This window comes from Carya illinoinensis, chromosome 15 (genome assembly GCF_018687715.1).
Source record: "Carya illinoinensis cultivar Pawnee chromosome 15, C.illinoinensisPawnee_v1, whole genome shotgun sequence".
NCBI classification, from domain to species: domain Eukaryota; kingdom Viridiplantae; phylum Streptophyta; class Magnoliopsida; order Fagales; family Juglandaceae; genus Carya; species Carya illinoinensis.
The window spans coordinates 44,779,991-45,062,800 of NC_056766.1; the positions used below are offsets into that span (position 1 = coordinate 44,779,991).

The following is a 282,810-nucleotide window of genomic DNA, read 5'->3' on the forward strand; positions in this document are numbered from 1 at the left end:
ACTCTCTATTCCCTTCCTCTTACAGGGCTGAATCTAGTCCTGGGAATCCAATGGCTTGAAATGCTAGGTTCCATGGTTTGCAACTGGAAGCAGTTAACTATGGAATTTCTTTGGGAGAACCAGATCAGGCGGTTGCAAGGGGCCGATGGTGAAGCTATTCAGACCGCATCACTGAAGGAGCTGTCCAAAGAGGCACGCCAGAACCATACTATTTTTGCCGTATGCCTACAAGTCAGTACGCGAGAGTCACGCGAAGAAATACATCCTGACATGCAGGAATTAATACAAGAGTTCTCGGAATTATTTAACGAGCCTTCAAGTTTGCCGCCCATTAGAGAAGTCGACAACTGCATTTCGCTCAAAGAAGGAACCGAACCCATTAACGTTCGACCATACCGATATGCATATTATCAAAAAGAGGAGATTGAAAAACAAGTCCAAGATATGTTAAACTCAGGCCTCATTCGATCCAGTACAAGCCCCTTCTCATCACTGGTTTTATTAGTGAAAAAGAAAGATGGGAACTGGCATTTTTGCACCACTACCGTGCACTTAACGCGGCCACCGTGAAAGACCGCTTTCCCATTCCCACAGTAGAGGATATGTTGGACAAAGTCCATGGGGCATCGTATTTCACCAAATTAGATCTACGGGCCGGGTACCATCAGGTATGGGTGAATCCTCCGGATATTCATAAAACCGCTTTTCACACTCATAACGGACATTACGAATATTTGGTTATGCCTTTCGGCCTATGTAATGCCCCTTCAACATTTCAAGCTATCATGAACTCTATATTCCGCCCTCATCTTAGAAAATTCATACTAGTTTTCTTTGATGATATATTAGTTTATAGTCCTACTTGGGACAAGCATTTGTTACATGTTAAACAGGCTCTGGCGATATTGAAGCAGCAACAGTTCTTTGTCAAGGCTAGCAAATGCGCTTTTGGACAACAAGAGTTGGAATATTGACTCACTCAAAAATGAGTAGCACTAAAGCTATCCCAAGTGCAGGAGGATGTCGTGTAATAATTAGGAATAAATTCCTAGATCGTCTCCTCAGGAAAAGTTACTTAAAAATCAAACTCGTTGAAAAAGGTGAAACGAAGAGAAAATAAAATGATGGTATGTGCAATGAATGGAAAAGAGTACTAGTCATGGACTAGATTCATGTTTTTAGATTTTGATTGTCGGATTGGAATGTAAAGGACTAATAGATTAAACTTAGAAATTAATAAAACTAAATTAAGAATTAAACTAAATTAGGAAGTAATTGATAAAACATGCACTGAAAGTTGAAAAGCCCCAAATTCAATGTTCTAGGGTTCATCATTATATTCAATTAAAAAATTCTCAAATTAAACCACCGTAATTGTAATCACTACTAAAATGAAAGCTTAACGAAACGATAAAAATAAATAACATGAATTAAATGAATAACAAATAAAGTACTCAAACGTCTAAATCAAAATTCTCTAAAATAATTCAGAAACTCAAAACTGAAATGAAATAGCAAGTAGGGAATTGAAAAGATCAAGCCAGTTGAATGGAGATGAAGATTCGAAGTGGTGGAGGAGGCTGAGCTGCAGTGGCAATTGGACCCATCAAGGAGTTCTTCAATCTACTGCAGTGTGAGTGAATGATCCAGTGGAAATTGTGTAGCTGCGTGAATGATTGATTGAATGAATCCTCCTCTTCGAATCTGAACGAAAATCAAAAGGAAAAATGAATTCTAAGTGTTTCTCTACCCAAAACCGAGTTTTCCAGCCCAAGGGTCCTCCTAAGATGTAAAGAAAACATATATATACTCTGACGGCGGAATAAACCATGATCTGTAAAAATGCAATATTCACTCGAGCGGAGTGTCGAGTGAACATCGAGCGTTTGACTCTGCCTAAATTCGCTCGAGCGGCCTGTCGAGCGAACATCGAGCGTTCGACTCTGCCTGAATTCGCTCGAGCAGCCAAATGCCTCCGCTCGAGCGATCTCTTTTCCCGCATCTCGCTCGAGCCCACTGTTAAGCGGAAGTCGAGCGTTTGAAGCTGCCTGACTTCGCTCGAGCGGCCACATAATCCATATTAATTGGCAGTTGACAAAATTAGAGTAGAAATTCATGCTTTTAATCAATTAAAATCACAACTTTGATTTATTCATTTTTCCATATAAAACCAATGATAAAGTAATGAAAGAATTAATATATATTGGTTCCAAAAGCATTAAAAATGCAATAATTCAACTCAATCACACCCCCCAACTAGCATTTTGCTAATCCTTGAGCAAAATAGTGAAAATTAATTGAGATGAATATTGCATAAAGATCGAAATTCAAACAAAAGCAATCAAACACAATTCTGAATTCTCACAAAAGTGACACGTTACTACTCAACCCCCAAGGGTTATACCCACCAAGACTATCTCAACAATCTTTCACATAGAATTAAGGCAAATGTCTCAGAACTCAAATGTGTGTGTGGAGCTAGATCGGTTGTGTGTTCCTCATTACTAGCCATGATTTGTCATAGGATTTTTCAACCTTAAGATTAATCATTGCTGATTCTAACTACCTCAAAGCCCAAGGGTCTAGCAGTTTTCACGCCAGCTCTGTTTTTAAAGGTTGGACACTCAACCCCCAAAGTCTTGGGTAACTATTTCTAGCCCTTTTTACTTAGGAAAGTTCACTAAGTTGCCTTTATTCCTTTTCTCTCTCTTTTTTTTTTTCTTTTTTTCTTTTCATTCTAATCTTTTCAAATCCTTTTCCCTTTTTTTTTTTCTTTGTTTTCTTTTTTTCTTTTTTTTTTCTTTTTGGCATGGCTCGGTAGTCCTGTAGTTTACTTCTCCAGTGTTAAATCAATGAATGGTAAATAAGGAACACTACAAGCGTAAGCATGTGCAAAATGTCCTTCAAAATTTGCCTTTCGTTCTACAAAAATTTTATCAAGTTTCATCTCAATAAGCATAACATCCCGGTGTTTCAAGCCACATATCAACAAAATATGATGCATCAAAAATCATGCTCTATGTTTAAGCTTGAAAATAAATCCTCACAAATGATCCCGCTCAACTACTCCACCAAGATGCTCAAATTTCATAAATCTTATTTATTTATTTATTTATTTATTGAAACTATGCACACATGCTACCCCCCAACTAGTGAGAGACATAGTTCTCAATGAGTCGAATGAAAGAAAAGAAAGTACACAGAACTAAGCAAGCAAAACAAACAATCAACATGAAATATAAAATCAAAGCAAACGAACAAATAAAAACAAAGCAAGTAAAGAAAACTTTAAAGAAGGAGAAGCAAATCAAAACACTTCCCTGGGGTCTTGCACAAGCAAGATCTCTTCATGTGGATCAAGACATTCAGAAATGACTTTAGACGTTGTCCGTTGACAGTGAAGCTATTACCATTCTTCGGATTGACAATGTCTACCGCACCATGAGGATGAACGGTCTTTATAATGTATTGCCCACTCCATCGGGATTTCAACTTTCCAGGAAAAATGTGCAAGCGAGAGTTGTAAAGAAGAACTTCCTGGCCAAGTGTGAAATGCTTTGGATGAATTTTCTGATCATGCAGAATTTTCATACGTTCCTTTGCAATCTGAGTGTTGTCATAAGCATTCCGACGAGCTTCATCCAATTCATTGATCTGCAACTTTCTCAACCCTGAAGTTTCATCAAGTGACATGTTAACATGTTTTATGGCCCAAAGAGCTCGATGCTGAATATGAACAGGTAAATGACAAGCTTTACCATAAACTAATCGATAAGGAGACATCCTTAGATTTGTTTTAAAAGCTGTCCTATAAGCCCACAAAGCATCAAGAAGTTTAACCGACCAATCTTTCCTATTAGACTTGATGGTTTTCTCTAAAATAATTTTTATCTCTCTGTTTACCAATTCAGCTTGCCCATTTGTTTGAGGGTGATAAGGGGTAGAAACTCTGTGTGTAATACCATATTTCTTCACAAGTGTAGAAAATGGTTTGTTGCAAAAATGAGAACCCCCATCACTTATAATAACTTTTGGCATGCCAAAACGAGCAAACAAAGATTGTAAAAATTTCAGGACAACATGATGGTCATTTTTTTTGCAAGCAATGGCCTCCACCAATTTTGAAACATAATCCACAGCTAAAAGAATATATGTGTTTCCAAAAGAAACCGGAAAATGTCCCATGAAGTCTATTCCCCAACAATCAAAAATTTCTAAAGTCAGAATAGGGGAAAGAGGCATCATGTCTCTTTTGCTAATGGATCCCAATTTTTGACAAGGCTCACAAGTCTTGCAAAAATTATAAGCATTTTTAAACATGGAAGGCCAGTAAAAACCGCTTTGCAAAATTTTTGAAACTATTTTCTTTGCTGAAAAATGACCACCACATGCACCCATATGACAAAATCTCAAAACCGAAGAAAACTCATCATCAGGAATGCATCTTCGAATCAATTGGTCCGAACAATATTTAAAAAGATATGGATCATCAAAATAAAAGTGTCGTACCTCAAAGAGAAACCGACGCTTATCTTGGGTGGACCATTCAGAAGGCATTCTCTCAGTCACCAGATAATTGACTATGTCAGCATACCAGGGAGCTCTATCAACCACAAACAGCTGCTCATCCGGGAAACTATCATCAAGAGGAAGGCTGACATTTGAAGAAGGACATGATAACAATCTAGAGAGGTGGTCAGCTACCACGTTTTCAACTCCTTTCTTGTCCTTAATGTTGATGTTGAACTCTTGAAGTAATAGAATCCAGCGAATCAAGCGTGGCTTTGCATCTTTCTTAGCCAACAAATACTTAAGAGCAGAGTGGTCAGTGAAAATAGTAACAGGAGAACCAAGAATATAAGTCCAAAATTTATCAAGTGCAAAGACCACTACAAGCAATTATTTTTCAGTAGTGGTATAATTTTTCTGGGCATCATTCAAGGTTCTACTAGCATAATAAATCACAAATGGCCTATTATCCACCCGCTGCCCCAAAACAGCTCCTAAGGCATAGTCACTAGCATCTGTCATAATCTCAAAGGGAAGGTCCCACTGCGGAGGTTGCACAATAGGTGCAGTGGTAAGCGACTTTTTCAGGGTATCAAAAGCTTTTTGGCACTCATCAGTCCAAACAAATTCAATATCATTTTGTAAAAGAGTGCACGTAGGTTTTGCAATAGAACTAAACCCTTGAATAAACTGCCTATAAAAGCCAGCATGACCACGAAAAGAACGAATATCCCTAACTGTCCTAGGAATAGGAAGTTTAGATATTAATTCAATCTTTATCTTGTCAACCTTTATACCCTCAGAAGAAACAATATGCCCCAATACAATGCCCTGAGTGACCATAAATTGGCATTTCTCCCAATTAAGTAAAAAATTTTTTTCCTCACATCTCTGGAGAATAAGTGCCAAATTATGCAAACAACTCTCAAAAGATTTTCCAAAAATAGAGAAATCATCCATGAATATTTCACAAATGTCATCAATCATATCAGAAAAAATACTCATCATGCATCTCTGAAAAGTAGCTGGAGCATTACACAAACCAAAAGGCATTCTAGTAAAAGCAAAAGTGCCAAAAGGACAGGTGAAAGTGGTTTTCTCCTGATCCTCAGGCGCTACAGCAATTTGATAATAACCAGAATAGCCATCCAAGAAACAATAATATGCATTACTAGCTACTCTTTCCAAAATTTGATCCAAGAATGGTAAAGGAAAATGATCCTTCCTACTAGCTGAATTAAGTTTTCTATAGTTAATGCACATTCTCCAGCCAGTAACCATTCTAGCTGGAATCAACTCATTTTTATCATTTTTTATGACAGTCAAACTAGATTTTTTTGGTACCACTTGAGTTGAACTTACCCACTTACTGTCCGAGATAGGGTAAATGATACCTACTGCGAGTAGCTTAAGCACTTCCTCTTTCACAACTTCCTTCACGGTAGGATTGAGCCTACGTTGAGCATCATGAACTGGTCTAGCATCGTCTTCAAGATGGATTCTGTGGGTACATACAGCGGCATCGATGCCTTTGATGTCAGCTATTGTCCAACCAATTGCGCCTCAATGCTTCCTTAATACTTCAATCAACTGGGCTTCATCCTTCTGATTTAGCTTTGAGGAAATCACCACCGGAAAAGTGCCTTCTTCAGGACCAAGGAACACATACTTTAAATCTTGAGGAAGTGGTTTCAGTTCCAACTGGGGAACTTCTTCCTCTGAAGATTTAAGCATGTCTGGTGGTGGTAGAGCTTCAAACTGGGGTTTCCATCTTGCTCCCGCAAACTGTACTTCACGTGGTAATGAAGAATCTGCAAAACAATCAAAAAAATCAAAGTCATCTTCATTGATATGATCAATTTTCTCATCAAGTAAAAATTCAGGTGTCTGAAAAATATAATCATCATCAGAGAATGGAGAAGTTGAGCAAATAAAATATGTTGGTGTCAAACTCTCCACAGCATTCAAATCGCTTGTGTCATCAAAATGTGCTGGCATCTTGCAAGCATTGAAAACGTTCAACTCAAGTGCCATGTTCCCAAAGGTAAGCTTCAAAACTCCACTTCTGCAATTGATCAATGCATTTGATGTAACTAGAAATGGTCTTCCTAGGATGACAGGAGCTTGGTAAATAGTGGAGACCGGCTACTGCATGTCAAGAACCACAAAATCTATTGGGTAGTAGAATTTGTCCACCTGGACCAACACGTCCTCTACAATACCCCTCGATACCTTAACTGATCTGTCAGCCAGCTGTAGCATGATGGAGGTCTTTTTCAGCTCACCCAATCCCAACTGCTCATATACTGAGAATGGTAGCAAGTTCACACTACTCCCCAAATCAAGTAAAGCTCTCCCAATGCATGATTCACCAATCACCAGTTTTGTCCGTAGGAGGAGCAAAATACTTTGTGTCATTTATTGACGATTACTCCAGGAGATGTTGGGTGTATCCAATAAAAAATAAAGCAGATGTATTTCCAGTTTTCAAAATATTCAAAGCCCGGGTTGAGCTTGAATCTGAAAAGAAGATCAAGTGTTTAAGGACAGACAATGGAGGAGAATATACTGGTATTGAATTTGATAGCTTCTGTCAATAAGAAGGTATCAAAAGACAGCTCACGGTGGCATACACTCCACAACAAAATGGAGTAGCAGAGCAGATGAACAGAACCTTGTTAGAACGAACAAGAGCGATGTTGAGAACTGCGGGAATGGCCAAGTCATTTTGGGCAGAATCAGTCAAGACTGCTTGTTATGTGATCAATCGGTCACCATCAACCGCAATTGATCTGAAAACGCCGATGGAGATGTGGACTGATAAGCCAGCTGATTATTCTCACTTACATACATTTGAAAGTCCAGTTTATGTTATGTACAACACCCAAGAAACATCAAAGCTAGATCCAAAATCTAGAAAATGTATTTTCTTAGGGTATGCTGATGGAGTCAAGGGGTATCACCTGTGGGATCCCACTGCCCGCAAGGTGCTAATCAGAAGGGATGTTGTATTTGTAGAAGATAAGGTACAAGAAAAAGAAAATGATAGCGCTTCAAAAGAGAAACTAGAAACTTCTACATTTCAAGTTGAAGAAAGACAAGAATTAGAAGTTCCAGATTCTTCTGAAGCAATATCAGAGCACGAAGTACAAGAACAAGCTGAGTGTACAATTCCACAAGTTCGACGGTCAACTCGGGAGAGAAGAAAACCAACTTGGCCCTCAGAGTACATCATGGAGGGAAATGTCGCATACTGTCTACTAATAGAAGATGGAGAACCGTCAAATTTCCATGAGGCTACAAATAGCCAAGAAGCTTCTCTGTGGATGGTTGCAATGCAAGAAGAAATTGAAGCTCTCCATAAAAGCAAAACATGGGATCTTGTACCACTACCACAAGGAAGAAAGGCCATCGGAAACAAATGGGTTTACAAGATCAAACGAAATGGCAATGATCAAGTGGAGCGGTATCGTGCTAGATTGGTGGTGAAAGGATTCGCTCAGAAAGAAGGCATAGACTTCAACGAAATATTCTCTCCTGTTGTTCGACTCTCAACGGTTCGAGTAGTCCTTGCGATGTGTGCTACATTTGACTTGTACTTAGAACAACTGGACGTGAAAACTGCATTTCTTCATGGAGAAATTGAAGAAGAAATTTACATGCTCCAACCAGAAGGTTTTGAAGAAAAAGAAAAAGAGAACTTGGTTTGCAGGTTGAACAAATCTCTATACGGTCTCAAACAGGCGCCGAGATGTTGGTATAAGAGATTTGATTCCTTTATCATGAGCCTTGGATACAACAGACATAGTTCAGATCCTTGTGTTTACTACAAGAGATTTGGTGATGGTAATTTCATTATTCTGTTGTTGTATGTTGACGACATGTTGGTAGCAGGCCCCAACAAAGATCGTATTACAGACTTAAAGGCACAGTTGGCTAGGGAGTTTGAAATGAAGGACTTGGGACCAGCAAACAAGATTCTAGGGATGCAAATTTACCGAGACAGAAATAATAGGAAGATATGGCTTTCTCAGAAAAATTATTTGAAGAAAATCTTGCGACGCTTCAACATGCAAGATTGTAAGCCAATTTCTACCCCTCTTCCTATTAATTTCAAGTTATCCTCAAGTATGAGTCCTAGCAATGAAGCAGAGAGGATGGAAATGTCTCGAGTACCGTATGCATCAGCAGTGGGTAGCTTAATGTTCGCTATGGTTTGTACAAGACCAGACATTGCACAGTCAGTGGGAGTGGTTAGTCGATACATGGCGAATCCTGGTAAAGAGCATTGGAGTGCTGTAAAGAGGATCCTGAGATATGTCAAGGGTACCTCAAATGTCGCATTATGTTATGAAGGATCAGACTTTACTGTCAGAGGCTATGTTGATTCAGATTATGCAGGTGATCTTGAGTACAAGAGCAAGTCCACCTCAGGTTATGTGTTTACTCTTGCTAGAGGAGTTGTAAGTTGGGTTTCAAAATTGCAGTCTATCGTGGCTACTTCTACAACAGAGGCAGAATATGTCGCAACTACACAAGCTAGCAAAGAGGCAATATGGTTGCAAATGCTACTGGAAGAGCTCGGACACTTACAAGAGAAGGTTGATTTATTTTGTGATAGTCAGCGCGCTTTGTATTTGGCAAAGAATCCAGCATTTCATTCAAGGACAAAGCACATACGAGTTCAGTATCACTTCGTTCGTGAGAAGGTGGAAGAAGGAAGTGTGGATATACAAAAAATCCATACAAAAGACAACCTAGTAGATATATTAACAAAGCCAATTAATAATGACAAGTTTATCTGGTGTCGATCCTCCTTAGGCCTAGCAGATATGTAAGCGGCATAGAGATGGAAAGTGTAGAAAAGATAGAAGGATTACAAAAGTGACTTTAAGTGGAAGATATGTAGCGGTAAAGCCACTTTTATGGACTTTTATGGGTCAAAAATGGTAGTTAGTTGAGCTTGCATCCACATTTGCTTCCGCCATCTTCCACTTGCTTCCGCTATCTTCCACTTGCTTCCGCTATCTTCTTTATGGGTCAAAAATGGTGGCTAGTTGATAACCTACATCAAGCTTGCGTTCACATTTGCTTCTGCCATCTTCCACTTGCTTCCGCCATCTTCCACCTCCTTTAACTCCTATAAATACATGTTTTTGCTTTTAGAACCTATCCCATTTTGAAAGAAAAATTTAAAGAAAGAGAGAGAGTTTTAGAGAGAATAATAGTGAGTTTTCTCCTATATATTGTCTCTCCTTTTATAAGAAAGAGTGAGTTTTCTCCTTTTATAAGAGAGGGTATTGTCAATTGTGCTCTCCTTATTCAAGAGAGAAATTCTTGTAATCCTTTTGCTATAAGTGAAATTCTTCTACAATTGGAGTTCCTTATTATTTCTTTTATTCTTTCTCATTTCTACTTCAGTTGTAATTGTATGCCCTGTACCACAAGCGCCTAACAGAGGCCACTTGGGAAACAACCAAACAACTGCCGGAGAGGTACCCAGGCGTGGACCTTGAGGACAAGGGTCCACTTAATGGGGGGGTGTTGATAGGCCACGAAGGTCAGCCAGAGCTCCTCCGCCGAATGCCAAATACTTGGGATAAAAGTGGAACGTAAATTGCTGTTGCATGCAACATGCAGATGGACGTGATAAAACAACGAAGGAGTTAATGGCACGTGAAGAATGAACGGGGTGCAATGGTGTGGACTGGGTCAGTAGACTGGGTCACTTGCAGTTGCACATTTTACGTCTTTTATGTATTTCTGTTAGTTTGTTTATTTTACGTGTTAGTTTGTTTATTTTACGTAAGTCGCATGACCTACTTTTGCATGTGTTTCAGTTCCGTAGCTTTAGCTACCAGTTTGCTTGTATTTCGGATTTTTGTACCAGGCTTTACATATTTAAAGTAGCCGCAGTTATCAATGAAGGGTACGAAAAAAATCATTGTTATTCAAACATTGCGGTACTTTCTCACCCGAAGAGAATTTGTTATTTATTTTGTAATTTCTGAGTTGGGACCTATCATAGGGGGAGGGAGCTCATAAGAACACCAAAAAAAAAAAAAAAAAAAAAAACCAAAAGATCATAAAGATGGAACTCTAGGACCTGCAACCTACTAAGAATGAGGAGGGGGTGGCGGTGGAGGATGTCCTGCTCTAACAGCTATCTGTTGCTTCAAAGAAGGTGTTGGAGGAAGTCTTGGTATTGGAGGCAGTGAAGGATTTGGAGGAAGCAACCTAATTGATGAAGTAACTGCAGGAGCTGAAGGAGGATTAAACCTTGAACTTATGGCAGGAATTGCAGGACCAGCAGTTTGCACGGTATGAGGGGTTGGAGGCAGAAGCAGAGGCAGCATAGCTCTAACAGCTAGATTCTCAAGGAGGTGCTCAAGGAGGCAGCAGTGTTGGAAGTGGTGGAGGAGTTGGAAAATGAAAAAGTTTCGTAGAAACATCAGTTGAGGAAGGCTGTGGTGGTGAAGGAGGAGGTGGAGGTGGAGGTGTAGGGGGTGAAACCAAAACAATTTTGGCATTTAAAGACTCAGATGTGTGAAACAGACAAGGTTAGATCTGTGATGACTGGAGAAATAGTAGGCGGATGGGTGGTTTCTGCACTTTCAGATAAGGTGTGATAATGCAGCTGACGTTCTATGCCAGACGTTTGGGCTACAGATGCATCTTCCACAGATTTACAGGAGACTATTGTTGACTGAGAAGATTGAGGCATCCCTTGGCAACTGATGTCAGATTTTCTGGGTAGTTGAGGTAGAATCTGAACGTCAGGAGCCTCAGCTACCTTTCTACTCAGATAAGTACCAGGAGATTGCTTAGGTGAGGACATGGACATGGACTGAATCTCTGGGGACAAAGACAAGGAGCTCTTAGCCTTACTTTCCAAGACTCTGGGCTTCTTTTTCTTCCAAAGCTTTCTAGGAATTGTCTCCTGCAAAAGACCACTAGTTACCACACTCTCATGACAACCACTTTCCAACAGTTCGTGGACAATATTTGATGCACTCATGTGTTGGAGCACATTTAGTGATGCATCGGCCTTGGGATCTAAACAGTCCGCATAACTGAAGAACTCTTTAACTTTTGCAAATGCTTCCACTGGATTGGAAACTTTTTCCACAACTTAATTAGGCAAAATAATCCTAGTTAGTAGTGGCTATATATTATAACTTTGTTCTATTCATTGAACTAGAAAAAATTTGTATTCTTCTTCTGCAACCATTATGCAATGAGATACTGATTTAGTCCTCTAAACACAAAATTGGGTTGCCATTTGAACTTTCTAGTATATAATTTAGATAACCAATAAAATATACTGCCTAGACTTAGAGTTTTGCTCCTTTCTACTCTGCTTGGTTCCTCGGAATGTAGAGGCAAAGGAAGGGAATGAACTATAAATTTTTGGGATTTTTTTATTTTTTTATTTTTATAATTTCAAACAAAAGATTTAGGATTTTCTGAATGTAATTCACTGATTCCTATGCTCAGTAAAACACTTGGAATTCAAAAAACACACGCTGATGGTGAAACATCCTACTCTTCCTATTCACAATTTTCCATTTATCCCTTGCAACTTGGAAACATTTTCATCATTTCCCTCAACTTTTTTTTAAAAAAGAAATCAAACAGATAAGGAACGTACCGTAGACTAGCTCAGAGATCTCAAGAAGCCCATCGGGCGACTTCCGAAAAAAGAACTTGCGCAGCAACGCCATCTCAGTCGTCCAACGACACCTCCAATTGCAGCTCTATATAAATATATTTTTTTGGAAAGAAATCATCTGATTTAATATTAATCACGAAGGATGAATACATGGAGGTAAACCCTCCAGAATAATGCTCTCCTTAGAGAGTTTCAGGGCATCCTTAGCTAGATTACGTGCCACCTGATTACAATTCCTAGGAATAAAATTAATGGACCAACTATTCAACTCTGTGAGTAAATTCTTGATGTCACTGGTTATCATGCCTGTAGTATTCCATGTCTCTTTACTGTCTTGTATAGCCTTCACCACCAACTGTGCATCTCCTTCCAGAATGACATGGTCAAGACCAAGCTGCTTACACAGGATAACTGCTTTGAGGGCTGCCAATGACTCTGCCAGCTGAACGTCGGGGAAAGAGTCCCGTTGGGATCTTAGGCTTCAATGACTTTCCCTTCTAAATCTTTGATCACCACGCCTATTCCGATCCTGCACTTGATCTTATCAACTATGTCTTGGGTTATCTATCATTAACTCAATTGCTGTTGAGGACTTTTTCCAGGATCGGCTTCATCCATTTTCTCTTTTTATTTGCTCTCCTTTCATTCTTATATACCACTTTGGCTCGGCAACTTTTATAGATCAGCACCCACTAAGGATCAGTATCGTTGGGATACAATTCAACTCTCAAATTGTCCAAAACCTTCCGCTCAACAGATCCTAAGTCGGCCTCCAATTCTATGTATTCATATCATTATTAACCAAATCTACACCTTAAAAACAACTGCATACATCATCTGGGTCTTTACTGGTTATCTCAGCATAAAAAATAATATTTGTTGCCCTATGAACTTTTTTGAAAAACACAACGGCATATAACACAATTCCACTATCTCCTCTTAACTATTTTACTTTCTTCATCTCCTTTCCAAGATTTGTATAACCATCAATCTTTTTGCAGCCCGTTAGATTTGAAAAACCGAGTGCAACAAAGTTCCCAAAGAATATTGATGCTTCTTCCCTTGCCCAACTCCTTGATGAAGCTACAACGCATTCTAAAGGCAATGAGTTTCTTTCTATGGAAATTGAGTGGCAAAGATTGTAAAGGATAATTTGACCAATCAAATAATCTTAATTTGTTGGAGAGGTAATTAGGTACACTTAGAAAATCATGCATTACGATTTATAAACACTATTGAGTTTTTCATCCATCTAAAAGGCTTTCGAACTCAATCTTATCACGTCCTCGCCTTCGGACAAATCTATTACCATGCACTTCTATTTTGTTTGTTCCCTAGCAAGAGAAACACATAGAGTGTTAGCAACATTAGTGTCAAGTCCAGCTTACTAAAATCAATAATTAAAACTAGAGTTTTTTCAATGTTATAATTACCGTGCTTTCTTCCAACACATGACGAACATTTTTGTGAAACCACAATTTACTACGTTTGTTGGTGATTTTAGACGAATAATTTCTCGGTCCATATCTTGTATCAAGTCATGCATCGATAATCTATTAGGCTCAGCAATAGTAATAAGATACTTGTCTACAAGCCTCTTGAAACCATCATCCGAAAAGAAACCACAACCGTCAAATGTTTTAGTGACATAAGCCAAGCATTTTCCCTTGAAGAAACATGCAATATCAAGAAACTTATCCTTATCATTCTCATCCGATCCATCATAACTTGCTTGAAGTACTTTTCAAATATTTTAGTTTGGAATTTTTTTAAATTTATCTAATGCACTCTTCTATCGATGTATACTCTTACCACCTTGCAACGTTAAAGCTAATGGAAGGCCGTCAGCATATTGTACTACATGTTTAGAGAGTTCCACATAATCATCCAATGGTTTGTCTTTATTGAAAGCATGCCAACTAAAAAGTTGAAGGGATTCATTGTCACCCAATATCACCACCTTGCATTTTGAATCAACTTTAGAGTCATTGAATAAATGTCTATTGCTTCTTGTTGTGATGATTTTACTTCCTAAACAAGACCAATTACAATCTCTAGCTAATTTTTCTATTTGAACCGTCTTATCCACTTCATCAAGAACTAGGAGAACCTTTTTAGAGCAAAGTATATGCTTAATCACATAAATTCTTTGGTCAATATCATGAATATCCAAACTGGTTCCTAAAATCTCATAAAGAAATGTATTTTGTCGCTGAATCAAACCTCTTGATTTTGAAGTCTCACATGTTTCAAGAAATAACTTCCTTCAAATTGATGAGAAATCTTGTTATAGATATCTTTTGAAATAATTGTCTTACCAATTCCACCAATTTCAAATATCCCCTCCATGTAGGGGTGTGAAATCGTGTTAACGGTTTATGTTCGTGTCGTATCAAAGCATGTATATTATACTATATAGGTCAACCCTAACCCAACTTGTTAAGCTTATTGTGTCAAAATCTTAAACCCTAACACAGCCCATTAATATAACGGGTCATGTCCTGTCAACCCATTTGGACTCATTAGTAAATATTATGAAATATGTTAACACAATACAGTACGACCCGTTTCAAACTATTTATATAAATGGGTTGAATAGGCCCGAAATGAACTCATTTGACTTGATTAAATTTAGCATAATTTTATATAAATATTAAAATCACAATATCTATAAAAATAAAACTAACTACAAGTCTATAATTACAATCCAAATAATAAAAATATCGAAATTAAAATTCTAACAATTTTACTTTTAGGTATAAGGGTATAATTGTAACTTTAACTTTCTTAACGTATCATAATGGGTTGACCCATTATCAATCTATTGAGCAATCATGTCTTAAGGGGTCAACCTGTTTTGACCTGGACTCATTAAGACTAAATCTTAACCCGCTATTATCATGTCATATTCGTGTTGGGTTAACAGGTCGTGTAACATATTGCCACCCTTACCTCCATGCATATAACATCATTCCTTCTAATATTTAGGTGTCGATAAATGTCTTGTATGTGAGACTCTATTTCAATGGTGTACTTGGCATCATTTAGAGATGTACGATTTACTATTCTTGAGTCCACCTGGTGCCAATAAAAAATATATATATATATATATATATTCTTGATTCCACCCATTGAATGATGTCTTGGATAAATTTTGACTCTTTCCTATCAATACAAAAGAGATAAAAATTTAAAAGACTTCTCAAAGTATAATCATATATGAATTATATGATTTAGTTTTTTTTTTTTATTAAAATAACAAAGAGAGAAGATTTAGATTTGTATTTTTTCCATGTTAATTTCTCTATTTGTTTTTCCAATATACATACATTATATGAAATTAATGTGGTAATTAATGCCCTAACAAATCCAAAAAAGATTTCAAATATATTTATGGCTTGCATAAAACTCAATGTCGGAAAGAATGATAAATATCAAACTGTTTTGTATGGCACCATATCATCCCCAATTTGCACCCTCTCAAATCCTGGATTTCTCTATATTTTATCCATAAACTTCTCTTTTAACATCATATATAAACATATATATAGGCACAGCTCATAGGAAGTAGCTATTCCCTAATTCGAACCCAGACAAGTTGGCTACTTCTTCTAAAGTTGCCTTCCACTTCAGCATCTTTACGTTATCAATGAGCTTATCTCCAAGACTATCAAAGGATTCTCCAAAATCTCCTTTTTGATGCCGTATTTCCAGTGGATCTACATTAAAAAATTGGTAGAACAATTTGTTTCATCGCTTCTTTACAATCAAGTATCTTCAATAGGTCATTCAAGCACCATCTTAATTCTGCATAATTTTCAAGGAGTACAATGCTAGAAATCTTTGATCCTTCAATAGCCTTGAAAAGTGCTGGTAAAATTTCTTTCATCTTTCAAGATCGGTTTCTATGTAAGCACCAATTCCCTTTTTATCCAAAATATGGTATTGATGAGAAACAAACTTTTGGCAAACATCTTCACCTCTAAAAGAAGAAGAGTAAAAGATGGAGAAAGAAGCTCCTTGAAACTTGAAAGGCGTCACCCTCTCTGTAAGCATAAGTACCATTCACCAGAGAGAAGTCGGAGAAAGAAAGAAGAACAATAACCATTCTTAAGCCATGTATCATACACATTTGTACATATATATAAATTGCTTTTTTAAACAATAAAGTGAACTCAATTCCAGCATATCGCCTATACTGTTTAATGTTTCATCCAGTCCTGACTAAGAACACAAGTTATGGTTTTGTTTGCACTCCAAATTCTAACCTCAACTTCAGCTCCTTCAGCCAACTGAGAAGTAGAATTCACCTACAAAGCTTTGACAAAAGATATATATTTTCAAACTATACACATATATACATAGAGATATATACTTCACGCAACATCATTGATTCATTCAGAGTGAATGGAAAAATTGTATACAGTGAAAAAATTAAGTGGAAATTAGGTCTGTGCATTAACTTATAATTTTGTCATCATGAGTTATGCATTTCGTTGATAGGACTATTAATAGTACTGCTAATTAATTAATTATGGTTTCAGTATAGAGAGCCAAAGACTCATCATTTAATCTATCATGTCTGTTTGGAGGAAAGAATAACATAATTTTGTGTAGTGCCAAGAAATACAAGAAAGGGAATTAATTAATCCAAATTAATATCCCAATATAATTTTGTTGAGTTAACTGAAGCAAGTGCATGCTACATGGAAGGCAATGGAAACATGTAGAGATCTGCAGTTACATTAACTTACATAAAGTAATTTTTGAAAGGGATGCATAAAGAATTATCAATGAAGTAAAAAAGCAGGCTGCAAGTGGATGGATGGGGCAACACTGAGCACACAACCATATCACGAACAACACTGTTGTGAAATGTGTAGCAATTAAGATGAATAGTATGGAAAACCAAAGAGAGAGAAAGTGAGAAAAACGCATGAATTTAACGTGGTTCGGCAGTATGCCTACGTCCACATGAATGAGTGGAGGTTGAATTTCACTATGCCAAAGTAGGGTTACATCATATGTATTTATACTACGCTCCCCTCGTGTGAGAAATAGAGTTTTCAAATATTCCTCTTAATTCATTTGTATTGTTTGTATAGTGTTTTTACAGACACATGGTGTGCCAATGGCCTAGTGCCAGCTCTAAGATTTTGTTACAATACAAGGGAAAATTCCTTAGTACAAAAACAGAATTACACAATATTATTAGATTACAACTAATTGTTTTCTAGAAGATTCTTTTTGCTGAGCTGGTTTTGGATCCTCAAGTGTAGCTGACTTGGAGCTGCTTGGTTTTATAACTGAGTTGGAAGACAATCCTCCTACGAGTCCAACAAGGGAACCATGGTGAGACTCGATCGAAGTGTAAGAAACCAAGAGAAGAGCAGGGGCTTGTTAAGAATATAAGCCACTTGATCACGGGAAGAGATGAAAGCAACTTGTAAAGCCTTAGATGCAACTTTGTCACGTAAAAAGTGAAAGTCAATCTCCATAGGCTTTGTACGTGAATAGAGAACTGGATTTGCTGAGAGATATGTAGATTCTAAATTGTTGCACCATAAAGTAGGAGGCTTAGGAAGAAAAACACCAGGTTCTCAAACTAAAGATTGAAGCCATAGTAATTCTGTAGTGGTATTTGCAAGCAGCTTGTACTCGGCTTCTGTACTAGATCGTTCAACTGTATGTTGCTTCTTGGAGCCCCAGGAAATCATATTGGAGCTAAGAAAAACATAGTAGCCCCTTGTAGACTACAGATCATCAGGGCACCCAGCCCAGTTGTAGTTTGAAAAAGCTTAGAGATGATAAGAGGAAGATGGCCGAATGTGAAGGCCATAATGAGCTATATGTTTGAGGTACCTCAGTATTCTCTTCACGGCTTGCTAGTGGGGAAGTGTAGGAGCATGCATGAATTGGCAAGTTTTGTTTACAACAAAGGCCACATTAGGGTGGGTGAGGGATAAATATTGGAGACTGCCTATAGTGCTACGATAAAGTGTAGGATCACTGAAGGCAGGTCCATTAGTGAGTGAAAGATGGGTATTGGTGGACATGGGAGTTTTGAAAAGCTTGGCTTAGTCCATATTTGTTCTTTTGAGAATGTCACAGATATATTTGGTCTGAGATAAATGAAGACCATTGGATAAAAGCTGAATTTTTAGATCGAGAAAATAACAAAGAGGACCTAAGTCCTTCACTGGAAAAGACAAACTCAGAGAATTAAGAACTAATGAAATAGCATTCGGACAGGACCCAATAAGTATGATATCATCAATGTAGACCAAAAAATAAATAGTAATAGAAGAGTGTTTATACAAGAAAATTGAAGGATCAGCAAGTGATTGAGTAAAACTGAGTTCAAGGGGTTGTGTACTCAGTTTTGAGAACCAGGCTCTTAGTGCTTGCTTAAGGCCATAAATGGCCTTATTCAAGCGACAAACATGAGTGGGGTAGTCAGGGTTGATAAACCCAACGGGTTGAGTCATGTAGACTTTTCTTGGAGGTCCCCATTCAGAAAGGCATTGTTAATGTCTAACTATCTAAGTGACCAGCCTTTAGTGACAACAATGGTGAGAATGGTTCGAATGGTGGTGGGTTTCACTATAGGACTAAAGGTTTCAGAGAAATCAATACCTTCCTGTTGATGAAATCCCTTGGCTAACAAGCATGCTTTATAACGCTCAATTGTGCCATCTGAGTTCCACTTGGTGCAAAAAACCCACTTGAACCTGACCAAGTTATTGATGCTAGTAGACAGCACCAAGGTCCAAGTGTGAGTCTGCATAAGTGCTTGAAATTCATCTGCCATGGCTGTGTGCCATTGAAGATGCTTGGCAGCTTCTGTGAAAGTTCGAGGGTCATCAGGAGCCAAATTGGAGGTGGTGGTGAGGTACCTTCGTGGTGGCGGCCAGAGCATTGTCCCATCGGTGAACTGTTTTAGACGACAAGAGTTGGTTTTGGAACAGGTGAGAATCGAAACAAAGGAAGAAGAAGATGCTGGAGTCAAAGAAGAAGAAAGGGACTGAGAGGAACTTTCGAGAGGCTGAGAAATATTAGATGGGCTGGGTGAGGAAGTGGGACTCAGGACAGGAAGAGAGTTTGTTTGAGTAGTAGAGCTAGGAGGAATGAGTGGGCTTGGCAAGATGTTGGGCCTAGAGAGTGCAACTGGTAATGAAGTGGACGAAGGAGACATTTGAGGGGAGTGAGGTAAAGGATCCGGAATGGACAGAAGAATTACAGAATTGGGTTGAGAAGAATTTTCAGATTGTTGGGCAAAAGGAAAACAACATTCATCAAATATAACATCAAAAGAAAGATAAAGACAATTGGACGGAACATGTAGGTATTTATAGCCTTTATGTGAATCCCTATATCCTAAAAATAAGCATTGAGTGGAGCGGAGGTCAAGTTTATGGTGGTTATAGGACCTTAAGTGAGGCCAACAAGCTGTGTCGAAGACTTTGAGAATGGTATAATTAGGTGATTTTGAAAAAAGGTTTTCAAAAAGAGATTGGTAATTGAGAAAAGGAGTTGGAAAATGATTTATTAAATAGACTGCTGTATGAAAGGAGTCAGCCCAAAATTTTTAAGGTAACGAGGCATGGGCCATAAGGGCTAATCTGGTTTCAACAAGGTGTAGGTGTTTTCTTTCCATGGCCACATTTTGTTGATGGGTGTGAGGGCACGAGATGTGGTGCGAAATTTCTTGATTTTTAAGAAGGGTGTGAAGAGTGCGGTACTCACCACCCCCAATCACTTTGAAGAGATAAAATTTTGGAATTAAACTACAATTCAATTTGTTTTTGGAGTGAATAAAAACTGAGATAACATCAGGCTTTTATATTAAAGGAAACAACCAAGTAAACCTAGTGAAATCATGTAAAAAAGTAATATAATAACGGAACCCATCATAGGAAAGAGCAGGGGCACGCCCCATACATCTGAGTAAATAAGTTGAAGTGGTTTGGTGGAGTGCTGATGAGAAGTACAAAACGGCAACTGAGAACTTTTGGCTTGACAGCAGGCGAAACAAATTGAAGGAGGATCGCGTACGGAAACTGGAAGAAAATTTTGAGAGATGACGTGTTGAACTATCTAGAGATATGGATGCCCAAGTCTTGAGTGCCACTGAGAGGAAGTGGTGCGCTAGCCAACTAGAGCTTGAGGAGAGGTGGAAAGCACTGGAAAGGTATAAAGTCCATCATGTACGGTGTGATGCCCCCAACTCCCACGTACGGACACGTGAAAATCGAGGCGTCAGGATGATGACCATATGGGTCACGCATCCCATCGCTAAGTATCAAGTATGTGCACAAGCAACATGTGTAAACAAAAGTCGCAGCGGTTAAATTAAAGTCAACCAACTAAGTACTAGAAATATTAAATACAGTTTCACTTAAATAGAAGTATTTCAAAAGTATTACAATTTTCGGTAACATTATAAAATCTAAATACATAATTTAAAGGCAATGAAATAATTTTCGAATAATACAAACAAAACTCCAATCAGTCATCTGACGGAGCCACCTCCTCAGGTCAGCCTCCTCCTCCTCATATGCATCAAAGTCTACGGTACTAAAGACGGTACCGCAGGTAAGTAATAATCCAAACACCCACAAAATAAAAATACATTAAACCTCAACAATATGCATGAACAAGATGCAATATGCATGAGATCCAAAAATGATCTTTTCTCAAAATAAATCTTTTTCCAACGCACACCAAAAATCCCATTTTTGGCCCACAATAAATTCATTTAAAACAATTCCTAGCCACTATCCCAGATAATGACCCAAAATAAGAAATCCATAATTTTCCAAGAAAATGGCTCACGAAAATCTACTTATAAAACTCCGCCATTTTTCTAGAAAATGGCCCATATCCAATATCAAAACCAGTTTCCATTTTATTGTATGAACTATGATCTCCCCTAGAGATCATCCGCACACTCTAGCTCCTATGCCACACTGTAGGTAATGACTACGCATGTGACATCTACATGAGTGATACCCAGCTCCGTACCTAGCGCGTACCATGACCAGGCATCCTCTAGTCCCCGCCAGCCTAGGGACCACATAGTCGGCTGACATTGTTACAGTATCGTCTGAGCCTGTTGTTGCCCAGCGACAACCCAGGGGATGCCACTTAGTATTTTTAGTTCCCTAATGACCAGCGGAGCTCCACCGAGATAATGCCCCATCTCAGCTTGGGGTCGTGATACACACGCACCCAAAAATCCATCTAACTCATAAAAACCAAGTTTTCAATTTCCAACACATGTATATGCATGCACCATGCAATGCAAATGACATGACACAAAAAACCCAACAATCCAAATCATCCAAATATGAATAACTCTATTATCAAATCCATCCGACTCCAGACTCCTCGGACTCAGTCCAGCATAACCAACCAATCAAAATTTATTATAAAAGCAATAATATATTTAAATCTAAAAAGAAATTTGGAAAATACTTACAGCGCTATAAAATATTTTTCGAAGGATCAATGAGCTGCAAAAGGTGGTGGCAAAGCAATGTAATAGTGCAAAATGCACTATGGCCGTGGGTCACAAAATACCCACTTTTGAATAGGAACAAACGAAGACTAGGAAAGGCTCGGATAAAGCTTAGGGGTGTTGATGAAGCTAATGGAAGTGGTGGTTGGCTTTGGGTAGCGGCGAAAACGGCGGTGGAAGTCAAAAATTGCCAAAACAGAGTTGAGCTCGTGGTGGTTGCTCCGGCGATAACTCGGAGCTGGAAATGGGTGGGTTAGGTTGGTGATGAAATGATGAAGAAATGGTGCCGAAGGTAGAGCGACGGCGGTGGAACGGCTCAAAAACCATGCGGCTTGGAGGAGCTAACGGTGGCATTAGGTGGTCTAAAAATGGAGGGGTGAGGTTGCCGGTGAGTGGAGAAGAGAATGGAAGCAACAACGAAAGCAATGGACGGCGCCCGACGGAGTTGGAAGGAAAATGGGCCAAGGCTTCCAGACGTGCGTGGCGGCTAACAGCTACAAGGGTTGGCCTTAAAACGGAAGGGAATGATCACCAGCTAGAGGGAAAGAGAATGGGAGGGGTGGTGAGGCACACGGCTGCGTGACGGCGGTGCTAGGCGCTGACGAAGGAAACAGGCAGAGAGAGGAAGGGGGACGTCGCACATGAGAGAGAGAGAGAAGCAGGGGAGAAAGAAAAAGAAAGAAGAAAGAAGAAAAAGAGAAGGAAAAGGAGGAGAAAAAGAAAAAAGGGAAAAAGAAAAAGGAAGGAAAAGAAATGAAGTCCAACCCTCACAACTTGGGTTAAGAAACTGATCCAACAAAAATTATTTTCAAAATAACAAGTTAAATAAAATAATTTAAATGCAGTGATTAAATAAAATAAAATAATAAAATCTAAAAACACAATAATTCTAAAGCCCAAAAATAACTACTTTAAATTAACGAACAACTTAAATACAAAATAATAATAAATAACAAGAAAGCATATTAAAACAATTTCACAACTTAAAAATCATAAAATAATATTGCAAAAATCATCTTTAATTTAAAATAAGAAAATAACTAATTATAGTAATTTAAATAAAATCATTCAATAAAAATACATGTAAAATGGGGATATCACATACGAGGCCATGAATGAGGGGTGTCCCTATCTTTGAATCCTTCACAATGAAACAAGAACTATGAAATTCAAAGAAAACAAGATTATCATGACAAAATTGTCTAATAGAAACTAAATTCTTAGTTATATTAGGAACATGAAGAAGATGTTTGAGAGAGAAAGCATGAGAGGAAGTGTTGAACATATAATCACCAATGTTTGCAATCGGTAGTGTAGTGCCATCACCAATACAAATTTGTTCTGCACTAGTATAAGGTGATGAGTTGAGGTGGAGGTGGGCTAAATCAGAGGTGAGGTGTGATACCCCGTATTTACGTGTATTTTAACTAAGTAAATTATTTTATTTATTATAATTATGGGCATTCTTTTTTCAAGTTTTATATTATTTTAGTGGTATTATTTTATTATTTCTTATTGTGAAATTTAATTCGTATTTTATTATTATTATTGTTGTTGTTCATCATTTAAAATGCTCTTTATTTTAAATTAGCTTATTATTGAATTTTATTATTTTATTTTATTAAGACACTGTGTTTAAATTATTTTATTTAACTCATTATTTTAAAATTTATTTCCGTTGGATTAGTTTTGAGACCCTGAGTTGAAAAGGCTGGATCTCATTTTTTTCCTTTCCCTTTTCTTTTCCCTCTTTTTCTTTTTCCCTTTTCTTTTTCCCTCTCCCCTTTTATTCTTTCTTTTTCTTTTTCCTCCCCTGCTTTTCTCTTCTCGTGCACGAGCCTTCTCCCTTCTCCCCCGTCCATTTTCGTCATCCCCTCCAACGCGTCGTCGCTCGCCGGAGTGACCAACACCACCCTGTCTATTCTCCTCCCCATCGGCCGACGCTACCCGCCTTCAATTTCAGCCCAACCCGTGCCGCCATCAACCTCCATGCACAGCTAGAAGCCGCGACCCATTTCACTCTAGCCTGCCATTGTGCCACCATTGGCCACCACCTCTTTACTACTTCATCACCGGTTCCCCAACAACCACCCTTCCGTAGCCCCGATAAGCCACCATTGAAGCCCCTTGAGCTCCATCTTCGATTTGAGCTTTTGGCTTTTGACCGCTGCCCACGCCGTCACCCAAGACCACTAGCCACCACCATTAACTCCACTAACCTCCATAAGCCCTTCTCTAGCCATTCCAAGTCTTTGTTTGTCCCCGTTCAAAAGTTTTTTAAGACCCATGACCCGTGTCCAATTTGCACTATTGCTTTGTTGTGCTGCCACCTCTTGCATCTCTTTGATCCTTCGAATATTATATTATAGCTTTGTAAGTATTTTCTAAAGAACCTTTTGACATATAAATATATTTTGCGCTAAAAAATCTTTTGTGATCTGGTTGGTTATGCCGGACGTTGAGTTCGAGGAATTTGGGTGTTGGTTGGATTGGAGGATGGAGTTGTTTATGTGATTGGATTATGTTGGGATTTGTTGGCTGTTGAATATTTGTGTCATATCGATCATATACATTGCATAATTGCACGTATGTTCATGTTTGTAAATGAAAACTGAGTTTTCACATAATTGCATATATGTTCATGTGTATATTTGAAAATTGGGTTTTTATGTGAGAAATAAATTTGGGTATGTTTGCAATGAATGGATTGAATGGTTTGAGAGAGAGAGAGAAAATGTAGGGATGGTGGTAAGTAGGGACATTAGTAGAGTCCCGCCTGTTATTCCCTCCTACGATGCATGCGGTAAGGATGCTGGTAAGAAGAGATGGTAGTAATCCCACCTGTGATTCCCGCCTACGGTGCATGTAGTAGGGATGGTGGTAGAGTCCTATCAGTGATTTCCACCTACAGTACACTGGTAGACTGAAAGAGAGGTAAAAGGAACTGTAGGGATGGTGGTAAGCAGGGACGGTGGTAGAGTCCCGCCTACAGTGCATGCGATAGAGATGGTGGTAAGCAGGGATGGTGGTAGTCCTGCCTGTGATTCCCGCCTACAATCTGAGCTGTAGGGATGGTGATAGTCTCCCCTCTGAGTCCTGCCTACAATGTGAGCCGTAGGGATGGTAGTAATCCAACCTGTGATTCCCACCTACAGTGCATGTGGTAGGGATAGTGGTAAAGTCCCACCTGCTATTCTCACCTACAATGTTAATTGGTTACTTAGGCCATTTTTTGAAAAAAATAAAATAAAATAAAATAAAATTGCAGGGTTTGAATAAAGAGATTTATATGAACCATTTTCTGGAAAGATGGTCGATTTTGGTATTGGACCGTTATCTATGAAAATGGCGGAGGTTATTTTAATGAAGTTGGTTTCTGGGCCAAAATGAGATTTTTGGCTTAGGTTGGAAAATAATCATTTTTTGGGAAAATGAGGGTTTGGGATTTTTATCTCTTGGGTTGTTTGATCTATTACTTACTTGCAGTACCGTTTCATGGTACCGTATATTTTGATGCAAATGAGGATGCAGCTCCACTGGAGTAGTGATCGGGGATCACTTTCTCGTGCGTTGGGATTTATTTCCCACTTTTGGTTATTATATTTTGGTTTACATATGTTTTCATCAGATAACTGTAATATCTTTTAAAACGCTTGTAATTAAGTGAATTTATATTTAACAATTTCAGTATTATTTGATTGACTTTAACTTATCTACTGTGTCTTTTGACTTACACATGTTGCATGTGCACACACTTCGCACTTGTTGTTAAGGTGTATGACCCATGTTGTCATCATCCCGACGTCACAATTCTAGCATTTCCATATGTGGGAGTTAGGGAGTTACATGAGGTGGTTGGTAACTGCAGTGTTTGTGTACCAAGACTAGTCGTGACTAGAAGACGATGTGGTGTAGTTGGCAGAGAAAGATCGAGGAGGTTCACTTTGGATAGCATGATCAAATTAGTAGTAGCATTTGATAGCACTATGTCCGACTTTTCCACACACCTGGCAGGTGGGTTTCGAGTGAGGAAGTGGTGTATTTTAAAGGGAAGAAGGAGTGAAATTTGTGGGGGGAGAAAGAATTTGTGTGACTTCTACCATGGCTCCAATAATTACCGCGATTGTTTCTATGATAATTACCAAGTGTGTGTAGAGGTTGTAAAATTTGCCGAGAGGTCTGTGAAGGGAGGCAAATGAGAGGAATGGGAGAGACGACTCTCATGGGTTAGGAGAAGACCAAAATCTCCTTAGGGCTAATGGATCGATGCAAGCAGTAACTGAGGTGACAAATGCATCGTAGCCACTGCTCAATCCTGTATGCAAGTAGGAGACGAATTCAAGAGGGGAGAGGGGGGTTCCAGCATCACTCATAGCATCGGAGAGGTGCTTGATCTTCTAAAAATAGTTAAAGACAAAGGAGGAACCATTTGACACAGTAGCAAGTTGGTAACGAAGTTGCATGACACGAGCATGAGATTGAGAGAAGAGTTTGTCGAGAGCAGCCCAAACTTACCTTGTCGTGGAATAGCCAACAACTTGAGTGATGAGATTATTAGATAAAGAGGAGATAATAGCACTGAGGATGATTTGGTCTGTTTGAGTCCAATTAAAAAACTTAGGATTGGGTGTGGTTTGGTCAGATAGAAGAGGAGGAGGTGGGGAACTTGACCCATCGACAAAGTGAAACAACCACGGCCTTTCAGATATGGAATTATATGAGCTCGCCAGATAAGGAAATTATCATTTGTGAGTTTGACAGAAACAAGATGATTAAGATGCGGAAGGAGGGGGGAAGAAGAAGAAGATGATTTCGGTGCTGGGGTTATTTGTAGAGGAGGAGTAGAATATCGTCGGCCATGGTAGATGTGTGTCCATAATGACTCTGGATACCATGCGGGAAATAGAGTTTTCAAATATTCCTCTCAATTGATTTGTATTGTTTGTACAATGTCCTATTTATAGAGAGTGATGTGCCGAGATGATTCTGACATTTTTACAGACATGTGGTGGGCCAATGGCCTAGTGCCAGCTGTAAGATTTTGTTACAACAGAAGGGAAAATTCCTCAGTACAAAAACTAAATTACACGATATTATTAGATCACATCTAATTGTTTTCTAGAAGATTCTTTTTCCTGAGCTGGTTTTGGATCCTCATGTGCAACTGACTTGGAGTTGCTTGGTTTTATATCTGAGTAGGAAGATGATGTGGATTGACAACTAACACCTCGCTCCACTTTCGGCATTAGCCTGCTTTATCTGTAAGATGTGTTCCACTTGATTTGAGCCACATACTTCTTAGACATTTGAGAAACCCTTTTGCATCGGTAGCATAAAATCCTTGAACATGCCATTAATATCATGAAGCCAATCCAATAAAATTAATCCAATAATAAAAAAATAAAAAATAAAAACTGGGGAATTTTATCAATGCAAAGACACTAACCTAGTGCCTAGTAAGCCTTCTTCGAATTGCCCTGGCCTTCTTGGGATATAGATTGAGAGGCAGGTACTTATTCTTCTTTTAAAATTCCCTTAGAGCCTCCTTCTGCTTCTACAAAATCACCGTCAACATCTGCGCAATTGACAACCACATTTGAATTACTCAAGTTTTGAGAGTGCCTCTTGTAATGTGGACACCCGTTGAATTCCAAGTTGTGATCTTCATCAATATCTCGGCGTCTCTTACAAAGTTGGATACCATTCGATAAATCTACTGAGCACTCCCCAACTGTTAAACTCTCATTATCTTCATGCTTATAGATTATGTGAACTCCGCAACTTTTAAACATCACTGCAACTTCTTCATTGCTATGAAATATAAACCTCAGATTGGCTCCTGTTGGGTACTGTAGCCATTGCTTGATACATTTTGGAAATGAATAATTTAGATATACATGATCCCCATCTCCTAATAATTCAAAATTTGCTTCTACGAGCATGTTATTGTCTATAAAAACACGAATACCGGAGGGGGAGTCATCCGGGTTGGATCCAAGAACAGCACAGAAAACAATTCCTATGATTTCATCCAAATACAAGGGCCCACTAATATCCAATTCACACGAATCTCTATTTGAAGGCTCCTTAGTATGGCTAAACCAATCTGGAATCTTATTCCCTGGAAATATAATTCCACATGAATGGTCCTGAATATGTTCCTGTCAAACATGTATCGCATATTTTCACAAGGACAAGGCAATCCTTAAACACAAACACCTACAAAAACAAAGAGAGAAATAGAGACATACCTCAACAAATAAAGCATTTGGCACTTGACTCCCTATATTTGCAAGCAATTTATGGCAACCGGACAAATCAATCCATCTTAGCTCTCCCAAGCCACATGATGTATAGAATTGAAATTTTTTTGATACTTCGGGGAATCTTTCCAAGGATATACACTCACTAGCATATAGCTCTTGTATATTTGGTGGAAGATGCAGAATTTCTTGAAGTTTCTCACAATGCCATAGTTTGAGAATCCTCAATTCAACAAAGACTTCGATGCACGAAGGAATGCTGACAACAATTCCAGATAGATCTAACTCTTGCAAAGTGGATGAGCAATAAAATGAGAACTCCTCAAGATACCAATAAAGCGACGACCGCAGTTGTGGTAGTAATTCAGCACTTAATTCTGGTTTAGACCTCTTAATCGGTCTGAATATTGTTATGTGGAAATGTTTAAACCTAGTGACGTCCCCAAATGATAATTTTATTTCTTCTTTTAAAAGATTTGTATAATTATGGAAAGAAAGACTCTTTCGATGTTGCGAGTGAGAATTGCTGATTGGGAGACGCATCAAGTCCTTGCAACCTTCTATAGATAAATGTTCAATCCTAGTGAAGCATCCTTTAATACAATCACTACAACAAAGCACCTTTAGATTTTGCAACTGATGAATGCTACTAGGAAGACACATAAATTTTGTGCATTGGTCCAGAAGTAACTCTTTAAGCGCAGGAGTGAGGTACCCAATGGATGAAGGCAATTCTTTTATTGCAGTGCCCCATAATGAGATGAAACATAAATATTCCATTTTACACTTGATTTCTGGAAAGTTTTGAAGTTTTGAGCAATTATGAAGTGTAAGGACTTCTAGAGATCTCAACATGAGACGCCTTGGAAAACTCTTTAGGTTGGAGCATTGATAAAGACGCAAACGAACAAGCTTATCCAGGAATCCAACAGAATCATGAACTTCGACTAAAGTTTTACAACCCAAAATATCCAATTCCTTTAAATTTGAGCAACTTGAAATATTTGAGATTTTGGTTAAGAACTTACACTCAGAAAATTTCATTATCGTCAAGTTCTGTTGAAAAACAACAAATATATATTAACCCTGAGGAAGTTCACATGATCGCATGGGTTTAAAGAAAGGAAATATGGAAAGTAATAATTGTACCTTAAATTGGCCGCTAATCTCCTTGATGCGGCCTCCATACAGCTGAAAATCAATGAGCTTCTCTCCACGAAAATTGGATGGCAAAGATTGTAAAGGACAGTTTGACCAATCAAGCACTCTTAATTCATTAGAAAGATAATCAATTGATCTTCCAGAAAAGCATGCACCACGGCTTATAAAAAATCTGAGTCTTTTCATCTTTGCAAATGATTTAGGACTCAAGCGTATCATGTCATGATCATCGCCCTCAGGTAGAACCACTTTTATCCCCTCAACATTGTTTGTTCCCTAATGAGACAATTTATAAGAGTGCAAGTAAAATCATATCGTTAAAATCTTTGTTTATAAGTACTTATCAAAAGAGCTTTTAATCTAAGAACTTACTACATTTTCCTCTAGTACATAGCGAACATCTTCGTGAAACCATAATCTACTACGTGCACCTGGTTCTTTGCATGATTCCTTTCGAACTATTTCTTTGCCCATATCTTGTAGAAGTCATGCATCCACAATGTATTGTGAATAGTGATTGTTATAAGACACTTATCTATAAGTCTTTTGATACCATTGTTCGGAGAGAAACCACAGCTATCTAATATTTTAACGACATAATCCATGTGTTGTCCTTTGAAAAAAAAGGCAATATCGAGGAAAATCTCCTTCTCATTATCATCCAATCCATCGTAACTTATACAAAGTACTTCTTGTGAATATTTTTGCTAGGAATTCTTTTATACTTATCTGTTGAACCCAAGGTTTCATGTTTTGTGTAATTATATATCTACACATGAATTTTGATGATAACAAATGAATTCAAAGAATAAAGAAGTCTCAAGCTCAAGTTGTCTACACAATGGAGTCAAGCACATCAAAGATACAAGCATGAGCAAGAAGGGAACAAGTTCACATTAAAGTTATAGAGTAATGTTGTAAATCTCTTCAAAATTCAAAATTAGGATTAATGCTCAAAATTAATATTTTATCATAAAGCATTAAAATACATTTTCCACATGTCCATGAATATTTTTGAAAATTTTGAAATTTGATTGATTGTCATCTTTTACATGTGCATGCCTTGATTAAAGGGTTGAACTTTGAAAATATTAAAGATGATGGATTGTCATCTTTCACATGTGCATGTTTCATTTGAATATTTTCAAAAGTGATTGATGCTTTTTTAGACTTATACAAAAGGTGGATGATTTTGTTTGAATTTTTTGAAAAGTAAAGTGTGCTCTTTTTGTCATATACAAAAAGTAAAAGATTAGGTTTGAATTTTTTGAGAAAGAAAGTGTGCTCCTTTTGTCATATGCAAAAAGTAAATGATTAGGTTTGAAGATTTTGAAAAAATGAATGATGTTGTCTTTGACAATTGAAAAAGAAGAACCTTTTATTTGAATTTTTTGAAAAAGTGAATGATGTTGTCTTTGACATGTGAATCTTTTTAAATTTGAATATGAAGTCTCATATGCCTATAAATAGATCATTTGAGAGTTTCACATTCACAACATCTAGAGCATACAACATTCATTCAAAACTTTCATTCTCTCTTCTCTAAGCATTGAGCCTTAATCCTTGTTCATTTTGAGAGATATAGTTTGCGCTATATTGTTCTTATTTCACTCATTGAGCAGTGTTTTCTGATAACCTATCCACTATTAGCTTTTGTATCAGAAAAAGGGTATGTATAACCCTTGTACGTGTAGAAAGTGTTCTATACAGGGAATAGTTGAATCACCACATGTAAGGTGATTGCAAGTGTAGAGGGTGTTCTACACGGATCCTTTGTAGCAATGTTGTTCAAAGGTGTAATAGGTTTTTATCTCCACCTGAAGGAGGTTGAATAGTGAATTTGGGAATCCTCAAGGGATAGCTTGAGGCGAGGACGTAGGCAGTGGAGCCGAATCTCGTTAACATACTGAGTTTGATTCTCTCTTACCCTTACTCTTTATATTTATTGCTATTTCGTATTTTGTTTATATTTTATATTGTATATTTGATTTATAATTGTCATTTTTTTTAATACAACTCAATTCACCCCCCATCTTATGTTAGTCATCTGGGCAACAATTGGTATCAGAGCTAGTTGATCTGTACTGTTCATACAGACAGATCATTCATGGAAACTCTCGCTTGTGACTGTGTCACTGAAGCAAGACTCTCCGACCATGAGTGACGGTGCACCGGTAGAGACGGTGGCCGGCTAGTCTGGTAGGTACAATTGTTAGGTGACATAGGTGCGGCCTATGATCAGTAACAATTGGTATCAGAGGTAAGAGCTCTATTATAAGATTAACTATCTTTTGAGTTAAGATCTTATGGCTAACATTGCAGTTTCATTTGGTGAAGGTCAATCTAGCAGTCGACCTCCACTCTTTTGTGGAGATAATTACTCATTCTGGAAAGTTAGAATGAGAATATTTCTATAGGCTCAAGGTCGAGAAATCTGGAAATGTATTGTAAATGGACCTTATATTCCAACAAAAGTGGTTAATGGAGTAAAGGTCAAAAAGGAAGAAAAATAGTTTGATCGTGAAGACGATAGACTTTATATTTTGAATTTAACTGCTATGAATTTATTATTTAATGCTCTCAATGGAAATGAGATTAATAGAATAATGACTTGTGCTACGGCAAAAGAAATTTGGGATAACTTGGAAGTTACTTATGAAGTAATTTCGCAAGTCAAGGAATCAAAAATTTATATTCTTACTCATGAATATGAAATGTTTAAGATGAATGATGATGAATCTATTTCTAGTATGCACACTCGTTTTACTAACATCATAAACAGTTTGACAGCTCTTGGCAAAGTTTATTCTAAGGTGGAGATAGTAAGAAAAATTCTCAACTCTCTACCAAAATGCTGGGAATCAAAAGTGACAGCGATTCTTGAAGCTAGAGACCTCAAGAAGCTTGAAGTGAATGAACTCATCGGGTCACTTATCACCCATGAGTACACATTGAAAAGAGGAGAAGAAGAAGGAAAGCCAAAGAAGAGCTTGGCACTTAAAGTTGTTCCTCATGAAAGTAAAAGTGATGAAAATGAGGAAAATAAAGACAAAAATGAAGAAGTTGCGATGATAACAAGAAGAATTCAGAGGTTCTTAAAGAAAAATAAAACTCCTCCGAGGAAATCCTTCAAAAAGTTTTCCAAGAAAAATTCAGGTAAAAATGACACTTTAATTTATTATAAATGCAATAAGCCTGGTCATCTCAAGCCAGATTGTCCTCTGCTAAAGAAAAATCGAAACAAGGGTAAGAAAGCAATGAAAGCTACATGGGATGATGATTCAAGTAGCTCAGATAGTAAAGCAAGCAATGGAGAATCAGCAAATCTTTGTCTGATGGCTAAAGATGACATTGACGTAACAAATCTTGATAATATTGAAGATCTTTCATATGAAGAATTGCAAAATGTTTTAGAAGAGGTATATGAGGAACTTAAAAAATTGGGTATTAAGTATACTGCTTTGAAAAAGAAAAATTATTCTTTAACAAACGAAATTGATATTTTAAGAAAAGAAAATATCGTTTTAAAAGATGAAAATCTTGAGGTGAATAAGAAGAAAACTGATTTAGAAAATATTGTTGAAAACTTTACGAATGGAAAAAGAAATTTTGAAAAACTTCTTGGTAGTCAAAGATGTGTTTTTGACAAGGCAGGTTTGGGATATATGCCAAAACAAAAATACAAACCTTATAAAAAATTTTTTGATAATCCTTCTATATCAAAGACCAATATTCAAAATTCTTTTCATAAAAATAATTTTGTCAAAAAGAGATATTATTATAATCATTCAATTTTTTCATATATGTCACATGCTATTTGCAATTTCTGTAATAGAAATGGTCATAATTATCATGTTTGTCCTATTAGAAGAAATCATACAATGACTATTAGGGCCATATGGGTACCTAAAAATCTTGTTTCTTCTAATACTAATAAATAAAGGACCCAAAGAACTTGGGTACCAAGAAAAATCATTTTAATTATTTTTATAAGTATGCATGAAATCATCTACAAGCAAAAACAAATGGTTTTTAGATAATGGATGTTAAAAGTGTTTTCTTAAATGGTTTTATAAATGAAGAGGTATATGTTGAGCATCCTCCAGGTTTTGAAAATCATATTTCCCCAAATCATGTTTTCAAACTCACAAAAGCACAATATGGACTTAAACAAGCTCCTAGAGCTTGGTACGAGAGATTCAGTGGTTTCTTAATTGAAAAAAGTTTTTCAAGAGGAAAAATCGACACAACTTTTTTCATTAAATATGAAAATGATGATATTCTTTTGATTCAGATTTATGTTGATGATATAATATTCGGTGCTACTAATGAAAATATGTGTCAAGTTTTTGCTAAGACTATGCAGGAAGAATTTGAGATGAGCATGATGGTAGAACTTACATTCTTTCTCAGATTGCAAATTAAGCAAGCAAAAAGTGGGACATTCATCAACAGTAAAAATATATTAAGGAATTACTGAAGAAGTTTGGGATGGAAAATGCTAAGGAAATTGGAACACCAATGAACCCATCAACTAAACTTGATAAAGATAAATCCGGTAAGCCAGTTGACTCGAAGATATATCGAGGTATGATTGGTAGCTTATTATATTTAACAGCCAGTAGACCAGGTATTATGTTTAGTGTGTGCTTATGTGCACGCTCTCAATCATCTCCAAAAGAATCACATTTAATTGCAGTTAAGCGCATTCTTAGATATCTTAGTGGTACAATTAACCTAGGGTTATGGTACTCTAAGTACACATCTTTCGATCTAATCAGCTACACGAATGCAGATTATGCTGGATGTAAAATAGATTGAAAAAGTACTAGTAGAGCATGTCATTTCTTAGGTCATGCACTAGTTTCCTAGTTTAGTAAAAAATAAAATTTTGTTGCACTATCTACTGCTGAGGCAGAATATATTGCTGCGGGTAGTTGTTGTGCTCGAGTTCTCTACATGAAACAACAACTTAAAGATTTTAAACTCATGTATAATCACATTCCAATCAAATGTGATAATACAAGTGTTATAAATCTTTCAAAGAACCCAATACAACATTCTAGAACTAAGCATATTGAAATAAGATATCATTTTCTTCGAGATCATGTGCAGAAAGGCGATATAGTACTAGAGTTCACAAACACACACGATCAGTTAGCAGATATTTTCACAAAGCCTTTATCAGAAGATAGATTATGTATGATTAGAAGAGAAATAGGTATGATGCATGCTATGAATATCTCTTAAAAGATAGACCAGAGTCAATAAAAATAGAGATAGATTTTTTAAATACTTTTACATAAACTTGAGATTCTTAGCCTCATGTTTGAGACGCTCATTCTCTTCATACAATATCATGCCATTCTTATCCATGGGAACCGGCAAGCGGAATGAAGAATCTAATAAAGATTTCAACTGTTTATTTTTATGCCGAATGATTCCTTCCCTTGTGTGAGACTCTTGAACAATTCGTTGAAGTACAATAATTTATTTTTTGAGCTTTTCAACTTCATGATTTTTGGCTTGTAGCCGCTGAGAAAAAGCAACAATAGAGGAAGAATAGTGAGTCCCAAAACTCACCAAGTCATAAATAGCATCAGAATCTGACTTATTAGTCAAATTATTATTTTCTTGCTGCAACATGGCATCAATGGCAGCTGCAGAAAGGACAGGAGGTTGAGATGCAAAATGCCTCATGGATGGATCTAGAAAACTGTTAGAAGAATGAGCCATTGAGAAAAGAATAGAAGGCTTAAAACGATAATGTTGAAGAAAACTTGATGTGGATTGGATGAACTTCAGGACTGATTTTATAGAGATAGCATAAAGAATAAGACAAACTATTGTCTCTTCAAATCTTATTTAGTCAAAAGAAATACAAGATATGCTGGACAAACATTGTCAAAAGTTTTCTTACTAAGCCAGCGAGATTAACAGTAGATTGTCCCTATTTTTCTAGTAAACGATGAACCCCTGTTGTTATCTGCTGATGTTGACCTTGTATCTGAACCCTTTCTCGTTCCAGCTCCTCTATTCGTGGTTGCAGATCATGAGCATACCAATCTGCAAATTTTATCAACTATTGGTTTTCTTGCTTTAGCATTTTATTCTCACTATCCTTATTAGCAAGCTTCTGTCATAACTCAGATATTTGCATGTTAAGATGATCAATCTCACTCACCCTCGCCATTAACCTCTGAGACATGATCGTAACAGAGGCAGCATATTGACTACTGAGCATTCTTGATTCTGTAATAATCTCATAATCAGCCCTACTAGAAAAACGGTTCTCTGCTCCTATCATGGTATTGACGGCCTCAGGAGAGAAGATTGATGATTAATGCGTCAAGGGTTCATGATTCAAGTCTTCCTCAAAAGCATGCCAACTAAAGAGCTCAAGAGCTTCATTATGGTCCAATCTCTTTACTTCATATTTTGAATCAACCTTACGGTTATTTAATAAATTCCGATCTCTTGTAGTTATGATGATTCTACTTCCTAAACCAAACCAATCACGATCTCCAGCTAATGTTTCTAACTGGACTAACTTATCCACATCATCAAGAATTAAGAGAACCCTTCTAGAGCAAAGTTTGCTCTTTAACTCATAAACTCCTCTATCAACATTACCAACATCAAAACATTTAGAGGCTTTCAGAATCTCATTAAGAAGTGTATTCTGCATTTGGACCAGGCCACCCACTTTGTTTGAAGTTTCTCTAACATTTGTCAAGAAACAATGAACATCAAATTGTGAAAAAATTGAGTTGTAGATCTTTTTGGCAATTGTTGTCTTACCAATTCCACCAACTCCAAATATTCCCACCATGCGTATGTCATTCATCCCGATACTTAAAAGTAAATCAATGTCTTGCACACGAGACTCCAACCCAACTAGATATTTTGTGACGTTTAGATATGAATAATTTACCATTCTAGAGACCTCTTGAACGATTTCTTGGATGAATTTCGATTCATTCTTGCATACAAATAAATTAATGAGCTGGAGTACTCTTCACATGAAAAACAAGCAACATAATCTAATATGTTATTTTCTCACAACCAAAAGTAAAATAAAATTAAGTGGTAGGTTGTAGGGTATAGAATCCCCCCTCCCCAAATCCCAACCCGCACAAGCGTTGACCACAAGTAATGCTCTCTTTTTTGTTAGATTCATATCTTTTACACATATTTGCATTTACATGCATTCTTAAATTTGTTTCTGTTTTCAAGAGTACTGTTTTTTTTTTAGAAAAAATATTTGCAACCGTGAAAGGTGTAAATGCCACGCAATCTCTTTAAAAAAAGTAAGTAAATATGATACTTACATAAAACAAAATTAATTTTTTAATAATAGATCTTACTCTTTTTTAAAAAGATTTCATAATGCTTGTGCATTCCGAAGCTATATTTTAGTTATATGGTGCAGAAAATAAATAGTTTCAATTATTTTTCTTAAGTATTGATGTGTTATAATAATAATAATAATAATAATAATAATAATAATAATAATAATAATAATAAGGATAATAACAATAATAATAATAATAATAATAAATCTCCAATGAAAGGCAGAAGAGTGGTTAAAGTTTCCCATTTTCCAACTCGTATCCAGCCAAATTGGCCACTTCTTGTAGGGCTACCTTCCACCTTTGCACCTTCTTCACATCTTCGTTGAAGTTTCCTACACATATAGCCAAAGCTTCTCCAAAACTTCCTCTTTGATTTCGTATATCCGATGGATTTACATGGTAAAATATAGGTAAAACTATTTGTTGCTTTGTTTCCTTGCAATTGAGAATGTTGAGCAATTCATCCAAGTACCAAGTAGATGATGCATAGTTTTCTGAGAGCACGATAATTGAAAGTCGGGAATTTTCAATGGCTTGGAGAAGTGCAGGTGAGATTTCATCACCTCTTCTAAGCTCGTCCTCATCTATGTAGGTGTGGATGCTATTTTGAAGCAAAGCATAGTGGAAATGGGCAATAAAAGTATTGCGAGTATTTTCTCCTCTAAAATTCAAGAATACATCGTAAAACTACAGAGAGGTAACCGTAGAAGAGGAGGAAGAAGAGAGTCTACGGAAGGACATGGAAGAAGTCATTGTGTTTGCAATGCCTTGAGTTCACCCTATCCTTACCGCACATAAATATTGGACATGGGGCTCTCCTTTAAAAGACAAGTAGCAGCGTTCATCATTAACGAATAGTGTACAAAAGTTAAATGTAGTCAATTCCGTGTACACTGAACTTAATTACATGTCGCAGTTGTCTGTTAGGTCTGATTTAATTTGAGGAGTGAAATTAGATAATAATTTTATAAATAATAGTAAGATAGTTTGTAAATAGTAGTGAAATAATTTAAATTGATTAATTTTTAAATTTTGAGAAATCAGAAATAAAAAGTTGAAAAAAAAATATTATTTTTTATTTAAGAATATAGTTTTAGAATATTATTTTTATTTGAGAATTTGAAAAAATTAGAATTGTTTTTTATTTTTTATTTAAAAGTTTCAAAAAGTTTAAAATATTATAAGTAATGATCAAAGATTCGTACGTTGAATTACTTCCTTGCTTCAACACGTTTTGGGATTTTTTTACGTCCATACCGTTGAATTTCTGAAGCACAAAAAAATATCCCAAAAGACGGGCTAAAGAAACAAAGACATGGTCACATGATACAGATCAGCACACGAGTGGATGATGGAGGCCGGTCGTAAACGTAGGGTGCGTGCTGTGTTTATCGTTTCACATTTATTTATTTCCTGTGGCTCATGGGAAATAGCTAAGCTATCCTCAACCACTCGTTTTGTGTGATTAGATATTTTTTCATTTTCAATCCATTGGAAATTGGTCATGAGTGGGACTTGTACGTAACACCCGGTCCGATTCTAGGCTCAAACCAAGTCCACGTTTTAAAACAAGCCCAACCTGAAAAAAAAAAAAATAAATAAATAAATAAATAAATAAATAAATAAAAAAGGCGCTAAACGCACCGTTGAGTCCCTTCCATCTCTTCCCCACGTTTTCCTCTCCCCCAGCCGACGGCCACTTCTGGTCTCCCATTTTAGTTACTCTCGTGCCGTACTTCATTCTCTTCAACGTCCATAGGTTCTCTCTTTGCTCTCCTCCTTTCGTCTCTCTCTCGGTCCCTTACCTGTGATTTTTGGGTCTGCGGTCTCCTGCTCCTTGGGTTCGTTTCGCCTACAAATTTCCTCGCCGGATTTTTGATGGAACGACGGTAAGCATCTCAGTCTCTCTTTTCTCCCCTCCCGCACTCCAGCATTTCAGCTTCTCTCTCTAAATTTTCAGACCTCTCTCTCTCTCTAGCTCTCTCACTGTCGTTCTCTGTTTTCGATCGGTTCCATTGTTTTTTTTTTTTTTTGGCATGTGCCATAGCAAGTCCCTAGGCTTTCCTCGCTCATCTCTATTCGGTTCCAGCCTCCGTACACCGCGGCGCGCTGCCACACCAGTAAGCATCTCTCTGTCTCCCTCTCTCTCTCGATGTTTAAACCTTGGCCCAAGATTTACGTGTTCTTCATAATATACTCAGTACGTTGAGGCACTCTGTGTGTGGGTTTTGCTGCTGGAGCCTCCATCTCTGTTCTGCACTGCTGCTGTTATAACGCCGGTTAGCCCCTTCATCTCGATCTGTACATTTCTCTCTCTCTCTCTCTCTCTCTCTCTCTCTCTCTCTCTCTCTCTCTCTCTCTCTCGCCACCGGAGTCGACATACATCCCCGCCGCCAAGGTATGTACCTCGTTTGATAGCATTCTTTCCGACGTGTATCACCCACTGTTCAAATTCGGTTTTAACATCACTGTTTATACAGCCCAACCAGCCGCACGTCAAACCCCAAAGCAACCACACATTAACCCAAACAGCCAGACACATTAATTATCAGTTCAATCATGTAACTAGTCCAACAATTACCAACGGTATAAACACAAAACTAAAGCTCGGATTTCCTTACCCACATTTCATTACGGTGATATAACGAAGAGTAAAAGGAAGAGAAAGAAGCTCCTTGAAAGGCGTCACCCTCTCTGTAAGCGTAAGTACCATTCACCACAGAGGTTCAATTACAGAGAAGTCGGCGAAAGAAGAAGAACAAGAACCATTCCTAAGCCATTTATCATACACATTTGTACATATATAAATTGATTTTTTTAAAACAATGAAGTGAAGTCAATTTCAGCATATCGCCTGTGCTGTTTAATGGTTCATCCAGTCCTTCGAACACAAGTTATGGTTTTGTTTGCGCTCCAAATCCTAACCTCAAATTTAGCTCCTTCAGCCAACTGATCAGAAGTAGAATTCAGTATTCACCTACAAAGCTTTGACAAAAGATATTTATATTTTTAAACTATTAGCATATATACTTCAGGCATCATCATTAATTAATTCAGAGTGAATGGAAAAATTGTATCCAATGAAAACATTAAGTGGAAATTAGGTCTGTACGTGCATTAACTTATAATTTTGTCATCATGAGTTGTGCATTTGGTTGATAGGATTATTAATAGTACTACTAATTAATTAATTAAGGTTTCAGTATAGAGAGACAGAGACTCATAATTTAATCCATCATGAATGTTTAGAGGAAAGAATAATATAATTTTGTGTAGTGCCAAGAAATACAAGAAAGGCAATTAATTAATCCAAATTAATACCCCAATATCAGAAAATGCCATGATCACCTAACATATTAATAATATATATAACACAGTTTACTGTTTATTTTGACAACATTTATAAATGGAATATTGACGGATTCTCTGAACAAGAATTCTTCAATATCATGAATAAGATATCTATAGTTACAAATGCTTATGTCCACAATAATCTCAGTCAAACTAAGACAGTTGAATTATTAACTACTAGATTTTCTGGTATACTTTGATTATATATATATATATATATATAAGAACCAATAAACCAACTAATTAAAGCATATTAATTTCCATATAATTTTCCTAGCTGTGGGAAAAACTGTAGCAGAGTTTTAATCAAAAGAAAATAGAAGAAATATCTATAATACTTGCAGGTATTTGGTCCAGAAGAAATAAAGCAGTTTTTGAAGATAAATTTGATGGTCAATGCATGGTTCTTCACAAGGCTTTAGTAAACTTGAAAGTCTTTCAAGAAGCTGAGGAGGAGAAAAGAGAGCAACAGATTGAACCTGGCATGAGAAGAAGAGAAACTAACTGGTTACCACCCACTGAGAGTTTCATATAAATTAACTTTGATGCAGTATTGAATAAGGAAGAGCAAAAAATGGGTATATGAGTGGTAGCAAGAAATCATGAAGGGGAGATCATTTTCTCTTTGTGTGCACCTAAGAACTTTCTTGGAAGTGTTGAGTTAGGTAAAGCAAGTGCTACGTGGAAGGCAATGGAAACATGTAGAGATCAACAGTTTTAGAGAGAGTAACTTTTAAAGGGGATGCACAAAAAATTATCGATGAAGCTAAAAAGGAGGTTGCAAGTGGATGGATGGGGCAACACCGAGCACACCATTACCATGTCACGACAACACTGACCACACAAACAAGTCCAGGTCCGATCATTTGCGAAACCCTTTTGCATCGGCAGTGCAAAATCCTTGTACACACCATTAATATCATGAAACAATTCCAATAAAAAAAAAACAACCAAATTGGGAAATTTTATCAACGCAAAGACACTGACCTGGTGCCTAGTAAGCCAGCTTCTCTGAATTGGCTTGGCCTTCTTGGGATGCAAATCGAGAGGCAAGTACTTCTTCTTTTAAACTTCCCTCAGAGCCTCTTTCTGCTTCTGCGAAATCACCATCAACATCTGCAAAATCGACAACCACATTTGAATTGCTCAAGTTTTGAGAGCGCATCTTGTGTTGTGGATACCCATTGAATTCCAAGTTGCGGTCTTCATCATCTCGACGTCTCTTAGAAAGTTTGATACCTTTCAATGAATCTACTGAGCACTCCCCAACTGTTAAACTCTCATTCTCTCCATGCTTATAGATTATGTGAACTCCACAACTTTTAAACATCACTGTAGCTTCTTCATTGCTATCAAATATAAACCTCAGATTGTCTCCTGTTGGGTATCGTAGCCATTGCTCGATACATTCTGGAAATGAGTAATTTAGATATACATGATTCCAGTCTCCTAATAATTCAAGATTTGCTTCTACAAGCATGTTACCGTTTATAGAAACACGAATACCGGAGGGGGAGTCATTCGTGTTGGATCCAAGAACAGCACAGAAAACAATTCCTATGATTTCATCCAAATAAAAGGGTCCACTAATATCCAATTCACACGAATCTCTTTTTGAAGGCTCCTTAGTATGGCTAAACCAATCTGGAATCTTATTCCCTGGAAATATAATACCACATGAATGGTCCTGAATATGTTCCTGTACGTCAAACATATATCGCATATTTTCATAAGCACAAGGCAATCCACAAACACAAAACACCTACAAAAAACACAGAAAGAAATAGATACATACCTCAACAAATGAAGGATTTGGCACCTGACTCCCTATATTTGCAACCAATTTATGGCAACCGGACAAATCAATCCATCTTAGCTCTTCCAAGACACATGATGTATAGAATTGAAATTTTGTTGATATTTCTGGAAATCTTTCCAAGGAGAAACACTCACTAGCATATAGCTCTTGTATATTTGGTGGAAGATGTAGAATTTCTTGAAGTTTCTTGCAATGCCACAATTTGAGAATCCTCAATTCAACAAAGCTTTCGATATTCAGAGGAAGGTTCACAATAGCACACCTAGATAGATCTAACTCTTGCAAAGTGGATGTGCAATAAAATGAAAAGTCGTCAAGGTACCAATTATAAATCGGCATCGGGAGTAATTCAGCACTTGATTCTGGTTCAGACCTCTTAATCGTTCTGGATGTTGTTAGGTGGAAATGTTTAAACCCATGAGTGTACCGAAAGGATAAACTTAGTTCTTCTATTGCAAGATTTGTATAATTATCGAAAGAAAGACTCGTCAGATGTTGGCAATTAGGAATGCTGATTGGGAAATGCATCAGGTCCATGCAGCCTTCTATATCTAAACGTTCAATGCCAGTAAAGCATCCATTAATACACTCGCTGAGACAAATCACCTTTAGATTTTGCAATTGATGAATGCTACTAGGGAGACGCATAAGTTCTGTGCATTGTCCGGGCAAAAATAACTCTTTAAGCGCAGGAGTGAGGTACCCAATGGATGAAGGCAATTCTTTTATTGCAGTGCCCCATAATGAGATGCAACATAAATATTCCATTTTACACTCGATTTCTGGAAAGTTTTGAAGTTTTGAGCAATAATAAAGTGTAAGGACTTCTAGAGATCTCAACCTGAGTCGCCTTGGAAAACTCTTCAGGTTGAAGCATTGATAAAGACGCAAACGAACAAGCTTATCTAGGAATCCAACAGAATCATGAACTTCGACTAAATTTTCACAATCCATAATATCCAATTCCTTTAAATTTGAGCAACTTGAAAGATTGGAGATTTTGGTTAAGAACTTACACTCAGAAAATTTCATTATCATCAAGTTCTGTTGAAAAACAACAAATATATATATTAACCTTGAGGAAGTTCACATGAACACATGGATTTAAAGAAAGGAAATATTGAAAGTAATAGTTGTACTTTAAATTGGCCGCTAATCTCCTTGATGCGGCCTCTATACAGTTTAAAATCAATGAGCTTCTCTCCATGGAAATTGGATGGCAAAGATTGTAAAGGACAGTTTGACCAATCAAGCACTCTTAATTCATTAGAAAGATAATTAAGTGATCTTCCAGAAAAGTGTGCGCCACGGCTTATAAAAAATCTGAGTCTTCTCATCTTTGCAAACGATTTGGGACTCAAGCGTATCATGTCATGATCATCGCTCTCAGGCAAAACCACTAATTTTATCCCCTCAACATTGTTTGTTCCCTAACGAGACAATTCATAAGGTTGCGAGTAATGTCAGATCGTTAAAATCTTTGTTTCTAAGCACTTATTAAAATTATAATATCAAAACTATAATATCCATTACAATTAATATTCAAAATTTGTCTTTTTTCAAATTTACTTGTCATTATTAACTATACATTCATATAAGTCATGAAGGCAATATACTCATGATTAAAAAAACTCATTCTAGTCTTTGAAAAGGGATGATTATATATCTTTAAAGGACATTTAAGTATGATGATTTAATGATTCCCCTAATTAGTTAAATGCATTACTTTAAGTTGGAAATATAAAAAATGATCATATTATCTATCGATACATATATGATAGTTTATTTAATATGCATTTCTTTTCCATTTGTTCTAAAAAGAAATTCAATACTTTTCATGTAAGTTTCACTAGTAAAAAATGTTCAATTAAAAGAGCTTTTAATCTAAGAACTTACTGCATTTTCCTCTAGTACATAACGAACATCTTCATGAAACCATAATCTACTACGTGCGCCTGGTTCTTTGCATGATTCCTTTCGAACAATTTCTCTGCCCATATCTTGTAGCAAGTCATGCATCCACAATGTATTGTGAATAGTAATTGTAATGAGACACTTATCTATAAGCCTTTTGATACCATTGTTCGGAGAGAAACCACAACTATCTAATATTTTAACGACATAATCCAGGTGTTGTCCTTTGAAAAAAAAGGCAATATCGAGAAAAATCTCCTTCTCATTATCATCCAATCCATCGTAACTTATACAGAGTACTTCTTGAATATTTTTGCTAGGAATTCTTTTATACTTATCCAATACACTTCTCCATTGATTTATACTCTGACCCCTTAGATCTGAGCCTAGCACTGTTAAAGCTAGTGGAAGACCCTCAGCATATTGTATTACTTGGTTAGAGAGTTCCACATAATCTTCTATAGGTTTGTCTTCCTCAAAAGCATGCCAACTAAAAAGCTCGAGAGCTTCATTATGGTCCAATCTCTTTACTTCATATTTTGAATAAACCTTATGGTTATTTAATAAATTCTGATCTCTTGTAGTTATGATGATTCTACTTCCTAAACCAAACCAATCACAACCTCCAGCTAATGTTTCTAACTGGACTAACTCATCCACATCATCAAGAATTAAGAGAACTCTTCTAGAGCAAAGCCTGCGCTTTAACTCATAAACTCCTCTATCAACGTTACCAACATCAAAACATTTAGAGGCCTTTAGAATCTCATTAAGGAGTGTATTCTGCATTTGGACTAGACCACCCACTTGGTTTGAAGTTTCTCTAACATTTGTCAAGAAACAATGAACATCAAATTGTGAAAAAATTGAGTTATAGATTTTTTTGGCAATTGTTGTCTTACCAATTCCACCAACTCCAAATATTCCCACCATGCGTATGTCATTCATCCCGATACTTAAAAGCAAATCAATGTCTTGCACACGAGACTCCATCCCAACTAGATATTTTGCTATGTTTAGATATGAATAATTTACCAGTCTAGAGACCTCTTGAACAATTTCTTGGATGAATTCCGATTCATTCCTGCATACAAATAAATTAATGAGCTGGACTCTTCACATGAAAAACAAGCAACATAATCTAATTAGTATTTTTCTCACAACCAAAAGTAAAATAAAATATTAGTGGTAGGTTGTAGGGTATAGAATCCCCCCTTCCCAAATCCCAATCTGCACAAGCGTTGACCACAAGTAATGCTCTCTTTTTTGTTAGATTCATATCTTTTACACATGATTGCATTTACATGCATTCTTAAATTTGTTTCCATTTTCAAGAGTACTTTTTTTATAAAAAAAAATAATATTTGCAACCGTAAAGTATGTAAGTGTCACACAATCTCTTTGAAAAAGGTAAGTAAATATGAAACCTACATGAAACAAATTAATTTTTTAATAGTAGATCTTACTTTTTTTCAAAAAGATTTCGTAACGCTTGTGCATTCCATAGCTATATTTTAGTTATATGGTGTAGAAAATAAATAATGTCAATTATTTTTCTCAAGTACTGATGTGTTATAATAATCATAATAATAATAACAAATCTCCAATGAAAGGCAGAAGAGTGGTTAGAGTTACCCATTTTCCAACTCGTATCCAGCCAAATTGGCCACTTCTTGTAGGGCTGCCTTCCACCTTTGCACCTTCTTCACATCTTCGTTGAATTTTCCTACACATACAGCTAAAGCTTCTCCAAAACTACCTCTTTGATTTCGTACTTCCGATGGATTTACATGGTAAAATATAGGCAAAACTATTTGTTGCTTTGTTTCCTTGCAATTGAGAATGTTGAGCAATTCATCCAAGCACCAAGTAGATGATGCATAGTTTTCTGAGAGCACGATAATTGAAAGTCGTGAATTTTCAATGGCTTGGAGAAGTGCATGTGAGATTTCATCACCTCTTCTAAGCTTGTCCTCATCTATGTAGGTGTGGATGCCATTTTGAAGCAAAGCATGCTGGAGATGGGCAATAAAAGTATTGCGAGTATCTTCTCCTCTAAAGCTCAAGAATACATCGTAAAACCACGGAGATATAACAGTAGAAGAGGAGGAAGAAGAGAGTGCATGGAAGGACATGGAACAAGTCATTGTGTTCGCAATGCCCTGAATTCTCCTTAGTTCTTACTGCACAGAAATATTGGACATGCATGGGGCTCTCCTTAAAAAGACAACTTAGAGAGTAGCGTATGAAAGTTAAAAGCAGTCAATTCTTTGTACACTGAACTGTTGAACTTTCCTCAATTACACGTCGCAGATGTATTTTTGGTAAGTGAAAATTTTGTAATGAGAATTTTGAGTTTAAGGATGAAATATTAAAATATTATATTTTAATATTATTATTATTTTAGGATTTGAAAAAGTTAAAAAAAATTGAATTATTTATTATATTTTGTATAAGGATTTGAAAAAGTTATAATGGTGAGATGATAATTTTGAGTTTGAGAATTGAAATTTTATAAGTTGAACCAAACGAGTTAGATGATATGAGAATTTGGGAATAGTAGTGAAATAGTTTGAGTTAATAATTTTTTAGATTTTGAGAAATGAAAAAGAAAAAGTTGAATAAAAAATATTATAAAATTAAATATTGTAATAATATAGTTTTAGAATATTATTTTTGTTTGAGAATTTGTAAAAAGTTGGAATTGTTTTTAATTTTTTCTTTGAAAGTTTGGAAAAATTATAATAATTAGTTTAAAAATTTTGTATTTGAATTATGTTTGAAAATAAGATAAAATGATAATTTTGTATCTCATCTAAGGTCTCAAACCCGCCCGTCATCAAACTATCAATGAGCAATAGAGTAATTAGTCTATCAGTGTACAAAATTGTGAAAGTACTTCCAGATTAAAATCTCTTGAAGAAGATTAGGGAAAGGTTGGATTGCTATGTCCTTCATGTGCACACACATGGACATGGAATCCATAATCTCCTAACTGATGCCAATAAAGTTTCTGGTTTTACTTATCAAAAAGTAAATAAATAAAGATCAAACTCATGATATTAATATTTGAATATTATCGGTATAATATTATTGGCCGGAGTCCATGGACGCTAGCTCAAGTCCATGTATACGCGTTTATATTATAAGTCATGATCAAAGACTCGTACGTTGAATTACTTCCGTGCTTCAACACATTTTGGGTTCATAATTCTGGCCGGCATTTTAGATAATTTTGGTTCATAAATCATTGGATGTTTAAAGTCATGTGATTTTTTATGTCCATATCGTTGAATTTCTGAAGCACAAAAAACTATCCCAAAAGGCGGGCTAAACAAACAAAGACATGATACAGATCAGCATGAGTAGATCATGATGATGGTGGCCGGTCGTATACGTAGGGTGCGGGCTGTGTTCATCGTTTCACATTAATTGATTTCCTGTGGCTCACGGGAAATAGCTAGCCTGAACCACTCGTTTCGGTACTAGAACTACTCCACCCAATCACATGATGAGTTCCTTTTTTTTTTTTTAAATAATCACATGATGAGTTGGATACATATATATCATGCCTGAGTTGCCTTGCCTTGCTGGATGTGACATTAGATAATTTAGATTTTTATCTTTTTAAATAATAATAAGATAATTTATAAATAATAGTGAAATAATTTGAATTGATTATCTTTTAAATTTTGAAAAAAAAGAGAAAAAGTTGAATAAAAAATATTATAAAAATATAGTTTTAGAATATTATTTATGTTTGAAAATTTGAAAAAGTTTGAATTTTTCTTATTTTTTATTTAAAAATTTGAAAAAATTGTAATGGTTAGTTTAAAAATTTTGTATTTAAATTATGTTTGAAAATAAGAGGAAATGAAATCAAATGATAATTTTGTGTCTCATTTGAGGCCCCAAACCTGACAGTCATCAAACTATCAATGAGCAGTAAATTAATTAATTTATCATGTACGAAATTGTGAAAGTGCTTAATTCCAGATTTAAAAAAAAATTGTCTTAATCTATTTATAATTAACTTTATGCATAATATTATACATATTAAATATTTAATTTAATTTTATTAATTTTTTATTTTTAACTTTAATTTTAAATTCTTCATAATTAATTTTAAAAACAGTATATATCATTATGCGCATAAAATTATAAGTATAAATAATATTTGTTTAAAAAAACAAACAAACCACAACCCCCGAGAATGGCAAAGCTAAAATAGAAACAAGAATATGGCAGAGTACTTATAATATTTAAATAAATTCCATCGATCTTGCTGTAAACTTAACTTCCCTTCACTGAGGATAAGCCATGCTCCAGCATCATGATATAGAAACTTATTGTAACACCAGTGGATGACTTCCCTCTCAGATCTGAAAGCAATGGCTTCTTTCGACATCAGCCATGCATAGATACTGCCACAACATCATATTTAAATTTTAAGAAATGATGCTTGAAGTTGTGAGTATGTAAGTATTATGTAATTATTTTAAAAAAAAGTGAATAAATATGAGATTCACATGAAAAGAAAATTAATTTTTTAATAATAGACCTTATTCTTTTTCAAAGCGACTGCATGATGCTTGCATATTTTATAAACTGTATGTAGTATTATTCTTAATTTTTTGGGCCAACGTCCTTTCCTTTGATGTGATAAATCTTCAATTCTACCACGTTACGAAATCTGAAAAGTCTAAAATACTTCATACAAATAATTCAATACTATTTTTCAAAGCGACTATACAATGTTTATGTATTTCAATTCTACCACGTTACGGAATCTGAAAAGTCTAAAGTACTTCATAGAAGAAATTCCATAGAACGATCTTAATGGGTACTGTTTGATTTTGACGTTTGTTTAATTAACGTGGAAGGACTTCAATTCAAAACCGTATAAATGGAATTGCAAGTTGGCTTAGCCAGAAACTTCCCACGCAACTTCGCTACACACTTCCTTGGCACACACTGCAGCTCTACGTAGGCATGTCGTCAAAGTACGTTAATTTTGTATCGTGTAACTAATTTGCTTTTACTCTTTTATCATTGCTTTTTTTTCCCCACAACACTATGAATTAGACTGCCTTGGCTCCTTTTTTCTGGACTGGATTGAGATCCTGCATCATGTATCGGTGTCCACATTTCTCCAAGGATACCAAACTATAATTTGCTGGCAGCCCATAAAATCTTTTCAAGAAGATTAGGGAAAGGTTGGATTGCTATGTCCTTCATGTGCACACACATGTATAGAAACACTCATTTTTTCCCTTAAAATGCATTATAGGAGGAGTATGGTAATTCTTTATAAAATTCAAGATGAGTTTGTCCCTAAGTCGTGTGAGACTTCTTAATACACTTTCTCACGTGTAGGTCAGTATTTCCAATACCATCATCGTGGATAGGTTGCAAGAGTCCATCATCGATTATAGGTTAGCTTGCTCTGATACTATATAGAAATACTAATTTCTGTCTTTAAAAGATCTTATAGGAGGAGTATGATAACTCCTTATAAAGTCTTAGATGGATTTGTTCCTAAGTCGTGTAGGACTTCTCAATAACATGGACATGGATTTCATAATCTCTAACTGATGCCAATAAAGTTTCTGGTTTTACTTACCAAAAAGTAAATAAATAAATTAGATCAAACTCATGATATTAATATTTGAATATTATCTGTATAATATTATTGACCGGAGTCCATGCACGCTAGCTCAAGTCCATATATACGAACCCATGCTTTAAAACAAGCCCACCCTGAGAAAAAAAAATGGAGGCGCTAAACGAACCGTTTAGTCCCTTCCATCTTTTCCCTACGTTTTCCTCTCCCCTATGCCGACGTGGCGACGCCCACTTCTCGTCTCACATTTCAGTTACTCTCGTGCCGTACTTCATTCTCTCCAACGTCCATAGGTTCTCTCTTTGCTCTCCTCCTTTTGTCTCTCTCGCCCCCTCCCCTGTGATTTTTGGGTCTGCCGTCTGCTGCTCTTGGGTTCGTGTTGTAAGAGTTTTATTTAAATTTTATGTCTAACACACCTATTTTAATAGAGTTTGAAATAATTCAAAACTTATCAATTAATAAATGAGTTATAATGAAATAAAAAAATTTTTAAAAGATAAGATTAAAACTCTATAACTCTAATATATACAAAATAACAAAATAATTAATTAGCTGCATGATCAAAGACTCGTACGTTGAATTACTTATTCCGTGCTTCAACACGTTTTGGGTTCATAATTCTGGTCAGCATTTTAGATAATTTTGGTTCATAAATTGGATGTTTGAAGTCTTGTGATTTTTTACGTCCATATCGTTGAATTTCTGAAGCACAAAAAAATATCCCAAAAGACGGGCTAAAGAAACAAAGACATGGTACAGATCAGCATGAGTGGATGATGATGGAGGCCGGTCGTATACGCAGGGTGCGGGCTATGTTTATTGTTTCACATTAATTAATTTCCTGTGGTTCAAGGGCACTAGCTAGCCTCAACCACTCGTTTTGGTACTAGAACTACTCCACCCAATCACATGATGAGTTGGATAAATATGAGTAATTGTATGTGTAACCGTCAAGTTGGGTACATATGAGTAATTGTATGTGTAACCGTCGAGTGCATAAATATCGTATAATCATTTTGAAAAAAAATGAGATTTATTATTAAAAAATTAATTTTTTTTTCATATGTCTTATGTTTATTTATTTTTTTCAAAACGATTACACAGTAGTTACATAATTCGTAGTTACAAATATTTTTTCTCAACATATATATCATACACGAGTTGGCTTACCTTATTAAATATGATAATTAAATATGATATTAAATGATTAAAAGTTATATTCTCATCATCTTATAACATGAGATTAGATATTTTTTCATTACCAATCCATGAACTTAATGTAACACCCGGTCTGATTCTAGGCCCAGATCCAAGCCCATGTTTTAAAACAAGCCCACCCTGAAAAAAAAAAAAAAATGGCGCCAAACGCACCGTTGAGTCCCTTCCATCTCTTCCCCATGTTTTCCTCTCCCCTCTGCCGACGCCCACTTCTCGTCTCCCATTTTAGTTACTCTCGTGCCGTACTTCATTTCAGATCTCTCACTCTCTATCTCTCTCACTGTCGTTCTCTGTTTTCAATCGGTTCTATTGTTTTTTTTTTTTTTTGCATGAGTCATAGCACGTCCCTAGGCTTTTCTCGCTCATCTCCATTTGGTTCCAGCCTCCGTACACCGCGGCGCGCTGCCACACCAGTAAGCACCTCTCTGTCTCCCTCTCTCTCACGATGTTTAAGCCTTGGCCCAAGATTTACGTGTTCTTCATGATATACTCAGTATGTTGAGGCACCCTGTGTGTGGGTTTTGCTGCTGGAGCCTCCATCTCTGTTCTGCACTGCTGCTGTTATAACGCCGGTAAGCCCCTTCATCTCGATCTCTACATCTTTCTCTCTCATTTTTTTTCTCCGCTACATGCTATCTTGCTAACCTCTCGGGTTCTCCCTCTCACAGTAGCACTTCCCTTTTTAGATTTAAGCCGTGACTAACTTAGGCCACCGGAGTCGACATACATCCCCGCCGCCGAGGTATGTACCCCGTTTGATAGCATTCTTTCCGTCGTGTATCACCCACTGTTCAAATTCGGTTTTAACATCACTGTTTATACAGCCCAACCAGCCGCACGTCAAACCCCAAAGCAACCACACATTAACCCAAACAGCAGACACATTAATTATCAGTTCAATCATGTAACTAGTGGCAGCACCATCTTCCAACAATTACCAATGTACAAGTTACGTAACAACGGTATAAACACAAAACTAAAGCTCGGATTTCCTTACCAAAATTTCATTACGGTGATACAACGAAGAGTAAAAGGAAGAGAAAGAAGCTCCTTGAAAGGCGTCAGCCCTAGCTCTCTGTACGCGTAAGTACCATTCACCAGAGAGGTTCAATTACAGAGAAGTCGGAGAAAGGAAGAAGAACAACAACCATTCTTAAGCCATGTATCATACACATTTGTACATATATAAATTGATTTTTTTAAAACAATAAAGTGAACTCAATTTCAGCGTATCGCCTGTGTTGTTTAATGGTTCATCCAGTCTTGACTAAGAACACAAGTTATGGTTTCGTTTGCGCTCCAAATCCTAACTTCAAATTCAGCTCCTTCAGCCAGCTGATCAGAAGTAAAATTCACCTGCAAAGCTTTGACAAAAGATATATATTTTTAAACTATTAACATATATACTTCACGCATCATCATTAATTAATTCGGAGTGAATGGAAAAATTGTATCCAATGAAAACATAAGTGGAAATTAGGTCTGTTCGTGCATTTACTTATAATTTTGTCATCATGAGTTATGCATTTGGTTGATAGGATTATTAATAGTACTACTAATTAATTAATTAAGGTTTCAGGATAGAGAGACAGAGACTCATCATTTAATCCATCATATCTGTTTAGAGGAAAGAATAATATAATTTTGTGTAGTGCCAAGAAATACAAGAAAGGCAATTAATTAATCCAAATTAATACCCCAACATCAAAAAATCCCATGATCACCTAACATATTAATTATATACACACACACACACACATATATATATATATATATATAACATAGTTTACCGTTTCTTTTGACAACATTTATGAATGGAATATTGACGGATTCTCTAAACAAGAAATCTTCAATATCATGAATAAGATGTCTATAGTTGCAAATGCTTATGTCCACAATAATCTTAGTCAAACTGAGACAGTTGAATTGTTAACTACTGGATTTTCTGGTATACTTCGATTATATTTATATATATATATAAGAACCAATAAACCAACTAATTAAAGCGTATTAATTAAGTTCCATATAATTTTCCCAGCTATGGGAAAAACTGTAGCAGATTTTTAATCAGAAGAAATAGAAGAAATATTTGTAATATTTGCAGGTATTTGGTCTAGAAGAAATAAAGCAGTTTTTGAAGATAAATTTGATGTTCCATGCATGGTTCTTCACAAGGCTTTAGTAAAGCTGAAAGTCTTTCAACAAGCTGAGGAGGAGAAAAGAGAGCAACAGATTGAACCTGGCATGAGAAGAAGAGAAACTAATTGGTTACCACCCACTGAGAGCTTCACAAAAATTAACTTTGATGCAGCATTGAATAAGGAAGAGCAAAAAAAGGGTATAGGAGTGGTAGCAAGAAATCATGAAGGGGAGATCATTTTCTCTTTGTGTGTAGATAAGAACTTTCTTGGAAGTGTTGAGTTAGCTAAAGCAAGTGCTACGTGGAAGGCAATGGAAACATGTAGAGATCAGTAGTTTCAGAGAGAGTAACTTTTGAAGGGGATGCACAAAAAATTATCGATGAAGTAAAAAAGGAGGCTGCAAGTGGATGGATGGGGCAACACCGAGCACACAATTACCATGTTACGACAACACCGACCACACAAACAAGTCTAGGGTTCGATCATTTGCGAAACCCTTTTGCACCGGCAGTGCAAAATACTTGTACACACCATTAATATCATGAAACCAATCCAATAAAAAAAAAAAGCCATATTGGGGAATTTTATCAATGCAAAGACACTAACCTAGTGCCTAGTAAGCCAGCTTCTCTGAATTGGCTTGGCCTTCTTGGGATGCAGATTGAGAGGCAAGTACTTCTTCTTCTTTTAAACTTCCCTCAGAGCCTCCTTCTACTACTGCGAAATCAACATCAACATCTGCAAAATCGACAACCACATTTGAATTGCTCAAGTTTTGAGAGCACATCTTGTGTTGTGGATACCCATTGAATTCCAAGTTGCGGTCTTCATCATCTCGGCGTCTCTTACAAAGTTCGATACCATTCGATGAATCTACTGAGCACTCCCCAACAGTTAAACTCTCATTCTCTCCATGCTTATAGATTATGTGAACTCCACAACTTTTAAACATCACTGCAGCTTCTTCATTGCTATCAAATATAAACCTAAGATTGTCTCCTGTTGGGTATCGTAGCTATTGCTCGATACATTCTGGAAATGAGTAATTTAGATATACATGATTCCAGTCTCCTAATAATTCAAGATTTGCTTCTACAAGCATGTTACCGTTTATAGAAACACGAATATCGGAAGGGGAGTCATCCGTGTTGGATCCAAGAACAGCACAGAAAACAATTCCTATGATTTCATCCAAATAAAAGGGTCCACTAATATCCAATTCGCATGAATCTGTTTTTGAAGGCTCCTTAGTATGGCTAAACCAATCTAGAATCTTATTCCCTGGAAATATAATACCACATGAATGGTCCTGAATATGTTCCTGTACGGCAAACATATATCGCATATTTTCATAAGCACAAGGCAATTCGCAAACACAAAACACCTACAAAAAACACAGAGAGAAATAGAGACATACCTCAACAAATGAAGGATTTGGCGCCTGACTCCCTATATTTGCAACCAATTTATGGCAACCGAACAAATCAATCCATCTTAGCTCTTGCAAGACACATGATGTATAGAATTGAAATTTTGTTGATACTTCTGGATACCACTCGATGAATCTACTGAGCACTCCCCAACTATTAAACTCTCATTCTCTTCATGCTTATAGATTATGTGAACTCCGCAACTTTTAAACATCACTACAACTTCTTCATTGCTATCAAATATAAACCTCAAATTCTCTCCTGTTGGGTACTGTAGCCATTGCTCGATACATTCAGGAAATGAGTAATTTAGATATACATGATCGCAGTCTCCTAATAATTCAAAATTTGCTTCTACCAGCATGTTACCATTTATAGAAACACGGATACCGGAGGGGGAGTCATCCGAGTTGGATCCAAGAACAGCACAGAAAAAAATACCTATGATTTCATCCAAATATAAGGGCCCACAAATATTCAATTCACACGAATCTCTATTTGAAGGCTCCTTTGTATGGCTAAACCAATTTGGAATCTTATTCCCAGGAAATATAATACCACATGAATGGTCCTGAATATGTTCCTGTCAAACATGTATCACATATTTTCACAAGCACAAGGCAATCCGCAAACACAAACACCTATAAAAAATAGAGAGAAATAGAGACATACCTCAACAACTAAAGGATTTGGCACCTGACTCCCTATATTTGCAAGCAATTTATGGCAACCGGACAAATCAATCCATCTTAGGTCTCGCAAGCCACATGATGTATGGAATTGAAATTTTGTTGATACTTCTGGGAATCTTTCCAAGGAGAAACACTCACTAGCATATAGCTCTTGTATATTTGGTGGAAGAAGTAGAATTTCTTGAAGTTTCTCGCAATGCCGCAATTTGAGAATCCTCAATTCTAAATAGATTTCGATGCCCAGAGGAAGGCTGACAATATCACACCAAGATAGATCTAACTCTTGCAAAGTGGATGTGCAATAAAATGAAAAGTCGTCAAGGTACCAATTATAAACCGGCATCAGGAGTAATTCAGCACTTGATTCTGGTTTAGACCTCTTAATCATTCCGGATGTTGTTACGTGGAAATGTTTAGGCTCAGTCCGGTACCTCATGGTTAAACTTATTTCTTCTTTTGCAAGATTTGTATACTTATCGAGAGAAAAACTCTTTGGATGTTGCCAGTGAGGAACGCTAATTGGAAAACGCATGAGGTCCATGCCGCCTTCTATAGATAAACATTCAATCCCAGTTAAGCATCCAACACAGTCAGTTTGAAAAACCACCGTCAGATTTTGCAACTGATGAATGCTACTAGGGAGATGCATAAGTTTTGTGCATTGTCCAGGCAGAAATAACTCTTTAAGCGCAGGAGTGAGGTACCCAATGGATGAAGGCAATTCTTTTATTGCACTGCCCAATAATGAGATTAAACATAAATATTCCATTTTACACTCGATTTCTGGAAAGTTTTGAAGTTTAGAGCAACTATGAAGTGTAAGGACTTGTAGAGATCTCAACTTGAGATGCCTTGGAAAACTCTTCAGGTTGGAGCAGTGATAAAGATGCAAACGAACAAGCTTATCCAGGAATCCAACAGAATCATGAACTTCGACTAAATTTTCGCAACCCAAAATATCCAATTCCTGTAAATTTGAGCAACTTGAAAGATTTGAGATTTTGGTTAAGAACTTGCACTCAGAAAATTTCATTATCGTCAAGTTTTGTTGAAAAACAACAAATATATATTAACCGTGAGGAAGTTCACTTGATCACATAGGTTTAAAGAAAGGAAATATTGAAAGTAATAATTGTACCTTAAATTGGCCGCTAATGTCCTTGATGCGGCCTCCATATAGTTGAAAATCAATGAGCTTCTCTCCACGGAAATTAGATGGCAAAGATTGTAAAGGACAGTTTGACCAATCAATCACTCTTAATTCATTAGAAAGATAATCAAGTGATCTTCCAGAAAAGCGTGCACCATGGCTTATAAAAAATTTGAGTCTTTTCATCTTTGCAAACGATTTGGGACTCAAGCATATCATGTCATGATCATCGCCCTCAGGCAGAACCACTTTTATCCCCTCAACATTGTTTGTTCCCTAATGAGACAATTTATAAAAGTGCAAGTAAAATCAGATCGTTAAAATCTTTGTTTATAAGCACGTATTAAAAGAGCTTTTAATCTAAGAACTTACTACATTTTCCTCTAGTACATAGCGAACATCTTCGTAAAACCATAATCTACTACGTGTGCATGGTTCTTTGCGTGATTCCTTTCGAACAATTTCTTTGCCCATATCTTGTAGCAAGTCATGCATCCACAATGTATTGTGAATAGTAATTGTTATAAGACACTTATCTATAAGCCTTTTGATACCATTGTCTGGAGAGAAACCACAACTATCTAATATTTTAACGACATAATCCATGTGTTGTCCTTTGAAAAAAAAGGCAATATCGAGGAAAATCTCCTTCTCATTATCATCCAATCCATCGTAACTTATACAGAGTACTTCTTGAATATTTTTGCTAGGAATTCTTTTATACTTATCCAATACACTTCTCCATTGATTTATACTCTGACCCCTTAGATCTGAGCCTAGCACTGTTAAAGCTAGTGGAAGGCCCTCAGCATATGATATTACTTGCTTAGAGAGTTCCACATAATCTTCAATAGGTTTATCTTCCTCAAAAGCATGCCAACTAAAGAGCTCAAGAGCTTCATTATGGTCCAATCTCTTTACTTCATATTTTGAATCAACCTTATGGTTATTTAATAAATTCTGATCTCTTGTAGTTATGATAATTCTACTTCCTAAACCAAACCAATCACGATCTCCAGCTAATGTTTCTAGCTGGACTAACTTATCCACATCATCAAGAATTAAGAGAACCCTTCTAGAGCAAAGTTTGCGCTTTAACTCATAAACTCCTCTATCAACATTACGAACATCAAAACATTTATAGGCTTTTAGAATCTCATTAAGGAGTGTATTTTGCATTTGGACCAGACCACCCACTTGGTTTGAAGTTTCTCTAACATTTGTCAAGAAACAATGAACATCAAATTGTGAAAAAATTGAGTTATAGATCTTTTTGGCAATAGTTGTCTTACCAATTCCTCCAACTCCAAATATTCCCACCATGCGTATGTCATTCATCCTGATACTTAAAAGCAAATCAATGTCTTGCACCCGAGACTCCATCCCAACTAGATATTTTGCGATGTTTAGATATGAATAATTTACTATTCTAGAGACCTCTTGAACGATTTCTTGGATGAATTTCGATTCATTCCTGCATACAAATAAATTAATGAGCTGGACTCTTCAGATGAAAAACAAGTAACACAATCTAATAAGTTATTTTCTCACAACCAAAAGTAAAATAAAAATTAAGTGGTAGGTTGTAGGGTATAGAATCCCCCCTCCCCAAATCCCAATTCACACAAGCGTTGACCACAAGTAATGCTCTTTTTTTTTGTTAGATTCATATCTTTTACACATGATTGCATTTACATGCATTCTTAAATTTGTTTCCCTTTTCAAGAGTACTGTTTTTTTTTAGAAAAAATATTTGCAGCCGTGAAGTGTGTAAATACCACGCAATCTCTTTAAAAAAAGTAAGTAAATATGATACTTACATGAAACAAAATTAATTTTTTAATAGTAGATCTTACTTTTTTTCAAAAAGATTTTGTAACACTTGCGCATTCCGTAGCTATATTTTAGTTATATGGTGTAGAAAATAAATAATTTCTATTATTTTTCTCAAGTACTGATGTGTTATAATAATAATAATAATAATAATGATAATAACAATAATAATAATAACAAATCTCCAATGAAAGGCACTAGAGTGGTTAGAGTTACCCATTTTCCAACTCGTATCCAGCCAAATTGGCCACTTCTTGTAGGGCTGCCTTCCACCTTTGCACCTTCTTCACATCTTTGTTGAATTTTCCTACACATATAGCCAAAGCTTCTCCAAAACTACCTCTTTGATTTCGTACATCCGATGGATTTACATGGTAAAATATAGGTAAAACTATTTGTTGCTTTGTTTCCTTGCAATTGAGAATGTTGAGCAATTCATCCAAACACCAAATAGATGATGCATAATTTTCTGAGAGCACGATAATTGAAAGTCGGGAATTTTCAATGGCTTGGAGAAGTGCAGGTGAGATTTCATCACCTCTTCTAAGCTCGTCCTCATCTATGTAGGTGTGGATGCCATTTTGAAGCAAAGCATGGTAGAGATGGGCAGTAAAAGTATTGCGAGTATCATCTCCTCTAAAACTCAAGAATACATCGTAAAACCACATAGAGCTAACAGTAGAAGAGGAGGAAGAAGAGAGTCCAAGGAAGGACATGGAAGAAGTCATTGTGTTTGCAATGCCTTGAGTTCTACCTATCCTTATCGCATATAAATATTGGACATGGGGCTCTCCTTTAAAAGACAAGTAGCAGCGTTTGTCATTAAAGAGTAGCGTACAAAAGTTAAAGAATTGACTGAACTTTTGTTGAACTTTCCTTAATTACATGTCGCAATTGTGTGTTAGGTCTAATTTAATTTGAGGAGTGAAATTAGATAATAATTTTGTGAATAGCAGTAAGATAGCTTGTAAATAATAGTGAAATAATTTGAGTTGATTATTTTTTAAAATTTAAGAAATGAGAGATAAAAAGTTGAATAAAAAATATTATAAAGTTAAATATTGTAAGAATATAGTTTTAGAATATTAATATTTTTGTTTGAGAATTTGAAAAAGTTAGAATTGTTTTTTATTTTTTATTTGAAAGTTTGAAAAAGTTGTAATGATTATTTTAAAAATTTTGTATTTGAATTATATTTGAGAATAAGATGATATGATAATTTTGTGTCTCATCTGAAGTCTCAAATCCCGCCCATCATCAAACTATCAATGAGCAGTAGGGTAATTAGTTTATCAGTGTACGAAATTGTGAAAGTACTTCCAGATTAAAATCTCTTGAAGAAAATTAGGGAAAGGTTGGATTGCTATGTCCTTCATGTGCACACCCATGGACATGGAATCCATAATCTCCTAACTAATGCCAATAACGTTTCTGGTTTTACTTATCAAAAAGTAAATAAATAAAGATCAAACTCATGATATTGCCGGAGTCATTAATGCACACTAGCTCAAATCCATATATACGCGTTTATATTACAAAAGAGAAAAATAATTAATTAGCTGCATGATCAAAGACTCGTACGTTGAATTACTTCCGTGCTTCAACACGTTTTGGGATTTTTTACGTCCATAGTACCGTTGAATTTCTGAAGCACAAAAAAATGTCCCAAAAGACGGGCTAAAGAACAAAGACATGGTCACATGATACGCATTTATATTATGAGTACTCCATATATACGCATTTATATTATAAGTCATGATCAAAGACTCGTACGTTGAATTACAATTCCGTGCTTCAACACGTTTTGGGTTCATAATTCTGGTCAGCATTTTAGATAATTTTGGTTCATGAATCATTGGATGTTTAAAGTCTTCATGTGATTTTTTATGTCCATATCGTTGAATTTCAGAAGCACAAAAAACTATCCCAAAAGACGGGCTAAACAAACAAAGACATGATACAGATCAGCATGAGTAGATGATGATGGAGGCCGGTCGTATACGTAGGGTGCGGGCTGTGTTCATCGTTTCACATTAATTAATTTCCTGTGGCTCACGGGAAATAGCTAGCCTGAACCACTCGTTTTGGTACTAGAACTACTCCATCCAATCACATGATGAGTTGGATAAAGATATATCATGCCTGAGTTGCCTTGCTGGATGTGATATTAGATAATTTAGATTCTCATCTTCCCATAACGTGAAATGTGATATTTTTTTCACTACCAATCCATAGTAAATTGGTCATGAGTAGGACTTGTTGAAAGTGTTTCTAAATGGACTAACTCATCCACGTCAACAAGAATTAAGAAAACTCTTCTAGAGCAAAGCCTGCGCGCTCTAACTCATAAACTCCTCTATCAACATTAGCAACATCAAAACATTTAGGGGCTTTTAGAATCTTATTAAGAAGTGTATTCTGCATTTGGACCAGACCACCTACTTGATTTGAAGTTTCTTTAACATTTTTCAAGAAACAATGACTATCAAATTGTGAAAAAATTGAGTTATAGATCTTTTTGACAATAGTTGTCTTACTAATTCCTCCAACTCCAAATATTCCCACCATGCGTATGTCATTCATCCCGATACTTAAAAGCAAATAAATGTCTTGCATACGAGACTCCATCCCAACTAGATATTTTGCAACGTTTAGATATAAATAATTTACTATTCTAGTCTTGAACGATTTCTTGGATGAATTTCGATTCAGTCCTGCATACAAATAAATTAATGGGCTGGACTCTTCACATGAAAAGCAAGCAACATAATCTAATTATTATTATTTTTTTCTTTATCTTACGACCAAAAGCAAAATAAAAATTAACTGGTATAGGTTGTAGGGTATAGAATCCCCCCTCCCCAAATCCCAATCCGCACAATCCTTGACCACAAGTAATTGTCTCCTTTTTGTTAAATTCATATCTTTTACAAAAGCAGGGGATGGTCCGAATGATTTTTCTCAAAATGAGAAAGGGTGACCTAAGGGAGGTGTAGGGACCAAGGTTGATTAACAAGAGCACGATAAGTCTCTCTCAAATATATATACCATCTTTTCTACATGACCAAGTCTGAATGAGTTTAGTTCAAAACCGTGTAAATGGGTGCAAGTTAGCTTACCAATCATACTTGTAATTCATATTTCTCGCAAGACTTAAATCTATCTTGAAACGACATTATTGGCGCGGGGAGATTGGAAGATGTTGGAATAGCTACTTTAATGTGATAAATTTTCAATGCTCCCACGTCAGGAAATCCCAAAAGTCTAAAGTTCATTACACGCCGCGTTAGGGATAAGGAGTGAGATGAGATGAGATGAGGATTTTGTAAATAGTAATAAAATAGTTTGTGAATAGTAGTAAAATAATTTGAGTTGATTATTTTTTAGATTTTGAGAAATGAGAGAAAAAGTTGAATAAAAAATATTGTAAGAATATAGTTTTAGAATATTATTTTTGTTTGGAAATTTGAAAAAGTTGTAATGATTAGTTTAAAAATTTTGCATTTAAATTATGTTTGGAAATAAGATTAAATAAAATTAAATGATAATTTTGTGTCTCATTTGAGGCCCCAAACCCGACAGTCATCAAACTATCAATGAGCAGTAGGGTAATTAGTTTATCAGTGTACGAAATTGTGAAAGTGCTTCGTGATTAAAAAAAAAAAAAATCTATATCTATTTATAATTAACTTTATGTATAATATTATATGTATTAAATATTTAATTTAATTTTTTATTTTTAACTTTAATTTTAAAATCTTCATAATTAATTTTAATAGTTGACAGACGACAATATATATATCATTATGCGCATAAAATTATAAGTATAAATAATATTTGTTTAAAAAAACAAGCAAACCACAACCCCCAAGAATGGAAAAGCTAAAATAGAAACAAGAATATGGCAGAATAATTATAATATTTATATAAATTCCATCGAGTTTGCTGTAAACTTAAGTTCCCTTCACTGAATGATAAGCCATGCTACAGCGAGCATCATGATATAGAAACTTATTGTGAGTCGTCGTCGTGGGCATTGCTCTTGTTCGTAGTCGGCACTCACTTTTGTTCGTCATGTAAGATGGGGCATGAGATGGAGAGAAGGAAAGTAGAGAGAAGACACTGGAGAGAAGATGCAGGAAATGAAACAGAGGATGAGGGATGGGAAAAGCAAGAAATGGAAAGATTGATCGGGTGTAAGTGGATTCAAAATTAGTTTTCCTGGAGTGTCTATGTGGCACCCTATCATTGGCTGGTGCAAAATTACCTTTAACACCCGTCCGACCCCAAGTTTTTTTCTTTTATAAAATTGGCCGTGGCTTGTAGGATTACACTTGACGGTTTAAACTTTCTCAAAAGTTTGTAAATGGGGGAGAAGGGGAGGCGTGAAGTAGTGGACTGTCAGAAAGGGTCAAAAGTTTGTTTGTAAATTAATGTACAGTATAGAAATATATAGATAAGTTAAAAACTTACATTCGAGCCATACAATTGAAATGAGTTTAGCATTTTCCTTATAAAAAAAAGAACACAAAACGCAAAGACGTTACGAGAAATAGCTCCATAAGAATAGCACTGCCGGTAATAAACAAGGTCTTAGTACAATAAGTGATCCAATGCATATGATGGATCCTTACCGTTATGAAAATCTAATAGACATTGTGGGATTTTGATTAAGGATATATGCTTCCTATTACATTATGGATGCTGTCCATTGCGCAATGACATGCACGCATTGATTTTGAAAACGATGTATTTTAACCATCTCCCATCTTTAAAAGTTTTGCAGTATTAATCTTACGTCTCTTATGATACTTTCCACAAGTCGCTTTTGATTTTCTTCTGGGTCCTTTAAAGCTAATATGGTTCTCTGAGAATTTCCTTCTATTATGATATTTTTTAGGTGTTTGGATTGAGGTTCATGTACTCCTATGAATGCTGCCATAGCTTCTCCTTGATTTGGATTGCAGCTCCCTGAGTGCTCAGCTATTATGAAAACAATTTTGCAACTGTGTGATCTGCATATGGCAGCAGAGGTGCTGCCATTTGGTTTAACTGCTACATCAAATGCAATTGAAATGATTTCTGGAGGGGACCATCTGTTCTTGTTATGAAGTTCTTTCCATTCCCAAGCATTACAATGATCCCTGTATGAATGGCTAACCCTTGTATCAAATTGATCTATTGATAGATTTGCATACTGCATATTTAATATAATGTCTCTCTCTTTTTTTTCTCTTTTTTTTTTCTATATAAATTCAGCATGCAACGTCAGCCTCCCTCAGATAGTAGCTTTTTGTATGTTGTGCCAATACTTGCCGTAAAAGTGTCCTTAGGTTTTGTTTGGATACACAAATCTCTCAAACCATCTCATCTCAATATCAAAACATCATTTAGACGCAAAAATTTTTCAATTCCAAGTTTTCAACTTTTTTATGTAATCATTACAACATTTTCAAATTTTTAAATAAAACACTTCAACTGGAAGGCCCTGGCAACTTCGATCAGTCCTCAACTGAAGAACTCTTGAACTTTTGCAAATGCTTCCACTGGAAGGCCCTCCTCCTCAAAGCTTGAGATATCAGCCGCTACTGTAGAAGCAGCGGCATCCATCTCAGAGAAGGGAATCTTCAGCCGAATGATAACCAAGGTATTACTTTCATGTTAAGAAAGACGCCAAAAAAAGGCTATGCCTAAACAAATCTAGCATGTGAGATACCTCTGCTCTGAAGTCCTTCGGAAATTGATCCTTAGCATTCCACAATATGTCAATTTCATCCTGGTTTAGGATCAATATATTAGACCTAATAAAAGCAGTATATATTAAACATTACTCGGAGCATCATCTCTTCACGTGCTATTTCATCATTCAAGCAAACACACTCCACCACAACATCACCTTGAATATGGCAATTGATGTCTATTTTAACTAGTTCGCATTCTCCCTGAAACACAATTCTAAGGTAAACAAACAGTCACATGTACAAAGATTAGAGCAAATTGTCGATTCGCCTAACATGAAAAAATAAATCCAAACAAAGTTTGCATCCAGTGAGCTTCCACAGCAGATTAAAGCATAGAAAGAAAGGTATCAATAGCTGGATACAAATCAATTCAATTATATTTGTGTGTTATTTGGTGTTATTTGATCAAGTGTCTAGTCCAGGTAATCTTTAGGAGACTCAACAATACAATGAAGCTCCCAAAACACTGACCCCACCATATTATAACCCCTTGGGTTTATCCTAATTGGTCATGATATACCATCCAAATCCATCTTGGATTTCAAGTCAGGAACAGAAAGCCATGTTAAACTTTGACCACACCCTTGTGATTGCTGAAGTCCCAAATTAAAGAGATATCCCAACCTAGATTGACCAGTGTAATTGCTTTTGATAATGTAAAGGGTTCCCTCTATAACATTAATTAAAGAAAAGATGAACTCCTGTTTTCTTAGAATATTTCCACGAGATTACTGATCACAGTGACATAAATGGTTGTGCCAGAGGCTTGATATTCTGTCCAGTTTTTAGGCTGTTGAACCTGATTCTAAAATATTCTGTCCAAAACAGAATATTGTTTTTGGAGAGAGAGAGAGAGAGAGAGAGAGAGAGATGCATTTTGTTTTTGGAGGTATAGTGGAAGATGACATTATGATCACCAAAACAATTATAACACAACCTGCTCAAGGCAAATTAAAGACATGACCTACATCCCGTATTCGTCAACTGAAGAGTTGACATAAGATAACCATACGAATGTAATAATATAACTATACTTGTCCCTTTAACTACTGAAACTTTGAGTTCTAAGAAAAGAAAGAACTTTTGCGCTGAAAGTTTGACATATCTATGCAGAAACTTTAGGTCAAACCATTGTCGGTTCATATCAGTTGTAAGCGTTTAGCACACATCACCACTATTATTGTTCTAATCATATTTCAAATGTTAAGTTTGAGCCCAACTGTCCTGGAACTCTTTTATTGAAAAGAATCTGTAGTTCAACCAACCAATTGGCATCAATGGTCTCTTGACGAAATGGCCCCTCCTTCCCTTATAAGGTCAGAGGGTAAGGTCACATAGGTTTATTTACCTACTGAGAAAAAAAAAAGAGAGATTCTAAAATCAAGTGACACATTTCATAAAACCTGTTACTCTCGGTATCAGTTTGTACTACTTAATACAAAAAAAATTTCATTTACAAGGACGAGAAGTTAGAAAAAGAAAACCTAGGAATAAGAAACTAAGACTGCCCTATATAAAATGGAATGCAGAACATGTTCATTTATCTGAGCAACTATAGTTTCGATAAAGATTTGTACAGTTGAGCTCTGTACTACTTGAAGCTTAGGCTAAATTAAACCTTCATTCCAATTACCCGGAGAAGTACATGTTTGAAGTGCCATCAAACTTACCACTAAGTCATGCAATGATACTTTCACCTTTGAAAGCATGATTTCACAGTTATATGCCCGCCGGTGGTCAATCTGCAGAAGTGATAGCATTACATGAACTCTAGATATTGATCTGCTATTCATAAAAACTGTAATTTGGCCAAACAAGATAAATGTGATAAGAAAGTGACGCTAATAAGAACAAAAATACATTACATCTCTGTACTGCAAAGCCTCCCCCATCGGCCATCACAGAGGCAACTGCTAGCACCCAGTCACTGACCAAACCTCTCAACCAAACCGGCTTAACATAGTCCTTTTCGACGGATTCTTCATACACTTGAGGTGGTGAATCGGAAAGGAAGGTTGCGCTTGTAGGGGGAGGGAGCTCATAAGAACACCAAAAAAAAAAAAAAACCAAAAGATCATAAAGATGGAACTCTAGGACCTGCAACCTGCTGAGAATGAGGAGGGGGTGGCGGTGGAGGATGTCCTGCTCTAACAGCTATCTGTTCCTTCAAAGAAGGTGTTGGAGGAAGTCGCGGTATTGGAGGCGGTGGAGGATTTGGAGGAGGCAGCCTAATTGATGAAGTAACTGCAGGAGCTGAAGGAGGATTAAACCTTGAACTTATGGCAGGAATTGCAGGACCAGCAGTTTGCACGGTATGAGGCGTTGGAGGCGGAAGCAGAGGCAGCATAGCTCTAACAGCTAGATTCTCAAGGAGGTGCTCAAGGAGGCAGCAGTGTTGGAGGTGGTGGAGGAGTTGGAGAATGAAAAATTTTCGTAGAAACATCAGTTGAGGAAGGCTGTGGGGGTGGAGGAGGAGGTGGAGGTGGAGGTGGAGGTGTAGGGGGTGAAACCAAAACAATTTTGGCATCTAGAGACTCAGATGTGTGTGAAACAGACAAGGTTAGATCTGTGATGACTGGAGAAATAGCTGGCGGATGGGTGGTTTCTGCACTTTCAGATAAGGTGTGATAATGCAGCTGACGTTCTATGCCAGACGTTTGGGCTACAGATGCATCTTCCACAGATTTACAGGAGACTATTGTTGACTGAGAAGATTGACGCATCCCTTGGCAACTGATGTCAGATTTTCTGGGTAGTTGAGGCGGAATCTGAACGTCAGGAGCCTCAGCTGCCTTTCTACTCAGATAAGTACCAGGAGATTGCTTAGGTGAGGACATGGACATGGACTGAATCTCCGGGGACAGACAAGGAGCCCTTAGCCTTACTTTCCAAGACTCTGGGCTTCTTTTTCTTCAAAAGCTTTGTAGGAATTGTCTCCTGCAATAGACCACTTGTTACCACACTCTCATGAGAACCACTTTCCAACAGTTCGTGGACAAAATTTGATGCACTCGTGTTGGAGCACATTTAGTGACGCATCGGCCTTGGGATCTAAACAGTCCGCATAACTGAAGAACTCTTGAACTTTTGCAAATGCTTCCACTGGATTGGAAACTTTTTCCACAACTTAATTAGACAAAATAATCCTACTTAGTAGTGGCTATATATTATAACTTTGTTCTATTCGTTGAACTAGAAAAAATTTGTATTCTTCTTCTGCAACCATTATGCAATGAGATACTGATTTAGTCCTCTAAACACAAAATTGGGTTGCCATTTGAACTTTCTAGTATATAATTTAGATAACCACTAAAAAATACTGCCTCGACTTAGATTTTTGCTCCTTTCTACTCTGCTTGGTTCCTCGGAATGTAGAGGCAAAGGAGGGAATGAACTATAAATTTTTGGGATTTTTTTATTTTTTTATTTTTATAATTTCAAACAAAAGATTTAGGATTTTCTGAATGTAATTCACTGATTCCTATGCCCAGTAAAACACTTGGAATTCAAAAAACACACGCAGATGGTGAAACATCCTACTCTTCCTATTCACAATTTTCCATTTATCCCTTGCAACTTGGAAACATTTTCATCATTTCCCTCAACTTTTTTTTAACAAAGAAATAAAACAGATAAGGAACGTACCGTAGACTCGCTCAGAGATCTCAAGAAGCCCATCGGGCGGCTTCCGAAAAAAGAACTTGCGCAGCAACGCCATCTCAGTCGTCCAACGACACCTCCAATTGCAGCTCTATATATATATATTTTTTTTTGAAAAGAAATCATCTGATTTAATATTAATCACGAAGGATGAATACATGGAGGTAAACCCTCCAGAATAATGTTCTCCTTAGAGAGTTTCAGGGCATCCTTAGCTAGATTACGTGCCACCTGATTACAATTCCTAGGAATAAAATTAATTGACCAACTATTCAACTCTCTGAATAAATTCTTGATGTCACTGGTTATCATGCCTGTAGTATTCCATGTCTCTTTACTGTCTTGTATAGCCTTCACCACCAACTTTGCATCTCCTTCCAGAATGACATGGTCAAGACCAAGCTGCTTACACAGGATAACTGCTTTGAGGGCTGCCAATGACTCTGCCAGCTGAACGTCGGGTAAAGAGTCCCGTTGGGATCTTAGGCTTGCAATGACTTTCCCTTCTGAATCTTTGATCACCACGCCTTGGGTTATCTATCATTAACTCAATTGCGGTTGAGGACTTTTTCCAGGATCGGCTTCATCCATTTTCTCTTTTTATTTGCTCTCCTTCCATTCTTATATACCACTTTGGCTCGGCAACTTTTATAGATCAGCACCCACAAAGGATCAGTATCGTTGGGATACAATTCAACTCTCAAATTGTCCAAAACTTTCCGCTCAAAAGATCCTAAATCGGCCTCCAATTCTATGTATTCTTATCATTATTAACCAAATCTACGCCTTAAAAACAACTGCATACATCATCTGGGTCTTTACCTGTTATCTCAGCATAAAAAATAATATTTGTTGCCCTATGAACTTTTTTGAAAAACACAACGGCATATAACACAATTCCACTAATCTCCTTTTTAACTATTTTACTTTCAAATAACTCTTCTTGATATTGCCCCTGTTAAACCAACGATGATTCCTCAACGGTTTCAAGTCATGAAAACTGAAAAAAATGGAGTCAACTTGAAAGATGCATACCTTTCTTCCACAATAAAGGACTTGGCACGTGAGAATTCCAGATGTTTACATGCATTTTGGTGCAGCCAGTCAAGTCAATTCTCTAGAACGATTTGATGTGGCTTCCATTGAATTGTAATATTACTAATTCTGGAATTCTTTGTAATGACAATGGATAACAATTTCACTCTCCGAGAGATCTAAGAAATCCGAAGTGGCAGAGGAATTAAACATCATAAAGACATTTGATATTGGGAAGAAATTTAGTTGACTGGAAATAATTCTCAAGATTCAACACTTGTAATACACTGCTCCCATCCTTCATCTCCTTTCCAAGATTTGTATAACCATCAATCTTTTTGCAGCCCGTTAGATTTGAAAAACCGAGTGCAACAAAGTTCCCGAAGGATATTGATGCTTCTTCCCTCGCCCAACTCCTTGATGAAGCTACAACGCATTCTAAAGGCAATGAGTTTCTTTCTATGGAAATTGAGTGGCAAAGATTGTAAAGGATAATTTGACCAATCAAGTAATCTTAATTTGTTGGAGAGGTAATTAGGTACACTTAGAAAATCATGCATTACGATTTATAAACACTATTGAGTTTTTCATCCATCTAAAAGGCTTTCGAACTCAATCTTATCACGTCCTCGCCTTCGGGCAAATCTATTACTATGCACTTCTATTTTGTTTGTTTCCTAGCAAGAGAAACACATAGAGTGTTAGCAACATCAGTGTAAAGTCCAGCTTACTAAAATCAATAATTAAAACTAGAGTTTTTTCAATGTTATCATTACCGTGCTTTCTTCCAACACATGACGAACGTTTTTGAGAAACCACAATTTACTACGTTTGTCGGTGATTTTAGACGAATAATTTCTTGGTCCATATCTTGTATCAAGTCATGCATCGATAATCTATTAGGCTCATCAATAGTAATAAGACACTTGTCTACAAGCCTCTTGAAACCATCATCCGGAAAGAAACCACAACCGTCAAATGTTTTAGTGACATAAGCCAAGCATTCTCCCTTGAAGAAACATGCAATATCAAGAAACGTATCCTTATCATTCTCATCCGATCCATCATAACTTGCTTGAAGTACTTTGCAAATATTTTCGTTTGGAATTTTTTTAAATTTATCTAATGCACTCTTCTATCGATGTATACTCTTACCACCTTGCAACGTTAAAGCTAATGGAAGGCCCTCAGCATATTGTATTACATGTTTAGAGAGTTCCACATAATCATCCAATGGTTTGTCTTTATTGAAAGCATGCCAACTAAAAAGTTGAAGGGATTCATTGTCACCCATTATCACCACCTTGCATTTTGAATCAACTTTAGAGTCATTTAATAAATGTCGATTGCTTCTTGTTGTGATGATTTTACTTCCTAAACAAGACCAATTACAATCTCCAGCTAATTTTTCTATTTGAACCATCTTATCCACTTCATCAAGAACTAGGAGAACCTTTTTAGAGCAAAGTATATGCTTAATCACATAAATTCTTCGGTCAATATCACGAATATCCAAACTGGTTCCTAAAATCTCATAAAGAAATGTATTTTGTCGCTGAATCAAACCTCTTGATTTTGAAGTCTCACATGTTTCAAGAAATAACTTCCTTCAAATTGATGAGAAATCTTGTTATAGATATCTTTTGAAATAATTGTCTTACCAATTCCACCAATTTCAAATATCCCCTCCATGTAGGGGTGTGAAACCGTGTTAACAGTTTATGTTCGTGTCGTGTCAAAGCATATATATTATACTATATAGGTCAACCCTAACCCGACCTGTTAAGCTTATCGTGTCAAAATCTCAAACCCTAACACAGCCCATTAATATAACGAGTCATGTCCTATCAACCCGTTTGGACCCATTAGTAAATATTATGAAACATGTTAACACAATACAATACGATCCATTTCAAACTGTTTACACTACAAGAAAAATGATTTATTGCAGCGATTTTTATATTGTTGGAAATAAAATCGCTGCAATAAACCATTAATTTCAACGATTTTAATCTTATCGCGGGTTTTTAACATCAAGTTTTAAAACTACTTTGTTGCATTTTTTCATCTATTACGACGAATTTTTTCGTCTTAATATTTAAAAACTTAAAAGTGATACTTTTGCAGTGCTTTTTTATTTTTTACGACGAATAAATTCGTTGTAATAATTTCAAAAATTATTCCAACGTAACTAATACGATGGAATTGATGTTTTTATCACTCGGTGCCTAAACGAAAATGCCTTCGCCGCTCCCCGCTGAAATTCGATTTTAGCCCTAATCCTCGATACATATTTCTTCCCCAACTTCTTCTTCTCCATTTTCATCAAACTTGCAAACTAACCCACCCATTTCGAACCGGCATCCTGCGAAGACCACTTCCTCCCTAACCCAGTGCCATCTCACGTCGCCTCTCTCTGCCCAGCGCCACCCCGCCTCGCGCCGCCTTCCTCTGCCCAGCGCCACCCTGCTACACTGTCCCTCTGTGCAGCGCCACCCCGTGACACTCCTTGGTTGCGCCGCCCCTCCCCGAAGCAAGTACATATCAGTGCAGATCTGTATACGCAGGATCTTCAAGGTCAACTCCTTCTATTCAACTCCATTATTTTTGTGGTGTTATTTACTCTGTTTGATTCCTTTGTGTTATGTTAATTAAACCCTAACCTAGACCCTTCCTTTCCGTCCACTTCGCACTCTTCTTTTCCTTCCCCCTACTCCTCTCGCACAAGAAGCTATTTGGCCCGAGGTTTTCCAGGTTATTTCCTTTGGTTGGCATTATGCCTCCCAATCTTGCAATTTGCTGCTTGTTTCCAGAGGAGCCTGATGATTCCGTGCATATATTCACCGGTCATACCGGTAAGAACTTTCGATTTCTATATTTATGCCTTTTAAGCATTTCCTTTAAAACCTTACACAAATATTATTGCAAAATCTGATAAAAGCCTATCGGACCTCCCTGTCGCCTGTATATGTTTTTTATTTAGTTCCTGTATTATTTTGAAGGGACTTACCTAGTTCGTAAGTAACTCTTATTTTGAATAAACTTATGGTGTTACTTCATTATCTAATTCTTAATTTGTGCGAGTCAGATACTTACTTATATAGGACTAATTGATTATGCTCATCTAGTTATGAATTGGGATCAACATGGCTTTGAATTTCACATACCAATGTGTGAAGCTGAGTATATCCTACATTTTATAACTACAAATTTATGATTATGTTTTACTATTTTCTTCACAGGTGAGGTTTATACAGTTGCCTGCAGCCCAATGGATGCTTCGTTAGTGGCAACTGGGGGTGGAGATGACAAAGGATTTCTTTGGAGGATTGGGCACGGAGATTGGGCTTTTGAGCTCCAAGGTATGTGCAAGGTACACCAGTTATATAGTTTTCTCCCTTGCTGTTTACAGTGGTGAGGCAATATTTTCCTCCTACGAAATGATAACCACATATCATTCTTAAAGATTTCTTTTTTATAACATCAAACAGAAAAATAGAACTTTCTATTATGTTGTAGAAAGGAACGCCCTACCACGCCATTAATTTCTCATATTATAGGAAATGAAATTATATTCACTATTACACAGGTGTCTATTTTTTTTTTTTTATTGGTAAACAAATTTATATTTAAAAGGAGTAGGCAAGAGCCCAAGTATATGGGATATATTGTAGAGCAATGCCTAAGCGTGCTAGTTTAGTGATACAAGGAATTCATGGAAGGTCATGCCATCAAAATCAATTACAATCAACCAATGTAGTAAAGTAGTGAAAAATAAGTTTCTAAGCTCATCCATTGACCACTCTTGATCTTCAAAACTTCTTACATTCCTCTCCCTCCAAATACACCACCATAGGTACAAGTGTCTAATTAATTGAAGTTTAAAAAGTAAAACATTAAACTAGCAGTTTATCTGGTTCAAACATCAAAAGAAATGGATATATTGTAGCAAATTTTAAGGTGTTTTAGGCTATGAAAACCATACAGTTTCACTAGTATTTTTGTTATTTGTTAACAGACTATTGTGTTTCTTACTTGCAGGTAGAACTTATTTTAGCTGATAGATAGAGCTAGAACCTATAGGAGGAGATAGGATAGATGGAAATTGGTTCTTTCTTAAACACACTTCCAAGTTCTAAAATTTTCTGCAACAGATTCTATTATGGTTTCCTTCAACTTCATGTATCCTTACATTTTCCCCCTAATACTTGTTTAGTTGGGTGTGTAACTATGTGGAGGGAAGGTAGAACTCTGCAGAATTCGTGTTGTCTACTGCTTGAGGAGGTGAGATGATTTTCTGCCTTGTTTTGTTCCATGCCGACATGCTACTACAAAAAGGTTCTGCTATAGTTTCGTTTCTTTCCTTTCTTAGTTATATGCTCAACACAAAAATAGCAACCAAAACATCTGCATTATCTGAGAGATTTTAAGCGCTATCAGAATTTTCGTTTGGTGATCTTCCACTTCAATTTTTGTTCATTAAAATCTCATATATTACTTGTTTAGTTTAGTGTATAACCAAGTGGAAGGAGTGCTTAAACAAGGGAAATTTACACAACCTATTGCACAAAAGACGTAAGATAATTTTTCTACTCCATTTTGCGCCAAACATTTTAGTTTTTGCTGTGATTTTAGTCCTCTCTTTTTAATCCTTTTCAGAACTTCATTTTTGTTTGTCAAACTCATAAAAATCAGTTTGTACTTGTGAGCTATGTCCCCAAGCAAATAATTGAAGTGAACAGCCAAGGATTTCTCCCAAACCAGTAAGTCTCTCTTTCATAAATTTCTAGTTTTGCCACTAGTCCATCTCATTCTTTTTAACCATCTTTGTACGACTTAGAACTCTGTTTCTTTTTCTTTTCCAACATTATTGATCATGGTAGTAGCATAAAATAGATAATGGTTGCTACATTTCATTCATTTCCACCATTAAGACTATGTTAGGCACATAGAACACAACCAACCTGAGAGGCTTGGATTCGTAAATATTTTTCTGTTTTGGGTCATGTCTTCTTCTAACGGTGTTAATTAATATTATGATGTTTATAGAGAATCCTCTATTAGTTAGAACCCTTTTCCTCCTTATTTCGACCATGGAAAGTGTGTGTACTTGTAATTGCTGCAGCATGTGCCTTGAAAAGAACCTCATAAGCCTTCCTCTGTGAGGCTTATGGCATCAATCAAAAAAGTTCTATCAACGTTTGAGCAATAGCTGTTATATTGAGATCCAATTGCACATATAATCACACTGTTTGAATCATAGTAAAGGTTCTCATTGTTGCTTGAAGCACTCAGTTTCAGATCAAAATCTCCTCCGCTTTGAAAAATTAGTGGGTAACAAATATCAACATTGTCTTTCTTCAGCTTGACCTTAATTCTTGCTGGTTCCAATATGTCATTCTGTGTGTCATCCATTAATGAAGCTTGACCCCATAAGACTCTTATGTACTTAGATGTTTGGCAAGAATTCAGTTTGAATTCTAATTGTATTCCTTGTTGGGAAACTATCTGATTCAAAGTCTGAACCCCTTCTACTTCTTGATCCAATCTATATCTCATCTTGGTGTGGTAACTTCCAAAATCATAAGAAAAAATGAATCACTTCATTGTTTAAAGAGATATTGTTGTTTCATGTTTAGGGAAGATGCATACGATTTGATCATTCATTGGGAGCAATGAGATTTTTCACACGAACTAAGTAAACTTATTTTATGAGATAAGCGATATTTAGTATCAAACATGTTTAAGTACTAACGTAGTGGCTTCAAGCAGTTAGACTCTTAATTACGCTGATGCTGAACTCTGTTGATACTTATAGATCTTCTCTCATACAGACTCTTCATGTCCAAATCATAAAGATCAGTCCACTAATTGAAGGTAATTATGAATTAACCTCTCTGTTGTGACTGGGATAAATGCTTAGAGATTAATTTGAGGACTTCACATCATCTCCTAAATCACCTCTGTCTCCAAAAATTCCATCCATTGTATTAAAATTGTTTAGCTGATTCAAGAATTAGTGGTTACTGATCCTAACAACAAAAATATACAAGCATATGCCAGATTCTTTCTTTATGTGGATTTATTCACAGTTTTTTTTTTATTTTTTAAGTATGACCATGCTGTCATTGAATTTCTAGTGCATGGCAATAGCATTAGCTGCTATGGGTGGATTTGATAAGTAAGCACTTATCTGAAGTAATTCATGATTGCACTTATATATATATATATATTTTCTAAGTGATGGGTCTTAAATGATTGCTAGTAAAATAGGATGTCCAGAATCTCCAATCTGATGGTTGATGAATTTCAATTGGTGGTTGATGAATAGACAATTGTGCAGGTAGACTGGATATGCAATACAAGTTCTAATATGTGGCCACACATTGATAAGGTATTATCCTATCTCATAGTAGTTTTTTGGCTTTCTGTTTTGAGTCAGCAACTGGCTGATTTTCGCTGTATGAGGCAATTTTTTTGCTGTTTGAGGCAACTTGCAGTAGATTAGAACCGTAGCACAAAACATAGTAGCAGAGTACATGCGTTACTCATATATATGTTGATATATATATACATACTGTTTTGAGTTATGCAGTGTAGAAGATCAACTGATATTCACATGAAATAACTGCTAAAGATCATCAACATTGAAATTTATATTAAATATGTACAGCTATACTGATATAATGTGAGTACTGCATGCAATTGATTGTAAGAAAATTAGTTTCAGATGCACAGTAGATGTTTATATATATACTGTTTGTAAAGCACACGTAAAGCCTCATAGAGCGATTGTGTGTTTCTGTCAAAAAACATTTACAGTCTATTTATTTACAACCAAAGTTGCTAAAAGTGATTGTTTCCTACTGAAGAGTTTACGTGCTTAAATGACTGTAAAATACTGCACTGATATTAGCCTGACTTATGTTTGCCATTATGGCAATTGGCGATGACTACATGAACATTAGTTTGTGTTTCCGAATTGAGTATCAATCTTGTTCAATAATAAATGTTTACTCTATTTATTTATCAAAAAAAATAAAATAAATGTTTGCTCTATTTAAAGTACCTTTTTACGTAACGGCTCTCTATATGGTCATTGACAGATTGGAGTTGGAGAGATTGAAAGGCACAAAAATGCTGAACAATGAATCCCCCCCCACCAACTTGATGCAGACATGTTGAAGTTGTTCTACCCAATGCCCAGGTGCACATTGTTATCAAATACATTAAAGTATTTTAGTCCATAGAGGAGCAGGACAGTTGAACAATTGTTCATGAATGTGGACATTTTCAATTAATATTTAGAAGCAAGAAATGGGATTTATATATGTTAGTAGTTTGTAAGTCGTAGGTTTTGCAAGCAGAAATTCGTCCACCCCAATGTATATAGCCCATAACTACATTAATGTGAATTTTCCATTGGCTTTAGAGGAATAAATGTGTTTGATTTATTATATTCGATGAACTTATCAAAAAATTTATTATATTCGATGAAAAAGGTTATAGATTTATAATGAAAGTGCCTAAAATTTTCCTATTTCTAAATTGGGTGTTAGATTTGCTATAAGTATTATATAGCAATGGAATAGAAACCACCATAGGTTTATGTGTAATCGTTTCATGTAGGATCATTAAACTTGTGGTGATGCCAATGAATGATGAATTAACAACAATTAAATGACTTAAATTAAGTGAAGTTTAAGGTATTAAAAAAAAGTTAATATATAATTTCAGGCTAGGTAATAAATTGATTTTATTAGTCATTGACATGAACGCGAGAAATAAAAACTATATTTCAGATCAAGTTCGTAAATGACGGTTATATATATATATATATAACTAACGTAAATGGCGAGATCGGGAAAAAAAAAATACACCAATAACTTAATTCCAGCGAATTTCATATTAATTGCAGCGATTCTTACTGCTGCAATTAGCAATTAACAACGATTCTAAGTGACCATATTTGCAACAGTTTTGACATTTTGCAGCGCTTTTCATCCTATTTTCAGCATCTACATTACGCTGCAAATCCTAATTTCCAACAATTTTAAGACAAATCGCTGCAATTGCAATGCTCTAATTCCAACGATTTTAGTTGCATTTTCAGCATTTATATTATCCTGCAAAATCTTATTGGCAACAATTTTCTAAATAATCGCTGGAAATGAGTAAGCAATTCCAGCACTTTATCGAGCTATTACAGCGATTTTAAGTGACCATATTTGCAACAGTTTTGACATTTTGCAGCACTTTTGATCATATTTTCAGCATCTAAATTACGTTGGAAATCCTCATTTCCAACAATTTTAAGACAAATCGCTGCAATTGCAATGATCTATTTCCAGCAATTTTAGTTGCATTTTCAGCATTTATATTACCCTGCAAAATCTTATTTGCAACAAATTTCACAAAAATCGCTGCAAATGAGTATGCAATTCCAGCGCTTCATTGATTTTTCCATATTTGATGATCACATTCGCAACACTTTTTCCTTTTTTGCAGCGCTTTTGGTTTCTTTTGCAGGATTTTAGTTATGCTGCAAAATCTTATTTCCAACAAATTTATAACAAATCGCTGGAAAAGAGTAAGCAATTGCAGCGCTATATTGAGCTATTACAGCGATTTTAAATGCTGTAATTATACTTTAACAACGATTTCAATCACTTGAATGATGACATTTGCAACAGTTTTTGTTTTTAGTAGCGCTTTTGGTTAAAGTTTCAGCATTTATATTACGCTGAAAAAACTCATTTCCAACACTTTTTTATGAATCGCGGCAATTGTAGAAAGGAATTGCAGCGATTTTTGTAGTATTTGCAAGGATTTTATTATCCTGTAATTGAGATTTCTCAGCGATATATGTATATGGGCATGAGCTCAGTTGCAACGATGTTAAAAGTATTAGCAAGGGAAAATTTTCGCTGGGAATGGATGTTTTAGCAACGAAAATTTTTTTTGCGCTGCTTTGGGCAAAAAAGACGCGATTGTTGCGGCGAACGTGCAAGGAAATTAAAATCGCTGTAAAAAGGTATATGCAGCAGTTTATGCAGGTTTTTGCAACGATTTTAAGCGCTGCAAATGACCTGATTTCTTGTAGTGTTATATAAATGGGTTGAATAAGCCCGAAATGAACTCGTTTGACTTGATTAAATTTAGTAGAATTTTATATAAATATTAAAATCACAATATCCATAAAAATAAAACTAACTACAAGTCTATAATTACAATCCAAATAATAAAAATATCGAAATTAAAATTCTAACAATTTTACTTTTAGGTATAAGGGTATAATTGTAACTTTAACTTTCTTAACGTGTCATAACGGGTCGACTCGTTATCAACCTATTAAGCAATTATGTCTTAAGGGGTCAACCTGTTTTGACCTGGACCCATTAAGACTAAACCTTAACCCGCTATTATCGTGTCGTGTTCGTATTGGATTAACAGGTCGTGTAACATATTGCCACTCCTACCTCCATGCATATAACATCATTCCTTCTAATATTTAGGTGTCGATAAATGTCTTGTATGTGAGACTCTATTTCAATGGTGTACTTGGCATCATTTAGAGATGTACAGTTTACTATTCTTGAGTCCACCTGGTGCCAATAAAAAAAAAAAAAAAAACTATTCTTGATTCCACCCATTGAATGATGTCTTTGATAAATTTTGACTCTTTCCTATCAATACAAAAGAGATAAAAATTTAAAAGACTTTTCAAAGTATAATCATATATGAATTATATGATTTAGTTTTTTTTTTTTTTAAATAAAAGAGAGAGAAGATTTAGATTTGTATTTTTTCCATGTTAATTTCTCTGTTTGTTTTTCCAATATACATACATTATATGAAATTAATGTGGTAATTAATGCCCTAACAAATCCAAAAAAGATTTCAAATATATTTATGGCTTGCATAAAACTCAATGTCGGAAAGAATGATAAATATCAAACTATTTTGTATGGCACCATATCATCCGCAATTTTCATCCTCTCAAATCCTGGATTTCTCTATATTTTATGCATAAACTTCTCTTTTAACATCATATATAAACATATATATAGGCACAGCTCATAGGAAGTAGCTATTCCCTAATTCGAACCCAGACAAGTTGGCTGCTTCTTCTAAAGCTGCCTTCCACTTCAGCATCTTTACGTTATCAATGAGCTTATCTCCAAGACTATCAAAGGATTCTCCAAAATCTCCTAGCTTTTTGATGCCGTATTTCTGATGGATTTACATCGTAAAAAATTGGTAGAACAATTTGTTTCATCGCTTCTTTACAATCAAGGATCTTCAATAGGTCATTCAAGCACCATCTTAATTCTTCATAATTTTCAAGGAGTAATATGCTAGAAATCCTTGATCCTTCAATAGCCTTGAAAAGTTCTGGTAAAATTTCTTTCATCTTTCAAGATCGGTTTCTATGTAAGCACCAATTCCCTTTTTATCCAAAATATGGTGTTGATGAGAAACAAACTTTTGGCGAACATCTTCACCTCTAAAAGAAGAAGAGTAAAAGATGGAGAAAGAAGCTCCTTGAAACTTGAAAGGCGTCACCCTCTCTGTAAGCGTAAGTACCATTCACCAGAGAGAAGTCGAAGAAAGAAAGAAGAACAATAACCATTCTTAAGCCATGTATCATACACATTTGTACATATATATAAATTGATTTTTTTAAACAATAAAGTGAACTCAATTCCAACATATCGCCTATGCTGTTTAATGGTTCATCCAGTCCTGACTAAGAACACAAGTTATGGTTTTGTTTGCACTCCAAATTCTAACCTCAAATTCAGCCCCTTCAGCCAACTGAGAAGTAGAATTCACCTACAAAGCTTTGACAAAAGATATATATTTTCAAACTATATACATATATAGATATAGAGATATATACTTCACGCAACATCATTGATTCATTCGGAGTGAATGGAAAAATTGTATACAGTGAAAAAATTAAGTGGAAATTAGGTCTATGCATTAACTTATAATTTTGTCATCATGAGTTATGCATTTCATTGATAGGATTATTAATAGTACTGCTAATTAATTAATTATGGTTTCAGTATAGAGAGCCAAAGACTCATCATTTAATCTATCATGTCTGTTTGGAGGAAAGAATAACATAATTTTGTGTAGTGCCAAGAAATACAAGAAAGGGAATTAATTAATCCAAATTAATATCCCAATATAATTTTGTTGAGTTAACTGAAGCAAGTGCATGCTACGTGGAAGGCAATGGAAACATGTAGAGATCTGCAATTACATTAACTTACATAAAGTAATTTTTGAAAGGGATGCATAAAGAATTATCAATGAAGTAAAAAAGCAGGCTGCAAGTGGATGGATGGATGGGGCAACACTGAGCACACAACCATATCACGAACAACACTGTTGTGAAATGTGTAGCAATTAAGATGAATACCATGGCAAAATAAAGAGAGAGAAAGTAAGAAAAACGCACGAATTTAACGTGGCTCGGCAGTATGGCTACGTCCACATGAATGAGTGGAGGTTGAATTTCACTATGCCAAAGTAGGGTTACATCATATGTATTTATACTATGCTCCCCTCGTGCGAGAAATGGAGTTTTCAAATATTCCTCTTAATTGATTTGTATTGTTTGTATAGTGTTTTTACAGACACGTGGTGTGCCAATGGCCTAGTACCAGCTCTAAGATTTTGTTACAATAGAAGGGAAAATTCCTTAGTACAAAAACAGAATTACACAATATTATGAGATTACAACTAATTGTTTTCTAGAAGATTCTTTTTGCTGAGCTGGTTTTGGATCCTCAGGTGTAGCTGACTTTGAGTTGCTTGGTTTTATAACTGAGCTGGAAGACAATCCTCCTGCGAGTCCAACAAGGGAACCATGGTGAGACTCGATCGAAGTGTAAGAAACCAAGAGGAGAGCAGGGGCTTGTTAAGAATATCAACCACTTGATCACGGGAAGAGATGAAAGCAACTTGTAAAGCCTTAGATGCAACTTTGTCATGTAAAAAGTGAAAGTCAATCTCCATAGGCTTTGTACGTGAATAGAGAACTAGATTTGCTGAGAGATATGTAGCTCCTAAATTGTCGCACCATAAAGTAGGAGGCTTAGGAAGAAAAACACCAAGTTCTCAAACTAAAGATTGAAGCCATAGTAATTCTGCAGTGGTATTTGCGAGCGGTTTGTACTCGGCTTCTGTACTAGATTGTGCAACTGTATGTTGCTTCTTGGAGCCCCAGGAAATCATATTGGAGCCAAGAAAAACATAGTAGCCCCTTGTAGACTACAGATTATCAGGGCACCCAGCCCAGTTGTCATTTGAAAAAGCTTGGAGATGATAATTAAGAGGAAGATGGCCGAATGTGAAGGCCATAATGAGCTATATGTTTGAGGTACCTCAGTATTCTCTTCACGGCTTGCCAGTGGGGAAGTGTAGGAGCATGCATGAATTGGCAAGTTTTGTTTACAACAAAGGCCACATTAGGGTGGGTGAGGGATAAATATTGGAGACTGCCTATAGTGCTACGATAAAGTGTAGGATCACTGAAGGTAGGTCCATCAGTGAGTGAAAGATGGGTATTGGTGGACATGGGAGTTTTGATAAGCTTGGCTTAGTCCATATTTGTTCTTTTGAGAATGTCACAGATATATTTGGTCTGAGATAAATGAAGACCATTGGATAAAAGCTGAATTTCCAGATCGAGAAAATAACGAAGAGGACCTTAGTCCTTCACTAGAAAAGACAAACTCAGAGAATTAAGAACTAATGAAATAGCATTCGGACAGGACCCAGTAAGTATGATATCATCAACGTAGACCAAAAAATAAATAGTAACAGAAGAGTGTTTATACAAGAAAATTGAAGGATCAGCAAGTGATTGAGTAAAACTGAGTTCAAGGAGTTGTGTACTCAGTTTTGAGAACCAGGCTCTTAGTGCTTGCTTAAGGCCATAAATGGCCTTATTCAAGCGACAAACATGAGTGGGGTAGTCGGAGTTGATAAACCCAATGGGTTGAGTCATGCAGACTTTTCTTGGAGGTCCCCATGCAGAAAGGCATTGTTAATGTCTAACTATCTAAGAGACCAGCCTTTAGTGACAACAATGGTGAGAATGGTCCGAATGGTGGTGGGTTTCACTATAGGACTAAAGGTTTCAGAGAAATCAATACCTTCCTGTTGATGAAATCCCTTCGCTAACAAGCATGCTTTGTAACGCTCAATTGTGCCATCTGAGTTCCGCTTGGTGCGAAAAATCCACTTGCAACCGACCAAGTTATTGATGCCAGTAGACAGCACCAAGGTCCAAGTGTGAGTTTGCATAAGTGCTTGAAATTCATCTGCCATGGCTGTGTGCCATTGAAGATGCTTGGCAGCTTCTGTGAAAGTTTGAGGGTCATCAGGAACCAAATTGGAGGTGGTGGTGAGGTACCTTCGTGGCGGCGGCTAGAGCATTGTCCCATTGGTGAACTATTTTAGAGGACAAGAGTTGGTTTTGGAACAGGTGAGAATCGGAACAAAGGAAGAAGAAGATGCTGGAGTCAAAGAAGAAGAAAGGGACTGAGAGGAACTTTCGAGAGGCTAAGAAATATTAGATGGGCTGGGTGAGGGAGTGGGACTCGAGACAGGAAGAGAGTTTGTTTGAGTAGTAAAGCTAGGAGGAATGAGTGGGCTTGGCAAGATGTTGGGCCTAGAGAGTGCAACGGGTAATGAAGTGGACGAAGGAGACATTTGAGGAGAGTGAGGTAAAGGAATCGGAATGGATGGAAGAATTACAGAATTGGGCTAAGAAGAATTTTCAGATTGTTGGGCAAAAGGAAAACAACATTCATCAAATATAACATCAAGAGAAAGATAAAGACAATTGGACGGAACATGTAGGTATTTATAGCCTTTATGTGAATCCCTGTATTCTAAAAATAAGCATTGAGTGGAGCGGAGGTTAAGTTTATGGTGGTTATAGGACCTTAAGTGAGGCCAACAAGTTGTGTCAAATACTTTGAGAATGGTATAATTAGGTGATTTTGAAAAAAGGTTTTTGAAAGGAGATTGGTAATTGAGAAAAGGAGTTGGAAAATGATTTATTAAATAGACTGCTGTATGAAAGGAGTCAGCCCAAAATTTTTAAGGTAACGAGGCATGGGCCATAAGGGCTAATCTGGTTTCAACAAGCTGCAGGTGTTTTCTTTCCACAGCCCCATTTTGTTGATAGGTGTGAGGGCACGAGATGTGGTGCAAAATTTCTTGATTTTTAAGAAGGGTGTGAAGAGTGCGGTACTCACCACCCCAATCACTTTAAAGAGATAAAATTTTGGAATTAAACTGCAATTCAATTTGTTTTTGGAATTGAATAAAAACTGAGATAACATCAGGCTTTTATATTAAAGGAAACAACCAAGTAAACCTAGTGAAATCATGTAAAAAAGTAATATAATAACGGAACCCATCATAGGAAAGAGCAGGGACAGGCCCCATATATCTGAGTAAATAAGTTGAAGTGGTTTGGTGGAGTGCTAATGAGAAGAATGAAACGGCAACTGAGAACTTTTGGCTTGACAGCAGGCGAAACAAATTGAAGGAGGATCGCGTATGGAAACTGGAAGAAAATTTTGAGAGATGACGTGTTGAACTATCTGGAGATATGGATGCCCAAGTCTTGAGTGCCACTGAGAGGAAGTGGTGCGCTAGCCAACTTGATGAGGAGAGGTGGAAAGCACTGGAACGGTATAAAGTCCATCATGTACAGTGTGACGCCCCCAACTCCCATGTACGGACACGTGGAAATCGAGGCTTCAGGATGATGACAATACGGGTCACGCATCCCATCGCTAAGTGTCAAGTATGTGCACAAGCAACATGTGTAAACAAAAGTCGCAGCGGTTAAATTAAAGTCAACCAACTAAGTACTAGAAATATTAAATACAGTTTCACTTAAATAGAAGTATTTCAAAAGTATTACAATTTTCGGTAACATTATAAAATCTAAATACATAATTTAAAGGTAATGAAATAATTTCTGAATAATACAAGCAAAACTCCAATCAGTCATCTGACAGAGCTGCCTCCTCAGGTTCAACCTCCTCCTCCTCATATGCATCAAAGTCTACAGTACTAAAGACGGTACCACAGGTAAGTAATAATCCAAACATCCACAAGATAAAAATACATTAAACCTCAACAATATGCATGAACAGGATGCCATATGCATGAGATCCAAAAATGATCTTTTCCCAAAATAAATCTTTTTCCAACGCACACCAAAAATCCAATTTTTGGCCCACAATAAATTCATTTAAAACAATTCCTCGCCACTATCCCAGATAATGACCCAAAATAAGAAATCCACCATTTTCCTAGAAAATGGTTCACGAAAATCTACTTATAAAACTCTGCCATTTTTCTAGAAAATAGCCCATATCCAATATCAAAACCAGTTTCCATTTTATTGTATGAACCATGATCTTCCCTAGGGATCATCTGCACACTCTGGCTCCTATGCCACGCCGTAGGTAATGACTACGCATGTGACATCTACATGAGTAATACCCAGCTCCGTACCTAGCGCGTACCATGACCAGTCATCCTCTAGTCCCCGCCAGCCTAGGGACCATAGAGTCGACCGACAGCGTTACAATATCGTCCGAGCCGGTTGTTGCCCAGTGACAACCCAGGGGATGCCACTCAGTATTTTTAGCTCCCTAATGACCAGAGGAGCTCCACCGAGATAATGCCCCATCTCGGCTTGGGGTCGTGATACACACACACCCAAAAATCCATTTAACTCATAAAAACCAAGTTTTCAATCTCCAACACATGTATATGCATGCACCATGCAATGCAAATAACATGACACAAAAAACCCAACAATCCAAATCATCCAAATATGAATAACTCCATCCTCAAATCCATCCGACTCCAGACTCCTCGGACTCAGTCTGGCATAACCAACCAATCACAATTTATTATAAAAGCAATAATATATTTAAATCTAAAAGGAAGTTTGGAAAATACTTACAACACTATAAAATATTTTTCGAAGGATCAATGAGCTGCAAAAGGTGGTGGCAAAGCAACGTAACAGTGCAAAATGCACTATGGTCATGGGTCACAAAATACCCACTTTTGAATGGGAACAAACGAAGACTAGGAAAGGGTGGTTGGCCATGGGTGGCGGCGAAAACGGCAGTGGAAGTCAAAAATTGCCAAAATGGAGTTGAGCTCGTGGTGGTTGCTCCAGCGACGGATCGGAGCTGGAAATGGGTGAGTTAGGTCGGTGATGAAATGATGAAAAAATGGTGGCCGAAGGTGGAGCGACGGCGGTGGAATGGCTCAAAAACCATGCGGCTTGGAGGAGCTAACGGTGGCACTAGGTGGTCTAAAAATGGAGGGGTGAGGTCGCCGGTGAGTGGGGAAGAGAATGGAAGCAACGACGAAAGCAATAGGCGACGCATGCCGGAGTTGGAAGGAAATTGGGCCATGGCTTCCAGATGTGCGTGGCGAATAACGGCTGAACGGGTTGGCCTGAAAACGGAGCGGAATGATGACCAGCCGGAGGGGAAGAGAATGGGAGGGGTGGTGAGGCACACGGCTGCATGACGGCGGTGCTAGGCACTGACGAAGGAAACCGACGGAGAAAGGAAAGGGGACGTAGCCCATGAGAGAGAGAGAGAAGCAGGGGAGAAAGAAAAAGAAAGAAGAAAGAAGAAAAAGAGAAGGAAAAGGAGGAGAAAAAGAAAAAAGGGAAAAAGAAAAATGAAGGAAAAGAAATGAGGTCCAACCCTCACAACTTGGGTTAAGAAACTGATCCAACGAAAATTATTTCCAAAATAACAAGTTAAATAAAATAATTTAAACGCAGTGATTAAATAAAATAAAATAATAAAATATAAAAACACAATAATTCTAAAGCCCAAAAATAACTACTTTAAATTAACGAACAACTTAAATTCAAAATAATAATAAATAACAAGAAAGCATATTAAAACAATTTCACAACTTAAAAATCATAAAATAATATTGCAAAAATCATCTTTAATTTAAAGTAAGAAAATGACTAATTATAGTAATTTAAATAAAATCATTCAATAAAAATACACGTAAAATGGGGATATCACATACGGGGCCATGAATGAGGGGTGTCCCTGTCTTTGAATCCTTCACAATGAAACAAGAACTGTGAAATTCAAAGAAAACAAGATTATCATGAAAAAATTGTCTAATAGAAACTAAATTCTTAGTTATATTAGGAACATGAAGAAGATGTTTGAGAGAGAAAGCATGAGAGGAAGTGTTGAACACATAATCACCAATGTTTGCAATCAGTAGTGTAGTGCCATCGCCAATACGAATTTGTTCTGCACTAGTATAAGGTGATGAGTTGAGGTGGAGGTGGGCTAAATCAGAGGTGAGGTGTGATACCCCGTATTTACGTGTATTTTAACTAAGTAAATTATTTTATTTATTATAATTATGGGCATTCTTGTTTCAAGTTTTATATTATTTTAGTGGTATTATTTTATTATTTCTTATTGTGAAATTTAATTCGTATTTTATTATTATTAATATTGTTCATCATTTAAAATGCTCTTTATTTTATTATTGAATTTTATTATTTTATTTTACTAAGACATTGTGTTTAAATTATTTTATTTAACTCGTTATTTTAAAATTTATTTCCGTTGGATTAGTTTTGAGACCTTGAGTTGAAAGGGCTGGATCTCATTTTTTTCCATTTATTTTTCTTTTTACCTTTTCTTTTTCCCTCTCCCCTTTTATTCTTTCTTTTTCTTTTTCCTCCCCTGCTTTTCTCTTCTCACGCACGAGCCTTCTCCCTTCTCCCCCGTCCATTTTCATCATCCCCTCCAATGCATCGTCGCTCACCGGAGTGACCAACACCACCCTATATATTCTCCTCCCCATCGGCCGGCGCTACCCCCCTTCAATTTCAGCCCAGCCCGTGCCGCCATCAACCTCCATGCACGGCTGGAAGCCGCGGCCCTTTTCACTCTAGCCTGCCATTGTGCCACCATTGGCCACCACCTCTTTACTACTTCATCACTAGTTCCCCAACAACCACCCTTTCGTAGCCCTGATAAGCCACCATTGAAGCCCCTTGAGCTCCATCTTCGATTTGAACTTTTGGCTTTTGACCGCTGCCCACGCCGCCACCCACGGCCACCAGCCACCACCATTAACTCCACTGACCTCCATAAGCCCTTCTCTAGCTATTCCAAGTCTTTGTTTGTCCCTATTCAAAAGTTTTTTGAGACCCACGACCCGTGTCCAATTTGCACTATTGCGTTGTTGTGCCGCCAACTCTTGCATCTCTTTGATCCTCCGAATATTATATTATAGCTTTGTAAGTATTTTCTAAAGAACCTTTTGAGATATAAATATATTTTGCGCTAACAAATCTTTTGTGATCTGGTTGGTTGTGTCGGACGTTGAGTTCGAGGAATTTGGGTGTTGGTTGGATTGGAGGATGAAGTTGTTTATGTGATTGGATTATGCTGGGATTTGTTGGCTGTTGAATATTTGTGTCGTATCATATACATTGCATAATTGCACGCATGTTCATGTTTGTAAATGAAAACTGAGTTTTCACATAATTGCATATATGTTCATGTGTATATTTGAAAACTGGGTTTTCATGTGAGAAATAAATTTGGGTATGTTTGCAATGAATGGATTGAATGGTTTGAGAGATAGAGAGAGACTGTAGGGATGGTGGTAAGTAGGGACAGTAGTAGAGTCCCGCATGTTATTCCCTCCTACGATGCATGCGGTAAGGATGCTGGTAAGAAGGGATTGTAGTAGTCCCGCCTGTGATTCCCGCCTACAGTGCATGCAGTAGGGATGGTGGTAGAGTTCTACCTGTGATTCCTGCCTACAGTGCACTGGTAGACTGAAAGAGAGGTAAAAGGAACTGTAGGGATGGTGGTAAGCAGGGACGGTGGTAGAGTCCCGCCTACGATGCATGCGATAGAGATGGTGGTAAGCAGGGATGGTGGTAGTCCTGTGATTCCCGCCTACAATGTGAGCTGTAGGGATGGTGGTAGTCCAACCTGTGATTCCCACCTACAGTGCATGTGGTAGGGATAGTAGTAAGCAGGGATAGTGGTAGAGTCTAGCCTGCTATTCTCACCTACAATGTTAATTGGTTATTTTGGCCATTTTCTGAAAAAATTGCGGGGTTTGAATAAAGAGATTTATATGAACCATTTTCTGGAAAGATGGTCGATTTTGGTATTGGACCGTTTTCTATGAAAATGGCGGAGGTTATTTTAATGAAGTTGGTTTCTGGGCCTAAATGAGATTTTTGGCTTGGGTTGGAAAATAATCATTTTTGGGAAAATGAGGGTTTGGGATTTTTATCCGTTGGGTTGTTTGATCTATTACTTACTTGCAGTACCGTTTCATGGTACCGTAGATTTTGATACAAATGAGAATGCAGAGTTTGAGGATGCAGCTCCACTGGAGTAGTGATCGGGGATCACTTTCTCGTGGGTTGGGATTTATTTCCCACTTTTGGTTATTATATTTTGATTTATATATGTTTTCATCAGATAACTGTAATATCTTTTAAAACACTTGTAATTAAGTGAATTTATATTTAACAATTTCGGTATTAGTTAATTGACTTTAACTTATCCGCTGTATCTTTTGACTTACACATGTTGCATGTGCACACACTTCGCACTTGTCGTTGAGGTGCATGACCCGTGTTATCATCATCCTGACGTCACGATTCCAGCATTTCCTTATGTGGGAGTTAGGGAGTCACATGAGGTGGTTGGTAACTACAGTGTTTGGGTACCAGGACTGGTCAGGACTAGAAGACGATGTGGTGTAGTTGGTAGAGAAAGATTGAGGAGGTTCACTTTGGATAGCATGATCAAATTAGTAGTAGCATTTGATAGCACTATGTCTGACTTTTCCACACACCTGGCAGGTGGGTTTCGAGTGAGGAAGTGGTGTATTTTAAATGGAAGAAGAAGGAGGGAAATTTGTGGGGAGGGGGGGGGGGGAAAGAATTTGTGCGACCCCTACTCCTTAGGGCTAATGGATCAATGCGAGCAGTAACTGAGGTGACAAATGCATCGTAGCCACTGCTCAGTCCTGTAAGCAAGTATGAGACGAATTCAGGAGGGGAGAGGGGGGTTCCGGCATCACTCATAGCATCGGAGAGGTGCTTGACATTCTAAAAATAGTTAGAGACAGAGGAGGAACTGTTTGACACAGTAGCAAGTTGGTAACGAAGTTGCATGACACGAGCATGAGATTGAGAGGAGAAGAGTTTGTCGAGAGCAGCCCAAACTTACCTTGTCGTGGAATAGGCAACAACTTGAGTGATGAGATTATTAGATAAAAAGGAGATAATAGCACTGAGGATGATTTGGTCTGATTGAGTCCAATTAAAAAACTTAGGATTGGGTGTGGTTTGGTCAGATAGAAGAGGAGGAGGTGGGGAACTTGACCCATCGACAAAGTGAAACAACCATGGCCTTTCAGATATGGAATTATATGAGCTCGCCAGAGAAGGAAATTATCATTTGTGAGTTTGACAGAAACAAGATGATTGAGATGTGGAAGGAGGGGGGAAGAAGAAGAAGAGGATTTTGGGGCTGGGGTTATTTGCAGAGGAGGAGTAGGAGGATCGTCGGCCATGGTAGATGTGTGTCTATAATGACTCTGGATACCATGCGGGAAACAGAGTTTTCAAATATTCCTCTCAATTGATTTGTATTGTTTGTACAATGTCCTATTTATAGAGAGTGATGTGCCGAGATGATTCTGACATTTTTACAGACATGTGGTGGGCCAATGGCCTAGTGCCAGCTGTAAGATTTTGTTACAACAGAAGGGAAAATTCCTCAGTACAAAAAAAAAAAAAATTACACAATATTATTAGATTACATCTAATTGTTTTCCAGAAGATTCTTTTTCCTGAGCTGGTTTTGGATCCTCATGTGCAACTGACTTGGAGTTGCTTGGTTTTATATTTGAGCAGGAAGATGATGTGGATTGACAGCTAACACCTCGCTCCACTTTCGGCATTAGCCTGCTTTATCTGTAAGATGTGTTCCACTTGATTTGAGCCACATACTTCTTAGACATTTGAGAAACCCTTTTGCACCGGCAGCATAAAATCCTTGTACATGCCATTAATATCATGAATCCAATCAAATAATAAAAAAATAAAAAATAAAAAACAAACTGGGGAATTTTATCAATGCAAAGACACTAACCTAGTGCCTAGTAAGCCTTCTCCGAATTGCCCTGGCCTTCTTGGGATATAGATTGAGAGGCAGGTACTTATTCTCCTTTTAAACTTCCCTTAGAGCCTTCTTCTGCTTCTGCAAAATCACCGTCAACATCTGCGCAATTGACAACCACATTTGAATTGCTCAAGTTTTGAGAGCGCCTCTTGTAATGTGGACACCCGTTGAATTCCAAGTTGTGATCTTCATCAATATCTCGGCGTCTCTTACAAAGTTGGATACCATTCGATGAATCTATTGAGCACTCCCCAACTGTTAAACTCTCATTCTCTTCATGCTTATAGATTATGTGAACTCCGCAACTTTTAAACATCACTGTAACTTCTTCATTGCTTTCAAATATAAACCTCAAATTGTCTCCTGTTGGGTACTGTAGCCATTGCTCAATACATTTTGGAAATGAATAATTTAGATATACATGATCCCCATCTCCTAATAATTCAAAATTTGCTTCTACGAGCATGTTATTGTCTATAAAAACACGAATACTGGAGGGGGAGCCATCCGGGTTGGATCCAAGAACAACACAGAAAACAATTCCTATGATTTCATCCAAATAAAAGGGCCCACTAATATCCAATTCACACGAATCTCTATTTGAAGGCTCCTTAGTATGGCTAAACCAATCTGGAATCTTATTCCCTGGAAATATAATTCCACAGGAATGGTCCTGAATATGTTCCTGTCAAACATGTATCGCATATTTTCACAAGGACAAGGCAATCCTTAAACACAAACACCTACAAAAACAAAGAGAGAAATAGAGACATACCTCAACAAATAAAGCATTTGGCACTTGACTCCCTATATTTGCAAGCAATTTATGGCAACCAGACAAATCAATCCATCTAAGCTCTCGCAAGCCACATGATGTATAGAATTAAAATTTTTTTGATACTTCGGGGAATCTTTCCAAGGATAAACACTCACTAGCATATAGCTCTTGTATATTTGGTGGAAGATGCATAATTTCTTGAAGTTTCTCACAATGCCATAGTTTGAGAATCCTCAATTCAACAAAGATTTTGATGCACCAAGGAATGCTGACAATAACAATTCCAGATAGATCTAACTCTTGCAAAGTGGATGAGCAATAAAATGAGAACTCCTCAAGATACCAATAAAGCGACGACCGGAGTTGTGGTAGTAATTCAGCACTTGATTCTGGTTCAGGCCTCTTAATTGGTCTGAATATTGTTATGTGGCAATGTTTAAACCTAGTGACGTCCCCAAATGATAATTTTATTTCTTCTTTTAAAAGATTTGTATAATTATGGAAAGAAAGACTCTTTCGATGTTGCGAGTGAGAATTGCTGATTGGGAGACGCATCAAGTCCTTGCAACCTTCTATAGATAAATGTTCAATCCCAGTGAAGCATCCTTTAATACAATCACTGCGACAAAGCACCTTTAGATTTTGCAACTGATGAATGCTACTAGGAAGACACATAAATTTTGTGCATTGGTCCAGAAGTAACTCTTTAAGCGCAGGAGTGAGGTACCCAATGGATGAAGGCAATTCTTTTATTGTAGTGCCCCATATTGAGATGAAACATAAATATTCCATTTTACACTTGATTTCTGGAAAGTTTTGAAGTTTTGAGCAATTATGAAGTGTAAGGACTTCTAGAGATCTCAACTTGAGACGCCTTGGAAAACTCTTCAGGTTGGAGCATTGATAAAGACACAAATGAACAAGCTTATCAAGGAATCCAACAGAATCATGAACTTCGACTAAATTTTCACAATCCCTAATATCCAATTGCTGTAAATTTGAGCAACTTGAAAGATTAGAGATTTTGGTTAAGAACTTGCACTCATAAAATTTCATTGTCGTCAAGTTCTGTTGAAAAACAACAAATATATATTAACCCTGAGGAAGTTCACATGATCACATGGGTTTAAAGAAAGGAAATATTGAAAGTAATAATTGTACCTTAAACTGGCCACTAATGTCCTTGATGCAGCCTCCATACAGTTGAAAATCAATGAGCTTCTCTCCATGGAAATTGGATGGCAAAGATTGCAAAGGACAGTTTGACCAATCAAGCACTCTCAATTCATTAGAAAGATAATTAAGTGATCTTCCAGAAAAGTGTGCACCACGGCATATAAAAAATTTGAGTCTTTTCATCTTTCCAAACGATTTGGGACTCAAGCATATTATTTCATGATCATTGCCCTCAGGCAGAACCACTTTTATTCCCTCAACATTGTTTGTTCCCTAATGAGACAATTCATAAGAGTGCAAGTAAAATCAGATCGTTAAAATATTTGTTTATAAGCACTTATTAAAAGAGCTTTTAATCTAAGAACTTACTACATTTTCCTCGAGTACATAGCGAACATCTTCGTGAAACCATAATCTACTACGTGCGCCTGGTTCTTTGCGTGATTCATTTCGAACAATTTCTTTGCCCATATCTTGTAGCAAGTCATGCATCCACAATGTATTGTGAATAGTAATTGTAATAAGACACTTATCTATAAGCCTTTTGATACCATTGTCCGGAGAGAAACCACAACTATCTAATATTTTAACGACATAATCCATGTGTTGTCCCTTGAAAAAAAAAGGCAATATCGAGGAAAATCTCATTCTCATTATCATCCAATCCATCGTAACTTATACAGAGTACTTCTTGAATATTTTTGCTAGGAATTCTTTTATACTTATCCAATACACTTCTCCATTGATTTATACTTTGACCCCTTAGATCTGAGCCTAGCACTGTTAAAGCTAGTGGAAGGCGATCAGCATATAATATTACTTGCTTAGAGAGTTCCACATAGTCTTCAATAGGTTTGTCTTCCTCAAAAGCATGCCAACTAAAGAGCTCAAGAGCTTCATTATGGTCCAATCTCTTTACTTCATATTTTGAATCAACCTTATGGTTATTTAATAAATTCTGATCTCTTGTAGTTATGATGATTCTACTTTCTAAACCAAACCAATCACGATCTCCAGCTAATGTTTCTAGCTGGACTAACTTATCCACATCATCAAGAATTAAGAGAACCCATCTAGAGCAAAGTTTTCGCTTTAACTCATAAACTCCTCTATTAACATTACCAACATCAAAACATTTAGGGCTTTTGGAATCTCATTAAGAAGTGTATTCTGCATTTGGACCATACCACCCACTTGGTTTGAAGTTTCTCTAACATTTTTCAAAAAACAATAAGCATCAAATTGTGAAAAAATTGAGTTATAGATCTTTTTGGCAATAGTTGTCTTACCAATTCCTCCAACTCCAAATATTCCTACCATGCGTATGTCATTCATCTCGATATTTAAAAGCAAATCAATATCTTGCACCTGAGACTCCATCCCAACTAGATATTTTGCGACGTTTAGATATGAATAATTTACTATTCTAGAGACCTCTTGAACGATTTCTTGGATGAATTTCGATTCATTCCTACATACAAATAAATTAACGAGCTGGACTCTTCACATGAAAAACAAGCAACACAATCTGATAAGTTTTTTTTTTTTTTTTTTTTTTTTTTCTCACAATCAAAAGTAAAATAAAAATCAAGTGGTAAGTTGTAGGGTATAGAATCCCCCCTCCCCAAATTCCAATCAGCACAAGCGTTGACCACAAGTAATGCTCTCTTTTTTGTTAGATTCACATTTTCTACACATGATTGCATTTACATGCATTCTTAAATTTGTTTTAGTTTTCAAGAGTACTTTTTTTTAAATGATATTTGTAGCCGTAGAGTTTGCAAGCGCCGTGCAATTTTTTTTGAAAAAAGTGAGTAAATATGAAATTTACATGAAACAAAATTAATTTTTTTGATAATAGACCTTACTTTTTTTCAAAAAGATTTCGCGACGCTTGTGCATTCAATAGCTATATTTAAGTTATATGGTGTAGAAAATAAATAATGTGTTATAATAATAATAATAATAATAATAATAATAATAATAATAATAATAATAATAATAATAATAACAAATCTCCAATGAAAGGCACAAGAATGGTTAGAGTTACCCATTTTCCAACTCGTATCCAGCCAAATTGGCCACTTCTTGTAGGGCTGTCTTCTACCTATGCACCTTCTTCATGTCTTCGTTGAATTTTCCTACACATACAACCAAAGCTTCTCCAAAACTACCTCTTTGATTTCGTACTTCCGATGGATTTACATGGTAAAATATAGGTAAAACTATTTGTTGCTTTGTTTCCTTGCAATTGAGAATGTTGAGCAATTCATCCAAGCACCAAGTAGATGATGCATAGTTTTCTGAGAGCACGATAATTGAAAGTCGGGAATTTTCAATGGCTTGGAAAAGTGTAGGTGAGATTTCATCACCTCTTCTAAGCTTGTCCTTGTCTATGTAGGTGTGGATGTCATTTTGAAGCAAAGTATGGTGGAGATGGGCAATAAAAGTATTGCGAGTATCTTCTCCTCTAAAACTCAAGAATACATCGTAAAACCACATAGAGCTAACAGTAGAAGAGGAGGAAGAAGAGAGTCCACGGAAGGACATGGAAGAAGTCATTGTGTTTGCAATGCCCTGAGTTCTCCCTATCCTTGTCGCACATAAATATTGGACATGGGGCTCTCTTTTAAAAGACAAGTAGTAGCGTTCGTCATTAAAGAGTGGTGTACAAAAGTTAAATGTAGTCAATTTCGTGTACACTGAACTTTCGTTGAACTTACCTTAATTACATGTCGCAGTTGTGTGTTAGGTCTGATTTAATTTGAGGAGTGAAATTATATAATAATTTTGTAAATGATAGTAAGATAATTTGTAAATAGTAGTGAAATAATTTAAATTGATTATTTTTTAGATTTTGAGAAAGGAGAGATAAAAAGTTGAAAGAAAATATTATAAAGTTAAATATTGTAAGAATATAGTTTTATAATATTATTTTTATTTGAAGATTTAAAAAAGTTGGAATTATTTTTTATTTTATATTTAAAAGTTTGAAAAAGTTTAGAAAATTATAAGTCATGATCAAAGATTCGTACGTTGAATTACTTCCGTGCTTCAACACGTTTTGGGATTTTTTATGTCCATACCGTTGAATTTCTGACATATCTTTGTTTCTTTAGCCCGTCTTTTGGGATATTTTTGACCATGTCTTTGCTATGCATCCGCAACTGTGCGGATGCACACTGCACACACTTTGTATTTTTTATTTCTTTTAATTGTTAGACTCCTCTCTCTCATCTACGTCTCTCTCATCAAGCTCTCACTCATTAGGTCTCTCTCTCCTCAAGTTTTTTCTCTCTCTTCGACCCCTCTCTCTCTCTCCTCAAAATCTCTCTCTCATCAAGTTTTTTCTCTCTCTTCGACCTCTCTCTCCTGAAGATCTCTCTCATCAGCTCTCTCTCTCATCAAACTTTCTCTCTCAGCAAATCCCCCTCTCTCTATGCGACCTCTTTCTCTCTCCTCAAGCTCTCTCTCTCATCAAGCTTTTTCTCTCTCCTCAAGCTCTCTCTCATCAGCTCTCTCTATCAAACTTTCTCTCTCAGCAAATCCCTCTCTCTCTATGCGACCTCTCTCTCTCCTCAAGCTCTCTCTCTCTCATCAAGATTTTTCTCTCTCTTCGACCTCTCTCTCTCTCCTCATGGTTTGGAGATGATAAGCACGACGAGGACGAGCGGGAGAGGGGGAGAGTGCACTGAACGACGATCGGGAGAGAGGGGGATACAATCAGTAGAGAGGAGGCGACGAGCTCGAGCCCTAATTCTGCATCTAAAAGTCAAATGTGAAAATCCAAAGGGAGGGAATCGAAAAGCTAAGGAGATTTTCGTCATTAAGCCACTGCCATGTATGGTGTGCATTGGCTGATCCCAAAAGGGGTTGCTACCAATAACATTTCATCTCTAAAACAAGTCCAACCTGAAGAAAAAAAAAAGAAAGAAAAAAAAAAAGAGGTGCTAAACGCACCGTTGAGTCCCTTCCATCTCTTCCCCACGTTTTCCTCTCCCCTATGCCGACGCCCACTGCTGGTCTCCCATTTTAGTTACTCTAGTGCTGTACTTCATTCTCTCCAACGTCCATAGGTTCTCTCTTTGCTCTCCTCCTTTCGTCTCTCTCTCGTCCCCCTTCCCTGTGATTTTTGGGTCTGCCGTCTCCTGCTCCTTGGGTTCGTTTCGCCTACAAATTTCCTCGCCGGATTTTTGAGCATCTCAATCTCTCTTATCTCCCCTCCTGCCCTCCAGCATTTCAGTTTCTCTCTCTAAATTTTCAGATCTCTCACTCTCTATCTCTCTCACTGTCGTTCTCTGTTTTCAATCGGTTCTATTGTTTTTTTTTGCATGAGCCATAGCAAGTCCCTAGGCTTTTTTCGCTCATCTCCATTCGGTTCCAGCCTCCGTACACCGCAGCGCGCTGCCACACCAGTAAGCATCTCTCTGTCTCCCTCTCTCTCACGATGTTTAAGCCTTGGCCCAAGATTTACGTGTTCTTCATGATCTACTCAGTACGTTGAGGCACCCTGTGTGTGGGTTTTGCTGCTGGAGCCTCCATCTCTGTTCTGCACTGCTGCTGTTATAATGCCGGTGAGCCCCTTCATCTCGATCTCACAGTAGCACTTACCTTTTTAGATTTAAGCTGTGACTAACTTAGGCCACCGGAGTCGACATACATCCCCGCCGCCGAGGTATGTACCTCGTTTGATAGCATTCATTCCGTCGTGTATCACCCACTGTTCAAATTCGGTTTTAACATCAATGTTTATACAACCCAACCAGCCGCACGTCAAACCCCAAAGCAACCACACATCAACCCAAACAGCCAGACACATTAACTATCAGGATTGAAAGGGACTCGGATTGGACAGGTGCTAGACTGGATGAGATTCATAAGGGGGGCAGATGGAAGAGGAAAGCAAGGGGAGATCCCACTCCTTTTATTTTACAGGATGTCACCAACATAAAAATCCAAGGGGGCCCTAAGAAGAGAAGACTAAAGGGAGACAAAGAGGTATCCCCTCAACAGAAAAAAGTAAAGAATGATACCCAAGTTCTCGAATCCAAAAACCTGATGGCAGTGGCTGGTCCCCAGCACTGCCCTCCCCAATGAGTCTTCTAGTGTGGAATTGTCGGGGGCTTGGGAACCCTCGATCAATTCGTATCCTTAGGAAATTAACTAAGGAAAAGTTCCCCATGCTAGTTTTCCTTGTGGAAACTAAGTGTAACAAAGGAAGGATGGAGGGCATTAGAAGATCGATAGGTTTTGATGCATGCTTTGACGTGGAGAGTGTGGGGATGAGTGGTGGGATCGCTCTGTTGTGGAAAGAGGAATGGCAGGTCAAAATAGTTAATTATACACGATGGCACATTAGTGCAATGATCACTGGCAAGGACTCAGCAAGACCCTGGCTATTCATGGGCTTCTATGGCCACCCTGACAAAAGAAAAAGAGATGGCAGCTGGGAACTCCTCAAGGGGTTAAAACCTGACCCAACTACCCCCTGGTTGTGTGCAGGAGACTTTAATGAGATCTTACACCAAAGGGAGAAGGCTGGCGGACCAAGTAGACCATATATACAAATTGAAAAGTTCAGAAGGGTGATAGAACAATGTGAAATCAGAGATATTCCAGGTGTAGGCCAAAGTTTTTCCTGGTCAAATAACAGAAGAGGTGAAGGGCACACAAAGGAAAAACTCGATAGAGCAATGGCAAACAAACCATGGATGGACCTCTTTAGTGAAGCGAGCTGTAATGTAATGGCTGCTGTGAAATCGGATCACTCTCCAATCCACATCAGAATCCCATTTCAGACCCAAAGTAGTAGGAAAAAACAGAAAATTTTCAGATATGAAGCTGCATGGGAGGTTAGTGAAGACAGTGCTGCAGTCATAAAAACTGAATGGAGCAGGGTTTGGATGAGAAAAAACAAAGCTGAAACCATGAGAATGAAGCTAGAAGCATGCAAAAAGGGACTCATGAAGTGGAAAAAAGTTAAAAACCAGCAGGAGAACCAGAATTTGAACCAGCTCTGGGTAAAGATAAGTCAACTGCAAGACAAGGGCGATGGTACCCACGTAAATCAGATGCTGGCCCTGCAGAAACAAGCTGAGTCAGTCCTTGAGGAAAATGATTTAAAGTGGAAACAACGAGCAAAACAGCATTGGCTGAAGAATGGTGACAAAAATACCTCATATTTCCACATGCAAGCCACTCACCGAAGGAAGATCAACACAATCAAATCCATCTTTGGACCACATGGCAACAAGGTCGTGGAGATAGAGGAGATTGGTTCAGCCTTCACAGGTTTCTTTTCAAACTTGTTCAAATCATCATTACCGACTAATATTGAGGCGTGTTTATCTGTCATCCAACCAAAAATCACAGCTGAGATGGAGGTACAGCTTTGTAAAAAGTTTACTGAGGAGGAGGTCAAAATGGCCCTTTTCCAAATGAACCCTCTCGCGTCACCAGGGCCGGATGGATTCCCTGCACAGTTCTTTTAGAAAAACTGGGATCTAGTAAGAAGAGATGTGTGTGATTTTGCCCTACAATTTTTGAATCACAGTGGCACTCTGAAGGAAGTAAACGACACGTATATAGCCCTCATTCCCAAGGTCAAATGTCCAGGAAGTGTAACTGAATATAGGCCAATAAGCCTATGCAATGTACTGTATAAAGTGGTATCCAAGACTCTAGCTAACAGAATGAAACCTATACTACCTCAATTGATCTCGGTAAATCAAAGTGCCTTCGTTCCTGGTCGACTCATCTCAGATAACACATTGGTAGCCTACGAGGTCCTTCACTCAATGAATACAAGACTCAAGGGCAAAAAGGGTTTCATGGCCCTCAAACTTGATATGAGCAAGGCGTACGATAGGGTGGAATGGTCCTTCGTGAAAGCTGTGATGACCAAGCTCGGTTTCCCCTCCCGGTGGGTCAAACTGATACAAGAGTGCCTAAACTCAGTCTCCTACTCAATATTGGTGAATGGAGAGCCCTAACAGAAGTTTAAACCCACTAGAGGTGTTCGCCAAGGAGACCCAATATCCCCATACATCTTTATACTGTGTGCTGAAGCGCTATCAGCCTTACTACATCAAGCCGAGGAGAGAGGGGAAATTTCAAATGTTCCAATTGGGAGAGGTCCAACGAAAGTAAGTCACTTGTTCTTTGCAGATGACAGCCTTTTGTTCTGCCAAGCATCTCCGCTGGAAATCACCAAAATAATGACAATTCTGGACATTTATGGGCAGGCATCGGGACAAGTACTAAATAGAGATAAATCCTCAGTCTTTTTCAGCAAGAACACCAAGCAAGAATTGAAAAACAGGGTACTTAGTCAGATTGGAATGAAGGCCACAGGCAATTTTGAAAAGTATCTTGGGTTGCCAGCCATGCTAGGTAGGACAAAAGTCAGAGCTTTCCACAACCTCATTGATAGAACTTGGTCTCGTATAGTAAACTGGAAGACCAACCAGCTCTCAGCAGCAGGTAAAGAAATTCTCCTCAAGGCTGTGCTCCAAGCCATTCCCCTTTATTCAATGGGCATGTTCTTACTACCTGAATCCATTACCACTAAACTAAACCAACTTCTTAGGAAGTTTTGGTGGGGATATAATGAAGATTCATCAAAGATCCAGTGGGTCCCATGGGACCAACTCAGCTTGGCAAAAGAGAATGGAGGACTCGGTTTCAGGGATCTCAAGGTTTTCAACCTAGCAATGCTTGCCAAGCAATGCTGGAGGATTGTCCAAGAACCTGCCTCACTAGTGTCTAGAGTTTTAAAGCAGAAGTACTTCCCCATGGGTGACTTTTTGGAAGCTAAAACAGGAGCGGGGCCATCTTTTGTTTGGAGAAGTATCATGGTTGGAATGGAAACACTCAAACCTGGACTAATGTGGAGAGTGGGTGATGGCTGTAGTATTAACATATGGACAGCATGTTGGGTCCCATCCCTCCCATACCACAGAGTGATCTCATCAAGGGAGGAGGACTGCTGGTGTGAAAATGTATCGGACTTAATGCTGGCTGGACAGAGGAGGTGGAACGAAGATTTACTCAGGGAAATGTTCTCAGTTGAGGAGTGCAAGGCCATAACTTCCATACCGATCAGTACAAGGGGCAGAGAGGACAGATTGACGTGGAGTTTATCGAACAATGGGCTATACTCGGTAAGGAGTGGTTACCATTTCCACCAGCAGATGGAAACTGAGGAAATGGGCGAGAGTTCCCAGAAACAGGTAGAAAAGGATATGTGGAAACGACTATGGTCAATGAAGATTGCTCCTGCAGTCAAGCATTTTGTGTGGAGGGCCTGTAAGGAAGCTCTTCCTACCTTAGCCAACCTGAAAAGAAGAAAAGTTGTTGAAGAGAGCATGTGCCCAATATGCAAGCTGGAACCGGAAACATCTGGCCACGCACTATGGGGATGTGAGGCAGCAAGAGACGTATGGAACCAGGGAAGTGTAAAAACCCAGAAAATGTCTTTCCAACATGATCTTATTCTCAAAATATGGTCAAAGCTGAACCTAAAATGAACACTTCTGAACTGGAGGAATGTGCTGTCACAATGAGAGGCATTTGGTCCAGGAGAAACGAGAGTATGCATGGACAGGGTTTCAAACATCCAAACACAGTAGTACGGGGAGCCAAAGTTGAAATCATCAACTACAAGGAGGTAAACACTTCAAGGAAGGAACACATGATGCCTACTATTCAGGATGCACGGCAATGGAGGAAACCATCTAGGGGAACGTACAAGGTCAATTGGGACGCTGCCCTCAACTCTGAAGCAGGTACAATGGGACTGGGGGTGCTGGTTAGAGACTATAAAGGCCATGTGATTGGTGCTCTGAGAGCACGAAGGCCTCTAGCGGGGAATGCTCTAGAAGCAGAAGCCTATGGAACTGTCTTAGCAGCCACTTTCTGCAGAGAACTAGGACTCAAACAGCTTCATCTGGAGGGGGATTCACAGCTGGTGATCAACCTGTTGAAGGGTACAGAGAGAAACTGGAGCCTGGGGGGCCTCCTAGTTGAAGATGCAAAGTTGGTTTTATCCAGTTGTGGAAGCTGGAAAGTATCGCATGTCCGTAGAGAAGGCAACCAAGCTTCTCACAAGCTAGCTAAATCTGCCTTGTTTCTTGATGATGATGTATATGACTTGGAAGAATGCCCTACGTGCATTCAATCCACTGTAATGTCTGAGTTGTTTTCAGCATAATCAATGATATTAAAATCCCATTTCAAAAAAAAAAAAATCATGTAACTAGTCCAACAATTACCAACGGTATAAACTCAAAACTAAAGCTCGGATTTCCTTACCCAAATTTCATTACGGTGATACAACGAAGAGTAAAAGGAAGAGAAAGAAGCTCCTTGAAAGGCGTCACCCTCTCTGTAACCGTAAGTACCATTCACCAGAGAGGTTCAATTACAGAGAAGTCGGAGAAAGAAAGAAGAACAACAACCATTCTTGAAGAACAACAACCATTCTTAAGACATGTATCATATACATTTGTACATATATAAATTGATTTAAAAAAAAAAAAAAAAACAAAGTGAACTCAATTGCAGCATATTGCCTGTGCTGCTTAATGGTTCAACCGATCTTGACTAAGAAACAAGTTATGGTTTCGTTTGCGCTCCAAATTCTAACCTCAAATTCAGCTCCTTCAGCCAACTGATCAGAAGTAGAATTCACCTGCAAAACTTTGACAAAAGATATATATTTTCAAGAGAAATGATATTTGCAATCATGGTTGTGTAAGTACCGTGCAGTTTTTTTGAAAAAAATGAATTAATATGAGACCCACATAAAAAAAAAAAAACTAACTTTTTAATCATGAATCTCACTCTTTTTCAAAATGATTACATGGCGTTTGCATACTCCATGACTGTATACAACATTACTCTATTTTCAAACTATTAACATATATACTTCAAGCATCATCATTAATTAATTAATTCGGAGTGAATGGAAAAATTGTATCCGATGAAAACATTAAGTGGAAATTAGGTTTGTACGTGCATTAACTTATAATTTTGCCATCATGAGTTGTGCAATTGATTGATAGGATTATTAATAGTACTGCTAATTAATTAATTAAGGTTTCAGTATAGAGAGAGAGAGAGAGACTCATAATTTAATCCATCATGTCTGTTTGGAGGAAAGAAAAATATAATTTTGTGTAGTACCAAGAAATACAAGAAAGGCAATTAATTAATCCAAATTAATATCCCAATATCAGAAAATGCCATGATCACTTAACATATTAATTAGTTTGCCGTTTCTTCTAACAAAATTTATGAATGGAATATTGACAGATTCTCTGAACAAGAAATCCTCAATACCATGACTAATATGTCTATGGTTGCAAATGCTTATGTTAACAATATTCTCAGTCAAACTGAGATAGCTGAATTATTAACTACTGGATTTTTTGGTATGCTTCGATTATATATATATATAAAAGAACCAATAAACCAACTAATTAAAGTGTATTAATTAAATTCCATATAATTTTCCTAGCTATCGGAAAAATTGCAGCAAAGTTTTAATTAGAAGAAAATAGAAGAATTATCTGTAATACTTGCAAGTATATTTGGTCTAGAAGAAATAAAGTAGTTTTTGAAAATAAATTTGATAGTCCATGCATGTTTATTCACAAGGCTTTAGTAAACTTGAAAGTCTTTCAAGAAGCTGAGGAGGAAAAAAGAGAGCAAAAGATTGAACCTGGCATGAGAGCTTTGATGGAATTGAGAGCTTCACAAAAATTAACATTGATGCAGCATTGAAGGGGAGATCATGCTCTCTTTGTGTGCATCTAAGAACTTTCTTGGAAGTGTTGAGTTAGCTGAAGCAAGTGCTATGTGTAAAGCAATAGAAACATGTAGAGATTTGCAGTTACATAAAGTAATTTTTGAAGGGGATGCATGCAGATTTATCGATGAAGTAAAAAATGAGGCTGCAAGTGGATGGATGGGGCAACACCGAGCACACAACCATATCACAAACAACACCGAGCACATAAACAAGTCCAGAGTAAAATCCTTAGACACGCCATGGATATCATGAAACCAATCCAATAAAAAAAAAACCCAAACAGGGGAATTTTATCAACGCAAAGACACTGACCTGGTGCCTAGTAAGCCTTCTCCGAATTTCCCTAGCCTTCTTGGGATGCAGATCGAGAGGCAGGTACTTCTTCTTCTTTTAAACTTCCCTCATAGCCTCATTCTGCTTCCGTAAAATCAACATCAACACCTTTGCAATCGACAACCACATTTGAATTGCTCAAGTTTTGAGAGTGCCTCTTGTGTTGTGGATACTTGTTGAATTCCAAGTTGTTGTCTTTATCATCTTAGCGTCTCTTACAAAGTTGGATACCATTCGATGAATCTACTGAGCACTCCCCAACTATTAAACTCTCATTCTCTTTATGCTTATAGATTATGTGAACTCCGCAACTTTTAAACATCACTGCTTCTTCATTGCTATCAAATATAAACCTCATATTGTCTCCTGTTGGGTACCGCAACCTTTGCTCGATACATTTTGAAAATGAGTAATTTAGATATACATGATCCCAGTCTCCTAATAATTCAAAATTTGCTTCTATAAGCATGTTATCGTTTATAGAAACACAAATACCAGAGGGGGAGTCATCTGAGTCGGATCCAAGAACAGCACAGAAGACAATTCCTATGATTTCATCCAAATACAAGGGCCCACTAATATTCAATTCACAAGAAGCATCACCATTTGAAGTTTCTTTAGTATGGCTAAACCAATCTGGAATCTTATTCCCTGGAAATATAATTCCACATGAATGGTCCTGAATATGTTCCTATCAAACATGTATCGTATATTTTCCATAAGCACAAGGCAATCCGCAAACATAAACACCTAAAAAAAACACAGAGAGAAATAGAAGCATACCTTAACAAATGAAGGATTTGGTGCCTGACTCCCTATATTTGCAACCAATTTATGGCAACCGGACAAATCAATCCATCTTAGCTCTCGCAAGCCACATGTTGTATAGAATTGAAATTTTTTTGATACATTTGGGAATCTTTCCAAGGAGAAACACTCACTAGCATATAGCTCTTGTAAATTTGGTGGAAGATATAGAATTTCTTGAAGTTTCTTGCAATGCCACAATCTAAGAATCCTCAATTCAACAAAGCTTTTGATGCTCATAGGAAGGCTGACAATAACAATTCCAGATAGATCTAACTCTTGCAAAGTGGATGTGCAATAAAATGAGAACTCGTCAAGATACCAATAAAGTGACGACAAGAGTTGTGGTAGTAATTCATCACTTGATTTTGGTTCAGACCTCTTAATCGTTCTGGATGTTGTTAGGTGTAGATATTTAAGCCCAGTGAAGTACCCAAAGGATAAATTTATTTCTTCTTTTGCAAGATTTGTATAATTATCGAAAGAAAGACTCTTTAGATGCTGCGAGTGAGGAACGTTGATTGGGAGACGCATCAGGTCCTTGCAGCCTTCTATATAAAAATGTTCAATCCCAGTGAAGCATCCATTAGTACAGTCACTGACACAAAGCACCTTTAGATTTTGCAACTGATGAATGCTACTAGGCAGACAGATAAGTTTTGTGCATTGTCCCAGAAGTAACTCTTTAAGCTCAGGAGTGAGGTACCCAATGGATGAAGGCAATTCTTTTATTGCAGTGCCCCATAATGAGATGAAACATAAATATTCCATTTTACACTCGATTTCTGGAAAGTTTTAAAGTTTTGAGCAACTATGAAGTGTAAGGACTTGTAGAGATCTCAACTTGAGATGCCTTGGAAAACTCTTCAGATTGAAGTAGTGATAAAGACGCAAACGAACAAGCTTATCCAAGAATCCAACAGAATCATGAACTTCGGCTAAGTTTTCACAACCCCTAATATCCAATTCCTGTAAATTTGAGCAACTTGAAAGATTCGAGATTTTGGTTAAGAACTTGCACTCATAAAATTTCATTATCGTCAAGTTCTGTTGAAAAACAACGAATATATATTAACCTGGGGGAAATTCACATGATCACATGGGTTTAAAGAGAGGAAATATTGAAAGTAATAATTGTACCTTAAATTGGCCGCTAATGTCCTTGATGCGGCCTCTATACAGTTGAAAATCAATGAGCTTCTCTCCACGGAAATTGGATGGCAAAGATTGTAAAGGACAATTTGACCAATCAAGCACTCTTAATTCATTAGAAAGATAATTAAGTGATCTTCCAGAAAAGCGTACACCATGGCTTATAAAAAATTTGAGTCTTTTCATCTTTGCAAATGATTTGGGACTCAAGCATATCATGTCATGATCATCGCCCTCAGGCAGAACCACTTTTATCCCCTCAACGTTGTTTGTTCCCTAATGAGACAATTCATAAGAGTGCCAGTAAAAGTATTTAATCACCTTCAAAATGTGTCATTATTAACTATTCATCATTATATATCTTTAAAGCACATTTAAGTATGAGGATTTAATGATTCCCCTAGTTATTTAAATACATTACTTTAATTTGGAAATATAAAAAAAATGATCACATTATCTATCTATACATATATGATATTTTATTTAATATGCAGTTCTTTTCCACTTGTTATGAAAAGAAATTCAATACTTTTCATGTGAGTAAAAAGTGTTCAATTAAAAGAGCTTTAAATTTAAGCTTTAAATTTAAGAACTTACTGCATTTTCCTCCAGTACATGGCGAGCATCTTCATAAAACCATAATCTACTACGTGCACCTGGTTTATTGCGTGATTCCTTTTGGATAATTTCTCTGCCCATGTTTTGTAGCAAGTCATGCATCCACAATGTATTGTGAATAGTAATTGTAATGAGACACTTATCTGTAAGCCTTTTGATACCATATTCCGGAGAGAAACCACAGCTATCTAATATTTTAACGACATAATCCAAGTGTTGTCCTTTGAAAAAAAAAGCAATATCGAGGAAAATCTCCTTCTCATTATCATCTAATCCATCGTAACTTATACTTAGTACTTCTTGAATATTTTTGTTAGGAATTCGTTTATACTTATCCAATGTACTTCTCCAATGATTTATATTCTGACCCCTTAAATCTGAGCCTAACACTTTTAAAACTAGTGGAAGGCCCTCAGCGTATTGCATTCCTTGCTTAGAGAGTTCAACATAATCTTCAATAGGTTTGTCTTCTTCAAAAGCATGCCAACTAAAGAGCTCAAGAGCTTCATTATGATCCAATCTCTTTACTTCATATTTTGAATCAACTATAGAGATATTTAATAAATGTTGATCTCTTGTTGTTATGATGATTCTACTTCCTGGACCAAACCAATCACAAGCTCCAGCTAATGTTTCTAGTTGGACCAAGTCATCCACATCATCAAGAATTAGGAGAACCCTTTTAGAGCAAAGTCTATGCCTAATTACATTGATGCCTTTGTCAGTATCATGACATTCCAAACTTATTCCCAAAATCTCATAAAGAAGTGTCTTTTGTAACTGGATCAGACCTCCTGCTTTTGAAATTTCTCTAATGTTTTTCAAGAAACAACTTCCTTCAAATTGATAAGAAATCTTATTATAGACCTCTTTTGAAATAGTTGTCTTACCAATTCCATCAGTTCCAAATATCCCTACCATGCATATAATATCATTCTTTCCCATATTTAAATGTTGATAAATGTCTCGTACACGAGACTCTATTCCAACTGGATACTTAGCAACATTAAGAGGTGTATGATTTACCATTTTTGAGTCCACCCATTTAATGATATCTTGAATAAACTCTGATTCATCCCTATCAATATAAAAGACAAAAGAAATTTAAAAGAGTTAAGACTTTTCACTGTAATACACACATAAAGATGATTTAGTAACAATATCATTTTTTCTTTTTCTCTTCATATATTAAAAAATTACAGTAGTAGATTACCATGCAGTTAAAGTTCCATTCTCAAATTTGTCCCTCCTTTAATTTTGAGAAGATTTTGATTTTGATTTTTTCACGTTCTTCTGATATGTTTCTCCTATAAACTTCGTGTGAAATTAGTATGGTAGTACGATATTAACCCTTAGTAAGAAAAGATTTCTAATTTAAGTATGGTATATATGCATAAAACTCAATGCTGAAAAAAAAAATACTGAAATCTCTCAGAGAGAGAAAAAGTTCTCCGACAAAAGAACCTTTTAGGCCTCCCCCTTCGAGGGTCTTCGTACTGTCAGGGCCACCCTATGGCCCAGCTGTGCGGCCCCATGCCGGCTGGCAAAGCTAGAACTTTTGCTGACCTGGTGTCGGCGGTCCCACAGCCTTTGCCGGAGGTTCACCTTCCGATGAGGCCTCCTAAAATCATTGACGGACAGGTCTGCTTCATGTTCTCCAAGGAAGAAATGGCAGCTTCGGCGGCTCCCTTCAGGTTCTCCCTGGTTCTGAAATTTCTTAGACAGAGACCATCTCTTGACGCCATAAGGATGTTTATACGTAACAGATGGGGTTTAGGGGGGAATGCGGTTGTTTCTTCCTGAGCAAAAATAAGCATGTTTTTGTACGACTCACGTCGGAGGAAGACTTCAACAAAGCCTTCTCTTGGGAGACGAGTGAGGTTAACGGAGTTCCTTACAGAGTCTTTCACTGGACGCCGGGCTTCACGGAAGGGGAGGAGTCTTCGATAGTCCCGGTTTGGGTCATGCTTCCAGGCTTACCACCGAACTATTACCATGACTCCATCCTCAAGATCTTAATGGCACCACTAGGTAATTTCATTCGGTCTGATAACTCAACACGCTGCGCGACGAGAACGGATGGCGCCCGAGTGTGTCTGGAAATGGATGCATCCCGGCAGCATCTGGACTTTTTTTGGATAGGTGCACCGGGGTCTGGCTTTAGACAAGAAGTTGTTTTCGAGACCCTGCCGGCTTATTGTTTACGTTGTAAAATGCAGGGACACAACCAAAAAACCTGCAGGAAAGACAAGAGCAAACCAGATCCTATTATAGTACGTATTCAGGCAGCAAAGGAAACCAATGAGGTGTTACCGAATGTTGTAGACGGGCCAGTTGACGTGGGAGGCATTGAAGTAACAGAGCTTGATGCTGTGGAAGACGTGGGAGAACCCATTCGGACTGGAGAGGAGAACGTGAAATTGATTCCTCAGGAGGGAGAGCAGCGGGAAGAACAGGGCAGACAAGGGCTAGACAGCATGACCTCCCCTGTCGAAGTGGGTAACAGGTGGGTAGACTCACAGGACATTGTTCCAGATAGTCTGATACAACCTCAAGAAGAAGTTAGAAGGGAGGAAGACCTTGTTCTTATAGAAGATATACCGGTGGAGGACTGGGGACAAGAGAACCAAGTGGGTGAAATGCTGGAAGAGATCCATTCAATGTCTGATCAGGAAGCGGGTGAAGTGAACGCCATATCAGGGATGGATAAGGATTACATGTCTGAGGGAGGAAACAGTGGAGGAAAAAATAAAGGAAAAAGGAAAGACAGCCTAAGTGCAACCAGAAGCACCAAACGGGTAATTACCCGACCCTCAAAACTAAATTTATGACAACGCCCATTATGTATTGGAATATCAGAGGACTGGGCACGTCGAGAGGAAGGTTGAAAAAGCTGGTAAAAAGTTTTAACGTAAAAGTAGTGGCGTTGGCAGAAACTTTTGTGGATGAGAGGAAGATGGATAAAATAAAGAAGAGCCTATGGCTGGACAACGGGTGCTCAAACCAAGAAAAGGCTGGAAAAATATGGCTGCTATGGGATAAGAGTGTAGACGTGCATGTATTTCGCGTGAGTGACCAATTTATGACGGCAAAAGTGTGGGAGGGAAACACGGTGATCTTACTAACCTTCGTGTATGCCAAGTGCAGTTATGGGTTACGTAGAAAGTTATGGAAGGATTTGGAGGAGGAAGCGCAGATGAACATACCTTGGATGATACTGGGTGACTTCAATGTAATAAGAACCAATGGTGAAAGGAGGGGAGGTGCTCCTAGGCCCATGATAGCAATGGAGGAGTTCAATAGTTGGATTAGTGAGTCTGGGCTCCTGGAAATCAGTACCCAAGGCAACCAATTATCCTGGTGCAACGGGCGAGAAGGTTTAGCAAGGTGTTGGGCTCGGCTAGACAGAGGCTTCATGAATACCCAGTTCCTAGAGTTGCTCCCTCAAATTTCTTTAACTTATCTTGAGCGCAATACGTCGGATCACTCTCCAATGATAGTTTCAAGTGACCAACACGTCCAGAGGTACGGGCCATCTCCATTCCATTTTATACATATGTGGATGGATCATGAAGAATTCTTTAACCTTGCTAGAAATTGTTGGGAGAAGGAAGGCTCGGGTAGTGGCTTGGAAAAGTTAGCTTTTAAGCTCAAGCGGATGAAACAGATGCTTAAAACGTGGAACAAGGATAAGTTTGGCCGAGTGGAAATAATGATCCGAGAGCTTGAACAGAGGGTGGAAGATCTTGACTTTAAACTACAGGAGGGTTATGAAGATGCAATAGAGCAAGATCTACTAATCTCAAAAATAGAACTAGATATATGGAAAAGGAGGGAGGAGTCGATGCTAGCACAGAAGGCCAAAGTAAACTGGCTCAAATTAGGGGACAACAATACTCGCTACTTTCACTCAGTCTTGAAGAGACGGCAGCAGAATCAAATACATCATATGCTCAAAACTGATGGAACTTCTTTCGACTCTCCCGAAGAGGTACACGAGGGAGCTGTTGAATATTTTCAAAACTTGTTAAGAAAAGGAGAGGAGGGGGACCTACCTGACCTGAACACTTTAATAGACAAAGCAATATCAGAAGAGGAAAACCTAGAGCTACTAAAGAGCCCTTCCGTAGAAGAAATTCAGCAGGCCCTCTTCAGTATTCCAACGGAAAGCAGCCCAGGACCCGACGGCTTTGGTTCTGCCTTTTATATACGCTGCTGGGATTTTGTCAAAGGAGATGTGATAGAAGCAGTAAAGGACTTCTTTCCAGGAAATCAATTTCCTCGGTATTATACGGCGTCTTATGTAGCCTTAATTCCCAAAACACAGCATCCAGCCAGTTTCGACAAATTCAGGCCCATAAGTCTATGCTCGGTGATATACAAAGTGTGTTCGAAAGTATTAGTAGCGAGGCTCGTACACATCCTGCCGAGATTAATATCTCCAGAACAGGGAGCGTTCGTAGCCAAGAGAAGCATCCTCGAGAATGTCAGCTTGACCCAAGAAATGGTGCACTCCATTCACAAAAAGAAAAATGGGGGGAACGTGATGCTGAAGGTAGACATGTCTAAAGCATACGACCAAGTGAATTGGAAGTTTCTCCTGCATGTGCTGGAAACCTTTGGTTTTTCGGAAGGGGTATGTGGGCTGATTAAATCGTGCATAACGACACCTTGGTACTCTATCCTGTTGAATGGTACTGCAAAAGGTTTCTTTAAAGGGGAAAGAGGTCTCCGACAAGGAGATCCCCTTTGACCATATTTATTCATCTTGATGGAGGAAGTGCTCTCGAGGCTACTAAAGAATCATTACGCAACTGGAGTGATTGAAGGATATTCCCAAGCAAGAGGAACGCCGCTCATCTCTCACTTGCTATACGCAGATGACATAGCAATTTTCACTAACGGTGCGAAACGCTCTATAAAGGCAGTGGTCAAGGTACTGGGGGTATACGAAAAGTGGTCTGGGCAGAAAGTGAATAAAGAGAAGTCTGACCTTTTTTTCTCCAAGCACATCCCTCAAGCCAGGAGAAGGGAAGCTTTGAATCTTACAGGATTTGGAGAGGGAACTTTTCCGATGAAATATTTAGGAGTGTCTATAGTAGATGGCAAACTGAAAGTCCGGCACTTGGAAGAACTAGTTCACAAGATTCAGACAAAAGTCAGTGGATGGAAGACTAGACTCCTTTCGGCAGGAGGGAAACTCATTCTCATTAAACACGTCTTGTCAAGCATGCCTATATATCTCCTCTCAATTTTGCAGGTGCCAAAATTGGTAATCTCCTCAATCAATCGCATTATTAGCTCCTTTTTCTGGGGTGAAACAAGTGGCAAACCAAAAAAGAAATGGTGTGCCTGGAGTAAGATTTGCAAACCGAAGGCCGAAGGGGGCTTGGGTATCCGGGATTTGGAAGAAACTCAAAGAGCATTACATGCAAAATTCGCCTGGAACATTATAAACGGAAATTCTTTATGCGCTTGTTTTTTTCGGGGGAAGTACGTAAGGGACTCCCATCTGTCGCTCGTGAAGGCCACAAAGGGCTCTAGATTTTGGAGAATGGTGATGAAACAAATCCCTTTTGTTCTGGAAAACTCTCGCTGGAAAGTGCGCCGGGGAGATATCAATTTTTGGTTGGACTCCTGGATGGAGGAAGGACCACTTTCGGAGACTCTTCAAATCACAGAACACCCCGGTATGAAAATACGAGTGTAAGCTGGATAACGCATGGGACGTGCAACTCTTAGAGCATATGGTTGGGCGAGAAAAAACAGAGCAGATTATAGAAACATTGGGGAACCCGAGGGAAGGGCCGGATTTTCTGATATGGACAGCCTCTATAGATGGAAAATTTACGACTGGAAATGCTTGGGAGTGCCTAAGAGTTAAGAATCCGGAAACACCATGGTCAACGTGGGTTTGGCATGGGTTATTACCAAAAAAAATCTCGATCATGGTATGGAAAGCATGGAATAATAGTCTGAGTGTGGATGATCGGTTGAGAAGGATAGGAATCCCGGTGGTATCAAAATGTAATTGCTGCAGTGGAGGTGGCTATGAGGATATTAACCATGTCCTATATGCAGGTGAATTCGCACAACAAGTATGGAGGAAATGTGCTCAATTTCTGGGTTTTCCTTTTCGTGAGGGATCAACGTGGAAAGATTATATGTCACTGTGGTTTAGACGTGCGTCTCGGTCAACCCAAGTGGGAGTAAGCTGGGGCATTCTTCCTTCCATAGTAACGTGGAGATTGTGGTTGAGGAGGTGCAGAGTACGAGCGGGAGAAGGAGCTGAATCCACAGAGGAAACATGGCAGGCAATCAGATTCTGGGTAGCAAGCCTGTTAAAGAATGCTGCAAAATTCCAGAAGGTGTCGTGCAGGGATAGGGAAATCCTGGAGAATTTAAATATCGATATGCTGGAGAATTTTAAGCTCAACACTGACGGCAGTAGCTATCCCGGAAATTCAGGTGCAGGGGGACTACTCCGAAATGATGCAGGCAACCTAGTTTTTGCCTTCTCGGTGAACTTTGGAGCTGGAAGTAACAACGCAGCAGAATTGAGAGCAATCATATATGGCCTAAAAATATGTCAACAACAGAGGATTAGTAGAGTGGAGGTGGAAACTGATTCACAGCTGGTGGTTAACTGGCTTAGTGGTGCACGATGCGGCGTCTGGTACCTCGAGGATTACTGGGAAGAAGCTGTGAATTTAATCAAGGAAGGAGAACACTCAATCAAGCACACTTTCCGGGAGGGAAATGCTCCAGCAGATTTCCTGGCGAAATTTGGTGCGCAGGGACGAGATCAGATATGGAACAACGTTATGCTCTTACCGAGAAAACTTCGTGGCCTCATCCGAACGGACAAGCTTGCTCTTCCCTATCTGCGTATCCGTTAGTCCTTGTTGTGTCCAGTGGTGCTCTGGTTTTCCTTTTTGTTTGGAGTCCTTTGTTTAGTATGAGTAATTCCATTATGTAACATGGTTTTCCTCCACCTAAAGAGAGGACTCCTTGAATATATATAGTGGACTTTGTCCACCTTTTATAAAAAAAAAAAAAAAAAACTCAATGCTGAAAAACTGAAAAATATCAAATAGTTTTGCATGGCACCATATAACAATCTTCATCAATTTGCAAACTCTCAGATTCGGGATTTGTCTAAATTTTCCCCCATAAACTTCTCTTGAACATCATATATAAACATATATATAAATATATATATATATATATATATGTATATAAAAGCACAGCTCATTAAAAATACCTGTCCCCTAATTTGAATCCGGACAAATTGGATACTTTTTCTAAAGCTGCCTTCCACTTTGTAAGCTTTACTTTATCAGCCTTGAACTTATATTCAACTCTAGCAAATGCTTCTCCAAAACTCCCTTTTTGATGTTGTACATCTGACGGATCTACATCGTAAAACAGGGGTAAAACAATTTGTTTCACCTTTTCCTTACACTCATGTATTTTTAATAGCTCATCTAAACACCATTTGGAATCTGAATAGTTCTTAGAGAATACAATGATAGAAATCATTGATCCTTTAATTGCTTTGAAAAGTTCTGGCGAAATTTCCTCTCCTCTTTCGATATTGTTATCTTTGTAAGTGTTGATTCCCCTTTGATGCAAAGCATGATATAGATGAGCAATAAAGTTTTGGCGAACATCCTCACCTCTAAAACTCAAGAATACATCGTGAGTCCACCTAAGAATGGAAGAAGAAGAGAATGAGAGAGAGAGGAAGAAGCTCCTAATTGAAAGGCCATGGAAGAAGTGCTCATCCAGATCGATTTGATGTGTATGCGAGATTAGTATCACCAAGAGGCTAGGTCCAATTATAGAGTACTTGTTGCAAATAAATAATAATAGAGAGTGGGTCAAAGTTCTCGTCAACTTCTTGACAACAACTGCATGCTAGCCAGCAGGTCAAAGGAAAAAATAAAAAAAAAACAAAGAAAATTATAATTTCCTAAATCTTGTTGGAATGCAATTGTTGCCTACCTAAAGGCTAGGCCGGATTTCTTTAATTCCCTAAATCGTTGATTAATTTCTAAAATATATATATATATATATATATTTAAACGAGGATAGAACCTCCATTTTATTCAATAAATCCTCACTTTAGGTAGAGGAAACCATGATAACAGACCCATGTTAGGACCACACAAGAAGTATCCATACTAAGATAAAGGACTCCAAACAACAAAATACAAGGACGATAATAGACACGACTATTACCCAGAGCACTCCTAATGAATGTTGTATGATGTATTTTTCTTTAAACTATAAAAAAATGTTGTCAAAATTGCCTTCCATCATATGTTCTATTTTAAAGAGATTCTACAGTCTGCTATAGAAAAGCCACTACATTTGGAAGAACCTGTTCACGCTTGTAAACATTTTTTTATTCATTTCTCACATATCCAGAAGAACCTGGAGGCTATGTAGTCATGGATTGCCATTGTCTAGGCAAATGTTGGAATGGTGATATTTTTAATAATTTGGATATCAATTATTTGGTTAGTGGTGATATTTTAATATAAATTTTTATTATATAATTTTTAAAAATTTTTGAATTAATTTATATTTTTATTTAGCTTATAAATTTAGATTAATTTAAAATAGTACATAATTATATGACATTTTATATATGGAGATATTACAGATATCAAAATATATGAAGATATCATTGATAGATAGATAAAATATTTGAAATGAATAAAAAAGATTAAGAAGTAAAATATTTTAATGATATGAAGAAAAAATAAATAAGTTGATATATGATATATTGTAAAAGTCAATATGTAAAATTAAAAAAAGAAGAAGTGAGTTTTGGTGATATATTTTAAAGAATAAGATAGATAATTCATTGGGAGTATTCTAATGGATGTGTAAATAGGAGAGGTTGAGTTTATCCATTCGGATGAGTCCTCGGAGTTTCCTCGGTAATTGAATAAGATTATTCCATACTTGGTTTTTCCCTTGATCACCAAATTTTGCCAAGTAATCGGCTGAGGCGTTGCCTGCATCTCCTCTACCACAGTCTCCATGTAACAATGGAGGGAAGTACACCCCAGCTTACTCCCATTTGAGATGACCGAGAGGTAAAAGATGAGTTCTAGCAAGAGAGAGAGCCTAAATAAGGGAATAAGAATGTTAGAGAGAGAGAGAGAGAGAGAGAGAGAGAGAGAGAGAGAGAGAGAGCAACACGTTTTGTTTTTGGATGTAAGTGGAAGATGACATTATGATCACCAAAACAATTATAACACAACCTGCTCAAGCTAAATTAAAGACATGACCTGCATCCCATATTCGTCAACTGAAGAGTTGACATAAGATAACCATACGAATGTAATAATATAACTATACTTGACCCTTTAGCAACATGAAAGTTTGAGTTCTAAGAAAAGAAAGAACTTTTGTGCCGAAAGTTTGACATATCTATGCAGAAACTTTAAAGTCAAACCATTGTAGGCTCATATCAGTTGTAAGCGTTTAGCACACATCACCACCATTATTGTTCTAATCATATTTCAAATGTTAAGTTTGAGCCCAACTATCCTGGAACTCTTCTTTTATTGAAAGAATCTGTAGTTCAAGCAACCAATTGGCATCAATGGTCTCTTGACGAAATGGCCCCTCCTTCCCTTATAAAGTCAGAGGGTAAGGTCACATAGGTTTATTTACCTATTGAAAAAAAAGGAGAAATTCTAGAATCAAGTGACACGTCATAAAACCTGTTACTCTCGGTATCAGTTTGTACATAATACAAATAGAATTTCAAATACAAGGACGAGAAGTTAGAAAAAGAAAACCTAGGAATAAGAAACGAATACTGCCTTATATATAGTGGAATGCAGAACATGTTCATTTATCTGAGCACCTATAGTTTCGATAAAGATTTGTACAGTTGAGCTCTGTACTACTTGAAGCTTAGGGTAAATTAAACCTTCATTCCAATTACCCGGAGAAGTACATGTTTGAAGTGCCATCAAACTTACCACTAAGTCATGCAATGATACTTTCACCTTTGAAAGCATGATTTCACAGTTATATGCCCGCCGGTGGTCAATCTGCAGAAGTGATAGCATTACATGAACTCTAGATATTGATCTGCTATTCATAAAAACTGTAATTTGGCCAAACAAGATAAATGTGATAAGAAAGTGACGCTGATAACAACAATACATTACATCTCTGCACTGCAAAGCCTCCCCCATCACAGAGGCAACTGCTAGCACCAAGTCACTGACCAAACCTCTCAACCAAACTGGCTTAACATAGTCCTTTTCGATGGATTCTTCATACCCTTGAGGTGGTGAATCGGAAAGGAAGGTTGCGCTTGTAGGGGGAGGGAGCTCATAAGAACACCAAAAAAAACCAAAAGATCATAAAGATGGAACTCTAGGACCTGCAACCTGCTGAGAATGAGGAGGGGGTGGCGGTGGAGGATGTCCTGCTCTAACAGCTATCTGTTCCTTCAAAGAAGGTGTTGGAGGAAGTCGCGGTATTAGAGGCGGTGGAGGACTTGGAGGAGGCAGCCTAATTGATGAAGTAACTGCAGGAGCTGAAGGAGGATTAAACCTTGAACTTATGGCAGGAATTGCAGGACCAGCAGTTTGCACGGTATGAGGGGTTGGAGGCGGAAGCAGAGGCAGCATAGCTCTAACAGCTAGATTCTCAAGGAGGTGCTCAAGGAGGCAGCAGTGTTGGAGGTGGTGGAGGCGTTGGAGAATGAAAAAGTTTCGTAGAAACATCAGTTGAGGAAGGCTGTGGTGGTGGAGGAGGAGGTGGAGGTGGAGGTGGAGGTGTAGGGGGTGAAACCAAAACAATTTTGGCATCTAGAGACTCAGATGTGTGTGAAACAGACAAGGTTAGATCTGTGATGACTGGAGAAATAGCTGGCGGATGGGTGGTTTCTGCACTTTCAGATAAGGTGTGATAATGCAGCTGACGTTCTATGCCAGACGTTTGGGCTACATATGCATCTTCCACAGATTTACAGGAGACTATTGTTGACTGAGAAGATTGAGGCATCCCTTGGCAACTGATGTCAGATTTTCTGGGTAGTTGAGGCAGAATCTGAACGTCAGGAGCCTCAGCTACTTTTCTACTCAGATAAGTACCAGGAGATTGCTTAGGTGAGGACATGGACATGGACTGAATCTCCGGGGACAAAGACAAGGAGCTCTTAGCCTTACTTCCAAGACTCTGGGCTTCTTTTTCTTCCAAAGCTTTCTAGGAATTGTCTCCTGCAATAGACCACTAGTTACCACACTCTCATGAGAACCACTTTCCAACAGTTCGTGGACAATATTTGATGCACTCATGTGTTGGAGCACATTTAGTGATGCATCGGCCTTGGGATCTAAATAGTCCGCATAACTGAAGAACTCTTTAACTTTTGCAAATGCTTCCACTGGATTGGAAACTTTTTCCACAACTTAATTAGGCAAAATAATCCTAGTTAGTAGTGGCTATATATTATAAATTTGTATTCTTCTTCTGCAACCATTATGCAATGAGATACTGATTTAGTCCTCTAAACACAAAATTGGGTTGCCATTTGAACTTTCTAGTATATAATTTAGATAACCACTAAAAAATACTGCCTCGACTTAGATTTTTGCTCCTTTCTACTCTGCTTGGTTCCTCGGAATGTAGAGGCAAAGGAAGGGAATGAAATATAAATTTTTGGGATTTTTTTATTTTTTTATTTTTATAATTTCAATCAAAAGATTTAGGATTTTCTGAATGTAATTCACTGATTCCTATGCTCAGTAAAACACTTGGAATTCAAAAAACACACGCTGATGGTGAAACATCCTACTCTTCCTATTCACAATTTTCCATTTATCCCTTGCAACTTGGAAACATTTTCATCATTTCCCTTAACTTTTTTTAACAAAGAAATAAAACAGATAAGGAACGTACCGTAGACTAGCTCAGAGATCTCAAGAAGCCCATCGGGCGACTTCCCAAAAAAGAGCTTGCGCAGCAACGCCATCTCAGTCGTCCAACGACACCTCCAATTGCAGCTCTATATATATATATATATATATATATATATATTTTTGAAAAGAAATCATCTGATTTAATATTAATCATGAAGGATGAATACATGGAGGTAAACGCTCCAGAATAATGCTCTCCTTAGAGAGTTTCAGGGCATCCTTAGTTAGATTACGTGCCACCTGATTACAATTCCTAGGAATAAAATTAATGGACCAACTATTCAACTCTGTGAGTAAATTCTTGATGTCACTGATTATCATGCCTGTAGTATTCCATGTCTCTTTACTGACTTGTATAGCCTTCACCACCAACTGTGCATCTCCTTCCAGAATGACATGGTCAAGACCAAGCTGCTTACACAGGATAACTGCTTTGAAGGCTGCCAATGACTCTGCCAGCTGAACGTCGGGGAAAGAGTCCCGTTGGGATCTTTGGCTTGCAATGACTTTCCCTTCTAAATCTTTGATCACCACGCCTATTCCGATCCTGCACTTGATCTTATCAACTATGTCTTGGGTTATCTATCATTAACTCAATTGTTGTTGAGGACTTTTTCCAGGATCGGCTTCATCCATTTTCTCTTTTTATTTGCTCTCCTTTCATTCTTATATACCACTTTGGCTCGGCAACTTTTATAGATCAGCACCCACTAAGGATCAGTATCGTTGGGATACAATTCAACTCTCAAATTGTCCAAAACCTTCCGCTCAAAAGATCCTAAATCGGCCTCCAATTCTATGTATTCATATCATTATTAACCAAATCTACGCCTTAAAAACAACTGCATACATCATCTAGGTCTTTACTGGTTATCTCAGCATAAAAGATAATATTTGTTGCCCTATGAACTTTTTTGAAAAACACAACGGCATATAACACAATTCCACTATCTCCTCTTAACTATTTTACTTTCTAATAACTCTTCTTGATATTGCCCCTGTTGAACCAACGATGATTCCTCAACGGTTTTGAGTCATGAAAACTGAAAAGAATGGAGTCAACTTGAAAGAGGCATACCTTTCTTCCACAATAAAGGACGTGGCACGTGAGAATTCCAGATGTTTACATGCATTTTGGTGCAGCCAGTCAAGTCAATTCTCTAGAGCGATTTGATGTGGCTTCCATTGAATTGTAATATTCTTGATACTAATACTGGAATTCGTTGTAATGACAATGGATAACAATTTCACTCTCCGAGAGATCTAAGAAATCCGAAGTGGCAGAGGAATTAAACATCATAAAGACACTTGATATTGGGAATAAATTTAGTTGACTGGAAATAATTCTCAAGATTCAACACTTGTAATACACTGCTCCCATCCTTCATCTCCTTTCCAAGATTTGTATAACCATCAATCTTTTTGCAGCCCGTTAGATTTGAAAAACTGAGTGCAACAAAGTTCCCAAAGGATATTGATGCTTCTTCCCTTGCCCAACTCCTTGATGAAGCTACAACGCATTCTAAAGGCAATGAGTTTCTTTCTATGGAAATTGAGTGGCAAAGATTGTAAAGGATAATTTGACCAATCAAGTAATCTTAATTTGTTGAAGAGGTAATTAGGTACACTTAGAAAATCATGCATTACGATTTATAAACACTATTGAGCTTTTCATCCATCTAAAAGGCTTTCGAACTCAATCTTATCACGTCCTCGCCTTCGGACAAATCTATTACTATGCACTTCTATTTTGTTTGTTCCCTAGCAAGAGAAACACATAGAGTGTTAGCAACATTAGTGTAAAGTCCAGCTTACTAAAATCAATAATTAAAACTAGAGTTTTTTCAATGTTATAATTACCGTGCTTTCTTCCAACACATGACGAACATTTTTGTGAAACCACAATTTACTACGTTTGTCGGTGATTTTAGACGAATAATTTCTCGGTCCACATCTTGTATCAAGTCATGCATCGATAATCTATTAGGCTCATCAATAGTAATAAGACACTTGTCTACAAGCCTCTTGAAACCATCATCCGAAAAGAAACCACAACTGTCAAATGTTTTAGTGACATAAGCCAAGCATTCTCCCTTGAAGAAACATGCAATATCAAGAAACGTATCCTTATCATTCTCATCCGATCCATCATAACTTGCTTGAAGTACTTTTCAAATATTTTCGTTTGGAATTGTTTTAAATTTATCTAATGCACTCTTCTATCGATGTATACTCTTACCACCTTGCAACGTTAAAGCTAATGGAAGGCCCTCAGCATATTGTACTACATGTTTAGAGAGTTCCACATAATCATCCAATGGTTTGTCTTTATTGAAAGCATGCCAACTAAAAAGTTGAAGGGATTCATTGTCACCCAATATCACCACCTTGCATTTTGAATCAACTTTAGAGTCATTGAATAAATGTCGATTGCTTCTTGTTGTGATGATTTTACTTCCTAAACAAGACCAATTACAATCTCCAGCTAATTTTTCTATTTGAACCATCTTATCCACTTCATCAAGAACTAGGAGAACCTTTTTAGAGCAAAGTATATGCTTAATCACATAAATTCTTTGGTCAATATCACGAATATCCAAACTGGTTCCTAAAATCTCATAAAGAAATGTATTTTGTCGCTGAATCAAACCTCTTGATTTTGAAGTCTCACATGTTTCAAGAAATAACTTCCTTCAAATTGATGAGAAATCTTGTTATAGATATCTTTTGAAATAATTGTCTGACCAATTCCACCAATTTCAAATATCCCCTCCATGTAGGGGTGTGAAATCGTGTTAACGGTTTATGTTCGTGTCGTATCAAAGCATGTATATTATACTATATAGGTCAACCCTAACCCGACCTGTTAAGCTTATGGTGTCAAAATCTTAAACCCTAACACAGCCCATTAATATAACGGGTCATGTCCTGTCAACCCATTTGGACTCATTAGTAAATATTATGAAACATGTTAACACAATACAGTACGACCTGTTTCAAACTATTTATATAAATGGGTTGAATAGGCCCGAAATGAACTCGTTTGACTTGATTAAATTTAGCATAATTTTATATAAATATTAAAATCACAATATCTATAAAAATAAAACTAACTACAAGTCTATAATTACAATCCAAATAATAAAAATATCGAAATTAAAATTCTAATAATTTTACTTTTAGGTATAAGGGTATAATTGTAACTTTAACTTTCTTAACGTGTCATAACGGGTTGACCCGTTATCAACCTATTGAGCAATCATGTCTTAAGGGGTCAACCTGTTTTGACCTGGACTCATTAAGACTAAATCTTAACCCGCTATTATCATATCGTGTTCGTGTTGGGTCAACAGGTCGTGTAACATATTGCCACCCTTACCTCCATGCATATAACATCATTCCTTCAAATATTTAGGTGTCGATAAATGTCTTGTATGTGAGACTCTATTTCAATGGTGTACTTGGCATCATTTACAGATGTACGGTTTACTATTCTTGAGTCCACCCGGTGCCAATAAAAAAATATATATATATTCTTGATTCTGCCCATTGAATGATGTCTTGGATAAATTTTGACTCTTTCCTATCAATACAAAAGAGATAAAAATTTAAAAGACTTCTCAAAGTATAATCATATATGAATTATATGATTTACTTTTTTTTTTTTTATTAGAATAACAAAGAGAGAAGATTTAGATTTGTATTTTTGCCATGTTAATTTCTCTATTTGTTTTTCCAATATACATACATTATATGAAATTAATGTGGTAATTAATGCCCTAACAAATCCAAAAAAGATTTCAAATATATTTATGGCTTGCATAAAACTCAATGTCGGAAAGAATGATAAATATCAAACTGTTTTGTATGGCACCATATCATCCCCAATTCGCACCCTCTCAAATCCTGGATTTCTCTATATTTTATCCATAAACTTCTCTTTTAACATCATATATAAACATATATATAGGCACAACTCATAGGAAGTAGCTATTCCCTAATTCGAACCCAGACAAGTTGGCTACTTCTTCTAAAGCTGCCTTCCACTTCAGCATCTTTACGTTATCAATGAGCTTATCTCCAAGACAATCAAAGGATTCTCCAAAATCTCCTTTTTGATGCCGTATTTCCAGTGGATCTACATCATAAAAAATTGGTAGAACAATTTGTTTCATCGCTTCTTTACAATCAAGGATCTTCAATAGGTCATTCAAGCACCATCTTAATTCTGCATAATTTTCAAGGAGTACAATGCTAGAAATCCTTGATCCTTCAATAGCCTTGAAAAGTGCTGGTAAAATTTCTTTCATCTTTCAAGATCGGTTTCTATGTAAGCACCAATTCCCTTTTTATCCAAAATATGGTATTGATGAGAAACAAACTTTTGGCGACCATCTTCACCTCTAAAAGAAGAAGAGTAAAAGATGGAGAAAGAAGCTCCTTGAAACTTGAAAGGCGTCACCCTCTCTGTAAGCATAAGTACCATTCACCAGAGAGAAGTCGGAGAAAGAAAGAAGAACAATAACCATTCTTAAGCCATGTATCATACACATTTGTACATATATATAAATTGCTTTTTTAAACAATAAAGTGAACTCAATTCCAGCATATCGCCTATATTGTTTAATGGTTCATCTAGTCCTAACTAAGAACACAAGTTATGGTTTTGTTTGCACTCCAAATTCTAACCTCAAATTCAGCTCCTTCAGCCAACTAAGAAGTAGAATTCACCTACAAAGCTTTGACAAAAGATATATATTTTCAAACTATACACATATATACATAGAGATATATACTTCACGCAACATCATTGATTCATTCGGAGTGAATGGAAAAATTGTATACAGTGAAAAAAATTAAGTGGAAATTAGGTCTGTGCATTAACTTATAATTTTGTCATCATGAGTTATGCATTTCGTTGATAGGACTATTAATAGTACTGCTACTTAATTAATTATGGTTTCAGTATAGAGAGCCAAAGACTCATCATTTAATCTATCATGTCTGTTTGGAGGAAAGAATAACATAATTTTGTGTAGTGCCAAGAAATACAAGAAAGGGAATTAATTAATCCAAATTAATATCCCAATATAATTTTGTTGAGTTAACTGAAGCAAGTGCATGCTACGTGGAAGGCAATGGAAACATGTAGAGATCTGTAGTTACATTAACTTACATAAAGTAATTTTTGAAAGGGATGCATAAAGAATTATCAATGAAGTAAAAAGCAGGCAGCAAGTGGATGGATGGGGCAACACTGAGCACACAACCATATCACGAACAACACTGTTGTGAAATGTGTAGCAATTAAGATGAATAGTATGGAAAACCAAAGAGAGAGAAAGTGAGAAAAACGCATGAATTTAACGTGATTCGGCAGTATGCCTACGTCCACATGAATGAGTGGAGGTTGAATTTCACTATGCCAAAGTAGGGTTACATCATATGTATTTATACTACGCTCCCCTCGTGTGAGAAATAGAGTTTTCAAATATTCCTCTTAATTCATTTGTATTGTTTGTATAGTGTTTTTACAGACACGTGGTGTGCCAATGGCCTAGTGCCAGCTCTAAGATTTTGTTACAATAGAAGGGAAAATTCCTTAGTACAAAAACAGAATTACACAATATTATTAGATTACAACTAATTGTTTTCTAGAAGATTCTTTTTGCTGAGCTGGTTTTGGATCCTCAAGTGTAGCTGACTTGGAGCTGCTTGGTTTTATAACTGAGCTGGAAGACAATCCTCCTGCGAGTCCAACAAGGGAACCATGGTGAGACTCGATCGAAGTATAAGAAACCAAGAGAAGAGCAGGGGCTTGTTAAGAATATAAGCCACTTGATCACGGGAAGAGATGAAAGCAACTTGTAAAGCCTTAGATGCAACTTTGTCACGTAAAAAGTGAAAGTCAATCTCCATAGGCTTTGTACATGAATAGAGAACTGGATTTGCTGAGAGATATGTAGATCCTAAATTGTCGCACCATAAAGTAGGAGGCTTAGGAAGAAAAACACCAAGTTCTCAAACTAAAGATTGAAGCCATAGTAATTCTGCAGTGGTATTTGCGAGCGGCTTGTACTCGGCTTCTGTACTAGATTGTGCAACTGTATGTTGCTTCTTGGAGCCCCAGGAAATCATATTGGAGCCAAGAAAAACATAGTAGCCCCTTGTAGACTACAGATCATCAGGGCACCCAGCCCAGTTGTAGTTTGAAAAAGCTTGGAGATGATAAGAGGAAGATGGCCGAATGTGAAGGCCATAATGAGCTATATGTTTGAGGTACCTCAGTATTCTCTTCATGGCTTGCCAGTGGGGAAGTGTAGGAGCATGCATGAATTGGCAAGTTTTGTTTACAACAAAGGCCACATTAGGGTGGGTGAGGGATAAATATTGGAGACTGCCTATAGTGCTACGATAAAGTGTAGGATCACTGAAGGCAGGTCCATCAGTGAGTGAAAGATGGGTATTGGTGGACATGGGAGTTTTGAAAAGCTTGGCTTTGTCCATATTTGTTCTTTTGAGAATGTCACAGATATATTTGGTCTGAGATAAATGAAGACCATTGGATAAAGGCTGAATTTTTAGATCGAGAAAATAACGAAGAGGACCTAAGTCCTTCACTGGAAAAGACAAACTCAGAGAATTAAGAACTAATGAAATAGCATTCGGACAGGACCCAATAAGTATGATATCATCAACGTAGACCAAAAAATAAATAGTAACCGAAGAGTGTTTATACAAGAAAATTGAAGGATCAGCAAGTGATTGAGTAAAACTCAGTTCAAGGGGTTGTGTACTCAGTTTTGAGAACCAGGCTCTTAGTGCTTGCTTAAGGCCATAAATGGCCTTATTCAAGCGACAAACATGAGTGGGGTAGTCAGGGTTGATAAACCCAACGGGTTGAGTCATGTAGACTTTTCTTGGAGGTCCCCATGTAGAAAGGCATTGTTAATGTCTAACTATCTAAGAAACCAGCCATTAGTGACAACAATGGTGAGAATGGTCCAAATGGTGGTGGGTTTCACTATAGGACTAAAGGTTTCAGAGAAATCAATACCTTCCTGTTGATGAAATCCCTTGGCTAACAAGCATGCTTTGTAACGCTCAATTGTGCCATCTGAGTTCCGCTTAGTGCGAAAAACCCACTTGCAACTGACCAAGTTATTGATGCCAGTAGACAGCACCACGGTCCAAGTGTGAGTCTGCATAAGTGCTTGAAATTCATCTGCCATGGTTGTGTGCCATTGAAGATGCTTGGCAGCTTTTGTGAAAGTTCGAGGGTCATCAGGAACCAAATTGGAGGTGGTGGTGAGGTACCTTCGTGGCGGCGGCCAGAGCATTGTCCCATCGGTGAACTGTTTTAGACGACAAGAGTTGGTTTTGGAACAGGTGAGAACGGAACAAAGGAAGAAGAAGATGCTGGAGTCAAAGAAGAAGAAAGGGACTGAGAGGAACTTTCGAGAGGCTGAGAAATATTAGATGGGCTGGGTGAGGAAGTGGGACTCGGGACAGGAAGAGAGTTTGTTTGAGTAGTAGAGCTAGGAGGAATGAGTGGGCTTGGCAAGATGTTGGGCCTAGAGAGTGCAACGGGTAATGAAGTGGACAAAGGAGACATTTGAGGGAGTGAGGTAAAGGAACTGGAATGGACAGAAGAATTACAGAATTGGGCTGAGAAGAATTTTCAGATTGTTGGGCAAAAGGAAAACAACATTCATCAAATATAACATCAAAAGAAAGATAAAGACAATTGGACGGAACATGTAGGTATTTATAGCCTTTATGTGAATCCCTATATCCTAAAAATAAGCATTGAGTGGAGCGGAGGTCAAGTTTATGGTGGTTATAGGACCTTAAGTGAGGCTAACAAGCTGTGTCGAAGACTTTGAGAATGGTATAATTAGGTGATTTTGAAAAAAGGTTTTCAAAAGCAGATTGGTAATTGAGAAAAGGAGTTGGAAAATGATTTATTAAATAGATTGCTGTATGAAAGGAGTCAGCCCAAAATTTTTAAGGTAACGACGCATGGGCCATAAGGGCTAATCTGGTTTCACCAAGGTGCAGGTGTTTTCTTTCCACGGCCACATTTTGTTGATGGGTGTGAGGGCACGAGATGTGGTGCGAAATTTCTTGATTTTTAAGAAGGGTGTGAAGAGTGCGGTACTCACCACCCCCAATCACTTTGAAGAGATAAAATTTTGGAATTAAACTGCAATTCAATTTGTTTTTGGAGTTGAATAAAAACTGAGATAACATCAGGCTTTTATATTAAAGGAAACAACCAAGTAAACCTAGTGAAATCATGTCAAAAAGTAATATAATAACGGAATCCATCATAGGAAAGAGCAGGGGCAGGCCCCATACATCTGAATAAATAAGTTGAAGTGGTTTGGTGGAGTGCTGATGAGAAGTACAAAACGGCAACTAAGAACTTTTGGCTTGACAGCAGGCGAAACAAATTGAAGGAGGATCGTGTATGGAAACTGGAAGAAAATTTTGAGAGATGACGTGTTGAACTATCTGGAGATATGGATGCCCAAGTCTTGAGTGCCACTGAGAGGAAGTGGTGCGCTAGCCAACTAGAGCTTGAGGAGAGGTGGAAAGCACTGGAAAGGTATAAAGTCCATCATGTACGGTGTGACGCCCACAACTCCCACGTACGGACACGTGGAAACCGAGGCGTCAGGATGATGACCATACGGGTCATGCATCCCATCGCTAAGTATCAAGTATGTGCACAAGCAACATGTGTAAACAAAAGTCGCAGAGGTTAAATTAAAGTCAACCAACTAAGTACTAGAAATATTAAATACAGTTTCACTTAAATAGAAGTATGTCAAAAGTATTACAATTTTCGGTAACATTATAAAATCTAAATACATAATTTAAAGGCAATGAAATAATTTTCGAATAATACAAACAAAACTCCAATCAGTCATCTGACGGAGCCGCCTCCTCAGGTTCAGCCTCCTCCTCCTCATATGCATCAAAGTCTACGGTACTAAAGACGGTACCGCAGGTAAGTAATAATCCAAACACCCACAAAATAAAAATACATTAAACCTCAACAATATGCAAGAACAGGATGCAATATGCATGAGATCCAAAAATGATCTTTTCTCAAAATAAATCTTTTTCCAACGCACACCAAAAATCCCATTTTTGGTCCACAATAAATTCATTTAAAACAATTCCTCGCCACTATCACAGATAATGACCCAAAATAAGAAATCTACAATTTTCCAAGAAAATGGCTCACAAAAATCTACTTATAAAACTCCGCCATTTTTCTAGAAAATGACCCATATCCAATATCAAAACCAGTTTCCATTTTATTGTATGAACCATGATCTCCCCTAGGGATCATTCGCACACTCTAGCTCCTATGCCACACCGTAGGTAATGACTACGCATGTGACATTTACATGAGTGATACCCAGCTCCGTACCTAGCGCGTACCATGACCAGGCATCCTCTAGTCCCCGCCAGCCTAGGGACCACAGAGTCGGCTGACATTGTTACAGTATCATCCGAGCCGGTTGTTGCCTAGCGACAACCCAAAAGATGCCACTCAGTATTTTTAGCTCCCTAATGACCAGAGGAGCTCCACTGAGATAATGCCTCATCTCGGCTTGGGGTCGTGATACACACGCACCCAAAAATCCATTTAACTCATAAAAATCAAGTTTTCAATTTCCAACACATGTATATGCATGCACCATGCAATGCAAATGACATGACACAAAAAACCCAACAATCCAGATCATCCAAATATGAATAACTCTATTCTCAAATCCATCCGACTCCAGACTCCTCGGACTCAGTCCGGCATAACCAACCAATCACAATTTATTATAAAAGCAATAATATATTTAAATCTAAAAGGAAGTTTAGAAAATACTTACAGCGCTATAAAATATTTTTCGAAGGATCAATGAGCTGCAAAAGGTGGTGGCAAAGCAACGTAATAGTGCAAAATGCACTATGGCCGTGGGTCACAAAATACTCACTTTTGAATAGGAACAAACGAAGACTAGGAAAGGCTAGGATAAGGCTTAGGGGTGTTGATGAAGCTAATGGAAGTGGTGGTTGGCTTTGGGTGGCGGCGAAAATGGCGGTGGAAGTCAAAAATTGCCAAAACAGAGTTGAGCTCGTGGTGGTTGCTCCAACGATAGATCAGAGCTGGAAATGGGTGGGTTAGGTCGGTGATGAAATGATGAAGAAATGGTGGCCGAAGGTGGAGCGACGGCGGTGGAACGGCTCAAAAACCGTGTGGCTTGGAGGAGCTAACAGTGGCATTAGGTGGTCTAAAAATGGAGGGGTGAGGTCGCCGGTGAGTGGGGAAGAGAATGGAAGCAACATCGAAAGCAATGGACGGTGCACGACGGAGTTGGAAGGAAAATGGGCCATGGCTTCCAGACGTGCGTGGCGGCTAACAGCTGCACGGGTTGGCCTGAAAATGAAAGGGAATGATCACCAGCTGGAGGGGAAGAGAATGGGAGGGGTGGTGAGGCACACGGCTGCGTGACGGAGGTGCTAGGCGTTGACGAAGGAAACGGGCAGAGAGAGGAAGGGGGACGTCGCACATGAGAGAGAGAGAGAGAGAGAGAGAGAGAGAGAGAGAGAGAGAGAGAGAGAGAGAGAGAGAGAGAGAGAGAGAGAGAGAGAGAGAGAGAGAGAGAGAAGCAGGGGAGAAAGAAAAAGAAAGAAGAAAGAAGAAAAAGAGAAGGAAAAGGAGGAGAAAAAGAAAAAAGGGAAAAAGAAAAAGGAAGGAAAAGAAATAAGGTCCAACCCTCACAACTTGGATTAAGAAACTGATCCAACGAAAATTATTTCCAAAATAACAAGTTAAATAAAATAATTTAAACGCAGTGATTAAATAAAATAAAATAATAAAATCTAAAAACACAATAATTCTAAAGCCCAAAAATAACTACTTTAAATTAACGAACAACTTAAATACAAAATAATAATAAATAACAAGAAAGCATATTAAAACAATTTCACAACTTAAAAATCATAAAATAATATTGCAAAAATCATCTTTAATTTAAAATAAGAAAATAACTAATTATAGTAATTTAAATAAAATCATTCAATAAAAATACACGTAAAATGGGGATATCACATACGAGGCCATGAATGAGGGGTGTCCCTGTCTTTGAATCCTTCACAATGAAACAAGAACTATGAAATTCAAAGAAAACAAGATTATCATGACAAAATTTTCTAATAGAAACTAAATTCTTAGTTATATTAGGAACATGAAGAAGATGTTTGAGAGAGAAAGCATGAGAGGAAGTGTTGAACATATAATCACCAATGTTTGCAATCGGTAGTGTAGTGCCATCACCAATACAAATTTGTTCTGCACTAGTATAAGGTGATGAGTTGAGGTGGAGGTGGGCTAAATCAGAGGTGAGGTGTGATACCCCATATTTACGTGTATTTTAACTAAGTAAATTATTTTATTTATTATAATTATGGACATTCTTTTTTCAAGTTTTATATTATTTTAGTGGTATTATTTTATTATTTCTTATTGTGAAATTTAAATCGTATTTTATGATTATTAATATTGTTCATCATTTAAAATGCTCTTTATTTTAAATTAGCTTATTATTGAATTTTATTATTTTATTTTACTAAGACACTGTGTTTAAATTATTTTATTTAACTCGTTATTTTAAAATTTATTTCCGTTGGATTAGTTTTGAGACCCTGAGTTGAAAAGGCTGGATCTCATTTTTTTCCATTCCTTTTTCTTTTTCCTCTTTTTCTTTTTCCCTTTTCTTTTTCCCTCTCCCCTTTTATTCTTTCTTTTTCTTTTTCCTCCCCTGCTTTTCTCTTCTCGCGCACGAGCCTTCTCCCTTCTCCCCCGTCCATTTTCGTCATCCCCTCCAACGCGTCGTCGCTCGCCGGAGTGACCAACACCACCCTGTCTATTCTCCTTCCCATCGGCCGGCGCTACCCCCCTTCAATTTCAGCCCAGCCCGTGCTGCCATCAACCTTCATGCACGGCTGGAAGCCGCAGCCCATTTCACTCTAGCCTACCATTGTGCCACCATTGGCCACCACCTCTTTACTACTTCATCATCGGTTCCCCAACAACCATCCTTCCGTAGTCCCGATAAGCCACCATTGAAGCCCCTTGAGCTCCATCTTCGATTTGAGCTTTTGGCTTTTGACCGCTGCCCACGCCGTCACCCACAGCCACCAACCACCACCATTAACTCCACTAACCTCCATAAGCCCTTCTCTAGCCATTCCAAGTCTTTGTTTGTCCCCATTCAAAAGTTTTTTAAGACCCATGACCCGTGTCCAATTTGCACTATTGCGTTGTTGTGCCGCCACCTCTTGCATCTCTTTGATCCTCCGAATATTATATTATAGCTTTGTAAGTATTTTCTAAAGAACCTTTTGACATATAAATATATTTTGTGCTAACAAATCTATTGTGATCTGGTTGGTTGTGTCGGACGTTGAGTTTGAGGAATTTGGGTGTTGGTTGGATTGGAGGATGGAGTTGTTTATGTGATTGGATTATGTTGGGATTTGTTGGCTGTTGAATATTTGTGTCATATCGATCATATACATTGCATAATTGCACGTATGTTCATGTTTGTAAATGAAAACTGAGTTTTCACATAATTGCATATATGTTCATGTGTATATTTGAAAACTGGGTTTTCATGTGAGAAATAAATTTGGGTATGTTTGCAATGAATGGATTGAATGGTTTGAGAGAGAGAGAAACTGTAGGGATGGTGGTAAGCAGGGACAGTAGTAGAGTCCCGCCTGTTATTCCCTCCTACGATGCATGCGGTAAGGATGCTGGTAAGAAGGGATGGTAGTAGTCCCGCCTGTGATTCCCGCCTACGGTGCATGTAGTAGGGATGGTGGTAGAGTCCTACCAGTGATTCCCACCTACAGTACACTGGTAGACTGAAAGAGAGGTAAAAGGAACTGTAGGGATGGTGGTAAGCAGGGACGGTGGTAGAGTCCCGCCTACAGTGCATGCGATAGAGATGGTGGTAAGCAGGGATGATGGTAGTCTTGCCTGTGATTCCCGCCTACAATGTGAGCTGTAGGGATGGTGATAGTCTCCCCTGTGATTCCTGCCTACAATGTGAGCTGTAGGGATGGTGGTAGTCCAACCTGTGATTCCCACCTACAGTGCATGTGGTAGGGATAGTGGTAGAGTCCTGCCTGCTATTCTCACCTACAATGTTAATTGGTTATTTAGGCCATTTTCTGAAAAAAAAAATTGTGGGGTTTGAATAAAGAGATTTATATGAACCATTTTCTGGAAAGATGGTTGATTTTGGTATTGGACCGTTATCTATGAAAATGGCGGAGGTTATTTTAATGAAGTTGGTTTCTAGGCCAAAATGAGATTTTTGGCTTAGGTTAGAAAATAATCATTTTTTGGGAAAATGAGGGTTTGGGATTTTTATCTCTTGGGTTGTTTGATCTATTACTTACTTGCAGTATCGTTTCATAGTACCGTAGATTTTGATGCAAATGAGGATGCAGCTCCACTGCAGTAGTGATCGAGGATCACTTTTTCGTGGGTTGGGATTTATTTCCCACTTTTGGTTATTATATTTTGGTTTATATACGTTTTCATCAGATAACTGTAATATCTTTTAAAACGCTTGTAATTAAGTGAATTTATATTTAACAATTTCAGTATTATTTGATTGACTTTAACTTATCCGCTGTGTCTTTTGACTTACACATGTTGCATGTGCACACACTTCGCACTTGTTGTTGAGGTGCATGACCCGTGTTGTTATCATCCCGATGTCACAATTCCAGCATTTCCATATGTGGGAGTTAGGGAGTCACATGAGGTGGTTGGTAACTGCGGTGTTTGGGTACCAAGACTAGTCGTGACTAGAAGACGATGTGGTGTAGTTGGCAGAGAAAGATCGAGGAGGTTCACTTTGGATAGCATGATCAAATTAGTAGTAGCATTTGATAGCACTATGTCCGACTTTTCCACACACCTGGCAGGTGGGTTTTGAGTGAGGAAGTGGTGTATTTTAAAGGGAAGAAGAAGGAGTGAAATTTGTGGGGGGAGAAAGAATTTGTGCGACCCCTACCATGGCTTCGATAATTACCGCGATTGTTTCTATGATAATTACCAAGTGTGCGTAGAGGTTGTAAAATTTGCCGAGAGGTCTGTGAAGGGAGGCAAATGAGAGGAATGGGAGAGACGACTCTCATGGGTTACGAGAAGACCAAAATCTCCTTAGGGCTAATGGATCAATGCGAGTAGTAACTGAGGTGACAAATGCATCGTAGCCACTGCTCAATCCTGTAAGCAAGTAGGAGACGAATTCAGGAGGGGAGAGGGGGGTTCCGGCATCACTCATAGCATCAGAGAGGTGCTTGACCTTCTAAAATAGTTAGAGACAGAGGAGGAACCATTTGACACAGTAGCAAGTTGGTAACGAAGTTGCATGACACGAGCATGAGATTGAGAGGAGAAGAGTTTGTCGAGAGTAGCCTAAACTTACCTTGTTGTGGAATAGCCAACAACTTGAGCAATGAGATTATTAGATAAAGAGGAGATAATAGCACTGAGGATGATTTGGTCTGTTTGAGTCCAATTAAAAAACTTAGGATTGGGTGTGGTTTGGTCAGATAGAAGAGGAGGAGGTGGGGAACTTGACCCATCGACAAAGTGAAACAACCATGGCCTTTCAGATATGGAATTATATGAGCTCGCCAGATAAGGAAATTATCATTTGTGAGTTTGACAGAAACAAGATGATTAAGATGTGGAAGGAGGGGGGAAGAAGAAGAAGATGATTTCGGGGCTGGGGTTATTTGCAGAGGAGTAGAAGGATCGTCGGCCATGGTAGATGAGTGTCTATAATGACTCTGGATACCATGCGGGAAACAGAGTTTTCAAATATTCCTCTCAATTGATTTGTATTGTTTGTACAATGTCCTATTTATAGAGAGTGATGTGCCGAGATGATTCTGACATTTTTAAAGACATGTGGTGGGCCAATGGCCTAGTGCCAGCTGTAAGATTTTGTTAGAACAGAAGGGAAAATTCCTCAGTACAAAAACTAAATTACACAATATTATTAGATCACATCTAATTGTTTTCCAGAAGATTCTTTTTCCTGAGCTGGTTTTGGATCCTCATGTGCAACTGACTTGTAGTTGCTTGGTTTTATATCTGAGTAGGAAGATGACGTGGATTGACAACTAACACCTCGCTCCACTTTCGGCATTAGCCTGCTTTATCTGTAAGATGTGTTCCACTTGATTTGAGCCACATACTTCTTAGACATTTGAGAAACCCTTTTGCATCGGTAGCATAAAATCCTTGAACATGCCATTAATATCATGAAGCCAATCCAATAAAATTAATCCAATAATAAAAAAATAAAAAATAAAAACTGGGGAATTTTATCAATGCAAAGACACTAACCTAGTGCCTAGTAAGCCTTCTCCGAATTGCCCTGGCCTTCTTGGGATATAGATTGAGAGGCCGGTACTTATTCTTCTTTTAAACTTCCCTTAGAGCCTCCTTCTGTTTCTACAAAATCACCGTCAACATCTGCGCAATTGACAACCACATTTGAATTGCTTTAGTTTCGAGAGGACCTCTTGTAATGTGGACACCTGTTGAATTCCAAGTTGTGATCTTCATCAATATCTCAGCGTCTCTTACAAAGTTGGATACCATTCGATAAATCTACTGAGCACTCCCCAACTGTTAAACTCTCATTCTCTTCATGCTTATAGATTATGTGAACTCCGCAACTTTTAAACATCACTGCAACTTCTTCATTGCTATGAAATATAAACCTCAGATTGGCTCTTGTTGGGTACTGTAGCCATTGCTTGATACATTTTGGAAATGAATAATTTAGATATACATGATCCCCATCTCCTAATAATTCAAAATTTGCTTCTACGAGCATGTTATTGTCTATAAAAACACGAATACCGGAGGGGGAGTCATCCGGGTTGGATCCAAGAACAGCACAGAAAACAATTCCTATGATTTCATCCAAATACAAGGGCCCACTAATATCCAATTCACACGAATCTCTATTTGAAGGCTCCTTAGTATGGCTAAACCAATCTGGAATCTTATTCCCTAGAAATATAATTCCACACGAATGGTCCTGAATATGTTCCTGTCAAACATGTATCGCAAATTTTCACAAGGACAAGGCAATCCTTAAACACAAACACCTACAAAAACAAAGAGAGAAATAGAGACATACCTCAACAAATAAAGCATTTGGCACTTGACTCCCTATATTTGCAAGCAATTTATGGCAACCGGACAAATCAATCCATCTTAGCTCTCCCAAGCCACATGATGTATAGAATTGAAATTTTTTTGATACTTCGGGGAATCTTTCCAAGGATATACACTCACTAGCATATAGCTCTTGTATATTTGGTGGAAGATGCAAAATTTCTTGAAGTTTCTCACAATGCCATAGTTTGAGAATCCTCAATTCAACAAAGATTTCGATGCACGAAGGAATGCTGACAATAACAATTCCAGATAGATCTAACTCTTGCAAAGTGGATGAGCAATAAAATGAGAACTCCTCAAGATACCAATAAAGCGATGACCGGAGTTGTGGTAGTAATTCAGCACTTGATTCTGGTTCAGACCTCTTAATCGGTCTGAATATTGTTATGTGGAAATGTTTAAACCTAGTGACGTCCCCAAATGATAATTTTATTTCTTCTTTTAAAAGATTTGTATAATTATGGAAAGAAAGACTCTTTCGATGTTGCGAGTGAGAATTGCTGATTGGGAGACGCATCAAGTCCTTGCAACCTTCTATAGAGAAATGTTCAATCCCAGTGAAGCATCCTTTAATACAATCACTGCGACAAAGCACCTTTAGATTTTGCAACTGATGAATGCTACTAGGAAGACACATAAATTTTGTGCATTGGTCCAGAAGTAACTCTTTAAGCGCAGGAGTGAGGTACCCAATGGATGAAGGCAATTCTTTTATTGCAGTGCCCCATAATGAGATGAAACATAAATATTCCATTTTACACTTGATTTCTGGAAAGTTTTGAAGTTTTGAGCAATTATGAAGTGTAAGAACTTCTAGAGATCTCAACGTGAGACGCCTTGGAAAACTCTTCAGGTTGGAGCATTGATAAAGACGCAAACGAACAAGCTTATCTAGGAATCCAACAGAATCATGAACTTCGACTAAATTTTTACAACCCAAAATATCCAATTCCTTTAAATTTGAGCAACTTGAAATATTTGAGATTTTGGTTAAGAACTTACACTCAGAAAATTTCATTATCGTCAAGTTCTGTTGAAAAACAACAAATATATATTAACCCTGAGGAAGTTCACATGATCACATGGGTTTAAAGAAAGGAAATATGGAAAGTAATAATTGTACCTTAAATTGGCCGCTAATGTCCTTGATGCAGCCTCCATACAGCTGAAAATCAATGAGCTTCTCTCCACGGAAATTGGATGGCAAAGATTGTAAAGGACAGTTTGACCAATCAAGCACTCTTAATTCATTAGAAAGATAATCAATTGATCTTCCAGAAAAGCGTGCACCACGGCTTATAAAAAATCTGAGTCTTTTCATCTTTGCAAACGATTTAGGACTCAAGCGTATCATGTCATGATCATCGCCCTCAGGTAGAACCACTTTTATCCCCTCAACATTGTTTGTTCCCTAATGAGACAATTTAAAAGAGTGCAAGTAAAATCAGATCGTTAAAATCTTTGTTTATAAGTACTTATCAAAAGAGCTTTTAATCTAAGAACTTACTGCATTTTCCTCTAGTACATAGCGAACATCTTCGTGAAACCATAATCTACTACGCGCACCTGGTTCTTTGCGTGATTCCTTTCGAACAATTTCTTTGCCCATATCTTGTAGTAAGTCATGCATCCACAATGTATTGTGAATGGTAATTGTTATAAGACACTTATCTATAAGCCTTTTGATACCATTGTTCGGAGAGAAACCACAACTATCTAATACTTTAAAGACATAATCCATGTGTTGTCCTTTGAAAAAAAAGGCAATATCGAGGAAAATCTCCTTCTCATTATCATCCAATCCATCGTAACTTATATAGAGTACTTCTTGAATATTTTTGCTAGGAATTCTTTTATACTTATCTAATACACTTCTCCATTGATTTATACTTTGACCCCTTAGATCTGAGCCTAGCACTGTTAAAGCTAGTGGAAGGCCCTCAGCATATGATATTACTTGCTGAGAGAGTTCCACATAGTCTTCAATAGGTTTGTCTTCCTCAAAAGCATGCCAACTAAAGAGCTCAAGAGCTTCATTATGGTCCAATCCCTTTACTTCATATTTTGAATCAACCTTATGGTTATTTAATAAATTCTGATCTCTTGTAGTTATGATGATTCTACTTCCTAAACCAAACCAATCACGATCTCCAGCTAATGTTTCTAACTGGACTAACTTATCCACATCATCAAGAATTAAGAGAACCCTTCTAGAGCAAAATTTGCGCTTTAACTCATAAACTCCTCTATCAACATTACCAACATCAAAACATTTAGAGGCTTTTAGAATCTCATTAAGAAGTGTATTCTGCATTTGGACCAAGCCACCCACTTTGTTTGAAGTTTCTCTAACATTTGTCAAGAAACAATGAACATCAAATTGTGAAAAAATTGAGTTATAGATCTTTTTGGCAATTGTTGTCTTACCAATTCCACCAACTCCAAATATTCCCACCATGCGTATGTCATTCATCCCGATACATAAAAGCAAATCAATGTCTTGCACACGAGACTCCAGCCCAACTAGATATTTTGCGATGTTTAGATATGAATAATTTATCATTCTAGAGACCTCTTGAACGATTTCTTGGATGAATTTCGATTCATTCCTGCATACAAATAAATTAATGAGCTGGAGTACTCTTCACATGAAAAACAAGCAACATAATCTAATATGTTATTTTCTCACAACCAAAAGTAAAATAAAAATTAAGTGGTAGGTTGTAGGGTATAGAATCCCCCCTCCCCAAATCCCAATCCGCACAAGCGTTGACCACAAGTAATGCTCTCTTTTTTGTTAGATTCATATCTTTTACACATGTTTGCATTTACATGCATTCTTAAATTTGTTTCCGTTTTCAAGAGTACTTTTTTTTTAGAAAAAATATTTGCAACCGTGAAGTGTGTAAATGCCATGCAATCTCTTTGAAAAAAGTAAGTAAATATAATACTTACATGAAACAAAATTAATTTTTTAATAATAGATCTTACTTTTTTCCAAAAAGATTTCATAACGTTTGCGCATTCCGTAGCTATATTTTAGTTATATGGTGTAGACAATAAAAATAATAATGATAATAACAACAATAATAATAGTAATAACAAATCTCCAATGAAAGGCACAAGAGTGGTTAAAGTTACCCATTTTCCAACTCGTATCCAGCCAAATTGGCCACTTCTTGTAGGGCTGCCTTCCACCTTTGCACCTTCTTCACATCTTCATTGAATTTTCCTACACATACAGCCAAAGCTTCTCCAAAACCGCCTCTTTGATTTCGTACATCCGATGGATTTACATGATAAAATATAGGTAAAACTATTTGTTGCTTTGTTTCCTTGCAATTGAGAATGTTGAGCAATTCATCCAAGCACCAAATAGATGATGCATAGTTTTCTGAGAGCACGATAATTGAAAGTCATGAATTTTCAATGGCTTGGAGAAGTGTAAGTGAGATTTCATCACCTCTTCTAAGTTCGTCCTCATCTATGTAGGTGTGGATGCCATTTTGAAGCAAAGCATGGTGGAGATGGGCACTAAAAGTATTGTGAGTGTCTTCTCCTCTAAAGCTCAAGAATACATCGTAAAACCGCGGAAATATAACAGTAGAAGAGGAGGAAGAAGAGAGTGCACGGAAGGACATGGAAGAAGTCATTGTGTTCACAATGCCCTGAATTCTCCTTTGTTCTTACTGCACAGAAATATTGGACATGCATGGGGCTCCCCTTAAAAAGACAACTAGTAGCAGTTTACGTCATTAGAGAGTAGTGTACGAAAGTTAAAAGCAGTCAATTCTGTGTACACTGAACTGTTGAACTTTTCTCAATTACACGTCGCAGTTGTGTTTTTGGTAAGTGAGAATTTTGATACGAGAACTTTGAGTTTAAAGATAGAATATTAAAATACTATATTTTAATATTATTATTATTTTAGGATTTGAAAAATTTAAGAAAAAATTGAATTATTTATTATATTTTGTATGAGAATTTGAGAAAGTTATAATGATGAGATGAGAATTTTGAATTTGAGAATTGAATTTTTATAGGCTGAACGGAACCGAGTTAGATGATATGAGAATTTGGGAATAGTTGTAAGAATGTTTGTAAATAATAGTGAAATAGTTTGAGTTAATAATTTTTTAGATTTTGAGAAATGAAAAAGAAAAAGTTGAATAAAAAATATTATAAAATTAAATATTGTAATAATATAGTTTTAGAATATTATTTTTGTTTGGGAATTTGTAAAAAGTTGGAATTGTTTTTAATTTTTTATTTGAAAGTTTGGAAAAATTATAATGATTAGTTTAAAAATTTTGTATTTGAATTATGTTTAGAAATGAGATGAAATGATAATTTTGTGTTTCATCTAAGGTCTCAAACCCGCTGGCCGTCATCAAACTATCAATGAGTAGTAGAGTAATTAGTCTATCAATGTACAAAATTGTGAAAGTACTTCCAGATTAAAATCTCTTGAAGAAGATTAGGGAAAGGTTGGATTGCTATGTCCTTCAATAAAGTTTCTGGTTTTACTTATCAAAAAGTAAATAAATAAAGATCAAACTCATGATATTAATATTTGAATATTATCGGTATAATATTATTGGCCGGAAGTCAATGCACGCTAGCTCAAGTCCATATATTTGAATGACTTCCGTGCTTCAACACGTTTTGGGTTCATAATTCTGGTCAGCATTTTAGATAATTTTGGTTCACAAATCATTGGATGTTTAAAGTCTTGTGATTTTTTATGTCCATATCGTTGAATTTCTGAAGCACAAAAAACTATCCCGAAAGACGGGCTAAACAAACAAAGACATGATACAGATCAGCATGAGTAGATGATGATGGAGGCCGCGGGTCGTATACGTAGGGTGCGGGCTGTGTTCATCGTTTCACATTAATTAATTTCATGTGGCTCAAGAGAACTAGCTAGCCTCAACCACCCGTTTTGGTACTAGAACTACTCCACCCAATCACATGAAATTTTGTATTTAAATTATATTTAGAAATAAGATGAAATGAAATTAAATGATAATTTTGTGTCTCATTTGAGGCCCTAAACCTGACAGTCATCAAACCATCAATGAGTAGTAGATTAATTAGTTTATCATGTACGAAATTGTGAAAGTGCTTAATTCCATATTTAAAAAAATTGTCTTAATCTATTTATAATTAACTTTATGCATAATATTATACATATTAAATATTTAATTTAATTTTATTAATTTTTTATTTTTAACTTTAATTTTAAAATCTTCATAATTAATTTTAAAAACAGTATATATCATTATGCGTATAAAATTATAAGTATAAATAATATTGGTTTAAAAAAACAAACAAACCACAACCCCCAAGAATGGCGAAGCTAAAATAGAAACAAGAATATGGCAGAATACTTATAATATTTATATAAATTCCATCGACTTTGCTGTAAACTTAAGTTCCCTTCACTGAATGATAAGCCATGCTACAGCGAGCATCATGATATAGAAACTCATTGTAACACCAGTGGATGACTTCCCCCTCAGATCTAAAAGCAGTGGCTTCTTTCGACATCAGCCACAGATACTGCTACAGCATCATATTTAATTTTTTGGATGTGATAAATCTTCAATTCTACCGCGTTAGGAAATCTCAATTAAAGTCTAATGTTCCTACAAGAAATTCAATAGAACAATCTTAATGAGTACTGTTTGATTTTGACGTTTGTTTAATTAACGTGGAAGGAGTTCTTGATCAATTCAAAACCGTGTAAATTGTATTGCAAGTTGGCTTACCCAGAAACTTCCCCTGCATCAGGAAATCCCAAAAGTCCAAAGTTCATACAAGAAATTCAATAGACCAATCTTCACGGGTGTTTGATTTTGACGTTTGTTTAATTCGCGCGGAAGGACTTCATAAATATCTCAAAAGTGGGTCAATGAAAGAAGAGAATTCATTACAACAATCCTAATGTACGTTCCATCTTAACATTTGTTTTATACGAAAAGACTAGTATCAGAAAAGGAAGAAAAAATGTATTGCAAGAAAGTAGAAAGAAAATTGTGTCTTGGAGAGAAAACTGATCAAAACTTTCGTATTTCTTGTATATGTAACGCCTCAACTCCCATGTATGGAAACCCGGGAATCGTGACGTCGGGATGATAACAACACAAGTCACACATCCCAACGATAAGTTTCAAGTGTGTGGTCAAGCAAAAAGTGTACAACAAAAAACGCAACAAATAAATTAAATAAGTCAATCTAGTACCAGAATTTTAAATACAAACTACCAAAATAAAAGTATTATTGAAAATTATACAGTTATCCGTGAAAATAAAGTAAAAAGCCAAATACATAGACAAAAGGGAAACAAATCCTATAATGCAAAAAACGACCACATGTCACTCCTTTAGTGAAGCCGATCCCTCAGACTCAACATCTTCATCAACATCAAAATCTACGATTCCATAAAATGGAACCGCAAGATGTCGAATACAATAAGATTGTGAATCTCAGTAAGTAATCACCCAAACAAACTAAGAGATAAAAATACATTAATACATCCAACAAATATGCGTGCACATGATGAAACACGAATGTGACCCAAAACCCTCATTTTTCCCGAAAATGATTATTTTCCAACGCACGCCAAAAATCTCATTTGACCTGAAACATATTTGTTATTTTCCAAGAAAATGGCCCAAACAATGGTGCTCGTATCCATCAAATCATAAACCGTCATTTTCCTGGAGAATGGCCTAATATATCATTTATCAATCGTTGTAGGTGGGAATCAAAGGCGTCCCTACCACCATCCTTTCTTATCATCATCCCTACAGCTTGCACTATAAGCTGGAATCGCAGGCAGAACTACCACCATCCCTGCTTACCACAATCCCTACCACGTGTACCGTAGGTGGGAATCACAAGCGGGACTACCACCATCTCTGCTTACCACCATCCATACCACTAGCACCGTAGGCGGGAATCACAGGCAGAACTCTACTATCATCCCTACCGCATGCACCGTAGGCGAGAATCACAGGTGGGACTACTATCATCCTTACAACTTGCACTGTAGAAGGGAATCATAGGCGGGACTACCACCATCCCTACTGCGTGCACAATATGTGAGAATCGCAAGTGGGACTCTACCACCATCCCTATAGTTCCTTTTTCTGCCCCTTCAATCCGTTCAATATATTCATTTCAAACATATCCAAAAATCATCTCACATGAAAACTCAATTTTCATTCACGACACATGAGCATGCATGAAATGATGCAATAAATGCCATGATGCCAAACATAAATGCACGCAAGCATAATTCAATTAAATAAAGAACCCATCCTTACATTCAACCGACCCTCATACTCCTCAGACTTAATGTCCGGCACAACCAACCAGATTGCAGAAAATTTGCTGGTGCAAAAATATATTTAAATTTCATGAAATTCTTTGAAAAATTACTTACAATGCTAAAAAAAGAAAATTCTGAAAGATCAAGTGCACAAGCACCCGGTTATTGCCAAAAGTGAACCCGAAATAAAATCACCAACAAACTCGATTTTAGAGATTGAAAAAGGGGCTCAAAACAAGGAAATTTGAAGGGAAATTTTGAAGAAGAAAATGTGCTGATTTACAAGATAAATACTAGAAGATAAAGGGCTGAACAATGGTGTTCACGGCAAAAGAAAAATAACTACACAAAACCAAGATGGAGCTCACGGCTTGGACCAAAACAATGGCATGGTGAGGCCAACAAAACATCGCATGGTTTGGGGAGCAAAAAAAGCCAGAAATGCAAAGGGCTTCTCATGAGCATAAATGCGAAAATGCCAAGGGAAAAATAGAATGAGAAACGAACATGGAGGCTCATGGTTTTGGACCTGTAGAAATCAACAAGAATAGATAAAAAAAAAATAAAACTAAAGAGAAGAAAGGAACACACAGTCAGTAGCAGAAGAAGGGAAAAACCAAAAGAGAAAAAGAATTACTTACCAAGAGAAGAAGAGAAGCATTCTGCATAGGAGGAGAGAAGAAGAAAATAAAACAAATGAAGAAAAAGAGAAGTAGGAGGCGTGCGGCAAGAGAAGGAAAAGAAAAAGAATAAAAGTCCTAAGGGCTAAAAGGCCAAAACACACCGTTTGAGGAGAAAAGAGAGGGCTGGCTAAAATGCAAAGGGGCTGGGCTTCAAGAGGCTACACGATTGGCCCAAAACAGAATTTGAAACCCACTAAAACAAGTCCACCCAAAAATAAAGGGTCCAATAAATTAAAAACGGTACAATAAAATAAATACAAGACAATTAAAACACTACAACTAAATATTAATAAAATAAAATAAGTAAACCCAACAATTAAATAATTTAAAGTAAAGAGCAATTTAAAAACAAAGCAATAATTAATATCAAGAAATCACATCAAAATAAATTTCACAACTTAGAAATCACAAAATAATACAATGAGAAACACGTTAAATTTAAAACAAGAGAATCACTAATAATATTAAATAAAATAATCATTCAATTAAAAATATATGATAATACGAGGTATCACAGTATCTTTTTACATGAATCAGACCTCTATTTATACACATATATTGATAGCTAACTAACATAACTGACTTCTACACATGTAATTTTACTGACTTGTATCATTTTGACTTATAATTTAATACTCCCCCTCAAGATGGAGTACAAATGTTAATAACACCCATCTTGAAAAGAATATTAGAGAAGAGATTGTTGCCAAGAGGCTTAGTCAAAATATCTACCAGCTAAGGAAACATGTAATGTTTTCATAGTGCCTACCAATAGTTTTTCCCTAACAATATGACAATCAATGTCAATTTGTTTTGTACATTCATGAAAAACTGAATTGGTTGCTAGGTGCATGGCAGCCTCATTGGCACAAAAAAGCACAGTTGGTTTGGACTGTGGTGCAAATAAATCTTTGAGCAAGTGTTGCAGCCAAGTAATTTCACATGTTGTTGTTGCCATAGCATGGTATTCAGCCTCTGCTTGTGACGCCCCCAAATTTCATGTACGGACACATGGAAATCGAGGTGGGATAATGACAATACGGGTTACACACCCCAATGACAAGTGCTAAGTGTGTGCACATGCAACACGTGTAAGACAAAAGACACAGCAGATAAGTTAAGTCGATCAACTAAATAGTAGAATTGTTAAATACAAATTCACTTAAACCAAAGCGTTTTAAAAAGCAATACAGTTGTCCAGTGAAAGCATAAAAATATAGGAACCCAAAAGCGAGAAACAAATCCCATCCCATGATAAAGTGATTCCCGATCACTCCTCAGGTGGAGCCACATACTCAGGCTCTGTATCCTCATCTACAACAAAATCTACGATACCAAGAAACGGTACCGCAAGTAAGTAATAGACCAAACATCCCAAGAGATAAAAATACATTCATTCAACAACAAATATGCATGCATTTGATGAAATGTGCATGTGATCCAAAAATCATTTTTCCCGAAAATGAATATTTTCCAATGCACGCCAAAATCTCATTTTGGCCCAAAAATATATCCATTAAAACATATCCGTCATTCTCTCAAAAAATAGCCCAATGTAAAATTCACAATTTTTTCATAAAATGGTCCACATAAATATCCAATTAACACTGTAGGCGGGAATCGCAGGCGGGACTTTACCACCATCCCTACCGCGTGTACCATAGGCAGGAATCACAGGTGAGACTACGACCATCCCGGCTTATCACCATCCCTACAGCTCCCACTGTATGCGGGAATTGCAAGCCGGGCTACCACCATCTCTACCTCATGCACTGTAGGCGGGACTCTACCACGATCCCTACAGTTCATTTTACGTCTCTTTCAATCTATCAGAGCACTATTGGTGGGAATCATAGTCGGGATTCTACCATCATCCCTACAGTTCCTTTTACCACTCTTTCAATTTATCAAAGCACTGTAGACGGGAATCAAAAGGCGGGACTACCACCAATATCACTGCTTACCACCATCCCTACAACTCTGACTGTAGGCAGGAATCACAGGCCGAACTACCACCATCTCTGCTTACATCCGTCCCTACCGCATGCACCGTAGGCGAGAATCACAGGCGGGACTCTACCACCATCCCTACAGTACTTCTGACTCAAACCATTTAATCCATTCATTTCAAACATACCCAAAATCATTTATCACATGAAAATCCAATTTTTAAATATACACATGAACATGCATACAATTATGGAAAACCCAATTTTCCTTTACAAACATGAACATGCGTGCCATTATGCAATGTATATGAGACGACACAAATAATCAACAACCAACCAATCGCAGCATAAACCAATCACACAAACAACTCCATCCTCCAAATCCAACAAACTCTCAAACTCCTCGGAATCAGTCCAGCACAACCAATCAGATCACAAAGATTTGTTAGTGAAAAATATATTTAAATCTCAAAAAGTCATTCAGAAAATACTTATAATGTTATAATATAATTTTCAGAGTATCAATGAGGTGCAAACTGTGGCGGCACAGCAACGTAACAGTGCAAAATGCACTATGGCTATGGATCTTACAATACCAAAATTTGAACAGAGACAAACAAAGACGAGGGAAGGCTAGGGTAGGGCGTAGGTGGCGGTCAAAAGCCAAAAAAGGCCAAATCGAAAAGTGAAATGGTTGGGCTTCACCGGTGGCAGATCGGAGCTGGAGAAGGGTGGTTTGGAGGCTAAAGGGTCGGTGGTGAAGTGGTGAAGAAGTGGTGGCCAGTGGTGGGACGGCGGTGGAGCTGGGACGAAATTTGGCCTCGGCTTGGGTTCATGTGTGGCAGTTAACAACAGCACGAGAGAGGCTGAGATTGGAAGGGTGAGGTCACCGGCTGGAGGGGAAGAGAATGGGAGGGGTGGTGTGGCTTACGGAAAGTGCACGGCTGCGTTGGGTGGAGGAGAAGAAAATGGACGGGGAGAGGGAGATAGAGTGGTTCGCGCGTAGGGAAGAACCAGAGGAGAAAGAAGAAGAAAAGAAGAGAAAAAAGAAAAAGGAAAAAAGAAAAATGAAAGGAAAGAAATGAGGTCCAGTCCTCACAACTTGGGTCACGAAATTGATCCAACGAAAAAAATTCAAAACAGTAAGTTGAATAAAAGAATTTAAATGCAGTGACTAGCTAAAATAAAATAAGAAATAAAAATCCAACAACACAATAATTTAAAGTCTAAAAATAAACTAATTTAAATTAAAGAACAATTTAAATGCAAAACAATATTTAATATTAAGAGAGCACATCAAAATAAATTTCACATCTAAAAAAATCATAAAATAAATCGAACGAGAAATTTGCTAAATTTAAAACAAGAGAACTAATATTAAAATTCATTAAATAAATCCTTTAGTTAAAATACACTAAAATACTGGGTATCACACTACTGTAGACCTAGACACTGTATTTTGCTTCTTGGATTTCCATGAAATGAGGGACTGTCCAAGAAATACACAAAACCCAGTAATGGACTTTCTAGTATCTCTGCATGCAACCCAATCTGCATCACAAAATGCCTTCAATTGTAGATCATTTGTTGATGGGAAGAATAACCCTTGACCAGGGTTGCTTTTGATGTATCTCAGGACACGATGAGTAGCTGCCAAATGAATTTCAGTAGGATTTGCAACATACTGACTTAACATTTGAACAGAAAATGATAAGTCGGGTCTTGTAATGGTTAAGTAGAGAAGTCTACCCACGAATCTCCTGTAATAAATAGGATCTAAGAGAGGCTTTCCTTTTGTTTGTTGGATAATCTCAAGTTCTGGTCCATAGGAAATGAGGCTGGTTTACAAGCCAAATACCCTGAATCAGACAATATCTCAAGAGCATACTTCCTTTGCAAAATTGTAATGCCTTTTGTGGAACGAGCAATCTCAAGACTGTTCAAAGGTCCAAGGTCTTTGAGCTTAAATTGAGAATGAATATATTTCTTTAAATTAGCTACAACAGCATCCTCATTACTAGTCATGATGATATCATCTACATAATTAGTAATGCAATGAAATAGTTATTTTTTTGTCAAGTGAATAAAGTGTGATCAGCTGAAGATTGGATAAAACCATGGGCTAGCAAAGCAGAGGAAAACTTTGAGAACCACTGTCTTGATGCCTGCTTAAGGTCATACAAAGACTTATTTAGTCTGCACACAAACAGAGAGCTAGTGGAATTAGCTTGAGTAGAAGGCAGAAACTCCCCCTAAGTAGATGATCCCTTTGAATTGTAGTGAAAGCCAGGAGGTAGAGACATGTACACCTCCTCTTCTAAGTCTCCATGCAAAAATGCATTGTTGACATCTAATTGATGCAAAGATCAGTTCTTGGGTGCAACTATGGCTAACAAAACTCATACAATGACTAACTTGGCAACTGGTGAAAATGTTTCCAAGTAGTCCAATCCTTCCTACTGTGTATAGCCCCTAGCAACTAATCGGGTTTTGTATCTTTCCCTAGAACCATTTGAGTTATATTTAATCTTGTAAACCCATTTACATCCAACAACTTGCTTGTTGGGAGGTAAGCGAGTTATAGTCCAAGTTTTATTATCTTTCAAGGCTTTAATTTCATTAGCCATGGCATCACACCATTGAGTATGTTGAATGGCTCGTCTAAAAAATGTTGGTTCTTTTTTAGAAGAAATGGAAAGTGTGAATGCTTCATGAGAACAAGAAAGATTAGAATATGATTAAAAAAAGAAGAAATTGGATATTGAGTACCTGAGATAGAACCTTTACTCAAAGAATCAGATGATGAAGTGGCCTCTGCAATATTAGTTAAGTTGCAATGATAATCTACAAGATAGGATGGCTTTTTGTGAACTATTGTGGATTTTCTAATTTTAGGTCGTGGAGTAGCAGAATTGGGATTTTGCTGAGAAGTAGTTGAAACTGAATTATTTATGGGTTCATTTATGGAGTTGGAAAGAGTATCAATAGGAACTGAAAGAATATTTTGAGTAATCAAAGTTATTGGAGATGTGAATGTATCGATAGGAATGAGATCATCTGTTTGAGGAACTGGTATGACTACTGACTGAGTGGAAAGATCATGACCAGTTTTGAATGGAAATATAGATTCTCAAAAAACGACATCTCTGGATAAGAAGATGACATTGGTTTCTAAATCATAGAGTTTGTATCCCTTGGTACCATATGGATATCCAAGGAAAACACAAGGATGAGCTCGAGGTGCAAATTTAGAACGATTATGAGATAAAGTGGAAGCAAAAAAGAGACAACCAAATACTCTTAGATGAGAATAATTTGGTGTTTTTGAGAATAATATCTCATATGGTGTTTTATTAGATAGTAGAGGAGAGGGTGTTCTATCGATTAAGTAAGCTGCTATGAGAACACATTCACTCCAGAAAACAAGAGGTAAATTGGCATGAAATTTAAGAGATCTTACCACATTTAAGAGATGTTGGTGTTTACACTCAACTACACCATTTTTTGAGGTGTAGCAACACACGTTTGTTGATGTAAGACTCCTTTAGAAGAGTAAAAATCTGGCATATCAAAATTAGCCCCTTTATCAGTCCTTATAGTTTTGATATGAATATCAAATTGTGTCTCTATGAGCTTAAAAAATGACTAAACTAGAAAGCGAGTGTCAGATTTATTTTTCATTAGATATACCCAAGTACAACATGAATGATCATCCACAATTGTAAGAAAATATCTAAAACCAGTAATTGACTCAGAAGCAGCCCTAAGGTCACAGTGTATCGAATCGAAAATTTTGTTTCTGATGAAATGACAAGTATTGAATGGAAATCTTTTATGTTTTGCCATTTGACAGATATTACATTTGAAATTTGAAGGAGTATGTATATCAGGCAACAACTTTTATAGTGTTTGAATCTTATTGAGAGAAGGATGGCCTAGCCTAAAATGCCAAAGGTCAAAAGAAGAAAGATTTATAGCATAAGGAAGATTTACAACAGAAAATACACTAGAACTCATAACAGATGCTTGCAACAGATATAGTCCAGCTATTTGTTTAGCCACTCCAATTGTCTTCCATGAGTGTAGGTCCTATATGAAGCAAAAATGAGAAAAGAAACAGAAAACAACAAGAATTTTCTATTAGTCTTTTGACAAAAATGAGGTTAAAAGAAAAGGATTGAACATATAGAAAATTATGAAGAACTAATGAATCTGATAGTTGTACAGTTCCAACATGTGTGACAGGAACACATGTTCCATTTCGCAATTTTACTGATGTGTTTATAACCTAGTTAATTGTTGTGAGATGCGAAATAGAACTGACCATATGATCAATAACACCACTATCAATTATCTAGGAATTGGATTGCTTAGAAGTGAAATCAGGTGAATTAATCATACTTGATAAACTCAAAGAGTTTGAAACAGAAAATTAGTTGCTCATAGCATTCATCGCTATAGGTTGAGGTGTTTGTGAAGAGGATTGTAGAAAGGAAAGAAGTTGTTGACACTGTTCTTTGGTGAAAGGAAAATGGGGAGTGGAATATGTGGAAGAACAATCTAGATCAGTGGAAGATAATGAAACTTGATGCATAGAGGATGTTTTGCTTCTTGGATTATGACGATATCTAGGTGGATATCCATGTAACTTGTAGCATCTATCAACTATATGCCTCCTGAGACCACAATGAGTACAAACTGGATTAGAACGTTGCTTCTGATAGTTCTTGATCATTGTTCCAGGAAGATTAACATTCTTGCTGAACAAAACAGCAGTTTCAGTCATCAAAGATGATCCCACCAACTTTCTTTGCTTTTCTTCTTATAAGGTAAGAGATAAAACTCTATCAATGGATGGCATTGGATCCATGAGCAGAATTTGTCCTCGAATATGTGTGTAAGAAAACAAGGTGTAGAGTAGCCTTTGGAAAAACAGAAAAAGAAGCAGAGGAAGGTGAGAAGGGGAAAACTCTTGAATTTCTCCTTGTGATTTAATGAATGAAACAAAGTAGTATACAATGAAAAATACATCAAAGGCACCTTTAACAACTTCTCCCTAAAAGCTTTACAGAATAAAAAGGACGCACACATGTGCTGTACAGCCAGCTTTGCATGTAAGACAACTCTATACAAAAAATAACTAACTCCACTACATACGAATATACAAAGAAAATGCCCACTACATCAGTACAACAAATACATTCTACTCAAGTACTTTCATTAGCTGAAATCATTCTCTGCAATGCTCCAATTTCATTGCAGCTTGTTGCCTTTGCTCCATAGGCTTCATTTGTTGTAGCTCCATCCTTATTTTCCAATAGCCCCCCACAAGATGGAGAATAGTAATTGACTATTTCCATCTTTCAGAGATGTGAATTGAGAAGATAAGCAGGGAGTGCTTTTGTGAACATAATAACTAGCTACAACTTATTAGAGACGTGCAAGTTTGGATGCTACCCTCCAAAATCTTATCTCTGATTAGATGACAATCTAACTCAATATGTTTGGTTCGTTCATGAAACACAGGGTTAGATGCAATGTGCAAGGCTGCTTGATTATCACAGTGAAGAGTTGCAACTTGCATATGAGGGACTTGTAAATCTTCCAGGAGATATTTTAACCAAGCTATCTCAGAACAAGTTGCAGCCATGGCTTGATATTCTGCTTGAGCAGAAGACCAGGACACAATAGATTGTTTCTTAGACTTCTAGGAGATCAAAGAACTTCCAAGAAACACACAGTACCCAATGACGGATCTTCTAGTGTCAGGGCATGAGGCCCAATCAGAGTCACAGTTGGTTGTTAGTTGGAGTTCAATTGAGGAAGGAAACAAACTGCCCTGACCAAGAGCCATCTTTATATATCTTAGAACCTTTTGTGCTACAGCTAAATGATTATAATTAGTTGGACAATCCATGAATTGACTCAAATTCTGTATACTATAAGAAATGTCTGGCCGTGTAATATTTAAATAAAGTAGTCGACCAATGAGTTTGTGGTACAAGGTGGGATCAGATAGTAACTGACCAACATCTTTACTCGGCTTAGTGTTTTGATCCACAAGGACTTTAACAGGCTTAAAACCAAGGGTACCTGAATCTGCAAGGATGTCAAGTGCATACTTTCTTTGACAAATGTGAATTCCTTTGGAAAACTGAGTCACTGCTATCCCAAGAAAATACCTCAAGGAACCTAAGTATTTAATCTTGAATTTTTATGTGGAAATTTCTTAAGAAAAATAATAGATTCGAAGAAATCACTAGCTACAACAATGTCATCCACATATACCAACAATGCAGTGAATGAATCAGTCCTTTTCATTGTGAAAAGGCTATAGTCCGCCTTTGATTGTTCAAAACCAAATTCAAGTAGGGCTGTTGAAAATTTAGAATACCACTGTCTCGAGGCTTGCTTCAAGCCATATAAACTTTTTTCTAATTTGCATACTTGATTTGGTCTTCCTTGGTTATATCCTGGAGGTTTTTGCATGTAATTTCCTCTTCCAAGTCTCCACGAAGGAAGGTGTTGTTTACATCAAATTGATGTACTGCCATCCTTTAACTGTAGCTATAGAAAGTAAGCTTCTCACTATAACCATCTTGGCAACAGGGGAGAAAGTTTCATGATAATCTATCACTTCTTGTTGTGTACATCCTTTTGCTACAAGCCGAGTCTTTAGCCTCTCCACTTTCCCATCTGAGTTGCACTTTACCTTATAAACATATTTGCAATCAATTGGAACCTTTCCTGGTGGCAAATTAGAAATGGTCCAAGTATTATTCAACTCCAAAGCCATCAACTTAGCTTCATGGCTTTACACCAATTAGGGTCTTTAACAGCTTGGCTATAGGTTTGTGGCTCAGTTTGTGTAGAAACGAAGATGGAAAAGGCTTAGAAATCATGAGAGAGCCTTTTATAAGATAAAGTACTAGTTAAAGGGAAAGGTATACCTGAAGAGAGTCAAGCTGTCTGATCCACAGAGTGGGAGGTGGGAGGAAGAACCAAGGGTGGCCTACTAATAGTGATAATCATGGAGATATTGAGGTGCTCTTTTAGTTCTAGTTGACTTTCAAGGTGGTGGACAAAAGTCATAAAGTGGAGAAGCATCATAAACCTGCTCACTAAGAGTGGGATGATGAATAGAGTGATCATTTTCAGAGGCTTTAGGTGACTGAATATGACTAGGGAGATTAGAACGGTGACTGAATATGACTAGGGAGATTAGCAAAACAAGTAAAACTCTCAATTGTAGGTGTGGATAAGTGTGGTGAAAATGAGTCCTTTTGAGAAGGGAAAATAGACTCATGGAAAATGACATCCCTGGACAAAAAAAAAAAAATTGTTTTGCTCTCAAGATCAAGCAACTTGTAACCTTTCACCCCGAAAGGATAGCCTAGAAAAACACACATCGTCCCCCTAGGATCAAATTTCTTTCTCCCTTGAGATAGAGTAGACACAAAAGAGAGGCAACTGAAAATTTTCATTTGTTCATAGGCTGGTTTGGTATGAAAAAGAACCTCATAAGGAGTTTTATTATTAAGCAAAGGGGTTGGAATTCTATTTGTGATGTTGGTGGCAGTGAGAATACATTCACTACAATACTTGAGAGGGATGCCAGACTGAAATCTCAAAGCTCGTGCAACATTCAAAAGATGTTGGTGTTTTTTCTCAACTTTGCCATTTTGTTGGGGTGTTTGGACAAAACTCTTTTGATGGATAATGCATTTCTTATTAAAAAAAAGTCCCTCATTTGAAATGCAGCACCATTGTCACTCCTAATAATCTTGATTTTAGTTCCAAATTGGGTCTCAACCAGGTTGTAAAAGGACTCTATGCACTGCCTTGTGTCATATTTGTTCTTAAGGAGATAAACCGAGGTGGTTCGAGAAAATTCATCCATAATGGTAAGGAAAAATCTAGTACCATCATAAGCAATTTCTGAAGAAGGCCCCCAAAGGTCATAATAAATAATTTCAAAAGTACTAGAGGAGCAATGAGAGCTGTGAGGGAAAGGAAGTCTATGCTGCTTTGCCATGGGACAAATACAACAAGGTATTTTATTATTAGAAGATAAAGCATTTTGAACAATAGGATCATTTATCAAAGAGAGGTTAGAATCTGAAACATGACCTAGGCGACAATGCCAAAGGTCTAAAACAGGAGTATTAGTCATGACAAAGGCAAAAATAGAATTGTCATTCTTGGAAAACTTTGGAAAAGCAGTCACCAATGCTGAAGGGGAGACTTTCATTGTTAGCAAGTGGTATAATCCATCCTTGGTTTCACCTATCCCAATCGTGGTTCATGACAAAAGGTCCTGAAGAAAGCAACAATTTGACATAAACACAAGGCAGCAAGCAAGATCTTTAGCAAGTTTTCTGGTAGATAACAAATTAAAATAGAAGGATGGAAAACAAAGCACATCATGCAATATAATATGCTTAGTAACTCTAACAGTTCCTACATGTGTGACAAGTACTTAATCACCATTAGGAAGCTTAACTGAATAAAAGACATTGGCAGTGATAGTGTTAAAAAAGGGAGGGCTGCAGATCATATGATCAGTTGCACTCGTGTCCAAAATCCAAGGAACGTCAGAAAAATTAGGGGGTTTTTATGTATAGGTTGAGAGACAAGAATGGATACCAGACATCTTGGAAGTGCCAGTTGTATTTGCTGCAAGGGAAAAAATGGTTTGGTGTTGCCCTGCAAAAGGTGTTGCTAATGAGTTATCCTTTTGCTTTAGCAAAGTAAGGAGTTGCTGATATTGACCCTTGGTTAGTGCCACTTTCTCCTCATTGTTTTCATTATGATCTGCTACAATTGGGGTGTTAGACTGAGCAACGAAAACACTAGGTCCCTTTCCTTTGTTGTACAGCTTATGCCCTAGTGGATACCCATGCTACTTATAACATTTGTCTACCATATGTCCACTCATGTGGCAGTGATTACACACATGAGCCTCGACATTCTCAGCCTTAAAACAGGTCTCTAAAACATGTCCTGATATCCTACAATGTGTGCAATAGGGCCTCTCACGCCTATCACTAGGTTTGCAGGTGCCAAAATTTTTCTTAGTGAGCATAGGCATAAGGTCAGGAGAAGGATTGCCAGAAATCATCTAGTGTTGCTTCTTCTGCTGTTGAATCATTGAAAAAACTTTGTTCAATGCAGGCATGGTATCAATCAACATAATCTGATCCCTAGTATTAGAGTAATAGTCACTTAGGCCCATAAGAAATTGCATAACACAATCCCTTTGATATTTGTCCCTTAGAATTTTCAATTGACCACAATTACATTCAGGCATAGGATCATGCAAGATGAACTATAAGGTCAGGAGAAGGAGTGCCAGAAATCATCTAGTGTTGCTTCTCCTGTTGTTGAATCATTGAAAAAACTTTGTTCAATGCAGGCATGGTATCAATCAACATAATCTGATCCCTAGTATTAGAATAATAGTCACTTAGGCCCATAAGAAATTGCATAACACAATCCCTTTGATATCTGTCCCTTAGAATTTTCAATTGACCACAATTACATTCAGGCATAGGATCATGCATAATGAGTTCATCCCAAATAGTTTAAGTTTTCCAAAATAAATACTTACTGATTCATCCCCTGGTGAAAGACTTGCCAAGGATTTCTTTAAGTGAAAAATACTTGGTCCATTTTGCTATGACAATCTGTCTTGCAACTCATTCCAAATGGTATAAGCATTATCAATGAAAGTTAAGTTTGATTTTACTAAGTAACTTACAGAGTTGTGAATCCAGGACACTACCACATCATTGCAGTGTTCCCAAGCTTCCATGAGAAGATCATCCAGACTTGTAGGCTTCTTAATGTCTCCATTAATAAAACCAATCTTGTTCTTAACTCTGAGTGCTCTTCGCATAGCTCTAGACCAGGTAACCTAATTCTCTATGGTTAGAAGATCAGTGACTAGGCTTGCTGCTGTATTATCCCCATTTTCTATCCGATAGGGATTATTTTGATCGAAGAAATTGAGGAAACAAGAAACAGGTTTCTCACTATTAGGTGTGGTATTGTTGGTTTGTTCTTCTGCCATGATTGTTCTCAACTACTGCTCTGGTACCATGTAAGAAAACAAGGTGTAGAGTAGCCTTTGGAAAAACAGAAAAAGAGACAGAGGAAGATGAGAAGGGGAAAATTCCTAAATTTCTCCTTGTGATTTAATGAATGAAACAATGCAATATATAAAGAAAAATACAACAAAGGCACCTCTAACAACTTCTCCCTAAAAGCTTTATAGAATAAAAAGGATGCACACATGCTGCTATACAACCAGCTTTGCATGTAAGACAACTCTGTACAAAAAATAACTGACTCCACTACAAAGGAATATAAACAAAAATGACTAACTCCACTACAAAGGAATATACAAAGAAAATGTCCACTATATCACTACAACCAATACATTCTGCTCAGGTACTTTCATTAGCTGAAATCATTCTCTGCAATGCTCCAATTTCATTGCAGCTTGTTGCCTTTGCTCCAGAGGCTTCATTTGTTGTAGCTCCATTCTTATTTTCCAATAATGTGTAAAAGAGTTATTCAGACCCATAAAAAATTGAACAACAAATTCTTTTTTATGTTGATCAATTACTATTTTTTAGGCTCCACAAGAATAGCCCAGATTACAAGAACAATTAGGGATTGGTTTCATAGTAGAAAATTCATCCCATAGCTTTCAATTTCGTGTAATGAGAACTGATAGAAGATTGATCTTGAACTAATGAAGCAAGATCTTTCTTGAGTTGAAATAAACTGGGACCATTACCTTGTGTAAATATGATCTTCAATTTCTTCCAAACTTCTTCAGCAATCGAAGTGCTGATAACACTGGCAGCAATTTCCTATGTAAGAGAATTAAGGATCCATGAAAGGACTATGTTGTTGCAACGAAACCATAAAATGTACAATGGATCTGATTGATTTTCAGGCTGAGAAAACGTTCCATCCACGAAACCTGTCTTGTTCTGACATTGAGACCTGTCAACATTGATCTGCTCCACATATAGTAGTTCTCACCAAGCAAAGGCTGAGAGACCAAGATCGAACTAGGGCTTTCTCCATGATGAAGAAAATAAGGGTTGGAAAAATCTTCAAGCAAAAAATGAGAAGAGGAAGCAAAAGTTGAATTCATATAAGAGTTTATGGCTCTGATACCATATCAGAAAATGAAGAAAGAAAATGTATTGCAAGAAAGTAGAAAGAAAACTGAGTCTTGGAGAGAAAACTGATCAAAACTTGTATTGTATTTCATGTATCTTTTTACATGAATCAAATCTCTATTAATACACATAAATTGATAGCTAACTAACATAACTTACTTGTACACATGTAACTTTACTGGCTTGTATCATTTTGACTTATAATTTAATATTTAGTTCAAAACCTTTACATGCATGATAGTGCAAGTTGGCTTATAAGAAAGGATGTTGATACACAGGATTTCGACCTCTGTAGATCAGTTAAAATCTTCTCTCTTTTTTTAACTTTTTCTTTCACCATTTTATTTTCACAAAAAATCACATGTTCATTTAAAAACTCTTACTTAATCACTAAATAAAAAAATTAAAAATAAAAATATCAATAAAGATAGAAATCCTCTGTGAAACTAGTGTTTTCCAATAAAAAAACTTCTGACTCAACTTCATTTAAATTTATACTTAAAAAAGATAATTAAAATAGGTTTGGATATTTACAAAGAGTTTTCTCAAAAGATGCGTACTGTACGAAACTAGGTAGTCAAGTTTGGGGGGTCGGGGGCCAAAATTATTATTTTTATTTTTATATAAAAAAGGCAAAAAAACTAGTTAAATGATTATTTGTTTGGATTTGGTAATTAGTAAGTTGTCCGAGACTCGAGTCTTGTTTAGAGATATAAAAAAGTTAGGTTATTTATTTATTTATTTATTTATTTTAAATTTTAGTTTCATATATAATTTGGGCTAAATAGTAAAATAGTCATTGTAGGTTGCCTTTAACAAATTATGTCTCCGTTTGGTTATACAGTTCAGATGAGATAAAATAAAATGAGATATTTTAAATAGTAGTGAGATTTTTGAGTTAAGATAAAATAAGATGATTTGTAAAAAAATATGTATTTATATAGTGAGATGAGATCAGATACAATGGTTTTAGATTGTTGAACCTAGGATTTCAAGTTTTGTGTAATTATATATCTACACATAAATTTTTATGATAACAAATGAATTCAAAGAATAAAACAATCTCAAGCTCAAGTTGTCTACACAATAGAGTCAAGCACATCAAGGAACCAAGCATGAGTGAGAAGGAAACAAACTCACATTAAAGCTCATAGAGTAATGTTGTAAATCTCTTGAAAATTTTAAAATTAGGATTACGGCTCAAAATTAATATTTTATCATAAAGTATTAAAATACATTTTCCACATGTGCATAAATATTTTGAAAATTAAATTTGAAAATTTAAAAGATGGTTGATTGTCATCTTTCGCATGTGAATGACATGATTAAAAGTTTGAATTTTGAAAATATTAAAAATGATTGGTTGTCATCTTTCACATATGTATGCTTTTTTTGAATATTTTCAAAAGTGATTGATACTCTTTTTGACTTGTGCAAAAAGTAGATAATTTTGTTTGAAAATTTTGAAAAGGAAATAATACTCTTTTTGTAATATGCAAAAAATAAAAAGATTAGTTTTGAAATTTTTGAAAAGTGAATGATGTTGTCTTTGACAATTGAAAAGAAGAAACTTTTATTTGAATTTTTTGAAAAAGTGAATAGTGTTGTCTTTGACAATTGAAAAAGAAGAAACTTTTATTTCAATTTTTTGAAAAAGTAAATGATGTTGTCTTTGATAATTGAAAAAGAAAAAACTTTTATTTGAATTTTTTGAAAAAATGAATGATGTTGTCTTTGACATGTGAAATTTGAATATAGAGTTTCTTATGCTTATAAATAAATCATTTGATAGCTTCAAATTCACAACACCAAGAGCACACGCATATCATTGCAAGTTTTGTAACACATTCATTCAGGCCCCGCTTGGTTACACAGATGAGATGAGATGAGATGAGATGTTTTAAATAGTAATAAATAAAATATTGTTATAATATAATTTTTGAATATTAATTTTGTATTAGGATTTGAAAAAGTTAGATTATTTATTATATTTTGTATTGGGATTTGAAAAATGTGTAATGATGAGTTGAGATGAGATGAGATGAGATTTTTGGTTTTGGCTAAACAAACAAGGCCTCAAAGTTTTCAATTTCTCTTCTTTAAGCATTGAGCCTTAACCCTTGTTCATTTTGAGAAATATATAATTTGTGTTGTATTGTTCTTATTTCACTCATTGAGGAGTGTTTTTTGATAACCTACCCATTATCAGCTCTTGTATAAGTAAAAGAGTGTGTATAACCCTTGTGCGTATAGAAAGTGTTCTACACAAAGAATAGTTGAATCATCACGTGTAAGGTAATTGCAAGTGTAGAGGGTATTCTACACGGATTCTTTGTAGCGGTGTTGTTCAAATGTGTAATAGGTTTCTATCTCTACCTGAAGGAGGTTGAATAGTGAATTTAGGGATCTTCAAGGGGTAGCTTGAGGCAAGAACGTACGCAGTGGAGCTGAATCTCGTTAACATACTGAGTTTGCTTCTCTCTTACCCTTACTCTTTATATTTATTGTTGATGTTGAACATAAGGTTTCAAGTTTTGTGTAATTATATATCTACACATGGATTTTGATGATAACAAATGAATTCAAAGAATGAAGAAGTCTCAAGCTCAAGTTGTCCACACAATGGAGTCAAGCACATCAAGAAACCAGGCATGAGCAAGAAGTGAACAAGTTCACATTAAAGTCATAGAGTAATATGTAAATCTCTTAAAAATTCGAAATTAGGATTAAGGCTCAAAAATTAATATTTTATCATAAAGCATTAAAATACATTTTCCACATGTGCATGAATATTTTGAAAATTAAATTTGAAAATTTTGAAAGATGATTGATTGTCATCTTTCATATGTGCATACCTTGATTAAAGGGTTGAACTTTGAAAATATTAAAGATGATTGATTGTCATCTTTCACATGTGCATGTTTTATTTGAATATTTTCAAAAGTGATTGATGCTTTTTTAGACTTATACAAAAGGTAGATGATTTTGTTTGAAAAATTTGAAAAGTGAAGTGTGCTCCTTTTGTCATATACAAAAAGTAAAAGATTATGTTTGAATTTTTGGAAAATGAAAGTGTGCTCCTTTTGTCATATGCAAAAAGTAAAAGATTATGTTTGAATTTTTTGAAAAGGAAAGTGTGCTTCTTTTGTCATATGCCAAAAGTAAAAGATTAGGTTTGAATTTTTTGAAAAATGAATGATGTTGTCTCTTGACAATTGAAAAAGAAGAACCTTTTATTTGAATTTTTTGAAAAAGTGAATGATGTTGTCTTTGACATGTGAATCTTTTTAAATTTGAATATGAAGTCTCATATGCCTATAAATAGATCATTTGAGAGCTTCACTTTTACAACATCCAGAGCATACAACATTCATTCAAAGCTTTCATTCTCTCTTCTCTAAACATTGAGCCTTAATTCTTGTTCATTTTGAGAGATATAGTTTGCATTATATTGTTCTTATTTCACTCATTGAGGAGTGTTTTCTGATAACCTACCCACTATCAGCTCTTGTATCAGAAAAAGGGTGTGTATAACCCTTGTGCGTGTAGAAAGTATTCTACACGGGGAATAGTTGAATCACCACGTGTAAGGTAATTGCAAGTGTAGAGGGTGTTCTACACGGATCCTTTGTAGCGGTGTTGTTCAAAGGTGTAATAGGTTTCTATCTCCACCTGAAGGAGATTGAATAGTGAATTCGGGAATCCTCAAGGGGTAGCGTGAGGCGAGGACGTAGGCAATGGGGCCGAGACTCGTTAACATACTGAGTTTGCTTCTCTCTTACCCTTACTCTTTATATTTATTGTTATTTCATATTTTGTTTATATTTTATATTATATATTTGATTTATAATTGTTATTTTTTTAATACAACTCAATTCACCCCCCCTCTTGTGTTAGTCATCTGGGCAACAATTGGTATCAGAGCTAAGAGCTCTGTTATAAGATTAACTATCTTTTGAGTTAAGATCTTATGGCTAACATTGTAGCTTCATTTGGTGAAGGTCAATCTAGCAGTCGACCTCCACTCTTTTGTGGAGACAATTACTCATTCTGGAAAGTTAGAATGAGAATATTCCTTCAAGCTCAAGGTCGAGAAATCTGGAAATGCATTGTTAATGGACCTTATATTCCAACAAAAGTGGTTGATGAAGTAAAGGTCAAAAAGGAAGAAGAAGAGTTTGATCGTGAAGACGATAGACTTTATACTTTGAATTTAACTTCTATGAATTTATTATTTAATGCTCTCAATGGAAATGAATTTAATAGAATAATGACTTGTGCTACGGCAAAAGAAATTTGGGATAACTTGGAAGTTACTTATGAAGGAACTTCGCAAGTTAAGGAATCAAAAATTTATATTCTTACTCATGAATATGAAATGTTTAAGATGAATGATGATGAATCTATTTCTAGTATGCACGCTCGTTTTACTAACATCATAAACAGCTTGACAGCTCTTGGCAAACTCTATTCTAAGGTGGAGATAGTAAGAAAAATTCTCAACTCTCTACCAAAACGCTGGGAATCAAAAGTGACAGCGATTCTTGAAGCTAGAGACCTCAAGAAGCTCGAAGTGAATGAACTCATCGGGTCACTTATCACCCATGAGTACACATTGAAAAGAGGAGAAGAAGAAGGAAAGCCAAAGAAGAGCTTGGCACTTAAAGCTATTCCTCATGAAAGTGAAAGTGATGAAGATGAGGAAAATGAAGACAAAGATGAAGAAGCTGCGATGATAACAAGAAGAATTCAGAGGTTCTTAAAGAAAAATAAAACTCCTCCGAGGAAATCATTCAAAAAGTTTTCCAAGAAGGATTCAGGTAAAAATGACACTTTAATTTGTTATAAATGCAATAAGCCTGGTCATATCAAGCCAGATTGTCCTCTGCTAAAGAAAGATTGAAACAAGGGCAAGAAAGCAATGAAAGCTATATGGGATGATGATTCAAGTAGCTCAGATAGTGAAGCAAGCAATGGAGAATCAGCAAATCTTTGTCTTATGGCTAAAGATGATATTGAGGTAACAAATCTTGATAATATTGAAGATCCTTCATATGAAGAATTGCAAAATATTTTAGAAGAGGTTTATGAGGAATTTGAAAAATTAGGTATCAAATATACTGCTTTGAAAAAGAAAAATTCTTCTTTAACAAACGAAATTGATATTTTAAGAAAAGAAAATATCATTTTGAAAGATGGAAATCTTGAGTTGAATAAGAAAAAAACCGATTTAGAAAATATTGTTGAAAACTTTACGAATGGAAAAAGAAATTTTGAAAAACTTCTTGGTAGTCAAAGATGTGTTTTTGACAAGGCAGGTTTGGGATATATGCCAAAACAAAAATACAAACCTTATAAAAATTTCTTTGATAATCCTTCTACATCAAAGACCAATATTCAAAATTCTTTTCATAAAAATAATTTTGTCAAAAAAAGATATTATTATAATCATTCAAGTTCTTCATATATGTCACATGCTATTTGCAATTTTTGTAATAGAAATGGTCATAATTATCATACTTGTCCTATTAGAAGAAATCATACAATGACTATTAGGGCCATATGGGTACCTAAAAATCTTGTTTCTTCTAATACTAATAAATAAAGGATCCAAAGAACTTGGGTACCAAGAAAAATCATTTTAATTGTTTTTATAGGTATGCATGAAGTCATCCACAAGCAAAAACAAGTGGTTTTTACATAGTGGATGTTCAAGACACATGACAGGAGACAAGACTAAGTTCTTTGATCTTAGATCTAAAGAAGAAGGACACGTGACATTTGGAGACAACTCAAAAGGGAAGATTGTGGGAATAGGTAAAATTGGTAATGAATCTTCTCTCATAATTGAAGATGTTCTACTTGTTGAAGGCCTAAAACATAATCTTTTGAGTATAAGTCAATTATGTGATAAAGGATTTACAGTTACTTTCAAAATGGATAAGTGCATTATTTTGAATGATCATAATTGTAATATTTGTTTTATTGCTTTTAGAAACAATAATGTTTATACAATCGATTTTGAAGAAATTACCTCACAAGATGCTATTTGTTTTTCAGCTCAAAATAAAACTAGTTGGCTATGGCATAGAAGATTAGGTCATGCCAACATGAAACTTATTTCAAAACTTTCAAAAAATGATCTTGTGAGAGGTTTACCAAAAACAAATTTTCTTAAAGACAAAATTTGTGATGCATGCCAATTTGGTAAATAAATAAAAACTTCTTTTAAAACCAAGAAACATATTTCCACTACTAGACCATTGCAACTGATACACATGGATCTTTTTGGACCAAATAGAGTTGCAAGTCTAGGAGGAAAATATTATGCATTTGTTATTGTTGATGATTTCTCTAGATATACTTGGGTCATCTTTCTTGCTCATAAAGATGAGGCACATAATGCCTTTACCAAGTTATGCAAGAGAATTCAAAATGAAAAGGGTTATACTATTTCAAGTATCCGAAGTGATAGGGGAAAATAGTTTGTTAATAAAAATATTGAAACATTTTGTGATGAAAATGGTTTTGTGCATAATTTTTCTGCTCCTCGAACTCCTCAACAAAATGGGGTAGTAGAGAGGAAAAATAGATCTCTTCAAGAGATGGCAAGAACAATACTCAATGAGAACAACTTGCCCAGTTATTTTTGGGCCGAAGTGGTAAGTACTGCATGTTATGTTATAAATAGAGTTATGCTAAGGTCTAAATTAGATAAAACCCCCTATGAGCTTTGGAATGAGAAAAAGCCCAACATTGGTTACTTTCATGTATTTGGATGCAAATGTTTTATTTTGAATGACAGAGATAATTTAGGCAAGTTTGATGCAAAATCTAATGAAGGTATTTTTCTCGGGTATTCTACTAATAGTAAAGCTTATAGAGTATTCAATAAAAAGACTCTGACTGTACAAGAATCTATGCATGTAGTATTTGATGAATCTAATTCTCTACTCTCCAAGAAATCTGTTGATGAAGAAACATGAGGTATAAATAACACGGAAAGTCTCAATCTCAACAAAGAGAACACAATAGAAGAAGTTCAACATGGAACCATCAACAAAGATCATCAAAATTTAATACAAGATGCAACCAAACAGTGGAAATTTGTGAAAGATCATCCAGTGGAACAAATTTTGGGAGAACCTTCACGAGGTGTAAGTACTCGATCATCTCTTAGAAATATTTACAATTATACTGCTTTTCTATCTCAGATTGAACCCAAAAATATTGATGACGCACTTCTTGATGAATCTTGGATTCTAGCTATGCAAGAAGAGTTGAATCAATTTGAAAGAAATGATGTTTGGACACTTGTTCCTAGACCTAAAAATCATACTATTATTGGAACAAAATGGGTTTTTAGAAACAAGAAAGATGAGTCCGGAGTCATTACTAGAAATAAGGCTCGACTTGTAGCCCAAGGTTTTAATCAAGAAGAAGGAATCGATTATGATGAGACATATGCACCAGTCGCAAGATTAGAAACTATTCAAATGTTACTTGCATATGCTTGTTATAAAGATTTCAAACTTTTTCAAATGGATGTTAAAAGTGCTTTCTTAAATGGTTTTATAAATGAAGAGGTATATGTTGAGCAACCTCCAGGTTTTGAAAATCATATTTCCCCAAATCATGTTTTCAAACTCACAAAAGCACTATATGGACTTAAACAAGCTCCTAGAGCTTGGTACGAGAGACTCAGTGGTTTCTTGATTGAAAAAGGTTTTTCAAGAGGAAAAATCGACACAACTCTTTTTATTAAATATGAAAATGATGATATTCTTTTGATTCAGATTTATGTTGATGATATAATATTCGGTGCTACTAATGAAAATATGTGTCAAGTTTTTGCTAAGACTATGCAGGAAGAATTTGAGATGAGTATGATGGGAGAACTTACATTCTTTCTCGGATTGCAAATTAAGCAAGCAAAAAGTGGGACATTCATCAATCAATCAAAATATATTAAGGAATTACTGAAGAAGTTTGGGAGGGAAAATGCTAAGGAAATTGGAACACCAATGAGCCCATCAACTAAACTTGATAAAGATGAATCCGGTAAGCCAGTTGACTCGAAGATATATCGAGGTATGATTGGTAGCTTATTATATTTAACATCTAGTAGACCAGATATTATGTTTAGTGTGTGCTTATGTGCACGCTTTCAATCATCTCTAAAAGAATCACATTTAATTGCAGTTAAGCGCATTCTTAGATATCTTAGTGGTACAATTAACCTAGGGTTATGGTACCCTAAGTATACATCTTTCTATCTAATCAGTTACACAGATGCAGATTATGCTGGATGTAAAATAGATCGAAAAAGCACTAGTGGAGCATGCCATTTCTTAGGTCATGCACTAGTTTCCTGGTTTTGTAAAACATAAAATTCTGTTGCACTATCTACTGTTGAGGCAGAATATATTGGTGCAGGTAGTTGTTGTGCTCAAGTTCTCTACATGAAGCAACAACTTGAAGATTTTAAACTTATGTATAATCACATTCCAATCAAATGTGATAATACAAGTGCTATAAATCTTTCAAAGAACCCAATACAACATTCTAGAACTAAGCATATTGAAATAAGATATCATTTTCTTCGAGATCATGTGCAGAAAGGCGATATAGTACTAGAGTTCACAAATACACACGATTAGTTAGCAGATATTTTCACAAAACCTTTACCAAAAGATAGATTATGTATGATCAGAAGAGAAATAGGTATGATGCATGCTATGAATATCTCTTAAGAGATAGACCAGAGTCAATAAAAATAGAGATAGATTTCTTAAATACTTTTACATAAACTTGAGATACTTAGCCTCATGTTTGAGACGCTCATTCTCTTCATACAATATCATATCATTCTTATCCATGGGAATCGGCAAGCAGAATGAAGAATCTAATAAAGATTTCAACTGTTTATTTTTATGCCGAATGATTCCTTCCCTTGTGTGAGACTCTTGAACAATTCGTTGAAGTACAACAATTTGTTCTTTGAGCTTTTCAACTTCATGATCTCTGGCTTGTAGTTGCAGGGAAAAAGCAACAATAGAGGAAGATTAGCGAGTCCCAAGACTCACCAAGTCATAGATAGCATCAGAATCTGACTTATTAGTCAGATTATTATTTTCTTGCTGCAACATGGCACCAATGGCAGCTGCAGAAAGGACAGGAGGTTGAGGTACATAATGCCTCATGGATGAATCTAGAGAAATGTTAGAAGAATGAGCCATTGAGAAAAGAATAGAAGGCTTAAAACGAGAATTTTGAAGGAATGCAGATGAGTTATAGAGATGAGAAGAAAACTTGATGCGCATTGGATGAACTTTAAGACTGATTTTATAAAGATAGCATAAAGAACCAGACGAGCTATCATCCAAGTCAAAGAGCAATGTTTTTTTTTTCCCGATCGGTGAAAATGACATTTTTTAGAAACTCGGAGCCTTCAATTTCGTTTGTCAACAACATCAGGCGATTTCTTCAAATCTCCAGCCACACTTGTCGGGTCACGGACGGATCCAATTTTTTTTCAACTATCTACAGTGTCTACTAACACACCGTTTTCTTCAGTCTATTTACTTGTTGCGGATCCTTTTTAATGATGTCAAAAGGGGGAGAAGTGTTAGACCAGAACATTAATATTGTTTGAATTGCTAAACTTGTTATATATGCTTGGAATTATATTCATACTTTTGCTTGAAAAACTAACGCACATTCTCAGGGGGAGCTTAAGTATTAATATAGGCTTCAGGTTCTATCAAGTATTTGTCATCATCAAAAAGGGGGAGATTGTTGAACATAAGGTTTCAAACTTTGTGTAATTATATATCTACACATGGATTTTGATGATAACAAATGAATTCAAAGAATGAAGGAGTCTCAAGCTCAAGTTGCCCACACAATGGAGTCAAACACATCAAGGAACCAAGCATGAACAAGAAGTGAACAAGTTCACATTAAAGTCATAGAGTAATATGTAAATCTCTTAAAAATTTGAAATTAGGATTAAGGCTCAAAAATTAATATTTTATCATAAAGCATTAAAATATATTTTCCACATGTGCATGAATATTTTGAAAATTAAATTTGAAAATTTTGAAAAATGATTGATTGTCATCTTTCACATGTGCATACCTTGATTAAAGGGTTGAACTTTGAAAATATTAAAGATGATTGATTGTCATCTTTCACATGTGCATGTTTTATTTGAATATTTTCAAAAGTGATTGATGTTTTTTTAGACTTATACAAAAGGTAGATGATTTTGTTTGAAAATTTTGAAAAGTGAAGTGTGCTCCTTTTGTCATATACAAAAAGTAGAAGATTATGTTTGAATTTTTGGAAAATGAAAGTGTGCTCCTTTTGTCATATGCAAAAAATAAAAGATTAGGTTTGAATTTTTTGAAAAGGAAAGTGTGCTCCTTTTGTCATATGCCAAAAGTAAAAGATTAGGTTTGAATTTTTTGAAAAATGAATGATGTTGTCTTTTGACAATTGAAAAAGAAGAACCTTTTATTTGAATTTTTTGAAAAAATGAATGATGTTGTCTTTGACATGTGAATCTTTTTAAATTTGAATATGAAGTCTCATATGCCTATAAATAGATCATTTGAGAGCTTCACTTTTACAACATCCAGAGCATACAACATTCATTCAAAGCTTTCATTCTCTATTCTCTAAACATTGAGCCTTAATTCTTATTCATTTTGAGAGATATAGTTTGCGTTGTATTGTTCTTATTTCACTCATTGAGGAGTGTTTTCTGATAACCTATCCACTATCAGCTCTTGTATCAGAAAAATGGTGTGTATAACCCTTGTGCTTGTAGAAAGTATTCTACACGGGGAATAGTTGAATCACCACGTATAAGGTGATTGCAAGTGTAGAGGGTGTTCTACACGGATTCTTTGTAGCGGTGTTGTTCAAAGGTGTAATAGGTTTCTATCTCCACCTGAAGGAGATTGAATAGTGAATTCGGGAATCCTCAAAGGGTAGCTTGAGGCGAGGACGTAGGCAGTGGGGCCGAACCTCGTTAACATACTGAGTTTGCTTCTCTCTTACCCTTACTCTTTATATTTATTGCTATTTCATATTTTGTTTATATTTTATATTATATATTTGATTTATAATTGTTATTTTTTTAATACAACTCAATTCACCCCCTCTCTTGTGTTAGTCATCTAGGCAACAGTTGATTAGTATTTTGTTTATATTTTATATTGTGTATTTGATTTATAATTGTTAATTTTTAAAAACAATCCAATTCACTCTCCTTTTGTGTTAGTTATCTAAGCAACATAGATTTTTGAAAATTTGATAAAGGTTTGGGCCCAATCAATTATTAAAAAATATTTTTAATTATTAGATGAAAAATATTATCAATATATTAAAAATAAGTAGAATAGTGGCAGGGGAAGGGGAGACGTTGGTTAAAGTTCAGGATTTTATAAAGAGAAAATCTTGGGGCTGGATGGGTGTTAAAGGTATTTTCGCACCATCTAATAATAGGGTGCCACGTAGACACTCCAGGAAGACTAATTTTGAATCCGCATACACCTGATCAGTCTTTTCATTTCCTACTTTCCCCCTCCCCCATCCTCTGTTTCATTTCCTGCATCTTCTCTCCACCCTCTTTCTCTCCATCTCACGCCCAATCCTACACGATGAACAAAAGTGGGTGCCGATGACAAACAAAAGTAACGCCCACGATGACTCAAGCTGGACGCCGGCGGGTATTTTCTTCTCTGCATTAGGGATTTCTTCAGCTACTGAAGTTTGCCAAAACCATCAAGAACATTGCCTTCGAATTGGTTTCAAGAAAGATTCAATTGTGCTAATCTCTTCAATTTGACTAATCCAGGGGGTATAGACCCATGAAACATATTGCATGAGAGATCCAAATTTTGAAGATACTGAAGTGAATCAATCTTGGATATTGTCCCTGTCAACAGGTTGTTCGAAATTGATAAGCTGCTAAGCATGCTAAGGCCTCTAATAGCTGAGAAACTAAACTCACCAGCTAGACCCACATCATTAACAGTGACTAAGGTCACTCGACCACCATTACAAGCAATCCCGTACCAATTTTGAGGGCACCCATTAGAATCCAAGGATTTAGAATTCCATGAAACAAGAACTTGCCCAAAAGGGTCACTTACAAAGCCCTTCTTGAGCTCCAAGAGTGCTTCAATGTCTAATTGTCCAAATGCAATTACTACCAAAAACAACATTGTCAAACAGATTGCATGCATTCCTTCTAAAATAGACCCAACTCTCAAAAACTTCAAAGAGAGAAAGACAAAGACATAATGTAACATATTGGACTACGAACAAAGAGTGGAAGTCAGTGCTAGTTTTGCAAGTTGCAAAGCTAAAAGCTCGAAAGACTTGCATTGAAGAATTCAACGGCTACTAACACTAAAAAGTAGGAGAAAGAATGAAGAGAAGAAATCCCTAATGCAGAGAAGAAAATACCTGCCGGCGTCCAGTGCGAGTCGTAGTTGTGGGCGTTGCTTTTGTTCATCGTCGTCACCCACTTTTGTTTGTCTTGTAGGATAGAGCATGAGATGGAGAGAAAAAGGTTAGAGAGAAGACGCAGGAAATGAAACAGAGGACGGGGGAGGGGAAAAGCGGGAAATGTAAAGACTGATCGGGTGTACGTGGATTCAAAATTAGTCTTCTTGGAGTGTCTATGTGGCACCTTATCATTGGCTGGTACAAAAATACCTTTAACACCCGTCCGACCCCAAGCTTTTATCTTTTATAAAGTTGGCCATGGCCCGTAGGATTACTTTTAGAGTTTTGCTACATACAAACACAGTTGCCCACTAATCTGTGTATCAATACTGATTTATTCATACTTAAAATTTAAATTAACACTGTTTTTAATAAAATCTACTTTTTGATCAATCACATCATATTGATGCATAAATTAGTGCATAATTATACTTGCAACTATATTTTTCCTTACTTTTAACGGTTTAACTTTCTCAAAAGTTTGTAAATTTCTTAAAAGTTTGTAAATGGCAGGGGAAGGGGAGGCATGAAGGAGTGGGCCGTCAGAAAGGGTCAAAAGTTTGTTTGTAAATTAATGTACAGTATTGAGATATATAGATGAGTTAAAAACTTACATTTGAGCGTTTGGATGTACAGATAAAACAAGCCATATAATTTCAATGACATGCTTCGTATTTATCTACGTATTCAAACCGGTCCTTTGTCTCTAAATTTTAATTAAATTTTGAATTTTTTATTACTTACCTTTTCAACTTTCGTCAAAGTGACTATTACGTCACTCTCATGTTAGTCACATCAGGCCATTACCAGTAAATGGTTGACAAGACTGCATTACAAAAAATAATTTGTAACACAAAGAAAATCAAAAGGAAAATGTTTTAATAATATTATTTCTAGTTGTATAATATTATTTTCCTGAAGCTTAAAGTATAATATTATTTTCCTGAAGCTTAAACCAATCTTGAAAAAATATTATTGGCTTGGGGAGATCGAAACGATGTTGGAACAACTACTTTAATGTGATAAATTTTTAATGCTCTCATGTCTACAGGTAATTAATTAGTAGGTGTTAGATTTGGACGTTTGTTTCAGACAGAATGACTTTAGATCAAAGCTGTGTAAATGGGCACAAGTTGGCTTACCAAGTGTATGTGTGATGCAAGTTTGGACTTGAAGAAGATAAAAGAAGTTTTGAGATTGACAAAGAGCTTTCTGAAAGACATAAAAAGCCCTTGTTTTGCCTGTGTATCATATTTACTATGTAGAGTCTTACAAAGGTTACAAGTCTAGGTGCACTTTTATGGTAATATTTGGCACAACGTACATAAAGGATACTATATTTGGGAGGCTGATATTGGAGGTTGAGTTTTTAACAAAAGTAAAATCTAGTTACAAGTATAATTGTGTACAATATGTGCACTAATCTAATATGATTGGTTAAAAAGTAGATTTTATTGAAAACAACGCTAATTTAAATTTTAAATATGAATGAATCAGTATTGATACGCAGATTAGTACGCGACTTTGCTTATACGTAGTAAAACTCTTTATAAAAAGAGTCGTGTAGCCCGACAAAATGTCTAAGAAGCTTTTTTAATTTAATTTTTATACATTTTTTATACTTATAAATATTAAAAAGACTCACAACATCATTAAAAAAGCATTTCTTTTATTATTAAATAAAGAAAAAAAACGTATCGGGACCACTGTCAGGACTCATTATCGCTGAGTTTAGCATCTTCCTTATAAAAAAACAGCACAAAAAACAAAGACGTTACAAGAAATAGCTCCATAAGAACAGCACTGCCAGTAATGCGGAGTAATAAACAAGGTCTTAGTACAATAAGCTAGTAATTACTACTAATCTATTAAGTGATCCGATGCATATGATGGATCCTTACCGTTATGAAAATCTAATAGACATTGTGGGATTTTGATTAAGGGTATATGCTTCCTATTACAATATTGGATGCTGTCCATTGTGCAATGGCATGCATGCATTGATTTTGAAAGCGATGTATTTTAACCATCTCCCATCTTTTAAAGTTTTGTAGTATTAATCTTATGTCTCTTATGATACTTTCTGCAAGTCGCTTTTGATTTTCTTCTGGGTCCTTCAAAGCTGGTTCTTTGAGAATTTCCTTCTACTATGATATTTTTTAGGTGTTTGGATTGAGGTTCATGTACTCCTATGAATGCTGCCATAGCTTCTCCTTGATTCAGATTGTAGCTCCTGAGTGCTCTGCTATTATGAAAACAATTTTGCAACTGTGTGATCTGCATATGGCAGCAGAGGTGCTGCCATTTGGTTTAACTACTACATCAAATGTAATTGAAATGATTTTTGGAGGGAACCATCTGTTCTTGTTATGAAGTTCTTTCCATTCCCAAGCATTACAATGATCCCTGTATGAATAGCTATGAATGGCTAACTCTTGTATCAGTGCAGAAAACCTTCGGCTACATCAAACTAGCTAATGCAGATCTATGAGCATCCCTGATCATCACACCTATACCAATTCGGTTAGATGAAGCACGTACAGCCACATCCCAATTCACTTTCACCCAAAGAGTAGGGGGTGATGCCCATCGAGAGCCAGGCACTGCTGGAGTAGGTACTGCTGCTGCTGGTTTACTTCTAGCACAACAGTAATCTGCAACAACTTTGGTAGCATTAGCATAAAGCATTGTTGGTGGTTGAAATTGGCCATCATGGATAAGGGAATTCTGTCGAAACCATATTAGTCTAGCCATAGTAGCAAATAACACAAGGTCCTGACTTGATAATCTATCTATGAGTAACTGAAAGATAGAAAAGAAATCAGATGCCAGACAGGTTGTTTTATGAATCAACTTAGGGCCCAAAGGCCAAACATCTTGAGCAGATGGGCAGTGCCATAGAATGTGAGCAACTATTTCCTCTGCATGCATGCAAATAGGACAGGAGGAATCAATCAGGACACGCCTCTTACATAGATTAACTCGAGTAGGTAAGGAACCTGTACAAGCACTCCAAATGAACTGTTTGACAGCAAATGGTGTGCTCCAGTGGATGAAGATTCACCCTTAGCTCTTGAAAGAGTCTGTTGATGCAAGTGATAGGCACTTCTTACTGAGAATAGCCCATTACCAGTCCCTTTCCATAAAAGCTTATCAGGTGTAGGCACAGTGTAGACAGGCAGCTTCATAATCTCTTTGATGTCTTCCTCATGGAACACTGCTTTGAGAAGATCCACATTCCACCATCTCGAAAGAGGGTCTATAAGGTTAGCTACTACTGCATTCTCAGAAAGAATGGACACAGGGGACAGAATCATACATGTAGAAGCTCGAGTCAACCACTTATCGTTCCAAATCCGAATCTGGTTACCATCTCCTATTCTCCAAATAAGACCATCCTCAACCAAAGGAATGGAACGGTACAAGCTCCTCCAAATAAAAGAAGGCCTTGGACCAAGCTTAGCACTGGAAAGGGAGCTAGTTGGGAAATATTTGGCTTGAAGTATCTTGCTGGATAGTGACTCTAGGAACATCCTCAACCTCTAAATCTATTTTGCTAGAAGGGCTACATTAAAACTATGAAGGTCTCTAAACCCCAACCCTCCACGAGACTTTCCAGCACTTAAATGTTTCCAACTTTTCCAATGGATCTTTGGCTGGTTCTCCTGATGTCCCCACCAAAATTTAGCAAAACAAGCATGAAGCTTATGACACAGTGTTTTGGGCAGTAGAAAAACACTCATACAATAAGTTGGCATAGCCTATAAAACAGCCTTTATAAGTATTTCTTTGCCTGCTTTGGAAAGAAATTTGTTCTTCCAATTGTCCAGGCGCTTGATCACTCGATCCACAATTCCCTTGAAAGTCCTTACTTTTGATTTCCCCACCATAGATGGAAGACCCAAGTACCTGTCCAGATTAGATGAAGCCTGTAACCCAGCCACAGCCAAGATATGCCCCTTTGTAGCATCCAAAGTATTTCTACTAAAGAACAATGAGGTTTTGGCTTTGTTGAGTTTCTGACCAGAAGGAGCTTCATAAACACTAAGAATACGATTCAAGTGAACCCACTCCTGCAAATTAGCTCTACAGAATACCAGGCTATCATCTGCAAAAAATAGATGATTAATCCTGACCTGGCCTCGAGCAATTGGAACACCTGTTAAGAGTCTGTCATTTTCTGCAGCCTTCAAGAGGGAACTCAATGCTTCAGCACAGAGAATGAATAGATATGGAGATAATGGGCAGCCTTGTCTGAGACCCCTTTGAGGCTTAAAAGGCAGCTGAGGAACACCATTAATCAATACTGAAAAGGATGAGGAAGAAATGCAAGACATGATCAAATCCACCCATTTAGTATGAAAACCCAGTTTTAACAAAACAGCCTTAATAAACACCTATTCCACCCTATCATAAGCTTTGCTCATATCCAATTTTAAAGCCATAAAGCCCTTTCTCCCATGTAATTGAGTATGCATAGTATGAAGGGTTTCATAGGCAGCCACAATGTTGTCAGTAATGTGTCTACTAGGTACAAAAGCACACTGGTAGGTGAAATAAGAAGGGGCAGAATAGACTTCAGTCTATTAGTAATCATTTTAGTGATTATTTTGTATAGGACATTACATAAACTTATGGGTCGATATTTAGAGACATGTCTTGGCTGGATGGATTTGGGAATTAGAACCAAATGAGTGTGATTAATAGAAGCAATGTTGGTAGGATTATGTAGGAAAGAAAGAACAGCACGACAAACCTCAGTCCCAATTGTCTTGATAAAAACAAGTATTGAACCCATCAGGTCAAGGTGCTTTATATGGTCCCATCTGGAAAACAGCTTGCTGAACATCATCAGCTATAAATGCTTGAAGCAACATGTCATTCATCTCAGTGGAAACTGTAGAGGAAAGGCTGTGAAGGCAACATTCTATCTGTGCAGGGTCAGATGATGTAAATAAAGCCTTATAGAACTGAGTAAAAGCATTACCAATATCAGCTGCAGTGGTACAGGGAGTGCCATACTCATCTTCCACATAATCAATTCTATTTCTTTTTTGTCGTTGGCTAGCACTCAAATGGAAAAATCTGGTGTTACGATCCCCATGTTGTAACCAATGAACTTTGGCTCTTTGTTTCCATTTTAAAAGCAAGCTTTCTTGAAGGAGAGAAATATCACTTTTTAACTTCCTGACTTCCTCCACTGAATCTGCATTGAGGGTGTGTCTAAAGTTTGTGTGTTAGCTGGTTGTCAGGTGTTGGGATTGGTGATGTTGGTGTTGTTAACGATGAATTGACGGATGTGTTTGTTTCTGAATAAGATAATACCGTTTCTTTGGTTTTTTCTGCGGGCTGAGATTATTACCTACCAAGTCGCGTGGAGGTCGCGCCGCCGCATGACGTCCCCACCGACAAGTGGATAAAGTTGGCTTATCCACACCAGACTGCTATGTTATGTCCGAATATTTGGTAATCTTCCACTGAAAAAATTAAGATTGGTAGGGACGTACTGATTATATTTGGTTCAGGCAAGGGCAACTTGCCTGCTTCAGGAACTACGAAGCTTTTTGCGGCACAGATCTTCAAACAGAGGGGTGGCCCTTTGGGAGGTGGAATTTCCTTCCGAATGGCTTGCAGAGTTGCAGACTCTATGTTCCTTTGCATGGTATATATAAAGATGCAATCCTCTCTCTCTCTCTCTCTCTCTCTCTCTCTCTCTCTCTCTCTCTCTCTCCCCTCTGGTTGTACGATAAGTTCTTCTTCAATCTTCTTCCAGTGTCTGACTGGTAAAGTTTCGTTATTTATTCTGGCTAAGCTTTGAACTTAATAAGCTTGTTGCCATGTTTTATGGACAAAATGGGGGACTTGGTTTTCTTTAATTGGTGCATTTTGGAGTCAGTTGTATTGAGACTTCAGCAGTGTAGATTGGGTTTCGAACATGGCATAAACTAGAACTTGTTTCATAAAATGCATATTGAACGCTTGCTTCGTTTGCATCCAAGAAAGAAAGAGAGAGAGGGAAAAAAATAGAAGACAGATAGAACAAACAAAACTTAAAGTAAACAGTAGCAACAGGGAAGTCTTGGGTGATCTATCATAAACTCAATTGCTGTTGAGGACTTTTTCCAGGATCGGCTTCATCCATTTTCTCTTTTTATTTGCTCTCCTTTCATTCTTATATACCACTTTGGCTCGGCAACTTTTATGGATCAGCACCCACTAAGGATCAGTATCATTGGGATACAATTCAACTCTCAAATTGTCCAAAACCTTCAGCTCAAAAGATCCTAAATCGGCCTCCAATTCTATGTATTCATATCATTATTAACCAAATCTACGCCTTAAAAATTACTGCATACATCATCTGGGTCTTTACTGGTTATCTCAGCATACAAAATAATATTTGTTGCCCTATGAACTTTTTTGAAAAACACAACGGCATATAACACAATTCCACTAATGTCCTCTTAACTATTTTACTTTCTAATAACTCTTCTTGATATTGCCCCTGTTAAACCAACGATGATTCCTCAACGGTTTCAAGTCATGAAAACTAAAAAAAATGGAGTCAACTTGAAAGATGCATACTTTCTTCCACAATAAAGGACTTGGCACGTGAGAATTCCAGATGTTTACATGCATTTTGGTGCAGCCAGTCAAGTCAATTCTCTAGAGCGATTTGATGTGGCTTCCATTGAATTGTAATATTCTTGATACTAATTCTGGAATTCTTTGTAATGACAATGGATAACAATTTCACTCTCTGAGAGATCTAAGAAATCCGAAGTGGCAGAGGAATTAAACATCATAAAGACATTTGATATTGGGAAGAAATTTAGTTGACTGGAAATAATTCTCAAGATTCAACACTTGTAATACACTGCTCCCATCCTTCATCTCCTTTCCAAGATTTGTATAACCATCAATCTTTTTGCAGCCCGTTAGATTTGAAAAACCAAGTGCAACAAAGTTCCCAATGGATATTGATGCTTCTTCCCTCGCCCAACTCCTTGATGAAGCTACAACGCATTCTAAAGGCATTGAGTTTCTTTCTATGGAAATTGAGTGGCAAAGATTGTAAAGGATAATTTGACCAATCAAGTAATCTTAATTTGTTGGAGAGGTAATTAGGTACACTTAGAAAATCATGCATTACGATTTATAAACACTATTGAGTTTTTCATCCATCTAAAAGGCTTTCGAACTCAATCTTATCACGTCCTCGCCTTCGGGCAAATCTATTACTATGCCCTTCTATTTTGTTTGTTCCCTAGCAAGAGAACACACATAGAGTGTTAGGAACATTAGTGTAAAGTCCAGCTTACTAAAATCAATAATTAAAACTAGAATTTTTTTTTTATGTTATAATTACTGTATTTTCTTCCAATACATGACGAACGTTTTTGTGAAATCACAATTTACTAGATTTGTCAGGTTCTTTAGGTGATTTTAGACGAATAATTTCTCAGTCCATATCTTGTATCAAGTCATGCATCGATAATCTATTAGGCTTATCAATAGTAATAAGAAACTTGTCTACAAGCCTCTTGAAACCATCATCCAGAAAGAAACCACAACCGTCAAGTATTTTAGTGACATAAGCCAAGCATTCTCCCTTGAAGAAACATGCAATATCAAGAAACGTATTCTTATCATTCTCATCCGATCCATCATAACTTGCTTGAAGTACTTTTCGAATATTTCCGTTTGGAATTTTTTTAAATTTATCTAATGCACTCTTCTATTGATGTATACTCTTATCTTTTAGATCTGAGCCTAGCAACGTTAAAGCTAATGGAAGGCCCTCAACATATTGTATTACATGTTTAGAGAGTTCCACATTATCGTCCAATGGTTTGCCTTTATCAAAAGCATGCCAACTAAAAAGCTGAAGGGATTCATTGTCACCCAACATCACCGCCTTGCATTTTGAATCAGCTTTAGAATCACTTAATAAATGTTGATTGCTTGTTGTTGTGATGATTTTACTTCCTAAACAAGACCAATCACAATCTCTAGCTAATTTTTCTATTTGAACCATCTCATCCACTTCATCAAGAACTAGGAGAACCCTTTTAGAGCAAAGTCCTTAATCACATGAATTCTTCTGTCAGTATCACGAATATCCAAATTGGTTCCTAAAATCTCATAAAGAAATGTATTTTGTAGCAGGATCAAACCTCTTGATTTTGAAGTCTAACATGTTTCAAGAAATAACTTCCTTCAAATTGATGAGAAATTTTGTTATAGATATCTTTTGAAATAATTGTCTTACCAATTCCACTAATTTCAAATATCCTCACCATGTATATAACATCATTCATTCTAATAATTAAGTGTCGATAAATGTCTTGTACGCACGATTCTATTTCAATGGTGTACTTGGCATCATTTAGAGATGTATGGTTTACTATTCTTGAGTCCAACCGGTGCCAAAAAAAAAAAAACTATTCTTGAGTCCACCCATTGAATGATGTCTTGGATAAATTCTAACTCTTTCCTATCAATACAAAAGAGAGAAATTTAAAAGACTTCTCAAAGTATAATTATATATGAATTATATGATTTAGTTAAAAAAAAAAAAAACAGAGAGAGAAGATTTAGATTTGTATTTTTTTCATGTCAATTTCTCTGTTTGTTTTTCCAATGTACATACATTATGTGAAATTAATGTGGTAATTAATGCCCTAACAAATCCAAAAAAGATTCCAAATATATTTATGGCTTGCATAAAACTCAATGTTGGAAAGAATGATAAATACCAAACTGTTTTGTATGGCACCATATCTTCACCAATTTGCACCCTCTCAGATCCTGTATTTATCCAGATTTTACCCGTAAACTTCTCTCTTAACATCAAATATAAACATATATATAGGCACAGCTCATAGGAAGTACCTGTAAAGCATCAAAGGATCAAAGGATTCTCTTCTAAAGCACCAAAGGATTCTCCAAAATCTCATTTTTGATGCCTTCATTCCGATGGATCTACATTGTAAAAAATTAGAAGAACAATTTGTTTCATCGCTTCTTTACAATCAAGGATCTTCAATAGCTCATTCAAGCACCATCTTAATTCTGAATAATTTTTAAAAAGTACAACGATAGAAATCTTTAATCCTTTAATAGCTTTGAAAAGTGTAGGTGAAATTTCCTTTCTCTTCCAAGATCGGTTTCAATGTAAGTGCCAATTCCCCTTTTATCCAAACCATGGTATTGATGAGAAACAAACTTTTGGCTAACATCTTCACCTCTAAAAGAAGAAGAAGAGTAAAAGGAAGAGATAGAAGTTCCTTGAAAGGCGTCACCCTCTTTGTAAGCGTAAATTCCATTCACCAGAGAGGTTCAATTACAGAGACGTTGGAGAAAGAAAGAAGAACAATAACCATTCTTAAGCCAAGTATCATATACTTTTGTACATCTATAAATTGATTTTTCAAAAAAATAAAGTGAACTCAATCGCAGCATATCGCCTGTGCTGTTTAATGTTTCATCCAGCCCTGACTAAGAACACAAGTTATGGTTTCGTTTGTGCTCCAAATTCTAACCTCAAATTCAACTCCTTCAGCCAACTGATCAGAAGTAGAATTCACCTGCAAAGCTTTGACAAAAGATATATATTTTCAAACTATTAACATATTTATATAAATATATATATATATATATATATATTTAACGCAACATCATTAATTAATTCGGAGTGAATGGAAAAATTGTATCCAATGAAAAATTAAGTGGAAATTAGGTCTATTCATTAACTTTACATTTTTTCATCATGAGTGTGCATTTGGTTGATAGGATTATTAATAGTACTGCTAATTAATTAATTACAGTTTCAGTATAGAGAGCTAAGGACTCATCATTTAATCCATCATGTCTGTCTGGAGGAAAGAATAATATAATTCTGTGGAGTTCCAAGAAATACAAGAAAGGGAATTAATTAATCCAAATTAATATCCCAATATCAGAAAATGCCATGATCACCTAACATATTAATTATATATATAACACAGTTTGCCGTTTCTTGTGACAACATTTATGAATGGAATATTGACGAATTTTCTGAACAAGAAATCTTCAATATCATGAATAAGATATCTATAGTTGTAAATACTTATGTTAACAATAATCTCAGTCAAGCTTAGACAATTGAATTATTAACTACTGGATTTTCTAGCATGCTTCGATCATATATATATATATAAGAACCAATAAACCAACAAATTAAAGCATATTAATTAAGTTTCATATAATTTTCCCAGCTATGGGAAAAACTGCGGCAGAGTTTTAATCAGAAGAAAATAGAAGAAATATCTGTAATACTTGCAGGTATCTGGTCCAAAAGAAATAAAGCAGTTTTTGAAGATAAATTTGATGGTCCATGCATGGTTATTCACAAGGCTTTAGTAAACCTGAAAGTCTTTCAAGAAGCTGAGAAGCAGAAAAGAGAGCAACAGATTGAACTTGGCATGAGAATAAGAGAAACTAAGTGGTTACCACTCAGTGAGAGCTTCACAAAAACTAACTTTGATGCAACATTGAATAAGGAAGAGCAAAAAATGGGTATAGGAGTGGTAGCTAGAAATTATGAAGGGGAGATCATGTTCTCTTTGTGTGCGGCTAAGAACTTTCTTGGAAATGTTGAGTTAGCTTAAGCAAGTGCTATGTGGAAGGCAATGGAAACATGTAGAGATCAGCAGTTTCAGAGAGAGATTTTTGGAGGGGATGCATAAAAAATTATCAATGAAGCAAAAAAGGAGGAGGCTGCAAGTGGATGGATGGGGCAACATCGAGCACACAATTATCATGTCACGAACAACACCGAGCACACAAACAAGTCCAACGTCCGATCATTTGCGAAAACCTTTTGCACTGAAATTGTAAAATCCTTTTACATGCCATTAATATCATGAAACCAATCCAATAAAATAAAATAAAAACCAAATTGGGGAATTTTATCCATGTAGAGACATTGACTTGGTGCCTAGTAAGCCTTCTCTAAATTGGCCTGGACTTCTTGGGATGCAGATCGAGGGGCAAGTACTTCTTCTTTTAAACTTCCCTTAGAGCCTCCTTTAGCTTCTGCAAAATCACCATCAACACCTGCGCAATCGACAACCACATTTGAATTGCTCAAGTTTTGAGAGTGCCTCTTGTGTTGTGGATACCCATTGAATTCCGAGTTGCTGTCTTCATCATCTTGGCATCCCTTACAAAGTTGGATACCATTCGATGAATCTACTGAGCACTCCCCAATTATTAAACTCTCATTCTCTTCATGCTTATAAATTATGTAAACTCCGCAACTTTTAAACATCACTACAGCTTCTTCATTGCTATCAAATATAAACCTCAAATTGTCTCCTGTTGGGTACCGTAGCCATTGCTCGATACATTCTGGAAATGAGTAATTTAGATATACATGATCCCAGTCTCCTAATAATTCAAAATTTGCTTCAACAAGCAAGTTACCGTTTATAGAAACACGAATACTGGAGGGGGAGTCATCCGTGTTGGATCCAAGAACAGCACAGAAAACAATTCCTATGATTTCATCCAAATACAAGGGCCCACTAATATCCAATTCACACAAATCTCCATTTGAAGGCTCCTTAGTATGGCTAAACCAGTCTGGAATCTTATTCCTTGGAAATATAATACCCCATGAATGGTCTTGAATATGTTCCTGTCAAACATATATCGCATATATTCATAAGCACAAGGCAATCTGCAAACACAAACACTAACACCTACAAAAAACACAGAGAGAAATAGAGATCACATACCTCAACAAATGAAGGATTTGGCACCTGACTCCCTATATTTGCATCCAATTTATGGCAACCGGGCAAATCAATCCATCTTAGCTCTCGCAAGCCACATGATGTATAGAATTGAAATTTTGTTGATACTTCTAGGAATCTTTCTAGAAGTGTATTCTGCATTTGGACCAGAGCACCCACTTTGTTTGAAGTTTCTCTAACATTTTTCAAGAAACAATGACTATCAAATTGTGAAAAGATTGAGTTATAGATCTTTTTGGCAATAGTTATCTTACCAATTCCTCCAACTCCAAATATTCCCACCATGCGTATGTCATTCATCCTGATACTTAAAAGCAAATCAATGTCTTGTACACGAGACTCCATCCCAACTATAGATATTTTGCAATGTTTAGATATGAATAATTTACTATTCTAGAGACCTCTTGAACGATTTCTTGAATGAATTTTGATTCATTCTTGCATACAAATAAATTAATGAGCTAGACTCTTCACATGAAAAACAAGCAATATAATCTAATTAGTTTTTTTTTTAATTTATTTTTTATTTTTTATCTTACGACTAAAAGCAATATAATCTTATTTTTCAATAAGATTGCGCAGCACTTGCGCACTTCACTACTATATCTAACATTATTTTTTTTTTAGCATATGAATCAAATTATTAGGTTATATGGCCCAAAAATAAATAATTTCAATTATTTTTCTTAAGTACTGATGTACTATTATATAATAATAATAATAATAATAATAATAATAATAATAATGATGATGATGATGATGATGATGATGATGATGATGATAATAATAATAAAATCTCCAATGAAAGGCACAAGAGTGGTTAGAGTTACCCATTTTCCAACTCGTATCCAGCCAAATTGGCCACTTCTTGTAGGGCTGTCTTCCACCTCTGCACCTTCTTCACGTCTTCGTTGAATTTTCATACCCATACAGCCAAAGCTTCTCCAAAACTACCTCTTTGATTTCGTGCGATGGATTTACGTGATAAAATATAGGCAAAACTATTTGTTGCTTTCTTTCCTTACAATTGAGAATGTTGAGCAATTCATCTATGCACCAAGTAGATGATGCATAGTTTTTCAAAACACGATAATTGAAAGTCGTGAATTTTTAATGGCTTGGAGAAGTGCAAGTGAGATTTCATCACCTATTCTAAGCTCGTCCTCATCTATGTAGGTGTGGATGCCATTTTGAAGCAAAGCATGGTGGAGATGGGCAATAAAAGTATTGCGAGTATCTTCTCCTCTAAAACTTAAAAATACATCATAAAACCACATAGATGTAACAGTAGAAGAGGAGGAAGAAGAGAGTACACGGAACGACATGGAAGAAGTTGTTGTGTTTGTAATGCCCTGAGTTCTCCTTAGTCCTTACTGCACAGAAATATTGGGCATGGAGCTCTCTTTAAAAAGACAAGTATGAGGTAGCAATATTCACTATTCGTCAGTTTAGTTTGGATTGAGAAATACTCTTATTTTATCTTATCATTACAACTTTTATAAATTTCTACATAAAATACAATAAACAATTTAATTTTTTCAAATCTCAAAATAATAATAATGTTAAAAAATAATATTCTAACAATAGTTTATTTAACTTTTAACTTTCTTCTCAACTTATTTTAAAGAAGTTTACGAAAGTTAGATGGATCACTAAAATTTAATTTTGGAGTTTTTTATTCCTTGTCTTTCCAACTTTGATCAAAGTTATAATTATTTCGTCATTATTATTATGTTAGTCAACTGTTAAAAGCATAAGGCCAATGCCAATAAATGTTTGACAAGTGTGCATTATATTTTGAAGAGAAATTTGGTCGGATTCTAAACCAGAATTTTGAAGAGAAATTTCAGCAATCTGGATTTTATCTCGTAACTCGGCAAGATTTTGAAAATTCTTCGCAAAAACATTGAAATTCCAGTTTTTTATGGCAATTTTTAGACGCTTGAGTTTGAAAAAACAGCTTATGAAGACCACTAAGATAACAAGTTAAGTTCCAATTAGAGGAAACGTACAAAGTCAGGAAAAGAAGGGTGACAAACCGTTAATCTCACACGTCAGGAACATATATATTTCTCGCAAGACTAACACCTATCTTGAAACGACATTATTGGCGTGGGGAGATTGAAAGATATTGTTGGAATAGCTACTTTAATGTGATAAATTTTCAATGTTCCCACGTACGTCAGGAAATCCCAAAAGTCTAAAGTTCATACGTACTGGGACTGAATTAGTGGTGTTCGATCTGGACATTAGTTTTTTGCAAAGTGACTTTAGTTCAAAACCGTGTAAACGAGTTGACTTACCAAGTGTACTTGTAATGTATGTTTGTGCTTGAAGAAGATCTTTCTCAAAAAGCCAGAGGAAGCCCTTGTTTTGCCTGTGTATCGTATGTACGTACTATGTAGAGTCCAACAGTTAACTGCAGTCAATTCCGTGTACACTGAACTTTCGTTGAACTTTCCTCAATTACACAACGCATTTCATGTGTTAAGGCTAACGATGGAGATGAGATGAGAATTTTGTAAATAGTAGTAAAATAATTTTTGAATATTAGTGAAATAATTTGAGTTGATTATTTTTTAGATTTTGAGAAAGGAGAGAGAAAAAATTGAATAAAAAATATTGTAAGAATATCATTTTAGAATATCATTTTTGTTTGAAAATTTGGAAAGTTGGAATTTTTTATTTTATTTGAAAATTTGAAAAAGTTGTAAGGATTAGTTTAAAAATTTTGTATTTCAATTATGTTTGAAAATAAGATGAAATGAAAGCAAATGATAATTTTATGTCTCATTTGAGGTCCCAAATCTGCTCGTCATCAAACTATCAATGGGCAGTAGAATAATTAGTTTATCAGTGTATGAAATTGTGAAAGTGCTTCTAGATTTTTTTTAAAAAAAATTGTCTATATCTATTTTTAATTAACTTTATGCATAAGATTATACGTGTTAAATATTTTATTTAATTTTATTAATTTTTTATTTTTAACTTTAATTTTAAAATCTTCATAATTAATTTTAATAGTTGAGAAAGTATATATCATTATGCGCATAAAATTATAAGTATAAATAATATTTTTTAAAAAAAACAAACAAACCACAACCCCCCAAGAATGGCAAAGCTAAAATAGAAACAGGAATATGGCAGAATACTTATAATATTTATATAAATTCCATCGACTTTGCTGTAAACTTAAGTTCCCTTCACTGAATGATAAGCCATGCTACAGCGAGTATCATGATATAGAAACTTACTGTAACACCAATGGATGACCTCCCTCTCAGATCTAAAAGCAGTGGCTTCTTTCGACATCAGCCATAGATACTGCTACAGCATCATATTTAATTTTTTGGGCCAACTTCCTTTTCTTTGATGGGATAAATCTTCAATTCTACCGCGTTAGGAAATCTCAATTAAAGTCGTCTAATGTTCATACAAGAAATTCAATAGAACAATCTTAATGGGTACTGTTTGATTTTCACGTTTGTTTAACTAACGTGGAAGGACTTCAATTCAAAACTGTGTAAATGGTATTGCAAGTTGGCTTACCCAGAAACTTCTCCTGCATCAGGAAATCCCAAAAGTCTAAAGTTTGTACAAGAAATTCAATAGACCAATCTTCACTGGTGTTTGATTTTGACGTTTGTTTAATTCACGTGGAAGGACTTCATAAATATCTCAGATTTGGGTCAATGAAAGAAGAGAATTCATTACAACAATCCTAATGTACGTTCCATCTTAACATTTTTTTTATGCGAAAAGACTTTAGTATCAGAAAAGGAAGAAAAAATGTATTGCAAGAAAGTGGAAAGAAAACTCTAAATCTTGGAGAGAAAACTGATCAAAACTTTTATCGTATTTCTTGTATCTGTGATGCCTCGACTCTCACATACGGAAACCTCGGAATCGTGGCGTCGAGATGATGACAACACGAGTCACGCATCTCAACGATAAGTTTCAAGTGTGTGTACAAGTAGAAAGTGTACAACAAAAAATGCAACCGTTAAATTAAATAAGTCAACTAAGTATCAGAATTTTAAATACAAGACTACCAAAATAAAAGTATTATCGAAAATTATATAGTTATCCGTGAAAATAAAGTAAAAAGCCAAATACATAGACAAAAGGGAAACAAATCACATAATCCAAAAAGTGACCACATGTCACTCCTTCAGCGAAGCTGATCCCTCAGATTCAACGTCTTCACCAGCATCAAAATTTACGGTTCCATAAAATAGAACAGCAAGATGTCAAATACAGTGAAATTGTGAATCTCAATAAGTAATCACATAAACAAACCAAGAGATAAAAATACATGAATGCATCCAACAAACATACGTGCACATGACGAAACACGAATGCGACCCAAAACTCTCACTTTTCCCAAAAATGATTATTTTCCAATGCACGACAAAAATCTCATTTGACCTGAAACATATCTGTCATTTCCCCAGAAAATGGCCCAAACAATCTGCTCGTATCCATTAAATCATAAACCGTCATTTTCCCAAAGAATGGCCCAACATATCATTTATCAATTGCTATAGGCGGGAATTATAGGCGGGACTGTCATCATCTCTGCTTACCACCATCCCTACTACGTGCACCGTAGGCGGGACTACCACCATCCTTGCTTACCACCATCCCTGCAGCTTGCACTATAGGCGGGAATCACAAGCGGGACTACCACTATCCCTGCAGCTTGCACTGTAGGCGAGACTACCACCATCCATACTTACCATCATCCCTACCACGTGCACCGTAGGTGGGAATTACAGGCAAGACTACCATCCCTACCACTAACACTATTGGCGGTAATCATAGGTAGAACTCTACCACCATCCCTACAGCTTGCACTATAGGCAGGAATCACTGGCGGGACTACCACCATCCCTATCACGTGCACAGTAGGCAAGAATCAAAGGTGGGACTCTACCACCATCACTGTTTACAACCATCCCTATAGTTTCTTTTTCCTTTCTTTCAATCCGTTCAATCCATTCATTTCAAACATACCCAAAAATCATCTCTCACTTGAAAACCCAATTTTCATTCATGACACATGAGCATGCATGAAATGATGCAATAAATGCCATGATGCCAAACACAACATAAATGCACGCAAGCATAATTCAATTAAATAAACAACACATCCTTACATTCAACCGACCCTCATACTCCTCAAACTCAATGTCCGGCACAACCAACCAGACTGCAGAAAATTTGCTAGTGCAAAAATATATTTAAATATCATGAAATTCTTTGGAAAATTATGTACAATACTAAAAAAGGAAAACCCTGAAAGATCAAGTGCACAAGCACCCGGTGATCACCAAAAGCGAACTCGAAATAAAATCACCAACAAGCTCGATTTTAGAGACTGAAAAGGGGGCTCAAAACAAGGAAATTTGAAGGGAAATTTTGAAGAAGAAAATGGGCTGATTTAAAAGATAAATACTAGAAGATAAAGGGCTGAACAATGGTGTTCACAGTAAGAGAAAAATAACTACACAAAACCAAGATGGAGCTCACGGCTTGAACCAAAACAAGGGCACGGTGAGGCCAGCAAAACAGTGCACAGTTTGGGGAGAAAAAAGCCAGAAATGCAAAGGGCTTCTCACAAGCATAAATGCGAAAATGCCAAGGGAAAAATAGAGAGAGAAACGGGCATGGAGGCTCATGGTTTTGGACCTGCAGAAATCAACAAGAACAGATCAAAAAATAAAACTAAAGAGAAGAAAGGAACACGCGGTCCGCAACAGAAGAAGGGAAAAACCAAAAGAGAAAAAGAATTACTTACCAAGAGAAGAAGAGAATCATTCTGTGCATGAGAAGGAGAGAAGAAGAAAAGAAAACAAATAAAGAAGAAGATAAGCAGGAGGCGTGCGGTAGGAGAAGGAAAAGAAAAAGAATAAAAGCCTTAAGGGCTAAAGGCCAAAACATACCAAGAGAGGGCTGGCTAAAATGCAAAGGGGCTGGGTTTCAAGAGGCTACATGGTTGGCCCAAAACAGAATTTGAAGCCCACTAAAACAAGCCCACCCAAAAATAAAGGGTCCAATAAAATAAAAAGGGTACAATAAAATAAATACAAGACAATTAAAACTCTACAACTAAATATTAATAAAATAAAATAATTAACCCCAACAATAAAATAATTTAAAGTAAAGAGCAATTTAAAAATAAAGCAATAATTAAATCAAGAAAGCACATCAAAATAAATTTCACAACTTAGAAATCACAAAATAATACAACGAGAAACACGTTAAATTTAAAACAAGAGAACCACTAATAATCATTCAATTAAAATATACAATAATACAGGATATCACGGTATCTTTTTACATGAATCAGACCTTTATTTATACACATATATTGATAGCTAACCAACAAAACTGACTTGTACACATGTAATTTTACTGACTTGTATAATTTTGACTTATAATATAATACTCCCCCTTAAGATGGAGTATAAATGTTAATAACACCCATCTTGGAAAGAATATTAGAGAAGCGATTGTAGCCAAGAGGCTTTGTCAAAATATTTGCCAGCTGAGGAAACATGCAATGTTTTCCTAGTGCGCGCCAATAGTTTTACCCTAACAATATGACAATGAATGTCAATATGTTTTGTACGTTCATGAAAAACCGGATTGGCTGCTATGTGCATGGTAGCCTCATTGGCACAAAAAAGCATAGTTGGTTTGGACTCTGGTGCAAATAAATCTTTAAGCAAGTGTTGCAGCCAAGTAATTTCACATGTTGTTGTTGCCATAGCACAATATTCAGCCTCTACTTGTGACGCCCCCAACTTCCATGTACAGACACATGGAAATTGAGGCAGGATGATGATAACACGGGTCACACATCCCAATGACAAGTGCTAAGTGTGTGCACATGCAACACATGTAAGACAAAAGACGCAGTGGATAAGTTAAGTTGATCAACTAAGTACCAAAATTGTTAAATACAAATTCACTTAAACCAAAGCGTTTTAAAAAGCAATATAGTTATCCAGTGAAAGCATAATAAACCAAAATATAGTAACCCAAAAGCGGGAAACAAATCCCATCCCACGAGAAAGTGATTCCCGATCACTCCAGCGGAGCCACATCCTCAGGCTTTATATCCTCATTTGCAACAAAATCTACAGCATCAAGAAACAGTACCACAGGTAAGTAATAGACCAAACAACCCAAGAGATAAAAATACATTTATGCAACAACAAATATGCGTGCATTTGATGAAATGTGCATGAAACCCAAAAATCATTTTTACCAAAAATGAATATTTTCTCGCCTGTGATTCCTGTCTATGGTGCACACGGTAGAGATGGTGGTAAGCAGGGATGGTGGTAGAGTCTCACCTGCGATTCCCGCCTACAGTGTTAATTGGATATTTATGTGGACCATTTTCTAGAAAAATTGTGAATTTTACACTAGGCCATTTTCTAGGAAACTTGCGGATATGTTTTAATGGATATGTTTTTGGGCCAAAATGGGATTTTGGCGTGCGCTTCCATTGTAGTCGGGAATCGTAGGCGGGACTATCACCATCCCTACCGCATGCACCACAGGCAGGAATCATAGGCGAGACTCTACCACCATCCTTGCTTACCACCATCCCTACAGTTCCTTTTACCTTTCTTTCAATCTATCAGAGCACTATAGGCAGGAATCATAGTCGGGAGTCTACCACCATCCATACAGCTTCGACTGTAGGCGGGAATCGCAGGCGAACTACCACCATCTCTGCTTACATTCGTCCCTACCTCGTGCACCGTAGGTGAGAATCACAGGCAGGACTCTACCACCATCCCTGCTTACCACAATTCCTACAGTACTTCTGACTCAAATTGTTTAATCCATTCATTACAAATATAACCAAAATCATTTATCACATGAAAGCCCAGTTTTCAAATATACACATAAACATGCATGCAATTATGCACAAAACCCAATTTTCCTTTACAAAGATGAACATGCGTGCCATTATGCAATGTATATGAGATGACACAAATAATCAACAACCAACCAATCCTAGTATAAATCAATCACACAAACAACTCCATCCTCCAAATCAAACTGACCCCCCAAACTCCTCAGATTTAGTCCGGTACAACCAACTAGATCACAAAAATTTGTTAGAGCAAAATATATTTAAATATCAAAGTCATTTGGAAAATACTTACATCGCTATAATATAATATTTGAAGGATCGATGAGGTGCAAAAGGTGGTGGCACAACAACATAACAATGTAAAATGCACTATGGTCGTGGGTCTTAGAATACCCAAATTTGAATGGAAATAAACGAAGACTAGGGAAGACTAGGGTAGGGCTTAGGGGTGTTGGTGAAGCCAAATGTAATGGTGGTTGGCCATGGGTGGCAGCGTAGGTGGCGGGCAAAACCCAAAAAAGGCCAAATTGGAAAGTGAAATGATTTGGCCAAAAACTTGACTCACTCAAAAATGAGTAGCACTAATGCTATCCCAAGTGCAGGAGGATGTCGTGTAATAATTAGGAATAAATTCCTAAATCGTCTCCTCAGGGAAAGTTGCTTAAAATTAAACTCGTTGAAAAAAATGTGAAAAACTTTACAAAGAGAGAATAAAATGATGGTATATGCAATGGATGGAAAAGGGTACTAGTCATGGACTAGATTCATGTCTTTTGATTTTGATTGTTGGATTGAAATGTAAAGGACTAATAGATTAAACTCAGAAATTAATAAAACTAAATTAAGAATTAAACTAAATTAGAAAGTAATTGACAAAACATGAACTGAAAATTTAAAATGCCCAAAACCAAGATTCTAGAATTCATCTTTGTAATTAAATCACGAATTCTCAAAATAACACATAACAGTTGTAATCACTATTAAATGAAAACTTAAAGAAGTAAGTAAAATAAATAACACGAAATAAGTAAACAGAAACTCAAAAGTATTCTATAAACTTTAAACTGAAGTTAAATAAAATAGGGAACGAAAAGTCTAAACGAAAACTTCCTTTCACTATTCAATTGAAATTCAAAACAAAAAGGAAACAACTTCTCATATATGATGTTTCAGAAAAATTAAAAACAAAAACAAAAGCTTAAAACCAAACCTTTCTTGCAATAAATTAAGGTAACACAATTAATGAGAACTTCTAAAACAATTTTTTTTGTTGCATGAAACAAAATAGCAATTTGATTTAAACTTCTAAAACAATTCTTTTGTTACATGAAACAAACTAGTACACTTGATTAAAACTTCTAAAACAATTCTTTTGTTACATGAAACAAACTAGTACACTTGATTAAAACTTCTTAAACAATTCTTTTGTTACATGAAACAAACTAGTAATGAAACAAACTAGCACACTTAATATTAAGGTATTACTCTTAATGAAATAAAATTCTAGAACAAATCTTAATACACTTAATAAAAATGCTAAAACAACAAAGTATTGAAACTAAAAGGAGAAACAAAATTTCTAAAAACAAAAAGGAACTAATTCTTTCAAGTACATAACAAAGAAATAACATAAGCAGAAAATTGTGTGTGTTGAGTTGTCTTTTTCTAAGTTTAAGTTGTTTTTTTGTCTAAGTTTGAGTTGTGTCTTGTAAGCTTCGGACTGCATCCTTTTATAGCTGAACATCTTGACTACACATTCATACTTCATTTGCATTCACACTTAATTGCATTCACACCTCAATTGCATTCACACCTCATTCTTGCATTCACACTTAAATTTCGGCTACCTCTTGCATTCAATCTTTAATTGCTGCCTCTTGCATTCCTCCTCTCTCATTTTATTCAATTGGTTTCTTAATTCAAACCAAACAACCAAGTCCAACACAGTTTCTTCATGCCTAACTTCATGCCTAACTTGTTGCCTAACTTTGTTGAAAATTCATACCAGCCGACTTCTCCTATCTCTTCTCTTCAATATGTTTTTTCAATTTAAGCACAACTCAATTCATTCACACGTCTCTCTCTATTTCTCTACAACTGACTACACATCTCCAAAAAAATAATTCCAGCCGACTCCCTTTAATTCCAGCTAATCACCTCCCACCGATTGCTCCTCTTTTTCTTTTCTTTATTTCCCTCACCTCACGTCTTTTACTCACCCTCTCTATATTTCTGAAAACTCCCCTTTGACTTGAAGAATGCCTCTCACCGACTGCTTCTCCCTACACGTCCAGCACAACACAACTCACCTATTTAGACTTCTCACTCAAACCTTACTCAAACCAAATCAAACACGGCAGTGCATGCACTTTCTTCAATTTGTTTTTTTTCAATTCTGCCGTCCAGCCACTCTCACACACAGATATATATATATATATATATATATATATATATATCTTTAGATGGCTGCTGCCCTTCCTCCAATCAATTTCATTTCAGCCGAAATCCATCTTCAATTCATCACATGTTCTCTTTCTATCTTCCTTCACTTCGGTGGACAGCAGCAGCCTTTGATTGCACCAACTTCTTCCTTCATTTCGGTGGACAACAGTTGGTGGACAACAGCAGCCTTCTTCTTCCAATCCATCACATGTTCCTCACCTTAATTTAGCTGCACAAACCGATGTAAGTTAAGCCAAACAAGCAGCCTTCCAATTAATGTATAATTTAGGTGGGTTGTTGGAGGGCAATGGTGGGTCATGGTTTAAGTGAGCATGATGTGGGGTGATTGGTGTAGCCGTGTATGAGGTTAGATGGAGTTGGGATTGTTTGAATGGTGGGAAAGCTCAAGACAAAGTATGAACAAGGCATGAACATAATGAACCATGGTATGCATGAAAAATGGAGATGGAGATTAAAAAAAAAAAAGAAAACACTCAACAACAAAATAACATAAATGAAAGATTAGCTTGAGCAACTTCCATTCACGGATGGCAAGAAGTGCTTCTATCTTTTGAGGTTCATGGATTGAACCCAAAAGATGGAAAGATAGCTCAAGAAACTTTATGAACATGAAGAACAAGAAAAACAATGGTACAAACGCAAATGATAATGGAAAGTAAGAAAAATTATGAACTAGAATGCACAGTAATCAATAGTTGGTAGAATTCAAGCAGAAATTCATGCTTTTAATCAATTAAAATCATAACTTTGATTTATTCATTTTAACCATTTTTCCATTTAAAACCAATAATAATGTCATGATGAATTTAAAATACATTGGTTTTAAATAGCTAAAATGTGCAATATTTCAGCTCAATCACACCCCCCAACTAGCATTTTGCTAATCCTTGAGCAAAATAGTGAAAATTAATTTAGATGAATATTGCATAAAGATTGAAATCCAAACAAAAACAATCGAACACAATTCTGAATTCTCATAAAAGTGACATGTTACTACTCAACCCCCAAGGGTTATACCCAACAAGACTATCTCAACAATCTTTCACATAGAATTAAGGCAAACATCTCAGGACTCAAATGTGTGTGTGGAGCTAGACCAGTTGTGTGTTCCTCATTACTAGCCATGACTTGTCATAGGATTTTTCAACCTTAAGATTTAATCATTGCTGATTCTAACTACCTCAAAGCCCAAGGGACTAGCAATTTTCATGCCAGCTCTGTTTTTAAAGGTTGGATACTCAACCCCCAAAGTCTTGGGTAACTGTTTCTAGCCCTTTTTACTTAGGAAAGTTCACTAAGTCGCCTTTATTCATTTTCTCTCTATTTTTTTTTCTTTTTCTTTTTGTTTTTTTTTCTTTTCATTCTAATCTTTTCAAATCCTTTTCCCTTTTTTTTCTTTTTGGCATGGCTCGGTAGTCCTGCAGTTTACTTCTCCAGTGTTAAATCAATGAATGGTAAATAAGGAACACTACAAGCGTAAGCATGTGCAAAATGTCCTTCAAACTTTGCCTTTTGTTCTACAAAAATTTTTATTAAGTTTCATCTCAATAACTATAACATCCTGGTGTTTCAAGTCACATATCAACATAATATGATGCATCAAAAATCATGCTCTATGTTTAAGCTTGAAAATAAATCTTCACAAATGATCCCGCTCAACTACTCCACCAAGATGCTCAAATTTCACAATTTTTTTTATATATATATATGTGCACACATGCTACCCCCCAACTAGTGAGAGACATAGTCCTCAATGAATCGAACGAGAGAAAACAAAGTGCACAGAACTAAGCAAGCAAAACAAACAATCAACATGAAATATAAAATCAAAGCAAACGAACAAATAAAAACAAAGCAAGTAAAGAAAACTGTAAAGAAGGAAAAAAAAACAACTTAAAACACTTCCCTGGGGTCTTGCACAAGCAAGATCTCATCATGTGGATCAAAGACCTTCAGAAATGACTTTAGATGTTGTCCGTTGACAGTGAAGCTATTACCATTCTTCGGATTGACAATGTCTACCGCGCCATGAGGATGAACGGTCTTTACAATGTACGGCCCACTCCATCGGGATTTCAATTTTCCAGGAAAAATATGCAAGCGAGAGTTGTAAAGAAGAACTTCGTGGCCAAGTGTGAAATGCTTTGGATGAATTTTCTGATCATGCAAAATTTTCATGCGTTCCTTTGCCATTTGCACGTTGTCATAAGCATTCCGACGAGCTTCATCCAATTCATTGATCTGCAATTTTCTCAGCCCTGAAGCTTTATCAAGTGACATGTTAACATGTTTTATGGCCCAAAGAGCTCGATGCTGAATGTCAACAGGTAAATGACAAGCTTTATCATAAACTAATCGATAGGGAGACATCCCTAGATTTGTTTAAAAAGCTGTCCTATAAGCCCACAAAGCATCAATAAGCTTAATCGTCCAATCTTTCCTATTAGGATTTACTGTTTTCTCCAAAATGATTTTTATTTCTCTGTTTGCCAATTCAGCTTGCCCATTTGTTTGAGGGTGATAAGGGGTAGAAACTCTGTGTGTGATACCATATTTCTTCACAAGTGTAGAAAATGGTTTATTGCAAAAATGAGAACCCCCATCACTAATGATAACCTTGGGCATGCCAAATCGAGCAAACAAAGATTGTAAAAATTTTAGTACAACATGATGGTCATTGGTTTTGCAAGCGATGGCCTCAACCCACTTTGAAACATAGTCCACAGCCAATAAAATATATGTGTTTCCAAAGGAAACTGGAAAAGGTCCCATGAAGTCTATTCCCCAACAATCAAAGATTTCTAAAGTAAGAATAGGGGAAAAGGGCATCATGTTTCTTTTGCTAATGGCTCCCAACTTTTGACAACACTCACATGCTTTACAAATTGTTAGCATCTTTAAACATGGAAGGCCAATAAAAACCGCTTTGTAAAATTTTTGCCACTGTTTTATTTGCTGAAAAATGACCACCACATGCACCCGTATGACAAAATCTCAATACTGAAGAAAACTCATCATCAGGAATGCATCTCCGAATCAATTGATCCGAACAATACTTGAAAAGATAAGGGTCATCAAAGTAGAAATGTTTTACCTCAGATAGAAACCAACGCTTATCTTGGGTTGACCATTCAGAAGGCATTCGCTCAGTCACTAGATAATTGACTATGTCAGCATACCAGGGAGCTCTATCAACCACAAACAGATGCTCATCCGGGAAACTATCATCAAGAGGAAAGCTGACATTTGAAGAAGGAGATGATGACAATCTAGAGAGGTGGTCAGCTACCACATTTTCAACTCCTTTTTTATCCTTAATGTTGATGTTGAACTCTTGAAGTAATAGAATCCAGCGAATCAAGCGTGGTTTTGCATATTTCTTAGCCAACAAATACTTAAGAGCAGAGTGGTCAGTGAAAATAGTAACAGGAGAACCAAGAATATATGCCCTGAATTTATCAAGTGCAAAAACCACTGCAAGCAATTCTTTTTCAGTAGTGGTATAATTTTTCTGGGCATCATTCAAGGTTCTACTGGCATAATGAATCACGCCCCAAAACAGCTCCTAAGGCATAGTCACTAGCATCTGTCATAATCTCAAAGGGAAGGTCCCAATGCAGGGGTTGCACAATAGGGGCAGTGGTAAGCGACTTTTTCAAGGTATCAAAAGCTTTTTGGCACTCCTCAGTCCAAACAAATTCAATATCATTTTGTAAAAGAGTGCACAAAGGTTTTGCAATGGAACTAAACCCTTGAATAAACCGCCTATAAAAGCCAGCATGACCAAGAAAAGAACGAATATCCCTAACTGTCCTAGGGATAGGAAGTTTAGATATTAATTCAATCTTTGTCTTATCGACCTTTATACCCTCAGAAGAAACAATATGCCCTAATACAATGCCTTGAGTAACCATAAATTGGCATTTCTCCCAATTAAGTAAAAGATTTTTTTCCACACATCTCTAGAGAATACGTGCCAAATTATGCAAACAACTCTCAAAGGATTTTTCAAAAACAGAGAAATCATCCATGAATATTTCACAAATATCATCAATCATGTCAGAAAAAATACTCATCATGCATCTCTGAAAAGTAGCTGGAGCATTACACAAACCAAAAGGCATTCTAGTAAAAGCAAAAGTGCCAAAAGGACAGGTGAAAGTGGTTTTCTCCTGATCCTCAGGTGCTACAGCAATTTGATAATAACCAGAATAGCCATCCAATAAACAATAATATGCATTACCAGCTACTATTTCCAAAATTTGATCCAAGAATGGTAAAGGAAAATGATCCTTCCTACTGGCTGAATTAAGTTTTCTATAATTAATGCACATTCTCCAGCCAGTAACCATTCTAGTTGGAATCAACTCATTTTTATCATTCTTTATGACAGTTAAACCAGATTTCTTTGGTACCACTTGAGTTGGACTTACCCACTTACTGTCTAAGATGGGATAAATGATACCCACTGCGAGTAGCTTAAGCACTTCCTCTTTCACGACTTCCTTCATGGTAGGATTGAGCCTACGTTGAGCATCATGAACTGGTTTAGCATCTTCTTCAAGATGGATTCTGTGGGTACATACAGCGGCATCAATGCCTTTGATGTCGGCTATTGTCCAACCAATTGCACCTCAATGCTTTCTTAATACTTCAATCAACTGGGCTTCATCCTTCTGATTTAGCTTTGAGGAAATCACCACCGGAAAAGTGCCTTCTTCAGGTCCAAGAAACGCATACTTTAAATCTTGAGGAAGCGGTTTCAGTTCCAACTGAGGAACTTCTTCCTCTGAAGATCTAAGTATGTCTGGTGGTGGCAGAGCTTCGAACTGGGGTTTCCATCTTACTCCCGCAAATTGTACTTCAAGTGGTAAAGATGAATCTGCAAAACAATCAAAAAAATCAAAGTCATCTTCATTGATATGATCAATTTTCTCATCAAGTAAAAATTCAGGTGTTTGAAAAATATAATCATCATCAGAGAAAGGAGAAGTTGAGCAAATAAAATCTGTTGGTGTCAAACTCTCCACAGCATTCAAATCACTTGTGTCATCAAAATGTGCTGGCATCTTGCAAGTGTTGAAAACGTTCAACTCAAGTGCCATGTTCCCAAAGGTAAGCTTCAAAACTCCACTTCTGCAATTGATCAAAGCATTTGATGTAGCTAGAAATGGTCTTCCTAGGATGACAGGAGCTTGGTAAATAGTGGAGACCGGCTGTTGCATGTCAAGAACCACAAAATCTACTGGGTAGTAGAATTTGTCCACCTGGACTAACACGTCCTCTACAATACCCTTCGGTACGTTAACTGATCTGTCAACTAACTGTAGCATGATGGAGGTCTTTTTTAGCTCACCCAATCCCAACTGCTCATATACTGAGAACGGTAGCAAGTTCACACTATTCCCCAAATCAAGTAAAGCTCTCCCAATTCGTGATTCACCAATCATAATAGAGATGTTGGGAGAGCCGGGATCTCCAAACTTCTGAGGAGTCTCTTTCAATATCAATGCACTAACTTGCTCCGTTAGGAAAGCTTTCTTCTGCACATTCAGCTTCCGCTTCACTGTGCACAAGTCCTTCAAAAATTTTGCATATGAAGGCACTTGTTGTATGGCATCCAAGAGTGGAATATTGATTTTCACTTGCTTGAAAATCTCTTGAATTTCCGTGTGATACTTGTTCATTTTGCCAGCTGCCAATCTTTGAGGATAGGGTACCACAGGTTGGTATCCCTTACTAGTTTCAGCATCTGCAGTCACAGGCTTCTTCTGTTCTGGTCTCGCTACCTCTGGTTCTTTTTCAGCTTCATCCGTCTCTGCTGCATCTTTAGGCGTAGGAGCAATTACCTCTGTGTCTATGGTCATCTCAGGTCGGGGAACTTCCTTCCCACTTCTCAAAGTAAGAACAGCTTTTGCTGTCTCAATAACATCTCCTGAGACATTATGCACTTGATGTTGTTGTTGTCTGTATACTTGAGGATTAGGTTGAGGCTGTGCAGGAAATTTCCCTTTCTCTAGGGTGCTCAAGGTTGTGCTCATCTTATTAACAGTGCCACACAACTCATTTATGGCCTGAATATTTTGATTATTTGTGGTGGCTTGAATCTGCATGAATTGCTGAAATGTATTGGCCATCTATGCCATATTGTCATCTAGAGTCTTCTTGGCAGATGATGAAGGCTGAGGACTTTGTGCAACTACATGAGGTTGAAATCCAGGAGGAGCTACATAAGGATAGCTCTGAGGATTTTGATATGGCGGATACTGGTGCTGAGGAGCACCTTGATTAAATGGCTGCTATTGAGGTGGTGGGGACCGACCAGGCTGATCATTTCTCCATGAGAAATTTGGATGATTTCTCCACCCCGGATTATATGTGTTGGAGAAAGGCTGATTCTGTGCTCGATTGACCCAGTTAGCTGATTGTATTGGCTCAGACCCACCTTCTTGAAATACTGGCATAATCGGGCAGTCTTGGGTCTTATGGTTTGAATCAGCACATATAGAACATGCCTCTGCTACTTTCGCAGCCTTTACTTTTTCCATTTCCATGACCTCCATTCTTCTAGTCAATGCAGTTATTCGGGCTTGAACATCAGTGTCTCCTTTAAGTTCATATCTGCCCCTCTAGAAATAGCCCTCAGTGGCTGTGCTGTTAATGGAACTCGATCAGTACGAGTGTTCCATTGTTGTGCGCTCTCAGCAAGGTAGTCGAAAAATGATAGTGCTTCATCAGGTTCCTTGCTGAAGAACTCCCCATTGCACATTGTCTGAACAAATTGCCTACATTCCGGAGTGAGACCAGTGTAAAAATAGCTCACCAGCCTCCAGGATTCAAAACCATGATGTGGACAAATGTTCACCAAATCTTTAAATTTTTCCCAACTGGCCTGAAAGGTCTGATCAGGTCTCTGATTGAACTGGCTGATATGCTCCTGCAAAAATTGAGTTCTCTGAAAAGGAAAAAATTTCTGTAAGAATTCACGCTGCATGTCAGACCAACTAGAAATGGAATTAGGTCTCAAAGAGTTAAACCAAATCTTCGCTTTATCCTTTAAAGAGAAAGGAAATAAACGAAGTCTAATGAATTCATCAGTAACAGCCCTAGTGATAAAAGTAGCACAAGCCAGCTCAAAATCTGTCAAGTGCTGGTAAGTACTCTCAGAATCCATCCCGTGGAACTGAGATATCACTGACATCATGCCATGCTAGATAGAGAAATTAGGTGCATTTTCAGGTAAAATTATGCATGAAGTTTAGTGGTACGAGTGGGTTGCAAATAGTCCTTAAGAGTGCGTGGTGCAGGTGCAGCCATGTTTTCTGATTCAATTTCAATTTCGTCACCTGGCTCACTCAAAGAAAAGACAGACGAGCTATCTACCTCCAAGCTGTGTATACTACTCTCAACACTCGATGTGACTCTAAGCAGCCTATTTGAAGTGTCTCTTACCCATGACATGAAACATCAATCTAATATGGTAGAGATGAGTGGTTGATGCAAATAAGATGAGTAACCAGAGATAATATGGTAGAGAAAAATAAAATAACATAACAAGTTTAAATTTAAGTTAAACAACTTATCCCCGGCAACGGCGCCAAAAACTTGACTCACTCAAAAATGAGTAGCACTAACGCTATCCCAAGTGCAGGAGGATGTCGTGTAATAATTAGGAATAAATTCCTAGATCGTATCCTCAGGGAAAGTTGCTTAAAATTAAACTAGTTGAAAAAAATGTGAAAAACTTTACAAAGAGAGAATAAAATGACGGTATATGCAATGGATGGAAAAGGGTACTAGTCATGGACTAGATTCATGTCTTTTGATTTTGATTGTTGGATTGGAATGTAAAGGACTAATAGATTAAACTCAGAAATTAATAAAACTAAATTAAGAATTAAACTAAATTAGAAAGTAATTGACAAAACATGAACTGAAAATTTAAAATGCCCAAAACCAAGATTCTAGAATTCATCTTTGTAATTAAATCACGAATTCTCAAAATAACACATAACAGTTGTAATCACTATTAAATGAAAACTTAAAGAAGTAAGTAAAATAAATAACACGAAATAAGTAAACAGAAACTCAAAAGTATTCTATAAACTTTAAACTGAAGTTAAATAAAATAGGGAACGAAAAGTCTAAACGAAAACTTCCTTTCACTATTCAATTGAAATTCAAAACAAAAAAGAAACAACTTCTCATATATGATGTTTCAAAAAAATTAAAAACAAAAACAAAAGCTTAAAACCAAACCTTTCTTGCAATAAATTAAGGTAACACAATTAATGAGAACTTCTAAAACAATTCTTTTTGTTGCATGAAACAAAATAGCAATTTGATTTAAACTTCTAAAACAATTCTTTTGTTACATGAAACAAACTAATACACTTGATTAAAACTTCTTAAACAATTCTTTTGTTACATGAAACAAACTAGTAATGAAACAAACTAGCACACTTAATATTAAGGTATTACTCTTAATGAAATAAAATTCTAGAACAAATCTTAATACACTTAATAAAAATGCTAAAACAACAAAGTATTGAAACTAAAAGGAGAAACAAAATTTCCGAAAACAAAAAGGAACTAATTCTTTCAAGTACATAACAAAGAAATAACATAAGCAGAAAATTGTGTGTGTTGAGTTGTCTTTTTCTAAGTTTAAGTTGTTTTTTTGTCTAAGTTTGAGTTGTGTCTTGTAAGCTTCAACTGCATCCTTTTATAGCCGAACATCTTGGCTACACATTCATACTTCATTTGCATTCACACTTAATTGCATTCACACCTCAATTGCATTCACACCTCAATTGGTTTCACACTTCATTCTTGCATTCACACTGAAATTTCGGCTACCTCTTGCATTCAATCTTTAATTGCCGCCTCTTGCATTCCTCCTCTCTCATTTTATTCAATTGGTTTCTTAGTTCAAACCAAACAACCAAGTCCAACACGGTTTCTTCATGCCTAACTTCATGCCTAACTTGTTGCCTAACTTTGTTGAAAATTCATACCAGCCGACTTCTCCTATCTATTCTCTTCAATATGTTTTTTCAATTTCAGCACAACTCAATTCATTCACACGTCTCTCTCTATTTCTCTACAACCGACCTACACATCTCCAAAAAATAATTCCAGCCGACTCCCTTTAATTCCAGCTAATCACCTCCCACCGATTGCTCCTCTTTTTCTTTTCTTTATTTCCCTCACCTCACGTCTTTTACTCACCCTCTCTATATTTCTGAAAACTCCCCTTTGACTTGAAGAATGCCTCTCACCGACTGCTTCTCCCTACACGTCCAGCACAACACAACTCACCTATTTAGACTTCTCACTCAAACCTTACTCAAACCAAATCAAACACGGCAGTGCATGCACTTTCTTCAATTTGTTTTTTTTCAATTCTGTCGTCCAGCCACTCTCACATATATATATATATATATATCTTTAGATGGCTGCTGCCCTTCCTCCAATCAATTTCATTTCAGCCGAAATCCATCTTCAATTCATCACATGTTCTCTTTCTATCTTCCTTCACTTCGGTGGACAGCAGCAGCCTTTGATTGCACCAACTTCTTCCTTCATTTTGGTGGACAGCAGTTGGTGGACAGCAGCAGCCTTCTTCTTCCAATCCATCACATGTTCCTCACCTTAATTTAGCTGCACCAACCGATGTAAGTTAAGCCAAACAAGCAGCCTTCCAATTAATGTATAATTTAGGTGGGTTGTTGGAGGGCAATGGTGGGTCATGGTTTAAGTGAGCATGATGTGGGGTGATTGGTGTAGCCGTGTATGAGGTTAGATGGAGTTGGGATTGTTTGAATGGTGGGAAAGCTCAAGACAAAGTATGAACAAGGCATGAACATAATGAACCATGGTATGCATGAAAAATGGAGATGAAGATTAAAAAACAAAAAGAAAACACTCAACAACAAAATAACATAAATGAAAGATTAGCTTGAGCAACTTCCATTCACGGATGGCAAGAAGTGCTTCTATCTTTTGAGGTTCATGGATTGAACCCAAAAGATGGAAAGATAGCTCAAGAAACTTTATGAACATGAAGAACAAGAAAAATAATGGTACAAACGCAAATGATAATGGAAAGTAAGAAAAATTATGAACTAGAATGCACAGTAATCAATAGTTGGTAGAATTCAAGCAGAAATTCATGCTTTTAATCAATTAAAATCACAACTTTGATTTATTCATTTTAACCATTTTTCCATTTGAAACCAATAATAATGTCATGATGAATTTAAAATACATTGGTTTTAAATAGCTAAAATGTGCAATATTTCAGCTCAATCATTGGGCTTCACCGGTGACAGATCAGGGTTAGGGAAGGGTGGTTTGGGACGCTAAAGGGTCAGTGGTGAAGAGGTAGTGGCCAGTGGTGGCGCGATGGCGGTGCTAGGACGAAAGTTGGCCACCACTTGGGTTCATGAGTGGCGGTTAAGAATGGCACGAGAGGGGTTGAAATTGGAAGGGAGAGATCACCGGCTGGAGGGGAAGAGAATTGGAGGGGTGGTGTGGCTCACGAAAGGTGCATGATGGCGCTGGGTGGAGGAGAAGAAAAGGGATGGGGAGAGGGAGATAGAGTGGTTCGCGTGCGGGGAAGAAACAAACGAGAAAGAAGAAGGAAAAAAAAGTAGGAAAAAGAGAAAAAGAGGAGAAAAGAAAAAGAGAAAAAGAAAAAGGAATGGAAAGAAATGAGGTTCAGTCCTCACAACTTAGGTCACGAAATTAATCCAACGAAAAGAATTTTAAAACAGTAAGGTAAATAAAATAATTTAAATGCAGTGACTAGCTAAAATAAAATAATAAATAAAAATCCAACAACACAAAAATTTAAAGTCCAATAATAAACTAACTTAAATTAAAGAGCAATTTAAATGCAAAACAATAATTAATATTAAGAGAGTATATCAAAATAAATTTCACAACGAAAAAAATCATAAAATAAATCCAACGATAAATCTAATAAATTTAAAACAAGAGAACCAATATTAAAATTCATTAAATAAATCCTTCAGTTAAAATACACTAAAATATGGGGTATCACACTGCTGTAGAACTAGACACTGTATTTTGCTTCTTGGATTTCCAAGAAATGAGGGACTATACAAGAAATACACAAAAACTAGTAATGGACTTTCGAGTGTCTCTGCATGCAGCCCAATCTTAATCACAAAATGCCTTCAATTGTAGATCAATTGTTGATGGGAAGAATAACCCTTAACCAGGATTGCTTTTGATGTATCTCAGGACACGATGAGCAACTGCCAAATGAATTTCAGTGGGATTTGCAACATACTGACTTAATATTTGAACAGAAAATGATAAGTCAGGTCTTGTAATGGTTAAGTAGAGAAGTCTACCCCCTAATCTCCTGTAACAAAGTGGATCTGAGAGAGGCTTCCCTTCTATTTTGGATAATCTCAAGTTCTGGTCCATAGGAAATGAGGCTAGTTTACATGCCAAATACCCTGAATCAAACAATATATCAAGAGCATACTTCCTTTGTGAAATTGTAATGCCTTTTGTGGAACGAGCAATCTCAAGACCAAGGAAGTATTTCAAAGGTTCAAGGTCTTTGAGCTTAAATTGAGAATGAAGATATTTCTTTAAATCAGCTACAACAACATCCTCATTACTGGCCATGAAGATATCATCTACATCAACAGTAATGCAATGAAAGAGTTATTTTTCTGTCGAGTGAATAAATTGTGATTAGCTGAAGATTGGATAAAACCATGGGCTAGTAGAGTAGAGGAAAACTTTGAGAACCACTGTCTTGATGCCTGCTTAAGGCCATACAAAGACTAATTTAGTCTGCACACAAACTAAGAGTTAGTGGAATTAGCTTGAGTAGAAGGCAGAAACTCCCCCTGAGCAGATGATCCCTTTGAATTGCAATGAAAGCCAGGAAGTAGAGACATGTACACCTCCTCTTCTAAGTCTCCATGCAAAAATGCATTGTTGACATCCAGTTGATGCAAAGACTAGTTATTGGGTGCAACTATGGCTAACAAAACTCGTACAGTGACTAACTTGGTAACTAGTGAAAATGTTTCCAAGTAGTCCAATCCTTCCTACTGTGTATAGCCCTTAACAACTAATTGGGTTTTGTATCTTTCCACAGAACCATTTGAGTTATATTTAATCTTGTAAACCCATTTACATCCAATAGCTTGCTTGTTGGGAGGTAAGTGATTTATAGTCCAAGTTTTATTATCTTTCAAGGCTTTAATTTCATTAGCCATGACATCATACCACTGAGTGTGTTGAATGTCTTGTCTAAAAGATGTTGGTTCTTTTCTAGAAGAAATGGAAAGTGTGAATGCTTCATGAGAACAAGAAAGATTAGAATATGATTAAAAAAGAAGAAATTGGATATTTAGTACCTGAGATAGAACCTTTACTCAAAGAATCAGATGATGAAGTGGCCTCTGCAATATTAGTTAAGTTGCAAAGATAATCTGCAAGATAGGATGGATTTTTCTGAACTCTTGTGGATTTTCTAATTTTAGGTTGTGGAGTAGTAGAATTGGGATTTTGCTAAGAAGCAGTTGGAACTAAATTATTTATGGGTTCATTTATGAATTGAAAAGAGTATCAATTGGAACTGAAAGAATATTTTGAGTAATCTCAGTTATAGGAGATGCAAATGTATCAATAGGAATGAAATCATCTGTTTGAGGAACTGGTATGACTACTGACTGAGTGGAAAGATCATGACTAGTTTTGAATGGAAATATAGATTCTCAAAAAACGACATCTCTGGATAAGAAGATGACATTGGTTTCTAAATCATAGAGTTTATATCCCTACTATATGGATATCCAAGGAAAACACAAGGATGAGCTCTAGGTGCAAATTTAGAACGATTATGAGATAAAGTGGAAGCAAAGCAGTGACAACCAAATACTCTTAGATGAGAATAATTTGGTGTTTTTGAGAATAATATCTCATATGATGTTTTATTAGATAGCAGAGGAAAGGGTGTTCTATTGATTAAGTAAGCTACTATGAGAACACATTCACTCCAAAAAACAAGAGGTAAATTAGCATGAAATCTAAGAGATCTTAGCACATTTGGCAATATTACTGATGTGTTTATAACATAGGTAATTGTAGTGAGATGCGAAATGGAACTGACCATGTGATCAGTAGCACCACTATCAATTATCCAGGAATTGGATTGCTTAGAAACAAAATCTGGTGAATTAATCATACTTGATAAACTCATAGAGTTTGAAACAGAAGACGAGTTGTTCATAGCATTCATCGCAATAGGTTGAGGTGTTTGTGAAGAGGATTGTAGAAAGGAAAGAAGTTGTTGACACTATTCTTTGGTGAAAGGAAAATGGGGAGTGGAATATGTGGAAGAACAATCTAGATCAAGGGAAGATAATGAAACTTCATGCACAGAGGATGTTTTGCTTCTTGGATTCTGACGATATCCAGGTGGATATCCATGTAACTTGTAGCATCTATCAACTATATGCCTAGTGAGACCACAATGAGTACAAACTGGCTTAGAACGTTGCTTCTGATAGTTCTTGATCATTGTTCCAGGAACATTAACATTCTTGCTAAACAAAGCAATAGTTTCAGTCATCAAAGATGATCCTACCACCTTTCTTTGCTTTTCTTCTTGTAAGGTAAGAGATAAAACTCTATCAATGGATGGCATTGGATCCATGAACAGAATTTGTCCTTGAATATGTGTGTAAGAAAATAAGGTGTAGAGTAGCCTTTGGAAAAATAGAAAAAGAAGTAGAGGAAGATGAGAAGGGGAAAAATCTTAAATTTCTCCTTGTGATTTAATGAATGAAACAATGCAGTATATAAAGAAAAATACAGCAAAGGCACCTTTGACAACTTCTCCCTAAAAGCTTTACAGAATAAAAAGGACTCACACATGCTGCTATACAGCCAGCTTTGCATGTAAGACAACTTTGTAAAAAAAATAACTGACTCCACTACAAACGAATATACAAAGAAAATGTCCACTACATCAGTACAACCAATACATTATGCTCAGGTACTTTCATTAGCTGAAATCATTCTCTGCAATGCTCCAATTTCATTGCAGCTTATTGCCTTTGCTCCAGAGGCTTCATTTGTTGTAGTTCCATTCTTATTTTCCGATAGCCCCCCACAACATGGAGAATAGTAATTGACTATTTCCATCTTTCAGAGATTTGAATTGAGAAGATAAGTAGGGAGTGCTTTTGTGAACATATCATGTAACGCCCATTCTTGTGGTGGGTCCTTTAGAAAATAATTTTAATAAAAATAGACAGGAATTACGGTTCATTTTAAAATTTTCTTTTCTTTCATGCCAGGATACAAAAGACTCCATGTTTATAAATAAAATTTATTTTTCTTAATAAAAAAATTACAGTGGAAAATATTAAATTTCATAATTAAAGTCTCTCGTACAAAATAACATGCCTAGGCTTTCGTGCTCTTGTCCCTGGGAGGGCACACATAAAAATTAAATGAGTCGATAACTCGTAAGCATTACTTCATACAGTTAAAATATATGAACGTAGGTTTTCAGTCATGCATTCATCACTCCATACATATCATACATAGCATGCATAGACATTCAGTTCATTTTAAAACGTTGCGAGGTGGAGTTTTTCTTTAAAAATGTTTTCTTCTTGTAAAACAGTTCCCCATGCCTCACTGCCTTCATTTCTTAAAGAGTCTTTTCATGCATACATCTTTTCATGCATACATACATTCATTCTTATCGCTTTCATTGGCCGTTGCACACTGTTGCACCCCGTGTGCTGGGGTTAGTGGTCTTTTGGACCTGATTTCGCCCATGGCCACGGGTTGGGAATCCATTTCGTCAGGGTGCCGCAGTGGGTGGACTACCAATACTACTTACCCAGCATTGCAATTTGCCCAGTCCATTCCTTCGGTATCTTTCCATTCTATTCATATGGTCGTTACGTATTTTCATATATTAAGCATTCAGTTCATTCATTCCTTTAAGTCCTTTACAGTTCTTTCATTCAGTTCTTACAGTTCTTATAGTCATTCAGTCCTTTCATTCATAAAAGTCATTTTAAAAGCATGGGACATTTTAAAAAAGTTTCTTCAGGCTGAGGCCTCTCATTTCATTTTGTAAACATACATACAATACATATCACGTACAACATACATCCACATGCATACACTTACGTACTTTGGCTGCGTGAAAAGGGGCTGCCAAGGAGGGCCGTTACTTATGTATACTTGAAAACTTATACTTAGCGTTCTTTTTCATAAAATGTGTTTTGTAAAGAAAAGCATTTCGTTTTCATCTTCTTTTATTTAGAAAACTCTAAAAGAGTATAAACGCAATACTTACTTGGACTTCATGCCATACTCATTCCATGCAATCCATTTGTGTGCGTGTTAGATGGCAACCTACATGCATACACATAACCTCACGTCATTCTTTGTCTAATGCATAAGTAACTATACTAGAAATGGAACTATGCCTCACTTGGAACACTCTCCATCTATCCCTGGTCTCTTACGTGCCATTTACTATGCTAAAACCTTCGGAGTCTTATTCCTTAAAATGAACCTTCATAATTCACCTTAGGGTTAAGACACTAAGACCTTCGTCTTGTTCTTCTATCAACCACATGTCAATGCATGACTCAGGTTGACTAAGTCATGTATCCCAATCCTAGACAACTTACTCATTACTACCTTCATGTATCCTATCCCATACTCAATCCTCATTCCCATCCATACAAGCCACATGACTTTAAGCCAACTCTGAGGCTTAAACATCATGTAACCATGCTAAAGATAGATTACCCATTACATATGGTAAACCTGTCCGGCACATGTGTCTCGCCAGAGGCAAATATATCTTATCTCTTTTATTACCTAAGACCAACTTATAGTCCAATGAACGCCTGCTTGTATAAACAAGCTCCATACTCCAATACCAAATTGCTCAGACCCAGTCGATAGGACTCTTCCTACTTTCCGGCCCTGTACAAGTTCATCCCGACACTTAACAAGAGGACTACATCCACAAATGCACCTCTGTCACGTCACGTAGCTCAAGAAAAAACCCGAGTCACGCCACAATGCCCATCATGCTTCCGCAACACTACTCTTACACCTTTCCACCACTTCACCCATAATCTTGGTCATAAGTCAACCACAAGGTTACACCCGTCACCTCAGACTACATGCCACGTCACAGTTACTTCAGAACACTATTACACAATTCCCGACGCTACACAATACACTCTACGCTCCTCAACTACGCAACCATCCTTTTATACTCGACACACCTTATGGTGCACTACTACACAATACAGAGCACACGCCACGTGTACTCTCTTCACTCTACGCCACACGTCACTACAGCGCACGTCACTCGGTGCGTCGCTGCACTACATGAAGTACACTCCACGTGTACTCCCTTCACATACCATGTTGCATCACAACTACGGCATACACCTCACATCCATACTTCACATCACAGTTCACAACACTACATGATTATGCCCAACACTTCGTTACACAACCACACTTCACTTTACAACTACATAGTGAACTCCACAATTACTAACAGCACAGTCCACAACCTATTAACTAACATATATCATAAGTAACGAGAGATAGAGGGTTATACCATTGGCGGAGTAACCCGTACGTCGCTCGTTGCCTGTCAAGATCAAAGCATCAGAGGAGTTGTACGTAGCGGTTAACACCGCGTACGGTGGTGGTTAGCCATGTACAGTGGCTATCCACCATGTAAAGTGGCAGTTTGAGCCTGGGAATAGCTAAGCACGGTCTTGGAAAGGCTCAAGGTTGCCTCATGGTGGCCTGGGTAGGTAGAGCACGGCGGCATCACGTCCTGAACAGTGCATTCGAGGGTATGAGAGTGCGTGAGAGAGGTGGGGACTATGGAATTTCGTGGGGAGCTAGGGTGAGGAAGAGGGAGGCTGGTGGAAGTGCTTGGTGGCTGGGGAGGTGGAGCACAGCGTCATTAGGGCCATCGGTGGTAGATCTAGGCCATGAGAGACCCATTTCGGATAGATAGAGAGAGAGGCTCGTGGAGGAGGTGAGGAGGTGCTAGTAGTTCCTTGGTGGCTAGGGAGCACGGTGGTGGTGCTTAGTGGCCTAGCTGGCCACGCACTGTGGCGCTAGGAGTTGTTCACAGTGAAGTCGTGCATGAGTAATCCTGTGCGTGAGGTAGCCCAATGGAGAGAGAGAGAGCTGGGTGGAACGGAGACTATGGAAGGGAAGCTCACGAGGTGGTGAAGTTGTTGGTGGTGGTCGGTGGCCACGTTGGCCCCGTACAACGACGGTAGAAGGGGATAAATGGGTTTCATACCCATTTGGTTGAAGGGAGGAGGAGAGAGAGGGGGTTGCTAGTGGGACTCACCACTGGTGGGGATAGACTAGCCTGCAAGAGGGGGAGCTACCGGTGGTGGAGGTGAGGTTGGGTGGCTGATGGTGGCGCCTGCTGGGAGAAGAAACCGCACGATGACGATGGAGGTGAGGAAGCAGCATGACGAGTCCAAGGGAGAGAGAGGAGAGAGAAGGGAAAGGAAAAAAAGTGAGGGGAAAAAGAGAGGGGCTTGGGTATTTAATCCAGGCCCTTCATTTCAGGATTCTTAAAACGATCTATAGGTGAGTTTAAACACTGATTCAAAAATGCGTAAGTGTTTTATTTAAAATAAAACATTGAGAGGAATTAAGATAGAATATTATTTTATAAACTAAAATTTATAAAATAATATTCCTTCATCATTAAATAAAATGATGAAGTCTCGTTAATCACTCGAAGATAATAAAACCATTTAAATTAATTTAGAGTTTTCAACATAAATATAAATCTCATTATATTTTTAAATGACTAAAATATTTAATTTAAATAATTTTTCACAATTTTAATATTTTTAGAGCTCGTCAAAATATTATAATCGTGTTATTTAAAAACAAGTTTAATCCAATAATACTGGAAATATCACATATAAATATTTCCAGAATATTTAAAATATTCATAAGCTTTTAAAATAATGGACTTGCTTTAAAATCTGCTTGATATCTTTTAAAACACGCCATCGAGGTACATCACATAGATCGAAGCTCATAATTAAAGAAGAAAGAATGAGTGGGTTATTGCATTTCAGCTAGTTGCAACTTAGTATAGACATGCCCAGTTTAGATGCTACCCCAGAATCTTATCTCTGATTAGATGACAATCTAACTCAATATGTTTGGTTCTTTCATGAAACACATGGTTAGATGCAATGTGCAAGGCTGCTTGAAATCACAATGAAGAGTAGCAACTTGCATATGAGGGACTTGTAAATCTGTCAGGAGATATTTTAACCAAGCTATCTCAGACAAAGTTGCAGCTAAATGATTATAATTAGTTGGACAATCCATGAATTGACTCAGATTCTATATATTGTAACAAATGTCTAGCCGTGTAATATTTAAATAAAGTAGTAGACCAAGGAGTCTGTGGTACATGGTGGGATCAGATAGTACCTAACTAGCATCTTTACTCAGCTTAGTGTCTTGATCCATAGGGACCTTAACAGGCTTAGAACCATGGGTACCTGAATCTGCAAAGATGTCAAGTGCATACTTTCTTTGACAAATTTGAATTCCTTTGAAGGACCGAGCCACTTCTATCCCAAGAAAATACCTCAAGGAACCTAAGTCTTTAATCTTGAATTTCTGATGTAGAAATTTCTTGAGAGAAACAATAGATTCTGAGAAATCACTAGCTACAACAATGTCATCCACATATACCAACAATGCAGTGAATGAATCAATCATTTTCATTGTGAAAAGGCTATAGTCCGCCTTTGATTGTTCAAAAACAAATTCAAGTAGAGCTGTTGAAAATTTCGAATACCACTGTCTCAAGGCTTGCTTCAAGCCATATAAACTTTTTTCTAATTTGCATACTTGATTTGGTCTTCCTCGGTTATATCCTGAAGGTTTTCGCATGTAAATTTCATCTTTCAAGTCTCCATGAAGGAAGGTGTTGTTTACATCAAATTGATGCAACTGCCATCCTTTAACTGCAGCTATAGAAAGTAAGCTTCTCACTATAACCATCTTGGCAACAGGGGAGAAAGTTTCATGATAATCTATCCCTTCTTGTTGTGTGCATCCTTTTGCTACAAGTCGAGCCTTTAGCCTCTCCACTTTCCCATCTAAGTTGCACTTTACCTTATAAACATATTTGCAATCAGTTGGAACCTTTCCTGGTGGTAAATTAGAAATGGTCCAAGTATTATTCAACTCCAAAGCCATCAACTTAGCTTCCATGGCTTTACACCAATTAGGGTCTTTAACAGCTTGGCTATAGGTTTGTGGCTCAGTTTGTGTATAAATGGAGATGGAAAAGGCTTGGAAATCAGGCGAGAATCTTTAATAAGATAAAGTACTAGATAAAGGGAAAGGTATACCTAAAGAGAGTGGAGCTGTCTGATCCACAGAGTGGGAGGTGGGAGGAAGAACCAAGGGTGGCCTACTGACAGTGATAATCTTGGAGATATTGACGTGCTCTTGTAGTTCTAGTTGACTTTTGAGGTGATGGAGAAAAATAATAAAGTGGAGAAGCATCGTAAACCTGCTCACTAAGAGTGGGATGATGAATAGAGTGATCATTTTTAGAGGCTTCAGGTGTCAATGGAGGATCTGGAGTGTTAACATCAGGATTGGAAAAGTTGTCAGTAAAATGTGATTGCCTTGATGGGGAGAGAAAATGATTTTCTGGTTGAAGAGGTTCATAATTTGAAGATGGAAGAACTGGTGACTGAATATGACTAGGGAGATTAGCAAAACAAGTAAAACTCTCAATTGTAGGTGTGGATAAGTGTGGTGAAAATGAGTCCTTTTGAAAAGGGAAAATAGACTCATGGAAAATGACATCCCTGGATAGAAAAATTGCTTTGCTCTCAAGATCAAGTAACTTGTAACCTTGCACCCCAAAAGGATAGCCTAGAAAAACACACTTCGTCCCCCTAGGATCAAATTTCTTTCTCCCTTGAGATAGCGTAGACACAAAAGAGAGGCAACTGAAAATTTTCATTTGTTCATAGGCTGGTTTGGTTTGAAAAAGAACCTCATAAGGAGTTTTATTGTTAAGCAAAGAGGTTGGAATTCTATTTATAATGTAGGTGGCAGTAAGAATACATTCACTCCAATACTTGAAAGGGATGCTAGACTGAAATTTCAAAGCTCGTGCAACATTCAAAAGATGTTGGTTTTTTTTCTCAACTTTGCCATTTTGTTGGGGTGTTTGGGCACAACTCTTTTGATGGATAATGCATTTCTTATTAAAAAAAATTCCCTCATTTGAAATTCAGCACCATTGTCACTCCTAATAATCTTGATTTTAGTTCCAAATTGGGTCTCAACCAGGTTGTAAAAGGACTTTATGCATTGCCTTGTGTCAGATTTGTTCTTAAGGAGATAAACCTGGGTGGTTCGAGAAAAATCATCCACAATGGTAAGGAAAAATCTAGTACCATCATACGCAATTTCTGAAGAAGGCCCCCAAAGGTCACAATGAATAATTTCAAAAGTACTAGAGGAACAATGAGAGCTGTGAGGGAAAGGAAGCCTGTGCGGCTTGGCCATGGGACAAATACAACAAGGTATTTTATTATTAGAAGATAAAGCATTTTGAACAATAGGATCATTTATCAAAGAGAGTCTAGAATTTGAAACATGACCTAGGCGACAATGCCAAAGGTCTAAAACAAGAGTATTAGTCATGATAGAGGTAGAAATAGAATTGCCATTCTTGTAATACTTTGGAAAAGTAGTCACCAATGCTAAAGGGGAGACTTTCATTTGTTAGCAAGTGGTATAATCCATCTTTAGTTTACCCATCCCAATCATGGTCCATGACAAAAGGTCGTGAAGAAAACAACAATTTGACATAAACAAAAGGTAGCAAGCAAGATCTTTAGCAAGTTTTATGGCAGATAACAAATTAAAAGAGAAGGATGGAATAAAAAGCACATCATGCAATATAATATGCTAAGTAACTCTAACAGTTCTTACTTTTGTGATAGGTACTTTATCACCATTAGGAAGCTTAACTGAATAAAAGACATTGGCAGTGATAGTGTTAAAAAAGGAAGGGTTGCAAATCATATGATCAGTTACACTCGTGTCCAAAATCCAAGGAACATAAAAAAAAAATTAGGGATGGATACCAGACATCTTGGAAGTGCTAGCTATGTTTGCTGCAGGGGAAACATGGTTTGGTGTTGCCCTGCAGAAGGTGTAGCTGATGAGTGATCCTTTTGCTGCAGCAAAGTAAGGAGTTGCTGATACTGACCCTTGGTGAGTGCCACTTTCTCCTCATTATTTTCATTCTAATCTACTACAACTGGGGTGTTAGACTAAGCAACGAAAACACTAGGTCCCTTTGCTTTGTTATACAGCTTATGCCCTGGTGGATACCCATGCAACTTATAGTATTTGTCTACCATAGGTCCACTTATGTGGCAGCGATTACACACAGGAGCCTCAGCATTCCCAGCCTTAAAACAGGTATCTAAAACATGTCCTGATATCCTAGAATGTGTGCAATAGGGCGTCTCACGCCTATTACCAGGTTTGAAGGTGCCAAATTTTTTCTTAGTAAGCATAGGCATAAGGTCAGGAGAAGGAGTGCCAAAAATCATCTTGGTTGCTTCTCCTACTGTTGAATCATTGAAAAAACTTTTATCAATGTAGGCATGGGATCAATCACAATAATCCGATCCCTAGTATTAGAGTAATAGTCACTTAGGCCAATAAGAAATTGCATAACACAGTCCCTTTGATATCTGCCCTTAGAATTTTCAATTGACCACAGTTACATTCAGGCATAAGATCATACATAATGAGTTCATCCCAAATAGTTTTAATTTTTCCAAAATAAATGCTTAATTCATCCCCTTGTGAAAGACTTGCCAAGGATTTCTTTAATTGAAAAATAAGTGGTACATTTTGCTGTGACAATCTGTCTTGCAACTCACTCCAAATGGCATAAGCATCATCAACGAAAGCTAAGCTTGATTTTCCTGAGTTACTTATAGAGTTGTGAATCCAAGACACTACCACATTATTGCAGTGTTCCCAAGCTTCCATGAGAAGATCATCCAGACTTGTAGGCTTCTTAATGTCTCCATTAATAAAACCAATCTTGTTCTTAGCTCTGAGTGCTCTTCGCATAGCTCTAGACCAAGTAACATAATTCTCTGTGGTTAGAAGATCAGTGACTAGGATAGCCGCTATATTATCCCCATTTTCTATCCAATAAGGATTATTTTGATCGGAGAAATTGAGGAAATGTGAAACAGGTTTCTCACTATTAGGTGAGGTAATGTTGGTGGGTTCTTCTACCATGATTGTTCTCAACTACTACTCTGGTACCATGTAAGAAAACAAGGGTGTAAAGTAGCCTTTGGAAAAACAGAAAAAGAAGCAAAGGAAGATGAGAAGGGGAAAACTCTTGAATATCTCCTTGTGATTTAATGAATGAAACAATGCAGTATATAAATAAAAATACAACAAAGGCACCTCTAACAACTTCTCCCTAAAAGCTTTACAGAATAAAAAGGACACACACATGCTGTTGTACAGCCAGCTTTGCATGTAAGAAAACTCTGTACAAAAAATAACTGACTCCACTACAAAGGAATATAGACAAAAATAATTAACTTCACTATAAAGGAATAATCAAAGAAAATGTCCACTAAATCAGTACAACACATTCTGCTCAGGTACTTTCATTAGCTGAAATCATTCTTTGCAATGCTCCAATTTCATTGCAGCTTGTTGCCTTTGCTCCAGAGGCTTCATTTGTTGTAGCTCCATTCTTATTTTCTAGCAATGTGTAAAAGAGTTATTTAGACCCATAAAAGGTTGAACAACAAATTCTTTTTTATTTTGATCAATTACTATTTTTAAGGCTCCACAAGAATAACCCAGATTACAAGAACAACTAGGGTTTGGTTTCACAGTATAAAATTCATCCCATATAGCTTTCAACTTCGTGTAAGAAGAACTGATAGAAGATTGATCTTGAACTAATGAAGCAAGATCTTTCTTGAGTTGAAATAAACTGGGACCATTACCTTGTTTAAATCTGATCTTCAGATTCTTCCAAACTTCTTCAGCAATCAAAGTGCTGATAACACTGGCAGCAATTTCCCGTCTAAGAGAATTAAGGATACATGAAAGGACCATGTTGTTGCAACGAAACCATAAAATGTACAATGGATCAGACTGATTTTTAGGCAGAGAAAATGTTCCATCTAAGAATGCTGACTTAACAGTCTACATTCTTGGATGGATGTTCTTGTTATGAATGCTGTCTTTCAAAAAGCTCTTTGTCACCTAGGTTGTAGATAGCTATTCTTGTTATGAAGTTCTTTCCATTCCCAAGCATTACAATGATCCCTGCAGGAATGGCTAACTCTTGTTTCAAATTGATGTATTGATAGGTTTGCATAATGCATATTTATCATAATGTCTCTATATTTTGTGTTTTGTTTTTCTATATAAATTCAACATCCAATGTCAGCCTCCCTCAGATAGTAACCTTTTGTATGTTGTGCCAATACTTGCCATAAAAGTGTCCTTAGGTCTTGTTAGGATACACAAATCTCTGAAATAATCTCATCTCAATATCAAAACATCATTTAGACGCAAAAAATTTTCAATTCCAAGTCTTCAACTTTTTTTTATCTAATCATTACAATATTTTCAAATTTTAAAATAAAACACTTCAACTAGAAGGCCTTGGAAACTTCGATCAGTCCACATAACTGAAGAACTCTTGAACTTTTGCAAATGCTTCCACTGGAAGGCCCTCCTCCTCAAAGCTTGAGATATCACCCACTACTGCGGAAGCAGCAACATCCATCTCAGAGAAGAGAATCTTCAGCCGAATGATAACCAAGGTATTACTTTCATGTTAAGAAAGACACAAGAAAAAGGCTATGCCTAAACAAATCTAGCATGTGAGATACCTCTGCTCTGAAGTCCTTTGGAAATTGGTCCTTAGCATTCCACAATATGTCAATTTCATCCCAGTTTAGGATCAATATATTAGACCTAGAAGTATTAAACATTACTCGGAACATCATCTCTTCACGTGCCATTTCATCATTCAAGCTAACACACTCCACCACAACATCACCTTGAATATAGCAATTGATGTCTATTTTAACTAGTTCGCATTCTCCCTGAAACACAATTCTAATGTAAACAAACAGTCATATGTACAAAGATTAGACCAAATTGTGGATTCACCTAACATGAAAACATAAATCCAAACAAAGTTTGCATCCAGTGGCTCTTTAGACTCACCTAATCCTACTAAAAACAATACTTTAACTGACTAATGTTAATAAAATAAAACTAAGACTCTGGAATTCCAATCCTTATTAAAAACTACTACCTTTATTGATAACTGTTGAAGTGTTACATGGACTAGCCTCCCAATTTACGTAGGACTCCGTCAATTCCCCCCTTCCCCAAAAGAATCCGACTCCAACGGATGTTGTGATTTGTAGAGCTCAAAGAGATCCGGATTAAGGCGCTACACTTCTTCAGTTTGTAACCAACAACAATCAAACAAAGGTTTATTTTTTCATTTGACAAGAAATTTCTGATATCCACCTCGTCTAGTGGAGACAACCTGGTCATCCAAAATCGCTTTAATACACTCATGCAACTTGCTTCGAATAGGAAGGGTGGCTATCGGAGTGTCCTCTTGTGGAGCATAATCATGGCCATGGTATGCTGTTAGGTCGTCAACATTAAAAATGGGGGCTAAATTGCATGTCAGGAGGTAATTCCAGTAAATAAGCATTGGATCCCAAACGCTTCAACACCTTGAAAGGTCCTGCTTTTCGTGAGTGTAATTTTGTAAGAGCACCTTTGGGAAACCTTTCTGGATGAATGTTAATAAGTGCTAAATCCCCTAGTTGGAATTCAAGATATCGACGGTGGCTATCTGCTTGTTCCTTGTAAGCTGCATTACTTTGGGTTATACGGCGTCGTACCTCATCATGGACTTCTTGCAAATGGTGATAAAAATCAGAGGCTCCCTCACTAACTCGTGGAGGCAACGGTAAAGGCACCAGGTCTAGTGGTGTGCGAGGTTTAAGGCCAGTAACAATCTTGAATGGTGAACGCCCTGTGTTACGGTTGATAGAATTATTATAAGCAAATTCAGCATGGGGAAGCAGAAGATCCCAAGTAGTGCCATGGTCCATCACAAGGCAGTGCAATAAATTTCCCAAGCTCGATTCATTGATTTAGTTTGGCCCTCCGTCTGGGGGTGGAAGGAACTCAAAAATTGAAGCTTTGTACTTGTCTTGGCCCATAGCGTTTTCCAAAAGTAGCCGACAAATTTAACATCACGGTCAAAGACAATAGTTTTTGGTAAGCCATGAAGGCGTACTATTTTGACAAAAAAAATAAAGGCGACTCTAGAGGCATCGCAAGTGCGAGAGCAAGGCAGAAAATGTGCTATCTTGGAGAAGTGATCAACGACCATGAAAATCGAATGACCCCGAACTGTACGTGGAAGTCCAAGCACAAAGTCCATACTTAAATCTTCCCATGGTTTCTCAGGCACTGGTAAGGGAGTGTAAAGTCCCGTATTTTGCCTTTGCCCATTGGATAGGTGACAGACTTTGCATCGCTTTACAGCTCACTGCACATCTCGTTTGAGGCTGGGCTAGAAAAATTTATCTTCCACGAGATGGATAGTCTTGTCCCTGCCGAAGTGTCCTACTATCCCCCTTGCATGTAGCTCCCGAATAACAAAGTCCCTGATGCTTGTAGCAGGTAAACACAACCTGTTGCCAAAAAAAAAAAGGTAGCCATCCATGAGAGAATAATTAGAATATAGAGGAGAGTTCCCAAAAGATATTGCGGCATAAATGGGGCCAAGCTTTGGACTAGTGCTATAGTCTTCCTTAATGGACATGATTCCAGTCGTGGTCATGGCCAATGTTGTAAGCAAAGACGCTTTTCGGCCACGATTTTCTGACCCGACCTTATGTTTGAGCACAAAAGAAAATTGTTGTAGGTAATCGACTCAACGAGCATGCTTGGCACTCAAATGTTTTTGGTATTGGATATGCCAATGGGAATTAGGGTCCGTATAAAGAATAAATTCCAGGTGAATGAGATAATGCCCCAGTGGCGAAGGGATTGAACAATTGCATAGAATTCGAGGTCATATGTTGAGTACCGACGTTGCATCTCATTGAGCTTTTCACTAAAGTAAGCGATTGGGTGTCCTTGCTGACTGAGCACACCCCCAATGCCAAAGTGTGAAGCGTCACATGCCACCTCGGAGAGGTGCTCAAAGTTAGGCAGTCACAAGATGGGAGCTTCTACGAGATGCTTCTTGATGGTTTGGAAGGCTCTTTCAGCGGTTGGGGTCCACAAAAATGGTCCATTCTTGGTGCACTCAGTGACTAGCGCCATGATGCTACTAAAATTCCGGATAAAACGTCTATAAAAAGAGGCAAGACCATGAAAACTACAGGCTTCATGGACGTTGGTGGGAGCTGGCCACTCTCGCACTGCCTACACCTTGGAGGGCTTGGTAGAAATTCCTTGGGCCGACACGATGAACCCCAAGATCAATACCACTGACATTTGGGTAAAAGAGTTTCGACTGAAGATGAGGATGTCGTCGAAATATACCACCACGAACTTGTTAATGAACGAGCAAAGGACTTGCGTCATCGCCCTCATGAAGGTGCTAGGGGCATTTGTACGCCAGAATGGCATAACCAGCCACTCAAATAGTCTGTCTCTTGTTTTGAATGCCGTCTTCCACTCATCCCTGATACGAAGTCGAATATGGTCGTATCCGCTCTGCAAGTCCACCTTAGAAAAAATTTGTGCACCATGACACACGTCCAACATGTCATCTAAACGAGGAATAGGGAAGCGATATTTTACCATAATTCTATTGATGGCTCGGCTGTCAATGCACATGTGCCAACTACGATCTTTTTTTGGTGTGAGGAGCGCGGGTACGGCACACGGGCTGAAACTCTAGCAGATGAATCCCTTGTCAAGTAGATCTTGGACTTGCCGTTGTAGTTCCTTATGCTTGGATGGACTCATCCTATATGCTGGCATATTGGGGAGGGTAGCGACTGGCATTAAGTCTATTGCATGTTGTATGTCTCGCATAGGGGGCAACATTTTTGGTAGCTCTTCTGGTGTAATACCTTCAAATTCGTTTAAGAGCTCTTCTATCTCAGATGGTAGAGATTCTGTGGTGTGTTGTAGAGTGGTCTACTTTTCAACTAGTGCAAAGATGACACCACACTCTTGCACTTCCGACGTGAAACATCTAAGTGTGAGCACCCTATCTTCCATCGTGGGGGACTCAAAGTCATGAATTTTCATTGGCTGTAAAATCACTTTCTTATTGCCAAAATAAAATAAGTATTTTTGTACCCATCATACTTGACCCTCCGGTCATAAAGCCATGGACGACTCAATAGTAAGTGGCACGCTTTCATGGGAATAACATCGTAGCACAATGTATCTACATAGTGCTTCCCCAGGGAGAAAGTAATTAAACACTGGTGCTTTACTGGAATTGACGTGTCATCTACCCAACTAAGTTTGTAAGGGCTAGGATGTTTCTCTACTGGTAATTTGAGCTTGTGCACTACCTCTTGGGAAATAACATTCATCTCGCTACCATTGTCAATGATGAGGTTGAGGGCTTTACCTTCGTGCTCCACTCTTGTATGAAAAATATTTCCTCATAACCAGTCATCTCCCCAAACTTCTTCTTTTGTTTTTTTTTTTGGTCCAGCCAAGGCCCTCCGAATTACACAAATGGGTAGTTTAGACCCTTCTAGAACCTCTTCTAAGGTCTTGCCTTTGTCTTCATTGGAGCTAAAGCCCAAATTCTCTTCCACCCTTGGTAACGAATTATCACATGTCAATGCAACCCTTTGTTCTCGGGTGGGGCAAACCATTGTAAAATGTCCCCTGCCCCCACACTTATAGCATTCCTTGGGTTTATTCCTTCCTGTATCATGCTCGAAAACCCCTTTGTCTAGTGTATTAGTTCCTCGAGGTGGAGGGTTGTAACGTATTGGTGTAGTCTCTTTTGGCATGGTTGCTTCCTAGTGACTTGCATTTTTTTGAAAATTAAATTGGCTACACTGTTGCTCTATTCGAAGAGCCAACTGGTAAGCTTCTTCAATACTCACCAAATGAACTGTGAGTAGTTCTTTCTTAATGTCGTCCCTCAGTCCAGCCTTATATCGAGCAGTAGATTGACGTTCAGTTTCCGACACATGGCTTCGAATACTAAGCTCGTGGAACCTGCTAGTGTAGTCGTCAACTGTGGTGCTTCCTTGCCGTAAAAGTAGTAATTTTTCAAACAACATCTCTTCATAATCGATGGGGAGGTATTTTTCTTGTAGCTTCAGCCGCATCTCTTCCCAATATGTGATAGGGGGCTGATGGAGATGATGCAGTGTTCTTCCACGCTCTGCCACCAAACCCGAGCTTGTCCCTTCAGTTTCATCTTTACGAATCTTACTCTACGATCGGCGCTAAACTAAACCAATCAAAATAGTCTTCCAGTGATGTAATCCAATCTTGAAAGGCGTATGGGTCTAATTTCCCATGAAAATCTGGTACCTCTACTCTTACTCGCCGTGCTGCATCATCAAAATTGGACTCCAAGTTTTCCATGCGCAGGTGGGATGGGTTCTCTCTGGTATATGTGCGAGGCATCCATCAAGATTTTTGGAAGGGTGTGAAGGGCGGCATCTGCCCATGCTCATCACTATTTTGTCCTCCATCCCCGCACATCCTGGGTTCTACGTTATCTTGCCCATCTTCATGTTTATTAGTGCCAGATCCTTCGGGTTTGTCAAAGGCATGGTTCCACATAGCATCCATTCGTTTGGTGAGGGACCCCACTTGGTGGACTACCTCCAAAAGGATATCATCACGTTGTTGTTGTGATAGGTGAGGAGTGCCATAAGACTTGAAATTTCGTGAACTCATTGAAGTGGGCTACGTAGGTAACGTTGGCTCTTGATACCAAATTGATGGCGAACAGTGCAAGTTAAAAGAAAAAAATGTCAATGATCACTTTTGTAGAGTCGCACCACAACCCTTCTCGTCTCAGGAGCCCAAAACAAATAACTCTTTATTAACTTTTTCTACCTTTCACATGTGATCTTGGCATTTAAATAAGCACAGAATTCCAGACTACAATGACTCTTTAGACTCACCTAATCCTACTAAAATAATACTTTAACCGACTAATGTTAATAAAATAAAACTAACACTCTGGAATTTCAATCCTTATTAAAAACTACTACCCGTATTGATAACTATTGAAGTATTACGTGGACTAGCCTCCCAATTTATGTAGGACTCCATCAAGAACCCTTTTAGAGCAAAGTCTATGCTTAATCACATGAATTCTTTGGTCAATATCATGAATATCCAAACTGGTTCCTAAAATCTCATAAAGAAATGTATTTTGTAGCTGAATCAAACCTCTTGATTTTGAAGTCTCACATGTTTCAAGAAATAACTTTCTTCAAATTGATGAGAAATCTTGTTATAGATATCTTTTCAAATAATTGTCTTACCAATTCCACTAATTTCAAATATCCCCACTATGCATTTAACATCATTCCTTCTAATATTTTAGTGTCGATAAATGTCTTGTACGCGAGACTCTATTTCAATGGTGTAGTTGGCATCATTTAGAGATGTATGGTTTACTATTCTTGAGTCCACCCAGTGCCAATAAAATAAAATAAAATAAAATAAAACTATTCTTGAGTCCACCCATTGAATGATGTTTTGGATAAATTCTGATTCTTTCCTATCAATACAAAAGAGAGAAAAATTTAAAAGACTTCTCAAAGTATAATCATATATGAAATATTATATGATTTAGTTAAAAAAAAATAGACAGAGAAGATTTAGATTTGTATTTTTTCCATGTTAATTTCTCTGCTTGTTTTTCCAATATACATACCTTATGTGAAATTAATATGGTAATTAATGCCCTAACAAATCCAAAAAGGATTTCAAATATATTTATGGCTTGCATAAAACTCAATGTCGGAAAGAAAGATAAATATCAAACTGTTTTGTATGGCACCATATCTTCCCCAATTTGCACCCTCTCAGGTCCTGGATTTCTCTAGATTTTATCCATAAACTTCTCTTTCAACATCATATATAAACATATATATAGGCACAGCTCATAGGAAGTACCTGTTCCCTAATTCTAACTCGGACAAGTTGGCTGCTACTTCTATAAAGCTGCCTTCCACTTCAGCATCTTTATGTTATCAATGAGCTTATCTCCAAGTCTATCAAAGGATTCTCCAAAATCTCCTTTTTGATGCTGTACTTCCGGAAAAATTGGTAGAACAATTTATTTCATCGCTTCTTTACAATCAAGGATTTCAATAGCTCATTCAAGCACCATCTTAATTCTGCATAATTTTTAAAGAGTACAACGATAGAAATCCTTGATCCTTCAATGGATGAACCTATGGGCTTTGGACAATTTCACCCGATTAGTCTTTGCTCAGTTGTTTATAAAATAATGTTGAAGATTACGGTTTGTCGTTTGGTGCCAATCTTGAATAAAATTATATCTCCGGAGTAGGCAGCGTTTACTCCTGGTAGAAGTATTTTTGAAAATATTTCATTGGCCCAGGATCTGGTTCAATGCATCAATAGGAAAGTGAGAGGGGGAAATGTTATGTTGAAAAGTGATATGGCCAAAGCTTATGACCATGTTAACTGGAATTTTCTGCTAGAGATCTTGCGTACATTGGGTTTTTCAAAGAAGTAGAGAAGTATTGCTTTTAATGTTGTTTCATCTCCTTTTCATTCAGTGATGCTTAATGAGTGTACCAAAGGATTTTTCAAGGCGTCGCATGGGCTTCGACAAGGTGACCCCCTTTCTCCTTATTTATTTATTTTATTTGAAAAGATTCTTTCTCGGATGCTTCATAAAGAATTCCATATGGGTCGTATTAAGCCTTTTCATCCTGGTGGAGGAACTTTGATTTCCCATTTGTTCTATGTAGATGATATTTTGATTTTTGCTAATGGAGGGAAGGCATCTATTCAGAACCTTATGGGAGTTTTGCATCAGTATGAATTGATGTCCAGACAAATGATTAATCCAAGTAAGTCATCGATATTCTTTTCTTTATCTATTTCGGCTGATCGCAAAAATGGATTGAAGTTAATGTTGGGTTTTGAGGAAGGTAGCTGGTCTTGCACGTATTTGGGTGTTCCTTTAATTGTGGGCCATATGAAAATTTGAATGTTTGACTCTTTCTTAACAAAAATACAGAAAATGATGGCTAGGTGGAAGAGTAAGTTCTTTCTTTTGGTGGTAAAATTGTGCTCATCAAACATGTTTTGAACAATATGCCTATTCATATGCTCTCTATTTTGAATTTGCCAATAGGAGTGTTATTAGCGATCAAGAAAAATTTTTTAGATTTCCTCTGGGGATCTTCGATGGAGAATAAAAAAGGAAGTGGGTATCTTGGCGGAAGATTTGTTTGCCAATTGAAGAGGGTGGGTTGGGTATTCAGTACCTTCATGAAGTCCAAGAATCCTTGCTTATGAAATTTGTGGGGAAATTAATTAAAGAGAAGTTGATGTGGTTGAATTTCTTTTCTACCAAATATGCACGAAACACTCATCTTTATTCTATTATGCTGCTTCAAAAAGGGTCTTGATTTTGGAAGGGGCTCATGGAGAGAGTGCCAAAGGTCCTAGAGCATTCAAGGTGGATTATTTGGGACAGTCTAACTAAGTTCTGGCTGGATAACTGGCTAGGGGAGGGGCCATTGATTGCATTTCTTCCCGTGGTTGGAAATATTGATCTGCAGGTAGCGGATGTCTTCATGGAAGCAAGACCGAATCTACATATCTTAAGGGAGTTAGTCCCAGAAGACGTGTGCAGCAGAATTCGAGACTCTACAGTTCGGTTACGGCAGGGAGTGGATAGATGTGTTTGTCAGCCATCGATTGATGGTGAATTTAGCACCAAGTCAACTTGGAACTTAATTCAGAAACATGGGGACGTATGCCCTTGGAAGAAATGGCTTTGGAAGAATTGGCATCTAAAGAAATTATCATTCTTTGTTTGGTGAGCAAAGAGGAGGGCAATCCCGGTTGACGACATTATTCAGCATTTAGGCATTCCTCTTGTTTCGAAGTGTGAGTGTTGTGTTCAACTGCAACTGGAATCTTTTCAGCACATTTTGTGTGGGGGCGGAGGAGCTTAAAAAGTTTGGCAATATTTTGTGGAGGCATGTTGTATAAAAATGCCATAGATTTGAAAATGGGAGGGAATGATGAGTTTTTGGTGGCAAAGAGCTTCATTGTCAACGCAGGTTGGGTGGCTTCGGGGGGTTCTCCCTATTGTGATTTGGGTGCTATAGAGAGCTTGATGCGCGGCCCGAATGGAAGGTATTAATTTTAATCCGGATAGTATTATTCCATCTGTTAAAATTTTAATTAGAGACCTTTCTAGTAAGATCAAAGGTTTTCGGGGGATGGGTGTTCATGATCGGGCCATTATAGAATTATTAGCTTGTCTGGTTGTTCCTCTTGCTATAAGGCAAGTGAGGCTAATTGCGTGGCAACCTCCAGAGCAAGGGCGAGTAAAATGGAATGTAGATGGAGGATCTTGCGGTAACCCGGGAGATGCCAGTGGGGGTGGTATTATTCGGAACCACCAGGGGGGAGTAGTGGCAAGATTCATGCATTATTATGGTCATGTCACGAACAACATCGCCGAATGTAGAGTTCTTCTTGATGGGCTTTGGTTGTGTAGAGATTTGGGATTGCGGGATGTATTAGTAGAGACGGACTCATTGATCTTAGTGGGTTGGTTGGCTTTAGGAGTGTGCAAATATTGGTTTCTTTGAGGTAATTAAAGCAATTGCTCATGAGTTAAATGTTCGTTTTCGGCATATTTTTGGAAAAGCTAATATGGTGGCTGATTTTTTGGCTAAGCAAGGAACTCGATGTATTATCTCAAACTTTTGTGACGTTGATTTCACTCAAGCTCGATTCGGGGATTGACTCACATGGATAAATTTGGCATCCCTTATCTCAGATGTTGAGAGTCCGTCGGTGTGGGTGGGTCTTTTGTTGGGTTGGTTGTTTTTTCTGGATTTTTGGGCAATTGGAAATTGTTATTTTTTGGGAAGTTTTTGTAAGTTTTCTTGGATTTGTTTTTCTATTTCACGGTATTCCTCTACCGTAAGTGAGGGTTTTTTTAATAAAATTGGGTAGAGGTCACTTTTGGACATGTGACCTCAACTCTTTAAAAAAAAAAATCATTGATTCTTTAATAGCTTGAAAAGTGCTGGTAAAATTTCCTCATCTTTCAAGATCACTGTCTATGATATCTTCACCTATGTAAGTGTCGATTCCCCTTTTATCCAAAGCATGGTAGATGAGAAACAAACTTTTGGTGAACATCTTTGCCTCTAAAAGAAGAAGAAGGGTAAAAGGAAGAGAAAGAAGCTCATTGAAAGGCATCACCCTGTAAGCGTAAGTAACATTCACCAGAGAGGTTCAATTACAGAGAAGTCAGATAAAGAAAGATGAACAATAACCATTCTTAAACCATGAATCATACACATTTGTACATATATATAAATTGATTTTTTTAAACAATAAAGTGAACTCAATTTCAGCAAATCATCTGTGTTGTTTAATGGTTCATCCAATCCTGACTAAGAACACAAGTTATGGTTTCGTTTGACCTCCAAATCCTAACCTCAAATTCAGCTCCTTCAATCAACCGATCAGAAGTAGAATTCACCTTCAAAGCTTTGACAAAAGATATATATTTTCAAACTATTAAGATATATATATATATATATATATATACAAACTTCATGTAACATCATTAATTAATTCGGAGTGAATGGAAAAATTGTATCCAATGAAAAAATTAAGTGAAATTAGGTCTGTGCATTAACTTCTAATTTTGTCATCATGAGTTATGCATTTGGTTGATAGGATAATTAATAGTACTCGTAATTAATTAATTACAGTTTCAGTATAGAGAGGCAGAGACTCATCTTTCAATCCATCATGTCTATTTCAAGGAAAGAATTATATAATTTGTTGTAGTGCCAAGAAATACAAGAAAGGGAATTAATTAATCCAAATTAATATCCCAATATCAAAAAATGCCAGGATCACCTAACATATTACTTATATATGTATTAACTTTGATGCAGCATTGAATAAGACAGAGCATAAAATAGGTATAGGAGTGGTAGCAAGAAAATCATGAAGGGGAGATCATGTTCTCTTTGTGTGCAGCTAAGAACTTTCTTGGAAGTGTTGAGTTAGCTGTAGCAAGTGCTATGTGGAAGGCAATGGAAACATGTAGAGATCTGTAGTTACAGAGAGTAATTTTTGAAGGGGATGCACAAAAAATTATTGATGAAGTGAAAAAGGAGGCTGTAAGTGGATGGATGGGGCAACACCGAGCACACAAACAAGTCCAGCGTCCAATCATTTACGAAACCCTTTTGCACTGGTAGTGTAAAATCCTTGTACACGCCATTAATATCATGAAACCAATCCAATAATAATAATAATAACAAATTGGGGAATTTTATCAATGCAAAGACACTGACCTGGTGCCTAGTAAGCCTTCTTCGAATTGCCCTGGCCTTCTTGGGACGCAGATCGGGAGACAGGTACTTCTTCTTCTTTTAACCTTCCCTCAGAGCATCCTTCAACTTCCGCGAAATCACCGTCAACACTTGTGCAATCAACAACCACATTTGAATTGCTCAAGTTTTGAGAGCGCTTGTGTTGTGGATACCCGTTGAATTCCAAGTTGCAGTCTTCATCAATATCTCGGCATCTCTTACAAAGTTGGATACTATTCGATAAATCTACTCAGCACTCCCCAACTATTAAACTCTCATTCTTTTCATGCTTATAGATTATGTGTACTCCACAACTTTTAAACATCAATCCTTCTTCATTGCTATCAAATATAAACCTCAAATTATCTCATGTTGGGTACCGTAGCCATTCCTCGATACATTCTGGAAATGAGTAATCTAGATATACATGGTCCCGATCTCCTAATAATTCAAAATTTGCTTCTACAAGCATGTTACCATTTATAGAAACACAAATACCGGAGGGGGAGTCATCTGGGTCGGATTGAAGAACAGCACAAAAAACAATTCCTATGATTTCATCCAAATACATGGGCCCACCAATATCCAATTCACAAGAATATCTATTTGAAGGCTCCATAGTATGGCTAAACCAATCTGGAATCTTATTCCCTGGAAATATAATACCACATGAATGGTCCTGAATATGTTCTTGTCAAACATGTATCGCATATTTTCATAAGGACAAGGCAATCCACAAACACAAACACCTACAAAAAACATAGAGAGACATAGAGACATACCTCAACAAATGAAGGATTTGGTGCCTGACTCCCTATATTTGCAACCAATTTATGGCAACCGGAAAAATCAATCCATCTTACTTCTGGGCATCTTTCCAAGGAGAAACACTCACTAGCATATAGCTCTTGTATCTTTGGTGGAAGATGTAAAATTTGTAGAAGTTTCTCGCAATGCCACAATCTGAGAATCCTCAATTTAACTAAGTTTTCAAAGCTCGAAGAAAGGCTGACAATAACAATTCCAGATAGATCTAACTCTTGCAAAGGAGATGTGCAATAATATGAGAAGTCTTCAAGGTACCAATTATAAACTGGCATCGGGCTTAATTCAACACTTGATTCTGGTTCAGACCTCTTAATCGTTATGGATGTCAGGTGGACATTTAAGCCCAGTGAGGTTGCTACAGTATAAACTTATTTCTTCTTTTGTAGTATTTGTACAATCATCAAAACAAAGACTCTTTTGATATTGCCAGTGAGGAACGCTAATTGGGAAACGCATCATAGGAACTTACTGCATTTTCCTCTAGCACATAGCGAACATCTTCATGAAAGCATAATCTACTACGTGCGCTTGGTTCTTTGCGTGATTCCTTTCGAACAATTTCTCTGCCCATATCTTGTAGCAAGTCATGCATCCACAATGTATTGTGAATAGTAATTGTAATGAGACACTTATCTATAAGCCTTTTGATACCATTGTCCGGAGAGAAACCACAGCTATCTAATATTTTAGCGACATAATCCAGGTGTTGTCCTTTGAAAAAAAAGGCAATATCGAGGAAAATCTCCTTCTCATTATCATCCAATCCATCGTAACTTATACAAAGTACTTCTTGAATATTTTTGCTAGGAATTCTTTTATACTTATTCAATACACTTTTCCATTGATTTATACTTTGACCCCTTAGATCTGAGCCTACCACTGTTAAAGCTAGTGGAAGACCCTCAGCATATTGTATTACTTGGTTAAAGAGTTACACATAATCTTCAATAGGTTTGTCTTCCTTAAAAGCATACCAACTAAAAAGCTCGAGAGCTTCATTATGGTCCAATCTCTTTACTTCATATTTTGAATCAACCTTATGGTTATTTAATAAATTCTGATCTCTTGTAGTTACGATGATTCTACTTCCTAAACCAAACCAGTCACGACCTCCAGCTAATGTTTCTAACTAGACTAACTCATCCACGTCATCAAGAATTAAGAGAACTCTTCTAGAACAAATCCCGCGCTTTAACTCATAAACTCCTCTATCAACATTACCAACAACAAAACATTTAGAGGCTTTTAGAATCTCATTAAGAAGTGTATTCTGCAATTGGACCAGACCACCCACATGGTTTGAAGTTTCTCTAACATTTTTCAAGAAACAATGAACATCAAATTGTGAAAAAATTGAGTTATAGATCTTTTTGGCAATAGTTGTCTTACCAATTCCTCCAACTCCAAATATTCCCACCATGCGTATGACATTCATCCCGATACATAAAAGCAAATCAATTTCTTGCACACGAGACTCCATCCCAACTAGATATTTTGCAACGTTTAGATATGAATAATTTACTATTCTAGAGATCTCTTGAACGATTTCTTCAATGAATTTCGATTCATTCCTGCATAGAAATAAATTAATGAGCTGGACTCTTCACATGAAAAACAAGCAACATAATCTAATTAGTTTGTCTTCTCACGACCAAAAGTAGAATAAAAATTAAGTGGTATAGGTTATAGGGTATAGAACCCCCCCTCCCCAAATTGGAATCCGCAAAAGCATTGACCACAAGTAATGCTCTCTTTATTGTTAGATTCATATCTTTTACACATGATTGCATTTACCTGCATTCTTAGATTTGTTTCAATTTTCAAGAGTATTGTTTTTTTTTTATTAGAAATAATATTTACAACCGTGAAGTGTGCAAGCGCTGTACAATCTCTTTGAAAAAAGTGAGTAAATATGAAACTTACATAAAAAATATTAATTTTTTAATAGTAAACCCTACTGTTTTTTCAAAAAGATTTTGCGATGCTTACGCATTATATAGTTATATTTAAGTTATATGGTGCAGAAAATAATTAATGTCAATTATTTTTCTTAAGTACTGATGTGTTATAATAATAATAATAATAATAATAACAACAAATCTCCAATGAAAGGCACAAGAGTGGTTAGAGTTACCCATTTTCCAACTCGTATCCAGCCAAATTGGCCACTTCTTGTAGGGCTGTCTTCCACCTCTACACCTTCTTCACGTCTTCATTGAATTTTCCTACACATACAACCAAAGCTTCTCCAAAACTACCTCTTTGATTTCGTACTTCTGATGGATTTATATGGTAAAATATAGGCAAAACTATTTGTTGCTTTGTTTCCTTGCAATTGAGAATGTTGAGCAATTCATCCAAGCACCAAGTAGATGATGCATAGTTTTCTGAGAGCACGATAATTGAAAGTCGTGAATTTTCAATGTCTTGGAGAAGTACAGGTGAGATTTCATTACCTCTTTTAAGCTCGTCCTCATCTATGTAGGTGTGGATGCCATTTTGAAGCAAAGCATGGTGGAGATGGGCAATAAAAGTATTGTGAGTATCTTTTCCTCTAAAACTCAAGAATATATCGTAATACCACCGAGACGTAATAGTAGAAGAGGATGAAGAAGAGAGTGCACGGAAGGACATGGAAGAAGTCATTGTGTTTGCAATGCCTTGAGTACTCCTTAGTCCTTACTGCACAGAAATATTGGACTTGGGGCTCTCCTTAAAAAGATGACAAGTGGGGCTCTCCTTAAAAAGATGACAAGTTATAATGAGATAAGAAAACTCGTAAGAGATACGATTAAAACTTTATATCTCTAATTATAGTTAGACACAAAGTTTGAGATTTCTTGATGGTTAGAAATCTATAAATAGCACTAAGGGATTAAAGGGTTCTCACCTACAACATTATTGTGCATCTAGCTATTGGGAGACACTCGGAGGTAAAGTTATTAGGACGATCCTTCTCTCATAGCCAGATTTAGTTTTTCATCAAATTGATTGAGATAGGTAAGTATTTATTTATCATTGTTTTATTATTGTAGATCATAGAAAATTGAAGATCAATTATTAAAGTTCTTGTTAAAATATTTAACACGTGTCGCCTACAAACTTCCTCGCCGGGTTTTTGATGGAACGACGGCAAGCATCTCAATCTCTCTTTTCTCCCCTCCCGAACTCCAGCATTTCAGTTTCTCTCTCTAAATTTTCATATCTCTCTCTCTCTCACTGTCGTTCTTTGTTTTCAATCGCTTCCATTGCTTTTTTTTTTTTTTTTTTTTGGCGTGTGCCATAGCAAGTCCCTAGGCTTTTCTCGCTCATCTCCATTCGGTTCTAGCCTCCGTACACCGCGGCGCGCTGCCACACCAGTAAGCATCTCTCTGCTTCCCTCTCTCTCTCTCTCGATGTTTAAACCTTGGCCCAAGATTTTATGTGTTCTTCATGATATACTCAGTACGTTGAGGCACTCTGTGTGTGGGTTTTGCTGCTAGAGACTCCATCTCTGTTCTGCACTGTTGCTGTTATAACGCCGGTAAGCCCCTTCATCTCGATCTCTACATTGTTGGGAATTTGGACCGCAAAACTCAACATACATCTCTCTCTCTCTCTCTCATATTTTTTTCTCCGCTACATGCTATCTTGCTAACCTCTCGGGGTTCTCCCTCTCACAGTAGTATTTCTCTTTTTAGATTTAAGCCGTGACTTTGGCCACCTGAGTCGATATACATCCCCGCCGCCATGGTATGTACCTCATTTGATAGCATTCTTTCCGTCGTGTATCACCCACTGTTCAAATTCGGTTTTAACATCACTGTTTATACAGACCAACCAGCCGCACGTCAAACCCCAAAGCAACCACACATTAACCCAAACACCCAGACACATTAATTATCAGTTCAATCATGTAAGTAGTGGCAGCACCATCTTCCAACATTAATTACCAATGTACAAGTTACGTAACAACGGTATAAACACAAAACTAAAGCTCGGATTTCCTTACCCAAATTTCATTACGGTGATGCAACGAAGAGTAAAAGGAAGAGAAAGAAGCTCCTTGAAAGGCGTCACCCCTAGCTCTCTGTACGTGTAAGTACCATTCCCCAGAGAGGCTCAATTATAGAGAAGTCGGAGAAAGAAAGAAGAACAACAACCATTCTTAAGCCATGTATCATACACATTTGTACATATATAAATTGATTTTTTTTTAAAACAATAAAGTGAACTCAATTTCAGCATATCGCCTCTGCTGTTTAATGGTTCATCCAGTCCTGACTAAGAACACAAGTTATGGTTTCGTTTGCGCTCCAAATCCTAACTTCAAATTCAGCACCTTCAGCCAACTGATCAAAAGTAGAATTCACCTGCAAAGCTTTGACAAAAGATATATATTTTTAAACTATTAACATATATACTTCACGCATCATCATTAATTAATTCGGAGTGAATGGAAAAATTGTATCCAATGAAAACATAAGTGGAAATTAGGTCTGTACGTGCATTTACTTATAATTTTGTCATCATGAGTTGTGCATTTGGTAGATAGGATTATTAATAGTACTACTAATTAATTAATTAAGGTTTCAATATAGAGAGACAGAGACTCATCATTTAATCCATCATGTCTGTTTAGAGGAAAGAATAATATAATTTTGTGTATTGCCAAGAAATACAAGAAAGGCAATTAATTAATCCAAATTAATACCCCAATATCAAAAAATGCCATGATCACCTAACATATTAATTATATATACACATATATATAACATAGTTTACCGTTTCTTTTGACAACATTTATGAATGAAATATTAACGGATTCTCTAAACAAGAAATCTTCAATATCATGAATAAGATGTCTATAATTGCAAATGCTTATGTCCACAATAATCTCAGTCAAACTGAGATAGTTGAATTATTAACTACTGGATTTTCTGGTATACATCGATTATATATATATATATATATATATATATAAGAACCAATAAACCAACTAATTAAAGCGTATCAATTAAGTTCCATATAATTTTCCCAGCTATGGGAAAAACTGTAGCAGATTTTTAATAAGAAGAAATAGAAGAAATATCTGTAATATTTGCAGGTATTTGGTCTAGAAGAAATAAAGCAATTTTTGAAGATAAATTTGATGTTCCATGCATGGTTCTTCACAAGGCTTTAGTAAAGCTGAAAGTCTTTCAAGAAGCTGAGGAGGAGAAAAGAGAGCAACAGATTGAACCTGGCATGAGAAGAAGAGAAACTAACTGGTTACCACCCACTGAGAGCTTCACAAAAATTAACTTTGATGCAGCATTGAATAAGGAAGAGCAAAAAAAGGGTATAGGAGTGGTAGCAAGAAATCATGAAGGGGAGATCATTTTCTCTTTGTGTGCAGATAAAACTTTCTTGGAAGTGTTGAGTTAGCTAAAGCAAGTGCTACGTGGAAGGCAATGGAAACATGTAGAGATTAGTAGTTTCAGAGAGAGTAACTTTTGAAGGGGATGTACAAAAAATTATTGATGAAGTAAAAAAGGAGGCTGCAAGTGGATGGATGGGGCAACACCGAGCACACAATTACCATGTCACGACAACACCAACCACACAAACAAGTCTAGGGTTCGATCATTTGCAAAATCCTTTTGCGCCGGCAGTGCAAAATCCTTGTACACACCATTAATATCATGAAACCAATCCAATAATAAAAAAAAGCCATACTGGAGAATTTTATCAATGCAAAGACACTGACCTAGTGCCTAGTAAGCCAGCTTCTCTGAATTGGCCTGGCCTTCTTGGGATGCAGATCTAGAGGCAAATACTTCTTCTTCTTTTAAACTTCCCTCAGACCCTTCTTCTACTACTGCGAAATCAGTATCAACATCTGCAAAATCGACAACCACATTTGAATTGCTCAAGTTTTGAGAGCGCATCTTGTGTTGTGGATACCCACTGAATTCCAAGTTGTGGTCTTCATCATTTTGGCGTCTCTTACAAAGTTTGATACCATTCGATGAATCTACTGAGCACTCCCCAACAATTAAACTCTCATTCTCTCCATGCTTATAGATTATGTGAACTCCACAACTTTTAAAAATCCCTGCAGCTTCTTCATTGCTATCAAATATAAACCTCAGATTGTCTCCTGTTGGGTATCGTAGCCATTGCTCGATACATTCTGGAAATGAGTAATTTAGATATACATGATTCCAGTCTCCTAATAATTCAAGATTTGCTTCTACAAGCATGTTACCGTTTATAGAAACACGAATACCGGAGGGGGAGTCATCCGTGTTGGATCCAAGAACAGCACAAAAAACAATTCCTATGATTTCATCCAAATAAAAGGGTCCATTAATATCTAATTCGCACAAATCTCTATTTGAAGGCTCCTTAGTATGGCTAAACCAATATGGAATCTTATTCCCTGGAAATATAATACCACATGAATGGTCCTGAATATGTTCCTGTACGGCAAACATATATCGCATATTTTCATAAGCACAAGCCAATCCGAAAACACAAAACAACAACAAAAAACACAGAGAGAAATAGAGACATACCTCAACAAATGTAGGATTTGGCGCCTGACTCCCTATATTTGCAACCAATTGATGGCAACCGGACAAATCAATCCATCTTAGCTCTCGCAAGACACATGATGTATAGAATTGAAATTTTGTTGATACTTCTAGAAATCTTTCCAAGGAGAAACACTCACTAGCATATAGCTCTTGTATATTTGGTGGAAGAAGTAGAATTTCTTGAAGTTTCTCGCAATGCCGCAATTTGAGTATCCTCAATTCTAAATAGCTTTCGATGCCTGAAGGAAGGCTGACAATATCACACCAGGATAGATCTAACTCTTGCAAAGTGGATGTGCAATAAAATGAAAAGTCGTCAAGGTACCAATTAGAAACCGGCATCGGGAGTAATTCAGCACTTGATTCGGGTTCAGACCTCTTAATCATTCTGGATGTTATTAGGTGCAAATGTTGAGGCTTACTCTGGTACCTAATGGATAAACTTATTTCTTCTTTTGCAAGATTTGTATACTTATCGAGAGATAAACGTTCAATCCCAGTTAAGCATCCAACACAGTAACTGTGACAAAGCACCGTCAGATTTTGCAACTGATGAATGCTACTAGGGAGATGCATAAGTTTTGTGCATTGTCCAGGCAGAAATAACTCTTTAAGCGCAGGAGTGAGGTACCCAATGGATGAAGGCAATTCTTTTATTGCACTACCCAATAATGAGATGAAACATAAATATTCCATTTTACACTTGATTTCTGGAAATTTTTGAAGTTTAGAGCAACCATGAAGTGTAAGGACTTGTAGAGATCTCAACTTGAGATGCCTTGGAAAACTCTTTAGGTTGGAGCAGTGATAAAGACGCAAACGAACAAGCTTATCCAGGAATCCAACAGAATCATGAACTTCGACTAAATTTTCACAACCCAAAATATCCAATTCTTGTAAATTTGAGCAACTTGAAAGATTCGAGATTTTGGTTAAGAACTTGCACTCAGAAAATTTCATTATCGTCAAGTTCTGTTGAAAAACGACAAATATATATTAACCCTCAGGAAGTTCACATGATCACATGGGTTTAAAGAAAGGAAATATTGAAAGTAATAATTGTACCTTAAATTGGCCGCTAATGTCCTTGATGCGGCCTCCATACAGTTGAAAATCAATGAGCTTCTCTCCACGAAAATTGGATGGCAAAGATTGTAAAGGACAGTTTGACCAATCAAGCACTCTTAATTCATTAGAAAGATAATCAAGTGATCTTCCAGAAAAGCGTGCACCACGGCTTATAAAAAATTTGAGTCTTTTCATCTTTGCAAACGATTTGGGACTCAAGCATATCATGTCATGATCATCGCCCTTAGGCAGAACCACTTTTATCCCCTCAACATTGTTTGTTCCCTAATGAGACAATTTATAAGAGTGCAAGTAAAATCAAATCATTAAAATCTTTGTTTATAAGCACTTATTAAAAGAGCTTTTAATCTAAGAACTTACTGCATTTTCCTCTAGTACATAGCGAACATCTTCGTGAAACCATAATCTACTACGTGTGCCTGGTTCTTTGCATGATTCCTTTTGAACAATTTCTTTGCCCATATCTTGTAGCAAGTCATGCATCCACAAGGTATTGTGAATAGTAATTGTTATAAGACACTTATCTATAAGCCTTTTGATACCATTGTCTGGAGAGAAACCACAACTATCTAATATTTTAACGACATAATCCATGTGTTGTCCTTTGAAAAAAAAGGCAATATCGAGGAAAATCTCCTTCTCATTATCATCCAATCCATCGTAACTTATACAGAGTACTTCTTGAATATTTTTGCTGGGAATTCTTTTATACTTGTTCAATACACTTCTCCATTGATTTATACTTTGACCCCTTAGATCTGAGCCTAGCACTGTTAAAGCTAGTGGAAGGCCCTCAGCATATGATATTACTTGCTTAGAGAGTTCCACATAATCTTCCATAGGTTTATCTTCCTCAAAAGCATGCCAACTAAGGAGCTCAAGAGCTTCATTATGGTCCAATCTCTTTACTTCATATTTTGAATCAACCTTATGGTTATGTAATAAATTCTGATCTCTTGTTGTTATGATGATTTTACTTCCTAAACCAAACCAATCACGAGCTCCAGCTAATGTTTCTAGCTGGACTAACTTATCCACATCATCAAGAATTAAGAGAACCCTTCTAGAGCAAAGTTTGCGCTTCAACTCATAAACTCCTCTATCCACATTATGAACATCAAAACATTTAGAGGCTTTTAGAATCTCATTAAGGAGTGTATTCTGCATTTGGACCAGACCACCCACTTGGTTTGAAGTTTCTCTAACATTTGTCAAGAAACAATGACCATCAAATTGTGAAAAAATTGAGTTATAGATCTTTTTGGCAATAGTTGTCTTACCAATTCCTCCAACTCCAAATATTCCCACCATGCGTATGTCATTCATCCCGATACTTAAAAGCAAATCAATGTCTTGCACTCGAGACTCCATCCCAACTAGATATTTTGCGACGTTTAGATATGAATAATTTACTATTCTAGAGACCTCTTGAACGATTTCTTGGATGAATTTTGATTCATTCCTGCATACAAATAAATTAATGAGTTGGACTCTTCAGATGAAAAACAAGTAACACAATCTAATAAGTTATTTTCTCACAACCAAAAGTAAAATAAAAATTAAGTGGTAGGTTGTAGGGTATAGAATCCCCCCTCCCCAAATCCCAATCCACACAAGCGTTGACCACAAGTAATGCTCTCTTTTTTGTTAGATTCATATCTTTTACACATGATTGCATTTACAGGCATTCTTAAATTTGTTTCCGTTTTCAAGAGTACTTTTTTTTTTTTAGAAAAAATATTTGCAGTCGTGAAGTGTGTACGCGCCACGCAATCTGTTTGAAAAAAGTAAGTAAATATGATACTTACATGAAACAAAATTAATTTTTTAATAGTAGATCTTACTTTTTTTCAAAATGATTTTGTAACGCTTGCATATTTCGTAGCTATATTTTAGTTATATGGTGTAGAAAATAAATAATTTCAATTATTTTTCTTAAGTACTGATGTGTTATAATAATAATAATAATAATAATAATAATAATAACAATAATAATAATAATAACAAATCTCCAATGAAAGGCACAAGAGTGGTTAGAGTTACCCATTTTCCAACTCGTATCCAGCCAAATTGGCCACTTCTTGTAGGGCTGCCTTCCACCTTTCCACCTTCTTTACATCTTCGTTGAATTTTCCTACACATACAGCCAAAGCTTCTCCAAAACTACCTCTTTGATTTCGTACATCCGATGGATTTACATGGTAAAATATAGGTAAAACTATTTGTTGCTTTGTTTCCTTGCAATTGAGAATGTTGAGCAATTCATCCAAGCACCAAGTAGATGATGCATAGTTTTCTGAGAGCACGATAATTGAAAGCCGGGAATTTTCAATAGCTTGGAGAAGTGCAGGTGAGATTTCATCACCTCTTCTAAGCTCGTCCTCATCTATGTAGGTGTGGATGCCATTTTGAAGCAAAGCATGGTGGAGATGGGCAATAAAAGTATTGCGAGTATCTTCTCCTCTAAAACTTAAGACTACATCATAAAACCACGGAGAGCTAACAGTAGAAGAGGAGGAAGAAGAGAGTCCAAGGAAGGACATGGAAGAAGTCATTGTGTTTGCAATGCCTTGAGTTCTACCTATCCTTATCGCACATAAATATTGGACATGGGGCTCTCCTTTAAAAGACAAGTGGCAGCGTTTGTCATTAAAGAGTAGCGTACAAAAGTTAAAGAATTGACTGAACTTTCGTTGAACTTTCCTCAATTACATGTCGCAGTTGTGTGTTAGGTCTGATTTAATTTGAGGAGTGAAATTAGATAATAATTTTGTGAATAGCAGTAAGATAATTTGTGAATAATAGTGAAATAATTTGAGTTGATTATTTTTTAGAATTTGAGAAATGAGAGATAAAAAGTCAAATAAAAAATATTATAAAGTTAAATATTGTAAGAATATAGTTTTAGAATATTATTTTTGTTTGAGAATTTGAAAAAGTTAGAATTGTTTTTTATTTTTTATTTGAAAGTTTGAAAAAGTTGTAATGATTATTTTAAAAATGTTGTATTTGAATTATGTTTAAAATAAGATGATATGATAATTTTGTGTCTCATCTGAAGTCTCAAACCCCGCCCGTCATCAAACTATCAATGAGCAGTAGGGTAATTAGTTTATCAGTGTACAAAATTGTGAAAGTACTTCCAGATTAAAATCTCTTGAAGAAAATTAGGGAAAGGTTGGATTGCTATGTCCTTCATGTGCACACACATGGATATGGAATCCATAATCTCCTAACTGATGCCAATAACGTTTCTGGTTTTACTTATCAAAAAGTAAATAAATAAAGATCAAACTCATGATATTAATATTTGAATATTATCGGTATAATATTATTGCCGGAGTCCATGCACGCTAGCTCAAGTCCATATATACGCGTTTATATTACAAAAGAGAAAAATAATTAATTAGCTGCATGATCAAAGACTCGTACGTTGAATTACTTCCTTGCTTCAACACGTTTTGGGATTTTTTACGTCCATAGTACCGTTGAATTTCTGAAGCACAAAAAAATATCCCAAAAGACGGGCTAAAGAACAAAGACATGGTCACATGATACGCATTTATATTATGAGTACTCCATATATACGCATTTATATTATAAGTCATGATCAAAGACTCGTACGTTGAATTACAATTCCGTGCTTCAACACGTTTTGGGTTCATAATTCTGGTCAGCATTTTAGATAATTTTGGTTCATGAATCATTGGATGTTTAAAGTCTTCATGTGATTTTTTATGTCCATATCGTTGAATTTCTGAAGCACAAAAAACTATCCCAAAAGACGGGCTAAACAAACAAAGACATGATACAGATCAGCATGAGTAGAATGAGTAGATGATGATGGAGGCCGGTCGTATACGTAGGGTGCGGGCTGTGTTCATCGTTTCACATTAATTAATTTCCTGTGGCTCGCGGGAAATAGCTAGCCTGAACCCCTCGTTTTGGTACTAGAACTACTCCACCCAATCACATGATGAGTTGGATATAAAAATATATATCATGCCTGAGTTGCCTTGCTGGATGTGACATTAGATAATTTAGATTCTAATCTTCCCATAACGTGAAATTTGATATTTTTTCACTACCAATCCATGGTAAATTGGTCATGAGTAGGACTTGTTGAAAGTGTTTCTAAATGGACTAACTCATCCACGTCAACAAGAATTAAGAAAACTCTTCTAGAGCAAAGCCTGCGCGCTTTAACTCATAAACTCCTCTATCAACATTACCAACATCAAAACATTTAGAGGCTTTTAGAATCTTATTAAGAAGTGTATTCTGCATTTGGACCAGACCACCTACTTGGTTTGAATTAAGTTTCTTTAACATTTTTCAAGAAACAATGGTGCTATCAAATTGTGAAAAAATTGAATTATAGATCTTTTTGGCAATAGTTGTCTTACCAATTCCTCCAACTCCAAATATTCCCACCATGCGTATGTCATTCATCCCGAGACTTAAAAGCAAATCAATGTCTTGCATACGAGACTTCATCCTAACTAGATATTTTACAACGTTTAGATATGAATAATTTACTATTCTAGAGATCTCTTGAACGATTTCTTGGATGAATTTCGATTCATTCCTGCATACAAGTAAATTAATAAGCTGGACTCTTCACATGAAAAATAAGCAACATAATCTAATTAGGTTTTTTTAATCTTATGACCAAAAGCAAAATAAAAATTAAGTGGTATAGGTTCTAGGGTATAGAATCCCCCCTCCCCAAATCCCAATCCGCACAATCCTTGACCACAAGTAATTCTCTCCTGTTTGTTAAATTCATATCTTTTACAAAAGCAGGGAATGGTCCGAATGATTTTTCTCAAAATGAGAAAGGGTGACCTAAGGGACGTGTTGGGACCAAGGTTGATTAACAAGAGCACGATGTCTCTCACAAATATATATACCATCTTTTCTACATGACCAAGGCTGAATGAGTTTAGTTCAAAACCGTGTAAATGGGTGCAAGTTAGCTTACCAATCATACTTGTAATTCATATTTCTCGCAAGACTTAAATCTATCTTGAAACGCCATTATTGGCGTGGGGAGATTGGAAGATGTTGGAATAGCTACTTTAATGTGATAAATTTTCAATGCTCCCACGTCAGGAAATCCCAAAAGTCTAAAGTTCATTACACGCCGCGTTAGGGATAAGGAGTGAGATGAGATGAGATGAGGATTTTGTAAATAGTAGTAAGATAGTTTGTGAATAGTAGTGAAATAATTTGAGTTGATTATTTTTTAGATTTTGAAAAATGAGAGAAAAAGTTGAATAAAAAATATTGTAAGAATATAGTTTTAGAATATTATTTTTGTTTGAAAATTTGAAAAAGTTGAAATTTTTATTATTTTTTACCGCGTTCGGAAATCTCAATTAAAGTCTAAAGTTCATGCAAGAAATTCAATAGAACAGTCTTAATGGGTACTCTTTGATTTTGACGTTTGTTTAATTAACGTGGAAGGACTTGATCAATTCAAAACTGTGTAAATGGTATTGCAAGTTGGCTTACCCAGAAACTTCTGCTGCATCAGGAAATCCCAAAAGTCTAAAGTTCATACAAGAAATTCAATAGACCAATCTTCACGGGAGTTTGATTTTGCCGTTTGTTTAATTCACGTGGAAGGACTTCATAAATATCTCAGAATTGGGTCAATGAAAGAAGAGAATTCATTACAACAATCCTAATGTACGTTCCATCTTAACATTTGTTTTATGCGAAAAGACTAGTATCAGAAAAGGAAGAAAAAATGTATTGCAAGAAAGTAGAAAGAAAACTGTGTCTTGGAGAGAAAACTGATCAAAACTTGTGTCGTATTTCTTGTATTTGTAACGTCTCAACTCCCATGTACGGAAACCCGGGAATCTTCATGGCATTGGGATGATAATAACACAAGTCACGCATTCCAATGATAAGTTTCAAGTGTGTGTACAAGCAAAAAGTGTACAACAAAAAACGCAACGGATAAATTAAATAAGTCAACTAAGTACCAAAATTTTAAATACAGACTACCAAAATAAAACTATTACCGAAAATTATACAGTTATCTGTGAAAATAAAGTAAAAAGCCAAATGTTGAACCCAAAATTTCAAGTTTTGTGTAATTATATATTTACACATGGATTTTGATGATAACAAATGAATTCAAAGAATAAAGAAGTCTCAAGCTCAAGTTGTCTACACAATGGAGTCAAGCACATCAAGGAAACAAGCATGAGCAAGAAGGGAACAAGTTCACATTAAAATTATAGAGTAATGTTGTAAATCTCTTCAAAATTCGAAATTAGGATTAATGCTCAAAATTAATATTTTATCATAAAGCATTAAAATACATTTTTCACATGTGCATGAATATTTTTGAAAATTAAATTTGAAAATTTTGAAAGATGATTGATTGTCATCTTTTGCATGTGCATGCCTTGATTAAAGGGTTGAACTTTAAAAATATTAAAGATGATTGATTGTCATCTTTCACATGTGCATGTTTTATTTGAATATTTTCAAAAGTGATTGATGCTTTTTTAGACTTATACAAAAAGTAAAAGATTAGGTTTGAATTTTTTGAAAATGAAAGTGTGCTCATTTTGTCATATGCCAAAAGTAAAAGATTAGGTTTGATTTTTTTTGAAAAAGTGAATGATGTTGTCTTTGACAATTGAAAAAGAAGAACCTTTTATTTGAATTCTTTGAAAAAGTGAATGATGTTGTCTTTGACAATTGAAAAAGAAAAACCTTTTATTTGAATTTTTTGAAAAAGTGAATGATGTTGTCTTTGACATGTGAATCTTTTTAAATTTGAATATGAAGTCTCATATGCCTATAAATAGATCATTTGAGAGCTTCACATTTACAACACCAAGAGCATACAACATTCATTCAAAACTTTCATTCTCTCTTCTCTAAGCATTGAGCCTTAATCCTTGTTCATTTTGAGAGATATAGTTTGCGATGTATTGTTCTTATTTCACTCATTGAGGAGTGTTTTCTGATAACCTACCCACTATCAGATCTTGTATCAGAAAAAGGGTGTGTATAACCCTTGTGTGTGTAGAAAGTATTCTACACGGGGAATAGTTAAATCACCACGTGTAAGGTGATTGCAAGTGTAGAGGGTGTTCTACACGGATCCTTTGTAGCGGTATTGTTCAAAGGTGTAATAGGTTTCTATCTCCACCTGAAGGAGGTTGAATAGTGAATTTGGGAATCCTCAAGGGGTAGCTTGAGGCGAGGACGTAGGCAGTGGGGCCGAACCTCGTTAACATACTGAGTTTGCTTCTCTCTTACCCTTACTCTTTATATTTATTGTTATTTCATATTTTGTTTATATTTTATATTATATATTTGATTTATAATTGTTATTTTTTTTAATACAATTCAATTCACCCCCCCTCTTGTGTTAGTCATCTGGGCAACAATTGGTATTAGAGCTAGTTGACCTGTACTGTTCATACAGGCAGATCACCCATGGGAACTCTCGCTTGTGACTGTGTCACCGAGGCAAGACTCTTCGACCATGGGTGACGGTGCACCGGTAGAGACGGTGGCCGGCTAGTCTGGTAGGTACAATTGTTAGGTGACATAGGTGCGGCCTATGATCAGTAACAATTGGTATCAGAGCTAAGAGCTCTATTATAAGATTAACTATCTTTTGAGTTAAGATCTTATGGCTAACATTGCAGCTTCATTTGGTGAAGGTCAATCTAGCAGTCGGCCTCCACTCTTTTGTGGAGATAATTACTCATTCTGGAAAGTTAGAATGAGAATATTTCTTCAAGCTCAAGGTAGAGAAATCTGGAAATGTATTGTAAATGGACCTTATATTCCAACAAAAGTGGTTGATGGAGTAAAGGTCAAAAAGGAAGAAGAAGAGTTTGATCGTGAAGACGATAGGCTTTATACTTTAAATTTAACTGCTATGAATTTATTATATAATACTCTTAATGGAAATGAGTTTAATAGAATAATGAATTGCGCTACGGCAAAAGAAATTTGGGATAACTTGGAAGTAACTTATGAAGGAACTTCGCAAGTAAATGAATCAAAAATTTATATTCTTACTCATGAATATGAAATGTTTAAGATGAATGATGATGAATCTATTTCTAGTATGCACACTCGTTTTACTAACATCATAAACAACTTGACAGCTCTTGGCAAAGTTTATTCCAAGGTGGAGATATTAAGAAAAATTTTCAACTCTTTACCAAAACGTTGGGAATCAAAAGTTACAGCGATTCTTGAAGCTAGAGACCTCAAGAAGCTCGAAGTCAATGAACTCATCGGGTCACTTATCACCCATGAGTACACATTGAAAAGAGGAGAAGAAGAAGGAAAGTCAAAGAAGAGCTTTGCACTTAAAGCTGTTCCTCATGAAAGTGAAAGTGATGAAGATGAGGAAAATGACGATAAAGATGAAGAAGTTGCGATGATAACAAGAATAATTCAGAGGTTCTTGAAGAAAAATAGAACTCCTCCGAGGAAATCTTTCAAAAAGTTTTCCAAGAAAGATTCAGGTAAAAACGACACTTTAATTTGTTATAAATGCAATAAACCTGGTCATATCAAGCCAGATTGTCCTCTGCTAAAGAAAGATCGAAACAAGGGCAAGAAAGCAATGAAAGCTACATGGGATGATGATTCAAGTAGCTCAGATAGTGAAGCAAGCAATGAAGAATCAGCAAATCTTTGTCTTATGGCTAAAGATGACATTGAGGTAACAAATCTTGATAATATTGAAAATCCTTCATATGAAGAATTGCAAAATGTTTTAGAAGAGATTTATGAGGAATTTGAAAAATTGAGTATCAAGTATACTGCTTTGAAAAAGAAAAATTCTTCTTTAACAAACGAAATTGAAATTTTAAGAAAAGAAAGTATCATTTTGAAAGATGAAAATCTTGAATTGAATAAGAAGAAAACCGATTTAGAAAATATTGTTGAAAACTTTACGAATAGAAAAAGAAATTTTGAAAAACTTCTTGGTAGTCAAAGATGTGTTTTTGACAAGGCAGGTTTGGGATATATGCCAAAACAAAAATACAAACCTTATAAAAATTTCTTTGATAATCATTCTACCTCAAAAACTAATATTCAAAATTCTTTTCATAAAAATAATTTTGTCAAAAAAGGATATAATCATTCAAGTTTTTCATATATGTCACATACTATTTGTAATTTTTGTAATAGAAATGGTCATAATTATCATACTTGTCCTATTAGAAGAAATCATACAATGACTATTAGGGCCATATGGGTACCTAAAAATCTTATTTCTTCTAATACTAATAAATAAATGATCCAAAGAACTTGGGTACCAAGAAAAATCATTTGAATTGTTTTTATTAGTATGCATGAAGTCATCCACAAGCAAAAATAAGTGGTTTTTAGATAGTGGATGTTCAAGACACATGACGGGAGACAAGACTAAGTTCTTTGATCTTAGATCTAAAGAAGAAGGACACGTGACATTTGGAGACAACTCGAAAGGGAAGATCGTGGGAATAGGTAAAATTGGTAATGAATCTTCTCTCATAATTGAAGATGTTCTACTTGTTGAAGGTTTAAAACATAATCTTTTGAGCATAAGTCAATTATGTGATAAAGGATTTACAGTTACTTTTAAAATGGATAAATGCATTATTTTGAATGATCATGATTGTAATATTTGTTTTATTGCTTTTAGAAACAATAATGTTTATACAATTGATTTTGAAGAAATTACCTCACAAGATGCTATTTGTCTGTCAGCTCAAAATGAAACTAGTTGGTTATGGCATAGAAGATTAGGTCATGCCAATATGGAACTTATTTCCAAACTTTCAAAAAATGATCTTGTGAGAGGTTTACCAAAAACATATTTTCTTAAAGACAAAATTTGTGATGCATGTCAATTTGGTAAACAAACAAAAACTTCTTTTAAAACTAAGAAACATATTTCCACTACTAGACCATTGCAACTGATACACATGGATCTTTTTGTACCAAATAGAGTTGCAAGTCTAGGTGGAAAATATTATGCATTTGTTATTGTTGATGATTTCTCTAGATATACTTGGGTCATCTTTCTTGCTCATAAAGATGAGGCACATAATGCCTTTACCAAGTTATGCAAGAGAATTCAAAATGTAAAGGGCTATACTATTTCAAGTATCCGAAGTGATAGGGGAAAAGAGTTTGTTAATAAAAATATTGAAACATTTTGTGATGAAAACGGTTTTGTACATAATTTTTCTGCTCCTCGAACTCCTCAACAAAATGGGGTAGTAGAGAGGAAAAATAGATCTCTTCAAGAAATGGCAAGAACAATGCTCAATGAGAATAACTTGCCTAGTTATTTTTGGGCTGAAGCGGTAAGTACTGCATGTTATGTTATAAATAGAGTTATGCTAAGGTCTAAGTTAGATAAAACCCCCTATGAGCTTTGGAATGAGAAAAAGCCCAACATTGGTTACTTTCATGTATTTGGATGCAAATGTTTTATTTTGAATGACAGGGATAATTTAGGCAAGTTTGATGCAAAATCTGATGAAGGTATCTTTCTCGGGTATTCTACTAATAGTAAAGCTTATAGAGTATTCAACAAAAAGACTTTAACTGTGCAAGAATCTATGCATGTAGTATTTAATAAATCTAATTCTCCACTCTCCAAGAAATCTATTGATGAAGAAACAGAAGGTATAAATAACACAGAAAATCCTAATCTCAACAAAGAGAAAACAATAGAGGAAGTTCAACATGGAGCCATCAGGAAAGATCATCAAAATTTAATACAAGATGCAACCAAACAGTGGAAATTTGTGAAAGATCATCCAGTGGAACAAATTTTGGGAGAACCTTCACAAGGTGTAAGTACTCGATCATCTCTTAGAAATATTTGCAATCATACTGCTTTTCTATCTCAAATTGAACCCAAAAATATTAATGACGCACTTCTTGATGAATCTTGGATTCTAGCTATGCAAGAAGAGTTGAATCAATTTGAAAGAAATGATGTTTGGACACTTGTTCCTAGAACCAAAAATCATACTATTATTGGAACAAAATGGGTTTTTAGAAACAAGAAAGATGAGTCCGGAGTCATTACTAGAAATAAGGCTCGACTTGTAGCCCAAGGTTTTAATCAAGAAGAAGGAATCGATTATGATGAGACATATGCACCTGTCGCAAGATTAGAAGCTATTCAAATGCTACTTGCATATGCTTGTTATAAAGATTTCAAACTTTTTCAAATGGATGTTAAAAGTGCTTTCTTAAATGGTTTTATAAATGAAGAGGTATATGTTGAGCAACCTCCAGGTTTTGAAAATCATATTTCCCCAAATCATGTTTTCAAACTCACAAAAGCACTATATGGACTTAAACAAGCTCCTAGAGCTTGGTACGAGAGACTCAGTGGTTTGTTGATTGAAAAAGGTTTTTCAAGAGGAAAAATCGACACAACTCTTTTCATTAAATATGAAAATGATGATATTCTTTTGATTCAGATTTATGTTGATGATATAATATTCGGTGCTACTAATGAAAATATGTGTCAAGTTTTTGCTAAGACTATGCAGGAAGAATTTGAGATGAGCATGATGGGTGAACTTACATTCTTTCTCGGATTGCAAATTAAGCAAGCAAAAAATGGAACATTCATCAATTAATCAAAATATATTAAGGAATTACTGAAAAAGTTTGGGATGGAAAATGCTAAGGAAATTGGAACACCAATGAGCCCATCAACTAAACTTGATAAAGATGAATCCGGTAAGCCAGTTGACTCGAAGATATATCGAGGTATGATTGGTAGCTTATTATATTTAACAGCCAGTAGACCAGATATTATGTTTAGTGTGTGCTTATGTGCACGCTTTCAATCATCTCCAAAAGAATCACATTTAATTGCAGTTAAGCGCATTCTTAGATATCTTAGTGGTACAATTAACCTAGGGTTATGGTACCCTAAGCACACATCTTTCGATCTAATCAGCTACACAGATGCAGATTATACTGGCTGTAAAATAGATCGAAAAAGCACTAGTGGAGCATGCCATTTCTTAGGTCATGCACTAGTTTCCTGGTTCAGTAAAAAACAAAATTCTGTTGCACTATCTACTGCTGAGGCAGAATATGTTGCTGCGGGTAGTTGTTGTGCTCAAGTTCTCTACATGAAGCAACAACTTGAAGATTTTAAGCTCAAGTATAATCACATTCCAATCAAATGTGATAATACAAGTGCTATAAATCTTTCAAAGAACCCAATACAACATTCTAGAACTAAGCATATTGAAATAATATATCATTTTCTTCGAGATCATATGCAGAAAGGCGATATAGTACTAGAATTCACAAACACACACGATCAGTTAGCAGATATTTTCACAAAGCCTTTACCAGAAGATAGATTATGTATGATCAGAAGAGAACTAGGTATGATGCATGCTATGAATATCTCTTAAAAGATAGACTAGAGTCAATAAAAATAAAGATAGATTTTTTAAATACTTTTACATAAACTTGAGATTCTTAGCCTCATGTTTGAGACGCTCATTCTCTTCATACAATATCATGTCATTCTTATCCATGGGAACCGGCAAGCGGAATGAAGAATCTAATAAAGATTTCAACTGTTTATTCTTCTGCCGAATGATTCCTTCCCTTGTGTGAGACTCTTGAACAATTCGTTGAAGTACAACAATTTGTTCTTTGAGCTTTTCAACTTCATGATTTTTGGCTTGTAGCCGCTGAGAAAAAGCAACAATAGAGGAAGAGTAGCGAGTCCCAAGACTCACCAAGTCATAAATAGCATCAGAATCTGACTTATTAGTCAGATTATTATTTTCTTGCTGCAACATGGCACCAATGGCAGCTGCAGAAAGGACAGGAGGTTGAGATGCAGAATGCCTCATGGATGGATCTAGAGAAATGTTAGAAGAATGAGCCATTGAGAAAAGAATAAAAGGCTTAAAATGAGAATGCTGAAGGAATGCAGATGAGTTATAGAGATGAGATGAAACTTGATGCGGATTGAATGAACTTCAGGACTGATTTTATAGAGATAGCATAAAGAATAAGACAAACCATTTTCTCTTCAAATCTTATTTAGTCAAAAGAAATACAAGATATGCTGGACACACATTGTCAAAAGTTTTCTTACTAAGCCAGCGAGATTAACAGTAGATTGTCCCTATTTTTCTAGTAAACGATGAACCTCTGTTGTTATCTGCCGATGTTGACCTTGTATCTGAACCCTTTCTCGTTCCAGCTCCTCTATTCGTGGTTGCAGATCATGAGCATACCAATCTGTAAATTTTTTCAACTCTTGGTTTTCTTGCTTTAGCCTTTTATTCTCACTATCCTTATTAGCAAGCTTCTGTCGTAACTCAAATATTTGCATGTTAAGATGATCAATCTCACTCACCCTAGCCATTAACCTCCGAGACATGATGGTAACAGAGGCAGCATATTGACTACTGAGCATTCTTGATTCTGCAATAATCTCAGAATCAGCCTAACTAGAAAAACGGTTCACTGCTCCTATCATGGTATTGACGGCCTCAGGAGAGAAGATTGATGATTGATGCGTCAAGGGTTCCTGATTCAAGTCTGGAACATTAGTGGAAGAGAATTGCTCAGCCATTCTATCGTTGTGGAAAAACAGAACTCAGGTCAAGAAGCGATTATTTTTTTGACATCCGATAGATGAAAATGATCATTTTTTATAGAAACTCGGAGCCTTCAATCCCGTTTGTCAACAACATCAGGCGATTGTTTAATCTTCAGCCGTATTAAATTCATAGAGTTAGGCCTCGAGGCTTTACAGCACTTGTCGGGTCACGGACGGCTCCGTTTTTCAACTATCTATAGTGTCTACTAACGCACCGTTTTCTTCAGTCTATTTACTTATTGCGGATCCTTTTTAATGATGCCAAAAGGGGGAGAAGTGTTAGACTAGAACATTAACACTGTTTAAATTGTTAAACTTGTTATATATGCTTGGAATTATATTTATACTTTTGCTTGAAAAACTAACGCACATTCTCAGGGGGAGCTTAAGTATTAATACAGGTTTCAGGTTCTATCAAGTATTTGTCATCATCAAAAAGGGGGAGATTGTTGAACCCAAGATTTCAAGTTTTGTGTAATTATATATTTACACATGGATTTTGATGATAACAAATGAATTCAAAGAATAAAGAAGTCTCAAGCTCAAGTTGTCTACACAATGGAGTCAAGCACATCAAGGAAACAAGCATGAGCAAGAAGGGAACAAGTTCACATTAAAATTATAGAGTAATGTTGTAAATCTCTTCAAAATTCGAAATTAGGATTAATGCTCAAAATTAATATTTTATCATAAAGCATTAAAATACATTTTTCACATGTGCATGAATATTTTTTAAAATTAAATTTGAAAATATTAAAGATGATTGATTGTCATCTTTCACATGTGCATGTTTTATTTGAATATTTTCAAAAGTGATTGATGTTTTTTTAGACTTATACAAAAAGTAAAAGATTAGGTTGGAATTTTTTGAAAATGAAAGTGTGCTCATTTTGTCATATGCCAAAAGTAAAAGATTAGATTTGATTTTTTTTTGAAAAAGTGAATGATGTTGTCTTTGACAATTGAAAAAGAAGAACCTTTTATTTGAATTCTTTGAAAAAGTGAATGATGTTGTCTTTGACAATTGAAAAAGAAGAACCTTTTATTTGAATTTTTTGAAAAAGTGAATGATGTTGTCTTTGACATGTGAATCTTTTTAAATTTGAATATGAAGTCTCATATGCCTATAAATAGATCATTTGAGAGCTTCACATTTACAACACCAAGAGCATACAACATTCATTCAAAACTTTCATTCTTTCTTCTCTAAGCATTGAGCCTTAATCCTTGTTCATTTTGAGAGATATAGTTTGCGCTGTATTGTTCTTATTTCACTCATTGAGGAGTGTTTTCTGATAACCTACCCACTATCAGCTCTTGTATCAGAAAAAGGGTGTTTATAACCCTTGTGTGTGTAGAAAGTATTCTACACGGGGAATAGTTAAATCACCACATGTAAGGTGATTGCAAGTGTAGAGGGTGTTCTACACGAATCCTTTGTAGCGGTATTGTTCAAAGGTGTAATAGGTTTCTATCTCCACCTGAAGGAGGTTGAATAGTGAATTTGGGAATCCTCAAGGGGTAGCTTGAGGCGAGGACGTAGGCAGTGGGGCCGAACCTCGTTAACATACTGAGTTTGCTTCTCTTTTACCCTTACTCTTTATATTTATTGTTATTTCATATTTTGTTTATATTTTATATTATATATTTGATTTATAATTGTTATTTTTTTTTAATACAACTCAATTCACCCCCCCTCTTGTGTTAGTCATCTGGGCAACACCAAATACATAGACAAAAGGGAAACAAATGCCATAATCCAAAAAGAGACCACATGTCACTCTTTCAGCGAGGCCGATCCCTCAGACTCAACGTCTTCATCAATATCAAAATCTACGATTCCATAAAATTGAACCACAAGATGTCGAATACAATGAGATTGTGAATCTCAGTAAGTAATCACCCAAACAAACTAAGAGATAAAAATACATTAATGCATGTAACAAATATGCGTACACATGAGGAAACACGAATGTGACCCAAAACCCTCATTTTTCTCGAAAATGATTATTTTCCAACACCTGCCAAAAATCTCATTTGACCTGAAATATATTTGTCATTTTCCAAGAAAATGGCCCAAACAATGGTGTTCGTATCCATTAAATCATAAACCGTCATTTTTCCAGAGAATGGCCTAACATATCATTTATCAATCGCTATAGGCGGGAATCAAAGGTTGGACTACCACCATCTCTACTTACCACCATCCCTACTGTGTGCACCATAAGCAGGACTACCACCATCTTTACCATGTGTACCGTAGATGAGAATCATAGGCAGGACTACCACCATCTCTGTTTACTACCATCCCTACCACTAACACCGTAGACGGGAATCACAGGTAGAACTCTACCACCATCCCTACAGCATGCATCATAGGCGAGAATCACAGGTGGGACTACTACCATCCCTACAGCTTGCACTCTAGGAGGGAATCATAGGTGGGACTATCACCATCCTTACTGCGTGCACAGTACGTGAGAATCGCAAGTGGGACTCTACCACCGTTCCTGTTTACCACCATCTCTACAGTTCCTTTTTCTGCCCTTTCAATCCATTCAATCTATTCATTTCAAACATACTCAAAAATCATCTCTCACATGAAAACCCAATTTTCATTCACGACACATGAACATGCATGAAATGATGCAATAAATGCCATAATGCCAAACACAACATAAATGCACGCAAGCATAATTCAATTAAATAAATAACCCATCCTTACATTCAACCGACCCTCATACTCCTCAGACTCAATGTCCGGTACAACCAACCAGACTGCAAAAAATTTGTTGGTGCAAAAATATATTTAAATCTCATAAAATTCTTTGAAAAATTACTTACAATGCTAAAAAAACAAAACTCTAAAAGATCAAGTACACAAGCACCCAGTTATCATCACCAACAAACTCGATTTTAGAGATTGAAAAAGGGGCTCAAAACAAGGAAATTTGAAGGGAAATTTTGAAGAAGAAAATGGGCTGATTTACAAGATAAATACTAGAAGATAAAGGGCTGAACAATGGTGTTCACAGCAAAAGAAAAATAACTACATAAAACCAAGATGGAGCTCACGGCTTGGACCAAAACAATGGCACGGTGAGGCCAACAAAACATCGCATGGTTTGGGGAGAAAAAAAAGCCAGAAATGCAAAGGGCTTCTCACAAGCATAAATGCGAAAATGCCAAGGGAAAAATAGAGAGAGAAACGGGCATGGAGGCTCATGGTTTTGGACCTGCAGAATCAACAAGAATAGATAAAAAAAATAAATAAAACTAAAGAGAAGAAAGGAACACACAGTCAGCAGTAGAAGATGGGAAAAACCAAAAAAGAAAAAGAATTGCTTACCAAGAGAAGAAGAGAAGCATTCTGCACAAGAGGAGAGAAGAAGAAAATAAAACAAATGAAGAAGAAGAGAAGGAGGAGGCGTGCGGCAAGAGAAGGAAAAGAAAAAGAATAAAAGCCCTAAGGGCTAAAAGGCCAAAATGCACCGTTTGAGGCGAAAAGAGAGGGCTGGCTAAAATGCAAATGGGCTAGGCTTCAAGAGGCTACACGGCTGGCCCAAAATAGAATTTGAAACCCACTAAAACAAGCCCACCCATAAATAAAGGGTCCAATAAATTAAAAAGGGTACAATAAAATAAATACAAGACAATTAAAACACTACAACTAAATATTAATAAAATAAAATAATTAAACCCAACAATTAAATAATTTAAAGTAAAGAGCAATTTAAAAATAAAGGAATAATTAATATCAAGAAAGCACATCAAAATAAATTTCACAACTTAGAAATCACAAAATAATACAACGAGAAACACGTTAAATTTTTTTTTTTCTTATAAGAGAAAATGCTTCATTAATCAACTGGTAAATATTCGAGATACATCATTTAAAACAGAAACTTTGACCACCATGGGTCCATCTTCTAGCCAAACTTTCTCATAAGCTTCCTTTATGGCTTCCTTAGCTGCTATGTGAGCAGCATGATTAGTAGACCTGTATGCAAAGGATAACCTCCAAGTCGAATGAATCTCCAGCAACTGTTGTAGATCCTCTGTCTCTTGACCATGCCAAGAATTATCTTCATTTTTCAAATTGATTGCATCAATGACTGCTTTGGCATCCCCTTTGAAGATAACTTGGTTCATACCCATCTCAATACACATTTCCATGGCCCTTTGCAGGACTGCTCTTTCTGCTTGGGCAGCTGAGAAAACCTGTTCTTTTGGGGCTGTTAAACACGCTTGAAGGCTCCCTTCACTATCTCTCATTATGATTCCCAACCCCATTCTGTTCAAAATCTTGTCATACGTTGCATCAAAATTTACTTTCAAAAAAGGCCACTCAGGTGGCTGCCAAGACTTATTAGAAGTTGTTGTTGTTGTCCTCCCTTCTAGTCTATTCCTACTCTGCTGATTAATCTCCCTTAGCATTGCAATATCAGCTTGAGCCATAGCTGTGATAGTTTCTGGACTCTTAAACTGGTCTTGAAAGATGTAGACATTTCTTCTACCCCATAGATGGTAGCATAGGACTGCAACCATTTGTAGATCTTCTTTATTTAATCTAGCTGTCATCTCTTCCCATCGTTGCTGGAAATCAGAGAAAGAGCTGTTCCATTTTTTGAGCTTGCTATTATCACCTCCCCACACATCCTTTGCTGCCGGACAGGCCCAAAGGGTATGCAGTGAGGTTTCAACCTCTCTTGTACAGATTAGACAAAGGTTGCTATCCACAATTTTCCTTTTGTATAGTTTGTCTTTTGTTGGAAGGATATTAGAAAGGCTTCTCCATATGAACATTCTAACCTTGCCCGAGACTTCTAGTTGCCAGAGTTCCTTCCATATCCCTTTGTTCCCCCCTCCTGAAGAAGATTTGCCCATACTTCTGCGTGACAGTTTTTTATCCATGAAATAGGCACTTTTAACAGAGAAGATGCCTTTTGTAGACCCTGCCCAAATCCTTTTATCTCTTGCCCTTCTCTTGCTAATGGGAATTGAGCATATAAGCTTTGCTTCCTCTTCATTGAAAATGGCCTTCACTAGATTTTCCTTCCAAGATCAAGTATCTACATTAATTAAGGCATCCACTTTGCAATCTGGATCTAAAGCATTGATGTGGGTCTGAACATGAAAGGTTACTGGTCTAGGCAGCCATTTTTCCTTCTAGATTTTTATTTCTCTCCCATTTCCCACCCTCCATACTAACCCTTCCCTCACCAGACCCATACTTGACCATAGGCTTCTCCATATGTACGAGGGAGATCCTTTTAACTCTGCCTCCATCACATCACAATGCTGAAAGTATTTCTGTTTGAAGACCCTCAAGACTAAGGACAGTGGTTCTTTTATCATTCTCCATAGTTGCTTTGCTAAGAGAACCACTAATAATATTAAATAAAATAATCATTCAATTAAAATATATGATAATACAGGGTATCACAGTATCTTTTTACATGAATCAAACCTCTATTTATACACATATATTGATAGCTAACTAACATAACTGACTTGTACACATGTAATTTTACTGACTTGTATCATTTTGACTTATAATTTAATACTCCCCCTCAAGATGGGTGTTATTGGAGTGTAAATGTTAATAATACCCATCTTGAAAAGAATATTAGAGAAGAGATTGTTGCCAAGAGGCTTACTCAAAATATCTGCCAGCTAAGGAAACATGTAATGTTTTCATAGTGCCTACCAATAGTTTTTCCCTAACAATATGACAATCAATGTCAATATGTTTTGTACGTTCATGAAAAATTGAATTGGTTGCTATGTGCATGGCAGCCTCATTGGCACAAAAGAGCACAGTTGGCTTGGATTGTGGTGCAAATAAATCTTTGAGCAACTGTTGCAGCCAAGTAATTTCACATGTTGTTGTTGCCATAGCATGGTATTCAGTCTCTGCTTGTGATGCCCCAAAATTTCAAGTACGGACACATGGAAATCGATGGGGGATGATAACAACACGGGTCATACACTCCAATGACAAGTGCTAAGTGTATGCACATGCAACACGTGTAAGACAAAAGATGCAGCGAATTGTTAAATACAAATTCACTTAAACTAAAGCGTTTTAAAAAGCAACCCAAAAGCGGGAAACAAATCCCATTCCATGAGAAAGTGATTCCCGATCACTCCTCCGGCGGAGCCACATCCTCAAGCTCTGTATCCTCATCTACAACAAAATCTACTGCACCAAGAAATGGTACCGTAGGTAAGTAATAGACCAAACAATAATTTAAAGTCAAACAATAAACTAATTTAAATTAAAGAGCAATTTAAATGCAAAACAATAATTAATATTAAGAGAGCACATCAAAATAAATTTCACAATTAAAAAAATCATAAAATAAATCCAACGAGAAATCTGATAAATTTAAAACAAGAGAATCAATATTAAAATTCATTAAATAAATCCTTTAGTTAAAATACACTAAAATACTGGGTACCACACTGCTGTAGACCTAGATGCTGTATTTTGCTTCTTGGATTTCCATGAAATGAGGGACTGTCCAAGAAATACACAAAACCCAGTAATGGACTTTCTAGTGTCTCTGCATGCAACCCAATCTGCATCACAAAATGCCTTCAATTATAGATCATTTGTTGATGGGAAGAATAACACTTGACTAGGGTTGCTTTTGATGAATCTTAGGACATGATGAGCAGCTGCCAAATGAATTTCAGTGGGATTTGCAACATACTGACTTAATATTTGAACAGAAAATGATAAGTCAGGTCTTGTAATGGTTAAGTACAAAAGTCTACCCACTAATCTCCTTTAATAAATAGGATCTGAGAGAGGCTTTCCTTTTGTTTTTTGGATAATCTCAAGTTCTGGTCCATAGGAAATGAGGCTGGTTTACAAGCCAAATACCCTAAATCAGACAATATCTCAAGAGCATACTTCCTTTGTGAAACTGTAATGCCTTTTGTGGAACGAGCAATCTCAAGACCTTTCAAAGGTCCAAGGTCTTTGAGCTTAAATTGAGAATGAAGATATTTCTTTAAATTAGCTACAACATCATCCTCATTATTGGTCATGATGATATCATCTACATAAATAGTAATGCAATGAAATAGTTATTTTTTTGTCGAGTGAATAAAGTGTGATCAGCTGAAGATTGGATAAAACCATGGGCTAACAAAGCAGAGGAAAAATTTGAGAACCACTGTCTTGATGCCTGCTTAAGGTCATACAAAGACTTATTTAGTTTGCACACAAATAGAGAGCTAGTGGAAGTAGCTTGAGTAGAAGGCAGAAACTCCCCCTGAGCAGATGATCCCTTTGAATTGCAGTGAAAGCCAAGAGGTAGAGACATGTACACCTCCTCTTCTAAGTCTTCAAGTAAAAATGCATTGTTGACATCCAGTTGATGCAAAGACCAGTTCTTGGGTGCAATTATGGCTAACAAAACTCGTACAGTGACTAACTTGGCAACTGGTGAAAATGTTTCCAAGTAGTCCAATCCTTCCTACTGTGTATAGCCCTTAGCAACTAATCGGGTTTTTTATCTTTCCCTAGAACCATTTGAGTTATATTTAATCTTGTAAACCCATTTACATCCAACAGCTTGCTTGTTGGGAGGTAAGTGAGTTATAGTCCAAGTTTTATTATCTTTCAAGGCTTTAATTTCATTAGCCAGGGCATCACACCAATGAGTATGTTGAATGGCTTGTCTAAAAGATGTTGGTTCTTTTTTAGAAGAAACGGAAAGTGTGAATGCTTCATGAGAACAAGAAAGATTAGAATATGATTAAAAAAGAAGAAATTGGATGTTGAGTACCTGAGATAGAACCTTTACTCAAAGAATCAGATGATGAAGTGGCCTCTGCAATATTAGTTAAGTTACAATGATAATCTGCACGATAGGATGGCTTTTTGTGAACTATTGTGGATTTTCTAATTTTAGGTTGTGGAGTAGCAAAATTGGGATTTTGCTGAGAAGTAGTTGGAACTGAATTATTTATGGGTTCATTTATGGAGTTGGAAAGAGTATCAATAGGAACTGAAAGAATATTTTGAGTAATTTGAGTTATTGGAGATGTGAATGTATCAATAGGAATGAGATCATATGTTTGAGGAACTGGTATGACTACTGACTGAGTGGAAAGATCATGACCACTTTTGAATGGAAATATAGATTCTCAAAAAACATCTCTATAGATTCTCAAAAACATCTCTGGATAAGAAGATGACATTGGTTTCTAAATCATAGAGTTTGTATCCCTTGGTACCATATGGATATCCAAGGAAAACACAAGGATGAGCTTGCGGTGCAAATTTAGAACGATTATGAGATAAAGTGGAAGCAAAGAAGAGACAAGCAAATACTCTTAGATGAGAATAATTTGGTGTTTTTGAGAATAATATCTCATATGGTGTTTTATTAGATAGCAAAGGAGAGGGTGTTCTATCGATTAAGTAAGCTCCTATGAGAACACATTCACTCCGAAAAACAAGAGGTAAATTGGCATGAAATCTAAGAGATTTTACCACATTTAAGAGATGTTGGTTTAAGGTGCAGCAACACACATTTGTTGATGTAAGACTCTTTTAGAAGAATAAAAATCTGGCATATCAAACTTAGCCCCTCTATCAGACCTTATAGTTTTGATATGAATATCAAATTGTGTCTCTATGAGCTTAAAAAATGACTGAACTAGAGAGCGAGTGTCAGATTTATTTTTCATTAGATATACCCAAGTACAACATGAATGATCATCCACAATTATAAGAAAATATCTAAAACTAGTAATTGACTCAACAGAGAAGCAGCCCCAATGTCACAGTGTATTGAATTGAAAATTTTATTTCTAATGAAATGATAAGTATTGAATGGAAATCTTTTATGTTTTGCCAATTGACAGATATTACAATTGAAATTTGAAGGAGTATGTATATCAGGCAACAGCTTTTGTAGTGTTTGAATCTTATTGAGAGAAGGATGGCCTAGCCTAAAATGCCAGAGGTCAAAAGAAGAAAGATTTATAGCATAAGGAAGATTTACAGCAGAAAATACACTAGAACTCATAACAGATGCTTGCAACAGATATAGTCCAGCTATTTGTTTAGCCACTCCAATCGTCTTCCATGAGTGTAGGTCATGTATGAAGGAAAAATGAGAAAGAAACATAAAACAAGAAGAATTTTCTATGAGTCTTTTGACTAAAATGAGGTTAAAAGAAAAAGATTGAACATATAGAACATTATGAAGAACTAATGAATCTGATAGTTGTACAGTTCCAACATGTGTGACAGGAACACATGTTCCATTTGGCAATTTTACTGATGTGTTTATAACATAGTTAATTGTAGTGAGATGTGAAATAGATCTGACCATGTGATCAGTAACACCACTATCAATTATACAGGAATTGGATTGCTTAGAAATAAAATCAGGTGAATTAATCATACTTAATAAACTCAAAGAGTTTGAAACAGAAGATGAGTTGCTCATAGCATTCATCGCTATAGGTTGAGGTGTTTGTGAAGAGGATTGTAGAAAGGAAAGAAGTTGTTGACACTGTTCTTTGGTGAAAGGAAAATGGGGAGTGGAATATGTGGAAGAACAATCTGGATCAGTGGAAGATAATGAAACTTGATGCACAGAGGATATTTTGCTTCTTGGTTTCTGACGATATCCAGGTGGATATCCATGTAACTTGTAGCATCTATCAACTATATGCCTACTGAGACCACAATGAGTACAAAGTGGCTTAGAACGTTGCTTCTGATAGTTCTTGATCATTGATCCTGGAACATTAACATTCTTGCTTAACAAAACAGTAGTTTCAATCATCAAAGATGATCCCACCACCTTTCTTTGCTTTTCTTCTTATAAGGTAAGAGATAAAACTCTATCAATGGATGGCATTGGATCCATGAGCAGAATTTGTCCTCGAATATGTGTGTAAGAAAACAAGGTATAGAGTAGCCTTTGGAAAAAAAAAAAGAAAAAGAAGCAAAGGAAGGTGAGAAGGGGAAAACTCTTGAATTTCTCATTGTTTCTTTATCAAAAGTTTGTAAATGGCAGGGGAAGTGGGTATACCCATTACTTCCAAGTGTAATGGTTGTGACCGAGGAGGTTATGAAGATTTAAATCATGTTCTTGCTGCAGGTGATGTGGCTTCTGAGATTTGGAAGAGGTTTTCTCTTATCTTGAAAATTCCTTATGATCCAAATAGGCGATGGTTTGAATTGGTGTTAATGTGGTTTAGACGGGTGACTACCAAGTCCCAAGTGGGTAATATTTTGGGCCTTATTCCTTCTATTATTATTTGGAAATTGTGGCAATGCAGGTGCAAGGCACGGATGGAAGGTAAAACCATATTGACAGAAGAGATTTGGAGGTCTATTTGTTTGTAGCTAAGAAAAGTACAAAATTCCTTAACAAAAATTACAAAGATTGGTGTTACTGATGAGGAGAGGTTAAGGGACTTGAACATACCGGTTTTATCTATTAAAAAGGTGCAAGCTAAATTGGTTTGTTTGGAAAAGCCAAAAAATGGAAGATTTAAATTGAATATAGATGGGTGCAGTCTTGGTAATCTAGGAAGTTCAGGTGCAGGGGGTATTATTCAGTATTTGAATGTTGTCATTTTCGTGCTATCTTGGGGTGGGTTCTAATAACCATGCTGAATTGAAAGCATTGTTAATAGGGTTGAAATATTGTCGAGCATTGGGTCTACATCAAGTGGACATTGAGTCTGATTCTTTGATTTGTGTATCTTGTGTTTAGAAGAAGCATTGTGGAGTTTGGTATTTGGAAGATTATTGGGAGGAGGCTATGAGACTGTATGAAGGTGGGGATTTTGCTATTCACCATGTTTATAGAGAAGGAAATGCACCGGCTGATTTTTTAGCTAAAATGGGAGCTCAAGGCTCTACCTTGGTTTGGCGGTCTTTGTTACATGTTTCAAAATTTCTTAAAGGTTTGATTCGTATGGATAAATTGTCCTTGCCTTATGTTAGAGGGAGTTATATTGTTTAGAGGTCTTTAATTTGTTTTATTGTTTATAGGTGTGTCTTTGTTGGTAGGGAGATTTATTTTAGGCATGTATTGTTTTGGCTTTCTTGTTTGGTTTTTATGTTTTTATGGTATTCCTCCGTCGGAAGTGATGGTTTTTCTTAATAAATTTGGGAATGGGTCACTTTTGGACATGTGGCCCTAACTCTTCATAAAAGAAAAAAAAAATGGCAGAGGAAGCGGAGGTGTGAAATAGTGGGCCGTCAGAAAGTGTCAAAAGTTTGTTTGTAAATTAATGTACAGTATTGAGATATATAGATGAGTTAAAAACTTACATTTGAGCGTTTGGATGTACAGCTAAAACAAGCCATATAATTTCAAGAGTTTTGCTACATACAAACACAGTTGCGCACTAATCTGTGTACCAATACTGATTTATTCATACTTAAAATTTAAATTAACATTATTTTTAATAAAATCTACTTTTTGACCAATCACATCACATTAGTGTACAGATTAATATATAATTGTACTTGCAACTATATTTTTCCTAATTTGAATGAGATGCTTTGTATATATCTTTGTATTCAAACCGGTCCTTAGTCTCTAAATTTTAATTAAATTTTGAATTTTTTATTACTTACCTTTTCAACTTTCGCCAAAGTGACTATTACGTCACTATCATGTTAGTCACATCAGGCCAATGCCAATAAATGGTTGACAAGTCTGCATTACAAAATATAATTTGTAAGACAGAAAATCAAAAGGTAAATGTTTTAACATTATTTCTAGTTGTATAATATTATTTTCCTGAAGCTTAAACCTACCTTGAAACAATATTATTGGCTTGGGGAGATCGAAACGATGTTGGAACAACTACTTTAATGTGATAAATTTTTAATGCTCTCATGTCTACAGGTAATTAATTAGTAGGTGTTAGATTTGGACGTTTGTTTTAGACAGAATGACTTTAGATCAAAACTGTGTAAATGGGCACAAGTTGGCTTACCAAGTGTATTTGTGTTGCAAGTTTGGGCTTGAAGAAGATAAAAGAAGTTTAGAGATTGACAAAGAGCTTTCTGAAAGACATAAGAAGCCCTCGCTTTGCCTGTGTATCATATTTACTATGTAGAGTCTTACAAAGGTTACAAGTCTAGGTGCACTTTTATGGTAATATTTGGCACAACATACATAAAGGTTACCATATTTGGGAGGCTGATGTTGGATGTTGAGTTTTTAATAAAGGAAAAATCTAGTTGCAAGTATAATTGTGGACTAATATGTACACCAATCTAATATGATTGGTCAAAAAGTAGATTTTATTGAAAACAATACTAATTTAAATTTTAAATATGAATGAATCAGTATTGGTATGCAGATTAGTATGCGACTTTGCTTGTATGTAGTAAAACTCTTTATAAAAAGAGTCGTGTAGCCCGACAAAATGTCTAAGAAGCTTTTTTAATTTAATTTTTATACATTTTTTATACTTATAAATATTAAAAAGACTCACAACATCATTAAAAAAACATTTCCTTTATTATTAAATAAAGAGAAAAAACCTATCAGGACCACTGTCAAGACTCATTATCGGTGAGTTTAGCATTTTCCTTATAAAAAAACAGCACAGAAAACAAAGACGTTACAAGAAATAGCTCCATAAGAACAGCACTGCCAGTAATGTGGAGTAATAAACAAGGTCTTAGTACAATAAGCTGGAAATTACTACTAATCTATTAAGTGATCCGATGCATACGATGGATCCTTACCGTTATGAAAATCTACTAGACATTGTGGGATTTTGATTAAGAGTATATGCTTCCTAAGTTATGGAGCCATTGGTTTTGAGAACCGCTTTCTGCTTGGCTACTGAGAATTCTCATATGAGAATTTTGAGTTTTAAGATTCAATATTAAAATATTATATTTTAATATTATTATTATTTTGGGATTTGAAAAAGTTAAATTGTTTAATATATTTTGTTTAGGGATTTGGAAAAGTTGTAATGATGAGATGAGAATTTTGTGTTTGAGATAAAAAATTCAAATGGCCAAACAGTACCGATCTCCCATCTTTTAAAGTTTTGTAGTTTTAATCTTATGTCTCTTATGATACTTTCTGCAAGTCGCTTTTGATTTTCTTCTGGGTCCTTTAAAGCTAATATGGTTCTCTGAGAATTTCCTTCTATTATGATATTTTTTAGGTGTTTGGATTGAGGTTCATGTACTCCTATGAATGCTGCCATAGCTTCTCCTTGATTTGGATTGCAGCTCCCTGAGTGCTCAGCTATTATGAAAACAATTTTGCAACTGTGTGATCTGCATATGGCAGCAGAGGTGCTGCCATTTGGTTTAACTGCTACATCAAATGCAATTGAAATGATTTCTGGAGGGGACCATCTGTTCTTGTTATGAAGTTCTTTCCATTCCCAAGCATTACAATGATCCCTGTATGAATGGCTAACTCTTGTATCAAATTGATCTATTGATAGATTTGCATACTGCAAATTTAATATAATGTCTCTCTTTTTTTTTTTCTTTTTTTTTTTTCTATATAAATTCAGCATGCAACGTCAGCCTCCCTCAGATAGTAGCTTTTTGTATGTTGTGCCAATACTTGCCGTAAAAGTGTCCTTAGGTTTTGTTTGGATACACAAATCTCTCAAACCATCTCATCTCAATATCAAAACATCATTTAGACGCAAAAATTTTTCAATTCCAAGTTTTCAACTTTTTTATGTAATCATTACAACATTTTCAAATTTTTAAATAAAACACTTCAACTGGAAGGCCCTGGCAACTTCGATCAGTCCTCAACTGAAGAACTCTTGAACTTTTGCAAATGCTTCCACTGGAAGGCCCTCCTCCTCAAAGCTTGAGATATCACCCGCTACTGTAGAAGCAGCGGCATCCATCTCAGAGAAGGGAATCTTCAGCCGAATGATAACCAAGGTATTACTTTCATGTTAAGAAAGACGCCAAAAAAAAGGCTATGCCTAAACAAATCTAGCATGTGAGATACCTCTGCTCTGAAGTCCTTCGGAAATTGATCCTTAGCATTCCACAATATGTCAATTTCATCCTGGTTTAGGATCAATATATTAGACCTAATAAAAGCAGTATATATTAAACATTACTCGGAGCATCATCTCTTCACGTGCTATTTCATCATTCAAGCAAACACACTCCACCACAACATCACCTTGAATATGGCAATTGATGTCTATTTTAACTAGTTCGCATTCTCCCTGAAACACAATTCTAAGGTAAACAAACAGTCACATGTACAAAGATTAGAGCAAATTGTCGATTCGCCTAACATGAAAAAATAAATCCAAACAAAGTTTGCATCCAGTGAGCTTCCACAGCAGATTAAAGCATAGAAAGAAAGGTATCAATAGCTGGATACAAATCAATTCAATTATATTTGTGTGTTATTTGGTGTTATTTGATCAAGTGTCTAGTCCAGGTAATCTTTAGGAGACTCAACAATACAATGAAGCTCCCAAAACACTGACCCCACCATATTATAACCCCTTGGGTTTATCCTAATTGGTCGTGATATACCATCCAAATCCATCTTGGATTTCAAGTCAGGAACAGAAAGCCATGTTAAACTTTGACCACACCCTTGTGATTGCTGAAGTCCCAAATTAAAGAGATATGCCAACCTAGATTGACCAGTGTAATTGCTTTTGATAATGTAAAGGGTTCCCTTTATAACATTAATTAAAGAAAAGATGAACTCCTGTTTTCTTAGAATATTTCCACGAGATTACTGATCACAGTGACATAAATGGTTGTGCCAGAGGCTTGATATTCTGTCCAGTTTTTAGGCTATTGAACCTGATTCTAAAATATTCTGTCCAAAACAGAATATTGTTTTTGGAGAGAGAGAGAGAGAGAGAGAGAGATGCATTTTGTTTTTGGAGGTATAGTGGAAGATGACATTATGATCACCAAAACAATTATAACACAACCTGCTCAAGGCAAATTAAAGACATGACCTACATCCCGTATTCGTCAACTGAAGAGTTGACATAAGATAACCATACGAATGTAATAATATAACTATACTTGTCCCTTTAACTACTGAAACTTTGAGTTCTAAGAAAAGAAAGAACTTTTGCGCTGAAAGTTTGACATATCTATGCAGAAACTTTAGGTCAAACCATTGTCGGTTCATATCAGTTGTAAGCGTTTAGCACACATCACCACTATTATTGTTCTAATCATATTTCAAATGTTAAGTTTGAGCCCAACTGTCCTGGAACTCTTTTATTGAAAAGAATCTGTAGTTCAACCAACCAATTGGCATCAATGGTCTCTTGACGAAATGGCCCCTCCTTCCCTTATAAGGTCAGAGGGTAAGGTCACATAGGTTTATTTACCTACTGAGAAAAAAAAAAGAGAGATTCTAAAATCAAGTGACACATGTCATAAAACCTGTTACTCTCGGTATCAGTTTGTACTACTTAATACAAAAAAAATTTCATTTACAAGGACGAGAAGTTAGAAAAAGAAAACCTAGGAATAAGAAACTAAGACTGCCCTATATAAAATGGAATGCAGAACATGTTCATTTATCTGAGCAACTATAGTTTCGATAAAGATTTGTACAGTTGAGCTCTGTACTACTTGAAGCTTAGGCTAAATTAAACCTTCATTCCAATTACCCGGAGAAGTACATGTTTGAAGTGCCATCAAACTTACCACTAAGTCATGCAATGATACTTTCACCTTTGAAAGCATGATTTCACAGTTATATGCCCGCCGGTGGTCAATCTGCAGAAGTGATAGCATTACATGAACTCTAGATATTGATCTGCTATTCATAAAAACTGTAATTTGGCCAAACAAGATAAATGTGATAAGAAGGTGACGCTAATAAGAACAAAAATACATTACATCTCTGTACTGCAAAGCCTCCCCCATCGGCCATCACAGAGGCAACTGCTAGCACCCAGTCACTGACCAAACCTCTCAACCAAACCGGCTTAACATAGTCCTTTTCGACGGATTCTTCATACACTTGAGGTGGTGAATCGGAAAGGAAGGTTGCGCTTGTAGGGGGAGGGAGCTCATAAGAACACCAAAAAAAAAAAAACCAAAAGATCATAAAGATGGAACTCTAGGACCTGCAACTTGCTGAGAATGAGGAGGAGGTGGCGGTGGAGGATGTCCTGCTCTAACAGCTATCTGTTCCTTCAAAGAAGGTGTTGGAGGAAGTCGCGGTATTGGAGGCGGTGGAGGATTTGGAGGAGGCAGCCTAATTGATGAAGTAACTGCAGGAGCTGAAGGAGGATTAAACCTTGAACTTATGGCTGGAATTGCAGGACCAGCAGTTTGCACAGTATGAGGCGTTGGAGGCGGAAGCAGAGGCAGCATAGCTCTAACAGCTAGATTCTCGAGGAGGTGCTCAAGGAGGCAGCAGTGTTGGAGGTGGTGGAGGAGTTGGAGAATGAAAAATTTTCGTAGAAACATCAGTTGAGGAAGGCTGTGGGGGTGGAGGAGGAGGTGGAGGTGGAGGTGGAGGTGTAGGGGGTGAAACCAAAACAATTTTGGCATCTAGAGACTCAGATGTGTGTGAAACAGACAAGGTTAGATCTGTGATGACTGGAGAAATAGCTGGCGGATGGGTGGTTTCTGCACTTTCAGATAAGGTGTGATAATGCAGCTGACGTTCTATGCCAGACGTTTGGGCTACAGATGCATCTTCCACAGATATACAGGAGACTATTGTTGACTGAGAAGATTGAGGCATCCCTTGGCAACTGATGTCAGATTTTCTGGGTAGTTGAGGCGGAATCTGAACGTCAGGAGCCTCAGCTGCCTTTCTACTCAGATAAGTACCAGGAGATTGCTTAGGTGAGGACATGGACATGGACTGAATCTCCGGGGACAAAGACAAGGAGCCCTTAGCCTTACTTTCCAAGACTCTGGGCTTCTTTTTCTTCAAAAGCTTTGTAGGAATTGTCTCCTGCAATAGACCACTAGTTACCACACTCTCATGAGAACCACTTTCCAACAGTTCGTGGACAAAATTTGATGCACTCGTGTTGGAGCACATTTAGTGACGCATCGGCCTTGGCATCTAAACAGTCCGCATAACTGAAGAACTCTTGAACTTTTGCAAATGCTTCCACTGGATTGGAAACTTTTTCCACAACTTAATTAGACAAAATAATCCTACTTAGTAGTGGCTATATATTATAACTTTGTTCTATTCGTTGAACTAGAAAAAATTTGTATTCTTCTTCTGCAACCATTATGCAATGAGATACTGATTTAGTCCTCTAAACACAAAATTGGGTTGCCATTTGAACTTTCTAGTATATAATTTAGATAACCACTAAAAAATACTGCCTCGACTTAGATTTTTGCTCCTTTCTACTCTGCTTGGTTCCTCGGAATGTAGAGGCAAAGGAGGGAATGAACTATAAATTTTTGGGATTTTTTTATTTTTTTATTTTTATAATTTCAAACAAAAGATTTAGGATTTTCTGAATGTAATTCACTGATTCCTATGCCCAGTAAAACACTTGGAATTCAAAAAACATACGCAGATGGTGAAACATCCTACTCTTCCTATTCACAATTTTCCATTTATCCCTTGCAACTTGGAAACATTTTCATCATTTCCCTCAACTTTTTTTTAACAAAGAAATAAAACAGATAAGGAACGTACCGTAGACTCGCTCAGAGATCTCAAGAAGCCCATCGGGCGGCTTCCGAAAAAAGAACTTGAGCAGCAACGCCATCTCAGTCGTCCAACGACACCTCCAATTGCAGCTCTATATTTTTTTTTTTTTAAAAGAAATCATCTGATTTAATATTGTTGAGTTTGGCTTGATTTCCTGCTGAAAATGTGTTTTTTGGGGCTTGGCTTGACTGTGGCTCGACCGTGGCTCGAGCTAAGGTTCCGCTCGACCTCCGCTCGACAGTCCGCTCGAGCGAACTCATCCAGAGAGTTCCACTCGACCTCCGCTAGACTGTCCGCTCGAGCGAATTCATCCAGAGAGTTTCGCTCGACCTCCGCTCGACTGTCCGCTCGAGCGAGAATGCAACCCTAACGTGCGCTCGACACTTCGCTCGACGTCCGCTCGAGAGAATGTTCTGATTAGCACCTTGTCCTATAAATACATCATTTTCTCTTCATTTTGAGGTGTGTTCAGCAGCCAAGAAAGAGAGAGTTTTGAGAATCCTTTTGTATACAATCCTAAGAGTCCATTGAGTGTATTGGGGCTTTAGGATTGAGGATTTTGTGATCAATACTCTTGTACTCTATTTTTTTTTGTTCATAGTGAAATCATTGAAACCGACCCCGACAGTGGACGTAGGCTCACATTGAGCTGAACCACTTAAATCTTGGTATTCTTTGTGTGATTGTTGTTTATTTTGTTGCTTCCGCTATTATTTACTTCAACTTAGCCTTTGTTTGTTCGGTCCATTCCCAACAAACTGGTATCAGAGCATGTCAAGCTCTTTGCAAAGTCTTGAGGAATGGCTATGGCAAAGTTTGAAGTGGAGAAATTCAACGGTCAAAACAGCTTTAGCTTATGGCGCATCAAGATGAAGGTTTTGTTACGACAACAAGGCTTGTCGAAAGCTTTGGAAGGGAAGGTATCCGAGGGTTCTCCTGCACCGTCAAGAGAAGAAGATGAGAAGGCACATAGTGTCATTTTGTTGTCACTATCGGATGGAGTTTTGAGGGAGGTTGCCGATGAGGAGACCGCCTTCGGTCTTTGGTCCAAGCTTGAGAGCTTGTATATGAAAAAGTCGCTCACCAACCGTTTGTATTTGAAGCAACGGTTATACACGCTCAAAATGAAGGAAGGTACTCCTATCTCTGAACACTTAGATGAATTTAATAAGATTATCATGGATTTGAGGAATATCGATATTAAGCTTGATGATGAGGATCAAGCATTAATTGTGTTGTGTTCGTTGCCGGTATCATTTGAAAATTTTGTAAACTCGATGTTGTATGGTAGAGACACCATCTCTTTGGTAGATGTAAAATCTGCTTTGAACTCTAAGGAGTTGAGAACAAAATTGGGTGTACAAGGCACGGATAATCAAGCCAGTGGTTTGTTTGTTAAGGGTTCATCTAGCAGGGGTAGATCACATGAGAGAAGTTCAGAGAAGAATAGGAGTAAATCCAGGGGCAGTTCACAGTCGAAATTTAACAAGAAAAATGTTAAATGTCATTACTGCCATAAATTTGGTCATTACAAAAATGAGTGTTCTAAATTGAAAAATAGAAAGGAAGGCACTAGTTCCTCTAATGCTGTTAGCGTTGCTAATGAAAAGTCTAACGGCGTAGATATTGTTCTAGCAATTAGTGGCTCAAACAGTCGCTATGGTGACAAGTGGGTCATGGACTCAGCTTGTTCTTTTCATATGTGTCCCAAGAGGGACTGGTTCACTACCTATGAGTCAGTCAACGGTGGCTCCGTTTTGATGGGAAATGATATGGTGTGTAAAATTGTTGGGATTGGTTCAGTTAGGATTAAGATGTTTGATGGGATTGTCAGGACATTGTCTAATGTTCGACACATCCCAGATTTGAAGAAAAATCTTATTTCCTTGGGCACTCTTGATTCTTTAGGTTTCTGGTACACCGGTGAAGGTGGAGCTATTAAAGTCAGTAAGGGCTCCATGATTGTAATGAGAGGAGATATGACAGATGGTCTTTATTTCCTTCAGGGCAGTACATTGATAGGTACAGCTGCAGTGTCTGTTTCAGATAATCCAAACTCAGACAACACCCGTCTATGGCACATGCGTTTGGGTCACATGAGTGAAAAGGGGATGTCTATCCTGAGTAAGCAGGATTTGTTGTGCAATCAGAAGATAGGAAAACTTGAATTCTGTGAACATTGTGTGTTTGGAAAACAGTGCAGGGTTCAGTTTACTACAGGAGTTCACAGAACTAAAAGTACTGTGGACTATATTCATTCTGATCTTTGGGGTCCATCTTCAGTTCCATCGAAAGGTGGAGCCCAGTATTTGCTTACCTTTATTGATTATTACTCACTGAAGGTTTGGACTTATTTTCTGAAACATAAGAGCGATGTATTTGTTAACTTTAAACAATAGAAGGTTTTGATTGAAAATTAGACAGGCAAGAAGGTTAAGCGACTCCGAACCGACAATGGTATGGAATTTTGTGGAGGTGATTTTGATGAATTCTGCAAAAATGAAGGCATAGTGAGGCACTGCACAGTGAGACATACTCCACAACAAAATGGAGTAGCTGAGTGGATGAATAGGACTCTCTTGGAGAGAGCCCATAGTATGCTTTCAAACGCCGGCTTGTCTAAAGATTTTTGGGCTGAAGCAGTCAACACAGCTTGCTATTTGGTTAACCGCTCTCCAACCACAGCTATTGGTTTAAAAACTCCAAATGAGGTATGGTCAGGTACTCCCTCTGATTATTCAAATTTGAAAGTTTTTGGCTGCCCTGCATATTTCCATGTTAATGATGGAAAACTTGAGCCAAGGGCAAAGAAGGGCATATTCATTGGATATGCCAGTGGGGTGAAAGGATTCAGGTTATGGTGTACTGATCCCAAATCACCTAAGTTTGTAATTAGTAGGGATGTAGTATTTGATGAACAATCCATGCTTAATCCGAGGAAGGAGTTTACTGTGTCTACAGGTGAAGAGCAGAGTAATGGCAAGAAGGTGGAGTCACTGGTTGAGGCTTCAAAAGGGATGCCAGACGACACCCAAGATCATGTCACTTCAGATGAGCATGATCCTGATTTTGATGATGGCGCACAGGATGAGCAAGATTACAGTATTGCTACTGGTAGACAAAGGAGGCAGATCAGGCCACCTCAAAGATATGCTCATGCAAATATGGTGATGTATGCACTTACTACAGCAGAGGACATAGATGGTCAAGAGCCTTCCAGTTATTCAGAAGCTGTCAAAAGTAAGGAGTGTGCACAATGGTGCGCAACAATGACTGAGGAGATTGAGTCTCTTCACAAGAACCAAACTTGGGATTTGGTTAAGTTGCCTAAGAAGACGAAGACTATTAGTTGCAAATGGGTTTTCAAAAGGAAAGAGGGAATCCAAGATGTTGCAGATGCAAGGTACAAGGCACGCTTGGTTGCAAAAGGCTATAGTCAGAGAGAAGGCATCGACTTCAACGAAGTTTTCTCTCCAGTTGTGAAACATAGTTCGATCAGGGTGTTGCTTGCCATAGTGGCAGCACATGACTTAGAGCTTCAGCAACTTGATGTTAAAACAGCGTTCCTGCATGGTGACCTGGAGGAGACCATTTACATGCATCAGCCGGAGGGGTTCATTATTCAAGGCAAAGAAGATCATGTGTGCAGATTGAAGAAGTCATTGTATGGTTTAAAACAGTCTCTGAGGCAATGGTATAAACGTTTTGACTCTTTTATGATAGATCATGGTTATGTGAGGAGTAGCCATGATTGTTGTGTTTATTATAGGCAGTTATCTGATGGGTCTTTCATCTATTTGCTACTTTATGTTGATGATATGCTTATTGCTGCTAAAAGCATATCTAACATTAGTTTGCTGAAAACCCAACTTAGAAATGAGTTTGAAATGAAAGACTTAGGCGCTGCAAAGAAGATTTTGGGGATGGAGATCCACAGAGATAGGAAAGCTGGAAAGTTGTATTTGTCTCAGGGAAAGTACATTGAGAAAGTTCTTTGGAGGTTTGGAATGTCTGATTCCAAACCAGTAAGTACACCACTTGCTACACATTTTAAACTTTCAACATCCCTATCTCCTCAGACAGATGAGGAGGAACGCTTCATGGCTAGTGTTCCTTATTCCAATGCAGTTGGCAGTATTATGTATGCAATGGTTTGTACTCGTCCGAATATTTCACAGGCAGTGAGTGTTGTTAGCAGGTACATGGCTAACCCGGGTAGAGCTCATTGCAGGCTGTGAAATGGATACTCAAGTATCTGAAAGGTACTTCGAACCTTGGTTTAATATTTGATAGAGAAACTGACTACAATTCAAGGGTGGTTGGTTATGTTGATTCTGATTATGCTGGGGACTTGGATAAGAGAAGATCATTGACAGGGTATGTTTTCACTTTGTGTGGCTCTGCTATTAGTTGGAAAGCAACACTACAATCTACTATTGCTTTATCAACTACAGAAGCAGAGTATATGGCAGCAGCTGAGGCTGTTAAGGAGGCCATTTGGTTGAAAGGTTTGATCAGCGATTTGGGATTACAGCAGGATGCAATTTCAGTGTTTTGTGACAGCCAAAGTGCAATACATTTGACCAAAAATCAAATGTATCATGAGAGGACAAAGCATATTGATGTCAGGTATCATTTCCTTCGAGAAGTTGTTACAGAGGGCGTGTTAGAAATTCATAAGATTGCTACTACTGAGAATCCAGCAGATATGATGACAAAGCCAGTTCCAGTATACAAGTTCAAACTTTGCTTGGACTTGATTGGTGTTCGGGGTATGTGGTTCCCTTAGGGGACTTGGTGGAGGGGTTTCGGTTTCTTGGTTAATGGTTTTTTTTTTTTTTTTGTTTAGGCTTGACAGAATTCAAGCCAAGGTGGAGATTTGTTGAGTTTGGCTTGATTTCCTGCTGAAAATGTGTTTTTTGGGGCTTGGCTTGACTGTGGCTCGAGCTAAGGTTCCGCTCGACCTCCGCTCGAGCAAACTCATCCAGAGAGTTCCGCTCGACCTCCGCTCGACAGTCCGCTCGAGCGAACTCATCCAGAGAGTTCCGCTCGACCTCCGCTCAACTGTCCGCTCGAGCGAATTCATCCAGAGAGTTTCACTCGACCTCCGCTCGACTGTCCGCTCGAGCGAGAATGCAACCCTAACGTACGCTCGACACTTCGCTCGACGTCCGCTCGAGAGAATGTTCTGATTAGCGCCTTGTCCTATAAATACATCATTTTCTCTTCATTTTGAGGTGTGTTCAGCAGCCAAGAAAGAGAGAGTTTTGAGAATCCTTTTGTATACAATCCTAAGAGTCCATTGAGTGTATTGGGGCTTTAGGATTGAGGATTTTGTGATCAATACTCTTGTACTCTATTTTTTTTTTGTTCATAGTGAAATCATTGAAACCGACCCCGACAGTGGACGTAGGCTCACATTGAGCTGAACCACTTAAATCTTGGTGTTCTTTGTGTGATTGTTGTTTATTTTGTTGCTTCCGCTATTATTTACTTCAACTTAGCCTTTGTTTGTTCGGTCCATTCCCAACAAATATTAACCACGAAGGATGAATACATGGAGGTAAACCCTCCAGAATAATGCTCTCCTTAGAGAGTTTTAGGGCATCCTTAGCTAGATTACGTGCCACCTGATTACAATTCCTAGGAATAAAATTAATGGACCAACTATTCAACTTTGTGAGTAAATTCTTGATGTCACTGGTTATCATGCCTGTAGTATTCCATGTCTCTTTACTGTCTTGTATAGCCTTCACCACCAACTGTGCATCTCCTTCCAGAATGACATGGTCAAGACCAAGCTGCTTACACAGGATAACTGCTTTGAGGGCTGCCAATGACTCTGCCAGCTGAACGTCGGGGAAAGAGTCCCGTTGGGATCTTAGGCTTGCAATGACTTTCCCTTCTGAATCTTTGATCACCACGTCTATTCCGATCCTGCACTTGATCTTATCAATTATGTCTTGGGTTATCTATCATTAACTCAATTGCTGTTGAGGACTTTTTCCAGGATCGGCTTCATCCATTTTCTCTTTTTATTTGCTCTCCTTTCATTCTTATATACCACTTTGGCTCGGCAACTTTTATAGATCAGCACCCACTAAGATCAGTATCGTTGGGATACAATTCAACTCTCAAATTGTCCAAAACCTTCCGCTCAAAAGATCCTAAATCGGCCTCCAATTCTATGTATTCATATCATTATTAACCAAATCTACGCCTTAAAAACAACTGCATACATCATCTGGGCCTTTACTGGTTAACTCAGCATACAAAATAATATTTGTTGCCCTATGAACGTTTTTGAAAAACACAACGGCATATAACACAATTCCACTAATCTCCTCTTAACTATTTTACTTTCTAATAACTCTTCTTGATATTGCCCCTGTTAAACCAACGATGATTCCTCAACGGTTTCGAGTCATGAAAACTGAAAAAAATGGAGTCAACTTGAAAGATGCATACCTTTCTTCCACAATAAAGGACTTGGCACGTGAGAATTCCAGATGTTTACATGCATTTTGGTGCAGCCAGTCAAGTCAATTCTCTAGAGCGATTTGATGTGGCTTCCATTGAATTGTAATATTCTTGATACTAATTCTGGAATTCTTTGTAATGACAATGGATAACAATTTCACTCTCTGAGAGATCTAAGAAATCCGAAGTGGCAGGGAATTAAACATCATAAAGACATTTGATATTGGGAAGAAATTTAGTTGACTGGAAATAATTCTCAAGATTCAACACTTGTAATACACTGCTCCCATCCTTCATCTCCTTTCCAAGATTTGTATAACCATTAATCTTTTTGCAGCCCGTTAGATTTGAAAAACCGAGTGCAACAAAGTTCCCAAAGGATATTGATGCTTCTTCCCTCGCCCAACTCCTTGATGAAGCTACAACGCATTCTAAAGGCAATGAGTTTCTTTCTATGGAAATTGAGTGGCAAAGATTGTAAAGGATAATTTGACCAATCAAGTAATCTTAATTTGTTGGAGAGGTAATTAGGTACACTTAGAAAATCATGCATTACGATTTATAAACACTATTGAGTTTTTCATCCATCTAAAAGGCTTTCGAACTCAATCTTATCACGTCCTCGCCTTCAGGCAAATCTATTACCATGCCCTTCTATTTTGTTTGTTCCCTAGCAAGAGAACACACATAGAGTGTTAGGAACATTAGTGTAAAGTCCAGCTTACTAAAATCAATAATTAAAACTATAGTTTTTTTAATGTTATAATTACAGTGCTTTCTTCCAACACATGATGAACGTTTTTGTGAAACCAGAATTTACTACGTTTGTTAGGTTCTTTAGGTGATTTTAGACGAATAATTTCTTAGTCCATATCTTGTATCAAGTCATGCATCGATAATCTATTAGGCTCATCAATAGTAATAAGACACTTGTCTACAAGCCTCTTGAAAACATCATCCGGAAAGAAACCATAACCGTCAAATATTTTAGTGACATAAGCCAAGCATTCTCCCTTGAAGAAACATGCAATATCAAGAAACGTATCCTTATCATTCTCATCCGATCCATCATAACTTGCTTGAAGTACTTTTTGAATATTTTCGTTTGGAATTTTTTTAAATTTATCTAATGCAATATTTTATTGATGTATACTCTTACTACCTTGCAACGTTAAAGCTAATGGAAGGCCCTCAGCATATTGTATTACATGTTTAGAGAGTTCCACATAATCGTCCAATGGTTTGTCTTTATCGAAAGCATGCCAACTAAAAAGTTGAAGGGATTCATTGTCACCCAATATCACCACCTTGCATTTTGAATCAACTTTAGAATCATTTAATAAATGTCGATTGCTTGTTGTTGTGATGATTTTACTTCCTAAACAAGACCAATTCAGCTAATTTTTCTATTTGAACCATCTTATCCACTTCATCAAGAACTAGGAGAACCCTTTTAGAGCAAAGTATATGCTTAATCACATGAATTCTTCGGTCAATATCACGAATATCCAAACTGGTTCCTAAAATCTCATAAAGAAATGTATTTTGTAGCTGAATCAATCCTCTTGATTTAGAAGTCTCACTTGTTTCAAGAAATAACTTCCTTCAAATTGATGAGAAATCTTGTTATAGATATCTTTTGAAATAATTGTCTTACCAATTCCACCAATTCAAATATCTCCTCCAGGCTCCATGCATATAACGTCATTCCTTCTAATATTTAGGTGTCAATAAATGTCTTGTGTGCGAGACTCTATTTCAATGGTGTACTTAGCATCATTTAGAGATGTACGGTTTACTATCCTTGAGTCCACCCGGTGCCAATATATATATATATATATATATAACTATTGTTGAGTCCACCCATTGAATGATGTCTTGGATAAATTCTGACTCTTTCCTATCAATACACGAGAGAAAAATTTAAAAGACTTCTCAAAGTACAATCATATATGAATTATATGATTTAGTTTAAAAAAAAAAAAAAACAGAGAGAGAAGATTTAGATTTTTATTTTTTCCATGTTAATTTCTCTGTTTGTTTTTCCAATATACATACATTATGTGAAAATTAATGTGGTAATTAATGCCCTAACAAATCCAAAAAAGATTTCAAATATAATTATGGCTTGCATAAAACTCAATGTCGGAAAGAATGATAAATATCAAACTATTTTGTATGGCACCATATCATCCCTAATTTGCACCCTCTCAGATCCTGGATTTATCCAGATTTTATCCATAAACTTCTCTTTAAACATCAAATATAAACATATATATAAGATTGACTTAATTGTTTACATTGAAGTGCGAGAGAAACAAGTAAAAGTCTCCTCTCTTTTCTCTCAACTGAGAACTGAGGTGGTGTTTCGAAAATTCTCCTTACCTTCTTTCGGGTAGAGGACAAGAGTTACTTGGTGGTGCTATCATGGAGAATTTACAAGCCTTATGGGGAAATTTTAGATTGTGTGAAGAGGAAGACACAGCTATCACGTTGGAGAATGAGCCGACAAGGGAGGTTCAAAAGAAGGGGGAGCTATGTCTTATTGGGAAAATCTGGATGGATAGATCTATTGGCAAGAATATCATTGAAACTACTATGGCCAAGATTTGGAGGCTGAGTAAACAAGCAAAATTTACAGAAGTTGGTTCCAACGTTTTCATTATCTCTTTTGCAAATCATGCTGATCGTGGTCGTGTTATTGAGGGACGTCCGTGGTTGTTTGATAACCATATTTTTGTGATTGATTTATTTGATGGTTTTACACAGCCAAGCTCTATGAAGTTTGATTCGGCAGCAATATGGGTGCAACTCCATAACATGCCTTTGGTGGGAATGAATAAAGAATGTGGTGAAAGGATTGGCAGGTCGTTGGGAGAGGTAGAATATGTGGATGTTGAGGAAGATAACGTAGCATGGGGAAGCTTCCTGAGGCTTAGAGTCAGAATGAACTTGTTTAAACCTTTAGCAAGAGGAAGAACTACAATGCCAAATCGTATGAAATATTGGATTCCAATCCAGTATGAGAAATTGCCTCGGTTCTACTTTGACTGTGGGAGAATCTTGCATGATGATGGTGTTTGTGGAATGGTGAAACAAGAAGAGAATGTTCCTGCTCAGTTTGGAACATGGTTGCGTGTAGGGGCAGATGGTAGAAGAATACGTGGGGGGCTATGGGGGAGATCCAGTAGACCAGAAAAAGAGGTGGCTGAGGGTGGTAGCATGGCGAATGTAGGAGGCTCAACTCATGGTAACGGCAAGAGCACTGGTGTAGGTGACATTCAAGAGGACATTGATGATGGAATTAATAGCAGACATACGGTAAACTCTGAAGGGGGCAAGAGTCAAGCTAGAGTAACGGATAAAAGGGTCGAGGCTAATGAAGATATGCAAACTGGTGTAACGGCTATGGGGGGAGCATTTGGAGAACCTATTTTGGTAACTGATGATCTTGCAACTGGGCCTTTAATTTCATCTGGACCAGTCCTGCATGATCTAGGTACACCAAATGGACCTTTTATTCATGATCCAGTTTTGTCTCATGTTCCATCTGGAACTGTTTTGCCAGGTATACACAATACTAGATCATGGAAAAAACGTGCTCGTGTACAAGGTAATTTTGTTACACCTACTGTTGAATTACCAAGTAGGAAGAGAGGCAGTGGGGGTAGTCTGAAGGAGGGTCTTATGAAAAAACAGAAGCTTAAGGGTAAAGAGAATGTGGGAGAGGCATATGTTACTTCACAACATGAATTGGCAGTGGCTGTTACACAGCCCTGCCAGAACCAATGATTCTAATCAGTTGGAATTCACGTGGGCTTGGGAACCCATGTGGATTCAGAGCTCTTCTTGACTTGGTCAGAAGAGAAGTTCCTAAAGTTTTGTTTTTGCAAGAGAAACAAGACTACATGCAAAGGAAATGGAGAGATTGAAGTATAGATTGGGTTATGAAAATTGCTTGGCTGTGAGCAGTGATGGAAGGAGAGGTGGTATTGCTTTATTGTGGAAGAAGGATGTGGACATTACAGTTCAAAGTTATTCAAAATCACATATTCATGCATGGGTTAAGGATGAAGTTTCAACAAATGCAGAATGGTACCTCACTGGTATCTATGGTAATCCTGAGGCTTCAAAAAGGCATGAAACATGGGCATTAATCAGAGCTTTGAAGGTGCTTTCTTCTCAAGCATGGGTAGTGTTGGGGGATTTCAATGAAATATTGGGATGTCATGAGAAGTCTGGAGGGGTACAGAGGGTGGAAAGACAGATGAAGGATTTTAGGGATGTCTTGGATGATTGTGAACTACGAGACCTTGGTTATTTTGGCCCTCCTTTCACTTGGTGTAATAAAAGAGAACCTGCCTGTAGTATTAGTGAGAGGTTGGATAGAGTCCTCTCTAAGCATAGATGGGGATTGTATTATCCTATGGCTCGAGTCCAACATGGAGTTGCTGCATACTCAGATCACTTGCCTATTATTCTTAGAACTAATGAGGTACAGGTGCAAGGAAGAAGTAAGAGACCTTATAGGTTTGAGGCAATGTGGGTGGATTCACCTGATTGTAAGACTATTATAGAGACTGCCTGGTATGAGGAACAAGCTGCTGCTGGCTGCAGTGCAGTGATGAGAAAGATCAAAGGCTGTGGAGAAAAGCTTACTTCCTGGAACAAGTCTAAGTTTGGGGATGTGAGGCAAGGTTTAGAGAAAGCTAGATCCAAATTGAAGTGGTTGCAGTCTAGTGATCCCTGTTTTCAAAGAAGAGATGAACATAGCAAGGCATGAGCAGAAATGCAAGTTTGGATGGAAAGAGAGGAAATCATGTGGAGACAAAAATCGAAATCCTTATGGTTGAAAGAAGGGGGATTCAAATACCAGGCAATAAGGCTACTCAGAGGAGGAAGAAAAACTAGATAGAGGGACTAAGGGGGAGAATGGAGTTTGGAAATTTAATGTGGAGAGGGATAATTTGATTCTTGAGTACTTTAGTACTTTGTTTAAATCCTCAGTTGAGGAAGGACAGATGGAATTTTTAGATAGCATAAGGGGCAGGTCAATGCTGAGATGAATGAAAATTTAGTGAAGGAATTCAGAGAAGAGGAAGTGGTTATGGCTCTACACCAAATGGATCCTAATAAAGCTCCTGGTCCTGATGGGATGGCGCCTCTCTTTTATCAAAAATACTGGTCTGTTATTGGCAAGGATGTTACAAAAGCAGTTCTGCAAGCTCTCAATCAAGGTCAGTTTCCTAATGAGTTAAATCATACATATATTACCTTGATTCCAAAGAAAAAATAGGCTGAGAGGATTACAGATTACAGACCTATTAGCTTATGTAATGTCCTATATAAATTGATCTCCAAGGTTTTAGCTAATAGACTTAAAGAGATCCTGCCAATTGTTATTTCCAAGTCACAATCTGCTTTTGTCCCTGGTCGATTGATAACAGATAATATTCTTGTTGCTTATGAGTTGGTGCATTTCATGAGACAAAAAAGAAGTGGAAGGAAAGGTTTTATGTCATTAAAGCTTGATATGAGTAAAGCTTATGATAGGGTGGAATGGAGTTTTTTAGAAATTATAATGAAGAGAATGGGGTTTCATGAGAAGTGGATTAAGTTGGTTATGGGGTGTGTTCAATCAGTATCTTTTTCCATATTGGTGAATGGAGAACCAAAAGGCCCTTTGTTCCCAACTCGAGGGATTAGGCAAGGGGACCCATTGTCTCCTTACCTGTTCCTTTTATGCACAGAGGGATTAATCTCTCTTCTGAAGCAGGCAGAAATATTAAAACAGGTTGAAGGCTTGAGGATCTATTATGGTGCTCCCCAGTTGAACCACATTATGTTTGCAGATGACTGTTTGCTGTTTTGCAGGGTAAATGTCCAGACTTGTTTGAATATATAGCATCTACTTGGCATTTATGAAAGGGCATCTGGTCAGAAAGTCAACACAGAAAAGACCTCAATGATTTTTAGCAAGAATGTGAATCAAGGTACCCAGCAGGAGATCATGGACTTATGGGGAGCTCAACATTTCCAACAATATGAAAAATACCTTGGCTTACCACCTATAGTTGGAAGAGGGAAGAAGCAAGCTTTCTCTGATCTCAAACATAAGGTTTGGCATAAACTCAAAGGGTGGAAAGAGAAGTTATTATCCCAAGGAGGCAAGGAAGTGCTGTTAAAGGCTGTTGTAATGGCCATTCCTACCTATACCATGAGTTGTTTCAAGTTACCAGCTACTCTTTGTAGTGAGTTGGAACAATTAATGGCAAACTTTTGGTGGGGTCAGAAGCAAGAGGAACAGAAAATTAGATGGGTAGGATGGAAGAAAATGTGCAAGAGAAAGGTGTTAGGAGGGCTGGGTTTTAAAGACCTGAAATCTTTAACCAAGCTCTTCTTGCAAAACAAGCATGGAGGATCATGACAGAGGAGGATACACTTCTGCATAAGTTATATAAAGCAAGATATTTCCCCTCCTCACATTTTAATAACTCAAGGCTGGGTTCTAACCCTTCATACATTTGGAGGGGTATATGGGAATCAAAAGATGATATGCTGAGGGGCTGCAGATGGAGAGTTGGGGATGGTAAGTCAATAAAGGTTTGGAAAGATTATTGGATACCTGGATATAGAGTGTTGCAACATTCGACACAAGCAAATATTGATGAAACACTTATGGTTGAACACCTTATTGATGAAAACACAAGATGGTGGGATATAGAAAAGGTTAGAAGGCTGTTACCACCTGCTGCAGTAAAATCTGTGTTGAAAATCTTGATCAATAATGATGCAAGGTCTGATTGCATTATATGGGACAAGGAGAAGAATGGAGTGTTTAGTGTAAAGAGTGCATATGACTATTTTCAAAACATAAACAGACAAGAAGGGGAGTGTTCAAATGCTAATGATTATACTAGGTTCTAGACAAAGTTATGGAAGCTGAAGCTGCCCAACAAAATAAAGATCTTTGCTTGGAGAGCTTGCAAGAATGGTCTCCCAACCCGTGCCAATCTTAAGGGGAGGTTTGTTATTAATGAAGATCAGTGTGTGTGGTGTAATCATGAGGAAGATGTAGGGCATGCATTATGTTATTGTCCAATGATAATTTAGTCATGGCATAAGCACTTTTCGGGTTTATTAAATACTGATGTGCAGAAGGAGGTCATTCAGCTTGCAATGGAGGTCATGGAAAAGGGAAGACTTGGTGATCTTGAAAAATTTTTCCTTATAGCATGGGGCATGTGGTATAGGAGAAACCAGCAGATTTTTGAACAAATAACTATACAACCTGATATGGCTATTGATAAAGCTTTATCTATTGCAGCAGAATATAAAGAGGTTAGAGATGTAAGGCATCCAAGGAAGGTTAAATACTCTTGTTGGCAGCCTCCATCTTCAGGTGCTTTGAAGCTCAGTGTGGATGGAGCTATTTTTGAAGATCAAGATCGAGCTGGGGTAGGAATGCTATTGAGGAATGATAGAGGAGTGGTCCTGTTTTTAGCAAGCAAGAAGGAAAATGGGGTGATAGATCCTATGGAGGTAGAGTTGCTAGCAATATTGAGAGGTTTACAACTATGCATTCCAATGGGCATTCCAAATTTGCTTATTGAAAGTGACTCTTTAATGCTGGTAGAAGAATTAAACAATAGTTTGGAGTCAAGGTCAGCGTGGGGTAATGTAGTTCATGAAGTGAAAGAGTTGATGAAGAGAATACCAAGATGTTCAATTCAATACAAGGGGCGTATGGCAAATGAGGCAGCTCACAACTTAGCAAGATATGCTAAGCATCTAGAAGATTTGATAGTTTGGTGGGATTCTTTTCCTGAATGTATCTCTCAAATTATTTGGTCTGAAGCTATGATGTAATTTTGCTGTTTAATGAAGAAAGTGCTATGTTTCTTATCAAAACAAAAAAAAAAAAAAAAACATCAAATATAAACATATATATAGGCACAGCTCATAGGAAGTACTTGTAAAGCATCAAAGGATCAAAGGATTCTCTTCTAAAACATCGAAGGATTCTCCAAAATCTCATTTTTTATGCCGTACTTCCGATGGATCTACATTGTAAAATTAGAAGAACAATTTGTTTCATCGCTTCTTTACAATCAAGGATCTTCAATAGCTCATTCAAGCACCATCTTAATTTAGAATAATTTTTAAAAAGTACAACGACATAAATCTTTAATCCTTCAATAGCTTTGAAAAGTGTTGGTGAAATTTCCTTTCTCTTCCAAGATCGGTTTCAATGTAAGTGCCAATTCCCCTTTTATCCAAACCATGGTATTGATGAGAAACGAACTTTTGGTGAACATCTTCACTTCTAAAAGAAGAAGAAGGGTAAAAGGAAGAGATAGAAGCTCCTTGAAAGGCATCACCCTCTCTGTAAGCATAAATACCATTCACCACAGAGGTTCAATTACAGAGAAGTCAGAGAAAGAAAGAAGAACAACAACCATTCTTAAGCCATGTATCATACACTTTTGTACATATATAAATTGATTTTTTCAAACAATACAGTGAACTCAATTGCAGCATATCGCCTGTGCTATTTAATGGTTCATCCAGTCCTGACCAAGAACACAAGTTATGGTTTCGTTTGCGCTCCAAATTCTAACCTCAAATTCAGCTCCTTCAGCCAACTGATCAGAAGTAGAATTCACGTGCAAAGCAGCGTAAATACCATTCACCACCACAGAGGTTTAATTACAGAGAAGTCGGAGAAAGAAAGAAGAACAATAACCATTCTTAAGCCATATATCATACACTTTTGTACATAAATAAATTGGTTTTTTAAAACAATAAAGTGAAATCAATTGCAGCATATCGCTTGTGCTATTTAATGGTTCATCCAGTCCTGACTAAGAACACAAGTTATGGTTTCGTTTGCACTCCAAATTCTAACCTCAAATTCAGCTCCTTCAGACAACTGATCAGAAGTAGAATTCACGTGCAAAGCAGCGTAAATACCATTCACCACAGAGGTTCAATTACAGAGAAGTCGGAGAAAGAAAGAAGAACAATAGCCATTCTTAAGCCATGTATCATACACTTTTGTACAAATATAAATTGATTTTTTTAAACAAGAAAGTGAACTCAATTGCAGCATATCGCACGTGCCATTTAATGGTTCATCCAGTCCTGAGTAAGAACACAAGTTATGGTTTCGTTTGCTCTCCAAATTCTAACTTCAAATTCAGCTCCTTCAGCCAACTGATCAAAAGTAGAATTCACCTGCAAAGCAGCATAAATGCCATTCACCACCACAGAGGTTCAATTACAGAGAAGTCGGAGAAAGAAAAAAGAACAATAACCATTCTTAAGCGATGTATCATACACTTTTGTACATAAATAAATTGATTTTTTTAAACAATAAAGTGAAGTCAATTGCAGTATATCGCCTGTGCTATGTAATGGTTCATCCAATCCTAACTAAGAACACAAGTTATGGTTTCGTTTGCACTCAAAATTCTAACCTCAAATTCAGCTCCTTCAGCCAACTGATCAGAAGTAGAATTCACCTGCAAAGCAGTGTAAATACCATTCACCACAGAGGTTCAATTACAGAGAAGTCGGAGAAAGAAAGAAGAACAATAGCCATTCTTAAGCCATGTATCATACACTTTTGTACAAATATAAATTGATTTGTTTAAACAATAAAGTGAACTCAATTGCAGCATATCGCACGTGCCATTTAATGGTTCATCCAGTCCTGAGTAAGAACACAAGTTATGGTTTCGTTTGCTCTCCAAATTCTAACTTCAAATTCAGCTCCTTCAGCCAACTGATCAGAAGTAGAATTCACCTGCAAAGCAGCGTAAATACCATTCACCACCACAGAGGTTCAATTACAGAGAAGTCGGAGAAAGAAAGAAGAACAATAACCATTCTTAAGCCATATATCATACACTTTTGTACATATATAAATTGGTTTTTTAAAACAATAAAGTGAAATCAATTGCAGCATATCGCTTGTGCTATTTAATGGTTCATCCAGTCCTGACTAAGAACACAAGTTATGGTTTCGTTTGCACTCCAAATTCTAACCTCAAATTCAGCTCCTTCAGACAACTGATCAGAAGTAGAATTCACGTGCAAAGCAGCGTAAATACCATTCACCACAGAGGTTCAATTACAGAGAAGTCAGAGAAAGAAAGAAGAACAATAGCCATTCTTAAGCCATGTATCATACACTTTTGTACAAATATAAATTGATTTTTTTAAACAAGAAAGTGAACTCAATTGCAGCATATCGCACGTGCCATTTAATGGTTCATCCAGTCCTGAGTAAGAACACAAGTTATGGTTTCGTTTGCTCTCCAAATTCTAACTTCAAATTCAACTCCTTCAGCCAACTGATTAGAAGTAGAATTCACCTGCAAAGCAGCATAAATACCATTCACCACCACAGAGGTTCAATTACAGAGAAGTCGGAGAAAGAAAAAAGAACAATAACCATTCTTAAGCGATGTATCATACACTTTTGTACATATATAAATTGATTTTTTTAAACAATAAAGTGAAGTCAATTGCAGTATATTGCCTGTGCTATGTAATGGTTCATCCAGTCCTGACTAAGAACACAAGTTATGGTTTCGTTTGCGCTCCAAATTCTAACCTCAAATTCAGCTCCTTCAGCCAACTGATTAGAAGTAGAATTCACCTGCAAAGCAGTGTAAATACCATTCACCATAGAGGTTCAATTACAAAGATGTCGAAGAAAGAAAGAAGAACAATAGCCATTCTTAAGCCATGTATCATACACTTTTGTACAAATATAAATTGATTTTTTTAAACAAGAAAGTGAACTCAATTGCAGCATATCGCACGTGCCATTTAATGGTTCATCCAGTCCTGAGTAAGAACACAAGTTATGGTTTCGTTTGCTCTCCAAATTCTAACCTCAAATTCAGCTCCTTCAGCCAACTGATTAGAAGTAGAATTCACCTGCAAAGCAGTGTAAATACCATTCACCATAGAGGTTCAATTACAAAGATGTCGAAGAAAGAAAGAAGAACAATAGCCATTCTTAAGCCATGTATCATATACTTTTGTACATATATAAATTGATTTTTTTAAACAATAAAGTGAACTCAATTGCAGCATATCGCATGTGCTATTTAATGGTTCATCCAGTCTTGACTAAGAACACAAGTTATGGTTTCGTTTGGGCTCCAAATTCTAACCTCAAATTCAGCTCCTTCAGCCAACTGATCAGAAGTAGAATTCACCTGCAAAGCAGCGTAAATACCATTCACCACCACAGAGGTTCAATTACAGAGAAGTAGGAGAAAGAAAGAAGAACAATAACCATTCTGAAGCCATGTATCATACACTTTTGTACATATATAAATTGATTTTTCTAAAACAATAAAGTGAACTCAATTGCAGCATATCGCCTGTGCTATTTAATGGTTCATCCAGTCCTGACTAAGATCACAAGTTATGGTTTCGTTTGCACTCCAAATTCTAACCTCAAATTCAGCTCCTTCAGCCAACTGATCAGATGTAGAATTCACTTGCAAAGCAGCGTAAATACCATTCACCATAGAGGTTCAATTATAGAGAAGTCGGAGAAAGAAAGAAGAACAATAGCCATTCTTAAGCCATGTATCGTACACTTTTGTACATATATAAATTGATTTTTTTAAACAATAAAGTGAACTCAATTGCAGCATATCGCATGTGCTATTTAATGGTTCATCCAGTCTTGACTAAGAACACAAGTTATGGTTTCGTTTGCTCTCCAAATTCTAACTTCAAATTCAGCTCCTTCAGCCAACTGATTAGAAGTAGAATTCACCTGCAAAGCAGCATAAATACCATTCACCACCACAGAGGTTCAATTACAGAGAAGTAGGAGAAAGAAAGAAGAACAATAACCATTCTGAAGCCATGTATCATACACTTTTGTACATATATAAATTGATTTTTCTAAAACAATAAAGTGAACTCAATTGCAGCATATCGCCTGTGCTATTTAATGGTTCATCCAGTCCTGACTAAGATCACAAGTTATGGTTTCGTTTGCACTCCAAATTCTAACCTCAAATTCAGCTCCTTCAGCCAACTGATCAGATGTAGAATTCACTTGCAAAGCAGCGTAAATACCATTCACCATAGAGGTTCAATTATAGAGAAGTCAGAGAAAGAAAGAAGAACAATAGCCATTCTTAAGCCATGTATCGTACACTTTTGTACATATATAAATTGATTTTTTTAAACAATAAAGTGAACGGAATTGCAGCATATCGCATGTGCTATTTAATGGATCATCCAGTCTTGACGAAGAACACAAGTTATGGTTTCGTTTGTGCTCGAAATTCTAACCTCAAATTCAGCTCCTTCAGCCCACTGATCAGAAGTAGAATTCACCTGCAAAGCTTTGACAAAAGATATATATTTTCAAACTATTAACATATATATATATATATTTCACGCAACATCATTAATTAATTCAGAGTGAATGGAAAAATTGTTTCCAATGAAAAAATTAAGTGGAAATTAGGTTTGTTCATTAACTTTAAATTTTTTCATCATGGGTTGTGCATTTGGTTGATAGGATTATTAATAGTACTGCTAATTAATTAATTACGGT

At 36.8% G+C, this 282,810-nt stretch overlaps 21 protein-coding genes, 2 long non-coding RNA genes and 3 pseudogenes across 34 annotated transcripts; 4 read left to right on the forward strand and 22 right to left on the reverse strand.

Annotated features, from left to right (window-relative positions):
• Positions 1 to 11,047: 11,047 nt before the first annotated feature.
• Positions 11,048 to 12,233, reverse strand: LOC122297010 (formin-like protein 18). The gene is made up of 2 exons (XM_043106798.1): positions 12,161 to 12,233; positions 11,048 to 11,616 (listed from the first exon to the last, which is right to left on the reverse strand). Exons 1-2 carry the CDS (start codon positions 12,231 to 12,233, stop codon positions 11,048 to 11,050), a joined length of 642 nt encoding a protein of 213 aa, XP_042962732.1.
• Positions 12,234 to 26,629: 14,396 nt separating this feature from the next.
• LOC122297011 (disease resistance protein RPP2B-like) lies at positions 26,630 to 29,599 on the reverse strand. The gene is made up of 5 exons (XM_043106799.1): positions 29,498 to 29,599; positions 29,114 to 29,401; positions 27,953 to 29,020; positions 27,148 to 27,862; positions 26,630 to 27,041 (listed from the first exon to the last, which is right to left on the reverse strand). Exons 1-4 carry the CDS (start codon positions 29,597 to 29,599, stop codon positions 27,215 to 27,217), a joined length of 2,106 nt encoding a protein of 701 aa, XP_042962733.1. The 3' UTR covers positions 26,630 to 27,041; positions 27,148 to 27,214.
• Positions 29,600 to 35,292: 5,693 nt separating this feature from the next.
• Positions 35,293 to 36,219, reverse strand: LOC122295455 (disease resistance protein RPV1-like). Its single transcript, XM_043104492.1, has one exon. It carries the CDS (start codon positions 36,060 to 36,062, stop codon positions 35,466 to 35,468), a length of 597 nt encoding a protein of 198 aa, XP_042960426.1. The 5' UTR covers positions 36,063 to 36,219; the 3' UTR covers positions 35,293 to 35,465.
• Positions 36,220 to 36,711: 492 nt separating this feature from the next.
• LOC122297012 (disease resistance protein Roq1-like) lies at positions 36,712 to 37,328 on the reverse strand. Its single transcript, XM_043106800.1, has 2 exons — positions 37,270 to 37,328; positions 36,712 to 37,141 (listed from the first exon to the last, which is right to left on the reverse strand). Exons 1-2 carry the CDS (start codon positions 37,326 to 37,328, stop codon positions 36,712 to 36,714), a joined length of 489 nt encoding a protein of 162 aa, XP_042962734.1.
• Positions 37,329 to 39,069: 1,741 nt separating this feature from the next.
• On the reverse strand, positions 39,070 to 45,837 carry LOC122295459 (annotated as a pseudogene).
• Positions 45,838 to 48,512: 2,675 nt separating this feature from the next.
• Positions 48,513 to 51,637, forward strand: LOC122295460. The gene is made up of 2 exons (XR_006238084.1): positions 48,513 to 50,818; positions 50,900 to 51,637. It is a non-coding gene; the product is annotated as an uncharacterized LOC122295460 (long non-coding RNA).
• On the reverse strand, positions 51,521 to 58,429 carry LOC122295448 (disease resistance protein RPV1-like). Of its 4 annotated transcripts, XM_043104471.1 has the most exons (8): positions 57,868 to 58,429; positions 56,191 to 57,292; positions 55,807 to 56,094; positions 55,511 to 55,635; positions 54,649 to 55,402; positions 53,964 to 54,559; positions 53,153 to 53,867; positions 51,521 to 51,769 (listed from the first exon to the last, which is right to left on the reverse strand). In XM_043104471.1, the coding sequence occupies exons 1-6, from the start codon at positions 58,377 to 58,379 to the stop codon at positions 54,041 to 54,043; spliced, it is 3,300 nt and encodes a 1,099-aa protein (XP_042960405.1). In that variant the 5' UTR covers positions 58,380 to 58,429; the 3' UTR covers positions 51,521 to 51,769; positions 53,153 to 53,867; positions 53,964 to 54,040. The 4 variants fall into 4 exon arrangements, with proteins under 4 accessions (XP_042960405.1, XP_042960403.1, XP_042960402.1 ...); XM_043104469.1 differs by having other exon boundaries at positions 51,521 to 51,761; positions 54,649 to 55,635; positions 57,868 to 58,428; XM_043104468.1 differs by having other exon boundaries at positions 54,649 to 55,635; positions 57,868 to 58,428.
• Positions 58,430 to 62,963: 4,534 nt separating this feature from the next.
• LOC122295454 (formin-like protein 18) lies at positions 62,964 to 68,790 on the reverse strand. 6 transcript variants are annotated; one of them, XM_043104490.1, is made up of 4 exons: positions 65,497 to 67,029; positions 65,063 to 65,134; positions 63,368 to 63,427; positions 62,964 to 63,276 (listed from the first exon to the last, which is right to left on the reverse strand). In XM_043104490.1, exons 1-4 carry the CDS (start codon positions 65,917 to 65,919, stop codon positions 63,160 to 63,162), a joined length of 672 nt encoding a protein of 223 aa, XP_042960424.1. In that variant the 5' UTR covers positions 65,920 to 67,029; the 3' UTR covers positions 62,964 to 63,159. The 6 variants fall into 6 exon arrangements, 2 of the variants coding, with proteins under 2 accessions (XP_042960424.1, XP_042960425.1); XM_043104491.1 differs by having other exon boundaries at positions 65,258 to 67,029; XR_006238080.1 differs by adding an exon at positions 65,258 to 65,412 and having other exon boundaries at positions 62,964 to 65,134.
• Positions 68,791 to 70,830: 2,040 nt separating this feature from the next.
• Positions 70,831 to 71,618, forward strand: LOC122295458 (angio-associated migratory cell protein-like). Its single transcript, XM_043104496.1, has 2 exons — positions 70,831 to 70,942; positions 71,330 to 71,618. The coding sequence occupies exons 1-2, from the start codon at positions 70,864 to 70,866 to the stop codon at positions 71,503 to 71,505; spliced, it is 255 nt and encodes an 84-aa protein (XP_042960430.1). The 5' UTR covers positions 70,831 to 70,863; the 3' UTR covers positions 71,506 to 71,618.
• A 17,148-nt stretch (positions 71,619 to 88,766) lies between these two features.
• Positions 88,767 to 89,867, reverse strand: LOC122295461. The gene is made up of 2 exons (XR_006238085.1): positions 89,336 to 89,867; positions 88,767 to 89,238 (listed from the first exon to the last, which is right to left on the reverse strand). It is a non-coding gene; the product is annotated as an uncharacterized LOC122295461 (long non-coding RNA).
• A 136-nt stretch (positions 89,868 to 90,003) lies between these two features.
• LOC122297013 (probable WRKY transcription factor 19) lies at positions 90,004 to 91,790 on the reverse strand. Its single transcript, XM_043106801.1, has 4 exons — positions 91,689 to 91,790; positions 91,305 to 91,592; positions 90,267 to 91,211; positions 90,004 to 90,108 (listed from the first exon to the last, which is right to left on the reverse strand). Exons 1-4 carry the CDS (start codon positions 91,788 to 91,790, stop codon positions 90,004 to 90,006), a joined length of 1,440 nt encoding a protein of 479 aa, XP_042962735.1.
• Positions 91,508 to 179,706, reverse strand: LOC122295453 (annotated as a pseudogene).
• LOC122297014 (disease resistance protein RPV1-like) lies at positions 93,423 to 93,881 on the reverse strand. The gene has a single exon (XM_043106802.1). It carries the CDS (start codon positions 93,879 to 93,881, stop codon positions 93,423 to 93,425), a length of 459 nt encoding a protein of 152 aa, XP_042962736.1.
• LOC122297016 lies at positions 99,844 to 100,530 on the forward strand. Its single transcript, XM_043106803.1, has one exon. The coding sequence runs from the start codon at positions 99,844 to 99,846 to the stop codon at positions 100,528 to 100,530; it is 687 nt and encodes a 228-aa protein (XP_042962737.1).
• Positions 105,010 to 106,787, reverse strand: LOC122297017 (disease resistance protein RUN1-like). Its single transcript, XM_043106804.1, has 2 exons — positions 106,648 to 106,787; positions 105,010 to 106,120 (listed from the first exon to the last, which is right to left on the reverse strand). The coding sequence occupies exons 1-2, from the start codon at positions 106,785 to 106,787 to the stop codon at positions 105,010 to 105,012; spliced, it is 1,251 nt and encodes a 416-aa protein (XP_042962738.1).
• LOC122297018 lies at positions 107,885 to 109,795 on the forward strand. Its single transcript, XM_043106806.1, has one exon. The coding sequence runs from the start codon at positions 107,885 to 107,887 to the stop codon at positions 109,793 to 109,795; it is 1,911 nt and encodes a 636-aa protein (XP_042962740.1).
• On the reverse strand, positions 120,980 to 121,312 carry LOC122297019 (TMV resistance protein N-like). Its single transcript, XM_043106807.1, has one exon. The coding sequence runs from the start codon at positions 121,310 to 121,312 to the stop codon at positions 120,980 to 120,982; it is 333 nt and encodes a 110-aa protein (XP_042962741.1).
• On the reverse strand, positions 131,985 to 137,073 carry LOC122295450 (disease resistance protein RPV1-like). 2 transcript variants are annotated; one of them, XR_006238079.1, is made up of 6 exons: positions 136,441 to 137,073; positions 134,807 to 135,908; positions 134,423 to 134,710; positions 133,259 to 134,329; positions 132,454 to 133,168; positions 131,985 to 132,347 (listed from the first exon to the last, which is right to left on the reverse strand). XR_006238079.1 is itself a non-coding variant. In XM_043104472.1 (5 exons), exons 2-5 carry the CDS (start codon positions 135,860 to 135,862, stop codon positions 132,683 to 132,685), a joined length of 2,901 nt encoding a protein of 966 aa, XP_042960406.1. In that variant the 5' UTR covers positions 135,863 to 135,908; positions 136,441 to 137,073; the 3' UTR covers positions 131,985 to 132,682. The 2 variants fall into 2 exon arrangements, 1 of the variants encoding a protein (XP_042960406.1); XM_043104472.1 differs by having other exon boundaries at positions 131,985 to 133,168.
• Positions 136,437 to 136,952, reverse strand: LOC122297020 (disease resistance protein RUN1-like). The gene is made up of 2 exons (XM_043106808.1): positions 136,763 to 136,952; positions 136,437 to 136,693 (listed from the first exon to the last, which is right to left on the reverse strand). Exons 1-2 carry the CDS (start codon positions 136,950 to 136,952, stop codon positions 136,437 to 136,439), a joined length of 447 nt encoding a protein of 148 aa, XP_042962742.1.
• Positions 179,707 to 210,573: 30,867 nt separating the features above from the next.
• LOC122297021 lies at positions 210,574 to 211,564 on the reverse strand. Its single transcript, XM_043106809.1, has 2 exons — positions 211,036 to 211,564; positions 210,574 to 210,875 (listed from the first exon to the last, which is right to left on the reverse strand). The coding sequence occupies exons 1-2, from the start codon at positions 211,562 to 211,564 to the stop codon at positions 210,574 to 210,576; spliced, it is 831 nt and encodes a 276-aa protein (XP_042962743.1).
• Positions 211,565 to 212,975: 1,411 nt separating this feature from the next.
• LOC122297023 (formin-like protein 6) lies at positions 212,976 to 214,443 on the reverse strand. Its single transcript, XM_043106810.1, has 4 exons — positions 214,104 to 214,443; positions 213,864 to 213,997; positions 213,193 to 213,408; positions 212,976 to 213,101 (listed from the first exon to the last, which is right to left on the reverse strand). Exons 1-4 carry the CDS (start codon positions 214,441 to 214,443, stop codon positions 212,976 to 212,978), a joined length of 816 nt encoding a protein of 271 aa, XP_042962744.1.
• Positions 214,444 to 225,178: 10,735 nt separating this feature from the next.
• LOC122297024 lies at positions 225,179 to 226,609 on the reverse strand (annotated as a pseudogene).
• Positions 226,610 to 226,932: 323 nt separating this feature from the next.
• On the reverse strand, positions 226,933 to 227,385 carry LOC122297025 (disease resistance protein RPV1-like). The gene has a single exon (XM_043106811.1). The coding sequence runs from the start codon at positions 227,383 to 227,385 to the stop codon at positions 226,933 to 226,935; it is 453 nt and encodes a 150-aa protein (XP_042962745.1).
• Positions 227,386 to 228,777: 1,392 nt separating this feature from the next.
• On the reverse strand, positions 228,778 to 235,005 carry LOC122295446 (TMV resistance protein N-like). Of its 3 annotated transcripts, none has more exons than XM_043104465.1 (6): positions 234,432 to 235,005; positions 232,749 to 233,850; positions 232,365 to 232,652; positions 231,279 to 232,271; positions 230,468 to 231,182; positions 228,778 to 229,099 (listed from the first exon to the last, which is right to left on the reverse strand). In XM_043104465.1, the coding sequence occupies exons 1-5, from the start codon at positions 234,941 to 234,943 to the stop codon at positions 230,475 to 230,477; spliced, it is 3,603 nt and encodes a 1,200-aa protein (XP_042960399.1). In that variant the 5' UTR covers positions 234,944 to 235,005; the 3' UTR covers positions 228,778 to 229,099; positions 230,468 to 230,474. The 3 variants fall into 3 exon arrangements, with proteins under 3 accessions (XP_042960399.1, XP_042960400.1, XP_042960398.1); XM_043104466.1 differs by having other exon boundaries at positions 228,779 to 229,091; XM_043104464.1 differs by lacking the exon at positions 228,778 to 229,099 and adding an exon at positions 229,685 to 229,960.
• A 14,901-nt stretch (positions 235,006 to 249,906) lies between these two features.
• On the reverse strand, positions 249,907 to 253,101 carry LOC122297026. The gene is made up of 3 exons (XM_043106813.1): positions 252,924 to 253,101; positions 252,500 to 252,627; positions 249,907 to 251,097 (listed from the first exon to the last, which is right to left on the reverse strand). The coding sequence occupies exons 1-3, from the start codon at positions 253,099 to 253,101 to the stop codon at positions 249,907 to 249,909; spliced, it is 1,497 nt and encodes a 498-aa protein (XP_042962747.1).
• A 6,542-nt stretch (positions 253,102 to 259,643) lies between these two features.
• On the reverse strand, positions 259,644 to 263,815 carry LOC122295457 (formin-like protein 6). Its single transcript, XM_043104495.1, has 4 exons — positions 263,715 to 263,815; positions 261,740 to 261,811; positions 260,049 to 260,108; positions 259,644 to 259,941 (listed from the first exon to the last, which is right to left on the reverse strand). The coding sequence occupies exons 1-4, from the start codon at positions 263,745 to 263,747 to the stop codon at positions 259,840 to 259,842; spliced, it is 267 nt and encodes an 88-aa protein (XP_042960429.1). The 5' UTR covers positions 263,748 to 263,815; the 3' UTR covers positions 259,644 to 259,839.
• Positions 263,816 to 282,810: the final 18,995 nt, after the last annotated feature.

Bases quoted from the DNA above. Each gene is read 5' to 3' on its own strand.
- LOC122297010 (XM_043106798.1), bottom strand. From the start codon at position 12,233: ATGGCGTTGCTGCGCAAGTTCTTTTTTCGGAAGTCGCCCGATGGGCTT. The intron at 11,617-12,160 runs GTACGTTCCTTA...TTTCCAATCCAG, and splicing joins GATCTCTGAGCTAGTCTACG to TGGAAGCATTTGCAAAAGTT.
- LOC122297011 (XM_043106799.1), bottom strand. From the start codon at position 29,599: ATGGGCAAAGAAATAGTTCGAAAGGAATCATGCAAAGAACCAGGTGCA. The intron at 29,402-29,497 runs GTAAGTTCTTAG...TTGTCTCATTAG, and splicing joins ATGTACTAGAGGAAAATGTA to GGAACAAACAATGTTGAGGG. The intron at 27,863-27,952 runs GTATGTCTCTAT...CATGTTTGACAG, and splicing joins CAAATGCTTTATTTGTTGAG to GAACATATTCAGGACCATTC.
- LOC122295455 (XM_043104492.1), bottom strand. From the start codon at position 36,062: ATGGTAAATTATTCATATCTAAACGTCACAAAATATCTAGTTGGGTTG.
- LOC122297012 (XM_043106800.1), bottom strand. From the start codon at position 37,328: ATGATGAACGCTGCTACTTGTCTTTTAAAGGAGAGCCCCATGTCCAAT. The intron at 37,142-37,269 runs GTAAGGATAGGG...CTTGAATTTTAG, and splicing joins ATGTCCAATATTTATGTGCG to AGGAGAAAATACTCGCAATA.
- LOC122295448 (XM_043104469.1), bottom strand. From the start codon at position 58,379: ATGACTTCTTCCATGTCCTTCCTTGGACTCTCTTCTTCCTCCTCTTCT. The intron at 57,293-57,867 runs GTAACTCTAACC...ATTTGTATGCAG, and splicing joins GGATACGAGTTGGAAAATGG to GAATGAATCGAAATTCATCC. The intron at 55,636-55,806 runs GTACAATTATTA...TCAAATTTACAG, and splicing joins ACATTAGCGGCCAATTTAAG to GAATTGGATATTTTGGGTTG.
- LOC122295454 (XM_043104490.1), bottom strand. From the start codon at position 65,919: ATGCCAAAATTGTTTTGGTTTCACCCCCTACACCTCCACCTCCACCTC. The intron at 65,135-65,496 runs GTTGCAGGTCCT...TCACTTCTGCAG, and splicing joins CCCCTCCTCATTCTCAGCAG to ATTGACCACCGGCGGGCATA. The intron at 63,428-65,062 runs GTAAGTTTGATG...ATCCTAAACCAG, and splicing joins TATCATTGCATGACTTAGTG to GATGAAATTGACATATTGTG.
- LOC122295458 (XM_043104496.1), top strand. From the start codon at position 70,864: ATGCCTCCCAATCTTGCAATTTGCTGCTTGTTTCCAGAGGAGCCTGAT. The intron at 70,943-71,329 runs GTAAGAACTTTC...TTTTCTTCACAG, and splicing joins TATATTCACCGGTCATACCG to GTGAGGTTTATACAGTTGCC.
- LOC122297013 (XM_043106801.1), bottom strand. From the start codon at position 91,790: ATGGGCAAAGAAATTGTTCGAAATGAATCACGCAAAGAACCAGGCGCA. The intron at 91,593-91,688 runs GTAAGTTCTTAG...TTGTCTCATTAG, and splicing joins ATGTACTCGAGGAAAATGTA to GGAACAAACAATGTTGAGGG. The intron at 90,109-90,266 runs GTATCAAAAAAA...TTGTTTTTGTAG, and splicing joins CCTTGGAAAGATTCCCCGAA to GTGTTTGTGTTTAAGGATTG.
- LOC122297014 (XM_043106802.1), bottom strand. From the start codon at position 93,881: ATGACTTCTTCCATGTCCTTCCGTGGACTCTCTTCTTCCTCCTCTTCT.
- LOC122297016 (XM_043106803.1), top strand. From the start codon at position 99,844: ATGAACACTTCTGAACTGGAGGAATGTGCTGTCACAATGAGAGGCATT.
- LOC122297017 (XM_043106804.1), bottom strand. From the start codon at position 106,787: ATGGCGTCAAGAGATGGTCTCTGTCTAAGAAATTTCAGAACCAGGGAG. The intron at 106,121-106,647 runs GTGAACCTCCGG...TTATATTGATAG, and splicing joins TTAGGAGGCCTCATCGGAAG to GGATGAATCAGAGTTTATTC.
- LOC122297018 (XM_043106806.1), top strand. From the start codon at position 107,885: ATGTATTGGAATATCAGAGGACTGGGCACGTCGAGAGGAAGGTTGAAA.
- LOC122297019 (XM_043106807.1), bottom strand. From the start codon at position 121,312: ATGAAAGAAATTTTACCAGCACTTTTCAAGGCTATTGAAGGATCAAGG.
- LOC122295450 (XM_043104472.1), bottom strand. From the start codon at position 135,862: ATGATAAATTATTCATATCTAAACATCGCAAAATATCTAGTTGGGCTG. The intron at 134,711-134,806 runs GTAAGTTCTTAG...TTGTCTCATTAG, and splicing joins ATGTACTAGAGGAAAATGCA to GGAACAAACAATGTTGAGGG. The intron at 133,169-133,258 runs GTATGTCTCTAT...CATGTTTGACAG, and splicing joins CAAATGCTTTATTTGTTGAG to GAACATATTCAGGACCATTC.
- LOC122297020 (XM_043106808.1), bottom strand. From the start codon at position 136,952: ATGACTTCTTCCATGTCCTTCCGTGCACTCTCTTCTTCCTCCTCTTCT. The intron at 136,694-136,762 runs GTGATGAAATCT...TCGTGCTCTCAG, and splicing joins TGAGGACGAACTTAGAAGAG to AAAACTATGCATCATCTATT.
- LOC122297021 (XM_043106809.1), bottom strand. From the start codon at position 211,564: ATGGTAGAAGAACCCACCAACATTACCTCACCTAATAGTGAGAAACCT. The intron at 210,876-211,035 runs GTAACTGTGGTC...ATGATTCAACAG, and splicing joins GTATGATCTTATGCCTGAAT to TAGGAGAAGCAACCAAGATG.
- LOC122297023 (XM_043106810.1), bottom strand. From the start codon at position 214,443: ATGGACCATGGCACTACTTGGGATCTTCTGCTTCCCCATGCTGAATTT. The intron at 213,998-214,103 runs GTGCTCTTACAA...CATGCAATTTAG, and splicing joins TCCAGAAAGGTTTCCCAAAG to CCCCCATTTTTAATGTTGAC. The intron at 213,102-213,192 runs GTATCTCACATG...ATTCGGCTGAAG, and splicing joins CAAAGGACTTCAGAGCAGAG to ATTCTCTTCTCTGAGATGGA.
- LOC122297025 (XM_043106811.1), bottom strand. From the start codon at position 227,385: ATGACTTCTTCCATGTCCTTCCGTGCACTCTCTTCTTCATCCTCTTCT.
- LOC122295446 (XM_043104465.1), bottom strand. From the start codon at position 234,943: ATGACTTCTTCCATGTCCTTCCTTGGACTCTCTTCTTCCTCCTCTTCT. The intron at 232,653-232,748 runs GTAAGTTCTTAG...TTGTCTCATTAG, and splicing joins ATGTACTAGAGGAAAATGCA to GGAACAAACAATGTTGAGGG. The intron at 231,183-231,278 runs GTATGTCTCTAT...TTTGCCGTACAG, and splicing joins CAAATCCTACATTTGTTGAG to GAACATATTCAGGACCATTC.
- LOC122297026 (XM_043106813.1), bottom strand. From the start codon at position 253,101: ATGACCAATAATGAGGATGATGTTGTAGCTAATTTAAAGAAATATCTT. The intron at 252,628-252,923 runs GTAAACCAGCCT...TTTGTGATGCAG, and splicing joins TGATTTAGGGTATTTGGCTT to ATTGGGTTGCATGCAGAGAC. The intron at 251,098-252,499 runs GTATTTTAGTGT...TGATCTTGGAAG, and splicing joins CTACAGCAGTGTGGTACCCA to GAAAATCTAGTGAAGGCCAT.
- LOC122295457 (XM_043104495.1), bottom strand. From the start codon at position 263,747: ATGGGCTTCTTGAGATCTCTGAGCGAGTCTACG. The intron at 261,812-263,714 runs GTACGTTCCTTA...TCACTTCTGCAG, and splicing joins GATCTCTGAGCGAGTCTACG to ATTGACCACCGGCGGGCATA. The intron at 260,109-261,739 runs GTAAGTTTGATG...ATCCTAAACCAG, and splicing joins TATCATTGCATGACTTAGTG to GATGAAATTGACATATTGTG.